This window comes from Micrasema longulum, unplaced genomic scaffold (assembly GCF_059751315.1).
Source record: "Micrasema longulum isolate JH-2025_06_02 unplaced genomic scaffold, ASM5975131v1 h1tg000452l, whole genome shotgun sequence".
NCBI lineage: Eukaryota > Metazoa > Arthropoda > Insecta > Trichoptera > Brachycentridae > Micrasema > Micrasema longulum.
This window is the reverse complement of record NW_028277651.1, coordinates 636,832-909,055: the sequence shown is the minus strand read 5'-3', so window position 1 is coordinate 909,055 and position 272,224 is coordinate 636,832. Positions and strand designations below refer to the sequence as shown.

Here is a 272,224-nt window from a genome sequence, read left to right as displayed (position 1 = left end):
TGCTGTCCTAGGAAACCCTAGCTTAAGAATACATTTTTGATTAAAATATTATTATATTGCACAAAAACACAAAAGAGGTTTAAGAATGTACCTACTTTTGGCGGAGAATAATTTTATTCGTTATTTATTATTTGTACACTGTACATTCCAATGTCACAGTATTCGAGTTACCGGCTTGATTGGTGATAAAAATCTGCTCGCTCGCAACTGCGAGATAAGAAGAGATGGTCACGTGCATGATATTAGTAGACGGCTAGAAACTAGCGTAATTGGGTTTAATTACGAAGATAGTAATGCGCCCCGTATATGCAGATGAAAGCTAATACAGGTAGATAAAATTTAACCTTTTGCATTATTTGCGTGCGCGACAGATAGGGAAACGGGCAAAGGGCACGGCCTCTGACTGACAGAATAATTATATAGATATGAATATAATTAAAATAAAAAGAAAACAAGAGAAGTATAAAACGAGCAAGTAGTTACTCAATTAAATAAAAGATTGGATTAACCGTAAAAACGTATCATTTTGTCACGTCTCATTGACAAGGCAGGATGGTGTTTGCAAGATGAGTTAAGTCTTTCCGTAGCATAATGGATTAGGTGGAAGCACTATTTGTATTCAGGTGAGTAGATGGCGGCTTGCAGGTGTGACACCGGGGCAGATTGAGGGAGGAATCGTCTTATGCTAATGGGGAGAACCAGCCCGGTAAATTGCACTCATTTCTAGACTATCTTATCTCTATCTTCCTTCGTCTTTACAATGTTGAAGCGTTGCATCCAGAATTCAAACTGACGCACAGTGGGCCCAAATTCACTACTTACTTTATTATATTTATGGAGATATAAAAGTTAGATGCAATGTGTACTAGTTACACATCATCGGGAAGGGGGAGTTTACTAAACCTGTTACCATACGAAAAAATATTGCATCATAGGATTAAATCACAAGAGGAATATGGATTGAATTATTACTGTCGTACGCTCAGAGTAATAATGCGTCAATCTATAGAGATATCACTATGTTTCATAGAACGCAAGCGATGTTGGCTAGCAACAAATTGGTGGCCATTTTGTTTTGTTTGGCAACATACACATAACGGTTTGATCGGATGCTTTTGCCACTGTGCTTGGTTTTGTTTGTAAATAACTAGAATATTTACGTTATAATAAATACAAATTTTTGGTGAATTGCAGTAAGTTTGGTTGCAGCAGTAGGTGTGTCAAAGATGTTAAATGAGTCAGTTTTCACAGGTAATTGATTTTGAATATTTTCCCATGATTTACATGGATTTTTGGCATTTATTGTCCCGACACGTGTATTATGTTGCTTAAAAACATTCTTTATATCAACATATTTACTTCAGATACTATTTTATCTCAATTTAGAGGATAAATTTGTGAATTAAAGTATGTTTACTGTTGATAATGACAGTTGATTAAGGGCAATATGTCGGGACCGCACTAGGCATCCATATAAAGTTTGAGTCTTTATCGAGTAGAGGTCGATTCAAATTTTACTCGAAAATAGCAACGTAAACCTTGAAATTGAATCTTAAATGACGTGTCCAAATTTCAGGTCGCTACGACTCGCCGTTTCGAAGATGAGACGGACAAGCAAACAAACTCAACACAAGACTTTGGTTCCATGGAGTTGGTATTTATGTCTCAATAAATGTAACATACGTATATTGTGAATAAAATGAATAAATAAATAAAAAAATAAACACACAAATGTATTTTCAGTTTTATAAAATAAATATAGGCGAATTGTAGAAAAATAAATTGGAATAACCCTGCAATAATAAATACACGGGTACATATTTAAAAGTATTTACGATGCAAATCAATATCCATTTGACAATTCTCGACCTGAGTACGGCCCATTGTTTTGCTGCGAACTGTAGCTAACTTAATACCCAATAGTCATAGAAAGGTTTTCCTACGTTTGGGCTCCTCTATAGCTTGGCGCACTATTACTCTGAGGTCGTACGTATCTCTGAAATCGAATAGGTACACGTCTCTGTGAAAAACTATCGCCACTCCCTCGTATTTGTCGGCAGTCCGGTAGCCGATGACGTTTGATGACACGCACAGCCGGGCAGAAGGAGGATTAGCTCGGCCAATTGATCAAACGGAGTTGCGAGGGAGGCTTCTTTCATCTCGCGGCAGGACTCCACGGCCCGCATTAGATATAAATGTCACTCAACACCTGATCACAAGAACGATGCGTGCGGAAAATAGGGGCGAACGGAGAGCCTTACAAAAGACCGCGATTTAAGTGATAAATAAAACGAACTCCTCAAATCTGTAGCCTTACGCTGTAACTAATTCGTTTCGTAAATTGATTCGTATCGAATGAGAGGGAACGAGAGAGAAATATGGTTTTGATTGCGTTAGAATGAGATGGATATATGACGAACGAACAAACTTACGAAACAAAATTGTGACAGAATAAGCCTGCTGGTCAAATTTGCAGTTCGATCGAAAGGTAGAATCCATTGTGTAACTATTATTCACTTGAATTACGCCCCATGCGCAATCAAATCGTCATCGTATAGATGTCGCCGCCAAATAGTTACATCAGCTACTCCACTGAGCGGCTAGGCTGTTCATTAAATGCCAGCATTTAACATATGGAATGAATTTATTAAAAAATATATTATTAAATTTAACTTTGTTTTTTTGGATACGTATTTTTGTTTATTTCTTTATATATAATATATACATTTGTGAATTTATTGCCAAACTCCAACTTCTTCCAACCAACTGATAAAATTAAGATTATTGAAGCTTTCATATTGATCCAAAAACCGTATTATTTGACATGCGTTTCCATTGGTATACCGTATATGTTTCTTATAGCTCTATTTTGTATTACTTGTATTTCTGATATACACTTTTTTGTGGCAAATCCCCAGATACACGACAGTTTTAACACTTTGTTGACCACGTTCCTTTTTAGTTCATTTCATCATGGTAGGGACGATGGAATGTACTGCATAACGATGCTCCCGATTTATGCAATACTGTAATACTGTAAGAGTTGCATTATAATGTTGTAATTGATTCTATAGAAAATAATGGCACTGCTTTCTTTGGTCATCACACTATTATTTGGCACTGGTGTATCATCGATTATGTACTATGAACCCTACATACATAAAGTAAATTTAACATATATGAGTACTACAATTTCAAAAAGTAAAGTTGAGGGGTGATTTCCACAAAAATGGCACTATAAAAGTTAACCAGAATAATAATAATGAAAACGTTATAAATTCATCCTATTATATATACACTAATTGGATAGAGTTATCTTTTTACCACAAGTTCTGTGAAAATAATACTAACCCTGTAATTAATGCGGACACCTCTGGTTTTAGCCATAAATACTACAAACATTTTGATTATAATTATGGCTGTCCTTAAGTATTTTAAGCGTAAATTCGTGAGCAAGCAATGTTAAATATTAATTTTTTTTAGAGATGTTTAATAATATTAAATTAACGAACGAACGCTGTGATATTGTAATAAAACAAAGGCTCGGTTTTCTCTTGTGTATTTGAGGATTTTCTTGGACAGTGCGCCGTCCCAAAACTTGATAGTAAAAATATACATCATTAACATGTTGCTGATTGCCAACACAAGGATAACAATTTTGCTCTCCTAACAAATTGATACCAGAAAAAATATTTTCTAGTTCTTCTAATCGCCCTTAAGATTGACTTGTGACGTAAATAGGCGCCTAATTATATTTATAGTGTCTGCCAGTATTCGCTTCTCTCAACTAAATCAACCCGTAACATTTGTCCATTGATCTTTCCCGCGGAACTAAAAGGAAGGGGGGTGGACATTGGACATTCTCAAAGGGTGGGGGTCGTACAGGGGGTGGGGGAGGAGAAATCAGAACCAATGTCCAGCCCGACAAAGCAAATACCAATTGCCGGCATTATTGCCAAAGAAGTCCCCGTAAGCCATTTTCACTAGAAAAAAAAAACTTATAAAGAAAAAAGATTTAATCAATTTATTGCCTTTTTATTAAATGTTTTCATGCCCACCTTAACGGAATTTCTCAAAATCAAATGTTTTTTTTAAATTGTCATTTATCACGATATTTCTTCTGAACTACGTTTTTGTTAATAATTATGAATAAAACTTCATCTACATTAATAAAAGTCAACTTAAAATTATCAATAAATTTACAAAAAAATAACATTGAGCTTAATAGTAAATTGGTAAAGTGTTTACGATAAAAACTAAACAATAAAAAAAAATAGACAGATAAAGCACCGTTTCAACACTATGGATAACAAAACAGATAAAAAATATCCGAAGGGTAGCTTTCGTAGATTTTGGGTAGTCACTGTCGCAGTGTCAAACATGTGGCAAACACTATACTATACGATATATTTAATTAAAGTTGTTTACTAAACGATATATTTAATTAAAGTTGTTTAACACATATTAATGGCGCCCAACGTAAGTGTAATAGCTAAGACGCTTGCCTCACGTACGGTTTCAGGTTCGTTCGTTGAGGGTTTCGGGTTTGATTCCCGATAAAATTACAAGCAATAAAATTTATTTTTCTCAAGTCTGGGTGTTGTGTTCTGTAATTCAGAAAATAAATGTGTATTTTTTATGGAAACGTTTCTGAAAGTTGTATGTAAATACAGTCCATTGAAATCATTAATAACCTTTGCTTTATGTGTGTGTAACAATAAGTTTTCATATAAATCATTTTAATGCGCGTACTTATACAGGAAAAAGACAGGCACTAACCCATTATCATGGGATTATCATTCAAACGCATTGTATGAAGATGTCGAAAGTTGTACCTACATTATTATAATTATTACAAATTATACAGCATTTGAGTTAATTAATTAATTACAGGAATAATGTAAGTGGTAGTCTAAGTGCCATTAGGTTGTCATTTTTTGTTCTCTCAGGACTTAGGAACTTCAAAGAACAATTTAACAGCGCTACGGAGATGACCCTTCTAGAAACTATTGTGAGACAGTCAAACAGAATTTTTAAACAGATACTAAAAACATATACTCGTACATCTTAGTTTAGTTACCTTACAAAAGAGTTTTACTTGGGTACTTATTTTTGGAGAGTCAAACGTTTCCTAGATTGAACACACTCGGCAAAAATGAACGATTCAAGATTGTCTCCCAAATGAATTAGGATTGTAATATAAAGAGCTTTCTGCGAAGTGTCTCAGATTGCCCACCGCTTGACATTTGCAGGGAAGTGCCTAAAAAGCAGAGCCGGAAAAATATTTTTCGGAATTAGGAATCACAAAATTCCATCATTTGGATTAATTACAGAATTTTCTCTTATTAGATTACTGCTGAAACAGCATCAAAAAATAATATTTGTTTATCCTCCGTGATCAGGTCTCCCTTCGTAGGTCGGATAAATCATATTAAATCGGTGTAACATAGTCTACTAAGAAAAGTAAGATGGATGATAGCCCTCGGACTACACTTAGTGAGAAATGGAAACAATGTTAAAAATATAATGTCTACAATAACGTAGAAATAACAATTCACGTTTAGTTTACAAAACGGCTTGATAGATGTACATCGTTGCTGGAACAAGTGGCATTCAATGTTCCGATCCACCGGTTGCAAAATAATAATGTGCTGTTCTTAAATCAGCACAGCACAAATAATTGTCATGCACCAATGTCCCGATTGTGTCGTATTGTAAACTCGAGACATGATCTGGACTTTTCTGAAGAAAGTTTTCCTAGATTTAAACAATCACTAAAATAGACCAGATCTTGTTTCGAGGTCGTTATATTTTTATTCTATCCAAGCTTTAATTTTTTTAGTAAATTAATCCCCATATATTTTTTTATGTATTGTATACTAATGTATTGTATGTATTGTAACTAAATAGACTGAAAAAAAAAACATTATAGATATATATATATATATATATTACAGTTATAATTAGGTTTTTTTAAATATGGGTATTAAACAAGAAAATTACATTATTTGCTTTTGTCATAATGTATTCAAATACTTATTTACGTTTATAATAATAATAATGTTTGGATAATTTATATAGCGCCATTTTTGTGAAAATCACTTTTGTTGTTAACCTTTCCCTTACTGTCCTAAAAACATCCGCGCGTTAGGTGCTGTGTAGTCATTACACATGCAAAAAATGAAAGATTTTAAATCTTAAAGGTGTAATAATTATCGGCAAATGCTTCAATTATTTATAGTTAAAGTCAAAAGTGATGATATTTTTAATCTAATTGCTAAAACATATAATAAACATTAATTCATTCTCTAAATGAGCGCCAAAGAACCACCTCCAACAAAAGCCGGGAAGCTACTAACGCAGAAAACGGACACCTGGGAGAAGTACAAGAAACTTTGCTGCTCGCGCGTGTGACGCATAAAAATTGTCTCTCTCGCTCCCAAATATACCCGTATTATCGAGAGTGAGACGTAAAGAGTGTGCAAGACAATAATACATTAAATCAAAAACAAACAAACAAACTATCACGCCGTTTCCCCGTAGGGATAGGCAGAGAAGATAGAACGCCATATCACTCTATCTTGGCATACAGACCTCGCTTCCTCTACATTCATACATCTTCTCATGCACGCACGCCGATTATTCCTACTTTTGACATGTCCATCTTCAAGTATTTGATGGACTTGATCGTGCCAGTCTTTCTCGGTCTTCTTCGTTTTCTGCATCCATCAACATTAGCATCGTTATACATTTTTTTTTTTTTTTATACGCCTCCACTCGTTTGCGAGTGATTTTGGCTCTTAGAAACAAGAATAAGAAATTTAAAGAATATACGCTTCAGTGAACGACAAAAAAAAACCCATACCCACGAAAATATATAATATAATGTGAGGTAGTTAAAATCAGTATGAAAGAGTTATGTGACAATAAAATATTATTACTGTATAAAGTAAACGTAAACATAAAATGACATTTTGGGCCAAATGTAAAGAGGGACATTCAATTAGACTTATTAATTAAATTATGCAAATAATATTTAACAAATTCAAATATTTTTATTATTTGTCCTTAAGAATTTAGTCAGAAGTAAATAAGTATCCAAATCATTCTGGGCTAGTAAAAATTTTACGTTAAGAGGGAACGTATTATATTCTTCACATATAGTTTGAAGGAATTCGCTTCTTTCGTAGAGGGGACAGTCAAAAAACAGATGATCTAATGTCTCATTGTCATTTTCACAAAGACACATTGCCGAAGTAAAGACACCTATTCTCGATAAATGCGAGGCAACGAGACAATGTCCTATTCTCATTCTTGATATTAAAGAGATGTTCAATTTTGATTGCTTTTCGATTTCAAACCATGGTGTAATGGGGATGGAGCATTGAATACTCTTATAAAACAACCCAGTCGAGGAATTCTGCCAGAAAATTGTCCACTCAGATCTGATTTTATTAATTATAGTTGGTACACAAATTAGAATTACTCTTTTACTACGAACGCAACATGCGACACATTGGTAAACTTTCTTATCGGTGATATCTCAGATTTTTAATAAAACGCTTTTTATTTTCTTAATAAGCATTAATTATTGAATAAAAAAACATTTTTCCCGATACGCAAACGTATAACGAAGGAGTATCGAAAATCTCAACATATTATTTATTACATTTATGGAGATATTAAAGTTATAAGATGCAATGTGTACACGTGTACAGGCTACACATCACCGGGAAGGGAGAGTTAAACTTAAAACCAAACCAAAAAATAATCTTAAGGGCTTTTTAAGAGAATTTTTACTCTGAGTAAACAGCCAATTTCGACGGCTGTCGCACGTCGCATCGGAGGCTTCGCCCCCTCGGCCCCGCGCTCGCGCCGCCACTGCACCGGACCAAGGTCTGGCAAAGGTAGCCTGGCCGACTCGTTGGTGACGAGGTGTGTCCAACAAAGAGTGGGTGATGGTTAAACAAAGTTCAAAGCAATCTCGCTGACTCGGGAAAGGAACTGATTGAAACTAAAATAATAAGGAAGTGTTTACTTCAATGGACTCCGCCGTTTGATCGGGAGTCGGGAGTTGGGAGATTCGCGAACAAAAAACGTCGTTAGCTTTAAAAATGTTCCACTGAGACTTGAAACGGAAAAATTCGACCTACTTTTTAAATAAATAAATTCTAAGTAAATTGTGCTCTTCGGGATTATTACCATTATTATGGATAACTTATACAGCGCCATTTTCGTAATGTCACACCTCAATAGCGCTTGTAAAGGTGATTCTATAAATAAATTAATAAAATAAAATAAATAAAACAACTTTGTTTTTAAACACTAATTTTTATTTTTCACCGACCGGTTTCAAAGCAAACAAGCTTCTTCTTCAAGGTTTACATTTAATTTAGTCCTCTCCTGTCTTACTTCGAAAATAATTATATCAAATTACCACCCGTGTAGGGAAAAAAAACTACTTGATTTATTGGGTCCACGTGTAGTATTTAGTGAACATGATAGAAATAAAAAAATTAATCAATTCATTAGTTACGTAAACCTTGAAGAAGAAGCTTGTTTGCTTTGAAACCGGTCGGTGAATTTTATTTATATATTGAATTTTATCATAATCATTAACTATGGAGTTTTATCAAGAAATATCAACAAAAAAAACAATATTACTGTATGTAATTATTTTTTCTTATTTTTATGTATGTTAGTCAAGAAAACAAGTCAAAGTTGGCGAAACGCTTGGCAAAGCAGACGAATACGCACTTTATCACGTGCGTTTTCCATATATGCCGTCTGCTTTCTATGTAGTCGCATCCGTCGTGGTCTCTACATATAATTTAGGAAATTATTTAATGAAAGGCAGGGGTTGTGCAGATCTCCGTCCTCTTGTTCGGGCGCACGTGAGGCAGCAGACCGTGTGTAATAAAAGAGTGGATGGTCTGTGTCTTCCTGTGTCCGGGCCCGGGTGTCTTCCGGGAGAGGAAATTCGTTACTGGGGGTACGTGCGAGGGGCGATCTGAATAATGCAGGGACAGAGAAGCAGTCGAGTGGACAAGGAAGATCAGCCTGTACGTGAGTCGCTTCGGTTATAAATAATAAGGTTGACATAATAGAGTGACTTATATTTACACCAGTGGCCATGAGTCGTAACGACCCTATTATACGCATTAGAAACCCGACCAGATTTGAACTTTTACATCTTCTTCTGGTGCATTTTCAATATGGCTATCGGCGAATTTCACACGTATCGTCCCAATCTATCCAAGCAAATACGTAAATCAGTATACATTTATAAAAAGCCTAAGAAATATCTTGAATGCTCAACTTCGTCCGTAGCATGTGATAACAAAAGTAAATCACTTTGTTATCACATGCTACGGATTTATTCAAATGATTTAGTGAACAAGTGGGTTTTGAATCTTTTCCGAAACATCTCTTCACTCAACCTCGCACCTCTACTGGGAGAACATTCCTTGCCGTAGGTCCTGCGACCGCGTAGACGTATAATAACTAATAAATAAAAGAAGGTCGGAGATTTTAAATATATAACAAATAAGAAAACAAAAAATTACAGAATTTAAATACACGTAAAATCTACGGTAAACTCTAAGGCCCATTTTACACGATCGAAAAGCTCTACACGGTGCGATAAAATTACAAAATCGATTGGTTTGATTAAAAAAACAATTCTCTATTACTGATTTTGTATAGGCGATAAAACCGGTAACCAATCATTAGAATTTTGCAGATTTAAATGTGTTTTTTTTTTAATAAAAAGGTTTTTAAAAAAGCCTACAAAATTTATCACGTGCATAAAATCATTTATTAGTTAGTGCATAAAAAAACAAAAGAATGAGTATACAAAAGATTGAGAATAACAAAAGATTAATAATGAATGAATTGAAGCTTCCGCAAAATTATACAGTTTAAGCGAAACTCTGTTTACAATACGGTCTAGCTTTCATGGATACACTAGTGGAAATATTTTATAGAACCACATGCAAATTTTTCGAAATCAATTTTATATAAGAAAATATTCAACAATAAGGAAATATCACATACTACGGATTTAGAATAATTAATTGTGCATCCAAAATCAATATGAATATTGCAGAGAAATGTTTTCATACATAACTTCAAAAAAATATGTCACTACAAACCGCGACATGTTTGGCCTTGATAATTGACATCAAGATTCGTGTTGATGTTTTATTTAAATTAACAAGGTCACAAAAAAACAAAATTTACCTGATTCGGCCAAAGCAATGGACTGTTTTTGCGTGAATTAAAAATTATAAATTTTAAAATATTTTTCATGCTACTTATTAATAGCAAAAATTTTTTTTTTACTTGACTGTATTTCATAAACTATTATTTATTTAAAATTGTAAAAAAAAAGTTATATTTCCCTATTAACATGCAAAAAGATCACAACTAGAAAACCCAAAAAAACGAAGATAATACGGTTGAAAAAGCTATTCCAATACTTACGTTTAAATGCAATTTATTTATTTATTCATGTAAAGATACACGTTACAAAAAAAAACGTATCCCTAACTCTATGAGGGCAAGAGCCCTGCCCTGTGTTGAGTTGGGATACAACATATTGGAAAGTGGAAGCATGCATATTATTTAAGAATACTAAAAATAAGAATAATTACATAAACATACATTTGAATAAACATCTGGATTGAAAATCTTTAGCTTAGAATATCTCGGAACAAGGAAAATATAGATATGGTTATTTTGCATTGAGTGACCGATATTTTTGAATGTTTCAAAACTGTATTAAAAAATAACATTAAAAAAAAAATAACACTGTAATTATCCAATCTTGAGATTTTCGAATACGTATTTTAATTTTTATAAATAAATTTAAGTGTTTATTTTCAATATGAAAATCTGAACGAAACTTAAAACTAAAAAAAAACTCACTGAAAGCTCTGAAAAAAAATATATTTGGGGCAAAAAATATTTAAATCGCACAAAAAGCGGATAAATTTTAATAATATATTTATGATAAAACATGTAAATAGGTAATAATAAAATCAATAGTTGAAAGAATCGTAGAAATATGGATGTTTCAACATATTTGGAGTGGTAAATGTTACAGTCTGTAAAGTGACTATTTAAACTAGCCAATGACAGGACATAAGCCCTGCAAATGTATTTACTTCATATTTATTATTATGTTAATAGGGTAAAAAAAAATTAAAGAAACCAAAAGTTTAAAAAAAATAAAAATTATAAGAGTATTTGTTGGTAATCGTATCCAATAATTTGATCACCAGTGTAAAGGTGTTACTATTCCTACAGAGCAACATAACAGGTGGGAAAACTCCCAGAATCGCTAATAGGCAATAAAACTCTATTGCAAATGGGGGGTTTTATATTCTGTATCCAACTTATCACAATGAATCATATGTTGAACAGCCTGAAGACAGGTTACTACGATATTAAATAATACATAAAGGTAGTATTTTGCATAACAGAGACAATAAAAGGTTAGATTTATTTAAGTCCCCCCCCCCCCCCATGCACGACAACTCACCTGCGCGCATGCGTGTGGCCGCGTAATGTTACCGAACAGCGAACAATATATTTATTTGTATCACAAAAAATATTTTACTGACTGAAATATAAAAAAATATTAGGCAAACGTAAAAAAAAAGTTTAATTAATACAGTTTAATTTTTAACAAAGGCTTATTAATAGAACGCCGGGAAAAAAATTGACTACCCTGGCAATACTAATAAAATGTCCGCCTTGTTTTATTTAACAATCTGATAGACGCTAAAATAATCGAATCAGAAAAAATATTTGTGAATTCGCTACTTACAAATGAAATGTGATCCCACATTATTCCCTTATAATCCCAGCAGTATTTTTACACTTAAAAACGACCTAACACGGCGCAGTTGAATTTAAATCCGCAGTTGCGTACTAGGCGACGACTACAGAGTAACTAATGGCCAAAACGTAAAACTACTCATTTAAGAGTAGTTTTGTCGGCTGCAGTTTGATGTGCGTATGCGGTTTCTGGACTATTATAATTCAATGGTTTGAGAACACGAGGAATTTTTTATTTCTGATTTTAGTAGTTTGTGTTAGTTGGCATACTAGAATATTTCATTTGTAACGTTCTGTGACGCACACATAAACAACATTAATTATTAAAGACTTAAATGGACCGTATAGTGCGTTCGAATGTATAATAAGCGTATGCCAATGTTTTATTGCCGGTGAATGTCTGTGAACCGAGTAAACATACAGATTTCGGCTGTGTTGCAGTGGCGAATAGTGTTTTTATTTAGAGGTAAGCTATAAAAAATATCATATATTTGTACCTACATAGGAGGTACATAATATAATGTAAGTAATATATACGATAAATTGATATTTTTTTGTGGTTCTGTGTGATACAACAACTCACATCCATGAAATCAACTCAAACAATGTAACTTCGTGATATATTATATTATATAGATATATTATCCATTACTTTAATATATAATTCATTAAAAAATAAATAAAAAATACCACTATCAATTCAGTTGATATTAGGTATTCAATTGAAATGTCAACTAGCCGTATTGTTCTCGTAATTACTAGTGCTAAAAACGGCCGCGTGGAGTGCTACATGTCCTGCAATACGACGCAGGAAAGTAATTATGGTCTTATGTCAAAAGTACCATCTAAAGAAAAATAGTCCTTAAAAAATAATGTTTAAAATACTATTTTCCAAATCAAGAATCTTCAAATAATTTTGGTAATCTGCAAGTTTAATCTAGGAGAAAAAACCCGCACTGGGGTTAATACATTCAAAATATAGTATACTTATTTGTATGAAAAAATAAGCTGGAATAATCGGCTAGTTTCTTGGCTCACCGCAGGAGCTGGGCGCGCTTTATTTAAATTTATATTTATATTAGGATAAAAATACAAACGGTGGAAATGATTTAAAATAAATGGTAATAATTTATTTGTTTTTTTGTAAATAAAGTTACAATAAAACATTATTATAGTTAGCTGAGACAAATTAAATGCATACGCAAAAATTTGCCGGTTGATGCCGCCCGTCAATTAATAAATGCGTTTGTAGTGTCTAGAGTAGATTATTGTAATGGTATCTATGCAGGTCTACCAATGAACAAAATGACTCGCCTACAATCTGTATTGAATGCCACAGCGAGACTTATTTTCGGAATCTCTAAGTTCAGTCATATCACTCCACTACTTCGGGAACTACACTGGCTACGTTTTCCACAGAGGGTCGAATACAAGCTCTGTTGGCTTATGTATAAGTCACTGCACAACTCTGCTCCGGAATATCTAAGGGAACTATGCATTTCAGATGAACTAGCTGACAGGCATCTAACGCTTAAATCAGCTATGTCTACGGCGAGAGGAAAAGTTATTTTACCTCTACGCAAACAGCGCACTAAATTTAGTGATCGCACATTTGCGGTCGCAGGCCCTATGGCATGGAATGCTCTCCCAGCAGAGGTGCGAGGCTGTGAAAGTGAAGTGATGTTTCGGAAAAAACTTAAAACCCACTTGTTCTCTAAATCATTGAATAAATCCGTAGCATGTGACAACAAAATAAATTATTTTAATTAAATTACAAATTTAAAAGAATCACTATGTAAAGCGCCCTTGAAGTATTTTGTTACGAAAATGGCGCTATATAAGTTATTCATAATAATAATAATAAGTCAAATATAATGGTAAACTGTGCTTAATCGCTTCTATACACGGTTCGCCCCAGCTGTGTTGCAGGAACACTAGAACATATTTTTTGAAAACGTTGTCACCAATACATCAGCAAAGAATGTTTGAGATTTGAATTGACTTTACGTAGTTTTATGTTTGAAACGTGAAATGGTGCTGGGCATTAAAAATATAATTAGTAGCTACTTTATAGAACACCACCGGGGAGTCGAATAGACTCAAGCGGACCACAAATCCATTAATTAATAACCTCTGTACCCTCTGCTTCTATACTACAGCATCAATACGTAGCACACGACCACAAGCTCTTTGACATGAAACACAAATACTTAATTTGATTATAATCGTCACAATGAGGAAATAATTATATATTACAAAGTTACCTACCAGCTAGGGATGCGACCACTTGCGCTTGTATAAAGCGGGGTGCCGAATTCGAATAATTTATATAGATGTACATAAAGCGATCAAGAATCGAATAAAACAGACACAGAAATTTGCTTTTAAGGTTTGATGTATTTATTTTAATTTATTCGAAACGTAATACATAATGTTCATACATAATATCACGAGTCCCATATTCACGAGACTATTACCTGTGTTGAGTTGAAACACACAATGTAAAGGGCAATAAGATAGAAAAATCTATTTTTGTTAAATAAAATAAATATAAAACATCTTTGTTTTTAATCACTTTTTTTCTGACTGCTTATTTATCAAGGTTTATTCTTTATGACAAATTAATTCTATCTTATTTTATTTTAACAAAAAATACTAAATATAACATCGAACACGTGGAGGTAATAAGTCAAGTCTCTTTGTCATGTTGTTCTTCTGAAGATGGAAAGTGTGAAGTGAGATGGGTACGATCTTCAAAACTAGACAGGAGTGGACTAAATAAAATATTGATTATAACAAGCTCTACAAACAAGTCACAAAAAGTGGATTACTGAAATTTTAGTTACTTTTTACTAAAAAATTTTTTATAAATAAATAACTAAAATGTTAATAATGTAAAAATGTTTATTAATCTAATTTTTTTTTTAAATAACAAAAAAACATCTAAGATTTCGAAGTTATAATTTTAATATTTTATTTTCAACACGAAGAAATTTTAATCCAGCGTCTTTATTGAAATTATGATTATTTTGTTATCAGATGGTTTGCGTATTTTTATTTTATTATTTAGGCACATTAAGTGTTCTTTTAGGCATTTAATTTGCATTGATTATGAGCATTTAATTGTACAGTGAAGTATCTCAAAAATTTATAAAAATAATAATAAAAATTAACTACTTTGAATTACGTCACAAGATCTTAAGAATCAACCAATGACAGAGTGCTGTTATAGATTTTCGGTTTACGGAAAACCAATTCATTAATCAGCAGAACTCATCGACTAGAACTTGTAACGTCACCGGCGGAGTAATTTCAAAATTAAAATACTTAAAATAAACATAGCGCCGATAATACGATGCAATTTTTTTTTCTGGCTTAGTTTGATAGAATATTAACATATTTAAAAAACCACAGAATTTCCTCATTTATAGAATGTAATTTTTTTACATTTTATCCGCTTTTAATTATTATACCAGGGCCGCGATTATGAACGCTATCTTCATCGGTATACATCGAGACGGTATAAACTAACATCGATATTTATGTACGAAAATGTGTATATTTGTTTGACAATTTAAAGTATCTTTGTCGGTTACCTGTAATTGATCGTGTATACAAAAAAAATTAAACATATTATATTTTTCATACAGAAAACTTAATTTTACTTTGCAGATAAAATTAAAGATAAATTTGAACATTCCATCAGAATACGGACCCTGTCAGGTTGGCGCCGCTGTCTACAGGTATATTCCCCGTTTAAATAATTAATAAACAAAACATATAAAACACAAAAATTCGGTATGCAATTCACTGAAAATGAACATTATTCAATTTTCAAATAATTGACCAAATAAACGTCGCATCCCTATAACTAGCGGGTCAAATACAAAGGGACCTTTGGGGAGGTTTTGGCAATCAAATCGTAATTTCAACATTGGAAACATTATTTCAATTTAATGTTTGTTGTTTATAAACATACTAATTATTATGTTTCATTATTGTTGATTAGCTTACGCATGTGAAATCGCTGTCCGTGCGTACGAAATAAATAATATAAACATCAATCTTCAAAGCTTTGTTTTACTTACCCTTATATATTTTACGCCTATGAGCGCTTTTGCCTGAGCTAGCATCTTCAAAACTGGTGAAAATTATCAATTATCAATTATTTATCATCTACCAAAATTCAATATTTATCTTATTAATTTATTTATTAATTCATAATTACACTCGTTTACAGATGCATGACCTGAGGCTTTTTGGGCTTCTTCTTCTCTGGTCTCAATCCTGGGATTGGCTGGCAGCAATTACATTCATTCTTCTCCTCCATTCCTCCCTGTCTTGTGCGGCTCTTTTAAAGTCAACATATGATGAGCAGCGCACGTCCTCTAATAGGTCCTCCAGGTACTCTCGGCGTGGGCGTCCCCTAGAATTTGTCCCCTCGGTCATCCCCTCCATTATGACATGCAGGAGGCCTTCTTGACGTATTACATGGCTGATCCATCTCGCTCGCCTTTCGGACAAAGTCCTGAGCAGGTGCCTTCCACCTTCGATTCTTTGGAAAACCTTCTCATTTGTAATGTGGTCTCTCCAGGAAATTCCTAGTAGTCTTTTATAGGACCACGTCTCAAAAGCCTCTAGTCTCCGTTTATTTCTTTCGGATAGGCACCATGTCTCGCAGCCATACATCAAGATACTCCATACATAGGTCTTGATTAGGAGTATTCTTAGTTTTAGGTCTATATTATTTGGTTCAATTATTTTTGACCTTTTATTAAATGCAAGTCTAGCTTGATGTATACGGCTGTCGACCTCGCTCTTAAACCTCTTTTGGGCTATGCCCGTGTTAATCCACAATAATTACAAGAATAAAAAATGTAAACTATACAAATTTAGTTACGCACATTATTAAATAAATAAAACAATAGAATCATTGAATCAAATGTTTATAAAGACAATTATAGAAGGCATTCATTTAAACAAAGCTTCGCTCATCGTCACCCATACTAATAGTACCAGATTTAAAGCTGAAGGGAAAATAAATATTCCCCATGTGAAAGCTTTTTCTGCCCAAAAACATCTAATTTGTATAGACCCCTGTGTAAACAATATGCTCCCACAAGAAATATTATGCTTAGATGGCAAAAAAAATAAATTGGTACAAAAGAGTGGATTTTTTTAAAATAGGAAGAAGCTGGTTGGAGCAGCTATTAATATTCATTCATAATTACACTCGTTTACAGATGCACGACTTACTGAGGCTTTTTGGGCTATGCCCGTGTTAAGCCATAATAATTAACAAGAATAAAAAAAATGTATTATAAAATTCATTAAATTATAATAACATGTGATGCAATTGAATAACAATCCAGAAAAATAAAGTACAAGCTCCCAAAAGAAATATTATGCTTAGATGAAAAAAAAAATTGGTACAAAAAAAAAAGATTTTTAAAAAATGGGAAGGAGCCGGTTAGAGCATCTATTAAGAGTTTTTCTGTGATGTATTTTTTATTTTTCAGTGTGTTGTTTTTTTTTATTTTAAATGTTAGTTTAAAAAATTATTACTTTTTATCAGTTTATACCTTTTAATGAGTATTTTTATTAATGTATATATACAGGTGTTCTTTAAACCCTGTCAGATCCGAAACCACTATGAGCAGTATGGGCAAGAAGACATATTAGCATATTTAAAAAAATATTTAGAACAAAGAATTTTTTTTTAAATAAAATATTTAAAAAAACAAACGGTTGTGAGGGAAGCGCGGCGCAGTGTCAGACTCCCCACTTCCCCTCCTCGTTTTACCTCTGCAGAAATAAGCAACCATTTGCTTTTTTGGTATATATTTTTTAAAAAATGTAATTTGTTTTAAACAAATATTTTAATGTGCCGATATGTCTTCTTGCTCATACTGATCATCGTGGTTTCGGATGTGACAGGGTTTAAAGAACACCCTGTCTATATCTATATGTATATATTTTCAGTTTCATAATTTTTGGTAAGATTATCATATTTTTATATATTATTTAATTTTGTATTAATTATCTTTAGACATCTCTAAAAAAAAATGCTGTCTACCTCAGAACAGGTATTTACTATGCCTAGTGAGAATAGACAGTGCCCAATAAGTATACTTTAATTTTACTATAATTTTGGTTATTTGTATACATGCAACCTTACATTAAATATATTTCAGCATAAATAGTTAATATCATAATTTTTATTTTCATATTTTTAAAAATGTGCGCTTCCATTTTCCATTATCTTCTCACTAAAAACAGGGCTTTCGGTTTTATGGAGTTTGGGATACGTTACAATTTTATCTAATGAATATATGTACTAGTGTTAACTTAAATTAATAAACTTAAATTTAAACTTTATGTACAGACAAAAAACACAAAAAACCTTATGTACATCTGTACGGCCGAGAAAATTCCATTCAAGTTTTTAATGTTTTTTATTTTATTATTTTGATCGCGGGAGTAAGGGACTCGCAGGACACTAGGCCGGCAATCAGCACAGGGACACACGATTCTATAATTGATCCGCAAACAGGATATTATCGTGTATTGTGTATTGTGCCCTAATTGGTGCAGAGTGGACTACATTAGTGCCAATATCACCAGAACACAACCCTGCGTATCTACACCTTAATACATTGTGTTCTGTATTTGTGCTTTAACTAGAAACCAAAAGCTACTATTTTTCATGCAAGTTATAATGATCTCTGTAGCTCAATCACAAATAACTATCGACGTGCTTAAAAACATGCTAAGCATTTTAACGATCACAATAAACAATAATGAACATCAATGTTTGATTACACAAATGTTCTTCGTCTCTGGTGTAATATGTTAATATAATCAGCTCCTAGGGAGTTGAATCCAGTCCTTGTCTACAAAAATTTGCACAAACTCAAAAAATTGTTGATAAATCCACTTGGTCCATGAAGAAGTATAGAAATTGAAAACAAACTTTCAGGCGTTGCCTAGTATGTAGGTGAAATAATTCAATCACATGAATCTCACCGACATAAATAAAGATTTCAGCTCTTTAACTTCACAAACATCAACAGATGAAAGAACTGAAGGAATATAGATGTTTAGAATATAGATTTTGGCAGAATGGTGAATGTTACACAGTGTGTAAAGTGGCCACTTAAACCAACCAATGACAAGTCATAAGCCCTGTAGACAAGTCATAAACCTAGACTTCTATATTACCTTCTCCAAAATGTTCGTCGTCTCTGTTGTAGTATGTTTATGTTTACATATTGATAAAAATCATTTCCAAAATAGTTTAGGATGTAAAATCAAAATAGATTATGAAAATATATATAATTATTTTACAGATATTCGATACAAAATTCCGAATGCGCGCTTGTACGAAAATGAGTGAGTCACTGTATATGAAAAAATGTATTAGGCGCGTGCGGTGACTATTATTGTCTCACTTTACTCGTAATACCGATCCTTTAGATCTATTGTGGCGATGATGTATCATTAATCGTTGTTTTAATCATCACAAAAATACAAACACCAACACAGACAATTTTTTGACTATCCTTTTACTTTTTTTTATCCTTCCTCGGCCATCGTATTACTTTCAGAGTGATTATTGAGCGTACGACTCTCCCGATTCGCGACGGTTTGTCTCGTGTGCAGAACGGCGTATCCAATCATGATTACGGACTTGATTACGGTGATTTGCGTTTATATTGTTTTCGTTTACTTTGTCGGTAAGTATTCAAATTCGTTACAATCATTTTCCCACTGCCAGCCGATGCGTGACAAGTATTTTCTCACATTACTCAAGATTATGGCTAATGAGCAATGAGCACCCATGAGAATGCTCCCAAGTAAACCGCGAGGTAATCCACGTTTAGGGAACGAGAACTATGCCGGAAAATATTCAAAAACTTCAAACATATTTTCAATCCTAATGCACCATGAATTCAATTTAATTTATATAATTACTGACAATTCTTAATGGATTTCCGTTGCAATTGGTTGCTGCACATCGATAGGGACGAGATTGTCAATCTTTTTAAGTTCGAAATTAGCCATTAGCAAAAATTGACAAATCTGCTTTCCTTCCATACTTTTACATTTATTTGCTTTTTATGTATCTTGATATTATTTTTTTTTTCATTACGATTTTTTGTATTATTCAATTGTACTCACACTTATTTGGTATATTATTTATTACTTCTACTTCTTTCTGCATATAGCATAGAGTGAATTTCTAGAAACCATATCTCAATTATGTTTTTATATATGTATATATATTATTTTTCTATTGATTTTTATGATACAATTATATATATTTTTTTAATACTACTATATTTTACTATGTGTTGATTTCAATGATACTATTATTTTGATATTTGATTATGTATGAATCAAAATTTGTATAATTTATATTTTAATATTTATATCTGTTTTTTTTTTAAAATTGTATTCTTTTGAATTTTATCATTTATTATTTATACCTTGTTTTTCTGGATTGTTATTCTATTGCATCACATGTCATTATAATTTAATCTAATTAATTTTACTATGTATTTTTATTGTTAGTTATTATGTCTTGACACGGGCACAGCCTAGAAAGCCTTAATAAGTTTATTAATATATAAACGATTGTAATTTTGAATAAATAAAATAAATAAACAAATTAGAAAATAAATTCTGATATTTTTTTTCACATACATTATAAAATTAAATACCTGATACACTTCCTCTAATTTATTTGACCGATTAACGCTTTCTCCGTTATATGAAAAAATAAATTATTGTCTAAATAAATCAAAGTATCTAATGCCGATAAGGATTGTTCTTCAAGAAGTTTCAGAAACCGAACATTTGAAAACTTCATTTAAGTTATATTAAATATTCTCGAAGTCCTTAAATTAGATTACTATTGTAACAATAGAAATAAACACACTTACTCTATAAAACATTGATTAAGCCAGTCCTCGCGTATGTCCTGAAAACCTGGATGGAAGGATTTCTGCATATCCCAATAACGTCTGGCACTCGTGAATCCGGATAGTTTGAGTTTTGTCGTAACATGACGAAAAGCGATTATTGCAATCATTCGGAATTTTGTATGTGTAGCTGGATTACGTATAATTAGCACCTACGTATAATTTTAATCAGTCAAACAATTTATTTATTTATTTTTATTTATTTATTTAATGCACAAAATACACAATTTTACAAAGACACAATTATGTTTTTTATGTCCCGACTTGTTAGAACATTCCGTGTTAAGTCGGGATTCTTCGATATATAAATCAAAAATATTTATTTACATATTCAAACAATTTACAGGTAATCAAAACAATATGCAAAATAATCAAAACAATATACAAAATAATAATAGAAAAATATAAATAATTATAAAAATTTATACATATCGAAAAATGGAATGTAGAAAAGTTATATAATAATACGTATGACAGTGATGATATACACATATACAATATTTCCGCTTTAAACTTATTACCTTATTTTAAACAATGAAATAACTATAATTTGAAAACAAATCAAACTGAGAACAAACGAAATAAAGCTATTAGTTTAAATGTGCAAATGGTAGGAGTCTAAGTTTGTTTTCGCATGTAAGATATTAAATTACAAAGGCATTATACTTTTCTGGCCCCATATTGATGAACAAATGAAAAACAATATTTTCAAAGCTCGAGTCCATAAATGGACTGCTAAAAAGACTAGACAGGAAGCTGAGGAATATGTTTCATTTATAAGAATATAATTTTAGTTTCTTGAAAATCCTTTCTCGTTTTATTGATGTAGGTATGTTTTAATTTGTTTGATTTCTTTTGAATTTTTACACAACAATTAATGTGAAAATATGTACAATTATGTATAAAATAAATAATACACTGACACTCCGGAACGTGCCTGTGGACCAGTGGAGTGGCTATATCCATAAATAAAAATAAAATTATTGTACAAACATTTTCATTTGTAAACTATGTATATGTTTTTTATATTCGATAAAAAAAATTATTTAAAATAAAACACTTTGTGGTTTTTTACCACATTTAATATTTATTTATTTATTAATATATTACTCCTACAAACTATAAACAATAATAAAAATAATGCGACCTCACTGGGGTTACCCGTGCCGAGGACACTTAACAATATACTTTCTTGAAATGTTTTTACAATTGAGAATAAACAAAGAAGACAAACTTAATAAACAAAGATAATTAACAAAATATTCAGACTGTTTTAAAAACTAGGCATATATGTACATCTATTTTTACAATAACACTACTAATTTCAGGTATTCTGAATTACCGATATCAGTGGTCTCATGTGGTAAAAAATTACGAAGTGTTTTATTTTAAATAAATCGAAAATGTTTTTCCAAAAAGTAAATGCTGTAACAATAAATAATGTATGATATTAATTAATGTTAAGGATTGATTTATAAGCTTGGCATGCTTGGAGAAATCTAACGCCAGGTAAATAGCTGAATGAATGTTTTTCCGCCAGACCCAGCAGTCACTACTCTGAATAAAAGGTAAATAAAAAAAAATATACGGAATAATGTAGATACGACCGTGAAATTTATAACTTATTCTATTCAATTGAAAAAAGTGCTTCCTCGTAGACAAGTCGGGGCGGAAAGTAATAACAACACCATGGACCAGAAAATTTCAAATCAGACGCCTACTGGTCTTCAGTGTACGGTGGGAGGCTGTGTGGGGACGGGGTAGTAACGGGTTCCGCGGAGGGGGGTGGATATAATTTAAAAATTAAAGTTTACAACGCGAGTAAGTACAACAGAACCGACGGCGTGTTCAAAGGTTAAACAATAATTATTACTGAACACACATTACTGGCCACATCTTCCTAAATGGGGTGCTAAACCAGAGGGCAGGGAAAACATTTATTGACGCTGTAGAATCAAAGGAAAATTGTCCGTTTGGCTTTCATGGTTGAGAGCGACAATACATATTTACTTCACTGTAATAGAATTTATTTTATTTTTATTTTGAATCTTGAAATAGCACACACATAAACATATTTTATTTTATACATGACATTTTATGGGATTTTACATGACATTCTTAATGGACGTCTTGATAGTCCTGTTCGGGTTTCTGAGTTGGCCCTTAATGTACCTGGCTACCGCACCCGTCACACGAATCTATCTCTTTTCCATGTACCTACATTTCGCACCAACTATGCACAGAGCTCTCCTCTGATTCGCTTGGCGCGTAATTATAATGTATTTTGCAATAGCATAGATGTATAGATATAACTACAGTAAATCCACTTTTAAAATAAGAATTTAAAAACTATTATTTGAAAAGAAATCTGTTTCTTTATAAAAAAAAATATTTTAAAATTATAAATTTAAGATGTTTGTATTCACTCATATCAAACACACACTCACCCTGTCCATAAACCCACCCTCACATCCATATACACTCACACACATATTCACATTCCTACCAAAACCTGAAATGTACAATACAGCTCTACTGCCAATTACAATTTACGTAAATTATATAATTAGGTAACTACAAAAATATGGTAAAAAAAAAGCACAATAGATTACAAAGGTCCATAAAATCAACAGTAAAGAAAGACGAATAAGTCACAAAAAAAAAAATTTTAAAGAAATATTAGCGTTCTTATAATTTACCCAAATATTTCAATTTTGGTGGCCACTTTCAACGAGTTGTAAATAATTCACTATTAGAAAATGGAGATTAAATTGGGGTAGAGTGGGGTTATAACCTCGGACCTCTGATCTGTGAGTCTAGAACACTAGCCACGGGACCACAACCCGATTCAATGACTATAAGATATTTATTTAAAATAGTGTTTTTACACTAGAATATTTCATAGTCCCTGGACTGGTACCTAAAAACGTAAGACTGATCATCTTACCCGATTCCCGATTATGATACATAGTTAGAGATTATGTATATGTATGTGCGAATATATATGTATATATGTAGATAGGTGCCACCGTTTTGTAGCAACAATTCACGGACAGTGTATACTTGTAATGCCGCATAGAACAGACTTCATGAACTCGGCAATAGTTATTCCCACGTATCGGTTATATTTAGTGTAGGGTATTGTTCCTATACAACAAACCTTTTGAACTTTTTTAAAGATGGTGAATGGTAATTATATTTATACATTTCATAATATATACAATTTTTATTCACTTTTCCCAGCTGTATAAAACAGTACTTAAGATTTTCTTGTTATTTTACTTTAAAATATTTTATCATTTCATTTGTTTTTTACATTTATTCTTAAATTGTTAAATCTTTTTACTGAACATGTTGTATAATTTTTAGGTTTAATATTTTTATAAATCTTAGGTGAAAGGAAATCTGTTTTTTTAAAAATAAAATACTAAGTCAAATATGTTAGTACCTTTTATAAATTTTTGTAAAAGGCAGTTTTGACGTTTATGTTAATAAAATAAATATAATAAATAAAATAAATTAAATAAATTAAATAAATTAAATAAATTAAATAAATTAAATAAATTAAATAAATTAAATAAATTAAATAAATTAAATAAATTAAATAAATTAAATAAATTAAATAAATTAAATAAATTAAATAAATTAAATAATAAAAGAATAAAATAATTTTAAAAAAATCATAAAATATGTGTGTATGTATGTTTATGAATTCATTACAAGTGCCTCGACTCAACACGGATTTTCTAGCGAGTCGGGGCAAGCTCACAGGCATGGGTCGTTCGGTCACTATAAACTGTGTCTCTGTCTCTAATAAATGTATGTACAGTGTTATTAATAAATCAATTGGAATGCCTGGAATGATACCGATGATGTTATTATTTTTCAGTTTAAATTTTCTCATTGCAGTTCGGTTCGGAACAGTTCGGAACCCCTGGCGTCCTGGTGGCGATGGCGTGGTGCTCCTTTTAATAATAATAAAATGGTTGGATCGCAGTACCCGCTCGTGATTGCGGTGCTAGGTACTAGGTACTAGGTGCCCGGTGCCCGAGCCAAGTAACTACACACTGCACGCTGTAATACCATTTATAATGCCATTATCCACGGACGAACGCATCTCTCTCGCTGTTACTGCAGACTGTGGGCACCATAACAGACCGACATAGGACCAAAAACCATTCGCTGCTTCTGTTCTCCTGATACTTTTTTTTCGGTCGCTTTTTCAATTATTAATATTTAGTATCGTTAATATAAAATATGGGCCCCATTTTCGAAGAAATGGCTTCCAGGGTACTTTAAAAATATGTTTTCAACACGTCTTGCAGCTAAAGAACGCAAGAGCGTTTGGGATTTGAGTATGTCCAAATGTTTGCAGACAGGCTGGATTTCCCCCCTAGGGAGTGATTCAAATCTAAATTTGTTGCAACAGAGGGAAAACATTTTTGAGATGGGAATATGTAAGTCTAGGCATTTTTAGAGCTTATGACCTGTCCGTCTCTGGGAGGAAATCCAGCATGTTTGCAAACATTTGGACATACTCAAAACATTGTTGAATCTACTAACTGGTAAAAGAAGAAGTATAAAAATTGGAGAATTGTGTTTAGGCGTTGCCTAGTAGGTAAATTGGTTCAGTCGGATGAATCTTACCCTCATGATAAAGGTTTTAGCTATTTTACTTCACAAAAGTCAACAGATGGAAGAGTTAAGGAACTGTGGATGTTTAAACATTGGCAGAATGGTGAATGTTTTAATATTGTAAAAAAAACGAAAAATATAATAAAACTGAATTAATCATAAAAATAACACTCTGATCAATGTCAACATGAATATCAAACAAGTAACTAAAGCAAACTAACGCGGCCATTCCGTAAAATGGCGAAATCATAGAATTCGTTGATGCACCAACACATTACAATTATATGAAAAAAAAAACCAGTAGAAATAAGAGAAGAAAAAACGTTATTTTATTTCAAGCGAAGTTGAAAAAATATGCGTAGGAAATAAATTAGTTCTTAAAAAGTGTATTGTGTAGATAAGAGTATAATGTATCTAATATTGATAAATAATATAATGTTAAATATATTCAAATTAATATCAGGACATTTAGAAATTTTAATTATATATGTACTAGTTCACGGTTATATAAATAAAAAATAATAAATGAGAGAGGAGTTTCCTTATAACATTCATATGTGTACTTTTTACGAGGTGTTTTAGATTTATTTATGTTTGATTTATGAATTATATTTTTGTAATATAAACGCATTCTCGTATTTATTCATTGAAAAAATATTGTTTGTATATATATTCGCACTATTATTTGTGCATTTATTTCCCAACAAGACAGAGGTATCACGAAACATGAACATACATAGTGAGTGTAAAGAAAAACTCATCTAAAATAAATAAATATACTACACACGAACGCGATTGTTATTGTGTCGCAGTTAGATGTCAATCTGATCCAGAAAAATATTGGACGATGATGCGATTCGACGAATCCGCACAATTCGCAAATGTTCGTTTTAGCCAGTTGTCTGTACGTCTATTAGTATTCCGGTACTAACGACGCAACGATCGAGTTTTACACTGTATTATTGTGACATAAGTCGTGATAATACACAATACTAGTCGCGAAATTACGGGAACCAAACGAGAGTTTCACAACAGTTAGTAATACCATAGTAAAGGGTAATCTACAAGTTCTAGGCATAATAATAAATTACTATTGCAATGACGCGGTGGCTGTTGTTTCCGACTCAAATTTTCTATAAGAAAATAAGTATATTTGTAGAGTTACCTCAGTAAGTAATTTAGTAACGTGAATCAAACCTGCCAGGCCTATACTTCAAGGATCTGGGCTGGCGGGGCGGATTAAGCGATATAAGAACACTCGCCCTCCTCAGTAGCCAGGATCTCCGAAGATCTGGGCTTGGAGGACGAGAACTAATTTACGGGGACCCGTCACAATAGATCTAGAAGCTTATATAGCACTGACCCCTATTCTTCAAAATAAGAAAAATAATCGAACTTGCCAACGCTAAAATAAATTGTGAACTGCATCGTAAATATTTTTTGTCGTTTTCTCGCTGTCCTTTCGCTTAACATGTCCAAACGAAAGCAGCACCCTTTTCTTAATTTTTATTATTATTATTATGGATAACTTATATAGCGCCAGTTTCGTAATATAATACCTCAAGGGCGCTTTATATAGTGATTCTATTGTTAAATAAATTTAATAGAAGCTTTTAAATTTGTAATTTAATTAAAACAATTTATTTTGTTGTCACATGCTACGGATTTATTCAAATGATTTAGAGAACAAGTGGGTTTTAAGTTTTTTCCGAAACATCACTTCACTTTCACAGCCTCGCACCTCTGCTGGTAGAGCATTCCATGCCATAGGGCCTGCGACCGTAAATGCGCGTTCACTAAATTTAGTGCGCTGTTTGCGTAGAGGTATAATAACTTTTCCTCTCGCCGTAGACGTAGCTGATCTAAGCGTTAGACGCCTGTCAGCTAGTTTATCTGGAATGCATAGTTCTCATAGATATTCCGGAGCAGAGTTGTGCAGGGACTTATACATAAGCCAACAGAGTTTGTATTCGACCCTCTGTGGAAAACGTAGCCAGTGTAGTTCCCGAAGTAGTTGTCAATGATGCTTGTCTCAGCTGTTCATACTGCACGGATCATAACATTTGTACAATATCATACATTGTTTTACTACATATTCGTCTAAGAGATTGCATTTCGAAAGCATTAAGCTTACATTTATCCTCGTTTCTTAGTTTGCTCTATAATCCCATACATTAGCGTCGGTACTCGGTAGCGTCTGTACCAGTTTTTTATCTACCTAATAGTCTGATACTTAAAGGGTCTGGGCCCCGATTACAATAGAAAGTTAACACTATCTGCAATTGTATCTACAAAGTAAAATTAAGTTTTCAAGAAAAGCAGAATATGCATACATTTTTTTATTTCAAACATGTTCAATTATAGGTTACCGATAAATATACTTCAAATTTTATGTTCATGCAAATATACTCATTTTCGTACACAAATATCGATTTTTTCTTTATAGACAGTCGAAGATATATTCACAATTTTTAAATAATCCCACTTCGCCTGTTTATCTGAGAGAGCTCATCCAACCTCTTTCACAACACGGACTATCTCTTCGTTCTAGTAACGAGAGAACCCTTTTAATACCCTGTCATAGCTCTAATCTTCTTGCCTCCTCTTTCACAAAAGTAGCCGCTCGATTGTGAAATAATCTACCCACTAATGTTAGAGACGCCCCTTCTTTATTTACATGTAAGTCAAGATTGAAATGTCACTATCTAAATATTTAAATTGTTCTTTTATTCTTCTTCATCCCTTCCCATCCCCTCTTCATAGTATAGTGTTAATTTTTTTAAATATTTATATTTTGTTAATCTTCGTTTTTAATTTTTGTATAAAATTGTAAGATTCAATATGTCCATGTATTTATAATTTTCTCAAAATGAACGGTTTGGGTAGGTAGGAAGAAATTGCCTTAAGATAATATGCCCGCCCTTATATGTATATTTATTGTATATGTATATAAAGTGTCAAATAAATAAAGATGGCTATGTTGACTTCCCATTGTAAGTTCATTTACCAATATGAGAACACTAACTACCTCTTCACTCAGTAGCCAGACTTTCAAAGCTAACTTTGTTGCAACAGAGAGGGAAAATATTTTTGAGAAATTTATGGAAGTCATTTAAAGACTCGGGGTGGTATTCTGAATGCAAAAGCGCGCGTAGAAAACGTATTTTAAACGCGTATTTACGTACTAAATACACGCTAACAGAGCGATCTCTTCGCGCGCAATTCCGTTCAGAATACCAGCCCTGGGCTTGGAGGGTGATAGCTAATTTCCCGTCACAGTAGATCTACACAGGTTTGCAGAGACTTCAAGAGGTTATAGCACTGACCCCCATGTTTTAGAGTAAGAATAGCGTTGGTACCAGGTCATCAATATGAACTGGTAACTTCTCCTCCTGCGACAAGCGTATGGCATACAAATTAGTAACAAATGATGCTAAGAGCCTCTCTAGTACCTGTACATGTAAGTTCATAATAACACGTTGAAAAGATCCCGTCTGGTTTTTAAATCTCACTCATCGAAAATAAGACTTAATGGTACTGTGGTTGGTTTAACGTCTAAAGAGCTCGGAGTACGTATCGGGTATTGGGAACCCGACAACGGTAATTTAGCATTCGCTACGCAGGCGCAGTCACGCCTCACAGTTTATAATTACTTGTAATGTATTCAATATTATATTTATTACAATTTCTACTACTCGTGGATGAAATACGATACGGACGGCTTCTCGGAAATGTTTTAATCTTATATGGAAAATCCAAGCATCTGTTTGTTGTTGTAGCGTCAAAATATTTCTAACTCTAAGCTCGAGTGGTTGAGATTTAAAACATCTAGCATATTTATTCATTTATCGTGCAGCGCACATTTTGATATATTTCGATTTCCTTTCCAGAATTTTAACCTGAGAAAAGGTAGTATCACCATCAGATACACGTAATACACTTATGTCAGTGTTCTTTCCAATCATTGAAACATTCGTGGAACGCACTTTTTGTCAGTGATTCGGACTTTATCTCTTCAATGGTCGCGAAACGTCGTCCTTTCATAGTCCTCTTCATTTTTGGGAAAAGGAAAACGTCGCAGGGGATTAAATCCGGTGAATAACGGTGGCTGGGTGTAATAATGCGCTTTGATTTTTTCTTCAAAAAGTTGAGAACAAGCCGCAAGGCGTGAGTCCGTCATTTTCGCTATGGAATAATCTTGTAAATTTACCGATCACACCGAAACGCGTCTTACTAGTTTTTCTGTCAAAAACCAACTACGCGTCCAAAATGCCCGAAAATTAACATAATCATTCTGTTGAAAAAATGATAAATACACGTCCCTTTTTAGACATACTGAGTTATATCACTGGATTTTTTATCTTTTTATATTAACACGCTATTGCGTGAAATAATCCTAAATAAACAAATGTTTAATGCATCTTCTGACACAAGAATTCGGCTTGTAAACTAAAATGTCGATTTTTTTAGAGCCCATCGAAGGTCTCCTTTGAAAATTATAAAAAAATGACATATCATGTTTAGGCATCTTACAACATAATATAAACACGTGTCCTCATCCAGGGAAAAAAGGCTATTCATGTAATATCTATTGAGGTAAATATCACATACTACGAATACCGATAAAAAATATGGGAAATGGATTTTTAAAAATTCACTGAATTTTCGAAATCAATATGCATATTGTGGAGAAACGTCTCCACAAAAAAAGCGACATGTTTCCCCCTGACAATTGTGCATCAAGATTCATGACAATGTTCTTCTTAAAAAATGGTACTAGAGTCGTGGCCAATGCGATGAACCGTTTTCGCGGGAATTCAATTTAAGTTAAAATTATAATTTATTATATAAATAAAAGATGAGTGATACCTTAATCCACAAATTTGGAATATCCAGTGGCCGGTTTCATCGCTTTCGCGACATCTTTGAGACTGGCATCTTTATTAAGGAGTTCAATGTATTTATACAAAACAGAGGTAAGGGTAGAGAATTCAAAATTATATAAAAGTAAATCAAATATTACGGATATTCCAAATTTGAGGATTAGAGCATCACTCGTCCTTTACCTTTATATATATAAAATTCCTCTGTACGTGTGATTTCACTGAACTCCCTCTAAACGGTTTAACCGATTTACGTGCGGTTTTCAGAGAAATATAGATCTTTGCGCTGTGCGTGTTCGTAGGTATTCAAATCTTCAATCGAATTCGTAAAAAACGAAGTTGGGAGCATAAATGTTTTATTTATCGATCTACCTGAGTTGCATTCGAGGAGAATGCATTTACAAAAAAACGGAAATATGTTGTTTTTTTGTGTATAAAAAAAGTTTGTTTTTGAATGTTTACAAACAGCATTTGTTTTTTGTGGATCTCAATCAGATTCTTTCTTTAAAGTCCTTATAATTTCTACCCATTTATTTCATTTTACTGAATTTTTGGTAATAGTAAAATAATATTAAATTCAATACATTTTTAAAAAATCCTATTCCTACACAAGTACACCCCTCTTTTGGTGAGAAGACCGGAGTTTGACGTATGCAAAAAGAATGCCATATTTGAAAGAATATTATTTTATGTTTTGGAATTCAACCATAAACAAGTACCAAGGTACCTACTTGAATTCAATATTTGAATATGAACCATTTTAAGTTTTGGAATTTATTCACAAACAAGTATCTAGGTACCTACTTATCAATGAAAAGTTTTTTTCCAACGTTCGGGCAGGACAACGTCTGTCGGGTCCGCTAGATTATATAAAAAATTACAATGAACTTCCATCAAGAATTTTCACTAACAAACTTAAATGTTTTAAAATTATACATTAAAAAAAATAATGCTACTAATAAGTAAAAAAAATAATTGGGGTGATATTTCCCTATTGGGCAAATTTTTTAATTCGAAATTCAAATATTTCGTGTTTTTTTTATTTAACCTCACAGATTGAATAACTAAGATACCCAGTGAAGGAAATGTTATCAATGGATCGTTTGGACAACTTCATCAAAATCGCGACATGGCTACTTTGATTAAAAATTGACCTCACGCGGTGTTTTACATTATAGATTATAGAATAGCCTGCGTCGAGTGGACGCGGACGGCGCGCGGTTTATTGAGTGCGCCGGTTTATTAGCGCTGAATAAGTACGTATTTGTTTGCAGTTTGGAATGAAATCAGAGCGGTGCCTTTGATGATGAGTGAAACAATGGACGAATAGGGTCAACTCGTGTGAATTTTTGCTGACCGGCGGCACACAATAAAAGCACGGAACCGCTGACCGAAGCTTTCAAATTACCCAACTTTTGTCATTTGCACCATAAACGGAAATCTGTGCGACACGTTTTTTCTGGCTACAAATTTGCTACAATATTTTGAGTGTGTCCAAATGTTTGTGAACAAAAGACTGGATTTCACCTCCTAAGGAGTCATTAAGATTAACAAATTACAACAGAGATGGAGAACATTTTGGAAAACGGAATATGGATTTCTTTTCCATGTTTAAGCATCCAAACTTCTTCAATTCTTCCATCTGTTAATTGTAGTGAAGTTATTATTTTTATTATGGCTAACTTATAAAGCGCTATTTTAGTAATATAATACCTCAAGGGCGCTTTACAAAGTAATTACATAAGTAAATCAATTATATATTAGCTTTTTAAATTTGTAATTTAATAAAAACAATGTACTTTGTCAGGTAAGTAAGCCGGAAATCTTCCACAACTCTCTTGTTTTTGGTTGATAAAATAGTAAGGAGAATAAGTGGGTTTTAATTTTTTTCCGAAATATCACTTCACTCTCACAGTTTCGCACCTCTGCTGGAAGAGCATTCCATGCCGTAGGGCATGCGACCGCAAATGCGCGTTCGCCAAATTTAGTGCGCTGTTTGCGTAGACGTATAATGACTTTTCCTCTCGATGTAGATGTAGCTGATCTAAACGCAAGACGTATATCAGCTAGTTCATCTGGAATGTTGTTAAAGAGCTGAAATCTTTATTGTTGTGAAGAGATTCATTTGATTGAATTATTTCACATACTAGGCAACGCCTGAAAACAATTTTCCAATATATATATATATTTTAAATAAAAAAAATATATATATACATATATTTTTTTAATAAAAATTATACAAAGGCATATAAGTAAAAATAGCTATCTTTTAAGCCTCTTTGTTGGGCTCATGGTGTAATGGTCAGCGCGTATGCCTTCCATGCAAGAGATCTCAGGTTGATTCCGGAGATGGTTGATATGAAATATTTATTTACAAGGGTGTTTTTATACTAGAATATTTCATTCTCTCTGGACTAGTAGCTGAAGCGTAAGACTGATTTTCTTTCCTTCGCGTGTTAAAAAATGATCAAGATACGCTGCAATTGGTGTACCAATGCAGTGCCCTATGCACCATTAGGTGCGGAAAAGAAATTATGTTGGATCTGTGGAAATCAACAAAATTTGGTTGCGAATTTCATTTCATTTTTCATTTCAATTTTTTCATTTTTTTTTTGCACCACAACAGGCCAGGAGGCCCAATTACAGTGGTGAATTACATTACAGAACAACCAGGCTTGAGAAAAATCACATTTTTAATTTTTTTGTGTTCTCACCGGGAATCGAACCCGGAACCTTCCGTGCGTGAGTCAAGCGTCTTGACTACTACACCACGGAGGCCGCCTGTGGGTGTGCATTTGTCGATTATTTTCACCTTTCAACATCCTTTTTACCCACAACAACTGTTCACTTCCCACCTTCAGTATCCTTTGATAACCCGCCACAGCAAGACCTCGTGTCCTAGTGTTGGATCCACCCGCAATTGACCAGTCGGACTACCGCAATTCCATCAAGAACGAACCAGGTTAGTGGCTTCCATTCCTGATCCATTTCATGTGTAGGGGTTGTGACTGATTGACATTGCATACCGCATATCGAGGATATTCATTTATTTATATATTAAATTTAAAATACAGTCCACTATATCGTAGAAGCCCTAGGGCTTCGCCCCCCGCTATTTATCGCCCCGCATCCGCGTGGGTATTCGTTTTCCCACCACAATTATTATTCACTTCCCGATAAACGTATCTTTATTCTACACTATTTCAAAACAGCACTGACTTGTGAAAATTTTTATTAAAAAATACCACAATGACATTCAGTAGATATTTCCAGTATGATTGAAATGTTTGATTTACTAATATTTTTTGCAAATAGAGAATCTTCAAATAATATTCGTAATCTGCAAGCTTGTTTTAGTACTAAAAAATAGCGACTGGATTAAATATGTGAAAAATAGTGTACTTTTTTGTATGGCGAAGTAGGCTGAAGTAACCGGCTAGTTTTATTGTTTACTGAGAACGGATTGGGCGCACATTATAGATATATTTTTTGTAGAAAGATATTAACGGTCGCGGTGACTTAAAATCAATAACAATATAAATAAATTAAATAAAATAACTAAATATTTTTTTTTCCCAAACGTAGTCATTTAAATTTTTATTCATAGGAGTTTTTTGCCTTGCTTATTATGTACAAGGCTTATATTAACTGCAACAGGTATGTTCCTTCTAATTTTACTGACTATAGTTTGAGGACCTGATGGGATAACCGGCTGTGGCCTTGTAAAGGAACTTCTCAGCGTTAGTTTTAAGAAGAGGAAACAATAGAAAACTCATTCAGGAGAAGTCAGACTATTTACAGGCATCAACAGACCTTCCGTTCCACTTCAAGAGCGTTCGGCATTTTGTGTCCTATTTTTATTTATTTCAACAATTACCTTTACTATTTTTACCATGTATGATATTGCCTTATACGATAAGTCCTTATGACTTATTACCCATAAACATAGCCACTATAAAACATTATTAAAGAAAGTCAAGTATAATGGTAAGCTGTGCATAATCGCATGTTTGGACGATTCGCCTCTGTTGGCTAATTGGTGAAAAAATATTTTCAGGCGTTTCCTAGCCTGTAAGTAAAATAATTCCTTCAGATTAATCTCACCCGCATCAACAGATGTGTGAGCTCTGTAATTTCATAAAACTCAAAAGATGGAAGAATGAATGAAGTATGTTCAAACATAGGTCAAAGGGTGAATGTTGCACAGTGTGTAAACTGGCTATATAAATCAGTCAATAACAGATCATAAGCCCTGTATATGCCTAGACTTACATATTCCCTTCTCTAAAATGTTTCCGATCTCCGTTGCTTTAAATGTTAACCTTAGAATAAACTCATCGGGTCGTGGTCCCGAGGCTAGAGTCGCGGACTCAAGGATCAGAGGTCCATAGCTCGAACCCCAATCTACCACAACTTGCTACCCATTTTCTTATAAGGAGTTATTTAGAACTCGTTGAAAATGGATCCCAACTTGAAATAAATAAATAAGGTAATTCATGTTTTAAAAAAAAAAAAGATTAAGCCAAATATGTTAACATTATAAATGTTTGTAAAAGGCAAATTTGCCGTTTATGTTTATAAAAAAAATCATAAGAACGCAAATATTTGTTTTTTCCGAAAAAAAAAATGGTTTTTAAATCTAAATTTGTTGCAACAGAGGGGGAAAAATTTTTTAAGAAGGGAATATGGAAGTCTATGCATTTTAAGGGCTTATGGCCTGCCGTTGGCTGGTTTAAATGGCCACTTTACACATTGTGAAACATTCACTGTCATTCTTCCTGTTTATACAGGTATTCATTAAACCTTGCCACATCCGAAACCACGATGATCAGTATGAGCAAGAAGACCTATTGGCTCATCAAATATTTTTTTTTAAAACGAATGAAATTTAAAAAAATAAAATATCAAAAAAATCAAATGGTTGCTTACTTCTGCAGGGGAGAAACAAGGAGGGGCAGTCTGATACTGCGCCGCACTCCCCTCACTCCTCCCCTGCAGAGGTAAGCAACCATTTGTTTTTTAAATATTTTATTTTTAAAAAAATTCTTGGTTCTAAATATTTTTTTTAATATGCTAATGTGTCTTCTTGCCCATACTGATCATTATGGTTTCAGATGTGACAGGGTTTAAAGAATACTCTGTTTATCCACATTTCCTCCGAGTCTTCCATCTGTCGACTTGTTTTTATTTTATAACAATTTATCAGAGTGTTATAAAGTCAATGCTGATTCAATCACTAAAATGATGTATTTAGTATTTACTCGTTAGCGCCTTAAAAAGGTTGGTTTAAACCGGTTCTGGAGTTATTTTAGTAATTTGAAATAAAGTTTATTATACATTATGAATTGAATATGAAGTTTAAAATAAATCTTACCTCATCGAATTCGTATATAATGCCGGAACACCATCTTGGCTTCAGGCACTAAACTAAGTAATCTAAACACTTCACTCGGCTTCTCCGACTCCTTTTACTGAAACAAAAAACAAACCAAATATTACAATACTATACTTTTTTAATTGACAATCGATTTTAGGACGAAAATTGTCCCTATTACATCAATGTATTTTTTTAAATTATTAATTTATTAACGGTCGTAGCTAATTTGTACAAATTGTGTAACATAGTTCAACAACAACAATAAGTAACATAATTTAAAAGTAATAATTTTTAAGGTACACATTAAGTCTTTAAATCTTACATACAGTATACAGAATGAGGAATTCCAGCCCAACCCGGAATTAAATTTTAAAAATGTTTTCGTGTACACGTGAATATTTAAACAATTTGGAGTAGGATTAAATATCTCAAAAATGCACGCAAAAATAAATAAAATATGTTAAAAATAGTATTCATTTTAAAATCGTAAATAATGACGTCACTCCTTATATCTACGTGTATTATTTCCGGTTTCTGCTTTAAAGCCCCCGCACCTTGTAAGGAACGTTTTGACCATAGAAAAAAAAAGAGTATAATATAAAGAAAGTACGGTAACTGCAAAAGTCAAATATCTAGGGCACATACTGACTGATAATTGTAAAGATGATCAGGACATAGAGAGACAGAGAAGAGCCATTAATGACAGGGCCTCTATGCTAGCGAGACGCTTCTTTCAATGCAGTAACGAATTGAAGAAAATCATATTTACTTCGTATTTGACGTCCATGTATACAGCGGAACTTTGGAACAACTATACGCAAGGAGCGTGGAATAAATTAAGGATCACGTATAACAACTCATACAGACAATTATTCGGATTGCCTAGGTACTGCAGTGCCTCTGAAATGTTTACAGCTGGACGAATAAACACCTTCGCTGCCCTGCTTCACCAAAGAGCCTGGAGCCTATGGGAACGCCTAAAAAACTCTAATAACGAAATTCTCCAAGCCACTGCAGAGTGGATCCAATCACCGTTGTTCGAGCGATATGTTAAGACCACCATAAGTGCTGCAATATAAAATTTTATTTTATGTTTATATTTGTTTATTGTTATATTTATGTTTATTGTTATATTTTTGTTTATATTTATATTTATGTTCATGTTTACATGGTAGAATTGGCTCTGCACTTTATAGCCATTTTACTGGAATAAAAATTAAAAAAAAAAAAAAAAAGAGCGAATAATTCGATTACAAACGAAAACAACCATAACATAAAAAAGAGCAAATTACGATCAACTAAATGAAGTAATCAATGCAATATTCCATAGATTCTTGTCAGTTTTGTTATTGGCTGGAGAAATACAACTTACCGCGGTCAGTGAAAGTAAGAACGCCAACCATTTCATGACGTCACTACTAAAAAGTGACACACTGATTACAGTCATTTGGCGCGGTATATGATAAATGTAATTTTAAAAAATCATATCTTTGTAAATAACACACAATTTTTTTAAAATTATGTATTAGAAAACAGTGGAATTCCTCATTATATCTACTCTTTTTATTTGATTATAAATTAAAACTAATGTCTGAGCGCCCTATGACAAACGATTATCGAATAGTTTATCGGGACAAAATATATTTTAATACTTTGATTTCTTTATAATGTATTAAAATTGTAATAATGTGTATATTTTATTGAATAAAGACTGAAAAAAAAAATTCATGATGTACACATCGTACCTTTAGAACGAAAACGACTCAACTAAAAAAAACAACTTTTTGAGAATTTTATTTTTTATTTTTTTATTTTTTCATATTTATTACAGCAATTTACAATGAGTAATTTATACAACAAATTAATTAAGTAGTAAATGTACACATATTTATTTTTTATTTTTGGTGGTGGTTAATCTAAACTGCCTAACTAGGGATAGCTTCCCCGTTCTAAGGCAGTGAATTATGTATTTTATAATAATATTTCAAAATAATTACAATTTTATTATTATGTGTGCTTTTTCAGTCTTAATAGTAAATAATAAATACACAGTGAAAACAAAAATAATACCAGAATCTCTATATCCTAAGTCCTGAGTCCTGCAAATGAAGAATGTAAATTGTGACAGTTTCGTTTTCTTTCGTACTTTCCGAAGAAAACGCCAAATTTTAAGTTAAAAATTATACCGAAGGCTTTCAGCTACGAACATATGAAAAAAAGGCGTGATTAAAATAAATTATTATAAGTTTAAAAAAGACAATAATTTAATGAGTCATTATTTGATTTAAAAAAAAAACAAACAAAAGATAAATAAGATGATCAGGTCACCGAACACAATATGTTTTTATTTATTTACGAAATGACATTAACTTAAATAAGTCACTAAAATTATCGAGTCGGAAAGAAACAATCACAAAGCTAAATTGGTCGTTTTAATATTTTTTTAATAAAGTAAACATGCCGCCATTTGTATCAGAATAAAATCAACTCAACCGGCTTTCGGTCACTATATGTTTGTCTGCGTTGAGTCCTTCACACAGCAATGTAAACAAAACACTAATTGCGTCGCTTTGTACTGACGCGGAATCTTAATTCTCTGAGTGAGACCGATGTAGCGGTTTTGTCCTATTCTCCCCCTAATGTTGCGTTTTTTTAAATGCAGAAAAATGGATAATGTTCATTGACGTCGTTTTATGATCTTTACACATTTAAAGTTTTCGTCCATAAGGTGCGACATAAACATTATGTATGGTGTACGCGTTAGTATAAATAAATTGAATTTTAAAATTTTATAAACAGATTAATTTTTGGTTTATTGGTTATTGTTGTAATGTCAGTAGTATCTATATCCTATGTACAACTAAATGAGTATGTTAAACCAATACTGGTATAAGAAGTATAAAAATTGGAAAATTGTTTTAAGGCGTTGTCTAGTAGGTGAATCGGTTCAGCCGGATGAATCTCACCCACATAAAAAAGGTTTCAGCTCAAAATTCAGAAGTTAAAAAATGGAAGAGTTCATGAAATATGGATGTTTAAACATAGGCGGAATGGTAAATGTTACAGTGTGAAGTAAACAGCCAATCACAGGTCATAAGCCCTGTAGACAACTAGACTTCCATATTCCCTCCTCAAAAACGTTTTGCCTCTCTGTTGTAACAATTTTAAATCATTATTTATGTATTTATAAAGTGTTTCTGTATACACTACAAAACTAGAGAATTTGAACATGAATATGGAGTCCTCGGGTTAGGTTATTCTCTGTTGTTATGCCTCGTTTGAAAGAATAGAGTTTAATTTATATTGTTAATATTTTTTCTTTGGGTTATTTGATCAAACAACTAGAAACCTAACCTCTTCTAGTCATTCAATCGTATCGATTTCATATCCAAACAAGATCAAAGCGACCGAAAAATCGCGAGCCAGCAAAGTACATTGTACACACAGCCAAACTACAGATTTATGTCAAATTAATTATTTATTGAGACAAATCCAAAAGGCATTACTAATACCGTCTGGAGATAAAAAATAAGTCAAAGTCTGTAATAACTTTGAATCCGTTCCCCGTAGTCAGAGAAAAGTTGAGATTACTGCTATAGATAAAAAAATAAAAAATAAGAGCTTCACAAAGAGTTCACCATCAAACGAAAGATGTTTAGTATCTACGGGAGTCTACCAGTTTCGGTTCTTCTCGGCTTTCCTCGGCTGTGTTCGCTCCACAAAGGTTCCGATCAGGCATTAACAATGTGTACGCACAAAAGAGGATTTGTTTGTTGGTTTTTCGAGGAAAATAATTGTCCTTTGATCGGAAGGAAAACTAAACAGAGTCCCTCGAAGCACCCACAACCGTTGTTTTAATTGGAAAATTTACAAAAAAGGAAAATCGCATCATTATTTATTTCTCTTTGTTTCAAACGTAGTTCAGTGTACTTATATTATAATCCCCTATAAATTCTAACGATAAAAATGTATTTAGCCAGGATACAATAAGAGACTGGAGAACAGGATATTAATTATTTAAATTTTAAATTAATAACTTAAAAAGCAATAATAATATTCAATAAATTCCTAACACCTATTTATAATCAACCCGGATCCGATAATGTTTTTCCATTACATATTTCTGTGCCTCAGAGGCAGACGGATGCAAATCCAGAATTCGATAATATGAAATTTTGATTTTCGTATTCAATTTATGATCATGTCCATTGATTTTGAAGAAATGTAAGTCTTGTGATGAAAGAACCAATGTATATAAATACTAAAATTGACAAAATAAATACAACAACTTTGTTTTTAACCACTATTTTTTATTTTTCACCGACCGGTTTCAAAGCATACAAGCTTCTTTGTCAAGGTTTACGTAACTAATGAATTGATTCATTTTTATTTTATTTCTATCGTGTTCACTAAATACTACACGTGGATCCAATAAATCAAGTGGTTTTTTCTTACACGAGTGGTAATTTGATATCATTATTTTCGAAGTAAGACAGGAGAGGACTAAAAGAAATATCGTTTATTTGGTTATTAATTATTGTTTTCTAATTATGAATCGCTTTTTTAATTTCTAAGATTTCTAAGTTGTCTAATTTTAATATTTTATTTTCAACATGGAGTACTTTTAATACAGTGTCTTTATTGAAGTTATGATTATTTTCTATCAGATGATTTGCGAATTCAGAAAAATTATTATTATTTAAGCATCTTAAGTGTTCTTTTACTCTAATATTAAAGTCTCTTTTAGTTTTTCCAATGTAGATTGAATCGCAATCATGACAATTTAATTGGTATATTCCAGATTTATTATATTTATGGACTTTGTCTTTGTGATTTTTTAACAATGTTCCTATATTATTAGTTGTGTAGAAAGCCGGTTTAATGTTTGATGGTAGGGAATTTGATAATTGTTTTGAAAAAATGTCATTTATAAAAAGAATACGCCTCCATTGTTTACGTGGGTTTGCTTAGTGCTTCAAATATAAACTTTATACTAAAAATGACGTTTGGATTTGCATCTCTCTGCCTCCTAAGTACAGATTTTATGTCTTTGCTTTTTCTTTTTCGTTTCGTTTCTAGTTTTGTGTAATTGTATATAATTGTATTTTTCGTTATAAAACAAATTTAAAATGAACTCCGTTCATAAAGTCATTAAAATATATATATATATATAAATAAAAGATACGGGTCGTGGAAAGGAGCAAAATCAGAAGGTCTGAGGCACAAATCTGGCTCAACAAACATTTGTTTTCTTAGTTTTTTTACATGACCTATTTACCAAAAAATACCCATAAAATTGGGTAAATCATTAGAACGCAAATAAGTATTTTTTATGAGAATCGGGGAGCACAAAACCAAAATAAATCATAATTAATGATGGGTGTAGAACGTCAAGGTAAATGATAAATTTATATTAATTTGTTAAATGTGATAAGTGAACCAATTAGTGCCCTATGCATAAAAACGTAAAATGAATAATAGGTTGGGGCGTTTCTAAGATCCAGCTGTTGTTGTGTATAGATTTGAACTTCAAAGAATAAAGTAGACAGCTTAGAGACGGATTATTATACTACGAAAAAATCACCGTACACAAGTAACTATGATAACATTGTATTTATAAAAAGAAAAGTTGATCAAAGGAATAATTTTCCATTTTCATACTGAGAAAATATGAATACAAGGTAAAATGTGCCTAGAGACTAATGAGGAATTTCGGTGCTACGTTTTATTTTTGATACATTATTAGAAATTTTCCGTTTTTTATTGACACCTCAGTATAGGTACTTATATTATAGTTGTGTTTCAAATATTAGCGTTAGCAACGTTTAGGCGTGAAACAGGGATGTGTAATGTTACCATGGTTGTTTAATCTATACATGGACAACTGTATGAAAGATTATATAATGTATGGGTATTGTAGCAAAAATGAATAATTTTTTAGTAAGCTGCTTGTTGTATGATGATGATGCAGTTCTGTTGGCAAGCATTCAGAAGGATTTTGGCTGGTTTGATATTCTTGCACAAATTAAGATCTAACTGTATAGATGCCCATGGTATCCTTGCTCAGATAAACCTTAATGTACCTCGCCGTAACTTGCGTACCAATCCTGTCTTTGCTGTGGGAAATTATAAAACTAACATCGGATTCTTTTCCCCTCTGCCGAGGATCCTCAGAACAGTGAACGAAATCTCGCTAAACGGTACTGTCGATGTGCTCCTACAGCAAGGGCAGGCATTTAAGAAGCAAGCGGTGTTGTCTCTCCTGACTCGCGATGTCACACTTGCCATTTCTATATACATACCTTTTGTTAATTATACACATTGTTAATTTAAGTTGATTTTAAGAATGTTTAGATTTAGTATAACTCATTAATGCCAATCTATTAGGACTTACTTGAGCCTGTTGATTAGCTTTTTTTTTTTTTTAAAGCAGCAACGAGGATTTGCAACAAATAGTCTCTAGAATGTATGATGTATGCCTAGAGAGCGTATTGGCGATGAACGGTAGTAAGTCAAAAGTGATGGTATTGAAAAGGAGAAGTGAGGTTATTGACTGCATAATAAATGAAAACAACTAATGTCTTGAACAAGTAGAAGAATTTGTGTATCTGAGAAGCATGTTTACAAGAGATGGGAGAGTAAAAAAAGATGTTAAAAGGCGAATGAATGCGGGCAACAAAATGAACGACGCACTAAGCACAGTAATTGCTCATAAAAAATGACAATCGAAGCTTAACTGGCAGTGCACAACGGAGTTTTAGTCCCAACATTTATGTATGGAAGTGAAACATGGAACTGGCAGAGGAAGGATGAAAGCCGAGTGAACGCGGTTGAAATGCGATATCTTAGACGAATGTGTGGAAAATTAAAGTATGACAGGTTTTCGAATCTGAGTGTAAATCTGAGGCAGGTATTATTTATACGATTAAGAAAGGGTATCTGAGATGGTTTGGTCATGAGGAAATAATGGTAAAACGGGTATGTAAAATGAGAATGAACGGTAACGTGGCACGAGAATGACTAAGGAAGACGTGGCATGACAAGATAAACAAAAATCTTAAATCTGGTCATGTCAAAAGCGGACAGAACCGAAAGGCATGTATGACAAGATGTATGAATCTATGCCAGGATAGACGTGTGTGGCGGTCCATACTCTCTGCCTACGCCTACGGAGAAATGACGTGATGGTAGTAGTAGTAGTAGCTTTAGTACAAAGTGCGCAATGAAAAAGATTGATATTTTTTAAATGCACTATTTAACGAAGCCAAAGCAAATATTTCATTATTATAATGGCATTTGACGCCACCATGATTGTTGAAACTTTTAGGTATTTAAAATCTCTGCTTTTATTTTTACCTGCGACGCCACTACCAGTTTCTCAAAAAATAAGCATTTTGAATATTAAAAAGAAAGGTCGCCGTACAATAAAATATTCATGTTTAAGATTCCTTATTTATTAATTAATTAAAAAAATATAGAGACATCCACCAGTACATTCCCCGATCACGAAACAAAACTTATAAAGGACATTTAAAGTCAATTAAGTTTGGTGCAAGATCCTTGCAACACATAGCTTTTAAAAGGTTTAATCAATGAGGAAGTTCAGTGGTTTTTTTTGTTGTAAGACTATAAATTAAGCCAAAACAAGAAAAAAAAAACATGTATCGTGTTTTCAGCGCTATGATTCGTTTAAAGTATGGCATTTCTGAAATACATCCGCGAATGCATCTCAAATTATCTTCCGCTTTTTTTAGTCAGTTCTGCCGATTGGTCCGATAATTATTATTATTATTACTATGGATAATTTATATAGCGCCATTTCCGTAACATCATACCTCAAGGGCACTTTACAAAGTGATTATATAAAGAAATAAATGTAATTTCAACTTTTTGCATTTGTAATTTAAGAAAAACAATGCACTTGGTCAGGTAAGTAAGCCGCGAATCTTCCACAACTCTCTTGTCATTGGTTGATTTATATGAACTAGTGACGTCGTTAAAAGTAGTTCGTTTCTATTTAAATATTTTTTTAGTACATTTTTAAAAAGCTTTGCCGTACAATTTAACACTCTAATTTTTGCCGCGCGTAAGAAAATATTTTTTGTATACAATATCCGTTGGGCTAAAGTTCTTTTCTTAATCTTAATCAAATCTACCTGACTCAGATTTACACTCTCGCCTGATTTTATCATTTGTAACCCTGTCATACATTTATTTCCAACATATTCGTTTAAGAGATCGCATTTCGGCCGCGTTTAGGCTTTCATCATTCCTCTGTCAGTTCAATATAAAACATTAAATAATTTAGCGTGCGAAGCTGTTTATTTTTTGATAATCACGAACCGTAATTAGAATTTTAAATTAATAATGAATTGAATAGATTTGTCAATAAACGAGTTTCGGTTTTGTTCTCCAACACGGATTTAGCGTATACAAGCTTGCGCTTGCTCCAAACGTTTTTTTGTAAAATGCGGATATTGAAATACAAGCAAATTATTCAAGTGGGGAATTTTAAATCTGCTTACAAAATTTTATCGTGTCGCGTGGATTTAGATGATAGATGTGAAATGGGCCAAATTCTCACCATACTACCCTACCAATCGCGTAGTCTCACACGGTAATTAAATATGTTGCCCGAAGACAAACATAACTATAACTATTTGGATAAAATACAGAAGGGGTGGTCGTTTTTGCACATAGCAAAATAATATTATAGTACTTCTTGCTAATGAAGTAAAATGTTTTCACCAATTTTTCTGTCAAAGGGATGCCTGAAATTCGCCGTATCATTGTATCTATTAATCCCAGCGCATGTGTGTAATCCGGTGCTCGTCAAACTGTCTGACTACATTGGTAAAAACTGACAATTATAAAATAAATATTTTAAAATAATTAAACTAAATATTTCATTAATCACCAAAAAAAAAACTGCCGACCGGTTATAAACCATGTCAAGGGTTAGAAATAATTAAATATTTAATAAAATAAAAAAGACAAATTTATGAATTATAAAAATTAAAAATGACCTGGAAGGGGCAACAAGATTTATGCATTTAAAAAAAAACATTCCAGTGAATAAGTGATTTTTTTGGTAACTGTAATTCACTAAAAGCAAAATTTGTTTTTGTTACTGTAAATTATATGCGTATTTTTATTATTATAATCATTATAATATTATTATAATCCATTATCCATAAGGACAATTAGTAAGTACTAACAATATAAAATTGCTATTAAGAAATGGATAGTGGAGGTGGGTTGCGCGCGGATCGATGAGTGGTCAAATAGGTAAAAATGTGTGTACTGTTTGTGAAATTTGGTCTACAGGTCTATATTAATTGGTTATGTTTTTTATGATTATTTTAGTTTATATTGCTTATTATGTTAATGATAATTAGGTTAATTAGATTAATTACGTTTTTATTTTATTATTATGTTAACTTTATTAAATAACTAATTGAAGGCATGTTTTACTTATAGTAAAATGTTTACCTCGGAACGGGACACCCCAGTGAGGGAACATTATTCTGTATAAAAAAAGAATACAAACATTGTAAAAGTATAAATAAAAGAATAAAAATGCAGTTCCACCAAGAAATGTCAGTAGAAAAACTCAATCTAAAAGATCACATTAGTTTTTTAAAATTCTTTTTCATTTTGAGAGCACTTGGGAGATATCTGGCGTGGAGGTTCTTTAGTAAAGAAAGTTATGCAGTAGCACGTCGATAGTCAGCGATAACGCGCAAAAATGTAAAAGTATTCGTTTCTTGTGGCATTGGTTTTAAGTTTAAGGGGACGGGTGCTTTCTGCGCGGGTTGCGTTTTACTAGGGGCGAGAAATCCGTGTCCGAAGGGTCCTTTTCCACAGTCCGGCTGACCGCGTCAAAGGCCGGCCGGCCGCGTCACATCAAAGGGACCGCGCGATGGGGAGGGCTGGTGGAGTGGTAGAAAGTAGTAAGAACCTATATGGGAACACAACGCACCACGGGGTATTTATTACAAGGCTTTTTACGGTTATGATTTCCGCAAAATGGAGCGCACTTTTTATAATAAACTGACTGATTAAAATATGACTTATCTAAAAAAAGCGATTGGTTATAATATGACTTATATTAGTTCGTTTTTGTCCAACATACCATGTTTAAAAAAATTTAGTTAAGCGTACAGGAGTTCTGAGAAAGCCTTCATTTATAAAAAAAAGTAATTTGTAAAAAATATTTAAGGGGTTTTTTAACAAATTTTATTTTAAGTTGTGGTCATTATTTATGCATTTTTCGTAAAAAAAAAACTTTAAAGCTCTCTACTTGCAGATTAGTGTTTTGGTTTGTTGGACGAAAACGGACTGAAGCGACGTTATATAATGAATCCTGAATTCTTACTTTTGTATATTTTGTCAATTTTATACTAAACATGTCGCTAGCCCAAAGAAACAGTGAGAAAACCCTAAATTTCCAATTTTGAGATACACGTGCAGATATGTTGATAAATGAAATAAATTCATGTTTTCAAATAATGAAATATTACAGTAAGATAGTTCTCTGTAAAAATATAGAATTCATCATCTAATTCAAATAATTTAATTAAGGCCGACCCTTTAAACCCCTCAAAGTCCGATTATCTCAGAATATATAATTTTTTACTTCATGTTTTGTTTTTTTACGCAAATAAAGGTTTTTATTAATAAATTAAAAAATGGAGCGAATTAATACGATGAACATAGCTAACAACCAAGAAAGATTCGTGCCTGTGAACTAGCCGTGGCGGTGTTGGTGACGCGGCCAACTATGAAACCGGCGTCGCGGGTTCGATTACCGCCAGTTGCAAAAAAAAAGAAATAATATTTTTCTTCTTGGTTGGTTTGCGTATTATATAGAGTATTTTTCATAAATCTTTTCAAATCGTTTTCCTAAGCGCTGACAAGCCTCGAAAACAAAGGCTTAGTGGGTTATTCCTTTATAACAATATATTGTTTTAAACTACTAGTATGATCTGTAACACTTAATGGGCCTGCCACACACTCGACGAGTGGCATGGGAAGTAGCGAGAAAAGGAGGCAGAGACGTAGTGTGGCAACATAACTCGTCATGCCGCACGTCATGCTCTTCGTCGTGCCCACCGCTCCCTATTTTGTCGGTTTTTAAGCGCGAGTCAAAGGACCGGCAATATGAGCGCGAGAAGCTGGCCACATAATCGCGCGGTCGCAGTACGCATCGAGCGCTCACACAAGACGCACGCGTCATTTATGAATGATGTATATTTCTTTGTATGACATTTTTTAGATATATTTTTTTTGTTTTTTATACAATATATGTACATAAGAGGTGAAAAAAAGTATTAAAAAAAATAAAGGATAATAACATAGCAATGAAATACATATTAACAGTAAAAATAGTTAACAAAAAATCCCACAAAGGCATGGCCTGTTCGTAGGTATACAAGAAATGCTAATGAATTTTTGCTCCTATAAAAAATAGACAGGTATAGTATTTTTGTGTAATATAAGAAAGAGAAAAGAAAATATTCTGTAAAAGATTATAAGGTACTTTTTTATTTTATAGTTATTAAAAAAGGAAATAAAAAATATAAAAAAACAAAAATAAAAACATTATTCCATATTAATATACATTGATATAATAAGCTGTACTAAAAATGCATAGCGCGCACGCTGTCGCAATTTCATCGTCCATTGTCTAGAAAGACAAATGACAAGTGCGATTAATTGCGCGAGTAGAGCAGTGTGTGGGCGGAGAGGGCGGCAGCGCGAGGAGCATAAGCATGAGCAGCGCAAGGAGCATAGAGTGGCGAGGCTGTAATAACTGTTTACAGACTATCGGATTTATTGTTACTAGTATATTGATTTCTATAACAATGTTAGCAATACTCTCAAAAATAAATCTAAAAGTTTGTTTTTATTTAAGTACTTTGTATCATTCCTCCCTAGGAAGCTAGCGAGCTGCGAGTTGTATGCAAGGACGGGACGGAGATGTCTAGTGATGGCCGCCACCAGGTGCGGTGGTGAAGCTATATCTCGCGTGCTACCCAACTCTATTCACGGTCTTATCTACACGGATCACTTATCCATCTTACATCTTACCTCACCAGTTCCTCCGCTGAGTGAACTAAGATTAGGTTGAAAAATATATTATGTTAGTTTTCAATTTCGCAAACATATTCATACTTACATATTTCAATTACATGTTTTAATATCAACTGATCACAGTAATTGCTAATAAAAAGTATAGGTACTTATATTATATTTATGTTTCAAAGCTTTAGCGTTAGCAACGTTTAGGCGTGAAACAGGGATGTGTAATGTCACCATGGTTGTTTAATCTATACATGGACAATTGTATGAAAGAGATAGAATGTATGGGTATGTAACAAAAATTGATAATTTTTCAGTAAGTTGCTTGTTGTATGCTGATGATGCAGTTCTGTTAGCAAGCAGCAACGAGGATTTGCAACAAATAGTCTCTAGAATGTATGATGTATGCCTGGAGAGCGAATTGGCGATGAACGAAAGTAAGTCAAAGGTGGTGGTATTTGAAAGGGGAAGAGAGGTGCATAATAAATGTAAACAACGAATGTCTTGAACAAGTAAAAGAATTTGTGTATCTGGGAAGCATGTTTTCAAGAGATGTAAGAGGAGAAAAAGATGTTAAAAGGAGAGTGAATGCGGGCAACAAAATGAACGACGCACTAAGCACAGTAATTGCTAATAAAAATATGTCAATCGAGGCTAAACTGGCAGTGCACAACGGAGTTTTAGTCCCAACACGAATGGAAGAGAAACATGGAACTGGCAGGGGAAGGATGAAAGCCGAGTAAACGCGCTTGAAACGCGATCTCTTAAACGAATGTGTGGGAAATCAACGTATGACAGGGTTACGAATGACAAAATCAGGCGAGTGTAAATCTGAGTCAGGTATAATTGATAAGATTAAGAAAGGGTCTCTGAGATGGTTTAATAATTTAGAACGAATGGATGACGAAATAATGGTAAAACAGGTATGTATGGTGAGAATAAACGGTAAAGTGGGACGAGGATAACCAAGGAAGACGTGGCATGACCAGATAAACCTAAAACTTAAGTCTGATATGAATGTGGAAGAAGCTAGAAATGTATGCCAGGATAGAAGTGTGTGGCGGTCCATACTCTCTGCCTACCCCTACGGGAAATGGCGTGATGGTAGTAGTAGTAATCTCAACTAATCGACACTATTCCGTGATTAGAAAGTATTTTTTTTCATTTTTAAAGCTATTTCTCTCTCACACATATTTAACAAGCTTTTACCCGCGGCTTCGCTCACATTATATCAGAGAAAAAGCTAAGTAATTAGTTTTGAAGTTTAATAATACGAATTTTCCAGGTGATTTTTCTTCGGGATAAAAAGTAGGCTGTACATAGCAACTGTGCTAGTCCTTCAACTATCGCTATATAAAAAAAGGACGATCTTTATGTCCATGGCGACGTAGCATCGTTATTCTGTATGTTAATTCATTTCTCACTAAGAATTCATTGTTTCACAACGAATTTTCCGAAATGAATTATATTTTTTTCAGGGTGAAGAGTAGCCCATGACATTACTCGCCTCTCCGGCTATCCTTATTTTTAAAAATCGCGTTGATCAGTTGCTCTATTGCGACGCGAAGGAAACACAAACAAACAGACAAACAAACTTTCGCACTTAAAATAAAATTAGTACGGATTATTTTATTTTCTTTATTTTTCTCCTTCTGTAACCATCACAATTTACAATTGAGAAATATATATTTGGTCTTTTTATTTTAAAAAGCGATTTTTATACACTTGTATTTTTGTGAAAAACTGTACGATTTCTTTAATATTAATAGAATGTTGTTCCTGATCCTGTTCCCGGCACCCTGTTCCCGGCACTCACACTCCTTTCAATATCTTTCTTGGTCTTTCCATCCCTAGTAAACATACTTTACTTTACTTTTTACTTACGGCGGCCTCCGTGGTGTAGTGGTCATGACGCTTGACTCACGCACGGAAGGTTCCGGGTTCGATTCCCGGTGAGAACACAAAAATTAAAATGTGATTTTTCTCAAGCCTGGGTGCTCTGTGATGTAATTCACCACTGTAATTAGGCCTCCTGGCCTGTTGTGGTGCAAAAAAAAAATGTAAAAAATGTACTTCCCAGATACACAAATTCTTCTACCTGATTCAGAATATCTCCATTCACACTGATCGTAAGATAATTAAATTTAGTTATATTTGCATCCCTCTCAAAAACCATCACTTTCGATTTATCAACGTTCATAAGCAAATCGCTTTTCTTGCATACATCGTAGACTTTTGTTACCAAGAATTGAAGGTCATCTTTGCTGCTAGCAAGAAGCACGGCATCATCCGCATACAAAAAACAGTTAACAGTTATACCACTCATTTTTGCCCCCATTCTTAAATCTTTCAGTTCTTTTTTTTACATAAAGCGAATTTTTTAATCTCCAAGTTACAAAATATTTATTTTCTCCGTTTTTTGTTTTATGTAGAAACGTCCTTCTCTTATGACGGCAATATCATTCTAATCAAGCTATATTTAAGGACTATAGTGAAAAATATCTTCGACGAGAGGCGATTAAGCGCAGCTAAATAATAATAAAACGGCGGTGTTAGGTTGTTGATAGAGAACTGGTTTGGACAGAGGGTGAAACGTATCCGATGCACGCTGCACGCTGCATGCTGGGCATGGCATAGCGGTACGAGAATGCATCTCGTGTCGGTCAGACGCTTCATTATTAAACATTCATTCGGTGCAATAAAACTGCGATTCGTAAAAAAAATAAACGGATAAAAATACTTTCTTAATGTTATTAAATATTTGTGTATAACCACTTACCGACTATTCTATGTCTACCGGCTTCGAGACGTACTCGTCTCTGCCGGGACACCAATTAATGGGTGGGTGTATGGCAGCGAAGTATGAACTTGGAAAAACGGGGATGAAAGTAGGCTGAATGCTGTCGAAATGCGATTTCTCAGGCGAATGTGTGGTAAAACTATGTACGATAGATGCACAAATGTTGAGATCCGTACATTGTAAGGCTGAGACAAGCATTATCGACACAATCAAGAAAGGAGCTCTGCGCTGGTTTGGACATGTAGAGCGAATGGACAGCGAAAGAACGGCTAAAGAACGGCTAAGAATATATACAATGCGAATGTTGATGGATGCAGAAATAGAGGAAGACCAATAAAGACATGGCATGATCAAATCCAACAAATACTTGAAGATGGACATGTCAAAAGAAATAAATGTAAACATATTTAAAATTAAATGTAAAAAGTATATATGTGAAAAATATTAGGTAATATATAGTGTTAATAGTGAATATAATTAATGAACGTGTACATATGAAACAGTGAATATTATAAATTAGGATATTAAGTGTATAATAGTGATAAATAATGTTAGAATAAGTATAGATGTAAATATTGTGTTGTAAATATATATTAGACTATGTTAATTATAGAACTAAATAAAATAAATTATAAAATAAAATAAAGTCGAAATAATCGGCACGCATGCATGACAAGATGTATGAATGTAGAGGAAGCGAGATCTGTATGCAAATATAGTGATGTGGCGTTCTATCCTCTCTGCCTACCCCTACGGGAAAACGGCGTGATAGTTTGTTGTTGTTTGCAAAACCCACAATACACCTTCACCATGGTTGTTTACCATTCCGAATTGCTTGATAAGTTAGAACGATTGCAGAATGTTTGTATACGTTATATTTTTAACCTTCGCAAATTCGACCACATAACCGAATATCGCACGCAACTACACTGGCTCAGTATCAGGCATAGAAGAAACATTCACATTCTATAACTTCTTCACAATATTTTAAATAATAATCCCATTTCGCCTGTTTATCTGAGAGAGCTTTTCCAACCTCTATCACAGCATAGGATAACTCTTTGTTCTAGTAACGAGAGAACCATTACAATACCCATTCACCGCTTTATTTTTTTTTGCCTCCTCTTTCACAGTAGTAGCTGCTCAATTATGGAATAATCTACTCTCTAATTTTAGAGACGTCCCTCCTTTTTTTACATTCAAATCACGTATGAAATGTCACTTCCTGAATATTTGAGTATTTCCTTTCTCCTTTATCTTTCCTTCTCTCTTTACCCTCTCCTCTCTTCATAGTATAGTGTAGATATTTAGTCAATTTTAATTTATTTAAAAATATATATGTTTATCAATATTTAGTTTTATAATAAAAATGTTGTAATATACCAACAATTTGTTAATATCCCACTGATTTTCTCAAATTGAACGGTTTGGGTAGGTAGGAAGAAATTGCCTAAAGACAATGAACCCGCCCTTATGCATATGTATGTAAACTGTATATGTATATAAAGTGTTGTGCTAAAAGTGCTAACACAAACGCATTTAAAATCTACAGGATGTTGATTAAAAAAAGGTTATATTAAATTTGAACCAAATGTGTTATCTTTATTGTTTATCAATAAGTGTGTGTACATAGTTTTTGTTATTTGTTGGTGGAGATTTCATCATCATCATTCCCTTTCCGCACCTAATGGTGCATTAAGGGCATTAGGGCACTGTATCGGTAGACCAATCACAGCGTATCTTAATCATTTTTATTACATAAAAGTAAGATGATGAGTCTTTTTAACCACTTATTTTTTATTTTTTCTACCGACCGGTTTTAAAGCCTAACTAATGAATATATATTAAAAATGCTTTTTTTCGTTGAACTTTTTCAGTGTACAATACAAAATTTAAAGGCAGAGACTTCACAAACATAATTTTGTCAGATATAAAATTGACACTAAAAATGCATTACGTTACTTAATATACATTATAATAGTAAATATGTTCATCTCCCTGCCCATTCTTATCCTTTCTTCATGTATCCTAGTCCCAATTCTGCCCAATTCACAATAACTGTTTTTTTTTTTTAAAGTTTATTTATACAATATGTATTATATTTTCTTTACTAACTTTATATACTTTGAGGAAATCTGTTATTGGTTCTGAGTTTCTACAATGTATCTTTTGTTTACTATGAATATGTATGCAGAACTGTTGGTTTCCCAAATAAAATAAAAAAATATAATCTCCAATATAATTTGTTTTGTGCATTTCAACAACACTGTATTAATATTTATTATAATGAAGACAAAATATTAAATAAAAAACATGCTTGTTTAAAAATAAATAAAAATATGACAATTTCTTAAGTTATGGTTTTTTTCGCTCTAATCCAAAAGAGTTTTTTTTAAACATGAAAAATAATATCAAGAATTTTTTAATCAATATTCTGTACATTTGTTTGCCCTACAAAATGTTTTTGTATAAGTTTTTCGAAAGCGCCAACACTAGATAATCGACCTATACATGATTTGATCAAATGAAAATATATATTTATAAACCAGTGTTTTTAATCCATAGCTATATATATACATCGAAAACATATTAATTTAATTAAATACTTTAAAAAAAAAACGTGACCAACATATTCTTATCAAAAAGAGCAAATCAACTTGAAGAGATCGGGTTAGAATAGTTATAATTTGATTGATTAAAGTATTTTATTATTGTATAATTACTTTAAATATGTATGTATTTCAAGTAATTTATAATGTGTATAGTACGAGTATATTAATACATCATGCTCGATTTTTTAAATATTTTTATTTTCAAGCACTCTTTATACTACATATATGTAAATGGCGGAAATGCCGTATATAAATAAATAAAGAAATTTATTTTTATTTTTTAGAATCGCAGCGAAATTCAGACGAACGAAGAAGCATCCAGTGTATATTTTATTACCATATCATTAGCAACTAACAAAGCAATAGTTGTCTTTGTCACGCTCATAAGCGCGCCTGAGCGCGAAAGAGACAGAGATTATTTTCAAAATGCATATGTCGTGCGATGTCATACCATGAGATTATTTACAGATACTACACAATGCATTTGTGTAAGTATTGCGAACGCGCCAGCTTTAAAAAAAACCACCAGTAAGTGCGTGTAAGGGTTGCTTATTAAAATGCATGTCGTGTTGGTTTTATATTTTTGGTGGGTTTTGCATGTTGGTTTAATTGGTATCCCGACGAAGAGGCGGGTACGTCTCGAAGCCGGTAGACATAGAAAAGTCGGTTAATTGTTATACATATACAAATATTTAATATCATTTAGCAAAATATTGATGATTCACACTTCTTGAAAGTGAATTAAAAAATATGAAGTTATTTGTAAGCAGCAAAATATTCATCTCGCCGAACATCTTCTCGGGGCGAAGTGAGACATAAAATGAAAAATAAAATGATACCTTAGTGCGAGTGTGCGAGTTAAAAGCGGAAACCCGTTATATTCCAGCTTTAAGGTACGAGAATCCGGTAATCAAAAGAACAGACACAATCGCGAGGGCCGAGGGACTACCGGCCTTGCCGCCGGGGCCGCAGGGGGCGCATCCGCTCCGCGCCGCGGCGGCGACTTGAGACGTTCTCGCTCCCGGAGCCACGACAATGGAGATCAAAGTGAGCTCAATGTATGCAATGATCTTAGACTCGGAGCGGTGGTACGTATGAATTAATATTGCCTCTCATTTACAATTTGGTTCACGAGCATTTTGGATCAAAGCTCGACAATTTAATTATTACGCCATAAATAAAAGCACTCGGGAAAGTGAGTTTCGCCACGCGGCGGTCGACACCCGACACGATCATAATACGTTGAATGTACCAACGAAGTATTTTTTTTTTCAATAAATTTACCGACTAAATCCATTATATTTTATTATAACATAAACGGCAAATCTGCCTTTTACAAAAATTTACAATACTAACATATTTGGCTTAATTTTTTTTATTTTAAAACATAAATTTCCTTATACCTAAGATTTATAAAAAAAAAAATTAAACCAAAAAATTGTACAAGAATTATATAAAAAAATTAACCTAAAAAATATACATATTTAGTAGAAAGTTTAAACAATTTAAAAATAAATGTAAAAAACAAATTGAATGATAAAATATTTTAGAGTAATATAAAAATAAAATCATGAACACTGTTTCATACAGCTGGGCAAAGTGAACAAAAAATTGTAAATATTATGAAATGCATATGTAAATAAATAAATTTTTTTGAACATATATTACAATGAAACCGGGTTGCGGTCCTGGGGTAGTATTGTGGACTCACGGGCCAATGGTCCGAGGTTTAAATCCCACTCTACCACAACTCAATTAAAAATTTTCCAACACAAGTTATTTACAACTTTCAAGAAATGGTCTGATTTAAATAAAAATAAAATACTAGAAAATTTAAATATTTGAGTAAATAATGAATCAAGTATTTCCTTTTTTTATTATAAAAAATAATATAAGGATACAATCATAAACAATAACATAAAACTAGAAGCGAAACAATAAAAGAAAAAGAAAAGACAAATAAATATAATGGACAAACATTATGGGATCCAGAAGGACAAATACAAAAAGAAAGTTTACAGATTTAGTTTTAATTGTCTATAGAGTAAAATCGAATTTTCTGTACGATAATGTATTATGGAGGTTTTTTTTTACTACTTATATGTTTCATTACAGGTAACAGACGAAAATACTTACAATATTTTTACAAATAAACAGTTAATTTCCCATTGTTATACTGTCCCAGGTTGATTGTTAATCTATAGATGTAAGGAAATTATTAGTAAGATTTTTGAAATTACAACCGATGTCGTTCGGATCCTGATTTCCGGTAACAAGTCTTATCATTCTGGGTAGAGGTTTCTGGAAACCATAATTAGATGACCGATGAATATAACTTAATTATTTCTGAATCTACCGTGAATGAACAAATAATTAAAACGACACATACAAGCGTGCAGGAAATGGTCTTTCAATTCGTGGGTCTTCTGTGCCTTCAGTCTTTCACGGACTTTCATCAATATCAGACGTGATGTTATGCAGAAATATGCCGTCGTGTGTTATGAACATTTTCTTTAATTGCACTTAAACTGAGAAAAACAGAACATACATATCGTTTAATTCGTAAATAAAATACAATTTATGAAAAAAGTCGTTGATAAATAATTGAAATTTATCTAACCCTTATTGGTTAAATTCATTTAATAAAATATTTTATCTTTAATTTCATATTATATTGTTCATGATAATATTTCTCACAAAGTTTGTAAAGGTTGTCTTTTGTTAAGATTTGTCTGGATGTTTATTGTATTATTGATTTCAGTCTCTGGTTTATTGATCTCGACTGTTTGTCTCATTTTATAATGTTGCATACGATATTGTTATGATATTCTCGTATTGTGTTCATGTTTACTACAATTTTTTTTAAGTTTTAGTTCTTCGTCTACAATTACATTTGTGGCTAATTTATGAAAAAGTTTTAAGGATTCTAGTTGAAAGAGTTCAGTTATATTTAATTGTTTAGTTTGTTTAACGAGTTCGTTAGTTATTGTTAGATAAGGGAGGTCATATACTAACTTTAATATTTTATTTTGCTGTCTTTGTAGTCTCTTTATGTCATTTTGATTTCCTGTTCCCCATAGTAGTACTTTTAAAGTACTAAATAAATTCACAAAAACAACAAATTTCACAGCTGTAGCGTAGTAATGAGTTACACAGAAATATAAACCAAAAAATATTATTTTTATTATACTTTATAAGGTAATTCAACAAAGATACATACTTTAAAACAACAATTTGTAGGTATTCGCCGATACAATTTTACATGCATGTGTAGTATATTTTCAATAATGGATTTACACAAAATAGATAAATGTACATTGTATAGGAGCCAACGTGTGTGGCTATCGTCCCACTTCAAATCGAGAAATATAAAAATGACCATAAATCATAGCTCGTCCGCTGTCACTCGCCCCTTGAGATATTTATACAATGTTGATGGAAATGTTACGTATTAAATGTAACACTAAAATTTTAACTTCCAAATTCTTCTGAAGTACAATCAACATAGAAGTTATCTGGAAACATTATTATAGTTGGATGATAATAATAAAAAAAATAGTATTTTTTATTAATAAACCATTATTATTATTTTTTTTATTATTATTATTATTCAGATACTGAAAATACAAATTAATGTTCTGTATTATAAGTAATCACTTAGAGAAAGTAGATTCTTTAGGCTATTGTTGAACATTTGACGTTTGCATTTGCATCCGTCTGCCTTCGAGGAAAAAAGATATTTAGACTGCCTTTGTTTTAAAGTAATGCAACATACCACACACCTATGGCCCGCATGTTTTGGGAATATAACACATACTGCCGAAACAACAAAATCAAAGTTTTTCATGATACTTTTCCTAACTTATGCTTCTAATCTCTTATAAGGAATAAATCTTAGATAGTAAGTAAATTATTTTTTATTGTTTACAACAGGAATGGAGAAAACCTTAAAGACGGAAATATGGAAGTTTAATTTACAAGGCTTATGACCTGTCATTGGCTGGTTTAAGTGTACTTCACACACTGTGTAACATTTACTATTTTGCCTATATTTGAACATCCATATTTCTTCAAATCTTCCATTTGTTGATTTAAGTGAAGTTAAAGAGTTAAAACCTTTATTGTTGTGAAGAGATTCATCTGACTGAATTATTTCACATACTAGGCAACGCCTGAAAACAATTTTTCAATTTTTAAACTTCTTATTGGACCAGTTGGTTTTATTTTTTATTGTATTGTATATTACATAAGAAATTAAAAAAACAAATGGTTACTGACTTCTGCAGGGGAGAAGCGAGGGGGGCGTGGCCGCGCAGATGACTGTGTATCAGACTTCCCCCCCCCCTCCTTTTCTTTTTCTCTTTCTCCCCTGCAGAAGTAAGCAACCAGTTGTTTTATTTGATATTTTATTTTTGTAAATTTTATTCGTTCTAAAAAAATATTTTAATGTGCTAATATGTCTTCTTGCTCATACTGATCATCGTGGTTTCGGATGTGACAGGGTTTAAAGAACACCCTGTATAATCACTTTGTTAAGCACCCTTGATGTATTATATTACGAAAATGGCGCTATATACGTTATTTATAATAAGAATAATAATAATAATACACAAAATTAATAAATTCAAATTATACAACAATAAAAAAAGGGTGAAGCGGGCGGTTTCAATATACTACGTGTGTCCGCTCGAGGATCATGATATTAAATAACGAATAACGAATCAACGATTTCGATTAATCTATATCACCAGCATGTCAGTATAAAGTCATCGATAGATGTTCCGTCTAATTTATTAGGGCAATCATCTCTTAAAATGTAAGCTTAATAATGTTGGCTTATCGACTCGAAACTGCACATGAATTTCACCCTTAATCCGCTCGTGCCAGGAGCCATATTTCCCCTAGTAAAGCTACCGGCAATTACTAAACTTGTCATCTGCGGCAATAAATAGAACCCCGAAAAGTAAATATATTTTTTCCACTTTTTTGGGACAATCCACGACAACACTGTTATTTATTTATGTGCCGCCTCAAAATAATAACACGAATAAAAACGCGAAATAGAAACCCTTATGTTTTCATGCTCTTGTTCGTTACATTATTAAAATGTTTTAATAAAATCAATTTTTACATCGAACAACATACCTAGTTCTCTTATTTCGCTCACCCTTGACCCTTTCGAGTAGTGTGTCATTTAGACTGTACCTAATAATACATACAATATTTTTTGAGAGATATTACTGATTTACACTAACTAATGCTTAAAAAATATTATTATGCACCAATTATTCAGTTTATTGCAGATAAAATAAAGTATTTGTCTGTCAATAACATAAAATATTTTTTTTATGCCTTCTACAAAAAGGACAACTTTTACATCCTTACAAATTCACAAACAGTCAATAACCTAGAAAAACAAAAGAAATCAAGTAGTTAGGTGTTGTGGTGTATTTTTAATAATATCATTTACTCTTCCATCTGCTGATGTTTTGAAGACGAGAGTCGTAGAAATATAGATGTTCAAATATAGACAGAATGGTAAATGTTTGAATGATGAATGAACATGGTGAATGAATGTTTAATGTAATTAATTCTGTCGTTATTAAAACATGCGATGTCGCATAAAGTAAATAGCCATTCAAGCGTCGATATGTTAATTTACAGCTCCCTAGGGAGTTGAATCCAGTCCATGTCTACAAAACTGTCCAAACTGCCAAAACTATTACGTACAAATATACCTTTTCTGTAAACCAATCAATAAAGACAATTTACAATTAGCTATCACTCAGTGCATTGGAAAAATAGGTGAGTGGATGGCTGAAAATCGGCTTATCCTTAATGCATCGAAAACAGAAAACCTTTGGTAGCCACACCAAGAAGGCAATATATGTTAAAAGAGCCCTCCTTAGACACTGGATCTGATATTATACCCGCTTATTAAGCTTTTAAGCTTTCACATTGACTCTGAACTTTTGCTTGAAAAGCAAATCAGCAAGACAGTCAGTGCTTGTTTCTACCAGCTAAGGAAAATTAAGTGTATCCGAAAACATTTACCTAATGAGGTCTTTTAGTGAACGCATTTGTGATATCAAGAGTCGATTATTGCAATGGAATATATGCTGGCTTACCTAAATATAAAATGGAGCGATTGCAGTCCATTCTAAATGCAGCTGCTAGGTAAATATTTAGTGAATCAAAGTATGATCACATTACACCGTTGCTTCAAAGTCTTCACTGGTTACGTTTTCCAGAGAGGGTTGAGTACAACCTGTGTTGGTTAATGTACAAGGCGATGCATAACACGGCTCCTTAATACGTTAAGGAACTCTGCGTTCCGGACAAGCTGGCAGATAGGCGCCTCGCTCTCCGCTCAGCCTCCTGTTCTGCTGTAGGGAAGGTGCTACAACCTCATTCACGCAACCAGAGTTCTAAATTTGACGATAGGGCTTTTGCAATAGCCGGACCTTTGGCGTGGAACGCTCTGCCTTCAGAAATTCGAAATTCGGCAACAGAATCCCTTTTCAGAAAAAAATTAAAAACTTGTCTATTTGTGAAATTGTTTCCTGACTTAAAAAGTGCTACTTTTTAGATGTAATTTTTAGAAGTACCATAGTATGTGTATAACATGATTTGTAAAATTCGTCTGTTAGTAAATAGTAATTAAGAGTTAGCCTGTAGATAGACCTAATTTATTTTGAAAAAGCATAATGTACAGCGCCCTTATAATAATAATAATAATAATTAGCTGATTTATATAAAAAATCACCTCAAGGGCGCTTTACAATTGTATACCTAAACTTACATTCTAACTAAACTTAAGTGATATATTATGTTTCCAGATTTAAAATTGAGGGTATGATAGTCTGAAGAAGTGGGATTTTAGTTGGGATCTGAACTGACTGGGACTGTCGATGATTCGTAAGTTTGAAGGCAATTGGCTCCAGGCAGACGGGCCGGGGCAGCAAAAGCACGATCTCCAAACCTAGTGTTTGGGAAGCGCCGGATTTCGACAAGTTTTCCTCTTCCTGAATCAAATGCTGGCCTAAGAGTAGATTTTCTTTGACATGTATTTTCCCTAATACAAAGGTCCGATAGGTATTTTGGAGCCATTTTATGAAGGGATTTGAATACTGTTCAGCACAGCTTGTATTTTATTCTCTCTGGGCTTTTTAACCAGTGCAAATCTCGTTGTGAGATGTGAGAATATTTTTTCACTCCCGTAATAAGCCTTGCTGCCCTTGAAGTGATTACTCACGAAAATGGCGCTATAAAAATTGACGAAATTTATTATTATTCTCAAAAAACAAACTCAAAACATTGTTAAGTAAAAAAAATGTGTCAGTTTACGTCGAACGACCCATTCCCAATGCTTCAGATCCCTAGCAAAGTATGTAAAAGTCTCTAACCGGGAATGCACTCATTACTCACTCCGTATTGACTGGTGGCGCGGCGGTGCACTTTCAAGTCGGTCGTCAGTTTATCAACGGGGACTTTGACAAACGCTACTTTCCTCCATCCGTGGCGCCTGAAATAAACGCGAGGAGATTGTTGCCCCCTGTCAATCACGATCACCTTTGTAGTTTGGTGCTGCGACTGCTGGGAGTGGATCGAATGTCCTTTAATATAATCGACCGCGATTTTGGAAAGAACACTTCGCGTTGAGGGGAAGAATAACGTCAGAAATTCGAAAAAATACCGGTTTCTTTTAGTGTATTTTTGAACAATATTTTGTTTGTCAAACTTTTTGTAGACAAGGACTGGGAATGGATTCAATTCCCTGGAGAGTTGTTAATATTAACATATTACAACAGAAATTGAGAAAAAAAAAATTCAGGCGTTGCTTAGCATGTAGGTGAAATAATTCAATCAGCTGAATCTCACCTGCATAAACTAACGTTTCAGCTCTTTAACTTCACAAACATCAACAGATGAAAGAATTGAAGGAATATAGATGTTCTAATATGGGCAGAATGGTGAATGTTACACAGTGTGTAAAGTGGCCACTTAAACCAGCCATTGACAGGCCATAAGCCCTGTTGATGCCTTGACTTTTATATTACCATATCTATAATGTTCTTTATCTCTGTTGTAATATGTTAATAAATATAAACATAAACATAACATAAAATTTTATATTTGCAGCACTTATGGTAGTCTTAGCATATCCCACCATCACTCGAACAACGGTGAATGGATCTACCCTGCAGGTAAAACAGAGTATTAAAACAATAAAGGATCATTACATAGCAATGAACTACATATTAACAGTAAAAATAGTAAACAAAAAACTCCCACAAAGACATGGCCTGTTCGTGGGTATATAAGAAATGTTTATAAATTTTTTATTCCTAAAATAAATAGACAGGTGTAATATTTTTGTGTAATATAAGAAAAAAGAAAATTATTATTAAAGGGCAACAAAATGTATTATAGAAAAAAAGAGTCTTTATTTAAGATCTTTATTTTGAATCCAGGAGTGCGTGTTTTTGAAAGGTCGGAAAATTTAAAATGTTTGGGATCAATGAAATATTATTAGTAAAAAACGAATTGAAAATTTTTGGGCCTATAAAACATACATGTCTCTGTGCTAGCATCGTTTTACAATGCGGTATTTCTAGCACACGATTCCTTTTAAAATTATCCTTATATTATAAAATACATTATTTACTGCGTGAGAACGGGGAAACTATCCCTGGTAAGGCAATTAAGATGACTCACCAGCAAAAACAAAAATACTTTAACTACTGAATAAACCTGTTGTATAAATAATTTAATGTAAATTGCTGTAATAAATAAAAAAAATACGGGCAGAATGGTGAATGTTACACAGTGTGTAAAGTAGCCACTTAAAACAGCCAATGACAGGCTATAAGCCCTGTAGATGCCTAGACTTTTATATTCCCTTCTCTAAAACGTTCTTCATCTCTGTGGTATTATGTTAGTATTTTAGTCTTTTTAAATGTTTTTTTTAACCCTTTGACTAATTTAAATGGCGCTATTTTTGTAAAAAATCACCTCGAGGGTGCTTTACAACTTTATACGTATACTTAAATTCTAACTAAACTAACAATACATTTATTTATTTATTATATATACGGCGCCTAAGACAATGGCATCAGTTACATAAAAAAAACATAATTATGTATATACAAGTACAAGAAGCTTAACAAAAATAACATGAAATCATATGGCGAAAAACCTAATTTTAGCTCTTTTGCTTCACAAAAGTCAACAGATGGAAGAGTTAAGGAATGTGGATGTTCAAACATAGTCAGAATGGTGAATGTTACACAGAAAGAAAAGTGGCCCGGCCAACGACAGGTCGTAAGCCCTGTAAATGCCTAGAAATCCATATTCCATTCTCAAAAATGTTTTCCCTGTCTGTTGCAACTGATTAAGATCTAAATAACTCCCTAGATAGGAGATTCAGCATGTCTGCAAACATTAGGACATACTCAAAACATTGTTGAATAAAAAATATTTTTTATTCTGTGTGTACTAAAGGAATCATTTAAAACTTTCTGCTATTGCTAGTGTTTATTTTTTTTAAATTTACAATGTGTCTCAAATTAACCGACAAAATTAATTTTAAAATGTGTCTTACAATATATGTTTATTCAATCAAATTAATTACATTTTTCTGAGATATATTTAAAACTTGTCTTACATACCATTTATAAGGACGACGAGAATTTGCTCCAAAACAAACTAACACGTAGATTTGAGGTCTTGGATTAGCATGGAAGGAACAGATAGACACATTCTTTAAAAAGATTTTTTTTAAATTAAAATTAAAAATAAATGCATACTGCAAATAAATCATGTAATTGTAATATCAGCATATGTCAATTTTGTTTTTCTTCTATTTTTCATTTCTTTTCTTTTCATGTTCAAATCATACCATAAATATATGCTATAAACTATTAAATAATTAAAAAAGGAATAGCCCACGCTCAGACGCTAAAGTCTTTGTGGGCATTTTTTTCCAATTCATGTTATAGCTGAATTTTAAGATGTATTTTTCTAAAGTGTATTTTTGTAAATATATTTCTATGTAAATAATATGTGTATGAAAAAATAAACAGATAATTAAAAAAAAAAAAAACCAGCCAGAAGCCAGATGTCAAAGTTAAAAACTATTTTTTCTGTGGAATGATGATTGCCGACGTATACAAAAAAAAAAAGAGACATGCTTAGGGGGTTCCAGTAATTGAAAAATAAACTCGCAGCTTTCGAATGTCGATAGGTATAAAAGTAAAAAAAAAAATCATAATAGGGAAACATCAAGTTTTTTTTTTACATTTTTAAAGTTTAATATTAAAGTAAAATACTGGCCAGTAAAACATTTTTTTTTGATAATTATTAGTAGAATAAAAAGTACTTTTAAATTCGTAATTTTGAATTCCCGCAAAAACGGTCATTCCATTGGCCACGCCCCTAATTTCATTAAATTCATGTTTATTTGTTCCTGGCCATTGTAATTTGTGTAGAACATTATCACGAATCTTGACGTCACAACAACCAAGGCCAAACACGTCGCACTTTTCTAGCAACGATTTTTTATTACATTACATCTATGTATGAAAGAATTTCTGTTCAATACAATTAATTATTCTAAATCCATTTCGTATATTTTTATCGGTATTCGTAGTATGTGATATTTCCCTATTCGTATACATTTGAATGAACACCCGAGATGAAAAGGTTAAATCAATCACTGATTTGAGTCAGTATTTTTTTTTTGGTTCGACAGTTGTTTCGCCTTATTCGGGCATTTAAAAATTAATACGGAAAAAGAATTGTCCGATTTATGTGTTCAAACTTCAAACCGGTGCTTAATTCAATATTAACAAACTGATGCAGTGCTCTACGCATCATTGGTAAATATAGCACTGGGTTTATCAGATGGGATAGAAAGTAATATTTATATTTAAATTCATTTCAACAGAGAGGGAAAACATTTTTGAGAATGAAATATGGAAGTCTAGGCTTATGACCTGTCACTGGCTGGTTTTAGTGGCCACTTTACACACTGTGTAACATTCACAGTTCTGCCCATGTTTCAACATCCACATTTCTTCAACTCTTCCATCTGTCAACTTTTGTGAAGTAAAAGAGCTGAAACCTTTATCACATGGGTGAGATTCATCCGGCTGAACCAAATCATATTCCCTTTTCAAAAATGTTTTTCCCCTCTGTTGAAATAAATTTAAATATGAATAACTCCCTAGGGAGGAAATCCAGCCAGTCTGCAAGCATTTGGACATACTCAAACATTGTGAGTAATATTCATCATCAATATTACACGTCACCAGTCTGCTTATTCGCTTTTGGCGAGTGAATAGGTCAAAGCGAAATAACAAAGGCGGGCGTGACGACACAAATAAAAACAATATGAACAAATGGTTGCACAAAAGGACCGCATATTCGTGTGGGAGGAATTCCATAAGGCTGGTTATCATTACCTTTGGGTTTGTTATGGGTCATTTCATACGATCGTAAAAATACACATGGCATGATGCATTATATGTTTATTTTAAGATTAAAAATAAAAATAATAATATAACACAAGAGTGGATTGATGTTAATTTTTTCCTTTCCTTACTATAGACTTTTTTTAAAAATATTGATTTATTTTAACAATAAAATAGCACACATAATTGTATTGGTTGTTGTTCCCGCAAAGCCGAGGCTTGTCTGCGGGTTACATTATGGGCCTGCCACCACTCGACGAGTGGCACGGGAATTAGCGAGGAAAGGAGGCAGAGACGTAGTGTGGCAACATTACTCGTCATGCCGCACGTCATGCTCCTCGTCGTGCCCACCGCTCCCTATTTTGTCGGTTGGAGCGCGAGTCAAAGGACCGGCAATATGAGCGCGAGTGGAGGGCCACATAATCGCGCGGTCGCAGTACGCATCGAGCGCTCACACACGATCGTCCATTGTATAGAAAGACAAATAACAAGTGCGGAGCGTCGCGATTAATTGCGCGAGTAGAGCATTGTGTGGGCAGAGAGGGCAACATCGGGCGAGAGGGCGGCAGCGCGAGGAGCAAAGTGATGAGCAGCGCGAGGAGCAAAGTGATGAGCAGCGCAAGGAGCACAGTGTGGCGGGACTTTAACATTTTCTTGTTTTTTTTTTTTTTTTTTAATAAAAGGTAGGCACATATTTTAATAAAAAGTAAAGATTTAAAAAAATGTATTTGAGTTTTTTTCCTCTCGATTTTCATTAAGTATTAAGTTTAACAGTTTTAGAACTACAGTCCCAATTGTTCTATCTCCATAGTAGTTTTTCTGTCGAGGCACCGTTGGCTGTTGTGCCGATTCTTGTCGGGTCACGATATGGTGAGTTACTTTGAATTTAAAACTGCAGTCGAGGAAGTGATCTGGCACTATTTTATACTGACACTGTTTGTTAAAAGACAATACATTTATACAGTCATTATTGTCTTTTGCCTCAATCTTTATTTTTACTGGTAAGATAATTTTTAAAATTTGAACTTCTAGTTTTAAGATCCTGTCGGCATAAGACTTGAAACTTAGGCCTGTGCGGTCATTTCTCCAGAGGGTTGATCCTCCTGTGAGGTGGGTTCCCACCTTTTGGAAGGCCTTCCACGACGACGAGTAGCGTAAAGCTGATCATGTAGTGCAATTTAAATAAAATAAAACTCTTAGGTTTCGTTAGCGGAACATTTAGTGACTTTACTAATACGTCTACAGCTCAAGCCCTCAATTGCGCACTTGTTCGTCCTCTTTTAGAATATGTCTCCGTGATCTAGTCTCTCTTCTATGTAGGCCGGATAACATGTTGAATCGGTGCAACATCCTATGCTATGGAAAGTAGCATGGATGATTGTCCTCGAGAGGGTAAACTTCACTTACGGAGAAATGAAGTCAATGTTAAAAATCGAAAGTCTACAAAAACGTAGAAATAACATGACTCCATATTCATGTTTAATTTACTAAACGGCTTAATTGATGTACCATCGTTACTGGAACAAATGGCATTCGATGTTCCGATCCGCCAGCGCCGGTTGCGAAATAATAATGTACTGGTCCTTGACCAACATAGCACAAACTATGGCTTGCATGCACCAATGTCCCGATTGTGTCGTATTGTAAACTCAAGACGGGGTCTGGTTTCGGTGCAAGTTTTCTAGATTTAAACAAATACTAAAATAGACCAGATCTTATCTCGAGGTAGTTATTATTTATTGATTTTTTTGTCCTATCTTTAATTTACTTGTATTTTGTTTTAATTGTATCAATGTATTTAAAAAAATGGGGTTCAAACTGTCAGTAGGGTCGCAGTGAGTCACATCTTGCTGGAGGATGTGATTCTATAAAATGCTGTGAACGCCCAGTTGCATTCCACCGGCAACACGACTAGTCCAACTCGTTAGCGTCCACGTCGCGAACCCCGGGCAATGGGATCACACTTATAACGGTGTGATCACAGCAGATAACGAGAGGATGAAAGGCGAGTTTTTGGCGCCTTAAAACCAAAACCAACCAGCTAAGGGAAGGAAACCCCGACATAAAATCAACCAGAGAAGGCAACGGGAAACCACTCAGGTGATATTTTCCCAGGAATCACTACGGCGAGTACATCAATAAGCAGTCATCCTGGCTGCGAAATTTAAAATTACCGCAGCACAAATACATATGCTTTCGCTGTAGTGATCGCCAACGTCGGGGGGACCTGGCAAGGCACTAGAAGAAGAAGATTTAAAAAAACGTATTTACTCTTGTTAAATGGACTGAAAAAGTCCCAAATAGATAAAGTACAATAAATAAAATAATAATTATTTAAGGTTCGTAGGTTTTCACGGCCTTCAGAATATAGATAGTGTTTTTCTGGGTTATTATGCCGTGTTTGTGGACAAGAATAAAAGAGCACAAGAGTGCATGCAAGTTGGGCTACCCGGATAAATCAGCTCTTGCAGAGCACTACATAGAAACAGGGCATAATTTCTCATTTGAGCCAAATGTCCTTGGAAAGCCCAAAAATCATCAAGCCCGTTTAATAAAGGAAGCCATAGAAATATACAAGCATCCTAATAACATAAACAGGGATGATGGGTTACGACTACGAACCTCATGGTACCCGGTGCTTCCAAAGCCCACGGTACAAACTCCACACACTTAACCACATACATTGCCCGACTGCGACACGGTACAAATTCCTCACAATTAAACACACTAAAAACTACACTCATACATTCAGCCCTGAAGATGGACACTGCAATGTGCTCCGAAACGTCGGCAATACAAAGCCCACAAACACGGCATAATAACCAGAAAAACACTATCTATAATAATTATTTAAACATAAAACATGCATATGTGCTAAGAATACATAATGTTACTTAAATATAGGAAAATATATCATAGAAAAACAAATATAAAGTAATTGAACACATAAAATTATAAATAATATGTGTACCGATTATTTTTTAAAAAATTTTTTTATTTTTATTTTCTTTTATTCAGGAAACATACAGTACAGTTACAAAGTTTAATATTTTACACAATTAGACTTAATTCTAATGGACCAGAAAAGTTTCCATATTAAAAAGCAATTATATGTAAGGTTAATTATGAAAGTATAAAAAAGAGAAAAAAGAGAGAGAAGGAAAAGAAAAATAAATAAATTGTATCAATGGTTATCAATTATACAGAGTAATAAGTTTATTAATCTACAAATAATTATTACAACACTAAAATAGACCTGATCTTGTCTCGAGGCAGCTATTATTTTTAATTTTTTTGTCCTAGCTTTAAATTAATTAAATTTTTATTATTAGTATTAAAATATATTTAATAAAGTTTATTATATAAGTGTACAAATACTTTTTTTAAATTCTCTCGCTACACGATTTACAGGTGCAGTTATTTTTATTTTAAATTTTGTTTTACATTTTGAGTCCTTTTTATTCGGCCATTCTATCCATTACAGCATGCTTTTTTTTATTATTACTTACCTTCTACGTTGTTTTTGTTGTAAATGCCCCTTGGCGTATTGTGAAATTAAATAAATAAAATCTAAATTTTGGGCAAATCGCAATAAGGCACTTACTTTTTTTTAAATAGTCTTCATTGCTTAAAAGGCATATAAAAAACTGAGTTCTCGTCCACCCGTGTTAAGGTCACTGCGCACTGACTGCACTCCTGTCGTCAGGTCCACCTACCCGAGATACGTATGTAAACATGCCAGCAGTGCGGATTTTCCATGTTTGGTTTATCAAAAATGCAATCAAAGGGACGCGGGCGCGGTTACCTGCCCTTTATGGCGGCGACTGGATGATTTTTATTATTATTTATTATTTGTGGCGATGACATGACGTGGTCTACCGTCCTCCTATGAAGGTATTGGGACCAGAAACTGTTCGCCCGCCGATAATAAAATGCAAGCATAAATATCTAGGAGTTTGGATTGACTCTAAATTATCTTTTTCAAAAAATGCAGACTATACGAGTAAGAAAATCGCAAAGAAGGTATCCCTGTTAGGAAGGATAAGGAATAAATTAGACATTAAAACCTCTCTGCTGATATTTAAAAGTATTATAGTTCCCCACATTGATTATTGCTCCAGTATTTTATATTTAAGTAATGAAGGAGATCTAAAAAGACTCCAAATAATACAAAACAGAGCGATGAGGATAATATTAAGATGTGTGAGACGAACAAATGTTAAGAAAATGATTCAACTTCTAGATATCATGACAATTGATCAAAGAATCAAATTCAATGTTGCCAATGAAATAAACAAAATTATTAAAGGAATAGTTCCGAGATATTTTCAAAATAAACTAAAAATTAATGAGTTCTTTCATAACTATGCAACAAGAGGATCTAAAAATATAAGACTGGAAAAGAAATCAAAAGCAATGACCCAGAACTGCCTCATGTACAAGGGAATAAAACTATTTGAAGAAATGCCAGAAAGCATAAAAAATTAAATTAATGTAAATATATTTCAAATTAAATGTAAAAAGTATATATGTGAAAAATATTAGGTAGTATATAGTGTAAATAGTGAATATAATTAATGAAAATGTACATATGAAACAGTTAATATTATAAATTAGGATACTAAGTGTATAATAGTGATAAATAATGTTAGAATAAGTATAGATGTAAATATTGTGTTGTAAATATATATTAGACTATGTTACATAGAACTAAATAAATAAATAAAAAATATTAAAAAATAAAAAAATAAGTCGGCATTCCTTTTGATGATCATTATTATACCCATACCTGATATCATCCGGAATCCGCCTTCAGTCTCTGACTTAAATATATTTGCCATAAAATTCAATTCGACCACACTGAAAGTAGTCGCCTTAACTCTTGTTATGTACAATCATAACAACAAATTAAATTTGTATTTTGAGCTCAATTTTTAGATATTTTTTAAAGAGAAGGAAAGCTGTTCAGAATATCATTCATAGATATAGAACCCGTTTCACTCCAGTTACGGTGTGTCTAGATAATTTGTGTAACATAAAAGGTAAGGCGATCAGTCTTACGCTTCAGGTGCCGAACCGAATGATCGAATATTGCAGTTTTAAATTAATGTTTTGTGTTAACATTCCCAGGAAACGAACCCGGGACCTTAAGCACGGTAGACGAACTCGCCAACCTAAACACTACGAAGCGGACTTTTCTCTACTCGATTTCCATTTGTAGAATTTTTACCCGAGCCATCGAGTCAAAAACACTCAATTCGATTTTAAATTAATAAAATTTCCTAGTTATTAAGTAAACAAAAATGTACTAAATTTAAATGTGAACTTACATAAGTAAACGTTTTCAAAAATATACAATAATTGGACAAAAATGAGGACCAAAAAATTCCTGATGTTTTGTCTAATTATCTGCCCTAACTGGCTCGGATCATAAAAGAGAATTCAATGATCTAGTAGGCTAATAACGGTGGAAATTATTGTTGTATACTTGATAGTACGAGTATTTACATTTCTGTATTTAACTGCTAAAAATTATATTTTAATTCTCGTAGATATTAAATACAAAAAAATAAACTACATTATGTGGTGCGTAAAATAGCGTAATATACTGCTACCACTACTACCATCAAACCATTTCCCCGTAGGGGTAGGCAGATGGAATGGACAGTCACATACGTCTATCCTGGCATACATTTCTAGATAATACACATGCATACATCTTGTCATACATGCCCTTCAGTTCTGCCTGCTTTGACATGACCAGACTTTAGATTTAAGTTTATCTGATAATGTCACGTCTTCCTTGGTCGTTTTCGTGCCGCGTTACCGTTTATTTTCTTCATAAATACCCGTTTTACCATTCTTCGTCATCCGTTCGTTCTACATGACCAAACCATCTCAGAGACCCTTTTTTAATCTTATCAATTATACCTCACTCAGATTTGCGATCTCGCTTGATTTCATAATTCGTAACCTTGTCATACATTGATTTCCCATGACCGCGCATTTAACTGCGTTCACCCTGCTTTCATCCTTCCTCTGACGGTTTTTAAGGTTTCGCTTCCATACATAAGTGTTGGGACTAAAACTCCGACGCGCACTGCCAGTTTGTCTTCGATTGACATATTAAAAAAAAAATACTGTGCTTAGTGCGCCGTTTATTTTGTTGCCCGCATTCGCTCTTTTATCAACGTTTTTTTCTACAGTCCCATCTCTTACAAATATGCTTCCCAGATACCCAAATTCGTCTACTTATTCGAGACATTTGTTCTTTACATTTATTATGCAGTCAGTGACCTCACTTACTTTCGTTCATCACCGATTCGCTCTCCAGCCATAATATGTGTTAGGCGAAATATGTGTCAGTAAAATATTCTGAAGAGAGTAGTTACGTTATAAACGTTCATTTGAAGTAAAAACTTTATACAAATTTTCGATAAAAGACGTTAAAAGGAAAAAATAATAAGATTTAACATTAAAGTTATTCCATTACGCTCTTAGACAGGAAAACATTCATTCTGGATCTCGAACATGGCATCATTTTGAGCATAAATATTAAACGTAGATACACAATTTATTAATTTTAATTACTGGGTTGTTAATATACTTTCTGATGTCTTAATCCTATCGTAAAACATTTAAACGGCTGTATAATCCTAATTCAATCAGATTTAGGGGGGAAAAATATTTACGTTCGAGTCCAACGAAATTTCACGGTACTAACTAATTATTTCTTATCAAAATATAAGGGAACATAAGTAGAGGGGTAATACATTAACATTGGTAGGTATATTATAAAAAGCTTGCATAAATTGTGCAAATAAAAACAAAAAATGTTCACTTATAAATTATTAAATAATAAAATAGATTGCCCCGAACTGTTAACTTTAATAAAATTTCGTATTCCACATAGACTAACAAGACTTAATTTTTCGTTTTACAGTCATGGTACTAATTATTCATTGAATTCACTGATTGTTCGCATGCAGCGACTTGCAAATCAATCAGTGATGATTTAGATTTATTTTATACCACGCCCCTGATGATCAAGTCCTGTGTTTTGAAAAAGAATTAACAATTAAAAATTCAAATGATGATTAGTTCTTCACTTATGTTTAACTCTTTACTCTTGTGTGTATAATTATTTATTGAATTTACTATTGTTTAATATTAATTTTTATATTAAACCATGAAGGAAACTTTTTAACTTTGCTTTTAAAGCACTTTCTTTTTTTCCCTTTATTTTTTTAAAAAAACTTCTATTTTCTTTTATTTACCTTTCTTTTATAAATTAAATATTTTATATTTGTTACAGATGTAATATTTCTTTTTTATATATAAATATTGTTTACCATTGTATACTTTTCTTATGTTTGGGTTCTTGTTTTGTTGTAATTATGTAAAAGGTTCATGGAACCGTAAATAAATAAATAAATTCCTCACAGCTTGCGTACCAATGCTGTCTTTGCTGTGAAAAAATTCTAGAACCAACTTTGGATTCTTTTCCCTCTGCCAAGGATCCTCAGAAGCTGTTAACAAAATCTCACTAAACAGTACTGTCGATGTGTTTCTACAGCAAAGACAAGCATTCAAGAAGCAAGCGGTGTTCCTGTTCCTGACTTGAGATGACACAGTTGCCATGTCTACCTAGATCGTGCCATGACTATACCCATTGTACATTTGAAAAAATCTAAGCTTGTTTAGGTTAAGTTAGACCAATGTATTATATATCAAAAAGCCAATCTATAAGGGCTTTCATAAGCCCGTTGATTGGATTAAAAAAGAAAACTTTTAAAAATAAATTTCTTTAAACGGTTTAAATTTTATATCATGACAATTTCTTTCAGGTTCAATGAGCACACTTTTTTCGCTACGTGTTAAATCACACACAAGTTGCACATTGAACTTAGAATGTTGATCACAAAAGTGATGATTTTCAAAGGGGATGAAAATATAACAAAATGTAAGATCAGTGTGAACGGAGATATTCTGATTCAGGTAGAAGAATTTGTGTATCTGGGAAGTGTGTTTGCTAGGGATGGAAGGAATGATAAAGATATTGAAAGGAGAGTGAGTGCCGTGTGAACGAAGAATTTGTGTATCTGGGAAGTGTGTTTACTGGGGATGGAAGGAATGAGAAAGATATTGAAAGGAGGGTGAGTGCCGTGTGAACAGGGTGAACGGTGCGCTGAAATCTACTTTGGCAAAAAAATGTTTATCGCAGGAGACAAAATTAGCAGTTCACAATAGAGTTCTAGTGCCAAGTGCGAACGCGCATTTGCGGTCGCAGGCCCTACGGCATGGAATGCTCTCCCAGCAGAGGTCCGAAACTGTGAGAGCAAAGTGATGTTTCGGAAGAAACTTAAAACCCACTTGTTCTCTAAATCATTCGAATTAACACTTTTGTTGTAACACAATTAAATAATATGTATGATTCTTATTTCTGTCTTTAAACCGTCTTTAAACTGTATTTTTTTAAATATACTATTTCATTGTCAACTGTTTCTTTAAAATAAATAAATTCTTAGCATGTAGTGACAAAGAACATTATTTTTCTTGAATAAAAAGTTAAATTAAATTTATATCTTTATATAATCACTTTGTAAAGCGCCGTTGAGGTATTATATTACGAAAATGGCGCTATATAAGTTATCCATAATAATAATAATAATAACTCTAATGTACGGGAACGAAGTATGGAATTGGAAAAATAATGATGAAAGTAGGTTAAATGCTGTAGAAATGCGATCCTTCAGGCGAATGTGTGGTAAAACGATGTATAGTGCACGAATGTCTAGATCCATGAACTGTGTAAGGCTGAGACATGCATCATCGACATAATCGAGAAAGGGGTGCTGCGTTAGTTCTGACATGTAGAGCGAATGGACAGCGAAAGAACGGCTAAAATGATCTACGATGCAAATTTTGATGGATGCAGAAAACGAGGAAGACCGAGAAAGACACGGCACGATCAAGTCCATCAAATACTGGAAGACGGATATGTCAAGAGTAGGAATAATTGATTTGCGTGCATGAGAAGATGTATGAATTTAGAGGAAGCGAGGTATGTACGCAAAGACAGAGTGATATGGCGTTCTATCATCTCTGCCTACCCCTACGGGGTAACGGCGTGATGGTTTGTTTGTTTGAGTTTGTCTATTTTGCAGCTGGTTTTGTTGGTCTTGCCAGAAACAGTGATCATGGACAGTGGCGGTTTTGCATTTAGCCCTATTTTAATTTATTACCTATTTGACTAAATATTATCAACAGTTATATATAAAAAAATAACCGAACCAGAGAGGATACTTCATATAAATATTAAAATGCCCCAGTGTTATGCGCATATACTTAAAAATAAATTATATATAACAAGAAGTACGTATAAGCTTAAAAATAGCAAACATTCAAATATAATATGTACCGTATGTATTGCATAGGTTTATATTTATATCGCTAGCATAAAGCAATAGTGAGATAACCCCGAAATTTCTGATTTTGAGGAACAGATGCAGATATGTTAAAACATTAAATTAATGAATGTTTTAAAATAATATATATTATTTAAATTAGATAGTTAACGTATGTGCAAAATATAGTTTTCATAATCTACTTCAAACAATTTAATTAAGTCAGACCCTTCGCACACTTTAAAGTCCGGTTATCTTAGAATAAGTTCTGGAGAGATATCTCACTGTTGCTTTGGGCTAGCGATATACCTGTTTTTATTTTTTCAAAATGTATTTTTTTTATTTTTTTATTTATTGTTTTGCATTTTTATTTTTATAATATTTTATTTTGTATTATTTTGTACACCGCCCGACTCTTTTTTGGCAAGTTTAACCTGAATTGTTTTTTTTTTGTGGTTGTTTGTGTTTGTCGGCCTCATGGTCAGCGCATTTGCCTACCATGCAAGAGGTCTCGAGTTCGATTTCCGACATGGTTGATTTGAAATATTATTTAAAGGGGTGTTTTTACACTGTATATTTCATAGTCCCTAGACTGGTACCTGAAGCGTTAGACTGATCACCTTACTTTTATGTAACAAAAAATATCAAGATTCAGTGGGATTGGTGTACCAATGCAGTGCCCTATGCACAATTGGGTGCGGAAAGGGAATGATGATGTTTTGTTTCTGTATGTATGTTGTGTGTAGAATAAGGGTTTTAAAAAAAAAAATTGCTTCTATTGTGAAGAAGTTTCTTGACCATCCTTCGCAAATAAAGAAAAGTAAAACTTAACAAAGGAGTTTGATTGGTTCTTTAATTACTGAAAAAAAAAGTTTTTAGTCATTTACGTTTGTAAGTCCTCCCACAATAAAAAATTAGTAAGAAATTACTCATAAGCGCAAACAGCTGTCTAAAATCGAGATAAAACCATTAAAATAACAATATAAATAAATAAACCTCACGAAAAACATTCCGGTGTTTTCCTTTGTCAAAAAAAAACAATAGAGGCTGACTATTTTCTTTCCCGTTTGCTATATCATCATCAGGACAGTATTGTCTACCTGTCGCCTGCAGATTTGACAAGATAAAGGTTGGGCCTACAATGTTGCCTGGATGTTGACAGATCGTCTTACAGGGACCAAAAATTATTATATCTTACTAATAACATCGGCTCACCTTTGCTTAAAATATAACAAATAAACAGTATGTTTTATTCCGCGCGTGAAGGGCTTTGAGGAATCCAGGCTGTCGTTTTCAAAATAGGAATTAAACTCTAAAATATTTATACGTACTGGCTACTCTTTCTCGACAAATCCATAGTAAAGTTCCACAGTTGGCGGTCATACAAAAAACTTCAAAATTTCCAAACGGAAAGACAGCGTTTTTATTCTGGTCAGTTAAAAAACAAAAAGTACGCATTCTAAGACCTACTGTTTTTATCATATATTGTGTCAAGAACCATGGTTTTTCTACCGTACATTCACGGAGACTGGACCGCTGTGCGCGGGCAAACCACGAGCCCACTGCGTGATATCGCCCATTTCACACCACAACAAAAATCTACACGGCATGATAAAATACAATACGGTGGATCGATATTTGTTGTTTTACAATTATTTACTTACTTAATGCCTTGCAAACGTAATAACCAGAACACTAAAGCTAGGGTTTCTTAGGACAGCGGTGCCCGTATTTTAACGGCCGTAGTGAATGGTGATGCGGTGGACAGCCGTCGTAACGTCGAGAAGAGAGTGGTTTCCTAGGGAAACGGTGTTAAATGGTGTTGATAACACCGTTTTCATAGGAAACCACACTCTAGTCATCGTTACGACATCTTCCCACCGCATCACCGTTCACTATGGCCGTTAAAATACGGACACCGCTGTCCTAGGAAACCCTAGCTTAATCTCCAGTCGATTTCCTTTGGCCGGATTTTTACCTGAGAGTAAGTACTTGCTAAATTTAAATAATGATTTTGATAACAATAATAAAAATCTTTACTAACCATTATATATACAATATGATAAATACAAAAATAAATAAATATTTATTCTTAAACAAAACAAAGGTATGCACAGTAAAATGGCGGACTTATTGCCACAAGCGATTTCTTACAATCTGACCAAAAAACAGTAATGAAAAAAAGTTTAAAAAATATTAATTAAAATGATGAAATTATCATCAAAATCTCTTTTGTTAAGTTTTACTATATTATTTGAATCGGGTTGTGGTCCCGTGGCTAGTGTTGCGGACTCGCGGATCAGAGGTCCGAGGTTCGAGCCCCCCTCTACCCCAACTTGATTTCCATTTTCTAATAGCGAGTTATTTACGACTCATTGAAAATAGTCACCAAAATTAAAATACTCACAATGAGATAATGTTTCTAGGGGCAAAAATAATATTTTTAAAAAAACATCTGGATCCTTCCAATATGCACGATTGGTTGCGGATTTAGTAATGAAGAATTACAATAACGGGTGTGTTCATTGTTCAGTCAACGAACATCAGACATTATTGTCTGGCTGTCAGGAACAGATGTGATCGCCGGCAGGGATCAAAAAATAAGGGAGTGTCTGACAGACAATAAATTCCAAGAGCAAAAAAAGTTGAAAAATTCTGCAAATAATTTTAAATACGAAACCCTTTAACAACGTTTTTAAACAGACTGGAATTCACTTCTTAGGGAGTTATGAAGATCTAAACTAAATTATGTGAAATCCAGTATTTGTAAATAAACGTAGGATAAAATGGGAGCAAAAATGGGTGATCTAAATATCAATTGTCTTTTGTATGCTGATGATGCCGTGCTTCTTGCCAACAACAGAGAGGTACTGCAATTCTTGGTAACAAAGGTCTACGATGTATGCAAGAGAAGCGATTGGCTGATGAATGTTGATAAATCGAATATGATGGTTTTTGAAAGAAATGAAAGTATGACTAAATGTGAATCACTGTGAATGGAGTTATACTAAAACAAGAAGAGGAATTTGTGTACCTGGAAAGTATATTTACTAGGGATGGAATGACTGAGAAAGATATTGATAGGAGGGTGAGTGCCGGGAACAGAGTAAACGGTGCATTTAAATCAACCTGGGGAAATAAATGTTTGTCGCAAAACGCAAAATTAGCGATTCACAGTGAAGTCCTGGTCCCGACACTGATGTATGGGAGAGCGAAGTATGGACTTGGAAAAACAGGGATAAAAGTAGGCTGAATGCTGTCGAAATGCGATTTCTCAGGCGAATGTGTGGTAAAACAATGTACGATAGATGCACAAACGTTGAGATCCGCACATTATATAAGGCTGAGATAAGCATTAACGACAAAATCAAGAAAGGAGCTCTGCGCTGGTTTGGACATGTAGAGCGAATGGACAGCGAAAGAAAGGCTAAAAATATTTACAATTCGAATGTTGATGGATGCAGAAATAGAGGAAGACGAGAAAGACATGGCATGACCAAATCTAACGAACACTTGAAGATGGACGGGTTAAAAGTCGGAATAATCGGCGCGCGTGCATGAGAAGATGTATGAATGTAGAGGAAGCGAGATTTGTATGCAAAGAAAGAGTGATGTGGCGTTCTATCCTCCCTGCCTGCCCTTACGGGGAAACGTTGTGATGTTTTATTGTTGCTGTAATAAACGTTTGGACTAAATCAAAATATTGTAAACCTAATCTAGTATACAGGTGTTCTTTAAACCCTGTCACATCCGAAACCACGATGATCAGTATGGGCAAGAAGACATATTAGCATATTAAAAAAAATATTTAGGACGAAGAAAATTTTTAAGGATAAAATATTTAAAAAAACAAATGGTTGCTTACTTCTGCAGGGGAGAAGCGAGGGGGGCGCGGCCGTGTGGTTGACGGTGTATCAGACTTTCCCCACCTCGTTTCTCTCCTGCAGAAGTAAGCAACCATTTGTTTTTTTATATATTTTCTTCTAAACATTTATTTTAATGTGCCAATATGTCTTCTTGCTCATACTGATCATCGTGGTTTCGGATGTCACAGGGTTTACAGAATACCCTGTATATAAATAGTTTTTTTTTTATATATTCGGAGTGGTGTAACCAGTTAATCAAAAATACTTTGAAGTTATTTGACGAATCCAGGAGTTTGGTACTCCGAAAATAAATTATACACAGGTGACAGGTACTCACAAATAAATGTAAGATCTGATGAAAACAGACGATATTTTTTGACTCAAAGCAATTTTCGAGTACTCGGCACAGCATCAGGTGTCAGCCGGTGGGTGGAGGCAGGGTAAGAGTAACACATATCTCCGGCAAATCGCAAATCACATCCCCATGCAGCGGATCAAAGCTCGGACGAGTGCGGGAGGCGGGAAGCGGGTGGCGCACAGTGATTCAGAATACGAGATTACGAGCTACTTAGGGTAAAAAACCCAATAACTTAGAAATGTAAAATTGTAAGTGATTAGGGGAGCGAATTAGTCATCAAGCTCCCACAGTAAATTTTAAGTCGATTCGTTGAAATTTCGACCGTCAATTACCTACCTCATCCCATGCGAAAAACCGAAAAAACGAAAAACTAAAGTGCAGGTGCAACTTCACCAGAATTTTGGTTTTGCGCTGACCAGAGCTCTTCTTGTGGCCGACTGTGCAAATAACTTATCCTTTTTTTGAGCTACCTTCCATTTTCTGGTCAGAACAGCAGCAAACACTTTTACTTTTTTTCTTTATGTCTTCCTCTGGAAGCCCTGGCATCTTAGACGTAGCATAATTTATCATGGAGGCAATGGAAGCTCCCCACTTTGCTTGGTTGACAATATTGTCACGACATAAAAGCTGCTGAAAAGTGCTGGGAAAAAGTTCTACTCTATGAAACTTGATAACTTTTACAAAATGTGTGATGATTTTTCGATGCTGAGTTTTTTTTTTAAAGTTAAATAAATAACATTTGTCAAAAAATATATAAATATCTTACCTGCAGAAGTAGAAGCCATGATGAACCAAAAATAAGGATGAATACAACACAAATGCACTCTTCTTCTTCTTAGTTTTTTTGGCTTTTTTCACCGGGTGTTCTAGCCAGTGTCAAGTTTAAGATATCTTATTGAAATATTTACACATGTGTTAGTACTATACATACAAGTAAGTGTGTTAGTATTTAATATTACATACACCTTACATAATATATAACTTATTTACAACTTAATTCCATTTAAAACTACATGTTTACATAAAAAAATTAATATCTGTTTATTGGGTGGGGACAAGAGAGTTAAAATATTAGTGGGGAATGGGACGCTGATTTTGGAGAGGTCAGATAGGAACTCAGGATAACCATCATTTATGGGTATCCAAAGAAAACATGATTCAGATCTTCTTCCTCAAGCTGACATTCGCACATGGCAGAGTCCCGGACATGGATTCTAAACAAATGAGAACTATCGCAACAATGTCCAATGCGCATTCTGCATATAGAAGATGTCTCAAATTTGTTCAGAATCACGGAGAACCAAGGCTTTTCTGTTACACTTGGTTTCAGTTGGAAAAGGTGTCTTCCCTTGGCTTGGGAGGAGGCTACCCAATATTTTTGCAATCAAAAATGCACTCAAAGGAACAGCGTAAAGAAGTGTGGCGGTTAGCGGCGAAACCATGCAAATGAACCGATTTTGTTATCGCATGGGATTAGGTAGGTAATTAACGGTCACAATTTCAACTAATCGACTTAAAATTTACTGTGGGAGCTCGATGACTAATACGCTTCCCTAATCACTTGCGATTTTCCATTTCTAAGTATTTGTGTTTTTTTACCCTAAGCGGCTCGTAATATCGTATTCTGAATCACTGTGTGGCGGTAGGGCACGACGGCGACGTTAATAAGAGGAACGAGCGTAGAATAAACACACCGGGACTAAAACATCCAAGTTTAGATTGAACCCCGCTCTGAGAAACTAGCGGGGTTAGTTGTATCAATGATACTTCATAAAGAGTCCATGTAGATATGTCGAAACATTATTTGACTTGTATAAAGTACGAGTGTTCGGAGTTTGGAGATGATTCCCGCGTACGGTACGTTGCTGCTCCAACTCATTGATATATACGTATACGCCAGGGGCGAATCCTCCAAACAAGCGATTATGCAGAGCCTACCATTATATTTGACTTAATTTATTTTTTTACGGTTCCATGAAACTTTTACATAATTACAATAAAACCAGTGAAACAAAACAAAAAATAGCATAATATAAAAAAAAACATCAAGAGAAGTATACAATGGTAAACAGTATTTATAAATAAAAAAATATAAGAAATATTACATCTGTAACAAATACAAATTTTAATTTGCTTTTACCTTGGACTAGCTCAAGGAAAAAAGACTTTTTCTTTAGAGCATGTCATTATTATAATACTGTTCTCTCCGGTCACGCAAACATTTTTCATCTCTCCTATATGAAATATAGAAGATTCCTTATAGACCGTACACCCGTTTAGTTTTACGATGTCAGTATCTATGTATGTATTCGTATGTTCATTATTATATTTTTGTACCTTTTACATTATTTTTATGTAACTTTTTTCTTTTCTTATTCTTTAAATTTATCTTGTTTCTATTTACTTTATTTTTATAAATGTATATTAGTATATGTATTTTTATTTTATTTGCAACTTCTAAGTGCCTAACACTTGTTAATTGTATTTATTTTGATACCGATAATGTACCTAATCAATAGCTTATACCATTATGGAAAAAAAAAATTGACTGATTTCACAATTTTCAAATAAAAATATATAAATAATATTTACGTTTTCCGCCGAAATAGATATATATTTCCTCACAAATTTAAAGAAAATGCTAAAACCCTAATTACAAATAATAATTCGTATTACTCCGTATGGATCCGCCAACTAAAGGATTTTTCAGTCCGAGTAAACAAAAAACTTTTTCTTTTATTTTTTTTATTATTTCATTATTACTGTAATATTTTATTTATTTTTTACATGTGGAATGATGCGGAGTGGCTATTTCAATGTACGCTTTTTTTCTTCTTTTTTTGACATTGAATTTAGTAATGTATAGAAAACTATAATTGGCCTATAATTTTGGTTTATTTGTAAAATATTTTTTTTGTTGTTGAAATGGCCATTGTTTTCTTTTAATAAATAAATAAAATAAATTCAATAAACGAAAGGTAAATGAAAGAAAATGGCAGTTTTAAAAAAGGGGAAGAAAAGAAAAAAAGATAGTGCTTTAAAACGAAAGTTAAAAATATTACTTCATGGTTTATCAACAATATTTTGAGTCTGTCCAAATTTTCGTAGACAAAGACTGGATTTTATTCCCTAGGAAGCTGTTAATATAAACATATTACAACAGAGATGAAGAACATTTTAGAGAAGTTAATATTTAAGTCTAGGCATCTACAGGGCTGGTTTAAGTGGCAACTTTACACACTGTGTAACATTCACCATTCTGCCCATATTTAAACATATATATTCCTTTAGTTCTTTCATCTGTTGACGTTTGTGAAGTTAAAGGGCTGAAACCTTTATATGCTGGTGAGATTCATGTGATTGAATTATTTCACCTACATACTAGGCAACGCTTGAAATTTTTATTTTTCATGGTTTATATAAATATTAATACTAAAAAATAATTATACACACAAGAGTAAAGAGTTAAAACAAAAGTGAAGAACTAATCATTATTTGAATTTTTAATTGTTAATTCTTTTTCAATACACAGGACTTGATCATCAGCGGCGTGGTATAAAATAAATCAAAATCATCACTGTATTGATTTGCAAGTCGCTGCATGCGAATAATTGGTGAATTCAATGAATAATTAGTACCATGATGATGACTGTAAAACAAAAAAATTCTTGTTGGTCTATGTGAACTACGAAAGTTTATTAAAGTGAACAGTGCTGGGTAATCTATTTTTTTATTTAATCATTTATAAATAAACAAGCTAAAAAAGTATGAAGGAGCATAAAAAATATTTTTTAGTTAATTATTTATTAGTTAAATTTGCTGCGCTATTTTTAGCAATATTTTTTAACAAATCATAAAAACGTAATATATCGTGAATAATATTTACACTATCAATATAATTATATGAAAACAGAACGCAATAACAAACGCGATCGTTTATACAAAAATGGATTTAAAAAAATATTGGACGATTGATGTGCTAAGGTCCTAAAAATCGACTACATAGCCGAAATTCATTCATATCATGATTACTTGCACAACTGTATCTATTAATGTTTTATTTACTTTTTCGATCAAGTGTTTTTGTTTAATATTATATTAAAAATATTAATGTAACTAAGTAATGTTGAGAATGATTTAAAATTAAAATAAAGTGGTTAGTATTTAACTAGTAACGATAAAAAAATAAGAATAATAACACTCTTTTTAAACGATGTTTTTATGTAAAATATGAATACTCAAATTTTATAAATAACCTCCATATTTTGTCGGTTGTTTGGAAGAAATTGACATTTGACTAACCCGCTGATGTACAAATATTAATTATATTGATAGTTTAAATATTATTCACGATATACCTTTGACTTGTTAAAAAATATTGCTAAAAAAAGCAAAGTGCAGTAAATTAAACTACCGCGCCCGCGCCTTATAAATTTCATAAATATATAAGTTTTTTTTAAAGCATGTAAAAACGCAATTATTTAAAGTTGCGACAGTACATCTCCAGTAAAGCCATTCTCATCCCTTTCCTCCCCCCTTACTCCCAACTACACTCCCCGCGCGGTCCTATGACTTGTGACACACAAACTCCTGTCAACTCTCACCAAAGATGAAAGATGTGAAAACTCAAAACTCACGGAGCCCTGCGAGGCTCCCGTTTATTTGCGAACGTTTTTGTAATTATAATGAATCAAGAGTATGAAACTAATATTCATTCGGCATTTTAAAAGCGAAAATTTGAAATTGTATTAATAAATATATATATAAGATTTATGTAACTATAGTGCTTTTACACGTAAATATTACGCGGACTAATAAAGTATCTGTATCGATATCGCCGATACTTTTCTTCGAGTATCGGTATTGTATCGGCAGAAACGCGTATCGATATGAAAAAAATCAAATTCATTGCGCTGCCCTAGCTTGCATGTTCAATAGACCATTTTGCAAATTTTACCAGAGACATTTTTTTTGTTTTCAAAGTCAAATAAGTAAAATCAGTAAGTGGAGATTGGCACTCCAAAAATTCTGAAAATACTATTTAATAACGGAAAAAAAATAATTATTTAGCTACATGGACGCGTAATAAGATTATGATACATATTGGCATTCATAACTCAATTTTGCTAAAAATGGTCTATTGAACATATAAGAACTAGGGTAGCGATTGGAGTAAAATTGAAATTATACCCAACAGATCGGAAACAATATAACATGCTTACATAAACGAAAAAGATTCTAATACAAAAAGTTAATCATGGTATATCACAAGGATCATATTTGGGTCCACTGTTATATATTTTATTTATTGATGACGTATAATTGTACATACAGGAAAAAATATTATGTATGCCGACGATATAGGACTTTAAAAAAAAAATCAAACTGACGCATTCATTGACAAAGACATAAACTTACACAAAAAAAGTCATATTTAAATATTTAGAAAAAAATATATAATAGATGATTACATACATGATGAACGATTCATTATGCAACAACTACGGGGAACAGGAAACAAAAATTACATGAACAGATTACTAAGACTCTCTAAACAATATTTTGATTTTGTCCAAATGTTTGTAGGCAAAATACTAGATTTCACCCCCTGGAGTCGTTAAGATTAACAAATTACAACAGGGATGGAGAATATTTTATAAAAGAGAATATGGAAGTCTAGGTACTTACAGTGCATACAACCTGTCATTGGCTGGATTGAGTGGCCATTTACACACTGTGTAACACTCATCATTTTGCTATGTTTGAACATACTTTTTTTTAAAATTCTTCCATCTGTTGATTCCTTCCATGAACAGAATCTAGTGCACCTAATGAAACATAGTGCAATGCGTTGATGCACCAACCACATATTAGCTTAGTCACAAAAAGTATTACGAATTCATATGCCAACAAATTTAGTAGTATGACAAAATACCCATGCATTTTTTATATGCAATCAATTAATTTTTATGTTCCAAGTCAAAATTTGCTATTTGTAAAATCTTCTAAGAGAAACTTTTGTTTTTATGCCCCAATTTCCAGAAGTCAATTCGTCGCACAACTTGAAATTCGTTGAGATAGATCTCCCTGCTTTTCGTAGATCTCCTCGCCATTAACACTACTGGTCCATTATTGAAATCTGGCGCGTTCGCAAAACTTACACAAACGCATTGTGTAGAATCTGTGAGGAATCGCACGTCACACGCATTATGAGAAAAATCTCTGTCTCTCGCGCTCAGCCGCGCTTATGAGCGTGACATATAACTATTGCTTTGTTAGTTGCTAATAATATGGTAAGAAAATATACACTGGTTGCTTCTGCGTTCGCCGGAATTTTGCTGCGATGATAGTAAAAATATGTGTTCAATGTTAAATGGATTAAAAACACTAGTTTATAAATACATTTTTTTCATTTAATCTAATCATGTATAGGTCGATTATCTAGTGCTGGCGCGTTCGTAAAACTTACACAGACACATTATGAATGTACATAATATTGATTTTCAAAACTTTCATATTCAATTTGATTCAAATGCGCTGTGTTTTTCAAAAATCTCTTTTGGATTAGAGCAAAAAAACAATCAGTTCAGAAATTTCGTTTATTTATCCTTTATATTTATCGTCGCTCCCAAAAAAAAGTCTTTCGAAATAAGTCTTTTTATTATTTAGTTCGTAGAAAAAGATGAACACAAAATATTATCATAAATAAAAAATGTACCTACTTGTGTAAAAATAAATTAATATATTAAGTATATTTTCTTGAACTAATGTATTTTTTTCATATACACAGCCCTCTAATCAAACACGGATTTTCAAAAAGATTAGCAAATTTGGTAAAAAATTAAATATAACCGTTTTAAATCAACCATCCTGTAGATTTTAAATGCGTTTTTGTAAGTTTTGCGAATGCGTCAGCTCTATTTTATCGACCAGTACGTAGGTAGATCGTGTTTTTTAATATACTGCATACAGTAATTTTAAAATATTGTCCATATTTGTCTTCGCTGCGAGTATTTATATTTTATGGGTCTTACTTATTAGATTTCCTTATACCAGGTTTTTATTTAGAAATAACAATACCCAGTTTAACTATTTATAACCGATATAAAGAAAGCTTACTTATAAAAATATTTATTACCTAGAATAACAATTCACGGGTTATTTCATGCTTAGTTTTTTGAACAGTCAACACTGATATGTGCGCGTGCGCAGTAACTTTTATAACAACACAAACAAACGTCAAAATCAAATCCAGACTACTGTCAGTGTAATCGAGAACATGGAGAAAACCGTTAGAAAAGAAATTAAAATTAGGAAGAAGAGAAGTTAAAAACGAATTCTATAGTTTATTTGTGTTTATTTTTTTATCACAATTGATTAAAATACATACAAACATATGGAATTTCAGATATTATTTAAACAAATAATTAAAAATCACTTGAATCGCATTAAGAAGGTCGCAGGACTTCGAAATTGTTTTAAATTGAAAAAAAAACTGATAAACTATCCATTTTGATTGCCGAAACATACGACTTTTCACAGATCGCGTGCTTATTCTAGCGTTATACCACATAATGTGTAGGTATAAGTTTCTATGGTCGCTATCCCAAATTTAAACCGAGTTTAACTCTTTGCGAGGTTTATAGTAATACTTTTTGCTATACCATCATTATTCTACCACTATTCTTAAGCTTAACTTTATACCCGATTTATAAGTAGGGCCCTATTTCTTGTACATAATATGAACGTAGTTATGCAGAAAGCAGCCAGTCTACAATTTTACAAAAATGGGATCTTTGTGTTTTTGGGTGCAATGCGGTCAATTCTATGTTGTGTTAAAAACCACCAGACCGGTTTCATACAAAAAACTGTAATAATCACCTTCTAAAAATAGGGTTGATCCCAAAAACGGCATTTCTCAATCTGCAAAAAACACCCACAGCAATGGAAAAATCTGATGGTGCTGTAAAAATCATTAAAACTGGTCAAATACAATTTTTATTTTTTATTAATAACAAATAAAAATACAATATTACAACTAATTTTTTTTTTTACATTAAATTAAATATATTTACATTAACGTTTCCCATTACGTAAAATAAATAAACAATTCTTGTGTACATAATGGGGAGTGACGTCTTACAATAGATTATTTTATTTTAATCAATAATATTTTTAGAATAACATAAATAAATTACAAAAAAAGATATAAGCGATGTTTTCAGTCAGTGTTACATAAAGAAGAATTATAGATGTAATTTTTTACTTCTTTCTTGAATATATTGTATTCCTGACTGTACTTTTAATTATCTTTGTTCATTTCATTAAAGAAAAATATTCCTCTGTAAGTATAATGATGAGTAAGATTCGTTTTTGTAATATAGAAAAAAAAAACTACTCATTGTTTATCATTTGTCAAAGTCAAAAACATTCCAATTGTAGTGTAGATTTGATTGTTCACCCGTTTCATAAAGGTGCTATTATCTCAGTTTCACTTTCGTATGGCTGGCTGCTTTCTGCATAACAACGTTCGTGTGTTCCTTCGTGCAAGTTTTGTAATAGGTTTAGTCCGTGGCTATAGTAAATAAATAAACTATTGATCAATAAAGTAGGCAAGCGCGGTTGGGGCTCTCGGGAAACGTTCGCAGAATATAGGGCAGTGTTCGAATCGCTCCCGTTTAAGGACAGTTGCCGCCAAAGGTTCTGCGTTACACTAATATAAAATAATAAGTTTGAATCTCCATCGTGTCTCACGACCTATGGCCAACAGCCCACGGTATGCGGCCCCGTATTAATTGGCCACTGTACATTTTCAATAAACAAACATTCTCCCCGCAAACATGCCGGAATAAATATAGCTTACGCTCGCCATGCTTTTACCGTACACTACTTATATTCTTTTCATACACTGGACGTAATAAAAATATTGGTTTAGTCATTAAACTAGAATGATATGGCGCAGTGCCAGGAGGGGAAATCATATTTTCAAAACGATGTTCGCTCGTTATTTCTGAATGAGAGTATTTTAAGATCTTCGGATGCTTTCACACGGAGGAGGGTCCGCGCGGGACACGCATTGTCCATTGGCGCATGACAGCATTTTATAGGCAGCACAAACAGCAACAGGAAAAGTTTCGTCAATGAAAGACATATGAATCTAAAATGAACTTCTCGATAACTAAACTTAATTTGCTTATTCCATCCTGTTAATCTTACAAGGCGGGCGAATACGTACTTAACTTTGGGAAGTCATAAATGTTTTTATGTGATATTTTAGATGATCTTTAAAACAATTTTCGTTAAAGTAAATATTCATATCGACGCGACGGTGGACAGGCAAAATTTACTACACGACATGTAGCAACTTTACAATTAGCCAATTATAGGTTTTTAGTTTTTTTTTTAATTAAAAAAAAAAATTACATAAAATTACATTACATATACCTATTATATTGATGTGATTTCTAAATAATTAAAAACAAACAAATTTTTTATTGTTTTTTTTTTTCAAACTGCCTCTTCTGTAAAGTTGTCATGTCGCATAGTAAATTTTGCCTTTCAACTGTCCATATTATTGATATAGCGAGATACATCCCTAAATTTTCATTATAATTAATTATTTTATACCTTTTATAAATGAAATTATAGCGGTACACACTATACTTCTGATGAACAATTTTTATGTAATATTAATATTTGAAACACAAAATTTATGAACCATATTTTGAGTTTGTCCAAATGTTCGTAGACAAGGACTGGATTCAACTCCCTAGGAACTTGGAAAAAATAAAATATTGTTGATAAATCCACCTAGTCCATAAAGAAGTATAAAAATTGGAAAAAAAACATTTCAGGCGTTGCCTAATATGTGGGTGATATAATTTAATCAGATGAATTTCACCGGCATAAATAAAGGTTTCAGCTCTTTAACTTCAAAAACATCAATAGATGAAAGAATTTAAGGAATATAAATGTTCAAATATGGGCAGAATGGTTAATGTTACACAGTGTGTTAAGTGGCCACTTAAACCAGCCAATGACGGGTCATAATCCCTGTAGATGTCTAGACTTCTACATTACCTTCTCTAATTATTTTTAATTATTCATCACTGTTGTAATATGTTAACAAAATTTATGATTTTCTATGTTATATAAATATAACTACGTTTTTTTTAATAAAAATAAATACGTAAGTATATTTTTAGATCCCTTAATTTATTTTTATTTATTTAATAATGGACACAAAAATTATGTAAATCGGCAGTAAGACGGGGGAGAGGCAATCGAGGCGATATCACATCACGATCACATTGTGAACCAGACGATCTCCATGGATCTTCCTCGAATAACCTAAAGTGAGACTAAATAATTCTAAGATATAGCCAGATGCAGAGGCCTGGGGGACGTCGTTCGGGACAGAAAGACCTACGGCCTGAGGTCGGGAGCTGACCCCAACAGGGAGAAGAAGCCAATCATTATGTTAATAGTAGAACAGGGTTATTACGTTTATTAAGAACGATCTTGACATTTATCAAGGTGGAAACCTCACGCACTGCACAAGAGGTAGACCGATAAATAATTAGACTACCGGGGTAAGCGGTGCATCACCTTGCCCCGGAGTTAGGATGCCATCAAGGCAGCTCTAAACAGAAGCGCGCAATAAACGAATTTGAGATTTTTTGCGAAATAAATGAAAATTTAATCTCGAGACACAAAAACGGGGCGACATTAGTACTGAGCCGACGGCAGCTATTTCCATTCGTAAACGGCACTCGAAATAAATGTTCAAATCCTCGACATACCCCAAAAAAGGAAAATCCCATTTCTTTGATTGCCGAGACCGTCGCACTGCTCCGGGGCATGAGCTAATAGCTTCTATCGTCACTCATTTTGCTAATGTAATATCAAACGTAGTTGCCTCGAGCCGTGGGAAGAGCGCGGGGACAGAGGGGTGGGGGGGAGGAGGAAGAGGGCACCCCTCCCACTGTCGGCAACTTCAAAGGGAAGATATCAAAAGCGGTGTAGTTTGTCGTCCCGCCGTACTTGTGCAAAGACACGATCCCGCGCTGTAAGGTGCCGCAGACCCGGCGCGGAAAGGTCCGGACCGCTCGCTACGCGGGAGTCCGACCACCCCGCCACTCTCTACTCGGGGCGTAGCCGTGAAGGGGAGAGTTGAAGCGTGAGTCCCGGGCCAAACTCTCAGTCGCTAATATAGTTAATTGTTTCGTCTTTGACTGACTTCACTCAAAATAATTATCAATCTGGATTGACTCGGGACGGCGCGCGTCAAAGGGACGCGTATTAAAGTTTTTCACTATATTAGCTAAGTTTTCAAATTAATAAGGTAGGCAAGCAATGTTGGGTAAAAGCTTCGGAACGCAAAAATCCTAATACTGTTAGCTTCGTGACTGAAACTGTCAACCTCACTAAACGGCGGGCTACTTCTGGAATTTCTGAAATACGCGAACGTTTTATATGAAACAGATAACAACATTATTTTAACATTAAAAACTACGTAGATACTTTTATGATCATAATTTTAAAAAAAAAACATTTTGAGTACGACAGTAGACTTTTTCCCCTATCTCATCATAATTTTATGAAAAATATGCGAAAATAATCAAATAAATAAAATAATATTAAAAAGGGACTGAAAAAAACCAAACAGAAAAATATTGGTAAATATGAAAATCAGATTTTTAAAAACAAGAATTCTGTAAATTAATGTTGATAAAACACAAACAATATTGGAAAATAACCATAATATCTTTATATTTGTACGAGTATGAGGCTCCGGAGTGCACGCTTTTCTTGTTATCAAATATATCATTTCGTCATTTGAATTTTAACAAAAAGGTTTCTAACTTTTTACTAAGCTCTTTATTGTACCATTTTTAATACAATTTACAAGTTTTAAGCAAATATATTATTTTCATACTTACGCACCCATACAAACGCACCCTCTCCCTCTTTCATTCCCACACGCACATGTATCCTCTCCCTCATTCATTCACGCATACACACATTCACATACACATGAATACAAACGTCACACAAATACAATTACTAAACTTCTTTTCTTATATATTATGTGTCATTATATTTACAGTGGATTTTTTTAATTGGCTTTAGTATTTTTAAGATTTTTCTAATTATTTTGTTTATGTAATAGCTGTAAAAATCCCAAATAAAATGAAATAAATAAATAAATAAATAAATATCGATGAGTGAAAATTTTCTAAGCAGCGAAACCCGAATGGTTGGATTTAAAGTATAAATATTTTAAATATTTTCACTTAGCAGTAAGACATTTTACACTTATTTTTTTATACATTTGTATGAACTAATTTAATTTTTAATTACGTCAGGGTTTCAGTCCTTGATGAGGTAGTAACATCAAAACCGGTCGACGTATGTGTAACTAAAAATGAAAATATTTTATAAACAAATTTATAAGATAAGTATTAAGAATTAATGTATAGTATAATATGATCGTGTTAAGCTACTGGAATTGAGGGATACTCAAATTCCAACACAGCTGCTCTCTTCTTCTCTGCTGCTCTCTTCTCTGCTGCTCTTACTATAATGTGTCATTAATTTTGAAGATGTTTTTTAAATTGACCTAAATATATTGTCTTATATTTCACTTAAAGATTCTTCTCATAGTTTCTTTGAATCCCTTAAAATAAATGTGTATATTTATGTTTTTCCTTTTTTTTTTTTATGTTATTACTATCTTGTTTTATTTTTACATCTGATCATGTTTTTTATTCTTTATTTCAATTCTTAATCTTTAATTACTCTAACAAACATCTTTTTTTCACTAGAATTTTAATTTTTAAACAACTTACATTAATGTTTTTCTTTTTCCTTCTCTTTTTTATACTTTCACAATTAACCTTACATATAATTGCTTTATAATATGGAAACTTCACTGGTCCATTAGAATTAAGTCTAATTGTGTAAAATATTAAACTTTGTAACTGTACTGTATGTTTCCTGAATAAAAGAAAATAAAAAAATAAAAAACAGCACCATAAATATTTAGGTATGAGATGGTGAATTGTTATATTACATAATTATGGGTCAAAGAGTCATTCTAGAGAAAATGGTAAGTGTAGATAGATACCGAGGACCTTCAGGAGAACAAAATCAATTGCATACAAAACTCGGGGATTGTGTTGATTGCATTTCTAACAACAAGGATAAGACAGAAGAGAAATCAGGAAGCTTTTTAGGGAGGATACAAACAATGACAATGCGCGCAAAATGTTGGAATTTGTTCTCCGAACAGCTAAGATGTTCTTGAAAACTTGAGTTCTTAGGTGTCTTTATAACTCATTGGTGCGAAGCAGACTTCAGTGTAAAGTACTCTCTTATGCTGGAGATGGTTCAGAAGAAATTTCTGGGTGAGTACGGAGACTATCCGCGGTCGTATCCGTCTGACTTCATACTGGAAATGCTTGGCTACAATAGTTTGGAGAAAAGAAGAAATGCATACTTGCTTTTGTATTTTTTCCGATTAATCCGTGGTATTACGATCAACATAGGTGTAATGTAGAGTATTTGTCTTTATGTTCCTTATGACTACCTTAGACATAAGCAGCTTAAGCTGTTTTATCTTCCTGCTTGCAGATCCAACCTGGCGATAGTAACGCCAGTAGGAAGAGCAATGTCTTTACTCAACCGTATCTCTTCGGATATCGACATCTTTCATATTAGTAAAAAAAAGTTCAGAGAGGATAGCATCTTTTTTCTATAATTGCTGGGTATTTTTATTTTCCTATCTTTGTATATTTAAATTTGAGTATTATTTTTTTTCGTTTTATATATGCATTGAAATATTATTGCAATGTACATAAACGTTTATAAAATAAATAATTAAAATGAATTGAAATGACACATATTTATAATTATGGCAGTACTGTTGAAGAAAATCGAACCAACTCTAGAACAGAAATATGTAGGAGATACCTCATGTTCTCAGGGTCATATTTCCTAAACTAAAACAGTTGAGAGAGAAAAAATAAATATTATAATATCATGTAAGGGAATGTTTGAAAACAAACTCAATGCTTCTTGGAGGTTAAAAGCTCTAAACAGTTGGCAATCTTACGCAAAGTTACCATCGTGAGATGTTCCCCCATACCAAGAAGACATACCAGTGTTATATGTGTGTACATACATATGTATGTGTACTTATAGCCAAGTAGTTTAACACAAAGTTTAGAGGAACGCAAAGTCAAGCATGGCAAATTGGGGGAATTGAAACTAATAATATATTAGCAGCATCTTAGAATGAAGTGTACCAACGTATCATACATCAAACTCATTACGAAATTAATATATGTACGAGTAAAATTAACACAAAAGCAACAACGCACAACTTGCGTACTGAATTCGCATGGTTAATTTAAAGAGTTTCGGGACTTTCAACTTTAGCGCACTCTTGACCGACGACGGCTTTTTAATATTGCATAAACTGATTGTAAATAAGCACTTACATATTTATTTCACATAAGCTTTTACTGAAGGAGAAGCGAGTCTGTGATTGGATTATTTTACAAACAAAGCATCACGCCGTTTCTCCGCAGGGGTGGTAGGCAGAGAGGATATAACGCCATATAACTCTATCTCTGCATACAGAACCAGCTTCTTATACATTCATACATCTTCTCATGCACGCACGCCGATTATTCCTACTCTTCACATGTCCATCTTCAAGTATTTGATGGATTTTTTATTTTATTACGATAATTTTATTTCATTGTAAAGCCAACAGACAATTATAAATTTATAAGATGCAGTTACATTGTAAACACATATCATAAAGTCCAATCAGAGGCCAATCAATAATACATAACATAAAATAATTGATGATACACAACTTATAATATAACTAAAAATGCAAATGTAATACATATTATTAAAAATATATCTACTTTTGAATATTGGTCACACAGTTGCACATTATAATATATAAAACAACTATAGTTGACCATACAGTGTACAGTGTACATTTATTATGTGCCTACATACAGAATTGCACATAACCTGTGTAATATAGACTGCGGAAAGCCAACAGACATTTATAAATTTATAAGATACAATTATTTTATTTTATTTGGGAAATCAACAGTTCTACATACATATTTTTAGTAAACAAACAGATATAGTGTATAAACTCAGAACTAATAACAGATTTCCACATAGTATACAAAGTTAGTAAAGAAAATTTATTCCATATCAAATAAATACAAACAATTTATACATATAAAAATGTTATTTTCATGTACTCAATAATTAAAGATTTTTTAAATATTTATTTTAAGAACATTAAGTTACTGTAAATTGGGCGGGATAAGGACAAAAATGCTTGAAGAGAGGATAAGGAGGGGAGGGAAGATGTACATATTTATTATTATAATGTCTACTAAGTTACATAATACATTTTTATTAAATTTTAAATCTGACAGTGTTGTTTGTGTAATCTATATTTTTAAATTTTCTATTGTACATTGAAAAAGTCCTACGAAAAAAAGCATTTTTTTATACTATAAATACTTATCATAAAGTCCAATTAGAGGCTTCCACATACTGTTATTATTGTAAATATTGTCACATAAAAATTATACACAACATAAAATAACTAATCATACAAAACTTATAATATTACTAAAAATGTAAATGTTATACATATTATTAAAAATATATCTACTTTTGAATATTGGTCACACAGTTGCACATTATAATATATAATTCAACTATAGTTGACCATACAGTGTATATTTATTCTGTGCCTGCTTACAGAACTGCACATAACCTGCATATTATATAGGCTGCGGATTCAAGGCGCAACATCATAACTTGATTTTTTTTTGAAATTTTATTTTTAAAGGACGCTTAAGACATATTATTAATATCAATACAATTTAATTTCTGATTGCACATATTGCAGGTTCTATTTACAAAAGAATTTTGAAAAGATTTGGTTTCTGGTCTGTGTTACTGGGACTCTAAAATTTATAAGTGATAAAATCTTAGGGCAATTGTGTTATTGAAAGTTTTATTAGATGGACATTTACGCGTAGTTCTTAAGGGCTATTAAATTAATCAAGAATATTACATACTCAGTTTAAAGTTTACACACGACGAGTATTAGGGAAAAATTAAACATGCCAGCGTGTTGATAAAAATTATTGGCGGAAGTTCATTGTCATTTATTATAGAAATAAAAGACGAGTGATAATAAAAGCGATGAAACCAGTTACTAGTTATTTAAAATTTATAGATTCATGTATCACTTGTAACGAAGTCATGGACGACCGAGAAAGACGTGGCATGATCAGATAAACCAAATTCTCAAGTCTGAATGTCAAAAGCAGACACGATCGAAGGGCATGTATGACAAGATGTATGAATTTTGACAAAACTAGGAATGTATATCAGGATAGACGTGTGTGGGGGGGTCCTTCATATCTGCCATCGTACCACATGATGGTAGCACACTTAGCACAAGTAGAATCACTTGTTTTTTAATTTCTATAATTTAAACCTAATTAATTTTTCCAAAAAAACAACACCTGTATTTGCTCGTTTACAAAATCGCCTAGAAAATATTTTTCTGAACGCAGTAAAGTTGGGATTTACGCAATACACTCCAGACTGGACTGTGTTGTTTGGGTCTAAAAGGGCCGATGTCGTAAATCACAATATTACGGCAGAGTAATTTTACAGTCAACAAATTACAACATGGATGGAGAAAACCTTGAATATGGAAGTCTAGGGCTTATGACCTGTCATTGGCTGGTTTATTACCTTCTCTTAAATGTTCTTCATCTCTGTTGTAATATGTTAATATAAACAGCTCCCCAGGGAGTTGAATCCAGTCCTTGTCTACAAAAATTTGGACAAACTCAAAATATTGTTGATAAATTACCTGGTCCATGAAGAAGTATAGAAATTGAAAAAAAAACATTTTCAGGCGTTGCCTAGTATGTAGGTGAAATAATTCAATTGGACGAATCTCACCCGCATAAATAAAGGTTTCAGCTCTTTAACTTCACAAACATCAACAGATGAAAGAATTGAAGGAATATAGATGTTTTTATATGGGCAGAATGGTGAATGTTTACAGTGTGTAAAGTGGCCACTTAAACCAGCCAATGACGGGTCAGAAGCCCTGTAAATGCCTAGACTTCCCTATTACCTTATTTAAGGTATTCTCCATCCCTGTTGTAATTTGTTTATCTTAATGACTCCCGAGGGGGTGAAATCCAGTCTTTTGTCTACGAACATTTGGACAAACTCAAATATTGTAATTTTACAGTTAATTTGTGACGTCATAATAAACTGTTTGAGGTATTTAAAACAACTTTTAATAAATAAAAAAAAAACACTACGGCATTAGTTGGCAAGAAATAAATAAAATTCGACATTGGCCCTCTTAGACCCGAGACAGATCTAATCCAAGATAAATCTTCCTAAACTACGCATTGGCAACCACAATTCACATTAATCACAGCGCCAACATAATCAAACAGTGTCTAAACGAGCGGAACTAAAAAAGAGCGAATGGAAACATAGAGAGCGTCTAGGAATCACAATTTTCATTCTTTAAAAAAACTGCGGCTTTTCCCTTTCACGTTTAAGTCGGCCGCGACACCTGCTGCCATAAAGGAACGGCCCGGATGTACCTCCACAAACACCGCGGCTTTGACATCGACCCCCTCACCCAGAATGAAACAGTTTCCCAACTCCTCTCAAGACTGCCTCTCTCCCCGCGCGTCCCCCGCTCGCCCTTTGACGCGCTTCCCTTTGTGATTGTGATTCTCTTATTAGTTCCGTGTGATTTTTCCTTCCTTTGGCTTTGAGTCGTTGCAGATTTCCGTATCGACATGATCCATCTGCCTGGCTGTTTACTCGGCGCCGATAGCGGCCCGCCTACCACCTACACCGTCCATATTATGGGCATTAATACGTACTCGTATCTGCCGGAATGGGAGACGGCGATCTGTGGTCTTGCCCATGGTGGAGATTATCGCTTCGTGTCGTCGGTGGAATATTTTTTTTATTTTTTTTATTTATTAAACCATACAATTTTTTATTTTTTTTGTACTCCCAGGAGTTACAACAAACTCATTTTGGGACAGAAAAATATTTACATATAGGTATGTTAACAATAATAATATAGTAACAAATAGTAATAAAGTAACAAGTAATATTATGTACATAAAAACTGAAATAAGATAGCAAGCAAATATATGATACAAATCATACATCCGCTTGCCATCCTTTAAACAATCCATAATAAAAATTAAAAATAAAATGTTTATATTTACATATTGCAAAAAAGAAATATTTAAGGGAAAAAAGAACTTAAAACTAAATTTCACCCTCCACGTACCTCCTCAAGTAGTAATTTTTTGAATGAATACAGTTACTACGATTGACGTTCTATAGGACTCCGGTAGCCTGTTGTACTAACTACAAGCAAGGTATAGCAGAGACCTTAGACCATACCTTGTCGTGCGTGATCCAGGTACGTGAATATTTTGACGCTGTGGCGTATTATACTGATGGACGTCACGATTAAAGGTATAGGCAATATTAGTCAGAGAGTCTTTATTCACACCTTGAAGCGCCGTTTTTGCAATCTCATAATACGGTATGACCAAAAATGGGAGAATGTCAGTAAGTTTGTAAATGTCTTTGACATGCGTTTCCATTGGTATACCGTATATGTTTCTTATAGCTCTATTCTGTATTGCTTGTATTTCTGATACACATTTTTTTGTGGCAAATCCCCAGATGCACGACAAATATCCCATATGAGAGTGTATCATTGAAAAGTACACTGCGCGGCGAAGTGAGATCGGAAGAACTCCCCTAAACCTATGCATTATACCAGTGATTGAAGAGATTTTAGATTTAACACAATCAAAATGGTGAATCCATGAGAGCTGTGAATCTATGTAGATTCCCAAATATTTTGTCACGTCAGTTTTTTCAAGATAATCATTTCCAAGTGCGATATTGAGATAAATATCTCGCTTTTTACCAAATATTATGTAATTCGATTTTTTAATGTTAAGACTGAGCTTGTTGATACGAAGCCAACTTGCAAGATGGTGAACATCTAGTTGCATTTCGTTTTCAAGGTCTTTAACATTACGATTGTGATAGTAAATAATTGTATCGTCTGCATACAGTTGAAGTCTACCTTTAATGCCCCAATGTGTAATATCATTGATATAGATTAAGAATAGTAGCGGCCCGAGAACGGAACCCTGTGGTACACCACATGTGATCTGCCTGAAGTCACTTGATTGTCCTCCAATCTGAACTAAGCAACTTCGATCACTTAGGTAACTTCGAAACAGCTCAAGAGAAGTCCCAACGATGCCTAAATGTTCTAATTTTTCGAATAGTATTTTATGGTTGACTGTATCGAAAGCTTTCTTGAGATCTATAAATATACCAGCAGTATATTCATCCCGGTCTATATGTTGTTGAAGTGTTGCAACAAAATCAAAAACTGTACATTTCGTATTAGATAATTTTCGAAATCCATATTGTTGTGATGAGAGAAGATTATTGGATAAAAGATATTTCATTAGTCTGTCTTTAATTACTTGTTCATATTATATTATAACCATTAAAATAGATTATAATAATAAAACTAAAACTGGTGCCTGGAAGAATGACTAGACAGGTGCCACCGTTTTGTAGCAACAATTCACGGACAGTGTATACTTGTAATGCCGTATTAAATAGACTTCATGAACTCGGCAATAGTTATTACCACGTATCTGATATATTCAGTGTAGGGTATTGTTCCTAAGAACAAACCTTTTGAACTTTTTCAAAGATGGTGAATGGTAATTATATTTATTTATTCATGCATTTTATAATATATATATATATATTTACAGTTTTTTGTTCGCTTTGCATAGCTGTGTGAAACAGTACTTATGATTTTCTTGTTGTTTTACTGTAGAATTTTTTATTATTTAAACTTTCTACTGAATATGCTGTATAATTTTTAGGTTAATTTTTTTAATATAAATCTTGGGTATAAGGAAATTCATGTTTAAAAAAAATAAATATATATATTAAGCCAAATATGTTAATATTATAAATGTTTGTAAAAGGCAGATTTGCCGTTTATTTTTATAAAATAAAAATAAAATAAAACTACAAGTATGTACGTATTTTTTCTTGTAAAACCAACATTAAAAAAATTCAGTCTTTACAAACCTCGGCTCTTAAATTAATTAACAGATCACCTAGAATTGATAAGGAAGAGGTACCCGAACTTTTTAAAAAGCAAGGGTGCCTGTCCGTAAATGCTATTCAATGGCTCAAATTTGTTTACTAGATACCGATTTGATAGTAACTACCAGAAAGGGTATTTACATTCACATAACACAAGGCTAGCACAACGTGAAAGCTTGTCAGTACCGAGGTTTGTAAGGAACACTTCAATATACAATTACTAATTTTTTTAATAGGATTCCTTAGATGATTTTAAAAGAAAATGTTGACAAAGCTTTTAAGAAGAAAAAAATTAAATGGCTAATATGTAACAAAGCTTTATATTGATTATCATTTTATGTCATCTATTTTAATTTTAGTAAAAAAAAATATGTAAAAAATAGGTATGCTTTTAATTCTTAATAATATTTATATTACATTTTAAATTAATATAATTTCTCTAACTTTTCTCTTTGTAAAGGAAAAATAAGAAACCTGCTGACAAGCCGGTTTCGCGGTTTAATGGTTTTCATTATTTTTCTTTTATATTTTCTGTTCATGTTTTACCTTCTTTAATAAAAATATAAACAAAAAAAAATTTTTTTTTAGTGACCGGGTTTCGTCGTGACCGACATCGTCAAACCTAGATAAATTTCTATGTTATATACAAGTGCAAGCAGGCGTTTTATTTTTATTTATTTCTTTGTTTTTTAACAATATACATAAGAGGTAAAACAGAGTATTCAAAAAATAAAGCATAATTACATAGCAATGAAATATATATTGATGGTGAAAATAGTAAACGAAAAATCCCACAAAGGCATGGCCTGTTCGTGGGTATACAAGAAAATGTTAATGAATTTTTGCTCCTATAATAAAATAATGGACAGTTATAATATTTTTGTGTAACATAAGAAAGAGAAAATGAAATATTCTGTAAAAGATTATGTGGCATTTTTTTATAGGAATTAAAAAAGGAAATAAAAAAATATTCAAAACAACGTAAAAATATGCCTTATTATTAAAAGGCAACCAAATATATCATAGAAAAAAAGAGTTCATATCTTTAGTTTGAATCCAGGATAGTGCGTGTTTTTTAAAAGAATGAAAATTTTGAAAGTTTGGAATCAATGAAAAAATAAAATATCAGTAAAAAAATAATTTTAAAAATTTTCGAAAAAAAGTTGTAAATCATGATTTTATATAATTATGTAAATAAAAGAGTTTAAATTTAAATAATTTGGGCCTTACTTATTAGATTTCCTTATACCAGGTTTAAATAAAGAAATAACTATACCCGATTTAACTATTTATAGCCGATATAAAAAAAGATTACTTTAAAAAATATTTATTACCTGGAATAACAATTCACCGGTTATTTTATGGTTCATTTTTTTAAACAGTCAACACTGATACGTGCGCGTGCGCAGTAACTTTTCTACAACAACAAGCAAACGTCTAAGTCAAATCGAGACTACTGCCAGTGTAATGGAGAACGTGGAGAAACCCGTTAAAAAAAGAAATCAAAATTGGGAAGAAGAGAAGGTAAAAACGAATTCTTTAGTTTATTCGTGTTTCTTTTTTTATGACAATTAATTCATACAAACCTATAACATAAATAAACAAATTATTAAAAATCACTTGAAGATGGTCGCAGGTCATAATACCTCAAGGGCGCTTTACATAGTGATTCTATTGTTAAATAAATTTGATTAAAGTTTTTAAATTTGTAATTTAATTAAAACAATTTATTTTGCTGTCACATGCTACGGATTTATTCAAATAATTTAGAGAAAAAGTGGGTTTTAAGTTTTTTCCGAAACATCACTTCACTTTCACAGCCTCGCACCACTGCTGGTAGAGCATTCCATGCCATAGGGCCTGCGACCGCAAATGCGCGTTCACTAAATTTATTTATTTTTATTTTTTATTTATTTATTTATTTAATTTTACAATACGCCCAAGGGGCATTTACAAAAAAAATATACAGTTAAGTACAAACATAGTGCGTAAAAATTTAAAAGATAAACAATACATTTAGAAACAATAAGAAGCATACTGCCATGCAAAAAAAGAAGTGAAACTTTACATAGTAAAAAGAAAAAAATAATTTTATATGGATATAATAAAAGTAATTGAATTAAAAAGCAAATTATAAGTAACTTGTAAAGAATTCAAACAAAAAAATAAATACATTTTCATATACTTATAAGTATAAAAATAAATATACAGGTAACTACAAACAAAGAAAGTAATAATTTTATAAATACACAACACATTTAAAGAAATATTTTTTTTTTTTAAATACATGTAGAAACAATAAAAAGCAAACTGCAATGCAAAATAAAAAGCGAAACTTTGCATAAAAAAAAAACAAATTGTAAATAACTTGTTAAGAATTCTAAATATATATATACACACATATATACACATATATACGTATAAAAAAAAAATGTTATTAACAAATTAATCTTAAAAACAAATAATGAAAATTAGTTAACAGTAAGTATATATGTGAAAATAATATAATATACGGTACACAAAAATATTTGATAAATTAATATCAGAAAGAGATAAGATAATAATAATACACATCAAAAACAGAGAAAGAATTGTATGAAAAAGAAAGTTCCATTTCGACATTGATAATTTGCTTCAAACAGTGCATTTAAGAACGTTTTAAAATTAATAATTGTCGTATTAAAAATGTCTATTTCACAAGTAAATTTGTTGGCTAAGGAATGTAAACGCGGAATCGGAGAGTGTCGTGCATAGTTAGTAGTTAGTAGTAGTTAGTAGTAAATTTATTGCGCTGTTTGCGTAGAGATATAATAACTTTTCCTCTCGCCGTAGACGTAGCTGATCTAAGCGTTAGACGCCTGTCAGTTAGTTCATCTGGAATGCATAGTTACCTTAGATATTCCGGAGCAGAGTTGTGCAGTGACTTATACATAATCCAACAGAGTTTGTATTCGACCCTCTGTGGAAAACGTAGCCAATGTAGTTCCCGAAGTAGTGGAGTGATATGACTGAACTTAGAGATTCCGAAAATAAGTCTCGCTGCGGCATTCAATACAGACTGTAGGCGAGTCATTTTGTTCATTGGTAGACCTGCATTAGATAAGTTATATTTTAATCAGTCAGTTTATTATAAAAAATGCGCTCCATTTCGCGGGAATCATAACCGTAAAAAGCCTTGTAATAAATACCCCGTGACGCGTTGTGTTCCCATATAGGTTCTTACTACTTTCTACCACTCCACCAGCCCTCCCCATTGCGCGGTCCCTTTGATGTGACGTTCACTAAATTTAGTGCGCTGTTTGCGTAGAGATATAATAACTTTTCCTCTCGCCGTAGACGTAGCTGATCTAAGCGTGAGACGCCTGTCAGCTAGTTTATCTGGAATGCATAGTCCCCCAGGATTTTATAACAGTTGCGGGTGGATAGTGGGCTTCAGGATCTCCCTTCAATAAACATGTATGAATATTGAACTTTTTATTTAAAAAATTGACCAAAACCCAGACTGTTTACTGGGTATTTGGGCGTATGTCTAGCTATTTCAACTTCAATTAAAAACAAAACTGTTATAAAACAATTATTTCAAATAAGGTAACGAATAATTGTCTCTGTTTCTAGTGATGGAGGCCGCTTTGGCTCGAGGCTTTGTATATTTTTAAAAATCTCAACGCTCGGAGTCACAGCGTCAGTATGCGGTAGGAGCTGATTGAAGAGCGGTGAAGTAAAACAGTAAAGTTAAACGCATTAGCTACCTCTAACCTAACCACGTTTGTGGTTAAATAATTAATAGGGAGGTACGGGTGAGGAGCGGGAAGTGGGAAGTGGGAAGGGATGAGACACAGAACCCATTGTGTGACGACTTGATCTTGTACGTTGGGTTCTACGTTCATGACGTCCAGTTGAGTTCCGATTAAAATTGGAGCGTCGATATTCAGTAATGATAGAGAAATATCACATTTTTTACAATTAAAGATTAACAGGGTTCTATGAAATACCAAAAAAAATTGGAGAAACTCAAAATATTGTTGATAAATTCACCTGGTCCATGAAGAAGTATATACATTGAAATAAAGAAAATTTAAGGCGTTGCCTAGTATGTAGGTGAAATAATTCAATTAGATGAATCTCACTCGCATAAATAAAGGTTTCAGCTATTTAACATCACAAACATCAACAGATGAAAGACTTGAATTAATATAGATGATAAATATGGGCAGAATGGTGAATGTTACACAGTGTGTAAAGTGGCCACTTGTACACAGTAACCAGCCAATGACAGGTCATAAGCCCTGTGGATGCCTAGACTTCTATATTGCCTTCTTTAAAATGTTCTTCATCTCTGTTGAGTAAAAAACATTCTTTGTACTTATTCGTAGCATCAAAAACAACAACAACAACGACAACAAACCATCACGCCGTTTCTCTGTAAGGATAGACAGAGAGGATAGAACGCCACAACACTCTATCTTTGTATAGAGATCTCGCTGCCTCTACATTCATACATCTTCTCATGCACGCGCGCCGATTATTCCGACTTTTGACATGTCCATCTTTATGTGATTGTTGGATTTGGTCATGCCACGTCTTTCTCGGTCTTCCTCTATTTCTGCATCCATCAACATTCGCATTGTAAATATTCTTAGCCGTTCTTTCACTGTCCATTCGCTCTACATGTCCAAACTAGCGCAGAGCTCCTTTCTTGATTTTGTCGATAATGCTTGTCTCAGCCTTAGATAATGTACGGATCTCAAAAAACTTTATAACGGTTTTGGACACGCCCCTAATACGCCACGATTCGGTTAAATTTTGACCTTGTTTGAGACTTTAAATTTAAATAGAACGTCGTCACAGTTGTCAAGGCCAAACATGTCGCATTTTCGTTAAGACGTATTTCTTAACAATTTTATTTTTATACTATAAATAAAATATTTTTTCTACAATATCTATTTGGATTTCAAAAATATCTACCTACAAATCATTTTTCTAAATCTATTTCAGAAAATATTATTATCGGTATTCGTAGTAGGTACGTAATATTTCCTTTTTATGCAAAGGATCTTCACAATGTTATTATTGTTTATTGTGTATAAGGATAATTTTAATTTCGGAAAATGAAGTGTAATCCAATGAGGAAGTTCAGTGGTTTTTTTCAAATGTTTTATTCGTTAATAGACTGTTAAACTAAGTCATTTTTTTTTTTTTTTTAATTTTTACATATCGTATTATCGGCGCTACGATTTTTTAAAGTTTTGTATTTCTGAAATAACTCCGCGTGTGACGTCAGAGGTTCATTTCCGCTTATTCCCATTCAGTTCTTCCTATTGGTCTAGAAGCGACAAGCAGACCGGAAATCTTCCATAGCTCTCAGATCATAGGTTGATTCACATGAACAAGTGACGTCATTTAAAGTAGTGCATTTTTATCAAAATATTTTTTATTATATTTCTGTACATTTTGAAGAAACTTTGCCGTACAATTTAATGCTCTAATTTTTACCCCGCGTAAGAAAACATTTTTTGTGTCCAATTTCCCGTAGGGCTGAAGTTCCTCGTTGTGACGTTGATTATTTTAGCCTAAAACATATCAATAATGTTAAAGTTTTTAATTAAACCGCTTATTTTTACTACTTGATCACTTATGACTCCATAATTGATTATTAATACATTAATTTAAGACAAATAACAAAATACAAAATTTATAAACATCATTCCCCTTTCCGCACCTTATGGTACATAGGGCACTGCATTGGTACACCAACTGCAGCGTATCTTGATCATTTTTGTTACATGATCAGACTTACGCTTCGGGAAATGGTCCAGAAACTATGAAATATTTTAGTGTAAAAACACAATTTTTAAATGAACATTTTATGTCATCGGTATCGGGATTCGTACCCGAAACCTCTTGCATGGTAGGTAAACGCGCTGACAACTACAACACAGGACCGAGAAAAATAGATACTGTATTATTAAACAAAGGGGATACTATTAATGTATAGTTCCCAATTCTTTTCAATACTGAAACCACATACTTTTAATATTAAGGAACAAAGCAAAATTGAATTATACTAGAAAAAATAATATCAAATGAATGATTTAACGGTAACAGCCCATCAGGTGTAAGAGAGTTTCTATCCCGCCAGCACATCTTACCGCTTACGACATGAACGTGGACCCCGACTATAGTTTAATTGCCCAAACATGGTTCGTGACAAGAGGTAGGCAAATTTCACACCGGTCATACAAACCCACAGGACACGATAAAATTAGGGTGGATTGATTTTTATCATATTTTTTAAATTATAGTATTGAGAGGCATTTTAGGTAAAAATCCTGCGACAGAAAATCAAGTGGATATTGATTGACCTCACGGTGTAGGTACTGGTTATTGCGTTTGCCCGACATTTTTTTAATTTTTTTAAACATAATATTTATTTTTAAAAAGCATCATCATCCTCTTATCCGCACCCAATGATACAAAGGTCACTATGATGAATGGACGTTTTTTATAGAATTTCTAGTTTTCTTAAAACTTGAAATTTTTATTTTTTTGTACAACTGGCCCTAAATGGATTAACCATAATTTCAATTGAATTGATTTAACACGTACACGGAACCTTTTTCCTCGTAGGATCCACTCATATGGACACATATCATAATTTAAAAAAAAACTACCATCAAACATTAAACCAGCATAACTGCACAACTAATAATATACGAACATTGTTAAATATTCGCCAAGATAAAGTCCCTAAGTTCATAATCGGGTTGTGGTCCTGTGGTTAGTGTCTCGGATTCACGGCTCAAAGGCCCATGGTTCGAATCCCACTCTACCCCAGCTTGATTCCCGTTGTCTAATAGTGAGTTATTTACAACTCGTTGAAGATATTTGGTTAAATGATAAGAACGCAAATAATTCTTTTTAAAAAAAAAGGATAGTAAATCTGGTATATACCAATTAAATTGTTATTATTGCGATTAAGTCTACATTGGAAAAACTTTAATATTAGAGTAAAAGAACACTTAAGGTGCCTAAATAATAATATTTTTTTCTCAATTCGCAAACCATCTGATAGAAAATAATCATAATTTTAATAAAGACACTAGATTAAAAGTTCTTAACGTTGAAAATAAAAAATAAAAATTAGACAAATTGGAAATCTTAGAAATTAAAAAAAAGATTCATAATAATTTCAATATTATGTTAATAAAATTTGTATAAAACCACTCACCGACTTATCTGTCTACCGGTTTCGAGACGTAACCCGTCTCTTCGTCAGGACAACAACACTACACCAACATGCAAATTTCACTTTATACAAATTTTATTAACATAATATTAAAATGTTGGACCACAAAGTTAATGCTTTGAATATTAATAATACATAATAATTTCCTTTAGTTCTGTCAAGTTTTAAATATCGTATTTATCTCACTCCACACTTCCCATCTTAAAAAGAACAACATGACAAAAAGACCTGACTTATTAGCTCCATATGTTTCAATTTAATATTTAGTAAACAATGTTAAAATAAAATAGGATAAGATTCATTAGGTAACTATACCGTGATAAAGAAGCTTGTGTAGCTTTGAAACCGGTATATAAAATTTATTTTTAAAATTAAAAACAAAATTGTTTTGGGTTTATTTAAAATCTTATTTGACTAACATGTTTAGATCCTCCCATATATGTAAAATTACTTCAGTTTAGCCTTTACAGTACTTTTTATTTTAGATTGACGCCAATATCGGTCATTTTCTAAACGAGAGACACGATTTTGACTGCCAGAGTCGGCATAACCGCAAACATTACGGATTATACTGTACATTTATTTGAATTTTTGTATCACGACGTCGACCGAGAGGTCCAGTTACAGTGGTGATTCACAGCACAGAACTCCTTGGCTTGATAAAAATCACGCAAGTATTTTTATGATCTCACTTAATAAGATAATTTGTCGCAATGGGAGCGTCTGACGGAGAAACAGAAATCCATTTTCACGTCAATAATCGTTAAGCCACCACAGTTCTACAGCGCTTGGAAAAAGACTCGGGCAAAATGCCAATAGCACGGTGGCCCATTCTTTATCTACATATAACACTCGGGTATAACACAATATGATTTAAAGATTAAGCGGTCGACAATCATCAGACGGGGAAATTAATCACTCTCGCACCACACACAATATTACTATGAAGTCGTCTGGTGTGGTTCTTTAAACATTTTGAATAATCGGCGCGCTTCGAAACATCACACGTCGCCGCATTTTCCTTCGGACGCGAGACAAAAATAATATCAAATATTTATTGATTTTAATAGAACCAAAACACCGAACGAGCGATTTTGACTCGTGGCTTTTGTCAGGTGAAAATTCCGAAAGAGTAAATCGAGTGGAGATAAGTCCGCCACGCGATGTAGTGGTTGGCGCGGTTGCTCACCATGACTGAGGTCCTGGGTCCGATTCCTGAGAGGATCGACATGAAACTTTTTATTATAAGGTGGTTTTACTCTGCTGCGGTGGTTTAGGATATGCATAGTTTGGTACATGAATGATTTTATTTATTTATTTATACTTTTACAATTTTTGTATTCTTTTTTATACAGAATAATGTTCCCTCACTGGGGTGTACCGCGCCGAGGGAAACAACAAAGTGAAACATGCCTTAAATAAGTTATTTGCAAAGTTAACATATTTTTCGTAGGACTTATTCAGTGTACAATACAAAATTTCAAGATATGGATTACACAAACATCACTCTGTCAGATTTAAAATTTACACTAAAAATGCATTACGTAACTTAGTAGACATTATAATAATAAATATGTACATCTCCCTTCCCCTCCTTATCCTCTCTTCAAGCATCCTTGTCCTAATCCCGCCCAATTTACAATAACTTTTCAATCTTTTTAATTTTTTTTATTTGTTAACATACTATTAAACTAAGCCAAAAAAAAAAGATCGCTGAAGCGCTATGATTTTAAAAAGATACGATATGTAAAAAAATAATTGTTTTTGGCTTAGTTTAATAGTATGTTAACAAATAAAAAAAATTAAAAAGATACTGAACTTCCTCATTACATCAGTAGCTAATCTATGAATATTTTTTAAAGATTCTAGTTTAAAGAGTTCAGTTACATTTAATTGCTTAATTTTTTTTAAAGAGTTCTTTAGTTATAATATCTCAGCTGCGTAGTTTTCATCTATTTCAGTGCATGCGATATTTAAATATAATATTATGGCTATTTGTGGTTTTTTAATATACTGCATACCATTATTTGAATGTCCTTGTTTGTCTTTGCTAAATGTATTTATTTTTTCTTCGTTCAGTTTTTTTCGCTTTTACGAGTATCAAAAGAAAAAAATATGCATTAGTGCTCTTTAGAATAATTAGTGCAAGAAATAGTACGACACAAATGATCATCATTAAAATGATGATTTTTGTTCAACAGTATGTCCAAATGTTTGCAGACTGGCTGGATTTCCTCCCTAGGGAGTCATTCAGATCTAAATTTGTTGCATCAGAGGGAAAACATTTTTGAGAAGGGAATATGGAAGTCTAGACATTAACAGGGCTTATGACCCACCTCTCCAATGATTTATGATCAATCTCATGTAAAAATTCAAAATCCTCAAATTAACAAATAATAAATGCACAAAAAACTTCAATAAAAAGAGTCCCAATCAGAACTAGCTCCCTCGGTATATTCGTAAATCTTAATGTAACATCTGTAAACCAACTTTTTGTAAAAGCTCTGTTACTTTACGCACACAAACATTATTCTCTAACTTCCATAATTCCTTCCACAAATACAATAGTTACTAGATACTCCACCCTGATGCTGCAAAAACAATAAAAAGTGAATACAACCTTCGGTCAAAGAGGATTGACCTACTACTCGGTTAAAGTGTACAATCTACTTCCATTATCCATAAGGACAATTAGTAAGTACTCACAATATAAAATTGCTATTAAGAAATGGATAGTGGAGGTGGGTTGCGCAAGGATCGATGAGTGGACCAAGCCAAATAGGTAAAAATTGTGTACCGTTTATGAAATTTGGTCTACAGGTCTATTACATACATTAGTTATCTTTTCATGATTATTTTAGTTTATATTTCTTATTATGTTAATGATAATTAGATTAATTACATTTTTATTTTATTATTATGTTAACTTTGTTAAATAACCCATTTAAGGCATGTTTCACTTATTGTAAAATGTTTCCCTCGGCACGGGACACCCCAGTGAGGGAACATTATTCTGTGTAAAAAAAAAATAACACAAACATTGTAAAAGTATAAAAATATGTTGGCGGCCTCCGTGGTCAAGACGCTTGACTCACGCACGGAAGGTTCTGGGATCGAATCCCGGTGAGAACACAAAAATTTTAACGTGAGTTTTCTCAAGCCTGGGTGTTCTGTGATGTAATTTGCCGCTGTTATTGAGTCTCCTGGACTGTTGTGGTGCAAAAAATAAAAATAAAATAAATAAGTATAAAGTATAACCACTCTCTAGAGGGTAGAGAAGATTTAAGATACCACCCCTGGTCTGATATGCTGTCCCAATATAACGGCTTAGCTTTTTTTTTTATTTGTGATATTTTGGTAAAAAAAAATAATTTGAATTAAAAAAAATACTGAATAATTTTACAAAGCTTTATTACCTGCCCTCTAGGAACAAGGGCCTGTATTGGGGGCAGGGATATAACTATATTTACCGTCATGCATCAGCGTAAATGTGTGCCTTTTCTAAAGACGAAATATTTCATAATTAATTTCTACTCTATCTGTAGTATCAAGGCTGGCACAAGAGTCGGTCGCGAGGTCTGAGAACCATCAGTTCAGACGATTTGAGTATGGATTGCATAGAAACAAAGGGTGATGTCACTCGACAGCGAGCACGCGTGATTGAATGGACACTCGAGTCTAGTGTTGTGTGTTGGGCGAGGGTCACGGGAGGGGGTGAGTCACCAGCCCAGGGGGTATATATAGCGGTGGGGGCGACTCGTGCAGCAGACTGGGCGGCGGCGGCGCCCGCGGACGGAAGGTGGCGAGTGACAAACGTCGCCGTACGTAGCATCATTGTATTCCCTGCCTGCCTTCCGGAGGTGTGGGGTATGGCGCGCGATCATTGGTCCTAACATTGAAACAATACAGCGATCGTGCTTTAGTATCGCAAGACGACAATTTCAGATACATAGATTGTAATTTTAAATGGGATATACATACATATAAGAAAATTGTGTCAGCGATTAAGAGCAATAAGTAATAAAATATACATATTAAAATATTTTGTCCCTCTAAATACTTGGCGAATTATTTATTTATCTCTCTCAGAATCAATTCGACGATATGCGTTAACTTCCTGGGAATTATCAAGCGAAACTAATATCAATATTTCAAACTTTGCAAAATTCAATGGTCAAATTGCTACTTACTACATAAAGATAATACTGCCAGAGACACAATATTTCAATATCATTAATGCATAAATATATAAATAAATTATCAGTTAGGGCTCTACTTTGGGACAACTTATTTGTCAGCATGCGTCGCACTCCGAGTATAAACAGTAATTGGCACATGATTACAAAACCAGGTTTACTAGTATGGAAGGGCAAGCTGTTCCTAGATATTGTAATGAATGTGGCAAAAGGACACTGCAATACAGTATACCTAAAATATCTAACATGTTACAAATAATACTAAAAATAGTGAGTTAAATACAGGAGTGAGGCGTATGCTCAAATTATGGCTAATGGAAAATGTTTTTTGTATTAATGATAGTTTAAGTTTCTAATAACATAATAAAATATGGTATAATATATATATTTTTTCAAATAAAATTATTATTAATGTAGGTTAAGTATGAAACAATCAAAACATATATGATATAAGAACCTGCTGACGAGTTGTATGCTTACAATGCAGCACGACTTTAATTTTGAGATAATTTTATAAATATTTTTGAAAAAAATACATTATTTAAAAAAAAAAAAAAAAATATTTTAAATTAAACTAATTCTAACATCACGCAAAACGCATTTTTAAATCCCGCTGTTTTTCAACAACGATACCTTAGATTTCCTAGATTTAAATACATAAAAAATACTAGCTGAATTATCTTTAATGGGGCCGTTTTTCTAGACGCTACAATGAAATGCGTCTCATTTAGGGGTTTGGGTGTTTAAAGTTTAATTGGTAGCAAAATTCGAATTATTTATTCGGAAGTACGACATTCTAGAAATGACTCACTCCGGTGAAATTTAAAAATTCCCGGTACCGCCTTTACACTTACCTTTGCATTTAAAAAATATTTGTGTTATTGCCGGCTTAACATAACGGCTTACTATTGACATTGCGGGTAATTCCTCGAAGTGAGGTTTTACCTTTACTCTCTTATTTAGGTACCTGATTTAGCATTCCGTAGCAACGTGTACATGGTGGATACATGGATAATAAAATCTAGACTCATCAGCAAAAATTACAGAAATAATAATGTCATTGAAATTTATTCAGACCCCTAAACGTACATTTAAAAGTACATCTATTTAAAAATTCATGAACTAATGGCTTTTAAGGATGTGCCCGTGTTGAACCATAATAATTAACAAAAATAAAAATACATGACAAAATAAATACAATTATTATAACGAGTGTTACAATAGAATAAAAATCCAGAAAAATAAAATTCAAATAATAAATATTACGAATAAAACAATGAAAAATAACAATCTAAAAAAATAATAAAGTTTGAATGAGAAAATATACCAATTTAGTTGTAGGTATAATCAGAATCATTAAAATTTATCCATAAATTAGCCACTGATGTAATTGTAGACGAAGAACTAAAACCTGAAAAAACTTGTAGTAAACATGGACACAATACGAGAATATCGGAAAAATATCATATACAACCTTCGAAAAGGAGACAAGGACAGTCGAGACTAATAAACCTGGGGCAGACAAACTTTTCAAAAGATGTAAAAAAAAAATTATCAACAACAGAGTATGAGTAAAAAATTATTTGTTATTTTTGTAAAATGAATGTAATAATCCTTGAGGGTAAATAAATAAATTTTCAAATAAAAAAAATAATCTAATAATAAAATCATTAAATCATATGAAAATAATACAAAAATATAATAGAGATATGGTTTACAGTAATAAATAATAACAACGACAAAACATCAAGCCGTTTCTCTGTAAGGGTAAGCAGAGAGGATAGAACACCACATCACTCTATCTTTGCATACAGATCTCGCTTTCTCTACATTCATACATCTTGTCATGCACGCGCGCCGATTATTCAGACTTTTGACATGTCCATCTTCTCAAGTATTTGTTGAATTTGGTCATGCCACGTCTTTCTCGGTCTTCCTCTATTTCTGCATCCATCAACATTCGCATTGTAAATATTCTTAGCCGTTCTTTCGCTGTCCATTCGCTTTACATGGCCAAACCAGCGCAGAGCTCCTTTCTTGATTTGGTCGAAATAATATAGCCAAATAACAGCGAGCACTAAATTAAATAATAATATAAAAAAACACTAAAATATCAAAATATTTATAAAATCAGCGGATAAAAGTATGGAAGGAAAGCAAGTTTGTAATTTTTTACTATTAAATAATATTAATATTAATTACATGCGATTAACCCGGCAAGTGTTCGCATTGCAGAACTGAATTAAAAGAGTAAAACAAAAAAAAATGTTTGTATGGGCTGTGTTTTTAAAAATAATTTGTATCCCTAGTTTCGAGTGCAAGAAGACTACCTCTCAGCAAAAGAATCGCAACAGTAAAAAGTAAAGTTATTTTCAATCTGGTTCACTTCCATTACATAGGGTTTTAGTAGTTGTCGGCGAAAATTAAAGCACAATAAAGCTTTAGACGTAGTGTTTAGTATATTAATTAAGATATTATTTGCGTAAATTCCTTTTACATCTAATACTTCGAATAATATAGTTAAGTTCGGCAATAGTTATTCCCACGTATCTGATATATTTAATGTAGGGTATTATTCACATGGAACAAACCTTTTGAACTTTTTCAAAGATAGTGAATGGTAATTATATTTATTTATTTATGCATTAATAATATATACCTTTTTTTCACGTTGCCCAGCTGTATGAAACAGTACTTATTTATTTATTTATTTTATATATACGGCCAAAGCCAATTACAACAGTTACATGAAGAAACATAAATGCAAGTAACTGAACCAAAAGAACATAAAACTATTTAGCAAAGACAAACAAGGGCAAAACAATAATAGTATACAGTATATTAAAAAAAACGAAAGACCAAAAACTTTGAGCTGAACCATGGCAATCCAACTTCATCCCACACTGTTTAGTCGCGAAGAGATCTACGAGAAGCCGGAAGATTCCCAAAAAATTCCAAGTCGTGTGATGAATTGACTAATCTACACATTCTGGACATTGGGGCGTAAAAACCAAAGTTGCTCTTAGATTGATCATGATTTTCTTGTTATATTACTTTAAAATATTTTATTATTTAATTTGTTTTTTACATTTATTCTTGAATTGTTTAAACTTTCTACTGAATATGTATATTTCAAAAAAATTTAATCTTGTATAATTTTTAGGTTTATTTTTTTTATAAATCTTGGGTAAAACGAAATTTATGTTTTTAAAAAAATACATATTAAGCCAAATATGTTAGTATTATATTTTTTTGTAAAAGGCAGATTTGCCGTTTACGTTAGTAAAATAAAATAAAGTTGTAGGTAGCACAGTTCTTTACAGTGCTTTATTTATTTAGTTCTTTATTGTTTATTTTTTATTATGAACACTTGACTAACTTACTACTCTGCTAATGTGTGTTTATTTATTTGAATCATTGTCATAAACTATTAAATAATTTTAAACTTTAAATTCATAAATAGGGGTTAGAATTCCAACCGTCTATGCGCTCAGTAGCTGTAGGATATGTTGTAATCCAGCTCTTATTTGTAAACGATTTTGAAAAAATAATCATAAAAACCAAAATAATGGAATGGGGACTAGGCTTCATACCGTCCATGCACTCTGTAGCAGCAAGACATGATGTAATTTAGCTCCTATCTGTTATTAAATTAAATTATAATTTTAAACGAGGAACTTGAATCCCAACTGTTAATGCGCTATGTAGTTGCAAGACGTGTTGGCATATTGTAAAGCGCCCTTGAGGTGATTTTCACAAAAATTACGCTTTATAAATTATCCACAATAATAATAATAACATATCGGTTAGCCTATATTACTATATTCATAAATGTTATTAAATATTTGTATGTAACCACATACCGGCTTTTCTATGTCTACCGGTTTCGAGACGTACCCGTCTCTTCGTCAGGACACCAATTAAACCAACATGCAAAACCCACTATACACCTTCACCAAATACAAATATTTGATAACATTCAATTCATAAAATTTTGACCACAAAGTTAATGCTTTAAATATTAATAATATTACTATATTAAGTTCATATGTTCGCTGTTTCAAACTGGTGACCGAATAGAGATTAAAATACAAATGTACAACTGGATATTATAACAATAGTCATGAGCCGTCACATCGTCCCATGTAATGATATTCAGGCCACGGCTTCGGCAGCTTTCGGTAGCTAGTAGCTACAAACGCCGCACCGCCTGTGCCAGTACTGCTAGTCACGCTATTCCGTGATACGTGATACCCACTTCCCAACTTTATGGATATGGATAGTGATAATATGTAATGATTGTTTATCTCGGCTTCTCGTCAGCGGTCCACGGTGGCAGCCGACGCCACATCTCCACCTGGCCGCCCTCGCGGGCGTCCCGCGCTGGACGTATTCACGAGATCATTGTCGCCATAACTCGGGATTACGTGTGCCCGCGACAAGAATGCCGTCTGATGGTGCCGTTAATTCATGTAAAATCCGTACGCGAGTGCGTCCGTATATTCAAATTCAAAGCCGCCTTCCGATTGAAGAATTCGGTAAATGCTGATTTATGGGAGTGCTCATATTCTCTTTCGGGAGATTATGGAGTAAATCTTCGTTTTTTTTAAATATTTTTTTATTAAATCATACATTTTTTTTGTACTCCCAGAAGTTAAAACAAACTCATTTTGGGACAAAATAATATTTACATAAAGGTGTGGTAATAATAATATTATAGTTACAAGTAATAGTTGCTGAATGTGCATCTTGAGTGGTTTATGCTATGTATATGTGCCGCATGTAATGTATATGTTTGTGTATGTTTAATATGTGCGTTCATGTGTGTGCGTGGATGGCTCGGAGTGTACATTCGGTATTTTTATTTATTACCTCCACGGAAAACGCAAATGTCAACAATTATTCTTTTCTCACTTAAAATTCTTATTTATTTTTTTGTCACATTTAATGTTTATATCTTTTTAATTTATGAAAACTCAATTGGTATTTTTATGTTAAAAAATTGTTGTTTTTAATACTTATTTTGTATGACTGTATGTTTTCTGAATAAAATAAAATAAAAAAAATAAAATGTACATTAAACTGAAATAAGATAGCAAGCAAGTGTATAATAGAAAGAAATTAAAACAATTCATACACATATGTATATATATAAGTAATACACATTTACATATAATATCCGAGGGAAAAGAAGAACTCAAAATTAAATTTCACCTTCCACGTACCTCCTCAAATAGTATTTTTTTAAATGAATATAGTCAATTTTTGGCGTTCTATAGGACTCCGGTAGCCTGTTGTACTCACTAAAAGCAAGGTACAGCAGAGACCTTAGCCCTTAGACCATACCTTGTCGTGCGTGATCCAGGTACGTGAATATTTTGACTGTCGCGTATTATACCGGTGGACGTCACGATTGAAGGTATAGCCAATATTAGTGAGAGAGTCTTTATTTACACCTTGAAGCACCGTTTTTGCAATATCATAATACGGTATGACCAAACATGGGAGAATGTCAGTAAGTTTGTAAATGTCTTTGACATTGGTATACCGAATATGTTTCTTATAGCTCTATTTTGTTTTACTTTTAAATGTTGTGAAATTTACGAGATGGGAAAACTTACGTGTCGCTGTCGGCTCGTCGGCTGGCGGCTGCTAATGCTGGCTTACCGAGTTTCCTCAGTGCGTGCTTGTTCCCCGGGCTATTACGGAGATCACACACATGCCGGGAACTTATCACCGCCGAGACACTGGCGATACACTTATCACTCCACTCGAGCAACTTTTATCTCGCAACCGTTTGAATGTCTCAGACGCGTAGGAATTTGTCAAATTATTGTCACTCGCTGACTTCAAAGGGAAAATGGAAACCTCAAAACATCGTTAAGATCTGTAACAAGTGACGAGGACCGCGAGGATCTTCAAACGCTAGAACGGGAAAACGGATCGCGTATTAAACCGGCGATTTGCCATAGATAAAATAAAAGTACGGGTTTGAAAATAAACAATACGATTTTAGACAGCGAAAACACAAAGATATAAACAAGAAACTCGGCTTTTGAGCTTCCCGCGAGATATTTACACTTCCTTATAATAAACTATTAATCACCGCGATTCTCCGAAGCGTAAAACTTTTAAAACTCGGTGAACATTCCTGGCGGTCCACGGGACCGGACCGACTTCAAAGCGCCGGATGACGAGCTGCCAACTTTTTCAATGTCGCTCGATTCTCGCAAAATGACAGAAAAAATCGCGAACTTCGCGCGGTCCTCCTTTGATCGACGCGGAAAACAAAACAAACGATCGAAAAAGTATTCGGCGTAATTCCGCGGGAGTCGGGATAGACTTTAAATTCAATTTACAAATCAAATAAGAGAAACTGACGACTGAGAACGGAGTGTCGCCGTTTAAAAATACCTATTCGAGGTGGAAAAATAATTATTGTAAAGCTGCGAAAACCGCAAACAGAAGCGAAAAATATAAATACATATTAAACATTAAAAAAAAACACAAGCACTGATTTTTAGAACCGAAAAAACAACACAAAATATTTAGATACCTTTAAAAACTTGAATCAGGTTTTTTAATGTGTCTGAAATACATCAACGCTGCAAAATAACAATTTCAATTCCACATAATATTCACTTCAAAAGCCCACCAGATCACTTTTTCACAAGTTAGTTGGAAACTTTGAAAGACAAATCGCGAAATCGTATTTCAGATGCGGACGTCCGAGCACGCGTGCTATCGCTCGTCAGCGCGGGCTGTCACTGGAGCGTGCGGGGCGGCGCACGTGGCGCTGGGCTCGCCCCCGCCTCGCCGCGTCCCCCGCCCTCACACGAAAACGCAAACGTCAAACACTCGAGGGTGGGATTTGTTGACATTATTTTTAAACTTATATTTCGCTTCAGAAATTTACCTTTAAATACGATGGAACCTCGTTCTACACGGTTTCGAAATGACACGGACCAAAAATTAAATTTAAAGAATTTTAAGCAACAATTTTACAATGCGTAATGGTAATATTGTTGAAGACCTCGTTCTAAAAACATAAAAAGTACAAAAATTCCCAAAATGATATTATTTGATTAAATATTCTCTGTCTATTACTGTTATTTCCAAATATTTCTAAAAAACCATAGGTTCCTCAAATTCACTGTTAAAAATACCGTGTTTGTGTGAAAACAGCAAATGTCCACAATAATTTGTTTGAAAACAGTAATTATTGTCCACATCAATTTGTATGAATGAACAAAAAATATAATTTAATAAGCATTTCTACCTATTCTTTATATAGGTTTTCAGCAGTGTTCACTAAATATTTTTACAAATCTAAATATGGAGAGTTCAACAACTCTACAAGTTTCTGAAAAACAGCTAATTTTAATTTCAAATTATTCATACTACTTTTTGTAGTTTGGACTAAAAATCACAAAGGTCCAAATATTGTCCATAAACTGTAAATAAACAAAAAAACTATAACTATAACTTGCAAATGCCTAATTTGTACCTCCCAATATGGTTTTAATTAATATGATTTTTTTTACTTTCGTCATTTTAAAAATTAACTATATTATGCTATTTATTTATTGTGTATGCAGACAATTGGTAGAATTCCCTATTAAATTTGGTAATCTATCCAAAATAAAACACTTTTATTGAATTTTATTTCTACTTAATTTTTTAAAAGACACAAGAGGTATATTGTGACGCGTTTCGTCTTGTTACAATTTTAAACTGAAAATAAAATAATGTTTTTAGTTAGAAAATGTCCTAAAAAGACGAAACGCGTCACAATATACCCTCTTTTATATTAAAAAAAATAAAGTAGAATTAAAATACTTAAAACTATATCGCCCTTTTACTTAGTATAATATAATGTGACAGCGATAGTGAATAATTCTGGTTACGTTTTTTTTTTTTTAATATTTTGAAGTTATGTTATATTTTCAAGAAAAATAATAAAGTACAATAAATAAAAAACCAACATTTTAAAAAATCCTGAATTCATTTTTAAACAAAGAAAGCCATCCACCATTCCTTTTTTTTAGAAGGTAATACTTTTTTACACGGTACTGTGTGGAACATATCTCCCATGTAGAGGTTCCAGTGTATAGAAATGGGGAACGTAAAAATAGAAGAAAATTGTTTAAAGATTGAAACAAGTTTTATATACACACAGAAAAATATTTTCATCATCATCATCATTTTGGACATCCATTGGTGGATAGGCGGTCGGCGCGTTTCTTTGTCAAGGCAATTAACCTCGCTGGGCATGTTTAACTAAGTTTTTACATATGTGGTAATGTCTGGCACTCGTTAATCCGGATAATGCTAGTTTTACTGTGTTACGCGTTTGTAAGGTTTCTATTTAATTATGCGTTATTGATGTCTGTTGTGAGTTGCTTAAAGGCTTCTGGTAGGATCACGGTGTTACATATTTTACTGGAAATATTTATCTCTAGATACAATAGAGATGAAACTGATATCCGTAACTATCCGCTATCCGGCCAGATAGTAAAACTTGGTCGGATAGACCAGATAGTAAAACTTCCGGATCCGGCCAGATAGTAAACCTTGGTCGGATAGACCGGATACCGGATAGTAGCTTAATATTCGGCAGATACTTTATATTTGTTAAACCGCGAAAATGTCATGGAATTAACACCACAGTACTAATTTATTGATATCAATTGTGTTTGGGAAAAAGGAAGTAACCCTTATTATTTTAAAGGCTTTTTTTGCATAAAAACGGTCGTCAGGGTTCAATCAATATACACTAGAAAAATAATTTCACCTGGAAATAAAAAATATTTATCAATTAATAATACATGTGCGTGAAAAAAAAATAATGAGCCGAATATCCGGCGTGTATCCGGCGTAGGAACTTACCGAATATCTGGTATACGGCCAAACCACAATCCGTTTCATCACTAATCTATAATGTCGTGTAATGCTGCAGTTGAATTCCATCAGCAACGGCCAACAGTCCTACTCCATTGCGTCCATGAGTGTTTTCTTAGTCCCACGAGCCCTGAGCAATGTGGCCAGGATAAATGGCGAGTGTCTGGCGCGATAAATCGGAACCCTTAGGCCTTAGGGTAGGTAACCCCGTCAGAAAATTCCATCGAAGAAGGCGACGGGAAAATACTTCGTTCAACGATTTCCCAGGACATAACTTTAAAAAAACTTTCTCCTAAGTGCTATTCAACGTCGGGGGACCTGACAATGATGTTGTCACATAGATTTATTCAAAGTAGGTTCTAGGTACTAAAGTATTGTTTTAATCACCATACTCGCTTACTAAATTTTGGTATTAAAAAAGCAAGATTTATAAAGCCAAAATATTATTAGTACATAAGAACGATATCACAATCTCGTATTACAAAGTTCAATAAAAACTCAAATATACCCTTTTATCGTGAATTGTATCTTAAGACTGAAATAAAGCTGTATTTGCCTTTGATATTCCATTAAGTTGAGAGTACAAGAAAAATGGAGTTATGTATAATATAATGAATATAAAGGTAGGGTGCAGAGATCGGAGATAGGTGGTGCAAGAGATCTTTTCTCCCTCCTATAAAAACACAGAGTACGTATCTTGAAAATTTTACGTAAAATTATTTTTTGTAGATAAAAATTAAATATTATCAAATAAAAGAAAATACTTAAGGATTCTATTCACTGGATACATATTTTGTATACAGTTTTCTAAATTAAAAAAAAATAAAATTTTAAAGGAATAACCCGCTCGGAATAGCCTCTATCTTGAGGCTTGTCAGCAGGTGGGATAGAGGGGATATAGAAAGAGATAATGAAAAATACATTACAACACCCAGACCAATTGAGAAAAAAACCTTTCTTGGATTTTTTTCTTAAATCTTATTATTATTAAATCCTAAAAAACCTAAATTAAATCTACAATATAGCACTACTGCCAATTACACTTTACATGTATGATTAATACTTACAAAAAAATGTTTTAAATAAAAAGTTAGCGTTAGATTTAAAAGGTAGAACAGTTAGCCAACAAAAACTATAGCGAAGACATCTGGAACTTTTAACTTAAATAAAAAAGTAAAAATGAGAAGAAATAAAATATCTACAAAACTAAGATCCACCTATCTTGGTAAACTATTCTACAAACCAATCATCCTTCTTACAGGCATAATTAACTGTATTTTTTTCTGCATTCAGGAAGAACAAATGGCCTGTGTTGCCTAGCTCTTAAATAATTGCTCGGTACACATAATTATTTTATTTTATTATATGGCAGTATTTATTTTATTTTATATTTAAGTTTTATAAATCCCCGACAAATTAAAGTAAATATTATTTTATTACTAAGCAGCAGAACGATAAAAAACCTCTTAAGACCAATTTACTGCACAAAAAAAATAGCAATATTTTGTGTCTATTTAAATGTTCGCAGACAAGATGGTAGAATTAAAAAAATATGGATGTTTACACATAGGCAAAATGGTGAATGTTACATAGTGTGTAAAGTGGCCACTCAAACCGCCCAATGACAGGTCATAAGCCTATTTGCCAATGATGACAAAGATCCAATAGTATTAAATTGGAAAAAATCTGTTGCATAAAAAAAGTAAGATTATTATTTATGCTCATTTTGTCAATTATTTAACTTTAAACTTTTTTTAACGTAACGTATTTTGTGCAACGGGCAATTAATTATAAACAGTATCATCATCATCATCATTCCATTTCCGCACATTGTGGGGCATAGGGCACTGCATTGATACACCAATCGCAGCGTATCTTGACCATTTTTGTTACATGAAGGTAAGATGATCAATCTTACGACTCAGGTACCAGTCCAGGGACTATGAAATATTCTAGTGTGAAAACACCGTTTTAAATAAATATTTCATATAAACCATGTCGAGAATCGAACCCGAGACCTTTTGAATGGTAGGCAAACGAGCTGACCATTGCACCACGAGACCAGGCAAAAATATAAATAAATTGAATTTGTGGCTTTCTACCAATACAAGTATGCTATACTGCTGCTAAGCTTGCCCACCTCATTGAGGATCTGAGGACATAAGTCTATTTGGCGGTGCCCACGGACACGTTGTTCGTTGCCGAACGAGAAAAGTTTCTAGAAGAAGCTTTCTGTAATCTAGTAGCCTTAGAATCTTTGTGCTGAAATAAAGTAATCCGGAAGTAGATACATAATATGCACTTCATTGGATTGAGAAAAGAGAGAAGCGAATTCTTCACCGACTGGGATTAAATTGATTGGACATGATCAATTCTCAGAAATAATTACAAAACTTTTTAAAAGCCTTGAAATAATTTTTGAAAGCCACCAGATCTTTATATCCGATAGGACCTATAACAGCGCCACGGATAGTAGCGAGAAGCTCCACTCGGTAATCATAGAGAGGGGAAAGGGACAAGACCACAGGATGTGTTCAGAAGACTGATTAGGATATCCGCAGCAGCACGAAAGGGAATCAACAATATTGAAAACAAATAATTTGTCATTAAATTTACCATGACCTGATAAAAACTGCGTAGTCCAGTGACCAGGGATGACCCATGAAGATTTTAAGCGCTGGCGGATTTAAGGAAAAAAAAAAGAAAAGTAATTCTCCCGGAAGGTGAAGATTCCCAATACAAGTATAGTATAAAATATTTGTCAAATTTACAGTGAAAAATAAACACAAATCATTATTATTACGGACACTACTTTTCCCGTTTGCTACCCCTGAGAATGAATATGGCCTTTGAATACAGACGACTTATGAAGAATATGAGTAATACAGGTAACATCTCTAAAATAAAATGATAGAATCACTTACCTTTGGGGTTACTTCGCCGTGTTCGTCTTTGTTTCAAATATTATATTTCTGTAACAAAAATAACAATTATTAGTTACTTAGCACAAAAACAAATCATGGGAATCGCTAAACCTCACAAAGCCGTGGGTAATGTAAATTTTAATTACGAAAATGTGTGTGTGATGTCAATATAATTATAAAATTATTACCAGACAGAAATCATTTTCTAAAATTACGCATTGAAAGACTAGTCAATAGCTTGTATTTATGGTTCGTCTGAGAAGACCTTCTTCAATATTACGATGTTCACATCAAGAATATTGAATCAGTTTAATATCAATTTTTGAGAAAGATAGGCTAGAAGTTGGGCTTATCCAGATACCAATATACATATAATGTGTTAGAAACTATTTAAATTTGTTGCAAAAGAGAGGGAAAACATTTTTGAGAAGGAAATATGGGAGTCTAGGTATTTACAGGGCTTATGACCCGTCATCGGCTGGTTTAAGTGGCCACTGTACACACTGTGTAATATTCACCACTCTGCCTATGTTTGAACATCCACATTTCCTTAACTCTTCCATCTGTTGACTTTTGTGGCAAAATGGCGAATGTTACACAGTGTGTAAAGTGGCCACTTAAACCAGCAAACGACAGGTCATAAGCCCTGTAAACTCTCATATTCCCTTCTCAAAAATGTTTTCCCTCTCTGTTGCAACAAAGTGTTTCAAATTAAAAAAGCTTTAAAAAATAATAACCCCCTCTAGTGAATAATCAAATATTTTTTCAATACAGCACATTCTTTGATTTAAAAATTAACCAATCTTGCAACTTTCAACCTCCTTGCCCATCCCTTTCCCAACCACTCGATCCCACCCATCGTCCAAAATACCACTAAATATTATTAACCTTATTTTACTACATGTTTGGACATGGTGGTGTTTGTATCCCCTTTAACTCGGCATTATTTCCAACTTAAAAGAGCTGAACGTAGATAACAGAATATCCTCCATCTGTTTAAAACGTCTCATAAGTTTTTCGGACACATCGCCAGAAGAGACAAAAGCAGTCTTGAAAATTTAATGGTCATGGGAAAGGTCGGAGGAATTAGAGGTAGAGGATGATCCCCCACATGGACTGACTAAATCAAACTTGGAGCGATGCAGACGACGCGACGGTGTGTTGGGAGAGGTGGAAGACAACAAGCCATGACGTGTTGAAGACAACAATGGAAGATGGTCATGAGTCACGATCCTCAGCAAAGAAGAGAACGATGCAGATTTGAGTGTTTAATATATAGCAGAAGGAAAAGTTTAGAAAAATGTGACGTGGTTTTGGTAAAACGGTCAAGACAATACTTCACGTAATTAGTTTTAAGCACATATACGATTTTTTAACAATTCGTAAACTGTCAGAGCTTTAAAGTTCCTTAATACACGAGTATGATGTTTTTGGCAACAACATTTGATGTATTTTCATTATTTGTGCATCGTATTATAAAAAATAGTAATAATAATCTTAATTATGCATTTTATGAAAAAATCACAATAACATTTCAAAAATAATATGAATACAATGTGTAAATCAAAAAAATATGTATTAATAACCCCTAGTAGTAGAGTATAATGTGCTATGTATATTTCCCAATATTAGTTTTTTTGGTTGCACCTATCTATGTAGGTAAACTCGTACCAAGATCGATGAAAATTGTATCTGTATGATGTGGTATCGGTAGGGTATCGCGCCCGAAGGCACCACAGAAGGAAGCGACAGCAAGGCGATCCACGGTCATTCGCTCAAATATTTTTTATATTCACCCGAATGACGGCGGACCACCCCGCTATCACCGCTCACCATACCTCCAGCAAGTACACAAACACATATCCATATACGCAGTAAAAAAAAATGACGGAGACTGCGAATTAAACGGAAAGAGACAAAGATTAATGTCCTGCGAAATCGCAGACCGACAATTTCATAAGAATTAATTAAAATGCTAAGCAGTTAATTAGGAAAGAATTATAAAGTAAACAAAGCTATTAAAGTTTAATTTATTATTTTAACAATTTATTCAAAGACGTTTTGCGACCATTATCATATAATACGTTGTTTTATCACTCCTTACATCTCCAAAGAATTCGGGTTAGAAATAATAAAATATAAAACAGCTTTTCCATGAACAAATGAAAAAGCAATAACACTACATCTGTTAAAATAACATTTTAATCCCCAGATTCAAGAACAACGCGTTGTCAAATTAACGAGGACTATAAATTGCCAAATCTGTTTAGAGAACAGGTCGTTAAGCTCTCGTTTGGAATTAATCTTGAGGCAGTAAAAGAAAGCTGATGTTCCCGGGTCACGCCCGTAGTATAGTAAAGTTTGTTTACTAACATGGAAAATGTAAAAACGGTCGAATGCCATTGCTATTACAGAATGTTGTATTTATAGATTTATCAACCGTTGGGGAGCGCGTGAAGATTAAAGATAAAAGTTTGGATAAATTTATTTATTTTATTGGGGAAACAAACAGCATGCATGTACAAAATACATGCATTGACAATTTCTTTCAATATTAGTGTAAGCCACCCTTGCACACACCAAAAAAAAATGTTTACACTGAAGACAATAAATCAAATTATCTTAAATATACCGAGCGTAAAAGATAAGAGATGAAAAAGATGTATAAAATAGAAAAACTAATTATATATTTGCTTCTCTCAATATTTCTATTTTTTTTTTGTTTATTTTTTATTTTTTTTTAATTTTTTGATTTGTTTATTTTTCCATACACATATTATTTACATAGAAATATAATTTCAAAAATATATCTTAAAATTAAGCTATAACATGAATTGGAAAAAATGCCCACAAAGACTACAGCGTGGGCCATTCCTTTTTGAATTATTAAAAAGTTTATAGCACATATATATGGTATGACATGACCATGAAAAGAAAAGAAAAGAAAAATAAAAGAAAAGAAATATAAAAGAAAAGCCAAATTAACATATGCTGAAATTATGAAAATATGATTTATTTGCAGTATGCATTTATTTTTTTTATTTTTTTTTACAGAATGTGTCTATCTGCTCCTTCGATGCTTATCCAAGATTTCAAACCTACTTTAAACTGTACCAGTGATTTAATGTTTTGTAGTTCCTTGACTTTTGACTTAAATTTACATTCAAAGTCATTAAAAATATCAGCCTCAGTAAATCTATGGTTATACTGCTCGCATATTCTAGGTATTCTAGATTGTTTTAAATAGTTGGTTGACGCGTGGCTGTGTAAAACAGAAGATTTTGTCTTGGCGATCTAGATGGCACGCGGAATAGAAGTCTTTCAAGTAGATTAGGGGAATCAATTTTGTTTATTAATTTGTACAAAAATAACTAGTCTAACATTATTCTACGATTTTGAAGAGAGTTTATTCTATGGTACTGCATACTTTCTGCATAGTTAGAGAAGTTAAGGTTTGTCCGGAATCGACCTGTTCAAATAATTTTTGTTGGACCCTTTTCTATTAATACTATCATAGTAAGATAACCTATTAGGAGTACAGTATTCTAGCATGTAATGTACACGCTGGTAATGTATAAATAACTAGGGGACCCGACGGACGTTGTCCTGCCCGAACGTTGGTTTACCTGCGATTAGCTTGGAAAAAGACTTTTCATTGATAAGTAGGTACCCAGGTACTTGTATGTGATTAAATTCCAAAACTAAAAATAGTTGATAGTCAAATATTGAATTTAAGTGGGTACCTAGGTACTTGTTTATGGTTGAATTCCAAAACACAAAATAATTCATTTTCAAATATAGAATTCTTTTTGTAAATGTCAAACTCAGCTCTTCTAGAAACAGGGGTGCACTTTATTCATGAATGCGATTTTCAAAAATGTATTGAATGTCAGTTAATAATATTTTAGTATTACCAAAAATCCAGTAAAAAGAAATAATTTGTTGAAATTATAAGGAATTTAAGGAAAGGATCGGATCCACAAAAATGCTGTTTGTAAACATTCAAAAACAAACTTTTTCAATACACAAAAAAACAACATCTTTCCATTTTTTTGTAAATGCATTCTCCTCGAATGCAACCCTGGTAGATCGATGAATAAAACATTTATGCTCCTTACTTCTTTTTTACATATCAAATTGAAGATTTTAATATCTACGAACACGCGCAGCGCAAAGATCTATATTTCTCTAAAAAACCGCACGCAAATCATGCGCATGTTTGTCCTATTCAGTTTATGTGCTTATTAAAATACATTTCGTGTTGGTTTTATATTTTTGTGCAACAACTATGGTGAAGGAATATAGTATGTTTTGCATGTTGGTTTAATTGGTGTGCTGACGAAGAGACGAGTACGTCTCGAAACCGGTAGACATAGAAAAGTCAAAAAGTGGTTATGTACAAATATTTAATGACATTTATTAATAAATAAGGGGTTAAAAACCAAGTTCATTTATTTGAATTATTACACTATTAATATTCACGGCATTAACTTTGTGGACCAAGATCTTTTTTCCTGAATGCGTTTACACTTGCAGTTTGGCTCTCCATAAGAAAGTTTGTGCACATTACAATATGCCCAATACACCTCGTAGCCTCAAGGTAACCAAACGTAAGCTGTGAGAGGTCTTTTATCTTGTGGTGCTTTGATCTATACACTCTTCCAAGTCATATATCAAAGAAACTCTTTACTGTTCCTTAAAAATAGGTGGGAAGATAATAGATACATTGTCTTCAAAGTGCTCATTGTAATTGCCCAATATTGATTGGATAGGACAGACAATGTCAAATACTTAGGAGTTATTATTGATAAGAATTTAAAGTGGAAACAGCAGATTGAAAATATTACTAATAAACTTAAAAGACTAACGTATATATTCAAAACAATTCGAAATATAATTTATGTACAGGAACTTTTAAAGATTTATTTTGCATTGTGTCAATCAATTTTGAAATACGGTATAATCGGTTGGATGGGTGCGAGTGACACAGTTTTAAATTGTGTATTTGTTGCACAAAAATCCATAATTCCGAATAATTAATTGGATTTTCATACATAACTTTTAAAAAGAAATTATTAAAAAATATTTCATAGAAAAACGCGACGTGTTTGGTTGGCATTGATAATTGTGACGTCAAGATTCGTGACGATATTATATAAGTGACACAGTTTTAAATAGTATATTTGTTGCACAAAAATCTAGAGTTAAATTAATGCTCAGAGTCCCGATACAGACATCTACTGAAGAAATATTCCACAAATCACAACTTATGACACCAAAACAATTATACGCTAAAACAATACTCATTTACAGATTCAAAAACTACTCTTATTTCAATGAAAGACATAACCCCTACAATGCATCGCATACAAATACTATAATCACTAAATCCTCAACACAAAGACAACTTAAACAAATACAAACTATAACCTCTTTCGGACAAAGGGATTTTGAGTATTATTCAATTAAAATCTATAACCTACTTCCACTATCTATTAAAATAATTAGTAACGAGAAAATGTTTAAAAAGGCTATAAAAAATGGATAGTGGAGCTAGGTACAAGTAAAATGGATTGTCTCATTCGCCCAAACCAATATTGAATCAACTGCTCCACAAATGTATAGCTTATGTTAGGTTTTTGTTATTTTCATTGTACGTTTTGTAATATAAATAATATAGATGTATATACCTAGTTTTTAAAACTGTCTGAATATTTTGTTAATTATCTCTGTTTATTAAGTTAGTCTTCTTTGTTTGTAATGTAATGTAAAAACATTTCAAAAAAGTATATAGTTAAGTGTCCGCCTCACGGGTAACCCCGGTGAGGCCACAATATTTTTATTATTGATTATAGTTTATAAGAGTAAAATATTAATAAATAAATAAAAAATAAAAAAATATACTAGGGTAGGCCGATTATTTTTTTTTCGAATTTTGAAATGAAAGGGGTCTAAAAAGTTTTCTTTTTGATTACTCAGAATGCAAAAAATATATTTGATACTACGTTTGGCCCTCAACCAGAGCTTGAATTTTTCGAAAAAGTCATTTTTTTGCGCTAAAACGGATGCGATTTCGTATTTAAGTAAGAAAATCAGTGCAATTAAACTTTGCAATGTACATTAAACCTTATTAAATAAGCACCCAAGGGCGTGAGTTGCACTTTGTTTTGTAATAAATAAGTAGCATTGTTTTAATGAGCCATCGTTTTCGTCAATATTAGCCAGGTGCTCAACGGAATCAGTTCCGCGGAGAGTAAACTATTTGTATTTCGGTAGTTTTAAAACGTCTTCGAATTCGTAATGCGATTTAGTTATATCTTACTAACAAAAAAATAATTTTGTCAATATAGATAATAAACAAAATATTTAGACAGTTTTAAACTTCAAACCTCGGTTGAGGGCCAAAAGAAGTACCTATGAAATATTTTTATAAATAATTTTTACGTTCAATGTGATCCAAACTGCAACTTTTTAGGCCCCTTTCACTTTGATGTCTAAAAAAATAAAAAACTTCATACATCATCGGCCCGGTCTAATATTTATTTGTACTTCTACAATGTTTGTGTTCTTTTTTTATACAGAATAATGTTCCCTCTCTGGGGTGTCCCGTGCCGATGGAAACATTTTACAATAAGTGTAAAACATGCCTTAAATGAGTTATTTAACAAATTTAACATAATAATAAAATAAAAACGTAATTAATCTAATAATCATAAAAAAACATAACCAATTTATATAGACCTGTAGACCAAATTTCATAAAGAGTACACAAATTTTTACCTATTTGGCTTGATCCAATCATCGATCCGTGCGCAACCCACCTCCACTATCCATTTCTCAATAGCAATTTTATATTGTGAGTACTTACTAATTGTCCTTGTGGATAATGGAAGTAGATTGTACACTTTAACCGAGTAGTAGGCCAATCCTCTTTGATCGGAAGTTGTATGAATTTTTAACTGTTTTTTCAGCATCAGGGTGGAGTATCTAGTAACTCTTGTATTTGTGGAAGGAGTTATGGAAGGTAGAGAATAATGTTTGTGTACGTACAGTAACAGAGCTTTAACATATGTTACATTGAGATTTACGAATATACAGAGAGAGCTAGTTCTGATTGGGATCCCACATGCATGTTATATTGTCTGTCCGAGTTTAATATCAAACAAGGCACTGATCAAAATGTGCATCGGCGTTTGTAGAAAAATACCGAGAGTAAAGTAATTTAAATAAAATTACGTTGTTTTTAACCACTTATTATTTGTTTAATTACTGAACCGTTTCGAAGATACACATGCTCCTTTGAGTTATAATTGAGAATAGAACAAAAATCCTAATTTTCACACATTTTTCAATTTTCATATTTTTTCTTAGACCAGCTGGTTTAACCCAATTTATTTGGACGAATTAAAAAAATATGGATATTCAAATATAGACAAAATGGTGAATGTTACAGAGTGTGTAAAGTGGCCACATAAACCAGTCAATGACAGGTTATAGCCATGTGAATGCCTAGACTTCCATACTTTCTCTAAAATGTTCTCCATCTCTGTTTTAATATTTTAATTCAATTAGAATCACTGAGGTATATTTAAATTGACATGATGCTTCATAGAATGATAGTTTGAAATTACGTTCTGAAAAATGAGCGTTGTCGCGTCAAAATTGCCGAGCAAAGCGCGTAGTAGACTAAAAGAGACTAACTGTCCATCCCAGTTAACTGCGTATACAAAGCTGTATGTCAAGCCTTTTTACGCTGCTTCACATTAACTGACTACAGGTTAAGTTCCGGAACCTAAGTTGAAGGTAACACAAGACGGATGCTTAGTACTGCGTTTAGTGTATATATATATATATATCAATGATTAGAATAGACTATTTCTGCGTCCTGAATATTAAGTTGAAGCCAAAATCTAAAGCCTTTTGTTTTGTCAATACTATCGATCACGGCCTTTCTTCCCGCGAGGCAAGTTTTATTATTATACAACACAACTCAAAGTAAATTTTAAGTTTTCCTTCCAATAACAAATATGGTCTGGAATATAATGTAATGTACAGAGCGACACAATGGCGGGGCACAATAAAAACCTTCCCGCGTTTTCCTTACGTAAGGTTATAACAAAGAAATCAATTTGCCATCCATGAAAGGAACTCCCGATGGATTGCTTAGAGCTTTCCACGGGGACTGGGGACACGAGATACGGGTATGTCCCGACTGGGTGCCCAGGGGAGCGCAACATTACCAGCTGTGGGAGCGACCGGTGAAGAGGTTATTAAAGCGAAAGTCTTAAAGGCCGTTACCATCATGTAGACAATAAAAAACAACCTTTCTCATATGAGTATAGAATAAATCAACATGTCTTACTAAGGGTATCTGAAATCAAGGATCTGGGTGTTGTATTTGATCAAAAGCTGATTTTTATACCTCATATTAATGAAATTATTAATAGATCAATGAAATCGTTAGGTTATATTTTGAGAACGGTCAAAGATTTCAAATCAATTTTATCTTTCAAAACTTTGTATGTACCATTTGTCAGGAGCATACTTGAATACAATTCAAGTATCTAGAGCCCATTTTACGGAGTTCATTCGTTAAAACTTGAGAGAGTGCAGATAATTTTTTACGTTTTATCAATTACAAGCTATCTATTTCTATTGAATTTTTAAACTATGACTTCTTAATGAATACACTTGATTTGGAAAGTTTATCCAGAACACGGAAACTGAGTGATTTAATGTTTAAGATAATAAATGGCATGTTGGACTCTCCCTGACTTGCTAAATATGATTCAATTCCGAATACCTATTAGGACTACTAGCCATAATGTCCCATTTCATATAGATATTGCTGCTACTAATTATGCTATTAATTCACCTATTCTAAGATTGCACAGTCTAGGGAACCAGATCTTAAATTTATCACAATAAACAATAATGAACTTGGATTGGATCAGATCGTCAATTAGATTCATTTTTAAATTGATTAAATTCCTTCCATCAGAAAATACAATTTACTTTATAAATTGAATCAAATTCACAACTTAACTTTTTAGATTTAAGTTTAATTAATACAAAAAATAAAATTGAATTTAAAATATTTAGAAAACCGACATATACAGATGTGGTCATCCATAAATCTTCTAATCATCCTTTATCACATAAACACTCTGCTTTCCATTCTATGATACATCGGCTTACTTCAATACCACTAAATAAAAATAATTTTGTCTTAGAATTAAATACTATAAAGAGTATTGCTTTCAATAATATGAACTAAATTTAATTGACAATATTTTGAATAAAAAACTTAAATTAAACCATAGGAAAAATTACTTATACAGTTCCCAAAATATTTCCAATAAAAATTAGAACTGGCGTAGAATTTTGTACATTAATTCATTTTCTAATAATATAGCACAAATTTAACCTAACAATATTAGGCCAGCTTTTTATACTAATAATAATATGGGTAAAATATTAACAAATTGTAAAGATAAGGATGATAAATTAAATCATTCGGGAATTTATAAATTAAATTGTTGAAATTGCCCAAATTTCTATATTGGAAAAACTTCACGTAAATTTAAAGTTAGAATCAAAGAACATATAAGATGTCTGAGTAATACTCGTAATAATTTTTCAGAATTCGCAAATCATCTTATATCCGAAAACCATGAATTTAATCAAGAAACGAGCGTAGAAATTTTGCATGTCAATAAAAATGGTTTTCGTTTAGATAATTTAGAACGATTAGAAATTAGTAAAGCCATTGATCAAAAACTTCAAATAATAAATAATCAATTAAATTTAACTTCGAGTCCTCTTTTAAAACTATTCCCGTTATGATCTTCTTTCTCTCTCTTTCTTTCAATTTTCTGTCTCTTTCATACAATATTTTATGATATAAATAGCAACCCGTGAAATTATAAGTTAGTTAAATTCCTGACGATGAGGTAGTAACCTCGAAACCGGTCAAAGTGTAATTTAAAAAAATTAAGTGGTTCATACAAATTTATAAACAAATAAGTGTAATAATGAACTTGATTAAGTTATCGCAGTCATAAGTCAACGCGTGTGTAATCTCTAAGTCAACGCTCGTGCCGGGTTGTTTTTGTTTTCCTCGTAAATAAATACAGTTCACTTGTGAAAAATCGGCGTTTACCATAAAAAAGAATACAATATATTGCCTTTGCAAAATAGTAAGAAGTATCTAATACAAAAAAGTGAAAAATGAATTTAAATTACTATGGCGACTGCTTTTTTTGACATTTGGCTTGCCAACCGCCGGCTAAATGCAATAAATAGCATAATAAATAATAAATAAAAATTGCAGTTTTGGAATATTTTCCATATTTATACCGGTGAAATTAAAATATGTGATTACGCAGTAGGATTATACGTCGCAAAACGTAAATATTTTGACATTCAATATTAGGTGATCACGGATATTCCATTGTGATTGCGAATGCGAATACGATAAACAACCAGGAGCTCAATCACAGATGGCTATCGACATGCTAAAAAACGTGCTAAGTATTTGAGCGATCACCACGAACAATCATGAACACGCTGAAGTTATCGCGGTCGCGTTGCAAAACGAAATTCAACTTCGGTCAGTTCAAGAGGATTGGTTGAATCTCGCACACGCCTTCTTTCAATTTTTCTCGAGTGCCGTATTGCATTTAGCCGGCGGTCGGCAAGCCAAATGTTAAGAAAAGCAGTCGCCATAGTAATTGTTTGTAACTTGAAAACGAAATAACAAACCGGCACGAGATTACACGCGTGTTGACTTTTTTGATTTGACGTTTGACCACGGACTACGGATACGGAACTTATCTATGGCGTTTTGCAACGCGACCGCGATAACTTCAGCGTGTTCATGATTGTTCGTGGTGATCGCTCAAATACTTAGCACGTTTTTTAGCATGTCGATAGCCATCTGTGATTGAGCTCCAGGGTGAGAAATTGTTATCACGTCGCTTGTTAGCACGTCTTGAGCGATTGAGCTACAGATATTTTAACAATACGGGCCGGACATTCTAACAATACGGGCCAGACATTCTAACAATACGGGACAGACATTCTAACAATACGGGCCGGACATTCTAACAATACGGGCCGGACATTCTAACAATACGGGCCGGACATTCTAACAATACGGGCCGGACATTCTAACAATACGGGCCAGACATTCTAACAATTCTTCTACATTCTTCTAATTTTAAGATTCTTTTAATATAACCGATGGGAAAAAAAATGAACTTCTGTTCTCTCTACTGGAATATATGTATGTATGTAAGATTATTTTTTATATATTTTTATTTTCTTTTTCTTATTACTTCATTTTTTATTTTTTGCTACTGTAGTGTAAAATACATGTATGTTATTTATATATAAATATATGTAAAACACGTAAAAGCCTACAAGGCGTTTAAATAAATGAAAAAATAATTTAAAAGGATGTATGTAAATAAATAGATAAATAGATTACTAGTTTTAATGGTAATGACATAGGATTTAAATATTAATAGCTTATTTATTATTTATTGGTGTTCATTTATTATTTAATTTTAAATCTGGAATTAGGGCACATATGAACATTTTATGATGTGTTCTGTAGTAATAATACTGTATATACGTGTATCTCATTTGTAGATCATTTTATATGTATTATGTCTTGACTTTAAGTTCGATATCAAAATTGATTATATTGTTTTATTTCAGTAAATGATATTTATGACAAAATTAACTTAAAAAATACACCATTTACTGCCTTAGAACCTTAGTTAGGCAGTTAGATTACTCACCAGCAAAAACAAAAAATAAGTATGCATACTTTTACTAATTAACTGTAAAAATAATTTAATGTAAATTGCTGTAATAAATAATATGTAACAATTAAAAAATATATCTATAATTTAATGGTATATATAATATTTACAACGCCTGTATAACTAATGTTTTTTTTTTTTAAATACTTGGATTGACCAAAACTTTTAGAGACAAAAATAACGTGTCATTCTTAATATAAAAGAGAGAAGAAAAATACAATGGATAAAAAACATATATATTAATATAGCGTTTGGTAAGAGAAAATTGGATCAGAAGTCTCCGATGTCGTTTCTTGTTTTTTTTTAAATTTCATTTGTATTATTTGAACCTGACAAATTTAGTGACAGTGAAAGCATTCCCTCCACATACCTGAAAATTGTGTCAAAGACCGAGGGTCTTCCTATGGGTTTCCCACGTACTAAAAAAACTATTTTTTGTCAATAAACGAGTTATTCTTTAAACATTTCATTTTCTAAAACCGCGATTTCAATTGAATTTAACTATACACTGATTCCACTGCTCATTCCACTTAGGGTTTGAAAAATTACCCGGAGGGCTTCGTGTCAGTAGAAAAGAGTATCAATGGAATAATTTGTTTAAGCTAAGTTTATTTATATGTATTTTTGTTTTCTGTTCCGCGTGCCTCACGTTGGGCGCCACTTAGGATTTAATATATAATAAATCTTCTAAGGGCTTTCTCTCATCGAGGATTACCCAGAAACTTTCTTAAGCCGTAAAGGAAGACTAGAGAGTGGAAATAGGAGGACGATGATATCAGCACACGAAACGGACGTCATCACAAAAGGTAGAGAGGATTAGCTGTAATGAGCATGTGATAACGCCGCCAGCGTAGCAAGGATTCGATTGGAAATTACATAATATATGATACAGGATACGATGACCGATTAAATCTTCAAAGGAAGTTCCTAGGCTAAAGAAAATAATATTTTACCTTTGTGAAAACAAATTCATTACAAATCCTTACTACGAATTTTCACTATTTGCTGAGTTAGCTCCTTCTACCGAGTGATCATACCATACCTGAAAAATAATAGATTTAATGCTCCTAAAATTTCAAAAATAAGTTTGATATTTATTTTATTGAATGAAAATAAAGATTAAGTTTGATTTTACAAAATATCTACTGACTTTTAATGGTAACGTCAATTTGTTACGTAAATTATTTGAATGGTTGTCAAGCAATTGAATAATGCTGTTTGCGATTTGCTCTAGGAAACAACACAATTATAGGGTAACTCTTATCTTCCGATATACAGCCAACTTCCATTAGAATAATTATTTTCTTAAACTCATAAGTGAGGGTATTACTTGCAAACCCGGCAAAATCCAAAATCTAAAAAAAGCGAGATTTTAATTGAAACATATTCAGAATACAATTTTTTACAATAATTATAACATGGTCAGTTAAGAATACGGCTTTATTTGTAAGAACTTGACTTTTTAACTGTCGAGTTCGTTGCAAACATGGCAACCTCTACTTGAGTATTGTAAAGTTGGAATGTATAAAATTAAATTTATTATATCACTACTGTTTCTTGACATAATCATGCTTATGTCATCACTGCTAACGTATAAAATATTTACTGATTATAATGAAAAATTGAAGTGTAAAAAAAAGTTGAAGTATTTTTTGAAATTTTTGTGATTTGCTCAAAATGAAGAAAGATGGATTTTGCCGGGTTTGCAAATAGTACCCTCAAGTCTACCTTTAGTAACAGAAATGAATATTTATATAAACAAAGAACATAATACAGAGTATAAAATAAAACAGGGACGAGTTTGAGTATCGTCTATTGTCTTGTTAACCTTGATAATAAGTTAAGGAATGGTATCTTTGTTTAGTTCTTTATATTTTACTTTTTGTGCTGTTACATGTTCACTTAATTGCCATACTTACTAGTTCTTTGCTCAATGTATTATTATTGCGTTTTTTAAAATTATTTTTTATTATTAACTTTTTTAAATCATTCTTATGTTGTTGAAATTACATTTGTCGATGCGTTTTGAAGCTGCAAGACTTTTTGTGGTGTTAGCTATCATATTATTTTTATCATATTATGTAAATGTTATCAACTATCAAATATCTAAATTTAGTAAATGGGGTCTAGAATTTCAACCGTACATGCGCTCAGTAGCTGCAAGACTTGTTGTTATCTAAATTCTAATTTTATAAATTTGCTTTTTATTATGTTTTTAAAATATCACTTAAACTCTAAACTTCTTGTCATATAAAAAAAATCAAAATAAAAATGTAAATAGGGGCTAGATTTCTTATTGTCCATGCGCTCTGTAGCTGCAAGACGTTCTGTTATCTAGCTCATATATATCACAATTGTTATATATCATAATTGGAGACGAGGAACTAGAATCCCAACCGTCCATGCGCTCTGTAGCTGCAAGACGTGTTGGGATATTTATTTATTGTACAGCGCCCTTGAGGTGATTTTCACAAAAATGGCGCTATATAAATTATCCAAACATTATTATTATTATTATTATTATAAATTTTTGATAACGAAACATAATTTATGTTTGTATTTAACAACACGCTTAAAGCCAGGATTACATTGTTATGTCGTGTTGTTGAGTGGTGTGTTGGAGAGCTATTTGGCACGTACAACTTTTATGTAAAGAAAGCTCCCACCCACTTACCCGGATCTGTTTCATCGGCCTTTTGGCCTCTTTTCAGAGCCGCACATAGTAAAAACAATATATTTTTTAGCTGTAATGAGCGGTAATTTTTTATTGTTTGAATGATTTTTTTTAGAATTTACGTTAACCGCTTTCAATGCCCCTTTTGCCGTCAGAGCAACCTAAGTATATACAGTCAATTGTCTGTCACCCTCAAAATAATTTTACCAATTCTGACAGCGATAGGGTATGTTAGTTCATTAGCTTGTTAGTAAACCGGAAGAAACAAGTCCGATCGGGAGAACCAGAACCGTTACCACCCCTCCGCCGGCCAAACAATTCAAGCCTATTAAGCCTAAAAGAAAATCGTTGTTTATAAAATTCGCTCTATTCCTAGCACCACCCTATTCAAGAACTAAGATCAACCTATTCAAAATCTGGCATCATCCTAGTCAAGACCTATCAACTAATCTATCAACCGACCTATCAACCAACCTGACAACCGACCTTATTAACCACACGCAATATGAAAACCCAACCCTACATACTAGGACAGAATCCTTACCACGGCGGCGGAGGAGCACCCCAGCCCGACCGCCGACCGATACACGCCTCCCAACCCTACTCGTTAAGGCTGTAGTCGGTTAAAACGAATGCAAAATTAGGAAATCATACGATTTTGCCATTTTAAAACGAATTTTTTTTTTTAATCGGTCATTAATAAAAAAAAACATAAATTAGATAAAAACAATATTTTTTAAAGGTATTTCAGCAAAAAATATACTTAAAAGTTTTATGTAACTAAAATATAATTACTTTTAACCAGCAGATTACGCCATTTCAAATTTCGTAATCTTCAGACCAGCCCTTTCGAAAGCGATTAGGGCTGATCTGAGGCTGATCTGAAGGTCAGTCTAAAAGTCAATAAGATATTGTTTAAAATTGAATATTACAACCAGAATTATCTTCTTTTAAAAAAAAAGAGAAAACAATCCAATAAAAATAGGTTTAACTTAAGTATTTCAATATTTTTTTTTTAAGTATTACCGAAGGCATAATTTTAAGTAGAAATAAAGGAAATTGTCACAAAAATGTATGTGATTTAAAATGCTTGTATTTTTTTTCCAAAACGAAAAATTAAAATTTGGCCGCGGCCAATTTTATGTTAAATGTATTATCTTCAAATTATTACAACAAATTTTTGTTCAGTACTTTGTCTTTATTGAGATCCCAGATACCTAAATTAAGTCTAAATTTGAAATGGCGTAATCTGCCGGTCTAAAAGTATTTTTTTTTTTGTTACATAAAACTACCTTTTAAAAATATTGTTTTTATCTAATATATGTTTATTTGTTTTTTTAATATTGCCCGATTAAAAAAAACATTCGTTTTAAAATGGCAAAATCGTATGATTTCCTAATTTTGCGTTCGTTTTACCCGACTACAGCCTTAATGTGTTAGTAGATAAACCCTCTTCCCTTTTACAGAAAAAGACAACACATGACTTGAGTTCGGTTCAGTATTGCGCTTCTATGTATCGTATATGGTTAGAATTACATTGCTCGAGCGTGGTCTGTCGTGGTGCGCCACGATGCAATCCCGATCCAACGATTTTCAAGTCTGCGTCAGAGTGATGGAGGGGGTTATGGCGTGTCACAACACACCACAACAATGTGTTTCTAGAAACATCTCCTTAACGCATTGTGTCACTGTTCACAGTTACGCAAGGACGTTAAGCAAGCTAAGCAAACACGATGAATGATCAACAAAAACGACAGAAGAGCCCTCAACGCACCTTACCACTTCACAACACGACACAACAGTGTTATCCTTACCTCACCACCACGACAGACCAGACCTCAACACAACACACGAGAACAGTGTAATCCTTCATTTAGTTCCGTGTTTAAACTTTTAATTGAGAAACGTGAATGACATTATAATATTATGATTTACAATATTTATTAGACTTTAATTAAATAAAAAAACAAACAAAAAAAACCATCACGCCGTTTTTCAGTGGGGGTAGGCAAATAGGATTTTATTTATTTATTTATTTAATGCAACAAAATATACAATTTTATAATTTAGCAAAATTTTTTTTTTTATGTCCAGACTTGTTAGAAAATTCCGTGTTAAGTCGGGACTCTTCTATATATAAATCAAAAGCATTTATAAACATATTTAACAATATACAAAATAATCAAAACAGTATACAAAACAGTAGCGTGCCTAGGGTTTACGAGTAAGGCAAGCCCATATATATATTTTTAAATTCACATGTGGTGTAATTGTTTGACAGCCTCATAGTATAGTGGCCAGCGCATTTACCTACTATGTAAAAGGTCTCGGGTTCGATTCCCGACATGGTTGATATGAAATATTTATTTAAAAAGGTGTTTTTACACTAGAATGTGTCATAGTCCCTGGACTGGTACTTGAAGCGTAAGACTGATCATCTTACATTTATGTAGCAAAAATGATCAAGATACAATGCGATTGCAGTACTCTATGCACCATTAGGTGCGGAAAAGGAATGGTGATGAATTAATTTGTGTTAAAACATGATGTGAGCTTTCTTCACTACAGTTGTACAGTCTACAAAGCATCCAAAAGGCATATTATGACGAATAACAATATTTTTTTTAAAATATGCATAGGATAATCTTTCTGAGGTCGTTTAAATAAACGAAATAAAGAAAACACAATATTATTTTATATAAAGGAATTCCTCAGATATCAACCATTACCAATAAGTAACATCAATATAATATAGCGTGCGTAGAGTTGAATAATAGTCATCGAAACCCATAGATACATAAATATAAATTATAATTGAAATAAGATATAGGAAAAGGAAAGTAGTTAGGCAAATAAAAAAGAAACGTCGGCCATCTCAGAATTCATTTTATATATGACGTTTGCACAAAATTAAGTAAATTATCGTAAATTTTAACCAGTACGGGTCTTTATACAATTAAGATAAAAAAAAACCGTTTAAAATTATCAAATTCCGTAAAAAAGATCATAATAAACAATCGTAAAGTTTGTTCGATACGAAATACGAGAGGCGCTCTCTGTCAACTTTACCCTAAAGAAGCTGGCTTCAGATTCCCATATAAAACTCAACATATACAGACAAACATTTGTTGAGTTTACTGTTTGCATCACATGCGAGTTGCACCGTGAAATAAGCCCCATAAGAAGCCCACGTGCGTGAGCAAGATAAGAAGACATTGTCGTTCGCGCACACAGATTTCATGCGGTTCGGATCTCGGGATGCGAACAGTACCAACGTCGAATAGATCTCTAATTCTCATGCGGCGGAAAATTTAAACAACGAAATGAATTATTTTTAAGCGTTTGGTTCAGATTTGGTAATTTTGAAATAAAATTAATAGGCAAGCCCGGCTTATGGGCTTCTATGAAAATACCGCCACTGATACAAAATAATAATAGAAAAATATAAATCATAAAAATTTATAAGAATTTTAATTTTAAAAATGTCAAAATATTTTTTTTTTTTAATTACATGCCACATCACTCTGAATATACATACATACCTCGCTTCCTCTACATTCATACATCTTTTCACGCACGCACGCACGCCGATTATTGCGATTTTTGACATGTCCATTTTCAAGTATTTGTTAAATTTTAATTTTCAGATTAAGTAAAGACAAATAAGTTCTATTCACAACTAAAAAAAATACCATAAAAACATTTTATATAACATTACTTAAATATAAATGTCATTAAATTGAAAACCATACCTACTACTGCAGTTTCTTTAAAAAAATGTGTTAAATTCCTAGTTTCCGAAATTCATAGTTTGTAAAAAAAGTATCTATAAATAGAAAATTATAAATGGCTTTTAAAATATGCAATGTTGTTGTTTTCCCAAAAAAATTATACACTTGAAATTTTGTAAAAAAAATTGGGCAAACGTTAGACTAACAAAATTACAATAAATTATATACTCGTATACAATACGTTATTAATCTTTCTGTATGAGTGTCATATAAAAAATAAATATGGTTCTTGACTGAGAGGAGTTTCTAGGTACCAGGAGCGCAGAAAAAGAAAAGGGGGAATACAATTCATAACAATATTCAAAGAACGTGCCCAGACAATGCTGGCAAACAATTGAATATAGAGTTTCCCCTAAAGTCGCGAACAATCTAATATAAGGAGACGCGGCGATGGAAGACGCCAGACGCCAGTGCACTTCGTTCCTGATTCCTACTCTTCAAACCGCGGCTCAGATGATGGAAATTTCGAGAAGGAAAAAAAACACAGCCCTTACATCAAAATCCAATTGCAAGAAATACTCACAAAATAAATGGGAAGAATCTGCGGTGGATACGACGATGCATCTAAAATGAACGAAAATATTGAGACGCCGCGCCATAATACATTTAAAAAAATTGTGATCTATTGGTACTTTTTATTCTACTTCAGCTATTTTTTTAACGCTTATTTTTTATGTATATTTATAAATCATATAATACAAGGAATAGTCAGGAGTTTTTATAATCCTCATGGACTTCATCCTAAGGAAGTCAATTCCACTAGAATCAGGTCGTGGTCCCGTGCTTGGATAGTGGACTTACGGAACAAAGGTCCGAGGTTCGAATACCACTCTACCACAACTCGATTTCCATTTTTCCAGCATTAGTTATATACGACTTTTAAGAAATGGTCTAAAAATTGAAATATTTGAGTAAATGATAAGAACTAGATTATTTCTCCCTTCTTCTCCTCATAAAAACTCAGCGATCAGCGAATGATTCAGTCGGGGGTCTTCTGTTAGAATTAGTTAGAAAGAAATTAATGTTGGCGCATAAAAACATATTTTAGACATTCCTGGCAATAGATTTATCGTAGCTTCAAAAGTACAGCTTCCTGAAATAATCGGTTGGAGTTGGAAAAGGTTAATTTTTATGAAGTATAATTTTGATAATTAGTTTTCGTACGGTTTCTAAAGGCTTAGTATGATTATTATAGAATCCTCTCCATGGAATTATTCCATAAGAAAGAGAAGACTGTACAAGGGCATGATAAACCATTTTGAAATTTATCGACTTTGTTGAGTTGAATTTCCATACGAAAATGATAATATTGCACGATGAGTTTTTTGGCTTATTGTGCCGAGTGTCGCTCGCACTCATTGTGCATCCGAACGGCTGTAAAAATCTAGGAAATTTAATTAAAATATTTACATCCAGTATGAAATTTGCCAAACAAATAACTCGAAATGTCAGTGAGCTAATAAATGCTCAGCAGGTAGCCATATTGTATGGATTAACAAAACTATTGTGTATGTTGTATTCTCAATTTCCCTTACACGTTGTTTTCAGAATAATAAAATTCAGTTTTTACATAAACCATACACCGCACCCCACATAGAGTTTTTTTTCCGACAAATTGAAATTTCCGATTTAAACTACTACTATTACTTCATTTAAAATATTTTTTGACAATTCTTGATGGAATTCCATAGCCCCCTTAGTTGGACCCTGTACATTGTAATAAAACAATAAATATTTTTCACATAATAAAATATTCTCTTAAAGTACACCGCCAACACATGTTTCAATAATTTGTCTCACTCTGTTCCATTGAAATATTGCATATTGTATCTTTTTTTATTTATTTTTAAATGTACCTACACTTAAGATAATATTTAGTTTTATATAAATTATCCTTACACTGTATAATATTCACCAGTCTGAAGATGTCCCATTAGAGGGTGAAAGCGCTAATTGGTCAAAATAAATAAGTGGAAGTGTACCAAGTATTTTTTAAATTAATAACTTATATGTAATATGTATAAGTTATTACATCATTACTACTATTACCATCACGCCGATTTTCCGTAGAGGTATGCGAAGAGAATGGACCGCCACACACGTCTATTCTGCCTGGCATACATTTCTAGCTTCTTCCACATTCATACATCTTGTCTTACTTCCCCCTCGGTTCTGCCTGTTTTCGACATGACCAGACTTAAGATTTTGGTTTACCCGACCCTTGGACTTGTCCGTACTTCGTTTCTGCTAAACTATGTATATTTTTAATAAAATTTGACAATATCTAAGTTTCTATATTTTTAATAAATAGCTAATGTTACCGTTGTAAGATTTTAAGCAAAAGTTCATAAATTGCACTAAACATGAAAAGTCAAGACATGACCAGTCTTACGATTTTGGTTCATCCGATCATGCCACGTCTTCGTTGGTCGTACTCGTCCCACGTTACCGTTTATTCTCGCCATATATACTTGTTTTCCCATTGTTTTGCCATCCATTCGTTCTACATGACCAAACCATCTCGGAGACATTTTCTTAATCTAATCAATAATACCTGACTCAGATTGACACTCTCGCCTGATTGCATCATTCGCGACCCTGTCATACATTGATTGCCCACACATTTTTCAGGTTGATATTAAATTTCAGTATAATGTTTCAAGTGGTAAGTGGTTGTAGTAATATGTCCATTGCATAGTATTTTTGACTGTCCTACGTTTGTCTTAGCTTTTTAAAAGAGGTAGTGTTGATGTTGTCTGATATTATATTTGTGTATGTCTGCATTTTTGCCGTCCGGTAAAGTCCGGTAAAGTGCTAGTCTGGTAAAACGCTCGCAAAATGAGAAAATCATACGATTTTGCTGTTTTAAAAAAAAAAAAATTTAATCGCGCAATAATAATAAAATAAAACACAAATTATAAAAAACAATATTTTTTTAAGGTATTTCTATTAAAAAATATGCTTAAAAGTTTTATGTAACTAAATTATAATTACTATTAGACCGGCAGATTAAGCCATTTCAAATTTAGACTAAATTTAAGTATCTTGGATCTCAATAAAGACTAAGTATTTGACTAAAATGTCTTAAAATAAATTGAACATGAAAGTGGCAGAAGCAAAATTTTAATTTTTTGCCTTTGAAAAGGAATAGAGACATTTTTAATCACATGCATTTTTGTGTCATTTTCCTTTATTTCTACGTAAAATTATGCCTTCGGCAATACTTGAAAAAAAAAAAACTTTTTGAAATATTTTAGTTAAAACCTTTTTTATAGAATTGTATTCTCTTTTTTTTAAAAAAAGAAGATAATTATCGTTTTCGGTAAGGGCAGGTATGAAGGTCATAAAAACGTAAATAAGGTGTTGTTTTAAATCAAATATTACAACCAGAATTATCTTCTTTTTTAAAAAATAAATACAATTCCAAAAAAAAGTTTTCAACTAAAATATTTCAATATTTTTATATTTTTTTTAGTATTACCGGAGGCAAAATTTTAAATTACCGAAAAAAATAAGGGCAGGTCTGAAGGTCATAAAAACGTTAATAAGATGATGTTATAAATTACCAGACTACAGCCCTTATGTTATGTCATTGTCTTGTGTGTTTCCAACTGCAATTGTGTGTACATTTTTAATCATCTCAATTTTCGTCAAAAGTATTTATGCAAAACAGGTGAGTTTTTTAGTTCAGTCGTAGGGGTCAGGTTGGGTAAGTTGTGTATTAGATTAATTATTTTATTTTGTTGTCATTGTATCCTTGTTATGTCTGTCTTGTTATAATCCTTTTATTTTGTTGTTTTTGTATTCTTATTATGTCTGTCTTGTAACGTTTTCCAGAAAGCGATCATGTAACTCAATTTGATTTTAACATAAATTTCGTAAATCATTTTTTTTTTCATTTTTTAGTATGAGGTCTTTGATTTTGTAGAGGAAATACACCAGGGGCGCGATTAGGAACGCCATCTTCATCGGTACATATCGAGAGGGTATAAACTAACACCGATATTTATGTTCAAAAGTGTGTATATTTGTATGAAAATTTAAAGTATCTTCGGCGGTAACCGATAATTGAACATGTTAAGAAAAAAAAATGCAAAGATATTATATTTTTTTAAATTTTTAAATTTTATTTAAATCTTAAAGTAGGGCACACATATCATACATATTGTTATGTGTGTTCTAATAATAACATTGCAAATATATTCAATTTATAAATTGTTTATCACATATGTCTTGACCATTATTTTAAATTTTGATATGTTTTTTTCTTCATAAATATTTTTTTCCATTTCGTAATACTTTTTAATTGCTTTAAATAAAATTGAATTTTGTGACTTTGCCTTTTTCCTAAATGGAAGTTTAATTTTGTTCTTTTCTCTAGTGATCGTGTTCATGCTGGTTCCGATCAATTTTTTTCCAAAATTCTGTTTTTTTATTAGAGTTTATAATTTTATGAACAAATATCATTGTATTGTAAAATAATCTTTGTTTATATGTTAATAATTTCATTTCATTTACCATCAACTTTACCCTCGTGTATCTGTTTTTTTTTCAAAATGATTTTAAAGGCTTTATTTTGTAATACAGTTAGTTTATCTATGTTTTCTTTGTTTGATAAAAATAAAATGCTACTACAGTAGTTAACGTGTGGTTCAATAATTGCTTTGTAAATAGTTTTGCAAGAGTCCTTATCAATAAATCTTCTGATCCTTCCCAAAATTGATATTTTTTTTGAAATCTTATTTATTACCATCTTAGCGTTTTGGTGAAATGTAAGTTTTGAATCCAACATTACACCTAAATATTTAATTTCAGTGACTTCATTAAGTTTTTCATTTTCTATTACAATTGATGGTGTAATTTCTATTCTTTTGTTTCCTATATTCATATATTTAGTTTTGTTAACATTTAATTTTAATTTATTAATTTTTAGCCACAGTGATACATTATTAAGATCATGATTTAGTCTGTCCATAATTGTTTTATAATTTTCTCCCGATATATGTATTAAGGCATCGTCTGCAAAGAGTCTTATTTTTGAATATTTTAATGTTTCGACAATATCATTTATGTATATAATAAACAAAACCGGTCCGAGAACCGATCCTTACATACAGAAAACTTAATTTTACTTAGTAGAGAAAATTTAAGATAAATTTTAACTTCCTATCAGAATACGTACCCTGAAAGTAAAAAATGCATAAACGTTAATAACATAAATTAGTAACTTTAAAAAAATAAATTAAAAAATGACTTGATACAAAAGTTAACCACAGAAAAAGTAAAAGATGAACATCATGAATAAGATCGTCCCCAGTTTGCTAAACTCAGCGGATTGAATAAAAAGTTGGACAACGGGACAGTATCTACCATCCGTTCAGTAAAAGTTCTAACTCCGTGTAAACTTTAGCTTCATATTTCAGGACGAAGTTATATGCATTTCGAGTAAAAATAATCCACTTTAATCCATCCGCCGGAGTTTCCGACTTCACCTGGAGAAAGTGCATTATACTTTTAATCAAACCTACCTTCGTTTACGAGATATTACGAATGATTGTACGTGTGTTAATAATATAATTACTGAAATCTTTTTACACAGGGGAAAGCTTGACAAGCTTCCTCGTCGCCATTTTTTATGTGTTATTAGATTTGACAAATATTTTGAGCATGTTAACAGAGAACATTTTAAGAAGTGAATATGGACATGGACGTCCAGGGTCCTGATTACAATGCGAAGTCGACAGAGTTATCTTCAATTGTATTTAAAGTAAAATCGATTTTTCTTTACAAAAATGTGTATATTTGTATTAATTGATTTTCGGGACATTTTCAATTACAGGTTATTTTTAGAGGCGAGGGTCAAAACTATACAAGCTCCAGACGTCACTCGACCTGTAAATATATATTGTGTCGGATCCCCGCGTATAGTTCTCGCCTTCCGAGCCCAGGTCTATAAAGAGCCCGGGGTTAATGTGTGGAAGGCGAGAGCTCTCATTTTGCTGAATCTCCCCCTCCAAGCCCAGATCCGTAAAGTATCGGGCTATTAGGTATGGGGCGAGCTCTCTAACATCCTCAGGTTTAACCAGTGGTCCCCCGAGGATGAGGCTTCTTTTATGATGTGAAGCATCACATTCACATGGCATGTGTGTTTCCTCATCTGCACTGCAGAACCTACACCTAGAAGTTTCGGAAAGGTTTCAATTACAGGTTACCGAGGAAGATACTGTAAACATTTAAACAAATATTTTCGTAGAGAAAATTCGATTTTACTTTATGGTCAATTAAAGTTGTCCCGTTGTTCTGGGCCTCGAAGACAATGGGAAGTTAACAGAGAGACTGTCTACAAAGTAAAATCGAAATTTATATACGAAAATGCGTATATTTGTTAAAATTTTTAAAGTATCTTCGTCGGTAATCTATATATAACGGAAATATCACATACAACGAATACTGATAAAAACATATGAAATGGATTTAAAATAATTAATTCTATTTTCAAAATCAATATGGATATTGTGCATAAATGTTTTCATAGTTAAGTAAAAAAGAAATTTAATTAAAATACGTTGCTAGAACCTTGGTTATTGTGATTTCAAGATTTGTGATATTGTTCTGAACAAATTTTAATGGCCAGAAACAAATAAACATTAATCGTGGCGTATTAGAGGCATGGTTAATAGAATGACCGTTTTTGCGGGAATTCAAAATTACAAAATTAGAATTATTTTTATGCTACTAATAATTAGCAAAAAATAATTTCTTTAATGGACAGTATTTTATAGACCTTTATTACTTAAAAGCTATTTTTACAAAAACCCGATATTTCCCTATTGAATATGTTTAGAAAAAAAAATTGTACGCATATTCTATTTTTCATGCTGAGAAAATAATTTTATTTTATAAATAAAATTTAAAGTAACTGTCAACTTTCCATTATAACAATGGTAATAGATATTTCAGAAAGATATCATTAACCTAGCTCAGAGTCTTTCAACCTGTGGGCCGCGACATTCAAACGAGGTAGCAAAGCCTTTCTTAGTGGTGTCGCGGTCACAAGTAATGCAAGAGTAAAAAGCCTCGGTTTTAGATCCTAATCGACAAAAAAATTAAACAATTTCAGTTAGAAGGCTGTGTACCTTCATAATTATAATCCTTTAATAATTTGATAATCGATATACTATTTTTGAGACACAAATAACCAAATTATTTTTTAATTGGAGTATATTTCTCCTTGCAGTTTTTATGTCCACCATTAAAGAGAAAGTTAGTTCAGATAGGTAGGATGTAGCAAATGGCACTAAAAAATTACAAATCATTCCTTGCCAGCTGTGAATATTATTCTTCTTTTTTCTTCAACCAGAAATCGTTAATCTTAAGCGAATTAAATTCCATTTAAAGCATGTTGTGTGTATCTTACAAATCATAATTATAACTAATCAGCACGATTTCCTCGCTCCTACGTTTCATTTGATTTCTAGATTAATAATAAAATGGTCTAGTTAGAAAGAAAATAAATATGTAGTCGTTTAATTCACTGAAATACTAGTAGTAAGTTCTATACTTTTACTTTAATTTGCTTTTTATATATCTTGATATTTTAATGTTTTTTCATGATGTATTTTGGTATTATTTAATTTAGTACTCACTCTTATCTGGCATATTATTTATACGCCTATTTCTTATTATAGTATAGATAGTTTCTAGAAACCATATCTCAATTATCATTTCAATTATGTTCTTATAATTATGTTCTTATATGTATATTCTTTTTCTGTTGATTTCAATGATACTATTATTTTGTATATTTGATTATGTATGAATCTAAATTTGTATAATTTATATTTTGATATTTATATCTGATTATCTTTTTTACATTGTATTCTTTGGAATTTTATTATTTATTACTCTAATGATTGTAGACAGAGCTGGCAGTCTCCTAAGGACACGACAGATGCAAGACCTTGAACTGATAGATGACTTTGTGTACCTCGGCTCGCTTATTTCTAACAACGGCAGTTGCAGACCTGAGATCGGTCGCAGGATTCAAATGGCCAAAGAAGCAATGAACCGTTTGAAGAAGATTTGGCGAGATCGAGGTATATCAATAAACACAAAAAAGCGGTTGATGGAAGCCCTGGTATTCTCCGTTTTCCTATATGGGGCTGAGACGTGGACAATGGGTGCCTACGAGAGGAAGATGATCGATGCATTCGAGATGTGGTGTTGGAGAAGGCTGCTACGTGTGCCTTGGACAGCCAGAAGGACGAAAGCATCGATACTGGAAGAGCTCCATATTACAACTCGTCAAACAGTGGTGTGTTTGAGAAGGATACTGTTTTTTTTTTGGACATATTGCTAGACGTGAGCCATACAATCTAGAAAAGGCAATAATGTCTGGCCGAGTTGAAGGTAGGAGAAGCCGGGGTAGAATCCCATATAGATGGACTGACCAAATAAAGGTGGCTACGGGGCTACAATTTGATGAGTCAATACGTCTGGCTGAGGACAGACTGGAGTGGAACAGACTAATTAGAAGTGTTCATGGTGATCACGATCCTCAGCATTGAGGGACCGACTTGGAAGAAGAAGATTACTCTAATGAATTTTACTGTGTATTTTTTATTGTTAATTATTATGACTTGACACGAGCACAGCCTAAGAAGCTTTAATAAGTTCATTAATATTTAAACGAGTGTAATTTCAAATGAATCAATAAATAAATAAATAGTAAAATGAAGGTCCTAAGGGTAGGCCAGATATTTTTTTACTCATAAATGGGTCGCGTATTTAAAATAGTTGAAAAACACTGAATGGTTTGTTATACGAAGGAAAGATGCATTGTCAACGTATGTCATATTTCTAAACTAAGATATTGCGACTCACTTATTTTCACCGCCATGACGGCGATATACTTTATTTTGCCATAATTTAAGAGAACCCCTTTAATTTTTAATGTAACTTAAAAGTAATATTTCGTCATAACTAAAAGGCCGGCCAAAGTTGACCCTTTCATGCCTGCCGGAGATCTCTCGGCGAAATAAAAAGTACAAAAAACGTATCAACAGTATTAAATGTAACAAAGTTGCGTGGAACCCGATACGCCATATGGCGGTTCTCCAACTTGGCTTTCGGGGATTCGAACTGTACGTATACGAACCTGTGGAGTTACCTAACTAGACCGTCACGAGCGGGGATGGATGTAGCAGAAATAACAATAATTTTCATAGGCATTTTTCGACGGGAAAGGACAAAAATTGTGAAAAAATGACAAAAAAATCCTTGGCCAAGTATTACTTTGTTTTATTAGACCAACGAGCGCTTTCACCTAAGTGGACATATTCAGAATTCATTTTATACTTTTTTATAAGGTTTTTAGTAGATAACATCAATAGCTCAATCACAAATAACTATCGACGTGCTAATAAGCGACGTGATAACATATTCTCACCATGGTTGTTTATCGTATTCGCAATCACAAAGCAACATCCGTGAACATCTAATATTCAATGTCAAAATATTCACGTTTCGCAAAGTATAATCCTGCTGCGCAATCACATACTTGAATTTCACCAATGGAAAATATTCTAAAACTGTTATTTATATTTATTTATTTATTATTTATCATGATATTTAATGCATTTAGCCGGCGGTTGGCAAGCCAAATGTCAAAAAAAGCAGTCGCCATAGTAATTTTAATTTAATTTAAACTTTTTTGTATTAGCTACTCGTTACTATTTTGCAAATGCAATAATATATTGTTTTATTTTTTATAGTAAACGCCGTTTTTTCGCCGGTGAACTGTATCTATTTACGAGGAAAACAAAAAACAAACGGCCACGAGCGTTGACTTAGAGATTACACACTTACAGACTTATGACTGCGACAACTTAAGCATGTTCATTGAGATCGCTCAAATGCTTAGCATGTTTTTAAGCACGTCGATAGGTATTGGTGATTGAGCTACAGGTGAGCAATTAAAGCCATGGCCTGTGTGTGAGGAATACATTAAAAACATATTAAATCTAAATTTGTTGACACAGAGAGGGTAACTTTTTTGAAAGGGAATATGGAAGTCTAGGCATTTACAGGGCTGATGACCTGTCATTGGCTGGTTTAAGTGGCCGAATGGCCGAGTCGCAGAATGGTGAGTGTTACACAGTGTGTAAAGTGGCTACTTAAACCAGCTAATGACAGGTCATAAGCCCTGTAAATACACCATCCTTTTTCAATACAACGAAACGTCGATTTTATCTATTTTAGTTAGGCATCAAAGGTCCGAAATGCAGTTGTCTTATTGCATAGAATCGGGAAGGCATCTTCAAGACAGTAACAGAATGTTCAAATACCCATTTATCAAAATTCTCTGTCATCGCATATCCTCACAATTTATGTAATCCGAAACACAAAAATAATAATGTTCATGTGTATTTATATTTTTTCTAAATAAAATAATTGATTCTAAACTTCCGATTGTGCTCATTTAATTAAAGTATACGAGTATGTTCTCAAATCTAGCAATAGCAAAGCATTGCCGGGTTCAGATAGTGCCATATAGATAAAAACACCTCTAAAACACAAAAATCTGATTTTTCCTTTGTCTTTAAACTTTCAAATTGCGATTTCTCAAAATGGAGTTATTTGGATTAGTGTTTTGCCTGAACGGCGACAATATATTTCATAATGGATTCTTTTAAAAATTAATTATTACTGATAAATATATTCTTATTTTCTTGATTATTAATATGATGTTAAAATATTATAAAATAGTGTGCCGCGCAACACGTAGGTAGGTACTAGGTACTGTAAAAGGTGGATGTTTCGCGTCTCGTCCTCGGGTCCGTTTAATATTCAAGTCGGCCGTCCACAGCCGTCGCGTCGCGGCAATAGACGTCCGATTTACACCACAATCGTTATTAATAAAGGCAAAAAGCGAAACCGCAAGTAAGCAAATACTTTACTATCGGCCGCCCGCCCACGGAGAACGGCTGTCCACAATGGGACCCATTTGTGTACAAGGATCAATACAAAGTTTTTTGCTCGAAACAATGTGAAACGTTGTTGGCTCCACTTGTTTGTGATTGATTGTACGAGAAGGTCGACGAGGTTTCATGAAATGGATAATATTGTAATGAATATGATTGAAATAATGTCTCATTTTCCTACTTTTTGTATGTATGGGCCAGCTCTTCTTCTTCTTATAAGCCCGTTTCTCTCTACTGCTGGTTATACGCCACTTCCATTTTTTCCATGTTTTTCTGTCCTGTGGTGGTATTCTGGATATTCTATACCCCCAAAGAGTGATTAATTTGAAGATTTTTATTATTTTAATGCGACTACACTTTGCTGACTTTCCTGATTTGCTAAATATGATTCAATTCCGAATGCCTGTTTTTTGCACCACAACCGGCCAGGAGGCTTAATTACAGTGGTGAATTACATCACAGAGCACCCAGGCTTGAGAAAAATCATATTTTAATTTTTGTGTTCTCACCGGGAATCGAACCCGGAACCTTCCGCGCGTGAGTCAAGCGTCTTGACCACTACACCACGGAGGCCGCGAATAACTCCCTAGGAAGGAAATCCAGCCAACCTGCAAGCATTTGAACATACTCAAACATTATTGAATTTTTTTACATTAAGTTCCACGCGTTCGTATTTGTTTGGCGTTTAGTCATCAGTGTGGCCATAAATAAAGCAAAGTATAAGCACATGTCATGCAAAAAAATAAAATCCCCAAATTAACCACTCTATAGGGGATATAGAAGATTCAGAATACGTATCCGACTGCACGTAAATCTACAGCCTAATAAAATTAATTTTTAATTCCGTGAAAAATTACCAAAGCCATAATCTTTCTTTGAGTAGAATAATTCGTTCTATAATAGTGGAAGTCTTTATTGATGGCAGTACTCGATTATTGGTCTCAGCGAGAGAAGGGGAAGGATCCTCTTTAGTACCACATACAAAGGAGACAATAATATCTGCTTGTCAAAGGGCACCGCCGCCGCACACTTGTCCTCCCCCCCACGGGGGTGGTTGCTGGGAAGAGAAATGCGGAGACTCAACTCTAGTTAGTATTGTTTCACTTATTACAAAATATGGAGAAGGATATTAAAAAAACGTGGTTTCATTCATATTCCATTTTCGGACAAACTTAAAATATTTTTGATTTAACCAACTGGTCCAAGGAGTAAACAATAATAATAATAACAATAAATCTTTACTAACCATAAAATACAATGTCATACATACACACATAATAACAAGGTAAACACAGTTAAATGGCGGACTTATTGCAACTAGCAATTTCTTACAGTCTAATCAAAACTAAATAAAAAATAAAATTTAAAAAAATATATTAAAAAAAACAAACAAATAAATAACATTATGCAAGATTTTGGTGTCTATTGCTTACATTAATTATATTTAATACATTTTAACTTATTATATTGCATCTTCCAAATATTCATTTAAAGTATAGAAACATTTATTTATTAGAAACACTTTTTACATATGACGCGCCGTGGCGCAGTTGGTTAGACGGCCAACTGTGAAACTGGCGTCGCGGGTTCGATTCCCGCCAGTTGCGAAAAGAATACAAGAAAGATTTTTCTGTATTGATCTGGGCGTTGTGGTGTATTTTTCATTAGCTCCATCCATATCCCCTCTATCCCACCTGCTAAAAAGCCTCAAAATATAGGCTTAGCGGGTTATCCTTTTAAAAAAAAAACACTCCTGGAGATTTATTAATACAGTTTATTATCTTTTTTTATGGAATCTTTTTATACATTTTTACTGCCATGCATATGGGGCCCTCTTTGTATAAATGATATATAAATGTTTCGCCAGTGAAATTATTAATTTACTTTAATTCCTAGTGTTTTGAAAAGGGCCTTTTTCCTGTGTAAAATAAATAGTTTTTTCAGGCATTGTCTAGATGAATAAATTTGCCAGAAATATCTCACAAGCATCAGTTAAGGTTTTAGCTCTTTGACTTTACAGAAATCAACAGATGAAAGAATTGAAGAAGCATGAATATTCCAAGATAGGTAGAATATGTTATATGTTGAATAATATTACTTTGGACATAGACATTTTTTATGTCTCTGAGGGAGTTTTTCGTTACAAGATTTTCTACTTGTTAAAAATATTATTCTCTGAATATTTATTTTGTTTTTTATTTAAATCTTAAAGTAGGGCACACATATCATACATATTGTTATGTGTGTTCTAATAATAACATTGCAAATACATTTAATTTATAAATTGTTTATCACATATGTCTTGACCATTATTTTAAATTTTGATATGTTTTTTTCTTCATAAATATTTTTTTCCATTTCGTAATACTTTTTAATTGCTTTAAATAAAATTGAATTTTGTGACTTTGCCTTTTTCCTAAATGGAAGTCTAATTTTGTTCTTTTCTCTAGTATTGTGATCGTGTTCATGCTGGTTCCGATCAATTTTTTTCCAAAATTCTGTGTTTTTATTAGAGTTTATAATATTATGTAAACTTATGTGTCATTTTTATAAATACCTAATTTAACTTTATTATTTTAATTATTTCTATGTGTACGAATTAAGATATTCCATTTTGTAATGTACATATATATGAATAAATAAAATTGAAATAGTGGTATTATCAATTTAAAATTGCAAAAATATGTAACAAATGTTACACGGAGTGCAAACTGATCACTTAAACCAGCTAATGATGGGTCGTAAGACCTGTAAATTATATTTAGAAAAAAATTATAACCGAAATAAATATTTCACGCATTATGTACTAACAAAACCTAAGAACTACTTTTTATTATAATTTTGAATAAGATATATAATATCATACCTTTTTATGATATTTAGAGACAAGTATTGATAAACTCTATACCTAGTTATTTATTTAAATCTGGTTGCTACGTTATCCTCACTGGGAATGACAAAATTGACGATCGTTTTTTCAAAACACGATATTTGCTCAACGTGGCGTTCAGTTTTTTTATTTTTTATTTTTTATTTTAATTTGAAGACAGTATTGAGACGCATCGTTTACCTGAAAAAACTCGCCAAAACACGCTAAAAACCGGCTTAAGAAATATCTACATATGTCTTACAGGAAAAAATACCGTGTTTTGAAAAAACGATCCCAAATTTCAATAATTTATATTAGGTGCAAATTTGATATTAACGAAAATTATAAACTTAAAATAAGATTACCTTCAGGTTAAGTAATGTTTTAAAACAAACAATGTTTTGAAAAACGGTCTTTAATTACTAAGAAGGAATCGTACTTTTCGGTTTAGTTAAAAATTATTTTATATCCTCCGATTTAAAACAAAAACAAACAAATCATTACACAACATTATTTTTTGGTATGTGTATTTTTTGTACATACACAAATCTGGATTTCTCCCGAGGGGGAGTAGGTATATATTTTTTATTAATATCCCTACAGAGATGATGTATGACTAGTACTTAATTTAACTCGGAAGAGTCTTAAATACATAAAATAAAGTAATATGCTAATTAAAAATACTTAACTTCAATATCAATACATAGATGGCGCTCCAACACGCTAGTGAATGGTTTCTCATTCAATAAGATATATACAAAAATCAAAATGTTACCTGTGTCGATATTCGCTAATAAGCGGAATGGGGAATGTTGTAAAACGTAAAGTGGCCACTTAACCCAGCCAATGACAGGTCATAAGCCCTGTAAACGCTCGAATATCCATAATCCTGAATTTGAAAAAAAATCTACCTCATCTCTGTAGGGATATTAATAAAAAATACAAATCATTACAGTTTAGGAGTACGTAGAAAGGATATAACGCTACACCACTCTGTCTTACCACAAACTTCACCACTATTAAACACTATTCGCAATCTGTAGCACTAACTATGCACAACACTCGTCGTTCTTGTTCTAACTATAATGATTTTTTTCATCTATTGATATATTTTACATGCCCCTTAATTTATTTAAAAATAAATTAAGACTTATTATTTCTGGCTGCGATACGATCCCACTTACTATTTAATAATGCTCACCCTTACACACACCTGAACACTTACTCCCACACTAATACACATAAACACACATCTAGATTTACTCTCATACAAATACACATAAACACACCCCTTTGTTGTAACATAATTCAATAATATGTATGATTCTTATTTAGAAACTTCGCTGGTCTGTCTTTAAACCGTATTTTTTTCCTTTATTATATCACTGTCGACTGTTTGTTTCTTTAAAATAAATAAATAAATCCCCTTAAACGACGTTCTCCTAAAAAACAACATTTTTTTCTTACGTGTAAAAAATCCAGTCATAAAAGCTCGTGTATAACAAAAACTTTACAATTTAATTACGAAACGTAATTCTCAGATTCACGCCTAACGAATTACTTGATTGAACGATTAAAATCTATGCACGTAAATGTAATTAAAAAGGCGGGCATAACAAACCAGTATGTTTTTATCCACATTAAGAAAACACCTCGGTTTGCGGAGTGCAATAATGGATTCCAATTGAAACACTTGCTTTGTGGTGTAACGCGAGGCGCGTGCGGGCGGCGCGGTGCAAGGAAACTTCAAAGGTAGACATACTAAAAAGAAAGACGAACGAACAATTCATTAATGGCATTATTTATTTATTATAGAAATAAAAGACGAGTGATACTTTGATCCACGAATTTGGAATATCTCTCTCTGGTCCCCACAACACGTCATAGAATCGTAAAGCCAAAAAAAAATTATAAAACAATCAATTCATTATAAATATAGAGTAATATTTTATAAATAAATATAGAGTTTAATAGAGTTGACAGAGAAAAATTATAGAAGGTGTTATCGGAGTACGGAATGAGCGGAAATCTAACACGTGCTATTGCTTCTCTGTATAAAGACAGCACAGCATGTATAAGGGTAAACGGATCATACACATCGTGGTTTGACATTCATAAGCAGGGACGTGTGATGTTACCATGGATGTTCAACGTGTATATCCATAACTGCATGAAAGAACTAAAAGGCTTAAGAATGGAAGCAAAAATGGGTGATTTCAATGTCAATTGTCTTTTGTATGCTGACGATGCTGTACTTCTTGCTAACAACAAAGAGGAACTGCAATTCTTGATAACAAATGTCTACGATGTATGCGAGAGAAGCGATTTGCTGATGAATGTCGATAAATCGAATGTGATGGTTTTTGAAAGAAATGAAAGTATGACTAAATGTGAAATCACTGCGAATGGAGTTATACTAAAACAAGTAGAGGAATATGTGTATCTGGAAAGTATGTTTACTAGGGATGGAATGACTAAGAAAGATATTAAAAGAGCTGAAACCTTTATTTATGCGGGTGAGATTCGTCTAACTTCACAAACATCAACAGGTGAAAGAATTGAAGGAATATAGATGTTCAAATATGGGCAGAATGGTGAATGTTACACAGTGTGTAAAGTGGCCACTTAAACCAGCCATTGACAGGTCATAAGCCCTGTAGATGCCTAGACTTCTTATATTACCTTATCTTAAATGTTCTTCATATCTGTTGTAATATGTTAATATAAACAGCTCCCCGGGGAGTTGAATTCTTGAAAAGAAATTGAAAGTTGTAAGTTGCACCCTGGGAAGCGCTGCACGCAGTAAAAAGGTCTCAGCTGTCCAAGCGAGGAAAATAGCAGATTATGAAATGTAGGAAATATTGTACGATAAGCGCCCACACGTTAGCATAGCAAAGCCGTGGGAATCATCAATGAAAATTCCCCAGTTCAGATGATAAGATCATTGTGTGCATAGTGACCCATTATTCTTATCCAAATCGCAGTCATTTTCGTGATAGTGACCTTAAATTAAAAAAACGTAACATTGTTTTTATCACATATCGACACCTTCTACGTATACTATCGTAACCCACAAAACGCGATTTTACATAAGAAGGATTAAAAGATATTTTCGTCCAGTATAAATCATTAAGCATTTTTGAAAAAAAAAATGTATGCATATCTATTTTTACATCTTTTTTCATAAAAGCTTACTTTGTAAAAGCAAACATAAAATGTTTCGCAATTTTTGTAAAAATGCACTACAATATTATACTTTGGAAAAGACATAAAGTAAAATATAGTATGAATGACATACAACATTTTACATTGTAGTTAATTTGAAAAAAACTATTAAATGTAGATTGATTGATGAGTGGATCAGGCCAAATATGTAGAAGAATGTGCTTATTTATAAGTTTTATGTGATTTTATTATGTTTTATATGAATTTGAAATCACGATTTAATTGTGTTAAATAAGGCATGTTTCAAAATTATATAAAATGTACCCCTCGGCACGGGACATCCCAATAAAAAACATAATAAATGAATTGTAAAAGAACAAGTAAATAAATGTGTAACATACGATAATTATTTTATACTCACAAATGATGTAAGTATATAATCGTAAAAAACAGACACGATAATATACGTTAAAATTATGGATATAATAACGAATATGAAATATTAGAATTTAAATCAAACAAATTAAATACAATATCTTGAGTTTTTCTACAGACATTTCTTAACGGTGCTGCATTTTTATTATAATAATAAATATACAAATATAGTTTTATTCCACTCTTATTTATAATTATTACCAGTGACCGGGCTTTGTCATGACCGGCATCGTCAGGGTGGTGTAGACTAAACAAATTTCTAAATACTTATTTTTATTATATACATCAAAACAAAACTTAATTCATAATATTGTTATTACTTTGTATTTAAATTATTTAAATTTAATCATGATTTACAACCCCCGCTTGAACTTGTATATAACTTTAAGAAAAATTTTATGACCTTTCAATTTTGAAATTTGATAAGATAACTGACCGAAGTTTATGTTCGTTCGTTCTTCAAATAGAGACCATAAATTTTAAATGGATTTCTTTGAAGATGGGTGTCAGAAAACATGCAATAAAAAAGGCAAAAACAAAATTACAGCAAATAAAAAATAAGTATGGATTATCAAAAAGAAAATAAGAATGATGAAACATCTACATGTGAAGTAAATGATAGAGAATATCGTTTTGTGATGAAAGTAATCGGCAATATCGTGTCACTACAAAAATAATATTTACTAACCAATAATGGTATACAGCAACCCCTGCGTGAACTTCAGAAACAGAGAGATGACCCATACAAAGGAGCTGTAATAATTCAATGAGATGAAGAATAGGAAATATGAAATAAAAATCAGGAAACATTAAGCGTCTGAATTTAATAACTTGTAATATAGTAACTGAATTTATTTAAAAAAAAATATTGATTAAAATGTAAGTTATGACTAGTTAACAGATTGAGTTTTTTTACTGGCATTTCTTGGTGGAACTGCATTTAAAATATAAGAGCCCGGGGACATAGCTGTCGACGGAACTACCAACCAGTTTAACAAATGTAATTCAAATACATTTTCATTATAAAACTTCATAAAATTTAATAATTTTCACAGGTATTTATTAAATACATTCAAACAAAATTTAAATTCATATAATTGTTTTCACTTTATACTTAAATTATTTTAATTAAAATCCTTTTATTCCCATAATTATATAAAATCATGACCCCTGCTTGCACTTGTATATAGTATAGAAATTTGTTTAGTATTCTACCAGTCTGACGATGTCGGTCACGACGAAACCCGGTCACTTGTAAAATATTATAAATAAAAGTGGAATAAAACTATATGCCTAAGTATTTTTATTATTATAATAATGACTAGTTGTTTAAGTTTTTTCTACAATTATCTAAATATCGGGTTGTAGTCGCATGGCTAGTGTCTCGGACTCACGGCTCAAAGGTCCGTGGTTCGAATCCACTCTACCCCAAATTGATTCTCATTTTCTAATAGTGAGTTATTTACAATTTGTTGAAAATGTCCCTTAAAATTAAACATTTGAGTTAAAAAAGGCAAATTAAAAAATAAATTAGAAATTTTACATTACATAATAAAGAATTTACTAAAAAAGGTGTTTTATTGACGTCAAACCTTAAAGGTCCTATTATGCCCCACCTTCCCCTATATGCCGTATTTTTCGGACCATAAGACGCACTTTACTCTGAAAATTCAACCAAAAATTGGCGTGCGTCTTATGGTCCGATGCGGTCTTATCGTCCTCAAAATACTATACGGTAAATCTTGCGGACAAAACAATCGCAGATTTCGTAACAAGCAAAACACTGAACCGATGACAAAAGAAATGACTAATTACTGTAAATAATTAGCTTTCTTTCTCCAGCGTACCACAAACCAGTTCGCGGTGTGTTTTATTACATTAATCCTCACTCCAGTATGTACAATGTATACATCTCCCACGTGCGTCCCTCTCTCCCGAGCGGGGTCCCCGGGAGTGCGAGGAAGGCAGGGTTCGTCTCAAGGTGCGCGAGCCTCGTGAGGGCAAATTTTAATAATTGTCAAAGCGGCGGCGACGATCAAAGCGCTCTGCCCCCTCTCCACATACCCGCCCCCCTTCTCTTCTTATAGGCAGTCTCGTGACACGGGGTATCTGCCCAATGGGACGATCATTCCCATTCATGACCGATTGGCAGGACTTCAAAGTGGACACGGAGGCTTTTACCGGCCAACATTGTCCAGATAGAAGAAAGAGACATTCTATAATACTTGTGACGGGATTCTTGGGTACTTGGTACATGCTCTACTCGTCAATTTGGTACAATATACTATATTATGCTTTAAGGTATTTTCAATACAGTGTCATGATGAACACATTTATAACAAAACACTTATTCAACATCTTTATATATATGTATATAATTCCTCTGTACGTGTGATGTCACTGAACTCCTAAACGGCTTAACCGATTTACGTGCGGTTTTCAGAGAAATGTAGATCTTTGCGCTTTGCGTGTTCATAGATATTAAAATCTTTAATCTGATGTGTAAAAAAGAAGTAAAGAGCATGAATGTTTTATTCATCGATCTACCAGGGTTGCGTTCGAGGAGAATGCATTTACAAAAAAATGGAAATATGTTGTTTTTTTGTGTATAAAGAAAGTTTGTTTTTGAATGTTTACAAACAGCATTTGTTTTTTGTGGATCTCAATCAGATTATTTCCTTAATTTCTTTATAATTTCTACCCATTTATTTCTTTTTAATGGATTTTTGGTAATACTAAAATAATATTAAATTTAAAAAAATCATATTTCAACATAAGTACACCCCTCTGTTGGTGAAAAGACCGGAGTTTGACGTTTGCAAAAAGAATGCTATATTTGAAAAAATATTTATTTAATGTTTTGGAATTCAACCATAAACAAGTACCTACTTAAATTTAATATTTGGATATTAACAATTTTTAGCTTTGGAATTTAATCACAATAATTCTTCGTCAATAAAAAGTATTTTTCCAAGGCAAGCCAACGTTTAGGCAGGATAACAACGTCTGTCGGGTCAGCTAGTATAATATATAAAGATCACATACGATTTATTATTATAACACTACTAGTTTCAGGTATTCTGACTACCCATCAGAATACAGAATACCTACTTCGCCTTTCTCTCTCAACCCTCCACGGCTCTCTGGTGTAGTGGTTAAGACTCTTAGCTCACACACGGAAGATTCTGGGTTCGATTCCCGATGAGAACACTTTTTTTTCTCAAGCCTGGCTGTACTGGGCTGCAATTCACCACTGTAATTGGGCCTCAAGGCCAATTTTGGAGCAAAAAAAAAATATATTAAAACACCTTTTCAGAATCCAAAAAAAAATATATGTTTAATCAAAATGCCTTAAAAGCCCTGTAATTCAATCAAACTTAGGGAATACATATTTCGAAACGCTGGATCCACATAGAATTTTTTAAAAAGATAAGCGATAAAAATATAGCGTCGGCGGTTGGCTAGTTGGAGAGTCAGGCCTTAAGAAAATAAGCTGTCCAAACAGTTTTTTTTATATTGCATAATTGATCCGTTTACACAATTTTGAATCGTTTTATAAAATGTTCTATGCCGTGTGTTAAGTACTGATTTTACATTTTCTATACTGGCAACTCATATAAGACTGTAAATATTCCTTTCCTCCCCAAATCCTTCCTATTTCAAAACTCTTGTTGCTTCTACCGTTCTGTGAGAAAGTCACATGTGAAAATTCGCCTCTCTGATAAATCTTTATCATTTACTGCGTCAGCATATTCGTACAAAGTGAAGTTTAGTGTGTTGTAAATAGACTAAATTGTACAGTTCATCATCATCTACAACATGTACACGATACCGGTATACGTGCTGCAGCAATAGTGAAGTGCTTCATATAAGAAACAATCGGAAGAACTTTAAAAGTGAGTAACAATTCCATACAGTCCACTAAAACTCTAAAATCCCGCTGTTATCAGTTACTCAATGCCTGAGAGGCATTGAACTGACCAAACACCGTGTATAAAAAAACATAACCTAAAATCAATAACTGGTAGAATCAAAGCGTGATGAACAACATCAGAAGTAACGAAAAAATTATGTTTTTACACTCATTCGAGCAGAAAAAACCCTTTCATGTTTAGTAAAAGTGTATAGTGTCCCGGCTGCCGACTCTTGACTCCTCACAAAGGGTTAGCAGCCATAACACCGCAACGCATCCCCCGACTAATAAACATAGATTCGTCCCGCCAGGATCCGTCCGTCTGCGGGCCGAATATGTGGAGTTTGGCGCTCAAAGACATCGGCGGGATTCGGGGGGCGCTGGGCGGTCGGGCGGCGGGCGGCTCACAAAGGCGGCGCTCAATTTGTCATAGAGAAAGCCGCCCCCGCCCCGGGAAAGTTTGCCAATAGAAAAGTGGTTTGTTTCAGACCTCCGCTTGTTACCCTGAGGACAGGGGCGACCGAGAGCACGAATCGAGGGCGCGGAGGGAGAGTGCATCAAGTCAAAAATTAGAAATATAATTAGGAAAAGCACTCCCTTCGCGTATTCGAAAACTGTCTTATAGACCATGGGTCATCCTATCGGTTTCGCTCATATTAAAAAAAACTACTTTTTGTAAAATAATCGAGTAACTTCATTTACATTTTATTTTTTATATATTTTATAAACTTTTAATTGCTTTTATTTTGATACCATAATGTATTTAATCAATAGCTTACATCACTGAGGAAATGTATATTGACTGTTTTCACAATTTAGGTTTCTATATATTCTTATTTTCAGAATGCAATATATCGTCTTTACACATCAAATATGGGCCATGTGACGGACATGTACAGTGTTTTTTCACTCAAGTAATATATTTATTTAAAATATTAAATACTTAATTACTTACTTATAATCAACATGGCTTTCAGGAAAAAAAAGGAACCGGAACAGCCCTAGTGAATTTAATAAATTTTATTCAAACCAACATGGATACTGGGATCCCAATCACGGGAGTAATCTTAGATTTTAAAAAAGCTTTCGATACGGTTCATGTTGAGACCATGATAAAAAAGTTAAACGACATAGGAGTAAAATTTCAAGAAAGTAAACTATTAAAATCATACTTAGCAAATCGGAAGCAGTATACATTTGTAAATGAAAAAAAAAGCCTTTTGCAAACGGTAAATTTTGGAGTACCCCAAGGATCCATTTTGGGTCCAATATTATATATTTTATACATTAATGATTTGTCACTGTACAATTTCAAGGGAAAAATTATTATGTATGCCGACGACATTGGACTATTCTATAAAAATCAAACAGACGTATTAACAAACAATGACATAAACAAAGACCTAACTATGTTGACTAAATGGACAAACACAAACTTACTTACACTTAATGAAAAAAAAAGCAATATTATCCATTTTGAAACTAGAAAAAAATGTCATAAAGTAGATGCTTACATAAATAATGAACGACTTACTGAAATTGAACATGTTAAATACTTAGGACTAACAATAGACAGACAACTAACATGGACAATTCATTTCAACAATTTAATTAGCAAAGTGGCGACATTATCGAGTCTTTTTTTAAAAATCAAAAATTTTATTCCAAAAACGGAAAAAATTCTAATGTATGAAGTCTATGTAAAAACTAAAATATGTTATACGCAACTATTATGGGGAGCAGGATATCAAAATGACATAAACAGACTACAAAGACAACAAAATAAAATATTAAAGTTAGTGTATGACCTTCCCTATATAACTGCAACTAGAGAACTTTTTAAACAAACTAAGCAATTAAATATAACTGAACTCTTTCAACTACAATCATTAAAATTTATCCATAAATTAGCCACTAATGTAATTGTAGACGAAGAACTAAAACTAGTAAAAATTGTAGTCAACATGGACATAATACGAGAATATCAGACAAATACCATGAACAACTTTCTAAAACAAGACAAGGACAATCAAGACTAATGAACCAGGGACTGAAATTATATAATAAACTACCAGACAAAACTAAACAAAAGACTTAGACAAACTTTTCAAAAGACGTAAAAAATATTATCTTGAACAACAGAGTATAAATGAAAAATGTATATATTATTTTATGTAATATGAATGTAATAATCCGTAAGGGTTTATAAATAAATTTTCAAATAAAAAAAAAATGTCAAAAAGTAGCATTTTGATGATTTTCTCAGAATGTGCTCGGAGTCACATGGCCAATATTTGATGTGCAACGACGATATGTTGTTTTTTTCCAAATAAATCAATAAATTATAGCACTAAAATTAGGTTTAATGTCCGACAAGATGAAGGTATTTACAGAAAAAGGGGCCGGCGCACTTTGGAAAATAGTAGAACAACTGATCTCATAAGTGATTTTTATCAATGTTGCCTCTTCTTTAAACCTGCGGGATCACGCCGTCCTGGAAGGCCGTCAATTACGATCTTTAGACTTTATTCGGCGGAATTAAGGGGCGCTGGATTGACATGGGAAGAAGCGAGAGTGCTGGCTGGCGATAGGGTCTCCTAGAGGCAACTGCTGATGTCCACATGCTCCACTTAGGACCGGATGTGGAAAAGAAGAAGAGATAAATAAATTTCATTGTTCTTGGACTGATCATCTTACTTTCATGTAACATATGCCCGACTATGCTGCATTTGGTTACTGATGCAGTGTCCTGTACCACTGGATGCGGAAAGGGGCGTGATGATGAATAATTGAATAAACTGATCCAACAGTTGACTTAACGCTCTTTCGCTGTATACTGACGGAACATATTGCACAAGAGGGTGGCGTAATTAGCCGCAGTACCGTGAAACCTAAATTATTGAGGTCACAACGTAACTCAATGCACAAATTCCTCGTCGAACCCGAAACACCCGAAAGCGCTATTTCTGAGTAATTAAATTAATACATTTATTATATAAATAAAACACGAGTGATACTTTGATCCACGAATTTGGAATATCCAGTGACCGGTTTCATCGCTTTCGCGACATCTTCTAGACTGGTATCTTTATTGAAGAGTTAAATGTATTTATACAAAACAGAGGTAAGGATAGATAATTCAAAGTTATATGTAAGTAAATTAAATAAAGTTATTTTTATCTCAAGGATCATTATCGAAAAAAATTCTTCGGGTTAACTAATGAGTTGATATAATGCTATTTTAATGAGTTTAAGTATTTTATTTTATTTTTAGTGTCCCATCCTTCGTGAGTGTGGTTTTGTACATAATGATTTCTGAAAAACAAAGGGTAAAAAGTCATATAATTTTAGTAATATAGTAATATATTAAGTAATATAATTTTACTCATGACTTTTTACCCTTTGTTTTTCAGAATAACAGAAGCAATGACTCAAGAGACATATCGCTAGCCAAAAGCAACAGTGTGATAAACCCGAAATTGTCAATTTTGAGATGAACACGCATATATGTTAATCAATTGATGCTTTCAAATAATGAAATACGAATTAACAAATTACAACAGGGATGGAGAATACCTTAAAGAAGGGATATGGTAGTCTAGACATTTACAGGGCTTATGACCTGTCATTGGCTGGTTTAAGTGGCCACTTTACACTGTGTAACTTTCAGCATTTTCCCTTAAACCAGCCAATGAGATGTCATAAGCCCTGTAAATGCCTAGACTTCCATATTCCCTTATTTTAGGTATTCTCCACCCCTGTTGTAATTTGTTAATCTTTACGACTCCCTGGTGAAATCCAGTCTTTTGTCTACAAACATTTGGACAAACTCAAATATTGTAATAAAATCAACTGGTACAAGAAGTTCAAAAATTGGAAAATTGTTTTCAGGCGTTGCCAAGTATGGATTCAGACAGACGAATCTCTTCACAACAATAAAGGTTTCAGCTCTTTAACTTAACTTAAATCAACAAATGGAAGAATTGAAGAAATATTGATGTTTAAACATGGTGAATGTTACACAGTGTGTACTTAAAACAACCAATGAGAGGTCATAAGCCATGTAAATGCCTAGACTTCCATATTCCTTCTTTAAGGTATTCTCAATCCCTGTTGTAATTTGTTAACCTTAATGAGTCCCGAGGGGGTGAAATCCAGTATTTTGTCTACAAACATTTGGACAAACTCAAATATTGTAATAAACTACTGAAGTAAGATAGTTTTGAATTTTAAAATATAGCATTCATAATCTACTCCAAATAATTTAATTCAGTCGGACGTTTTTCAAACCTAGAAGTCCGATTATCTCAGAATTATTCCTTCAGAGATATCTCAATGTTGCTTTGTGCTAGCGATACATAAAACATGAAAAAGACGTTTAAGATCTGGGCCGCGATTACAAGCGCTATCTTTATCGGTACATATCGAGACGGTTTAAACGAACATCGATATTTATGTACGAAAATGTGTTTATGTTTTTAGCTCAGTTTCTGTGAATAGTCTATATATTGTGTTTTAGGTTTAAATGTTTTTCTTTTCTTTTTTTAATATTAAGTTCACAGAATGTTTAAATGTTTTTATTTTCTTTTTTAATATTAATTTCACAGAATGTTTAAATGTTTTTCTTTTCTTTTTTAATATTAAGTTCACAGATTGTTTGAATGTTTTTATTTACTTCTTTAATATTAAGTTCACAGATTGTTTAAATGTTTTCTTTCCTTTTTTAATATTAAGTTCATAGATTGTTAAAATTTGTTTAAATTTTTATTGTTTAAATGTATTGTTACAAGAAATGTACTATTTTTTTATGTACCGTCCCAAATGAGTTTTCTCGTACAACTCCTGGGAATATAATATCATGATATTCATGTCTTATATGTTTTATTAACAAATATAAAAAAAAAATGAATATATTTGTATGAAAATTCAAAATATCTGCGTCGATAACCTGTAACTGAACAAGTTTAGAAAAAGAAAATTGTAATCATATTCCATTTTTCACACAGAAAACTTAATTTTACTTTGCAGATAAAATTGAAGATACATGTTAACTTCTCGTTAGAATACGAACCCAAATGTAGATATAAATTATAATTTAAGATTTAATTCATCGTATTAACAAGACGCTTTATACATGTTATATAAAGTGGGGTAATAAAAATACTGTTCACGTTTAAATCGAGTTCCGTTGGGTTTTTTTTTCAATCTCTATTTCGGCTTCTTTTCCCCGTCAGATGCTAAGAAAGTCAATGAGGAAGTTTAGTGCTACAGAAATTTCGGCGTCTCTTCTAGTTTCGGCCTAAACCCATCATAAATTAGTATTGGCAAATACGCATTTCATATATACATATTTTTATTCGTCTTTTTTCGCGATAATATATGCTTGCTTGTTTATTAATTTAACTTAAATTTGTCTTTCTTGCTTACCGTAATCTTTATTTACTGTGTTTGCTTTACAGAATTTATTTCATATCTTGCATTTTTTGTTTATATGCTTACTGTTTTTTCTTGCATACCTTAGTTATTATCGTTTTTTTTTACTTTGTAAAACTTTTTATTATATCCTTTCTAACTAATTTCACATATTTTTTCTGTATATTCTGTGTTTTTTATTTAGTATGTTAGCACGTATTTTATTTATATTTTTTGTAAATGCCTTTTGGCCGTTAATGAATTTAATAAATAAATAAATAAAAGTACCTGTTCGAAATACTCGGCAGCTAAAGTTATTTTTTTAATCTCCTGGCAGTCACAATTATTATTACAATTCACCAATACCTAGACTACACCGGCTAGGTAACGAGTATGGTGAAGTTGATATATTTCATATGTCTTTATATAGGTATAATTATAGGTTAAGTATTCAAAAAGTTATAAATTTATCTGTATAAAATTTCTTAATATTGTTTTTTATTTACTATTTTTTTCATGTATCTTTATAATAATGTATATACTTATGTGTATATATTTGTATATGCATATAAATATATATGTATATATACATGTATGTATACGTGTGTGTGTGTGTGTGTGTGTGTATGTATGCATATGCACGTGTATGTTGGTTGGTTGGAAGAAATTGCCATTTGGCAATAAGCCCGCCAATGTACAAATAACATTATGTACAAAAAGTTAAATAAATAAATAAATAAATATGTATGTGTGAATGTTATTATTGTATCTCTTAGTTTTTCTTATGTTATCTTTAATTTGAACTAAATGTACACACTTATGTTTTACTGCTGCACTTGAATGTATTTCTTATTAATGTAAAAGCCCGTAGGGCGTGTAAATTAATGAATAAACCAAAAGTTATTTTAATTCATTAAAAGACACTGCAAAACGTCTAAAATTAGTTGTTTTCATTGTTAAACCCAACAAGTTATTTAAAATGAATGTTAAATAAATTACACAATGAAACAAAAGGCACAAGTTTAATGGGTAAATTTGTTTATTTTTAGCGCTTTTTGGTTCGTTGTTATGTTATACATATAACTTGTATGAACAGTTCTTTGTCGTGCGCTATAGGAACTTTAATTTATTAACTGTAAAGGAACTAGAAAAATCCCGATATGAAAGATCACAGAACTACTATGTCAAGAAATCTCAAAATCAGTCTAGTTTTGATTTTTTCATGTTTGACAGTGGAAATACAATATCTAATTATTTGGATGGACAACAATCCAATATCAATACAGCCGAACGTAATCCGACACATCCCGACTAAGCTCTAATTTGGTGTGGAGTTAATATAAAAATTGAATAAATTATCTTTCTTATTAAATAAATTAGGACTTAATACTATTTACCATGTAATAGAGGACGAAAAGTTGATTGAGATATTGACAAAACTCAATTTCATTATATTTCGAGATACCTAAGTTTACCTCTCGCACACAGATATATCCTTCAAACTGGTGTATTTAACTCGTTTTGGCCAAAAATTAATTTATGCAGTTTTGCTCAATGGCCACAGATTTGTTGAGCGAGTCTGCGACTCAGCACTGGACCACAATCTACTAGTACATTTAAAAATAAAAATACATTGTTTTTTATTAAAATTAATGACATAAACTCCGAACGAGAAACTCAAAAGCAAAATATGCGAAAAAGATGCGAGTATGTTGACATGTATAGTTTTGTGGTGGCTTTGCGCTTTGTAGACAGTTTCCAGATAATCTGGAGGTCACATAACATACTAATGCACAAAGCGGGGGCAAAAAACATCCCTAATCATTCTTCCGGCGAAGCTCTTTATTAATTAACCACAGGCTAAACGCATCAATCCTAGCTATTGCAGGCACAGAAAAGTCACGGAGGCACAAACTGAGATATGGTATTCAAATAAAATCAAAACTAGATATTTTGTTCAAAGGGATACAATATATACATACACTAAAAACTCTATTTACACGGTTTAAAAATAACACAAAAAAAAAAACAATAGGGAAATATCACATACTACGAGTATCGATAAAAATGTGTGAAATGGATTTTAAAAAAACTAATTGTATTTTCAAAATCAATACAGCCGGTTGACACGGTGACACGCCGGTTTCGCGGTTTAGTGGGTTTTATTATTTTTCCTCTTATATTTTCTGTTCGTGTTTACCTTCTTAATATGATGTAATAATATTTACATATAAGCTATTAATTTAAATAAAACAATACGAATATTGTGGAAAAAAGTTTTTATTCATAATTTTAAAAATAAAATTGTTAAAAAATACGACTCCGCAAAAACGCGACCTGTTCGGCCTTGGCAATTGTGACGTTCTATTTAAATGGCCACAAACTTCAAAATAGAACCGAATTGCGACGTATTAGGGGCGTGGCCAATGCAATGAACCGTTTTCGTGGGAATTTAAAATTATAAATTAAAAATATGTTTTTATGGTACAACGACAGTCTTCCATAGATCTCTATTAATTTAAAATTGTAAAAAAAAACTGATATTTCCCTGTACTCTAAATCGCTCGGTTACCTACTAGGCGTAAATAAGTATTTTAGAGTATTTGATTGTAATGTAATTTTTTAAAATAAAATTAAGGTAAACAACTTTTTTCTTTAAAATTTCGAAATGTTTCTTATACAAGGAAACCTATCCACCAATTTTATTTTTTTTAGATACTTTTGTGTATGCTAATATTAATTTCTTTAATTTCATTTTTAAATTTTCTCATTAACCAGTACACCATGAGGCCGATAAATCTCCATTCCATTTCCCTTGGCATTTTTTTTTACCTGAGAGTAGCCACCAAATAAAAAACATCTTTGAAAATAAACATACAATCCACCATAATTTAAGTGTGTCGTGTGTATTTGGCCTATACGTATGAAATGGGCCATACAGAGTTGTTAGTACAAGGGTCATAGTTCAGTGTTCGTTCGTATGTAACTGGAATGATAGCGAAGTATGATTTTGATTGCGTTAAAGTGAGAGAGATGAACGAAGAGAGACGATCGAACTTACGAAACGAAGGCACGACATGTTATGGGGTCAGCAACAGAACCCGGTCTTTCTCCACCCTCTACTTTTCACCCTTCACCTCTGACGGCAGCCAAATGAAAGGAAATCTAATTACCCACTTATTCTCCAACCGCCGATTTAATATTCCTTCCGTCCTAGGAGCAAAACGCGGATCCTACGTCCTGAAGAAGAATTCAATTTGTTTTTGTAAACCATCATCAAAGCTTTCATGCGAAGGCACATACTAAGTTTGTTATAATATTGTTACTGAATTGCAGACAACCCTGATAGTAATCAATAAAGTGCTATTTCTGAGCTGACACAATCGAATTTACCGAGGACTTGATTGATTGAATTTCAGAAGAAAAATACGCTAATTTAATAAAACACAGTATAATGTGATCATTTAATATTTAATAAAGATTTTATTTAGTTTTGGGATAAATAACAATAAGAATAATTTGAAAAAAACTTTATGTAAATCAACATTTTCAAAATTCATTAGTAAATAGAACCTGCAATATGTGTAATCAGAAATTAAATTGTATTAATATTAAAAACATATCTTTAACTCCCTTTAAAAATTAAATTTATAAAAAAAAACAAGTTATGATGTTGCGCCTTGAATCCGCAGCCTATATAATATGCAGGTTATGTGCAGTTCTACAAGTAGGCGACCAACATATTTTTATCAAAAAGAGCACATCATCTTCAGAAGATTGGGTTGGAATAGTTATAATTTGATTGATTAATGTATTTTGTTATTGTATAATTTCTTTAAAATATGTATGTATTTCAAGTAATTTATAATGTGTACAGTACGAGTATATTAATATTTCATACTCGATTTTTTTTCTTTTTAATATTTTTATTTCTAAGCACTCTTTATACTACATATATGTAAATGGCAGAAATGCCGTATATAAATAAATAAATAAATAAATAATAATAAATGTACACTGTATGGTCAACTATAGTTGAATTATATATTATAATGTGCAACTGTGTGACCAATATTCAAAAGTAGATATATTTTTAATAATATGTATAACATTTACATTTTAAGTAATATTATAAGTTTTGTATGATTAGTTATTTTATGTTGTGTATAATTTTTATGTGACAATATTTACAATAATAAAAGTATGTGGAAGCCTCTAATTGGACTTTATGATAAGTATTTATAATATAATTGTATCTTATAAGTTTATAAATGTCTGTTGGCTTTACAATGAAATAAAATAAAATATAAAATAAATAAAAGAAACATATTTCATACAATAATTATTTACTAAAAATAGGTACATTAAGAAAAACTGTTGAGCTTAACATACTTTTAATTGTGCCTACAGCGAAGCAATTTTTTAGTGTTTTCGCCCATATTTAGGTTGATTATCTGTGTTCACATAACATACATATAACATACATATCGTGTGGTAATTTAATAAATGAGTTAAATTTACGTTTTGTGCCGATAAATACGTCGCGTTTCACGTCTAGTACCAGCGCTGAACGGAGAAAGTTTGGTTTCGGTTTCCGTTTTACAGCAGTTGGTGACGTGCTAGTTTGGTTAGTTGGACGGCCTGACATTTGCTGTTGCCACTGTCCATAATTTAGATATCGTGGGGTAATTCGGGATAAAGTAGATTTCTGATACTTCTGACACAGTCCCACGTTTTTGTTGGGAATACGTAATTTACGTTCTGCAAAACAAAGATTTTCGACTCAACACGTGTCAATGAAAATAAACGAGCGTTAAGCCTAAATAAAACGTAGCACACGTTAAGTAGATTGATTATTTATGTATCTTCCGATCAAAAGTGCTCCTGCGTATATAAAGTGCGTTTAACAAGTACATTACTCAAGTTCCGGTCACGTTCTTCTGGTGGAGACTGTACAGGAAGGGAGGGTCATCGCCTTTACAAGTTGCAAGTCTGAGGTACTCGATCACAGACAGTAAGAAACATATCGACATTTCAATTAGTTTATCTGAGTTATTATGCCGTCTATAGTTCGCAGGATCGCATTACAGCATCCATCAGCAGGGTTGATGTTATTAGTGTGGATTTAGTATTATATATATATTTTTTTTATTTTTTTATTATATTGAAAACATATTATACATAATTATATACAATATTCCCAAGGAGTTTTTAAAAAAAAAACTCATTTAGGGACATACAGATAATAATTTTTTTAGAGACGTTTTTAAATTTTAAACTATAATATTATTTAACAAAAGCAGAAAAATTAAAATTATGATATACTACAAATTAAAAAGGGTATGAAAAATACTTGAAAATAACAGAATAAACAGAATACTAGGCATGGAAATAAATTCAAAATAAATGTTTACATTATGCAATCTGGGAAAGAAAATTGAAAAAGTTTAAAAATTACATGGATGTATATATACATACTGAACTAGTACAAAATAAAATCATTTTTTTTAATTAACAAAATATGCGCACACCCAATACAGGTTAATTTTTTTTATCAAAAACGTCATAGAGAGGATTATCTGTTTTCATATGAATTTTTCGCATAAAATTACGTAAATTAAGACATCCTGGTACCAGTTATGGTTCGGGGTTCGACCCGTCAGTAGGGTCGCAGTGAGTCACATCTTGCTGGAGGGTGTGATTCTATTAAATACTGCGAATGCCCAGTTGCATTCCACCGGCAACACTACTGACTAGTCCAACTCGTTAGCGTCCACGTCGCAAACCCTGGGTAATAGGATCACACCACAACGGTGTGATTACAGCAGATAATGAGAGGATGAAAGGCGAGTTTTCGGCGCCTCCAAACCAGAACCAACCAGCTAAGGGAATGTAACCCTGATAGAAAAATTCACCGGAGAAGGCAACGGGAAACCATTCTGGTTATCTTTTCCCAGGAACCACTATGGCGAGTACATCCAACAAGCAGTTGTCTTAGCCTCGGAGTACCTGGGCCGCGATTATGAACGGCTATCTTCATCGGCATAAACTAAGACGGTAAAACTAATATCGATATTTATGTACGAAAGTGTGTATATGTGTATAAAAAATCAAAGAACCTTCTTTGGTAACCGGTAATTGAACATGTTTAGAAAAAAAAAATTGTAAACATATTATATTTTTTATCATGAAAACTTAATTTTACTTTGTAGATAAAATTGAAGATAAATTTTAACTTCCCACCAGAATACGTACCCTGATAAGGCACCGCAAGAAGCAACGAACAATCGGCAAATTGTTGCATAAAAATACACAATACGAGTATGTTACACGGGTTTATCATACTTTTATTTCTGTCTAATTTACTAACCCTATCATACCTAAATTAATTCCTGTAGATAAAGGTACAGTAGAACACCGTTTATCTGAACTCCAGTCATCCGGATTGCCAAATATCCAGGTTGTTGTCAGGAAATAGAAACAATGCAAATGTTTTTAATTTTAATTTAAGTTTTGATTTCAGGTGATTCCAATCAGCTGTATTAAATCAAATGCAATAAAATCTATCACCCATTATTCCGGATAATCAAAGTTTATTGTTTATTTTTGCATAAAAATGTCTGCCTTAAAACAGGTTGTACCTAGTTAGGCAGACTGGACATAATCCAGAGAAATCTATTAACTAAGTATGTATGTAGTAGATAAAGAATTTGTAATTTTTGTTAATAAACCATGATTATTATTATATACAAAATATTATGTATTCTTAATGTACTAAAGGAATTCGCGAATGAACACAGGTAAGTTCAAGAATTGATTGTAATTGATAAAAAACATAAATAAATAAATAACTAAATAAAACCGACCGGTTTTAAAGCTACACAAGCTTCTTTATCAAAGCATAATTAAGTAATGGATCTTATCCTATTTTATTTTAATAGTGTTTTACTAAATGTGGTTTGATAAATAAATGAAAAACGAGGGGATGGAAGAAGGAGCTGGAGATTAATAGGTTTAGGGTGACCATTTTAATGGAACATCGTATAACCCCTCCTTTTTTCAACTATTTCTTAAACAAGATAAAATATTTAATCAGTGCTGTGCTTATTAAAATGCATGTCGAGTTGGTTTTATATGTTTGTGCAACAACTATGGTAAAGGTGTATAGTGGGTTTTGCATATTGGTTTAGTTGGTGTCCTGACGAAGAGACAGGTACGTCTCGAAACCGGTAGACATAGAAAAGTCGGTAATTGGTTATATACAAATCATCGAGATGTTGTCAAGTGTTAGTATTTTATTAACTTATTGCATAATAATTAATACTTCTTGGCTTTAATTGTTCATATTTTATTTTTTTATTTTTTCATAGATGCACTCTGCGCATCACATTATTGATGATTAAATCCAAAGATAAAATATATAATTTTGACTAATACCACCGGGAAATGATAATACAAAATTGATTTATTTGCCACTCAAGATATATTCGTTGATTAATCTCCCAATATGGTGTATTAGCGGGCCTTTGTATACATTACCGCCGACATATATGCACTGTATCTGATTGCAATCACCTAATCCGATCGATAATTACCTTCGCAAATTATAAAGAAACGATCTGATGGCGAAGTAAACTCGTCAAAACACAAATTCCAGGTTATCAAACAGACGTATGAGAGACTCGGAGCAAAGACAGAAACTTAATCGACAAAGGGAACCACAGACACCTTTGTTCATCAACAGAAACTCTCGAGATTCACACATCAAAGTATCCGTCTTATAGAAGAGAACGAACCAAAAATCATAGCAACGACAAAGTCGGATATTACCCGACCTACCTACGGGCATCAAACCCAGAAGTGGAACAGAGTAGCAAAGATCCAATCGAAAGCGAGGTTTCCAAGTCTCGGTTGGTGAGTGATCGCGTTCTTTAGCTAAGTTCTCTCGATTTGTACGTCTCCAATTCGCGTGCGGGGTCTGCCGTGACACGGGGCGCCTTTGAGCAGTAAACGTTTGATGTCACGTGACACCTCCCCTACCCCGGCTTCCCGACCGCGGCCCTATTCCGCAAACATGGTAGCAAAGATGATAAATGTAGCGAATTTTACGGGGGAATTCAGATATTATTGCTCTCACAACATCAAAGGTCGAAAGTTTACAAAATCCAGAAGAATAAACAAACTTAACGGTTTCTCACAGAGGTAATGAAAAAATGCTATCTTCACAATTCGCGTGTTCTGTTATTTGCCAAATTGAGCACTTGCTAACAATATGTAATTGGGGAGACAGGTAATAAGCGGCTGACATTGGGCCATTTCGGATAATAACAATTATTTTTTATTGCTATGCTTATACACGTGTTTTATTTTTAATAGCATATTTTGATAACAGACGAGAATACGATTAGTTATACGTGACATTATTTTGCTTGTATGAAGGTTCTTTATGCGTTCTTTTCTCAGTGTCACGTGAAAACAATTTGCGAATTTTTTTATTTTTAATAATCGATGTCTCTAGTTAACTGATAATTTATGGTGGAATTCGATTGCAATCAGGTAAAAACGTATTCTTATTACTCATATATTTCCTAGGGTCAAACGTAAGTGATATGATTAAGTAATATTGACTTACGTCGGGTTGTCAGAGTATCTAGTCTCTACCACTAATTTATCGATTATCATTTTCGGACAAGATTATTTGCGATCAAATCAACAAGCATAACAACACATATAAAACAAATATTTGTTTTCTACAATACAGTAAGGCCCAGTTCACAACACAACAAGAAAATCCACACGGCTTGATAAAATCGACGGTCTCTACGTATACTACCGAAGCTACATTTTGCGAGGTTTACAGGAGAGAAAAAACAAAGCTTGATATTTTTTTAAGAAAACACAAAGTGAGGTATTATTTATGAGGAAAAGCGCAATTGTTCGCTACCAACAAATGCTAAAAAAAAAGTTTTCGTTCATCACAACTTACCACTGATTTGTAAAAGGCAATTTTGGCGTATATGTTAATAAAATAAACAAATAAAATAATTTGTGAATAAAATAGACAAATTTTTAATACCGTATTTTTCGGAACATAAGACTACTTTTTTACTTTGAAAATTCAACCAAAAATTAAGGGTGCGTCTTATGAGCCAATGCGTCTTATCGTCGGCAAAATATGAGTTTTTTTTTTTCACGATTTGGTTTTCAGTATTCGGCCGAATAGTACGCAGTATCCGGCCGAATACCTGAGATTAAAAAAATTGGGCGAGTAAGCCGAATACCGAATAATCGCCGAATATTCGTGGCATCTCTTGTAATAACACCTTCAGAGTGAAGACTTTAGTAAAATTCTCCTCACTTTATTATTATTTCTCGAGGGAAATGTGAATGGTATCCGGAGCGTTTATTCAAATGACTATCATTACCTACCGCGGACAAGTAAGCCAACGGGGTATGATTATGGGTAATATAAACACGGAAACCTGGTACTTAAGTCATTTGAGAACGGTGATTATCCGCCACTCTGGGTTCCTTGCAATACCTACGAGCATACCACAACGCCGAGTAATAAATATTCTATGTATTTTAGATATTTATTCGATACAGAATTTAACACACATATCGCTAGCCCAAAGCAACAGTGGGATAAACCCGAAATTTTTGATTTTGAAATACACATGCAGATACACGTTCAGAAAGTAAGTGTTAAGTACTGAATTTACATTTTTTATACTTGCAACTCATGTAAGACTGTAAATATCCCAATCGTACCTACACCCTTTCCAATTCAAATTGTTGTTGTCCTGTCCTGTGATCAAGTCCCATTGTGTAAAGTGTAACTCTGATAAGTCTTTATCATATACCTGCATCTGCATATTTCTGACAAAGTGAAACCGGTGTTCCATAAACAGCCTAAAACACACATCTCATCAACATCTACACGATATCGGTATCCGTGCAATAGTAAAAGTGACGTGCTTCATAAAAAAAACAAACGGAAGAATTTTAAAGTGAGTAAACATTTATATACAGTCCACAATATTCCTCCTGTTATCAGTGTTCAAAGCTTGAAAGATATTGTACTAGATTTTAATATTTTTTTTAGAAAAAGTCTATTTGAAAATAAATTACAGGATATTGTAAATACACTTTTGATTATTTTTCCACAATATCGCCATCCCGTTAAATGCATGTGGTGAGCCGTGGCACTAGTTTTTTTAATACCCTCCTGGAATAACTTTCCGCCAGCTCTTTCCCCCCTTCAGAACCTCTTTTTGCACCTGCTCTTCGGTCGAAAATTTAATTCCATCCATGTGTGCCTTTGGGGAGGTGAAAAGATGATAATCTGAAGACCCCTGGGCACGGGAACACGGAGGGGAATGCTGACACGAGGAGTGTGCTTGTTGCGCGTCAACAAGGCGCTCTTGGACTCATTTGGTTGGGATGTTTTGAACCACCCCCGTATTCCTCTGACTTGGCGCCTTCATATTATCATATTTTCACTTTCCTGAAGGCACCCATGGGTGGAATTTTTAACCGACGAGCAGGTGCAGAAAGAGATTCTGAAGCCGGGGAAGGAGCTGGCGGGAGCGTTCTTCGAGGGTATGAAGAAATTTGTGTCGCGGCCTACCACATGCATTGAACGGGATTATGTGGAAAAATAGTCAACAGGTATTTTTAAAAGTATGAAAATCTAGTACACTTTCTGAACATGCCTCGTAGATAGTTATACCTATGTAAAAATACAGTATTCGTAATCTACTTCAAATAATTTCATTCAGTCAGACCCTTTTCACACCTCAAAGTCCGATTATCTCAGAATATGTTCTTCAGAGATATCTCACTGTTGCTTTGGGCTAGCGATATGCCCAAATGTCGAGATTCGTGCATTACGAGTATGCAAGTCTAAAATAAGTATTATTTAGGTTATATCGAGAACTCCGACGTCAGCACATACTGTCTTACTTCCAGATTTTCAGGACCAACCTGCTTCTGGTCATGCCGATAGGAAGAGCAGTCATTTTAAACCAGTGATAGGGTCGCGACGTGACGTCTGAAATAGAACCAGAATCCTAGAAGAGTGCCATCGACTCGAGGGCTACTCAGGTTAAAATCCTGAATAAGGAAATCAAAAGCAGAAAAATGCGTCTCGTAGTGCAGTGGATGGTGGTGTTCGCCTAACATAATCGAGGGCCGATTTCTAGGAAGCTCGGCACGAAATATTGATTTAAAAGGTGATTCTGGACTGGTACCTGAATTGAAAGGCTGATTACCCTACTTTCATGCAACGGATGATCGATATACGAGTACGTATGTCTCATTTACGCACACTATGATAGTGTGCGGACAGGGGTAAGATGATGATAATTTTAATTTTCGTCACTTTTTTGACACATTCATTGTAAGTTGTTGAACCGGGTTGTGGTCCCGTGGTAGTATTGCGGACTCACGGGCCAAAGGTCCGAGGTTCAAATCGCACTCTACCACAACTCGATTTCCATTTTTCCAGCACAAGTTTTTTACGAATTTTAGGAAATGGTCTGAAAATTTAAATATTTTAGTTAACAATAAGAGCTCTAGTGTTTCTATTTTTCTAAAAAAAAAAATAAGTCGATGCAATTTTACTAATACAAGCGAGGAAAAAAAATAATTGCATGAAAATAATTTCTAACGGCGCGGCGCTGGGGTTCATATTCGTACAATAAAATTTCGCAATGAGAATCAGAGGCCGGGTAATGTAAGAAACCCTTTCGAGTGCCCTCGCGGAAGGCGTCGGCGGATCCAGAAACAACCCCCGGACTCCAGTAAGCCTTTCTCGAAACCTCTTGTCGCGTATCGAACTGCGAAAATCCGTCTCTTCGCGATAAGGCAAACCCCGAGTAACTGCCAATGTGAAAAGGGAACTTTACTGTGAGTTGTCTTAGTACGTTTTGCAGAAAAACTTCGTTAAAACTTTTATTTTGAATTGAGGGTTGAATACTGTTGGCACGTTAAAGGCAATATAATTTTTTTAATCTAAGATGTTAAAATTGCGGGTATATTTGTTAAAAAGGAGTGAAAATTGCGGTCGTGTTTGTTATTAAAAAAAAGAAGTAAACCATGGTAATTGTGGAAGGGTTCGGTTTAAAATTAAAAATGGATCGTGAAAATTACGGTGTTTGGCATAAATAAAACAAATATATAAACAATGGCGTAGACATGGTGCGCATATAAGCATTCCGGCGTACAATAAATAATATATACAAATAATATCTTCTATAAATCTTCTATCATCTCTTAAACATGATCGCGTCAAATTAATAATAATTAAAAGTTTGTCAGCGCGATTTTAATACAAACGGGATTATCTTATAATTTTTTTTTTTAAGTTGAAAAACTACTTTTAATACTTTGAAGTCTTGCATTTTGATAAGACTATAATCTTAATTAAATTTATTTCAAATGGGTGGCAAATTTACAGAACACCATATATGTACCTTGAAGGATAAAGCACGGAAGTTATTTTTTGCCGTTTTATAATTAAAAATGCAGAAATTATCGCAATAAGCTATTTTGTACGTGAATCAAAATTTGAAGTCCATTTTGTTATAATGCAAATAACATCAGAAGTCCCAGATATGCTGTTTTAACATGTACTATTATTATCAAAATTTACATCAAAAGTTTTTTATAGATTGAAATGATTTCATTTGATTCAAAGGTTACGATGTTTTGGAAATCGCAAAATCACAAAATCTTGATTCCTGAACGTTTCATCAAATGTGACTGCCGTGGTTTATCTTTTAAGGTACAGATATTATTTTATATTATTTTTACTAGTATATTGTATAATCAGTGGGTAATTTATTATTGAAAGTTATGAACAAGTTAAGGCACTCTGATCTATCATTTGCCTTGATGTAGTTAAAAAAATATACAAATAAAATGAACATTTTGAACGAATGACTTTCTATTTTTTTGTGGTTCTGCGTAGGAAATTTTGAACCGGAGCCGTTTGATTCGCTTGCCAAGGGGGTTGTCTCCGTAAGCCGCTAAGCGTTTTAACATCAAAGGGTTGCGTTAGGCCAAAGGAGCCGCTCGCTGGAAGGACCTGACCAGCTTTTGTAATGTTCCACGCACCATTTGTTCATGTTGTTGTATCGAGTGCGATCGAGAGCGCCGGTGCATCCGTTTGGCACCGCGACGCTAGCCCCCGATAGGCGCAGGCGACTGCTTGTTAACAGCTGCGGTATAATGGCCGACGGAAATAAAGAAGAAAATAGGTGCAAATAGTTATTTACATGGGATACATTGCAGCACACCAAAACCTACTTCAGAAACAACTCTTTTGTTTCAGACTTCGCCAACCATTCTCAAATATTTTTTTATATTCATTTCTCAAGTTACTTATTATTACTAAATTTTATTTCCATATTTATTCATACTTTCTTCTTTTATTTCTTTATACACCAAAAAAACACGTGAATTATTTGATCCCACCTTAAATCTTTTTAATATCCACCAAAAAATATATCACAAATAAAGTAATAATACATTGCATTTCTTGGGTTAGTCAATTTACATCGTATTCCATACAGCGAGCAAGCTACACCTCTATCGGCCAAAATAATTACTACCGGATTATAGAAGCTTGCGTAGCCAAAGATAAAACATGAATTTCATTACGTCTCCAAACTCCAAATTCCAAATTTACCTTAGAAAAATTTAACTTACGATTACATTACAGTAAAATCTTGCAGCTTCCCTAAATGCAATTTAGTCTTTCAACACTCCTTTATAGGGGTATTATTCTTTAAAATAAAACTGCTTCACTTGAGACAGTGCAAGTGAGATAGTATTATACGCACCCGTTATAATGTGAAAAAAAGATAACGAATATGTGTACGAGTATATAACATAGAAGTTTTTTGCAATTTTTGTGTTTTTTTGTTAATTAAATGTTTGAGTTAAATTAAAAATATTTTAACTGAAACTTTGAGCCGCTAGTGCCATTTGTTATATATTATTTATCAAACAATTTTGTTTTTTTTAAGGCAAATTAAATTATAATTGTGCGTATTAAATTATATTTTAAACGAAACTATTAGCCGCTGGTGCCATTTGTTATAGATTATTTTTTTTATGTGCCGAATAAAAACATTCGCATCGAGTGACGAAAATTAAATATATTTTTTTTAATAATAAACTAGTAAAGCTCTGCTAACTAGACATTAAAAACATCAACTCGAGGAGCATTCGCCCGTAATGAAATATTAATTGATTAATTCATTATTCAATAGAAATAAATATAAAACATTATGTATCCCGATCTTCGCAGACCGCAATAGTATTACTATCTCTTTAGGGGATGGAAAAGCGTTAAAATACATACATTAGAAAGTCGTGGAAATGTCGGCTAGCGTCAAAGGGCTGCTCTAGGCGGCACTTGTATCACGGGTTAGTGGGGGGAGCGGGGTGGGCGAGCAAGGGTGCGGGAAAGAGGGTGACACCTACCATTACCACTAAGGGGAATCCATGTACCAAAGGGCCTGCTAATTATTTGCCGTTTCTAAAATGATTAGCACAATTATTTCTATGGAATGCAAAATAGACGATTTGATAAATGTAAGTTCTATATAACTTACAATAACAGCTAAAAATAATGACAGATACATATTACTAGCCACTTATTTTTGTACGATAATTATCTGTATCATAACTCTTGCGACATTGTCATACCGTTTAATTTGCAAGTCGATTATGCGGTAAAATAATCGGCGCGTGTGCATGAGGTGCCGAAATCAAGTGAGGGTTATCACTAGAGCCCTTACAAGGCACTGCAGATTGACAAACACCTTGCTAGAATGAACCCTAACCATGGAGTAATGTCACTTGCACTCGAGTATATCTCTTCATGGACAAAAAAACGTGGACTTCTCATAAATCCAACAAAATTGTACTTGTTGGTAGTAAACAAATGTATTCAAAAGTGAATTTTTCCACACTTCCTCTTTTCAAAATATTACAGAAATTCCATTCATGACTTCAGTCAAAAACTTAGGTATTTTCATTCAAAAGCATTTAGGGTGACACGATCAGGTGAACGAAGTTAGTCGTAAACGTTATAGCATTTTGCACTCACTTAAAAGATTACCGAATTTCTTCAATTAATGATAAGCAAACATTAGTCAAGAGCTTACTTCTTCCACTCCTTGACTATGCGGGTGTATGTTATCCAGATGCTAACTCTGAATTACTTGATAAGTTAGAACGATTGCAGAATATTTGTATACGTTATATCTTTGATTTTCGCAAATTTGACCACATAACTGAGTATCGCACGCAACTACACTGGCTCAGTATCAGGCGTAGAAGAAACATTCACATTCTATCACTTCTTCACAATATTTTAAATAATCCCACTTCGCTTGTTTATCTGCGAGAGCTCTTCCAAACTCTTTCACAACACGGACTTTCTCTTCGTTCTAGTAGTTCTCATATATAAATATAAAATAATATGTTGAATACATAATGCCATCTAAGGTTGTGGTAAGCCAGATTTTAAAAATCATTAAAACTGGTCAAATACGTAATTACTTTTTTTACCGTATTATAAAAAAAAACCAATGTATGCATTATGTTTCGTTTTTTCGTTCACTAGAAACATAAATAAAAATATTTTCAATTATGAAATTAACGGTAATTGTCTTGTCCGGAAAAACGAGCTGAGAAATTTATGAAAAACTCTTATTTGATTCCCATATTCAGGCGTCTATAAATAAGGCTTACAGAAATCTGGTCTTTATTATACGCACCACTCAACCATTCAAAACAACCGCATCCCTCAAAATCTTATATAATGCATACGTTCGCAGTTATCTTGAGTTTGCACCTGTTGTTTGGAATCCTCGATACACAATTTATATATCACAACTAGATAAAATACATAATAGATTCCTTAAACTTCTGGATTGTAAATCTCTTACATATTTTGACTCGTATGAAGACTTTTCTTCCTTTCATGGTTTAACTTCCCTTTCTAAACGTAGGAGCATTTCTGATCTGTCTTTCCTCTTCAAAATTTTAAACAATTTTATCGATAGTCCATATCTCTTGGAGCGTATTTCAATCAATTGTCCCGTAAAGTCAACACGACAAGTACATTTTTTTAATAATTCATTGCCCAAAAAAATTATGTTCAAAACTCGTTTATAACGGTAAATCGTAGCTGCTCTAAATTTAATTTACTTTGTCCCTTGTATTTGTCTTTGTAAAATAAAACATTTGTCAGTGTGTAATAAGTTTATGTTCCTTTAATTATGTTGATTTTATTATAATCTCAAAATTTTGAATTGGTCAATTATATCATGAAAATCCCTCTCTTCCACTCCTCCACTCTATTTCTTCATCCCTTAACCTTCTTACGAGCTCTTCTTTTTCTCTCATGTCTTATGTAATATATTATTTTTCTCTTTACCGTGTAACATGTTCTCTCATTTTATTTGTGAAAAACTTTAACTGGATGTGTGTTCTATTTTTTATATTTTGTATTCTTATATAACAACTGTTGTTTTTCCTTAATAAATAAAAATAAAATAAAATATATTTTTAGTCAAAGTAAAGAAACATTTCAACTACTGTTGTGTAGATTTGATTATTCACAAAAATGCTATTATCTCAGATTCACCTTCTATACCTGGCTGCTTTCTGCCTAACTACTTTCAACTGATTGTCTGTCAGATATTTTTTTTTAAATGCCAAGCCCTGTGTAAAATGCACAAAATCTTCATACACAGAAACCATATTTGAGTTTCTTTTCTCACATAAACTATATACGGAGTACTGGACAAGAAGGGAGGGTGTCAATAAGGGCTTTGTGGGGGTGGTTGGGGGGACTAATGATGCAGGTGCTTCAGGACGTGACAAGTCGTGGGATTAGGGAGGCAGAGGGGGGGAGGAGATATGCAAGGCCGCGCATTAATAACGGAGAGACTGCGAGTCTAGTTTAACGAGAGACAAGTGCTGACCACGTGGCTCCGAGGTAATGAGACCCAGTTGTTCTCACAAATCCACTCGTCGCGTCTGGGGATGATCACGCGGTTATTCCAGGCATAGCTCACCTGAGGGCAGTCTCTCTCCACCGGTAGCTGTCTCGTACGGCTCTGTTCCAATTCGGCACCGATCAATCTGGCTATTCTGTAACCAAGCTACTCCATCTTATCGGTTGACGTTCAGCTTTAACGTCAGAATCTCTTATTGAGAGAATAATCCTTGCGCACAAAGATGGGAGTTTATTAAACTCTCCCTTCCCGGTGATGTGTAGCTAGTACACATTGCATCTAATAACTTTAATATCTTTATAAATATAATTAATTCTAGATTTAAAGTTTTTCGATATTCCTCCGTTATACATTTACGTATCGGTCAATATATATGTTTATTTATTTATTATATATACGGCCTAAGCCAAATACAACAGTTACATGAAGAAACATAAATGCAAAAAACTTAACAAAAAGAACATAAAACTAAGTAGCAAAGACAAACAAGGGCAAAACAATAATGGTATACAATATATTCATAAAAACGAAAGACATAAAACTTCGAGCTAAACCATGCCAATCCAACTTCATCCCACACTGTTTAGTCGCGAAGGGATCTACGAAAAGCCGGAAGATCTATCCCAAAGTATTCCAATTCGTGTGATGAATTGACTAATCTACACATTCTGAACATTGGGGCTTAAAAACAAAAGTTGCTCTTAGAAGATTTTATAAATAGCAGATTTTGATTTCTGGTGACATGGTTGGGAACATGATAAGAAATTGATTGCAACAGAGATGGGACATCACTTATAGCATTAAGTATTTTGAAAATGCATATAAGGTCCATCTCAGTTCTATGTCTCTCCAATGAAGACAGATTAAGAGATTGTTCTATTTCAAAATAGGAATAATTACCCCTTTGTAATCCGAGCAACCATGCAACTTTTCTTAGAAAACGTTATTGGACAGGCGAAATAATCAATGCTTATTAGGAACAGAAAAATCATTTCATCACAAATCGAAAATAAATCACCAATACAATAGAAAGTTTACCATTGTGTCAAACATCGCGTAGTATTAGGTAAAAAAGTACTGATTATATCATTGTCTTACACACTCTTGATACTACAGGTACATTCGCGAGCGAGAGAGACAATTTCACGCGTCACACGCGCGAACATCCAAGTTGCCAGTACTTCTGCTAGACACCAGTCGGCCGGTTAGTACAAGAACAAGTTAGTAGCTCTCTGGATTTCGCTAGGGGCGGTTCCTTCGGCCGCGCTGCGACTGCGAACAAGAGCTAATGGTTTTTTCATGTACTTAATTAGATTAAAAATATTATCACTTTTGACTTCAACTTTAAATGATTTTAGCAATTGCCTATGAATACTCTTTTTTTCCGATTTAAAATCACGGCACCGTAACGCGAAGAAGTTTTTGGCACAGAGAGGGAAGGGTTAACATGTCAGTTTAGTATTCCTGATTGTTTACGCTTATGGAAAACGCATCTGGTATAAAGAATATGCGGCCTCCGTAGCCAAGATGCTTGACTCACTGCGGTACCGGGTTCGATTCCCGGTGAGAACACAAAAATTTTATGTGATTTTTCTCAACCCTGGGTATTCTGTGCTGTAATTCACCTCTGTAATTGGGCCTCCTGGCCTGTTGGGATGCAAAAAAAATCGAGTGTTAGTTGCATATTATTATGAATTTTCAAATAACACTCGGATCTCTTTCTCTACTAAATTCCATCATCAACGGCTCTTTTTAACTGGCTATATGATGTGAAATCTTACTTAATTTCATTAATCACTTACGTACTTATGGCGATTCTATTGTGGTTTGTGTCCTCATATGCATGAGGCATTGAAGTAAATTGTAGAAAATCTAAATTACACATTCTGGAACACAAGTTAATTTTCAATAAATTTGAACAAAGTACAAATTTTGTTTTGGAAACTACCAGCGTCAGGTAAGTTACCGATACATTACTACTACTGCTACTACTACCATCACGCCATTTCGCCGTAGGGGTAGGCAGAGAGAATGGACTGCCACACACGTCTATTCTGGCATACATTCCTAGCTTCTTCCACATTCATACATCTTGTCATACATGCCCTTCGGTTCTGTCTGCTTTTGACACGACCAGACTTAAGATTTTGGTTTATCTGATCACGCCAAGTCTTCCTCGGTCGTCCTCGTCTCTCGTTACCGTTCATTGTCACCATATATACTTGTTTTACCATTATTTCGTCGTCCATTCATTCTACGTGACCAAACCATCTCAGAGACCCTTTCTTAATCTTATCAATTATACTATTTTTACACTCTCGCCTGATTCCATCATTCGTAACACCACTAAAAAATTGATTTCCCACACATTCGTCTAAGAGATCTCATTTCGACCGGTACATCAGCGATTAAAATAAAATACATAATAATTAATTATGGACAAATTCATGGATTTACACTGCGCCGTAGTACGTATGGTTATATGCTTCAAACATTAAAAAAAGACTTGTCGAAAATATCAAAGTATTTTTATTTTTAATAAAACGTTACCTAAGTACTAAAAAACCTTTGCAACGTATCTGACACGTGGGTGTACCATAATGATTTTGTAAGATTGTAAGTGATATAAATTATTATGACGTCATGTTTTTGGATTCAAATTAATGAGAATAAAAATTTACATAAAAATGAATGATTTGAACATTCCATAATCGGACATCAAAGCGAGAGCGAACCGTCACACGTGGGCACTGGGCACTGGGCGGGCGCTCGCGAATATTCAGACTAAACATGTGTCACGTCCATGTATCATCGTACGATAGTTTACCAATACGCCAATGCGTAGCGGGTTCCCATATCTGATGTACTTACAGTGATCGTGGATCAAAGTGTTGCGCGCTCCTCGCGAACAAGTGTTTACTAAACATCTGACGGTCATATTATATTATTAGAGTGGCAAAAATATGGAAGGTGTTATCGGAGTACGGAGTAAGCGGAAATCTAACACGTGCTATTGCTTCTCTGTATAAAGACAGCACAGCACGTGTTAGGGTAAACGGATCATACACATCGTGGTTTGACATTCATAAAGGAGTGAAGCGGGGATGTGTTATGTCACCATGGCTGTTCAACGTGTATATCGACAACTGCATAAAAAGAAATGAAAGGCTTAAGAATGGGAGCAAAAATGGGTGGTTTAAATGTCAATTGTCTTTTGTATGCTGACGATGCTGTACTCCTTGCTAACAACAAAGAGGAAATGCAATTCTTGGTAACAAAGGTCTACGATGTATGCGAGAGAAGCGATTTGCTGATGAATGTCGATAAATCGAATGTGATGGTTTTTGAAAGAAATGAAAGTATGACTAAATGTGAAATCACTGTGAATGGAGTTATACTAAAACAAGTAGAGGAATTTGTGTATCTGGGAAGTATGTTCACTAGGGATGGGATGACTGAGAAATATATTGAAAGGAGGGTGAGTGCCGGGAACAGAGTGAACGGTGCACTTAAATCGACCCTGGCAAATAAATGCTTGTCCCAAGAGGCAAAATTGGCAGTTCACAACGGAGTCCTGGTCCCGTCCCTGATGTATGGGAGCGAAGTATGGACTTGGAAAAACAGGGATGAAAGTAGGCTGAATGCTGTCGAAATGCGATCTCTCAGGCGATATGTGGTAAAACTATGTATGATAGATGCACAAATGTTGAGATCCGTACATTATGTAAGGCTGAGACAAGCATTATCGACAAAATCAAGAAAGGAGCTCTGCGCTGGTTTGGACATGTAGAACGAATGGACAGCGAGAGAACGGCTAAGAAGATTTACAATGCGAATGTTGACGGATGCAGAAATAGAGGAAGACCGAGAAAGACATGACATGACCAAATCCAACAAATACTTAAAGATGGACATGTCAAAAGTCGGAATATTCGGCGCGCGTGCATGACAAGATGCATGAATATAGAGGAAGCGAGATCTGTATGCAAAGATAGAGTGTTGTGACGTTCTATCCTCTCTGCCTACCCTTACGGGGAAACGGCGTGATGGTTTGTTGTTGTTGTTGTAGAGTGGCACGTGGCACAGGTCAAGACTATCTGGAGATAGCCGAGATGAACAGGAATGAGGAATACAGCCAGGAAGATTGACGGTTATAGACCGAATACGACCAGTAAGACTGCATAAGCAATACGCACATTTCATACCCATCCGTTTCTATGTAAAAACGAATATTCTATATTCTCAATACATGAATACTGTGTAAACTCTGAGAAAAAATTAGAATCGTTTTGTCGAGCGGCCTAATCGAAAGAAAATGTGTGTATGACGAGGGCCAGTCAAGCAATGCCTCCTATTTTTGTCTACCTTACCCTTTAACTGCAAAGCAGTTTTTCAAGATTCTAATTTTACTTTCGGAAAAAGGGATTTTGAGTATTATTCCATTAAAATCTGTAACCTACTTCCACTATCTATTAAAACAATAAGTAACGAGAAAATGTTTAAAAAGGCTATAGACCTATTTGTTTAAAAATGGATAGTGGAGCTAGGTAGAATTAAAATGGATTGTCTCATTCGCCCATACCAATATTGAATCAACTGCTCCACAACTGTATAGCTTATGTAAGATTTTTGTTATTTATATTGTGTGTTTTGTAATATAAATAATATAGATGTACATAAATACCTTGTTTTTAAAACTGTCTGAATATTTGTTAATTATGTTTGTTTTTTAGGTTAGTCTTCTTTGTTTATTCTCGAATATAATTTCAAAGAAGTATATTGTTAAGTGTCCTCGGCACGGGAAACCCCAGCGAGGTCACATTATTTTTATTATCAATTATAGTTTGTAAGCGAAAAATATGAATAAATAATCAGAAACGCTATTATTAATATGTCAAAAAATATTTTATCGAATACACTACTGTTTTAAATTTTAATAACACTTCCGAGAAAAATCTACCCTTTTATATATTTCTAATTCACGACCAATGGAGTAAGCAAGATAAACAACACTTGCCGCGCGCACCCCATTGTCGTGCATCGGTTGTGAACCCATTTTCGAAACAAAGACAAACCTGTTAAAAAATGATCTCGCACAGCGATCTCAAGGCGCATTATTTTAACAGTAATTATTGAAACGCCATAATTATGATAGTTTTTTTTGTCAATTGCGGGGCAAAGTGCCCTATTATATATAATATCAAACATTCCACTTATATGCGTGCTTAACAAAAATTGAGTAAAATGTGTTTTAGAATTTGTTTCAACAGAGAGGGAAAACGTTTTTACCGAGGGAGTATGGAAGTTTGAGCATTTACAGGGCTTATGACCTGTCATTGGCTGTTTTAAATGACCACTTTACACACTGTAATATTCACCGTTTAACGTATGTTTAAACATCCTAATTCTATAAAGAGTCAGTGGTATAAAACATTTTCAAAAATAGTAAAATAATAATATTTTACTAACAACAATATTTTGAGTTTGTCCACATTTTTGTAGACAAGGACTGGATTCAACTCCCTGGGGAGCTGTTTATATTAACATATTACAACAGAGATGAAGAACATTTAAGAGAAGGTAATATAGAAGTCTAGGCATCTACAGGGCTTATGACCTGTCAATAGGAAGCAGGGCCGTGCTTTTTACCACAATGGACCAAAACTGTGGAAATAGACGGAGATGACAAATCAATTGTCAATAGTGTGGTTTTTAACCTATGTAACCTACACTTAAGATAATATTTAGTTTTATATAAATTACCCTTACACTGTATAATATTCACCAGTCTGAAGATGCCCATTAGAGGGTGAAAGCGCTAATTGGTCAAAATAAATAAGTGGAAGTGTACCAAGTATTTTTTAAATTAATAACTTATATGGAAATATAAGTTATTACATCATTATAATGGAATTCCATCAAGAATTGTCAATAAATAATTTAAATGAAATGATATAAATGAAAATATATAATTGTATTATAATTTCTTGACAATTAAAAGGAGAAAAAAATAGTAGGCATTAGTTTTTTACTGATCCTCGTATTATTTTATTTATGCTTTATTAGGTTACTTCTCAAGAACTAATAAAAAAAATTAACATCACATTTTATATTAAAAAATATCCACATTATTTATTTCCATTCATTTTATTTCTTAAGAACTAATTGCAAAATTTCAAACCTTTGTACAATGAGTTATGAGACTGTTTTTCTCCTCATTAGTAAGCTTTACTTTTTTTATATAATGGTTTCGTATGTGTGGTATCGATAATAATAAAAAAATTATGTTACTCTTATTTATTTCATGAATGAAAATTAGATGCCTGATTTTTCTTAGGGGAAAATTAAATTTATGACCAATATGACAAATAATTTAAAATTGTAGGGCCCCAAGAGTTGTAAGGGAATAATAAGGTAGACATGTTTTTCCATCGTAATGAGAAAACTTTACGCGTAAATTAAAATGCGCCCACGTAAAAGGGCACAAGCATACAAACTAAAAAAAGTGTAATAAAGGAAAAATGGTACATATATTATAGAAACAAGTACCATTGAAAATCGTCGCTTTTGTGAAATAAGCATCGTTTCAATAAAAATAAAACAATAAAATAGATTTAATAGAGCTTTGTCTAAAAGATTTCGTTGGATTTCTCGTACTCTAAAAAACACAAAATTACGTACATCCTTCCACGCGGGCGCAATCCAATTATTGACAACCCCTGGCGAGATTTAATGCAATAAATTAACATAAGACACAAAATATAGGCCAATAAGTTGAATAAATGGAAGAATCCACCAATCCTAATATTATAAATGCGAGAGTGTGTCTGTCTGCTTGTTTGTGTTTTCTTCTCGTGGCAACGGAGCAAGCGGTCAACGTGATTTTTTGCATGGGTGTTTCCGGAGAGCTGAGAAATATCATAGGCTACTTTTCATCCAGAAAAAATATCACTCCTTCGGAAAAATTCTCAGTTGAATATCACCGGGAGAGCCTCGACCCAAGGTGCCCCCTCTTCACACCTACGGGCTCTTGCCGTCCCGGAAAACCGACGGTGACGATCCTCCGGCCTCATTCGGCGGAACTAAGGGACGCGGAATAGACGTGTGCGTAGGCGAGAGTGTTGGCTAGCGATAGGGTCTCCTAGAGGGGTTTGGTAATGTTTGTGTGCTCAATTTATTGGTGGACGTGCAAAATAATAAATAATAATAATAATGTTTATATAATTATGTTACAACAGAGATGAAGAACATTTAAAAGAAGGTAATATAGGTCTAGGCATCTACAGGGCTTATACCTGTCAATGGCTGGTTTAAGTGACCACTTTACACACTGTGTAACATTCACCATTCTGTCCATATTTGAACATGTATATTCCTTCAATTATTTTATCTGTTGATGTTTGTGAAGTTCCATTCGGGATTTGATAGAATAATTTGCTTTCACAAACATTTTTATTCTAAAAATATATAATTGCCTTATAGCCAAGATCTCAAATTCCTCAAATAACTGACGCTAGGGTACCTGAATGAGCGCCCTTGAGGTGATTTTCACAAAAATGGCGCTGTATAAATTACCCAAACACACACACAGTGGGCTTTTTAAAAAATATTTTAATTACTGATTTTTTAGCAGATTCGAGAGGTTTTAATATCGATTTATTAGTGCCTCCCCATCCTATTGTGCCATAAGTTATAATTGAGTTACATAAAATAAAATATAGTTATTTGAGTTTAATTAGGGATAAGATGTTACGTATTGACTTGAAGATATGGGAAAGTTTTCTAATTTTTTGTGTTATATATTCTATGTGTTCTGTCCATTTAAAATATTTATCAATAATTATTCCCAAATATTTTATATGGTGTAATGATTCAAGTATTTCAGAGCATATTTTTAATTGTAGGTTTTGTTTAGGCTGTCCCACTGTGGTTTTACTATATGTTTTATATTTTGTTTTTTACAATACTATGTTTATTCTAGTGGTTAAAATATAAATGTTACCAAATCAAAAGTTAGAATGATACTTCGTATCAAGATGGTATTAAAAATATTGGTAAAGTGAGAGGGTGTTTTTGTCCCCGACTGCGTTTTGACTTACAAAATAAAAGTCACATAGAATCCAATCCAAAGCTCATAGATACTGTGTAACATTGCGGGTAGGTGGCGTATTTATAGAACTTTTAATATATTTCGCATTCACCACAGAAAGACGCTCGCCGGGTGGGTAGGCAGTAGGCGGTATGTACTAGGTACACCTCGCTGTACAAAGTAGAAAGATAAAGGCGGGGAAAAAATCAAAGGAACACAAAGGAGAAACAGGCACACAAGGACGCGGTTATCTTTTATCAATCTCATATCAAAGGTACCCCACTCCACCCCTGGCCTTTGTGGGGGGACAGAGACGGACGTACGGAGGAATACGCGAACATCTCGTCGGCTCGCTCTACCCCGGGTAGGAAACCGAACTCCGCCCAATTACACTACACATCAATCCCGGGATAATTGGCTGATACTGGCGATGATAGACAGATGTGCAGAGTAAAATATTAACAGAATGTCACTGTGATGCCATAGTTTGTTAGAAAAACGATAGTAAGCGTTTTTTCATGCATGTTAAAAATTAAAACAATAGAAAAAATATGCATACTATTTAACTTTTGCCTGAAGGAAAAATAATCATTTGAATTTTGAGTACCGTATTTTGCGGACGATAAGACGCATCGGACCATAAGACGTACCCCAAAATGCATCTATATTTTTTTGTGAAAAAAAATGTTTTGGACGATAAGACGCATCGGACCATAAGACGCGCCCCAATTTTTAGTTGAATTTTCAGAGCAAAAAAGTGCGTCTTATGGTCCGAAAATTACGGTTTCTAGCACCTCAATTTTTAAAAGTAATTACAATTATTTTACTATTCCTTTTAGACATTTATTTATCTTCTACACCTACCACACACGCAGTGGACGGGCGGTTAAATTTAGATTGTTTTGGGAATATCCTTGCCAAACATTTTTCTAACCTCGAAATTAAGTCATGAACTTGAACATTCGAACACCGGCCAAAAGTTTATAAAAAGAAGTACTCAGGACAGATCATTCTCTTTTACACGCCGACAGCCTCCCGACGAATACGTGCCATTTAATATCTTAAGCTCTTTATTACAAATTATTATTACCGTTGTAAACACAGTGAAAAATAGAGAAGTAAACTTCATCGAGTATCATTTATCATGACCTACATAATTTTAAACAAATAATTACCAATTATTCATATTAAAAGCATTAACTTTGTGGTTTAACATTTTAATAAATGTTATTAAATATGCCTATGTCTGCTGGTTTTAAGACATACCCGTCTCTTCGCCAGGACACCAATTAAACTAACATTTAAACTAATATCAAATCGGGACAATCTTCTAACGGATAATATCCCGACAAATTTCTATCATTGTTCTAACACACAAAACAAACTGAATACAGTGTGAATTATTTTTAATAATTGTTTTAATCCTTTTCTTTGGCTATGGGAAACATATTATAATCGTTAAACAACTACGCATGTGATTTTCTTCAACATTACATGAGAGCGGTTTAATGTTTTTTTTGACACTTTATATCACAACTTGATATTGTCGATGTCGCATTTTTCGCACATCCGTCGTTGTTCTACGATCACGACGATATGTCATTTTTTCTCATGAACTAAAACCCGAGTAAAACCGCATTCAGTTAAAACTGTTTTACCATATTTTATAAATTTATAACTGCATTATCAGAATTCAGAATAATTTTTTTTTTGTTTTTTTTTTTGTTTTGCCAAGATAAGGGTTTAAGATGTTTATTTTACAGAATAATAAAAAACAAACGAAAACTTTCATTATAATTTTTGGAATCCCGGAAATGGAATTTTTCTCTCTCTCCAGAACCAATATCAAAATGATGCAGGATCTTTAGTATTCCATTATTAATAAAGTTGTACCACTAGAAGTATTCAATCAGAGATAACAAAAGACAAAAGACAAATCATTCAAAACTCTGCCAGTGTGATTCTGCATCATTTTAAAGCAGTATTATTCCTATATTTTAAAAAATTATCATAATCATAACACTCGCTTTACTTACAATTATGGTTTAGTGATCCCTAAAATTAGTAATAAATGTGGCAGTAGAACATTGAATTATATTGCCTTACATTTTTAATTTAATTCCAACTGACCTTATATTTAATAATATTCGTTCTAAGAAAAAAATTAAAAAATGTTCTATAAATAATGTGTTCAAATTTGATTTATGTGTATATGATTTTTTTCATGGTATACAATTTGTTTTTCTTTTTATTTTTTTATTTTTTTGATTGAGTTGATACAGTCTACTTACTGCTCCTTATTTTGACTGTAATTGTTTATGTAAAGATATTTATTTTTAAGTAGGATTAATATTTATTTAGGTAAACTTCACCAATAAGCCAGAAAAAGAGGCTTGGTGAGGTTTTTGTATTTTGTATTCGGTGAGGTTGGTGTACTTCTTTATTACTACTACCATCACGCCATTTCCCCGTAGGGGTAGGCAGAGGGACTGGACCGCCACACACCTCTATCCTGGCATACATTTCTAGCTTCTTCCACATTCATACATCTTGTCATACATGCCCTTCGGTTCTGTCTGCTTTCGACATGACCAGACTTAAGATTTTGGTTTATCTGATCGTGTCACGTCTTCTTTGGTCGCCCTCGTCTCACGTTACCGTTCATTTTCGCCATATATACTTGTTTTACCATTCTTTCGTCGTCCATTAGTTCTGCACGACCAAACCATCTCAGAGACCCTTTCTTAATCTTATCAGTTATACTTGAATCAGATTTACACTTTCACCTGATTTTATCATTCGTAACCCTGTCATACATTGCTTTCCCACACATTCGTCGAAGAGATCGCATTTCAGCCGCGTTCACTCGGCTTTCATCTTTCTTCTGCCAGTTCCATGTTTCACTTCCATATATAAGTGTTGGGACTAAAACTCCGTCGTGCACTGCCAGTTTAGCTTCGATTGACATATTTTTATTAGCAATTACTGTGCTTAGTACCCTGTTCATTTTGTTGCCCGCATTCACTCACCTTTCAACATCTTTTTCTACTCTTCCATCTCTCGATCTTCTCTCGTGATGTATCTTAATTTTTATTACTGTGTACTTTTAAAATGAAATAAATTGAAAAAAAAATAAAAAATTGCGATCCCGGATCCGCATTACCGTTTTTGGAAAAAAAACCTGAGAAAAGTGCAATCCGGGATCGTGCTTTTCTCAGGTTGGGTTCCCGGAATCGCAACTTTATCCCGGGATAGTGCTCCTGCCTCGCGGGAAGGAGACAGCACCGTCACCTTCCAGTCCCGCTCATTCTCGTGTGACGAAGGCACTAAACCCGAGGCCAGACAGCAGACGATACAACTGTCGCGCCTCCTCCTCGACTACGTATTAAGTATGGACAATTATTAGCGCGTACGATTTTTTATGCAAATATGGAAGGGCAGTAACACGTGCACCCAAAGCGGCTTAAATTATTTTAACGGGCTTGAAGTGCAGGGTAATATTTTCTTTGTTTTTTTTATTCACATTCTTTTCTTTTAAAAAATATTGGGTGTTAACACATTGACATATTAATACATAGACGCGCTTTATAGAGTAAAATATTTTAATACACAACGTACTCATAGTTAATAAGTTTGTTTATTTGAAACAGGGCTGCATTTGACGAGCATACATATGCTACCAAAAATAAGGGGATACTCATTTTTTAAACAAAAAAAGTTTGTATTTTAACGTTAACAATCCATATTCGTTCTTAGTGAGTGCCAATCAGATACATTCCTTAAATTCCTTGTAATTCCAACACATTTATTTCTTTTCACTAGATTTTGGGGAGTGCAAAAATAATATTAACTAACATGTATTATTTTTCATTATGTATTTTTGTATAATTTAATTTAGTACGTACTATTATTTGGCATATGATTTATTGCTCCTATTTCTTACTATAGTATTGAGTGAGTTTCTACAAAACATATCTCAATTATCATTTCAATTATGTTTTTATATATATATTATTTTTCTGTTGATTTCAATGATACTCTTAATTTGTTTTTTTTTTAATACTACTATATTTTACTATTATTTTGTTGATTTTAATGATACCATTATTTTGTATATTTGATTATGTGTGATTCTTAATTTGTATAATTTATATTTTAAAAATTATTTCTGATTTTCTTTTTTGCATTGTATTCTTCGGAATTTTATTATTTTTTACATTTACCTTTTTTTCTAGATTGTTATTCTATGTCATTATAATTTGATCTAATTAATTTTACTATGAATTTTTATTGTTATTTATTGTGGCTTGACACGGGCATAGCCTAAAAAGCCTTAATAGGTACATTAATATTTAAACTAGTGTAATTTTGTAAATAAATAAATAATATTTTAAAAACTTATTTTTTCAATTTCTATACTTCTTCATGGACCAGATGGATTTACCAAGAATATTTTGAGTTTGTCAAAATGTTTGTAGACAAGGGCTGGATTCAACTCCTTGGGGAGCTGTTTATAATAACTCATTGCAACAGAGATGAAGAACATTTTAGAGAAGGTAATATGGAAGTCTAGGCATCTACAGGGCTTATGACCTGTCAATGGCTGGTTTAAGTGGCCACTTTACACACTGTGTAACATTCACCATTCTGCCCATATTTGCCCAAGTATGCTTCCTTGAGGGACACCAGATGAAATTTCGGTTTCGTCGCTAGATTTATTATTAATCTTTACTATTTGCTTTCTGTTTTTCATGTAACTTTAGAACAGTTCCAATTCCTTATTAAGGATTCCTATATTCCTAAGTTTTTCAAAAAGTATGTCGTGTTTAATAGTATCGAAGGCTTTGCATACATCGAGGAAAATACCTTTAAATTTTTCTCCTTTGTCAAGATTGTCGTTTATGTAGCTCGTTATTTTGGCTATTGACAAATTGATTAGGAGATAGTGTGGATTTTTTTCAAGATAGGTAATTAATTGTTTTTTTATAACCTTTTCCACTATTTAAGACAGGGTGTTTGACATTGACAGGTCATAAGCCCTGTAGATGCCTAGACTTCTTTATTACTTTATATTAAATGTTCTTCATCTCTGTTGTAATGTGTTAATTAAAAAAAGAAATGTCATTCGCGCTAACCAGTATACCATGAGGCGCACATCAGAAACCTGTTGAAAGCACGATGTCGATATAACGCACGTGTCGATTGTCGATAAACAAGCTAGGATAGTAACACATTACTTAAGCAGTCAAGTACAGCTTCATAGGGTGGAAGGAATCTCCTGCTCCTGTTTTGTCTTGCGGTACACAGTACACAGTCCATAAACTAAGTAAGCGGCGACAGGAAGTACGGCCAGAGCCGCATCGGGTATTTACCTATGTTTTAGAATGTGTTAAGTGTGTCTAAATCTTTGTAGAAAAAAAATTGGGTTGTTTTCCGAAACTGACTATTTACAAAAAAAAAATTAATCGCTCATAAAGGAGTGTTATTTTGTTTTTTTTATATAAGTCAAATAGCAAAGGAGGGTGAGTGCCGGGAACGGAGTGAACGGTGCACTTAAATCAACCTTGGAAAATAAATGTTTGTCGCAAGAGGCAAAATTACCAGCTCACAACGGAGTCCTGGTCCCGACAATTTTTTATTTGTTTATTTAACTTTTTGTACATGATGTTATTTGTACATTGGCGGGTTTATTGCCAAATGGCAATTTCTTCCAACCAGCCAATAAAATAAAAGTTATATTTTTATAATTCAAGTTACAGAACATATTCAATAGAAAAAAAATATTGAAAAGCTTAAGATATACAAAAATAGAAATAAACGTATTTGTTTATAAATTACCATAAATCAAAACTATTACTCAATTGGAAAAAGGAAAAAGGAAAGGAGGAGAGATTAAGGAAGAGAAAGGAGATGTTTCTTCAGACGATGATGTGTGGGAGCGAAGTATGGACTTGGAAAAACAGGGATGAAAGTAGGCTGAATGCTGTCGAAATGCGATCTCTCGGGCGAATGTGTAGTAAAACTATGTACGATAGATGCACAGATGTTGAGCTCTGTACATTATGCAAAGCTGAGACAGGCATTATCGACAAAATCAAGGAGCTCTGCGCTGGATTGGACATGTAGAACGAATGGACAGAGAAAGAACGGCTAAGAATATTTACAATGTGAATGTTGATGGACGTAGAAATAGAGGAAGACCGAGAAAGACATGGCATGACCAAATCCAACAAATACTTGAAGATGGACATGTCAAAAGTCGGAATAATCGGCGCGCGTGCATGAGAAGATGTATGAATGAAAAGGAAGCGAGATATGTATGCAAAGAAAGAGTGATGTGACGTTCTATCCTCTCTGCCTTACGGAGAAACAGCGTGATGGTTTGTTGTTGTCAAAAATCGACATTTTTAATTATGGATTGTTTGAAGTAAAAAAAAATGTTCATACAAGTCTTAGTCTTTGAAGAACAGTGGTATAAAAAACGTGACACATATTTAATGTTTTTTTTTTTAATTATTAATATATTGAAAGCGAATTTTTTTTCAATGTTATAATAATTAATCCACATTATTCCTCCTTTTTTGAATTTTTACATTATAAAAAAAATCTTAGTTTTGTGATGATTTTCTTTTTATTTTTCATTTGTTTTAGAAACGCGCCGATAAACTCTTATTTATAATTGGTTTGGCGCGATCTAGGCATTGTTAACATTTGTTTATAAATTTTGATAAATCGGGTTGTTGTCCCGTGGCTACTGTTGCGGACTCACGAATCAGAGGTCCGAGGTTACTCCAACTTGGTATACATTTTCTAACAGTGAGTTATTTACAACTCGTTGAAAATGGCCCCACAATCGAAATATTTGGGTAATTATAAGAACGCTATTTTTTTTTTTTTTTTTAATAAAAAACTACATATTTTGAATTCGTAAATTTTTTTGTAGACACCAACTGGATTCAACCCTCTGGGGAGTTATTAACATTAATATACAGGGTGTTATTTAAACCCTGTCACATCCGAAACCACGATGATCAGTATGGGCAAGAAGACATGTTGACATACACCCTGTATATTACAACAGAGATGAAGAACATTTTATAGAAGGTAATATAGAAGTGTAGGCATTTTCAGGGCCTATGACCTGTCATTGGCTGATTTAAGTGGCCACACACACTGTGTTACATTCACCATTCTGCTTATGTTTGAACATCTATATTCCTTCTATTCTTCCATTCCTAAAGTGTAAAGTTGCCAATTAAACCAGGCAAGGACAGGTCATAAACCCTGTAAATGCCTAGACTTCTATGTTCTCGTCTATAAAATGTTATTCATCTTTGTTGTAATATATTAATGTTACTAACTTCCAAGGGGGTTGAATTCAGTTCTTGTCTACAAAAATTTGTACAAACTCAAAATACTGTTTTTTTATTATTTTTCATTTATCAAAATTTAAACACAAGGGTTAACAATACCTAGATCGCGCCCAACTAATAATAAATAAAAGTTTATCGGCGCGTTTCTAATACAAATATATAAAAAAACAGGAAACTATCACAAAATATCAAATAAACACAAAAAATCAATAATAGTTAGATTTTTAAAAAAAAAGGAAAAATAATATTGATTAATTACAGCATTGGTAATACGATATAAATGATACCTTTTCGCTAAAATAAGTCCCCAGTCTCTGACTGATTTCAAGAGTTGTTTACTTCCTTGCTGGCATGCTGGTAGTCAAATTTATACCACCTGGAAAAGGGTATTCCATTATATATTTTTTTATTAAAATAAAAAGCTGCGCGTCAAAGACTTAATAAGATATTATAAAACCACAAAAAAAAAATTAAACTAAAACAGCGTATGTTTTTGACAACAGAATCTAGATTAGGACCTTTGTGCGTTGAAGATAATAAACAGTTTGAGATCCCTCCTGTACAGATTTAAAATTATTATTGTTGAATCTTTTCTTAAAATTAAAAAAATAAATATTGTCCAATGCCCGCCTGTTACCGCCAGCCGCGATGAACCTAAAAATACCGCGGCAGGAGTAGTTGAGCCGTGATTTTTGTAAATAATGCCGACCAGTCCAGCGCGGGTGGGCGCCCGACCCGCACCGCCCCGTCCCGCCCAGGGCACGAGGGGTGCCGGGTACCGGGTACCCCGTAGTGGTCGCATTCTACGGTGACCTCCGCCATAGTCTATACTCCGCATCTCCATACATCACCAGGTCACAATCATGGCGACTCCGACTACTCAAACCGGGATTCACGTATTAGACATGTACCGAATATGGCATTGGTCCCTAATATGAGATGACGGTGTTTCTCAAAAACTAAGCAAGAACGCCCTCTATGACCCAGCGTACCCCCTACCGACCGACCAAAACATGCAGTGTTGCCAATGCTAATTTTCCAAATTCCCCAAAAATCTAGATCGAATTACCCAAATGGGGAGAAAACAAAGTCCCGATTCCCCACATAATTGTCTCAAGAAAGAAAACACAGTTTTGATAAAATATGTATACAATAACATGAAATAAAAACTGGCTAGAATCGTGAGTGTAGCGAGGGTTCACCATCGGTAACTTTAAAATTTATGCACATATAATATTACCAATTACAATGGGAACTTAACATTTATCTTAAATTTTATCTAAAAAATAAAATTAAGTTTTCTGTATGAAAAGCATAGTATGCATATTTTTCTTTCTTTTAAAAATGTTCAATTATAGATTACCGATGAAGATACTTTAAATGTTTGTGCAAATATACTCATTTTCGTACACAAATATCGTTTTTTTCTTTATACAGTCGAAGACAACTCTGTCAACTTCCCATTGTCATCGGGGCCCTGAAGTGTAAGATTCATTACCTTACCTTACACTACTACTTACCATCACGCCATTTCCCCGTAGGGGTGGGCAGAGAGAATGGACCGCCACAAACGTCTATCCTGGCATACAATCCTAGCTTCTTCCACATTCATACATCTTGTCATACATGCCCTTCGGTTCTGTCTGCTTTTGACATGACCAGACTTAAGATTTTGGTTTATCTGATCATGCCACGTCTTCCTTGGTCGTCCTCGTCTCACGTTGCCGATCATTTTCGCCATATATACTTGTTTTCCCATTCTTTCGTCGTCCATTCGTTCTACGTGACCAAACCACCTCAGAGTTCTTAATCTTATCAATTATATTTGTATCAGATTTACACTCTCGCCTGATTTCATCATTCTTACCTTACATGTAACAAAAATTATCTAGATACACTGCGACTGGAGTGGCAAATGCCAACGCAGTGCCCTATGAACCATTGGGTGTGGATAGAGAAATTACGATGATAAAATTTAAGATTAAATTACTATTTTTGAAACCAAATAAGTGAAAATATCATGTCTTCGTCTTGGATTCCCAAAGTTTATAATAATAATATAAATTATTTATCAATTAAAATGTACAATTAAATTAAAAATACAAATAAAATATTTAAAATAAAGGCATACATGACTAATGGCCGGACTTATTGCCGGTAGCAATTTCTTAGTGTGACCAATAAAATAAAAAAATACAAAAACAATAAAAAATAAATTCAATAAAAAGTTAACAAAATATATACTGTAAAAATGTTATATTAGATTGTGATGCTTAGTGCTTAGATTATTTACATTAAAATTTACTCAGTTTCATCTTCTAAATATTCATTTATACTATAGTAACATTTATCGACTAAAACGTAGTCCGTGTTTCTACCGTCTTTACCTCGTACTGGAGCTGTCAGGAGACAGGTCTGGCCCGGATATCCCGTGCCTCATTCCGGATGTGGGGACAGAGTGGGGGGCAGATAAGTGGGAGTAGTACGCTGTCTAATGTAGATGGATGGGTTTAGAGACTAGTCGGGTGATAAATTTATGTTTAAAACAAAACCGTACAAAAACTGTACTTCATAGTCCTAACGCTCCTATATACCTCCGTGAAAAATTATCCGGTCGTGGTTATGTGTTAATGGGTAAGTATTTGCGGCTTAATTCATTAGTATGAGCTCGCCAGCATAGATGTTCATCCATCAGTACTCCTAGATTATTTACAGATAAATGTCGAGAGTATCTACCAGGGCCCCGATGGCAATGGGAAGTTAACATTTATCTACAAAGTACAGTCGGCCTGGTGGCGTAATGGTCAGCGCGTTCGCCTACCATGCAAGAGGTCTCGGGTTCGATTCCCGAGATGGTTGATATGAAATATTTATTTAAAAGGGTTTTTTCACACTAGAATATTTCATAGTCCCTGGACTGGTACCTGAAGCGTAAGACTGATCATCTTACCTTAATGTTACAAAAGTTATCGAGATACGCTGCGATAGGTGTGCCAATGCACCATTAGGGTCGGAAAGGGAATGATGATGATGAAGTAAAATTAAGTTTTCTGTATGAAAAACAGAATATGCATACATTTTTGTTCTAAACATGTTCAATTGTCGGTTACCGACGAATAAACTTTAAATGTTCATGCAAATATACTCATTTTCGTGCACAAAATCGGTCCTTCTTTAACTCTCCCTTTCCGGTGATGTGTAGCTAATACACATTGCATCTAATAACTTTAATATCTCCATAAATATAATATTAATGGTGGGTTGTGATTGTCGGTATTACTTTGTTACACTTTTACGTATCGGTAAAAATTATTTTTTATTGAATAATTAATGCTTACGGGAACATAAAAAGCGTTTTATCAAAAATCGGAGATATCACCAATACAATAGAAAGTTTACCAATGTGTCGCATGTTGCGTTCGTAGTAAAAGAGTAATCCTAATATATCATTGTCTCGCACACTCTTTACGTCTCACTCTCGATAATACGGGTATATTTGGGGAGCGCAAGAGACAATTTTTATGCGTCACACGCGCGAACAGCAAATTTTCTTCTACTTCTCCCAGACGCCCGTTAGCTGCGTTAGTAGCTACCCGGCTTTCGTTGTGGGCGGTTCTTTTGCGCGCACCGAGAGCATGATTTAATGTTTTTTTCATGGAATTAGATTGAAAATATAATCACTTTTGACTTCAACTAAAAATAATTGAAGCAATTGCCGATGAATATTACACTTTTACGATTTAAAATCTCTCATTTTTCGCATGTGTAGTGACTACACAGCACCGTAACGCGCGGATGTTTTTAGGACAGTAAGGGAAAGGTTAAAGACAGTCGAAGATAACTCTGTTAACTTCCCATTGTAATCGGGGCCCGGATACTCTCGACATTTATCACGACTTGGCAACAAATATCGAGTGTGTTTGTAGACACTTACTAGGCACCTTAGCGGACAATAAACGGTATTGCGAAATCTGCGGATTTTCGCGATTGATGGTGGCTGGGATCCGTAATGAACAGAAGGAAGAGTAATGGATGCGGTGAAAGACAATATGTGCAGGCGGTCGTGGGCTCTGCCAACACCAGCGGGTGACCTTTCACAGCTCACGCTACTCCGCTCTCTGACACGTGATGGAGACTAATTTTTATAGGCGATAATCATTATTTATACCCACACAAAAAGAGCCAACACGCAAAATGTTTTCGTGTTCATTACACCGCCGCCGCGCCGATTTCGTGATGATTAGAGATTGTGAAACCGATTACTTTTTTTGTTTTAGACTCATTATTCAGCCGACTTCACGCATTGGCTTACGACTATGACCCATATAAAACACACAACAGTCATACTTATTATTGACTCAATTATAAAGCGCCAGGCCTGTGTCCGGGCGGGTGAAAAATACAGTTCTGTGTGTGAAAACTGTGAAATAGTGACCGACCGAAACAAGATTTTTAGCTGAAACCGAAATCGAATTTCGGCTTCTGTTCTAATTTTAGCAGAAACCAAAACTATTCAAATATGTTAAGTCACTTCAAAACTATTCAAATATGTTAAGTCACTTCAAAACTATTCAAATATGTTAAGTCACTTCAAAACTATTCAAATATGTTAAGTCACTTCAAAACTATTCAATTATGTTAAGTCACTTCAAAACTATTCAAATATGTTAAGTCACCTCAAAACGCCCAAAACTAGGCGTTTTTATCATTAAAATTTACGAGTTCAATAAAATTAGTGGTAAATAAAATACACAATGAAATAAGAGGCATAAATTGTATTATTCAATTGGTTTATTTTTTGCGCTTTTTGGTTCGTTGTTATTTTATTTTATTTTATTTGGGAAATCAACAGTTCTGCATACATATTTTTAGTAAACAAACAGATATAGTGTATAAACTCAGAACTAATAACAGATTTCCACATAGTATACAAAGTTAGTAAAGAAAATATATTACATATCAAATAAATACATACAATTTATACATATAAAAATGTTATTTTCATGTACTCAATAATCAAAGATTTTTTAAATATTTATTTTAAGAACATTAAGTTACTGTAAATTGGGCGGGATAAGGACAAGAATGCCTGAAGAGAGGATAAGGAGGGGAGAGGAGATGTACATATTTATTATTATGATGTCTACTAAGTTACATAATACATTTTTAGTGTAAACTTTAAATCTGACAGAGTGATGTTTGTGTAATCTATATTTTTAAATTTTGTATTGTACATTGAAAAAGTCCTACGAAAAAAAGCATTTTTAACATACGATGTTTTACTTATTGGTACATGAAACAGGTGGTACCGTCTACAAATCCTGGCTGGCACATGTATTGTTATTAAACCAAGCAGCTCTGTACAGTCAACCATTCCTGTCATAACATGTTTATGTTATACATATAACTTATATGTAAAAATTCTTCAATGTACGCAATAGGCACTTTAACTTACTAATTATAAAGGAATTACAAAAATATAAATACGAGTATGAAAGATCTTAGAATTGCTAACTATAACCAACGAATCTCATGGAATGATGACTATTGTCCATGCGATGATATTTCTTCACAGAGTATCGAACATGTGTTATTTCAGTGCCTATTTTTCAGTTTACAACGCCATAATCTTGAAGCAGAATGCAGGAAAGATGGAATATCCTTAACAGATATCCACACTGTCGTTAAAAGTAGTTATCACGCGCCATTGTTCTTGGACTTAGCAACAATGGTGATTGGACTCATGAAGGTAATAAAACAAAATCAGTGATCGAACATCCCATTTCCAAGACAAACAAAAACGATTTTTTCCGAGTACCTTAGCCTTGTATATGACACGTAAGGCTACTGTCCAAATATACGGTCCAAATATATTAAAAATATTTAAAAAACAATCACAAAATCAGTCTAGTTTTTATTTTTATGTTAGACAATGGCAATACAAAAACGAATTATTTGAACGGACAACAATCCAATATCTCTAATTATGCTTTTTTTTTATATGTGAATAGTAATGTATATATTTGTTTAATCGCTTCAAGCTCTCCAAGATCGACAGCTGCCCATGCGACGATGAAACTCCTCAAGATGTCCCTCACCTGTTGATGCATTGCCCCCTTTTCAGCTTTCAAAGACAACAGCTGGAGGCGCGATGCAGAAGCTTGGGTGAAGATCTATGCGACATCCCATCGGTGATAGGTAATAAAGAACTCACACGAGAGGTAGTATTATACATGGTCAATATAGTGCAGGCAATTGGTAAAATAAACCAAAGTCGGGAAAAAAATGCCGAACACTCCTCTAGTGGAACGGAAGGCCTGTTGACTATTGCCAACAGGCCGGCTTCTCCTGAAGAGTTTTGAGTGGTTTCCTCTCCACATGAGCAAATGCTGAGAAGTTCCTGATTGCAGCACATTAGTATATCCCTCCTGATCTCAACAGTTTAGATAAATTTAAAGAAATTTAATTGCAGAAAAATCCACTTTTGAATTATAAACCTTGTATATTATAAGCAATGTAAATAATAAAGCAACTCCTATATAAAAATAAATATATATTTGGACTCGTTTTACTAGCCAGAAACTGGTCGAAACCGAAGTTTCGGTCGGTCACTACTGTGGAATAGAAAAAGAACGGACGAGTGTTTCCGACTTTTTCAGGATTTTTACCAATGCAGTGCCCTATGTACCATCAGGTGCAGATAAAGGTTTGATGATGATGATAAAGCGCCAATATAAGACGTTTTATTTAAACAACGAAATAAATTTAATATATCAAATTCGTAATATATTGAAACTTTTAACTTAAATTCGCATTTTGAGCTTTGCTCGCGTTTTATGGAAAGTTAAATCAGTCGAAAGGTAGTCAAAGCTAAGAATATGCGTTTTATTTATTTTATTACACTACCTGTAAAAGGTGGTTTCCTACCATTTACAATGCGGGAAAATTTAACACCCAACGTAACACAGGCGAACGTTTTTTATCATAAAATAAATATAAATTAATTATTTTATTATGTTTGTTGAATGCAATATTACCAAATACGGAAAAATAGTTAGCCTTTGGTTATAATGTGAAAATAAAGGGGGGTTTAGACGTGCCCTCGATGAATATTGGCAGGAACTTGTGATAAAATTATCTTGAAAGATCTCTCAAAGAAACGCCGACAGGCAAACAGACGAGGTAGCGAGTAGGAACCGCCATAAATATTTACTTCCAGCTAGAAACCAGGTATTTAGTACATAGTCTGAGTAGGTATGCATCCACGAATCTGTATAAGTATATGCAACCATAGTAAAATTTATAATAATGTGAAGGATAATAATATTCACCGTTAGGTAGAAAATCTGGAGACAAGAGTAGGAACTTAATTTTACGATATTTTATTACTTACCACTTCTTTCGTTCTAATTTCAAAAATATATCTGGAAAAAAATAAGTGAAGATCTAAAAGAAAATATGACAGTTCGTAATGCGCGGTTGTTTAGTTTTGTCGTGGATTTTATTGTTAAAGTTTTAATTAACCGTTTCTCTAAGGATAATCAACACTTTTGATCTATATGAAGACACTGTCGCGAAGAAGAGTGTACGTAAGTAGGTATATGAAAATACATTTATCCTTAACTTTTTTGGACGACAAACGTCAAACTTCCAAAGAGCGGAAAAGTTTCTCAACCCGTATTTTCGAGTTTTTTAAGTACCCTTATTGAAAGTTTATACCGATTCAGGTTCTTTAAGATGAAGATTATCTGTAGACGGAAGACAAACATTCCAAAACAGAAAACTGCACGCTTGAAGTTTGTGATTGTAAACACTTCAAAGTTTTTGACATGTATTTTTCGGTAAAATTTACCACAGGGCAACTCGTTCTCAAAGTGAACGCAAATAGTTATCGAATTAAGTATTTAAAAACAGTTTTTTTATTTAATGAAGCAACCCGTCCAACATCAACTGAAGTAATAAACTCTGTACGTACCAACATAAAAAATAGCCACAAGGTAAACCTAACCTTACAAGCTGAGATGCGGTTATAAAAATACAATAACTCCGCCAGAATTTTCTGACTCATCCGTGCTAATATCGCGTGAAATAAGCGGAAAATAGATACAAACATACTTTTAAATGAGTTTGCAAGTAAATGAAAAGTGGTTAATTATAGAAGTTTGTCGGAATCTTCAAAGAAGCTTCATACTTTCTTACCTCAGCGGCACCTGATATCCCGAAGTAATCCAATGAGTTCCTCAAGTAACAAATATACACTAAAAATCACTATTTAATCCGTAAAAAGAAGGCACCATAGAATAAAAAGACACACTTAACACTTAAATTAATTAACTCACTATTTAAAAACATCAAGAAAACAATATTGTCAACACAAAACAAAAAGCATTCACGCACTTGACGTCGCGCTCGCCATGGTGTTGATGTACGCCAGCGCTATCTGGTGTTTTAATTATTAACTACGCTTTTAAATTGTGTTCCAAAACAAAAAAACAATATTTTGAAATCGATGGCGGTTACTGGTTACAATATTATGATCAACAAACGATTTTGATAAATAGTATTTATCAGAATATTTATTTTTAGCAAAGAAAAAACTCTTTTCTAAACGTTATTAAAAATTTGTATATAAACACTTACCTACTTTTCTATGTTTACTGGTTTCTATGTCTATACAAATATTTAATAACATTTAGTAAAATGTTTAACCACAAAGTTAATGCTTTAAATATTAGTAATAAAAAACTCTTTAATGGTTATATTGTTTTTGTGTACTTATTTGAAAAACATTTACTGTTATTGAAAAATGATATCTTTTTTAAGTTTCTCTGGTTTATTACATCATTTTGGCGGTACTTGGTAATTTAAAAAATCTCATAAAATCGTTGAGTGTTAAATCACACAGATTTCAGATTAACCATCATAATAACCTTAGAGTGATTACACTCTGCTGGTTATAGAGCCGCCCATATGGACAAAAACCATTCCATGATTATCAATCACGAAGTTAGCTACAGCTTACAGCAACACAACGGGCCATAGGTATTCAGAAACCAAAAATTTTGAACTCTTTAGTTATATGCAAAGAACGAAAGGGCTCCTCTATAAGTAGGCGAATTGTTACTCTGAGATAATAACCCAGGAAAATTCATTGTGCATCTGAACTACCACGAAAATATGATAATTTTAAATTTTATCCTTCATACACTAGATGCAGCATTAAGCACCCATTCAACCTAAGTTCCGAAACCTAACTTATAGTCAGTTACGTGAAGCAGCGTAAAAATGTGTGACATACAGCTTTGAATTCGCAGTAAACTGGCATAGATAGTGAGTCTTTTTTACTTTACTACGTGTTTTGCTTGCCAATTTTTCGGAACGTAATTTCAAACAATCGTTATATGAAGCATCGTCTCTATTTGATTATACCTCAGTATATTTTATAGTGTTTTTCAATAATTTATAAAATAACTGTGAAATGCAAACATACTATCATAAATTATAACACGTCTTAGGTATGGTAGGTGTTTACCATTACTTTTTCAAGTATTTTGTTAGAAACATTAGGTACTACTTACCATCATGCCATGTAAACTTGTGTAACCATTTTCTCGCCTATTTTTTTTTTTTTTAAATAACAAAAAATAAAAACATTTACCTTTCCAGTGTTCAACTTTTTCCGATTCCTCTATTTTTCCATACATTTTAATTTTAATTTTAAATTACTTCTTAAGCCTCTGATTTTACTTGATATTTTCCCTTTTGTACAAAAATTTCCAGTACACAGGGAAAAACTTTTAAAGAGTATTACGGAAATTTGTTTTTTTTTAAATACGATTTGGCATACTTTTCGGGTATATTTTATAATATTAAAACCCGACATTATAAACTACATACCATCAAGCCATTCTCTTTTAAGAGTAGGCAGAAGGGATGTAACGTCATAAGCATTCAATGTGCCTTTATAATTGAGACCTTTAATTACTTGCCAATTTTGCACTTATTCAAAATATTTTCTTTATAATTGTAAAAGCTATATGTTTTCTTTAAAAATGTGTTAGATCACAACGATCATACCCTCAAGATGAATAATATATAGAGATGAATAGTCATTTTAATTAATGATCATATACCTAGACAGACATTAATTATACTATCATATATACAGATATTGCAGAAAACAATAAAGAAGTCATTAGAAGACAAGGCTGTGAGGGTATTAGAAGCAAACTTATAAATCTCCACCAAAAACGGAAAATTAGTTATTGATACCAAAATAAACTATACATAAAAATCTATCTTCGGTGAATTTTCTGTCGAGGTTACCTACCCTTAGCTGGAGGGGTCCCGTTTTATGGCGCCGGACACTCGCCATTCATCCTCTCCCTATCTGCTATGGCACTGACGTTAATGCCAGTGGCCACATTGCCCAGGGCTCGCGGGGCCAAAGAGACCACTCATGGACGCTAGGGAGTAGGACTATTGGTAGTGTTGCTGATGGAATGCAACTGCGGCATTACACTGCATTTTATATGTACATATTTTCCAGCAAAATATGCACCACCGCAGCCCTACCAAAATTTGAGCCCCATGTAAATAAAGTGTTAAATAAATATGTACATAAAGTGTTAAATAAATATGTATATAAAATACCAACCTAAATAATAGCGTAATTCAAAACCGTTTCTAAATCTTGCAAAAACATATTTCAATTATACTTCTTGACACCGCAAAATAAGCATTCTCCATTGAGTTAGTGAAGCATAATCAGAAATCTTACAATTCTTTTTTAATTTTTTTTCGCAAATATCTCAGTAACTCCTTCAACGGAGATTTCTAAGTTTGCTTCCAATACCCTCATATACATAACTAGGTGAGTAGATTTTCACAGTCACTGTTATCAATGAGTATCATCTTTTTTGAGCGAGTTGCAGGAGTCGTTTTCACATAGTTCAGCCTAAAGATAGCTCCTGCAACGGTCACCGAAATGTCAGAACGAATCTAACCTAAACGGGATCACCCAGGAGACGATCCGTAAGTATGTAACTATCCATATGTATCTAGATAAAATTCTAAGAGGATTAAAAACACATTTATATTTAGTTTTGATTGAAACTAATAATGGGGGGTCAGAAATAAAATGCAGAATTAGAAAGCACACCTTTATTATTGTTTATTTATAAATTAACACAAATGGCACACTTAAACCTGAACAATTCTTATTGTTCTGAGTATTTTCAACATGAACACACAATAATATAACATAATGCACCCTAATAATTATGAAATTTCAAACAAACCCTAGATGTTTTTATTACGAGTTCTTAAGTGGTCTGAAAGTTTTGAAAATATATAAACCAATGAGAAAATTAAATCTATTGGTTTGTATTTTGTTCAAGAATTATACTTATGAATGTATTTATTGCATTTTGGAAGACCAGGTGAACGGAGGAAGAAAATATTATTGTTATGACTTCTTAGTTTTAAAATGAGAGTATACAGTCGAGGAGTCCCAATTTATAAATAACATGTTAATGGTGCCACTTTAAGAGGTCATTAAATTATCCTTAAAGATAGAAAAAAAACTATTCAAAATCAAACTAAAAGCAGGTTTTTTTAATAAATAATAAGAAGTACGGTAGAGGAAATACAATACCTTGTATCAAAACGTATAAATGCCAACAAATTAGAGAGAAAAAACACTTAAAAATTGCTAACATAGCTAAAAATAAATAATTATTATAATATATTGTTTACATATATTATTCAACCTTGCAATAGGACGAAGAACAGACTTAATGCATCAATATCTTTGGTAATAGAGGCAGCTATTTAATAAATTGTTGTTTGAGCCCTACATTACATTTCTCATACAAAATATGCCATAGTAATAGCAACACATTGGCTACGAATGGACTAAAGGTGCTGACGCTGTACAAGTTAAAATAATCACTAACATTTATTTATTTTACGTGACAACCAATGCTTATTTTATTGTCAAACATTATGTGTGTATATTATATTAATTCATGTAGTGCTAGATATCTGCTATCACTTTTTATAAATATGTAAATTAACCCCAGTTTATAGGATCATCTGTATAAGAATAAAAAATGTCTTAATCCTGGTTCAATACAAAGTTGCTTATTTACAATATTTTAAAAACGATGACTTCGTTACTCTAGATATTCTAAAAACTAGGACACAATACCAAAGGCATCATTGTATTAAATGAAAAAGGGTTCACATATTAACTTATATGTTTTTCTAGGCTTGAAGCCCAAAAAAGCAAAATAAAAAGTACGGTCAATTGAAAATAGCAATGGTGTTCATACATTATAAATTCTCGATTAGGGATTTATATAAAATATTAATATTGATTCCATTATCTAGTTATAAATACATAATTAATAAAGATGAATTCCATAAATCATATTGACCTCTAATCGAAAATTAAATTAATTAATTTTTGTATGAAAACACACCTTAAAGCCTTAGCAGGTAACTTCTCTGAGACTCTGAACATTGATCATACACCAATCGCTGGCTGAATGCAGAACTATTATATGTCACAATCACGGGAGATCGCTATCGACCACAATGAATGTGTTTAAGCTGAGCATTGAAGGAAAAACGGCCACAATACGAGGAGAGACACAACAAAGTAATTTTGCAGTGAGACAACGCTGATCCACATGTTGCAAGGCCAGTCAAAACATACTTGGAAACGCTTAAATGGGAAGTCCTACTCCACCCGCCGCATTCACCAAACATTGCTCCTTCTGATTACCGCTTGTTTTGATCGATGACTCATGGCCTGGCTGAGCACCACTTCTATCCTTACGAAGTTGCCGATAAATGGCCCGATTCGCGGATAACCTCAAAAGATGAGTCATTCAATCAAAATGGCAATCATGTGCTGCTAGAAATATGAAAGAAAGTAGTTGCTAGCGATGGACAATACTTTCAATTACATGTTCTTTACTATTTTTTTTAAATGAGGCATTAATTTTCAGAAAAAACAGCGAGAATTTATTAAAATCCCCAATATTTCATTTCAAATTGCCCTCCTGAAAATTTTAGTCAAATGAGTTCTGCATCCAGCTGATGCAATATTAAATTTAATTGACTGTAATGGGCTACTATTGCATATTGCTGTCTAAATTCTACGCATAAAAACCTAAGTGAATGTACATCGTCATCATTTCCTTATCCGCACCCAACGGTGCACAGGACACTGCATTGTTACAGCTATCGCGGCGTATGTCGATCATATTTCATGAAGACAAAATGATCAGTCTTACTCTTCTAGCGCTCGTGAAATACTAAGGTGCAAAAACAGTTTTTTAAAAATAAATTCATATTTTATGTTAACCACACTGAGAAATCAAGCCTGAGACCTTGACATGGTAGACAATCACGCTAACCACTAGACCACGAGGCGGACAGAAGTAAATAGACGAAAGTGTACAAAAAGGCAACAGCATATTATAAAGTTTTATTTAGTGTACTGTAAAAAATTTACTAGCACATAAAATTCATAGTCTGAATATAAACTAATTTTTAATTTTACATTTCTTTTAGAAACTGTTGTAACTTTTTTTTTGTTTAAAAAGAGAAATACTAGAGTTCTTATTTTTTACTAAATTATTTAAATTTTCAGACAATTTCCTAAAATTAGTAAATAACCTGTGCTGGAAAAATGGGAATCGAGTTGTGGTAGTGGGATTTGAACCTCGGACCTTTATTCCGTAAGTTCACAATACAAGCACGGGACCACGACCTTATTCTAGTGGAATTGGCTTTCTTAGGATGAAGTCTATGAGGATGATAAAAAGGAACGGTGCAAGGACGCAATCTTGACGAACTCCCGACTATTCCTTGTATTATATGATTTATAAATAAATAAAAAGTAAGCGTTAAAAACACAGTTGAATTAGAATAAAAAGTACCGTTAGATCACAAAAATTTTAGATTTATGGCATCTCAATATTTGAGTTCATTTTGGACCTTTGGTCCGTGAGTCCACAATACTACCACAGGACCACAACCCGGTTAAAATTAGATACGATGTATCTTCCGTAAGTGATTGCATTGATTGGGATGTTTTGTCTTGGGTGAAAATGATGGTCAGTAAATAATCACAATTCATTAAACTAAATTCTGTTACAGAATAAATTTACTGGCTTCCAGTAAAAACAATAAGAGTATACAAACATAAATCCTGATTTCCTTTGGCAACATATTGAAAAATTTTACAATTATACAAAGTAACTACTCTATTGGAGATTTAAAGGTAAACCTTGTACCATTTCTCGAACATCCCCACGACTAGAAACATAATAAACATTATTATAATATGCTTCTCAATCAGTTTTGAATTGTAATTCATATTAATATTTTTAGCTTGTAGCATCAATAAATACTTAATAATTATTTTTTTTTTTTTATGAGTCACCGGAACGGAATTCCCACACTCATGAGTCAATATTTTAAAGTCACGAAAGCCATCATTTCACAAAAGTTCCTGTAGATCATAATTTTTTTCCAGTGTACTTGTAGCCCTAAGGCCAAGTATCAATTCCTCGCCAAGTTCTTCACAAAGTTGGTCATATCATATTCAGTCTCGTATTGCTGGTCATCCCACAGCTCGGGAAGGTTGTCCAGGATAGTCTTGGCGGAAGCCGGCCCCGTGTCTGACGCGTTGCTTCCGGAAGCCGCTGCTCCACGGGACTTGTCCAAATGGAAGAGATCCAACAGTTTGTCGGTGCCCATAGTCTCCAAGGAAGCATTTTCGCTGCTTATTATAGTACTTGCAGTTAGAAGTTTGAATTTTTGCAATCTGAAATCATTTTATGAATTTAATTTGTAAGATATTAAAAATAAATTTAAAAAAAAAACAAAAAGCTTAAATACTTATGTACATAAATATATTTTACCTCGTTTTTAAAAGAAACAAAAATTTAAAATAGGATGTTTGCAGATGGTTGAATCTTAGATTTTTTTATGTACCTACACCTATAGGAAATTATTGAATTAACAACAACAACAAACCAACCGTCATGTCATTTCACCGTAAGGGTAGGCAGAGAGGCTATCCTCTCCGCCACATCACTCTATCATTACATACAGATCTCCCTTTCTCTATATTTATACATTTTCTCATGCACGCGTGCCGATTTTTCTGACTTTCGTGTCCATCTTCAAGTATTTGTTGGATATGGTCATGCCATGTCTTTCTCGGTCTTCCTCTATTTCTGCATCCATCAACATTCGTATTGTTAATATTTTTAGCCGTTCTTTCGCTGTCCATTCGCTCTACATGTCCAAACCAACGCAGAGCTCCTTTCTTGATTTTGTCGATAATGCTTACCTCTGCCTGTACGGATCTCAACATTTGTGCATCTATCGTACATAGTTTTACCACATTTTTGCCCGAGAGATCGCATTTCGTCAGCATTTAGGCTACTTTCATCCCTGTTTTTCCAATTCCATACTTCACTCCCATACAACTGAACTGCTAATTTTGCTTCTTGCGACAAACAGAATTAATACCATCTTAATTCAAAATCACGGTAGGCAAACACACCAATAATTACACCTCAAGGCGGAGTTATCTCAACTCATCATCTGGCGATCTACCTCAATATTGTTAGACTATAATCGATGGACTCTGAGAGGCTGCAAGTATGTGTGATGCAGGATTTTCGTCTAAGTAGGGTGTGTCGTGGCATAGATATTACTTTTCTGCACAATATGCACAAATTTTTTTTCTGTAAATATAGACTCAAAAAGCACTCGCGATCGACTTGTCGATCGCGAGTGCTTTCTCGTCGATCGACCGTTTGAGCACCCTGGTCTAGGGTTTTGGTTCTATTTTACACCCAAAACTGTATTCTTGCTTGGATGCAGAATGTCAAATTACCACATTTTCCAGCAAAATATGTTTTTTTTAATATTTGTGACAATAAAAATAATATTGACGAAACTACAAAATAATTATGAGTTGGCTTCCGACATTAGGATGATAGATATATATATATCACGGTAATCTTACCCCATGATTTTCTCCTCCAGTGTGGCACGAGTGATGAGGCGGTAAACATTGACCACCTTCTTTTGGCCGATGCGATGCGCTCGGTCCATGGCCTGCAGATCTTTCATGGGGTTCCAGTCGTGCTCCACGAAGATCACCGTATCGGCTCCCGTAAGGTTCAAACCCAGACCTCCCACCTGCATTAGAAAATTATTATTATTAGAAGGGCAGGCTGATGGTAGGAGTAGCATTGAAAGCAGCAATTGTAAATTTTGTATACGCAAATCTTTCTAAGCTCAAAAATATCTTCGCAAGTGCACATTGATGTTGAGCTCCTTTGACAATGTATAAAATTACCAACCATTCTGCACGATTTCTAAAAGACGAGAATACTGCTAATATCGGTCACCATATTATGAAGCACCCCTGAGAGTCTCCCATTTCTCAACCCATGAGCTAACAAACTGACTAAATAGTCTGAAATTACTAATGTTCTAAACTCAGTCTGGATTCCAGACTGTTCTGGCAACATCTATCAAATCAACCAATATTCAGTTCAGTTTCAGTTCAATGCCGAAAATCGGCGTTAATCATAGTAAATAATATAATATGTTCCTTCATTTAATTTTTTAAATATATGTGTATTTTGTGCTTAAATTATTAATATTGTAATTCCACAGCAAGCACAAGAGGTTGCTTTTTTTTTGGTTTTTGCTTTCTTTTTGTTAACATGTTGTAACTTTATATCATATTAAATAAAAATGAAAATAAATGTTCTGTGTGCAAAACATCAAAAAAGGGTACAATTAAGTGAAATTAGATGTAGTACAATTATGTAAAATTAAATTTTAATTAAATTATAAGCACTCATATAAGATACTGTCCCGTCCTTTTCCTCATTCAGGAAGGGAAATACCATAATACATATTCGCAAGAGCAAAATAATGGAGTTCTGCGTCGCTGATTATATACAATGAAAGCATCCACCCCTTTCCCGAAACTGTTCATAAAGACTTGAGTCTTTCTTCAGTTTCGCATATCAATATCATTTTTTTTTTTTTTAAACTAATTAAGCGAAAATTTAATATTTCTTTACAATCAAACCGCGAAAATAACAAAACAAAAAAACTTTAAAAACTTTCATTGTACCCCTCACTGCAGTTTTGTCAGTTTGTGATCAATCAAATACACATGGTCAGCACAATTACCCTTTTCTAATTTCCCAGTATTACAGTGGAGGAATACAGTGTTAGTTCTAAATTGAGACCAGGGCCGTACACTCCAGATCCCGCATCGGAAAGGAAGAAGAACGTAGTAATACAAACAAATCAATCAAACGACACGAAACCCAAATACATATAGGAAACATTAGAATAATTTTCCCTATACAACATGCACTCAATCAACAGAAGAAAAACAATACGTATCTATAACAAATCACAGTGGAACATTAAATCATTAAGACACTACCGGCAAAATCCTAACACAGATCCTAACACGATCCCTATCGAACTCAGGCGAAATTACTTTTCTTCATAGTACTGATTTCCTCGCAAAAACCATTTTCCTAATACCAACAGTAGAAACAATCCTATGCAAAGACCTTAATCGTCCTAACAATCTCACAGACCTTAAAGCAGACGAAACGGGTCCTAGAGCATGGTCGGCGCGTGGTTCTCTTGAGTTAGTCTACTATTTAAATTTGTAATTTACCATTTCCCTTCTATGGGACAGAAACAACACAGACGGACAAGAGTTCAGTTCAGACAACCAATGCTAGTACCCAAGTATGCATCCCTTCATCTTAAACTGATTTAGTACTCATGGTAGGCCTTTACCCAGTTCCTCCCATTTTTCTACCCATTCGCTCACAAAATGAAAAAATGCTTTGACGTTAGTTGGATTAGCCAATAAGCTTGGATTCCACATCGGCCTCGTCACCTCTGTCAAGCCGTTTAGCATGTTTTCCCTTTCAGTATCTAAAATCGGGCAATGCCATAGGATATGTTCAGCCGTCTGACGGGGCTCCCCGCAAGTACATTCAGGATCTCTTACTAGTGCGAGGTCATATAGTTTTGACCTAAACTCACCATGTCCAGACAACATCTGGACAACACAGTGATTCAAGTTAATTTTCTTAAGGCTTAGTCTTTTTCGTATGTCCGGAAAAAATGTATGCGTCCAGCGCCCCGTCAGAGATGCATCCCACCTAATTTGCCACTCGTCAATAGTTTTTTCTGTTATTCTTTTTGTCAATGGTTTTAATCTACTACCCTCTCGGTGTTGAACACTGATGTCAAAATATGTAACCAACTCACCTTTTTTTAGTAGTTTCACCGCAACAGATTCCATTACCTCTAAGTCTGCCGGAAGTTCCCCGGCCAGGACAGGTAAAGCGGCTGTGGACACAGTTCTATAAGCACCCGTGAGTGCAATTAGAGGGGCTCTTTGGCCACTCAGGAGGGTCCTGTAGACGCCACCAGAGGATGCACGATGAGCCCAAACTTTAGCAGCATATGTTAACTGTGCGACATAAGTTCCTCGGTATATTAGTCGGACCCCATTACTTTTTATTCCCCACGTTGCTCGGCTCACCCTTCGTACTTTCATAAAAAGCGAAGACGCCTTTGAGGATATCATTTTGGCATGAGCCAAAAACGATCCTTGGGTATCCAAAAGGACACCCAAGTACCTTACATCTTGGAAAAATCGTATTCCCCGCCCACCCATCCTGATTGTGGGTTTTCTTCCTCTGTCAGAGATACCCTTCACCATGAGTCCCATAGTCTTTTGCGGTGAGAATGTTAGTCTGTTCCTATTTCCCCATTCTAAAATTAGTTTAAGTGCCTCACACCCCCTAATTTCCAACTCCCTTCTAGTGTCTCCTGACAAGAGAAGAAGAGCGTCGTCTGCGTAAGCCACCATATCGCTGCCTGCCGGAAAAGGTAAACGCAGCAAGTCATCAAATAGTATGTTCCATAGTGATGGCCCCAGGATAGAACCCTGTGGACAACCCATGGTCGTCGTTCTACACACGGTTATGGATCCGTGGACTACAGAGATGGATCTATCACTAAGGTAGCTCCGGATGATCCCAAAAAGTTCCTTCGGACAACCTCTGGATTTTAATTTTGTCAACACCATCGGCCACCAGGCATTGTCAAATGCACCGGAGATATCGAGGAATATCCCACAGGCAAATCTCGCCCGGCAATCGTCTCTCCATTTGCTGGCACGAAGTATGGCATCCTCCGTAGACCGGGCTCTAGTAAAACCGTACTGCTTTGGAGAGGGAGCAGAGAGCCAGCCTTCCAACCTATTTCTAATGAGATTTTCAAGAACTTTACCGAGAGCTGGGAGGAGCGTTATTGGCCTGTAAGCCTTGGGATCAGATTCCTTTTTATCCGTACCCTTCGGGATGATCCGCAGCAATCCTACTTTCCAAACTTTTGGGAATATCCCTGCTTTTAGACATAAACTCATCAGAGTTGTGAATTCACGCCTGGCAAAGTACCATACGTTTCTCACAATTTCTCCGTTAACTCTGTCAATACCAGGTGCCTTTTTTGGTCCGAGGGATTTTATGATTTTATCGATTTCACCCTCCGTGACAACAGACACCTCGATATCACTGGTACTAGGGTCAGCGACGCTAATTCTTCTGACCAGAGTGTGGTACGGAGAATCATTTACTTCACAGTCTTGTGGAATCAGTGAATCTAAAAGAGCCTTCAAGGTAGACTCGATAGTGGAGGTAGTTAAATTACCAACAATCACGTTGTTCAAATATTTGTCCGAGCCTTTTCCATTCTTGTTTAGTACACTGGTTAGGCTCCAAGGATCTGCGTTTCCCATCTCAGTGATCCACTTTCTCCAATTCGTTTGCTTAGCTTTTAAAATGGCAGCACGATAGGCGCGCCGCGCAATATTTACCCTATTTTTATACTGTTCGAGCACGTCTGCGGAGATCACCTTACTGAGGGCAACTCCCAACCTACGGGATGCCCTTTTGAAAGAACCTTTAAGCGAGGTTAGTTTCTCGCTCTACCAAGGTGTCTTTAACCGTCCGCTAGGTCTAGATCGACCTAAACTCGAATCAGCTGACCGGGTCACACACAAATTAAAAAATTCCCCAAGTGTGACGTCCCCTCTAGCCGCTCTAACGTCAAAGTTTAATAACTGGTCCGAAAGATCCTGACCAAATCGATACCAATCCGCAGATCTAGTCTTATAAGACCAAGTGTCCGTCCTTACCTGGCTTTGTGTTTCAATTCCAATACAAAAAGTTATTAATCTATGATCGCTAGACATCTCACCGGCTTGAACTGTCCACCTTGTAGTGTAGGTGGCAAGGCCACCCGAAACTAGGGTAAGGTCGATGTTGCTTTCTCCACATGGACCCGAAAACGTTTTCGGTTGACCTTCCGAGTTGAGCAAGATCAATCCAGATCCCATCACAAACTCTTCCACTGCATCTTGCCTCGGTGTGCGGCACCGCACCGTGTCGAACCAGATCGCAGAACGTGCATTAAAGTCTCCCCCAATTATGAATTGGGCATGTCGGTAAGATAGCATTACTGACTGCAGACCCCGGACATGGGGTCCAGCATGTTGGTCGTATTTCAGATATACCGAGACTACCACCAACTCAACACCTCCTAGGTCCAGGGAAATGCAAAGTCTGTAGTCATCAGACAGGTGATGCAACAGCAACGGTCTAAGGGAGCGATTCCAGATTGCTATACCTGCACCGGGGCAAGTACCTGTTTCCAAGACCGTAATATCCTCGCCCAGGTATACAGTCCTGCCTAAGACAGTGTATTGCTCCTGAATGAGGATTAAATCTAGTTTATGTGACTCGAATACCCGATGCAACTCAAGAGTCGCAGCCCTAGATCTGCCAAGATTCACCTGCCCAATTTTTAGGTTAACCTTGTCAATCCCCATAATTGGTTTGTCTTATGTATGCGTTTACAGCGGCCAGATATGCTGGGCACTCCTGTGATCCCGTTAGGTGGTCGTTGGGCTTTTTAAATCGCGTGCAGGTGGCACACTTACTTGGGCCACTCTTATTCGGGCAGCCTGTATCACCATGGCCAACACCAGCACAATATTTACACACCTCCTCTTTCTGTGTGCAATACTTGCCAACATGACCATACATTTGGCATTTGAAGCAACGGATGGCCCCAATGTAGTCTCTTGTTCTACAGCTATTCCATCCTACTATGATATGTCCCTGTTCAACAAGGACAGACCTGACCTCCGGGTGTACAGAATAAATGCAACCAACCACGGTACGGTCCCGTGGGCCAAAAAGTGCTATTCTTCTCGTAGTTTTAATAACATCCTCTTTTGAAATATTAAGACGATCTCTTAGGTTGGTCTCATACATTTGCTCCAGAAACTCATCCTCCTTTATGTCTTTGGGGACGTCATAAATGACGACCCTTGGTTGTTTCCCTTTAGGTTCAACTAGGTTGAAACCATGACTTTTCAATCTATCCGTTGCTTTCTTAATTTGACCAAGTCCGTCCTTATTAGAGGTCTCTATTAAGATTCCCGCTTGCTTTATTTTGCGGACTCGCACTGGAACAAAGCCATCTTGCTTGGGATCCAAAACTTTTTGATTTGCTGATTATATAGAAGCCAATAGCATTATCTAACCTGAGTTGTGAGCAGCAGGACGTCGATGCTGGGGTCGGTGTTGAACCTCTGCACGAGCTGGTGGCGCTGGCCGGGCGGCACGGAGCCGTCCAGGCGCAGGTAGCACACGTGCGGCAGCAGCGGTCGCAACAGGTCGCGCTCCACCACATCCAGCATGCCCTTGAGCTGGCAGAACACGAGCGCTCGGTGCGCCGACAGCACGCCCGAGGTGTCTGACGGGGGACAGCCGATGCCACAGTCCAATAACAATTGTCTGCATAACAGAAAAAGATTTTTGCTATTAAACTATTATTTTTTTTTTGCATCTATATAATAATTGTTGTTATTAATTCAGGCCCTGTTATCCATGAGAAGTATTTAAAAGGTAAATTTTTTGATGATTTCTTCCAGTTTTAGCTTTTATATGCTAATTTCAGGCTTTTTACTTTCTCCGTAATTTGACGCCGTATGGCTTGTTAAATTTTTTATTATTTTATGTACCAACATAGTATCTACCACGAAGGTGCACTCTTCAATGTCCGAACCCTAATAAAAAAAATATATCTCACGCGAGATAATATTTTTTATTTGTTGTCAAAAAATTAAATGAGTTTTAAGAATGTTCTTGAATTCCCTTAAATTTAATATTTTTTACACTTTCAGTTAGTTATGTAGTTTCCTGAATAGTATATTTCTTTTATTACTTTGGATAACACTAACTGTTTCATGGAGTGTTTTTTCACTAAGATAATTTAGTTATCCTAAATAATTATCTGAAAAGTAAGATTTATAAAATTGCCTTTATTAACACATGATTTGAAAATATCATAACAAGTGCAAAACTATTTTTAAAAAAGGAAAACAATATTGTTTTTGGTAGGTTAAAGGTGTCATTACACGGAACGTCCTAATTTATATCAATAATTTTTAAATGAATTATAGTAGCAAAAGAGCATCTTAAAATTGATTAAAGTTTATACTAATGTTTAGTATTGTATATTTTATAAAATTTTGTTTAGAGTTTCTTGTAATCCACAAAAAAATATGAGAAAACCTCATAGAGGTGTTTTATTTAAATTGTACCTGTATATATATAAAAAAAAAGTATTTATTGTAACTAAAAGGACTGAATAAGTGCGTAAATAAATAAAAAAAACCAGTGTACTTACTTGAGAGCAGGCAGCTTAGCAGAATGTTGAATATCGTCCAAGCTAGAATTCTCACGAGCCAACTCCTGGATTATGCGGGCGTACTCGGGGTGATGGGGAGATAGGACTAGTTTCGGGTGGTTGCAAACATTTTGTAGATACCGAAGTGCCTGAAATACAAAACATAAAGAACAATGAACAATTTAAAATGAAAAATGCAGCAACTACTAGATACGCTTCTCCCATTCCTTATTATAATGCCCTATTCATAACATGTCTATGCATCTCCATCCTAATCCATTACCTTACATTACGAAAAAAGCCATTCAAGAAATACATACAAGAAACTATAAAAAATATGACAAAGAAAGATTGAAAGAATATCTGCATAATATCGATGAAATAAATCAAATGGAATATAATGAAAAAGCAAATGCAATAATTAACCATCTTAAGAATGCCATTGATAATATAATTCCAATACAAAAAATAAAAATTAACGGAACAAACCAATGGTACACAAAAGAATTACAAACACTACAATATGAAAGAGACAGATTATACAAAGTAGCAAAAATAAGTCAGAAACCAAGGGATTGGATATTATTTAAAACAGTGCGAAATAAATACTCCAAAGTATTAAAAAACAGTAAAAATGAATATTTTAAGAATAAAATTTATGCTGAAAGAGGGGATCCCAAAAAAATGTGGAGAACGATAAAAAGTTTAATACAAAACGAGGACAGAGAAATGAGAAAGGACATTGAATTTCCGCAAAAAGTACAAGGTAATTTACAAAACAAATTCAATAAATATTTTATTGAGAGCATAATAGAAATTCATAAAAGCATATCTAACATAAAAGAGGACCCTATAGAAAGCAATTTTCAGGGTAATGAACCAGAATTTGCATTTAAAGAGATAGATTTAACATATCTTCAACAAATATTAAACAATACAAAATCAAAGACAAGTCCCGATGGCATAACCATTCAAGTAATGAGTGACGCAATGCCAATCATAGGATCTTCACTATTGAGTATCATCAATGAATCCCTTCTGAGAGGGAAATTTCCAAACACATGGAAAACATCAACGGTAATACCAGTACCTAAAGTAAAAAATACAAAAAAATGTGAGGAATATAGACCTATAAATATGTTACCAAAATACGAACAGGTACTAGAAATAGTAATAAAAAACCAACTAGTTGAATATCTAGAAGAAAATGATTTATTATGTGAAGAACAATCTGGATTTAGAAATAAAAATTCTTGTGAGTCGGCGATCAACATTGTGATAGATACATGGAAAAATAATATAGATAAAAATAAGTTTATATTAGCTGTATTTCTAGATTTTAAGAGGGCATTTGAAACAATAGATAGAAAAAAACTAATACAAAAACTAAGAATACTTAGACTATCTAATAGTGCTATCAAACTGTTTCAAGAATATCTAAGTGAAAGGAACCAAATAACAAAAATAGATAACTCAGAATCGGAACCGATTGAAAATGAACTAGGTGTCCCCCAAGGATCAGTGCTAGGACCAATATTGTTCATTATATATATAAACGACATCACACAGATAATAAAGCACTGCAAAGTACGACTATTCGCAGATGATACCCTTATATATATAGCGGGAGAAAACTATGAAGACTCAATTAATAAATTGAATGAAGATCTACAGAACATATCGTCATGGCTAAAGATAAATAAATTGAAATTAAATGTTAGTAAAACAAAATATATGGAAATAGGTAATAAAGCACATGGCATAACAATGAATGTAAACATTGATGGTAAAATTATTGAAAGGGTTGATGAAATGAAATACTTAGGAATTATTCTTGACTCCAGATTAAATTTAACATCACACTTTGAATATATACATAAGAAAATTTCAAAAAAGATTTTCTTCCTAGGAAGAATTCGAAAAAAAATAAATAAAAAGAGTGCAGAACTTATATACAAAACAATAATTGCCCCTCATTGGGACTATTGCTCTACTATATTATATTTAGCTAACGAGGGAGACATAAACAAGTTTGAAATACTACAAAATAGAGCAATGAGAATTATACTGAAAAAAAGCAAATATAATAGTGTTGAAAAAATGAGAAAACAATTGAACTGGATAGGAATAAAGAGAAGACTATTGTATAATGTATTTGTATTTATATATAAAGTGTTTAATAATCTCATGCCGAAGTATTTTATAAGTGAAATTATATTAAATAGAAATGTACATAAATATAGGACAAGAAATAGAAATAGGATAAGACTACCACTTAAGAAAAAAACAAAATCACAAAATAGCTTAATGTATAAAGGGTTAAAACTGTATGATGAGATGCCTGAAAGTATGAAGAATGAAAGAAAACTTACGGATTTAAAAAAAAAATGTTATGTTTATTGTAATAATGTAGTTATGTAAGAAATATTTAATAAGTATTTGTTATAATTGTAAATATATTAGTTAATATACAATGTAATATTAACTAACTTAAGTAAATAAATAAATAAATAGCTTTAGCATTATGTGGGATTTCTTTCTTTTTTTTAAAGACTTATGTGAAAATCTTTTATTGGATAAATGTGATTATAATAATTTTTTTAATTATATGTGTTATATTTTGTAGAACTTTCAGTTTCCCGACAGTTAAGTTTATAAAAAATATATAGTGGCAGTTGTACATTATGGAGATAGTGGTACAGCGAGGAAAAACTCAACGAACATTTGAAATGAATATAATTATATTGTAAAATAATATTGGCTAACCTGGAACACATGCGGGCGCCCCTCGGGTAGGCCTTGTGGCATGTGCAGGCGACTAAAGTCCTCATACAGCCTTCTCTGTAGCGGAGACAGTTCGCAGTAGTAGTCCTGGGTTATCTTAGGAGGCAGCTCTGTCAGTACATCTTCCTTCATTCGGCGTAGCAGGAAAGGTAACACCTGAGAATTAAAAAATAAATCTCATGTGTCCCAAGTCGTTACTTAAAACCATATTTAGAGATATGTGTAACCTTTCCTTGCATTATGGTCGATGAAGCCATAGATTTTGTGTATGGATTTGACCTATCATTAGTTTCAACAGACAGAGATTGCCTGGTTTTAAATTAGACTGGACACATAATATAGGTTTTGGTAGTAGGTAAAACTTTTCTATTTTATATTTCAACTCCCGCACTAATGCGTTTCTACAATAATAAACCCATCATTACTTATAAAATAAAACTTATACTTTTAAATTAAAAATTTGTATGCTTACATGCTTGTAAACTTATTTTATTTCAACTGTGCCTGTATGTATTATAAAGATTTGTGTTTGCCATTTTTTTAATGGACTAAGTCCGTTAATAAATAAATACATGCTAAGCTTATATATTGAATCAAGTTGTGGTCCCGTGGCTAGTGTTGCGGACTCACGGATCAGAGGTCCAAGGTTCAAACCTCACTCTACCCCGATTTGATTTCCACTTTCTAAAAGTCAGTTATTAAAAACTCGTTGAAAATGGCCACCAAAATTGAAACATTTGGGTAAATTAAAAGAACGCTTCTATTTCTTTTATAAAGTTTAAAAAATATATATTAATTTGAAAAACCTTACACGTAAATAGAAAATAAAACAAAGATAATACACAATCGTTTATAAAATTTATCTAGCAGAATGTCCATGATTGGGTTGGTTGTGAGGCGCTTCCTGGGGTTGGATATGAAGAAGACTGTGGTCAATTGAATGAAAACATACCTGACGATGCAGTGCTTCCATAGCAAGGGCCCCGGCCTCCTGGTGCTGCGCAGTGGCCTTAGGGTCCCGAGCCGCCAGGATAGGGCGGGAGAAGCGTGCCGTGAACTGCCTCTCAGTTCCCAGAAGCCCTGGCATCAGGAAGTCAAATAGTGACCACAGTTCTAATACATTGTTCTGAAAGAGAAAACAAAAGAATTGCAAAAAAAACATTTGAAATATATTTACATAACTCTGGTCTATCAGAAAAGCTGAGTTTATTTAGACTAAAAACAATTTAATTTTAGGGTTATGTATTAGGATTATTACAATTTTCTAAAGACTGATCAATTATAGTTTTTTATTTGAATTAATTTACAAACCGAGTCCATTTTAAACATATTACGATGAAAAAGACGATTATACACAGTAACATAAAATTAGAAACAAAACGATAAAATATAATGGACAAACATTATGGGATCCAGGTTGATTACAAGTGTAAAGAATTTATTGAATATTCTTTTTTAATTGATTAGTAAAATTATTTCATTTACAACCAAAATAATGTAGATCCCGATGAAGGTCTGATCATTGTAGATAGAAGTGCCTGGAAACCATAATTAGTCTTATTATGACCGAGGAACAGAATTTCATCATTTCTGAGTCAACTTAAAGGCACATTAGGAGGTATATGTTGAAGAATAGTCGGGACTTAAAAAAGACCCTTAAGTATTTTAAAGATGCAGATTAAATCTGATTGGCGTTTTGAAAGACTCGATAAATTTTCAGTTAGACAGTTACATTTTATTGATTCTGTCTTAAAATAGCTAATATATTTTCTTTGACCTCATCAAAATACATATATTGTGTGTTTACTCATTTAGATTCATCCAATTCTTTTAATTTGGGGTGTACTTAAATTACTCAGCTAAACTAAATGAACGACGAACTGAAAAATCCCTACGATTCTTCTCTTACCTGAATGGGAGTTCCGGATAATATGAGTCTATGATTAGCCACCAGAGTCTTTATGGCCTTGGACGCTTTGGTCTTGCCATTCTTAATGAAGTGTCCCTCGTCCAGAATGCAGTAGTTCCACCGGATTCGGCTGAAGAAGTGAATGTCTTTGCGCACGATGTCATACGAGGCCACCACCAGGTTGTGCTGTTGCAGCTTGCAGCGCAGGCGCTCTCGCTCCACGGGGGGGCCCGTGTAGTGGAGGGGCTTCAGGTACTCTGAAGAGAGGAACTTTCCAACTTCGTACACCCAGTGACCTTGAGAATGAGTTATAAATATAGAATAAGATATATGGGCACTATACTGTGTATAGAAGTATTATTACTATTAATTTTTTCTGTCGCCCCCCCCAAATTTAATTATTTGCGTAATTTATAAGAATGGTAGTATTTATTTTGCCAAAAAAGAAATATTGCTGAAAAGTGGGTATGAAGACTGTGTATGGGAATGAGCTATCTGTTTTGTTGGAGATTTGTGTTTGGTTTATGGATAAACACTTTGGCTTTAAGTGTTTACGTTCGAAATCCAAATCAATTAATAATTTCACATTGAGCTCCTTTTGCAGTAAAACAGCAATATCTTTTTTTTTAAAGTAAAAGTCATTCCATTTTGAAAACTAGAGTAAATGAGAAATTGAAAAAAAAGACTTCCCGTTAAAACCGTTTATGCAATTTGTGTTAGCAAACAACATTTGACCAGTTTCTATTCTGTCCTTATCCATTTTCTTACCAGTAAGGGTGGGAGGACAGATGACCAGGGAGGGGAGAGGAGCGCAGTCTGCTGCAGTCCCCGACTGGCGCCGGAGGAAGTGGTCTCCAGCCACTATACACAGCGACTGCAGAGTCTTGCCAAGCCCCATGTCGTCACACAGTACCCCGTGCAGCTTGTACTTGTTCAGGAAAGCCAGCCAGTTTACTCCCGCCTGGAAATATTAATAAAATAATACATTTTACCATACTTAATATAAACAAGCCACCACTTATATTACTAAAGTGGAGATTAGTGCTAACAAGTTCCAATGAGAAAGTTAAGTGCTATGAAAATTAGAGCATTTAATCATGAAAGCAGTGATATAAAACATGAAATTAACCCTTATTAGGAATATAAAAATAGCTCAAAAAAGAGCAAAATAAATAACGTGTGTCCTTATTTACAAAAAACGTTTGTTCAACCAGCTAATACCAGGCAAGCTAACGTTCGGGCAGGACAACATCTGTCGGGTCCGCTAGTTTAAAATGTAAATGAGAACTATTTTAAATGTAAATGAAGTAAGGAATGCGGACTAAATCATTAAGGTCATTTATTGATTGGTTTCTATCGTATGATGTCAAAACTCCAAGCAGGTTGAACATGCCGAGGTAGATACAGATAGTACGGAAGTTATGTACGAGGTGTGTTCAGAAGTTTCAAGTTTTTCAAAAATGTATGGATAAAATTTAAAAAAAAAAACTTTCTCATTATTGCGATATGTGCCAATTTATTGTAACAAGTCCTTGTCATTTAAATCTCACTCTCCAAGTTTTTAAAGGGCAACCAAGTGAGGGGCGAGTGCTTTCCCATCTTGCCCTTCGAGGCCCTGATATTGATGAATCAGATTATTGAATGGGGAATATGCAGTCACTCTGGACTCTAAAATTAAATTATGTTAAGTAGTAGTAGTACTTGATGTATAAGGAAATTTATGACAAATTATACAATGATCAAAAACAGGTGCAGCAAGGAAGAGGCGGAAAGGTTAAATACAATTTTAAGAAATAAAAATACCTGTTGGTAGGATCGAAGTTCCGCCTTCACTGGAACCGGTACTCGGTAGTCCCCTATAGTTTTGGGGTTGAAAAGTTGCTCTACGAAGGAGCGATCCTTGTTTCTCTGCTGCTGCAGGCTGGACGCGAGAGCGGTTGGTTCCCGAATAGCGCCGTCCAGTGGCATGAGCTGGATAAGGGTGGCGAAGCAGTGGGTGGACATTAGGCGGACAGGTTCGTCGTGATCACTCATTCGACCTAGGTCAAAAAAAATATTTGTGTAAATGTCGAAAGATGCACAAAGGTGACATGAAACGGATTATAAAGTTGTTATATGCACGGTCCTGGACAGAGGATTCGTTTTGAATCTCGTAAGATTTTAACCTTCGATTTTCATTTTTATACACCACTAAATGTTAACAAAAAGGCGGACTGTAATTGAAAAACGAATTTCATTCAGTTTTGTGATTTGGAAATATTTGAAGAAAGGATAGGAACATGGAATAGATACCTACCTTTAATATGATCTAAATGTTCTTCAATTTCGGGCACTGGATGACAAAATGAACTATAAAATGTAACAATGTTTTCAAGAACGCGCGACGAATCCAACCATTTTTTATGTGAATTTAAAAATGTTGTTTTGTTTTTGTTCTAAATCCAAATCTTTTAATTTTGAATATCTTCTCTATCTTAATGTTAGGTAGGTACCATAAAGATGGGTCAAGGGAAGGATGGGAAAGAAAGGTAATCGGCCAGGAATAGTATCGATAAATGCTGTTATTTACTTGACACTAAATATTCACAAGCTTTTTTAAGGTGTGTTTAGATATACATACATAATATCGAGGGGATAATGTTATATCATTACTTGTGGTGCCAAATGCCTACAGAGCTGAACGGGCCCTTTCTAGATGGAGGGAGACTATCAGGCCCGAAGTGGGGATTCGAGAATGAAGTGTACTGTATTGAATAATTACTAGACAATGATATACCTAATAATGGTACAATTAGAAGCACAATGTATGGCACAATATTGATCTGAAGTTTGTCCACAATACAAGCGAGGGCTTCAGCTGCTCCTTGTCTCTTCCTATCACTCTCGACGGCTCCCAACATTGGCAAGATCTGAAACACATAATAAAGATTTTACACATGATTTAAACGTCGACATTAGCAAGACAAAATATTATTAGAGGGATTTCAAAAGAGTATATCTGTCATTTTCTAAACTATACAGAACAAGCAGCTTAAAGTGTGAAAAGAACAGTTGAACTCCATATACACCACCGATATGAGATGAACCCTTAAAATAAGTGACATACATACATAGGTAATTTATGTAATAAAATTAAATATATGAATTATGATCAATGAGATTTATGTGGCTATTACTTTCCACTGACAATTGTTGCAGCGACTTGCTCACTTACAGCAAATGTTCATCAGTTAACTTGAATCTACAAGTATTTTTTGTATATTTCATTTTAAGAATGTTTTTTCAGGCAGATAAGTAGTTTTGTATGCGGAAAAAAGTCGAGGGCAAATTTATGCAACTGATCAAACCGTGTGAGTGAAAGCCTTATGAAATTTCAGCAATAGTTTAAAAAATAAAAATAAAAAAATATCGCTAAACGATAGTATGTTGGTATGATGAGCTAGCTATCTTGGCCCACGGGGCTTAGTGGAGGAATCAGTGCGGTCCTTAGGCTAAAAACATTGGAGACCCCTGCTCTATAAATATTGATTTAAGGTAATTTATTTACAAATACAGTTGTTTCTATTTTTGTAAATTTTTAGCTTTTTTATTTGTATTTTCGATTGAATATTTTTTGTAACTTGAATTATAAAAACAAAAATTTTATTTTATTGGTTGGTTGGAAGAAATTTCTATTTGGCCACAAGAGCCCGCCAATGTACAATTGAAATTATGTACAAAAAGTTAAATAAATAAAAAAAATATCCTATTGTCATGTGAAAAAGCATCAAATTTTAGCATATTTATCACACTATTGAGTTATTTTCCTTGTTTTGATATGTACGTTTCGGTCTAAATTTGAAAAATCTCAATTAAAATTTTCATCCAGAATATACTAAGTGCGATCCCACTGTCATTACAATGCGTTACCCACCTCCTCAACCACGACGGCCATGACCCGCGGGGAGTCTACGGCGGCCAGTGTGGCCAGGCAGCGCGCGGCCAGGTGACGCACGGCCCGCAGCGCGTGGCGCAGCAGGCCGGCCAGTGCGGCCAGGCGGCCTAGCAGCGCCGGTCGGAGGGGTGGGGCCACGTGGGGGGCCACGGCCTCCAGAACCAACAGGGAAGTCAACAGCTCCTCACTGCCGCACGAGGAGACATTGTCTGGAAAGGAAACAAAGTTGAACTGCTGCAAAATTGATATTTTTACTATTAATGTGCATTATTTAAATTCTTTTGTATTGGACCAAAATAACATTACAAATATTGGAATAAACACATAAAACAAATCGATGGTCCCTATTAACAATGTCGGTTCTACAAAATGACTACTTTTGAGTAGAGCAGTTCAAAGTTGTTACTACCGACAATATTAGCCTAGAAACTAACTAAGTAACATGATTTTCAATCAAATAAATTATTGTACACCATGTAACTTTTTATTGTGATTATATTTATATAAATAAGTGAAAATTTGTAAAAAATGTATATCCGACATTGTTAATAGGGACCATCGAAATAACAAACATACCAAAGAAACTTATATTTATTATATTATTCCACAAGTAAACTATTATTATTCCACTCTAATTTGATTCCAAAATAATTTATTTTTAATCAACAATATGTCCAAATGTTTGTAGATAAACTTATAATATTAGAAATCAAACACTGATTTGAGTCTACTGAACACTTTATTTTATTTTAACAAATACAAAAACAAAAATTTTGTGACAATTGTTTTGCCTTATTAGGGCATTTTCAAACGAATGTGAAGATTAGATGGATTGAATGTCCTTATATAGTTATATAATTTAAGGTACTTAAGTAGAAAATAAAAATAATCTTATGAACTATAGCATGTACATTAATCATAATTGAGGGAAAAACCACTGGTTAAGGGCGAGACTAAGTTAATGGGGGAATTCAGGTATTTATATTTGAATTTCGGGAAAAATATAACAAAGTAAGTATTTATTGACATACAAGTATGTATTGTGAGATAATTAATGAAGCTCTATAGTTTTATATAAATAATCATATTATAAGTTTAAATATGGAGTTCTACAAAATAAACACCAAATCAATCAATTTGTAGATAAATACAAGATTTAACCCTCTAGGGAATTTATCAAGATTGATAGATATGTAAAGAGATATAGGGAACCCATTTAAGAAGAAGAAATAAAAGCCTAAACATTTATAGATTTCCATTATTCTCTTCTTAAAGTAAATTCTATTTGTATAAATATTAAGTATTGTTTTACACGATTTTATTTTATAAGAGCTATAGTTACTAAAATACAAAACAGATATCAGATTATTGAAATAAATCTGTTTAAATAATATCCGATCGACAGTTATGTTTTTTTATGTACAGTTAGATTCACAATGTACAACACATTATTGTTGAATTTCGTTTCATAAGTTACTTACCCATATCTCCTAACTCAAAAGAGAAGGGTAATGTGATGATTTCCCATAGTTTGGGAAGCTTTTCTGGTAGCTCTTCCCCAAAGTGTGTTGTGAGGCTGATCAGAGCAAATGAAGCTCCTCTTTTTTGGATTCGCCATTGCTTCTGCGTCTATAATTTATGGAAAAATATTTCATTATAAACTTGACTTACAATGAAAGCGCCCACTTTTTTCCCGAAACCGTTCATAAAGACTGGCGTATTTTTTCAGTTTTGCATCTTCACTATCGATTTTTAAAACTAATTTAACAAAAATTTCATATTTCGTTACAATCAAACCGCGAAAATAACAAATCATAGAAACTTTAAAAGCTTTCATTGTACCCCCCCTGCAGCGTTATCGATTTGTGAACAATCAAATACACAAGGTCAGTACATTCACCTTATTCTAGTTTTTTTGTATGACAGGAATGATTTTGATAAGGGATCACAAAACTTGAGTTATAAGAGATCGCAAATATTCAATTGGGATTTTTCTCAAGCTTGAGTGTTGTATGCTGTAATTTACTGCCGTAGTTTGGCTTTTTGGCCTGTTGTTATTTAAACAAATATAAAAAAAATATGCTTACCTCATCCTCTGTAGGAAATAGTTCCTCCAGTGGAATGTCCGTGGCCGGGGGTCGACCTGGCCCCCGGTGGGTGCTGGGCCCGGGGAGCCCCGAGGTGCTGATGGTACTGGAGGACCTCTTGAACACGGCGCGCTCTGCTTGGCGCTGCTGAGACACCAGGGTTAGGATCCCATAATAATTGGGGTTTTCTAGAAACAAATTAATTTGGTTATTTTAACTATCAAATTGCCTTCTCGCAGTAGTTCTTGGTCAAAGTTTCCAAATTTAATTCCCGGTCTACCACAAGCTGATTTCTATTTTCTATTATGGTTATTTACAACTACATATTTGGAAATGGACACAAAATTACTAATTAAACTGTAATGATTGCGACTCAATCTACATTGGAAAATCTAAAATAAACTTGAATATTAGAGTAAAAGAACACATTTACTCTAATATTAAAGTGCCTAAATAATAATCATTTTTCCGAATTCGCAAACCATCTGATAAAAAATAATCATTATTTCAATAAAGACACTGGATTTTAAGTTCTTCATTTTGAAAATAAAATATTAAAATTAGACAACTTGGAAATCAAAGAAATTAAAAAAGCGATTCATAATAAGAAAAAAATAATAAATAACCAAAACAACAATATTTTCTTTAGTCTACTCCTGACTGGTTTTAAAGATCGTATCCATCTCACATTACGCTTCCTATCCTTACAAGACAAAAAGAGTTGATTTATTAGCTCCACATGTAGTATTTAGTAAACATGGATAAAATAAAATAAGATAGAATTGATTAGTTAAGTATACCTTGACAAAGAAGCTTGTATAGCTTTGAAACCGGTAGGTAGGAAAAAAAAAATAAGTGGTTGAAAACAAAGTTGTTTTTATTTATTTTATTACACAATTTTAACTTTCATGGTAATAACGATAATTAAAAAATAGTAGTAGCATTAAAAAAAATCTTTGAATATATGGGACTCGCCCAGAAACCAATGCCGACTGTCTCCTGACCTACTATCGTCCTAAGGACAGTGCAGTGTATCATGCATTTCCTGTACTTAAACTTATGACATAAAAAAAATTAAACCTAACGTAAAGTTGAAGAAAATCACATGAATCATTGTTCTACAATCATGATGATATAAAATGCTCTTTAAGATGTTTTGTTGGGACTAATTTTTAAATCAAAAACATAATACGTATCTTACCATTTATATTCTGTCTTGTTTCTGACATACTTTCACTACTTTCAGAATCTCCATTAGGTTTTACTTCTTCCATCTTCAGAGTGTGTTCTGAGTCAGACCTCAGGAACATGCACAAATTATTGAGGACCTTAACATTGGGACATGGCTCCCTGACGACACACTGCTTTAGCAGTTCTGCCAAGTTCTCGGCCGAAATCCTCTGGAGCTGTTCGTTCTCTTCCTTCTTGATGGACTCCATGAGAGGCTTGATGACCGGGTTGAGTTTCTCCGGTAAGGCGTGGAGGTTGGCACAAGCGCCAGCTAAAGCAGCTAAAGTACTGAAAAATAATACAATTGAATCATAAACAATTTGCATATTTTTATAAAAATTTCAATAATATTACATTTTATTATTTTAATTTATTAAGATTTTTTTTTAAACATTTTTTTGCACCACAACAGGCCAGGAGGCCCAATTACAGTGGTGAATTACATCACAGAACACCCAGGCTTGAGGAAAATTTAACTATCCTGCCAATAATTCAATGAGATGAATCTCACCCGCATAAATAAAGGTTTTAGCTCATTAACTTTACAAACATCAACAGATGAAAAAATTTAAGGAATACAGATGTTCAAATATGGGCAGAATGGTAAATGTTACACAGTGTGTAAAGTGGCCGCTTAAACCAGCCAATGACAGGTCATAAGCCCTGTAGATGCCTAGACTTTTTTATTACCTTCTCTAAAATGTTTTTCATTCCTGTTGTAATATACAATGTATTTATTTGAAAGGAAATTAATTTTTTTATTTTATTAAAAAGTTTAACAATTTTTTTACATTTTTGTATACAAATACATGTTATAATTTTATGTTTAACGTTTCTGCCTCTCAAATGGAGCAATATGCTCGTATTTAGAGAGGGATTTTGCTCAATTTATAAAGTTGCTAAAACATTTCACAAAATAATACATAGGTTAAGTAAAATACATAGAAAAACCCTAAAAAAGGCAAGCTTTCTTACTTTGTAAGAAAGATAATATTACAATTATATTTCGTACCAATTTTATTGAAAAGATCCAACCACTTATAATCAGCAAAAACATAACACGACTATATTGTGCGTTTCTGTTAAAGAGACAAACATAAATAATTGTATTTTGGATAATATCAGTACTTACGCAACATTAAGGGCATTCTGTTCTGAAGAGCATTGTACTGCCGAGGTCAATATACTCTTTCTTCTATCTTCTAGGGACACTTTATGCTTCTTCAATTTAGTTTTCGTTATTAAATCTTGAACTCCACAAAATTGGATAACCTATAACATGAAATACAACATAACAATTTGTACAAACATTAAATTATAAATTGAAAAATAAACACAATTCTTTTACCTGATCTAAGCTAACAATGTTCGAGTATTTATCATCTTCTGATATTTTGTAATGTCGCAACATAGCGATGAAGTCTCGTGTTTCTTGAAGTATTCTGAAATCATTAAGTGAATTTAAAACCATGGTAATTAGAGAAGAAAAAATATCCTTATTTAATATATCAGCACATTCTTTCACATAAGGGTTTAAGTCGAAAAACATAAATATTAAATGGCGAAATATGAAATTAAAGAGTATGTGGTAATTAATTAGTTTTGTCGTTTAGCAATAAGAATTCTCCCGATGGAATGGTATATTTTTTCGGGACAGAAAGTAGCTTGTATCGATTACCGGTCCTCACTATTGCTATGAAAAAATATGACAATCCTGTAGTCTATGGTGACGTCGCATCATTATTCTTTTCTCAAATCCAAAATCCTACTACAAAATTTTTGGCATCCCACCTTACCTCCTACTCATTTTCAAATGATGTTACTCATTGTTAGATATATTTTATATTTTTTGAATTGTACTATTTTTAATTCGGGATGTAAAATAAGTATCCTATTTTACTTCTCACCTCTTCGAGTATCCCTATGCAAAAAATAATGTCAATCGATCGCTTCGTTGAGATGTGAAGGAAACACAAACAAACACACTTTTGCATTTTTAATATTGGTATGGATTATTAACAGCAAAATTTAAAAAAACATATTTTACATTTTAGAAAAATTATTTACTATGTCGATAAAAGGTCCATAGATCAATGACATAAAAAAGCGCCAAATGATTTTACCAGAAATCAAAAGAGTTGACCAAAGAAGCAACATAGCATTTTATGTAATACAATATAATTATATTGTGCAAGACTAACATTACAAAATATAGGTCGTTAATTCAATAATGAAATCGGATGACATATCCGGTGCAATGTTCTGAAGGAAATAACCTTCACCCCCGCCATGGAGACGGGAAGAACTTAGATTTTAATCAAAATACATTGTTATTAGGTATAAATTTCTTCATTAGTTAAAACATCTGTCTATCAACATAAAAATTTAAAAACTTGCAGTCAGATTGAATTCGACTAAAAAAAATTTAAAAAAAAGAAAAATAGGCTGGAGGTTGGAGGTTGGACTTATCCAGATACCAATATACGTATGAGTTAGAAACTAGCTCAAATATATTATCTTCTCTTCAAGACCGTCGAAATAAATCCAACCTTCTAGTCCTATTTAAAATTCTCAACTCACTCTTTGATGCGCCTGAACTACTGAGTTTAATAAAATTAAATATCCCAACTCGAAACCTCAGGCAAAACTAACTCTTTCATACCGATAACCATAGAACTAACTATGATTTTCATTACCTTATGCCCAGAATTCTTAGGTCTGCCAACAAACATATCAGTCTTGATTTCTTTGATAACAAGTTTTTCTTCTTTCAAACGATCACTGAATCAAATTCAATTATAAACACCTCTCTCCCGCTTCCACTCCCACCAAGTCTACTATGAACCATTGTGTCTTTCTACTCTCTTCTATAATAATTTTCTTTGTATACATATGTTCTTAAAAATGCCCATTGGGCGTATATATAAAAAAAAGAAGTTAATCAATATTGCAATCCAACCTTGTACAGGTGACCGCTATCTCGTCGAAGTATATGGGCTGCGTGAGACAGTGGTGCAGTTTGTCCACCAGCTCGGGCGGGGCCTGCCGTATAGTGGCGTCCAGCTGTGCCCACCGGGACACCACTAGACCCACGACTAGTCGCTGGAGGGCACTCTTGGATGACAGGTATACTAACACCACCTGGTTGAAAGGAAGACTTTCTATTTAGCGTGAGTTGGGGAACAGCGTAACACGGAGTACACAATAACAGTAATAATATCTCCTTTATTTTTCTTCATTGCAACACAGTTTTTTCTACAGCCAATGAGAATTCAATATCCGCCATCAATACACAGCTAATTTGATAACAGCATTTATGATTTTTTTAGTAATTGCAAAATATGGTTTTTGTTGGTGTGAAGTAGTGATTTAAAAAAATAAGTCATTTCATTGCTATTCGGAAATAGTGGAGGTATCCCCCCATTAAAAACAGCTGTTATTTTTTTTTTATTTGTTTTTTTAATGTATGTACCTTTGATATATATATTGTTTTTTAGTACAAATTTTTGACTAACTCTTCTTTTGACCAGTCTGTTTTTTGGTTGGCTGGAAGATATTGCTTATAGCAATAAGTCCGCCAAAGTACTATAGTAAATAAAATAAATAAATGTATCTATTGTTAATAAGCCGTTAAATAAATCAAACAAGCTTGCCGGTTATTCTTATTGAACTTTTTGAAATTGAAAGCAAATCATTTTAATATCCTCTGGGGCACCCCAGATCTGGGGTACAGTGTACCAAATAAGTGACTTATATTATAATTCACAAGTATGTTTTCGATTGTTTCTTTTTAGTAAAGTCAAGCTAATGGATACACTATTGCTTTACTGTAAGAAAAGTGTTTATTAAATAAATATAGATTAAAAAAAAAAAAAAATCTTTTGGTACACTGTTCCCCATCTGACCCTATTTACTATAACTGGATCTTCTTCTTCCAAGTCGGTCCCTCAATGCTGAGGATCGTGACCACCATGAACACTTCTGATTAGTCTGTTCCACTTCAGTCTGTCCTCAGCCCGACGAACCGACACATAAAGTTTTAGCCCCGTAGCCTCCTTTATTTGGTCAGTCTATCTATATGGGATTCTACCCCGGCTTCTCCTACCTTCAACTCGGCCAGACATTATTGCCTTTTCTAGATTGTCTGGCTCACGTCTGGCAATATGTCCAAAGAAAGACAGTATCCTCGTAAATATACGTAAATGCAACTAGAAGGGAAATAAATATGTCCATTTATTATACGCCAGTGCGTTTTACAGTGAATATTACCTTGACATAACAAGCCACAGGACTTTGGATATCCGGAGTATACACGATCCCAGGTGCAGGTTTGATGATATAGCACGATAAGAGACCTAAAACGAAAAACAATAATCAATTTACATGCTTTATTATATTTTCCTATGTTCAGGTGGATGAGGAATACAGCTGCGTGTGAAATAGAATCAGAATCCTGGACAAGTGGTTTCAACTCAATGGCTGCTATAGGTAAAATCCTGAAAAAAGAAACCGAGTAGATACGTAGTGGTTGGGATCAAGTGTCAAAATGCCGCGCCTTGAATAAAAAGGTTTAATATAAAAACACATGCAGCAAGCAAAAAGCATCTTTGTTTTAATGTTCATAAGGTTGAATTTGGAGTACATTGATATTGGTTAGGCGGAAAGTAAACAAGCCTCAAACGTTAAGAAAAAACATATTCGCCAGACATCAGAGTGAGTGAGTTTTGACCTTGAGGGAATATATTGACCATAATTCATTCAAAAGGTGAGTCAGATTTTATGGCGCCTCGTAGATAAAGTAAGAGGAAGGTAGCAGCGAGCACAGTATTCGTATTATCGTATCAACTTGTCGCCGTTAGTAGCTTCCGCATATTTGAGCATTGAGTATATACATATCTACTGACGTAAACTCCCGTTTTTAAAATAAATTTAGTATGATAGTACTCTGAGAATTTTAAGGGGTTTTGGATATTCAGAATGTATTATTTATAATTTTTACCAAGCATCCTGGCTGCTATACATCGTGTCCTGGTGACGTTTGCTTCCCTCACGCTGAGGGCCGTAGTTTCACTGCCCCCTACGTACCATTTTTGCGCCAGAGAGCACCCGTTGGTGGCTCCATCATCAGGCAGACCTGACAGCCCGGAAGTCAGAAGGGCATCTTGCATCACTTTGTCCTACAAACAAATATATCTACATAATATCCATTTTACGCCAGTGACTATTTTTTATGTACCTACATAATGTTTGATAATTTGTACTACAGAACATTGTAGTGCAAATTATGAAACGTCTATACAAATTCAATGTGATGCATTATATTGCTAAAGAAGCCGTATCTTTGGGGCACCACTAGTTAAACCTGAGGATAATAGAGCACTCGCCCAATACTCTAAGAGGTGTCACGTGAGCGTGTCTATCATTTTGCTTTTTTATAAATTGTTTCTTATTGGAGCTAGGACAATCCAAAAAGCCAAAAAAGTGCCCAGTTTTATCTGCCGTCTTCGGACGTACGGTACACAAATATGATGAATAATTTTGAAAAACGGATAAGGTACCGACACAGAAAAAAAAATTGAGCAGTTCAGTTTTGAGGTGTAGAAAATGGGTCAACGAAACCTTGATTTTGTCAATTTTAGCTAGGTATAATCAGTCCAATGTGTAGTTGTCTTTTTCGCTAAATATCGAGGAGGCATCTGCGAGAGAGTGACAGAAAAACTATATTCAAATACGTATTCATCAAATTTCTGACACCTCTTAAGAACTTGAGTTTGAAAGAGGAGATTTAGCAATGGATATGAAAGCACTCGCCCTCTCAAGATATTTACAATTTTGATCATGAAATACTCACTGCCATTAAGGGCTTAGAGTGAATGAGCTGAGCAGGGTCAAATGGTATTCTGGCTGGTTGCATCGTGAGGCAGATCCACGTAGATACATAGGGACACGATGCGTGTAGTAGAAGTTCTAGGCTCGAGTTCTGTACCAGGTTATTCCAGACCTAAAAAGGAAAATGATATAAGAAAAATGAAACAATTTTTCTTTGGTTAAGAACCACATGTTTCTAATAGCTGAGGTTATCTAGTGACATTTTTCTTGGTGGAATTGTATTTCCCGGTGAAAACTAATCTGATGGTGTAAGTTACAATAAAACCCGGTCACCAGTCTTTATATAAGAGGTCAAAGCTAAGTAAACACATTTTTATTTTTATAAAATAAATATGGCTAATACTGCATTGATACGACCCCCCTAAATGCCTAATATGTATTCTATTCTCAAGAATTTATCTGCCAATTGAAATACATATCTATCTTTTGTGACAAATTCTCTGAGTGTTGTAAAACACATTTTTTGTTTTAACAAATTTTTAATTAAAATTGTTCACCAGTGTCCAGGTTTTGTCGTGACCTACATTGTCAGACTATAGGAGACTTAAAAAAATACTGTTAGATAGTTTTATGTATTTATTTTTTTATACATGCATAGCACTTCTTCTTTGTATGAACACCTTACTGGGCACAACCCGTGTCGAGGCATCAAATTACATTATTTAATTTGTGTGTCTAGTTCCATTAAAACCACAGAAATAACATTTATTCTAAATAATAAACCAAATTGAATAGAAGGTTTTTCATTAACTCCTTTGATGTCTTGGGGACTGTAATGCAAGGCTGCTTTACCACGAAATGTGTTCTAAGAAAATTGGGTACGTTCGATTCTGTTGAAAATTCTGTAGAAAAGTTATGCTAAAAGTGTCAATCCAGAAATTAAATGAACAGGGCAAGGACTTATGTTTTCCTTCCTTTGGAACTAGTTCCAGGATGGCACTTGGTCGTTTTTACCAGCACTTCACGTTATATCTTGACCTGAGCACAGCAGGATCTTCGATCGATTTTTTAAAGGCTTGTTTTCCGTGTTGTTTGTTACAAGAGTTACAAGGTACAGCTTGTTCTTGACTTGCTGCCAGGAAAGGAAGTAACATCGGGACTCGGGAACTCGAGACAAGGACTGCCGGAGCCAAACGAAAGGGCGGTTTGACTAGAATACACACGAATCCAAAACAGTAGGTACCAAAAGTTATTGGCGGTCAAAACTTAAAAATGTATTATCCTTATATATCTTGATATTTTTATGTTTTTTAATTATGTATTTTTATATTATTTAATTTAGTACTTACTCTTATTTGGCATTTTATTTATAACTCCTATTTTTTCAATTTCTTAGAGTGAGTTTCTAGAAACCATATCTCAATTATCATTTCAATTTTGTTTTTAAATATATATTCTTTTTCTATTGATTTCAATGATGCTATTATTTTGTTCTTTTTTAATACTACTATATTTTACTATTATTTTTTTGATTTTAATTATACTACTATTTTGTATAGTTGATTATGTATGAATATAAATTTGTATAATTTATATTTTAATATTTGATTATCTTTTTTGCATTGTATTCTTTGGAATTTTATTATTTATTACTTATACCTTGTTTTTCTGGATTGTTATTCTATTGCATCACTGTCATTATAATTTAATCTAATTAATTTTACTATGTATTTTTTACTGTCAATTATTATGGTTTAATAAGTTCATTAAAATTTAAACAAGTGTAATTTTGAATGAATAAATAAATAAAATAAATATTGCAGTTCCACCAAAAAACATCAGTAGAAAAACTCAATCCAGTACTTATAAAAAAGTTCTCATACTCAAACAAGTGTTAAAGGACAAGGATTAAAAATATATAAATAAACAATACTTCTTCTGCTATAGTTTGAATATCTTGTAGATGTTCCACCATAACTCTCTGAAACACGTATCTCATGGCATCCTGCAGCAGCTGCCAACTCCAGCCGCAATCCTCGTCCTCTTCCGCACCTTCGTGGACCAGGTCGGCCAACCAACTAACCGTACATCTCACTGCTCCGTTTCCCTCAAACGCCTTCAGTTCCTCGTCAGCTTTAGCGACTAGTTTGGGGTAATCCTCTGTTTTGAGGCCCCCGTTTTTTGGTTTCGCTTCAAGGTCGGGTTCGGCTTTGATCACTTCCGCCTCGGAAGGTGGAGTCAGTTTGGTGGGTTGCGGCTCCGAGGAGGCGATTGTTCCGGAACACCTGGTGAGGGTGCGGAGTGTCTGGAGAGCCGCCCGGCGCACGGAGCTGGTGGGATGGGACAGGTACGGCCACAAACGAGGAACTACGCTCGCCAGGTATTTGGGCCTGGAAATAAAGTTACCAAAAACATTTCAAATGGGATAGGATCTGTTGGAAGATTATCCCAATTTGATATTATTCCACGAGGAAGTTCAGTGCTATGGGAAATTGATCAACTTGACAAACGATTTTTTGGAGAAAAAACAATGAAGTAAATAATGTGTACTAGATATTATAACACACCAGCAAAGGCTGTTTGCCTATTCTTCAGTAATAAAAATAGAATACAAAATATGCTACTATTATTACTTTCTTGTATTATTTTGTTTTTTTTTTACTATCTATTAATTACCGAATTGAATTATAAAATAAATATAAATTATTAATAACATATTGCCATGTACAATTAAATAACTTTTCTGCATTCCATTTCTTGACTTTTATAAATTTTAATTATTTGTTTTTTTTTTATTATTTTGCATATTGTTTTGATTATTTTATTTATTGTTTAATATGTTTATATTTGTTTTTGATTTATATATAGAAGAGTCCCGACTTAACACGGAATTTTCTAAAAAGTTGGGACATAAAAAAATTATAATTGTGCTATGATAAAATTGTGTATTTTGTGCATTAAATAAAAAAAAAAATATATATATAAATTCATTCAAAAGACAGAGCAAGTTGCTATTTTGTACAATTAAAAATATTCAATCATAATCTCAACCAATCGTACATAAAATAAATACACATTGTTTTCAGATTGAGGCGACGATGTATATTGTAACAAAATCGCCACATGGAAAATAAAAATTCCACATTACCCCAGAAGCGCATTGATCTCCGGCTCGTCGAGCAGCGCGGCCAGCAGCGCCATGTAGCAGCCGCAGGCCGCGGCCAGCTCGTCCCGCGCGGCCAGCAGCCGGCGCAGGCGCCCCACGAGCGCCGGCAGCGCGCCCGGCTCGCGCAGAAGCCCACGCGCGCCGGGCAGCAACGCGCTGGCCGCGCCCGCCGCCACGTCGTCTACAGGGTCCCAGAGTCCACGCACCGCCGGCGGGAGAGCCATCGTCTCCAGACCCAGCTCCTGGACGAGGAATGGGATGTTTCAGTACTGGAATGGCAGGCTAGGAATCGAGACAACCCCTATAGGCTTAGAGCTTTACCGCAGGTTACATCTCTAGTGGATCAACAGTATTATTTTTCCATGACAAACTGCCCGATGTTAGTTGACCACGATGGTTGCGCCGCATTTACTATGTAGGTTGCAATTTAAAATTACCCGCTGAACTTTAATAAGAATGTTACAATTCTCACTGTGGGTAACCATACTTTGTCTGTCAACAAAAGTGCATGTGAGTTTACGTGTTCGCAATAAGTCATTTGGATCCACCGCCTAAATAATTTCATTGTGCACGTTAAAAACCCATCATGTCATCGCCCGCATCACTTAATCAAGATTAAGTGCCTAGTTCACCATAATCATCCCATAGAGCCTGCTGCGAGGAGAACCTCTAACAATAAGGTTTGGAGAACACAGTATAAGGTGAGAATTTGTATTCGTTTACATTGGAGTTTAGCAGCATTATAAATAACTGCTACATATAAAATATGCAAACCAGTGACCAAGCATTCAAGCGCCTACTGATCATATGTCCAATTATTAAAATACAAATTGATTTGATACCTCATGGATGATAGTGATGTGAATTTTTACACCTCTGTCGAAATAACTGCATTAATAACTGAAAAATTATTTTTTCTTTTATGTGATGAGAAACTTTCATGTAAATTTTTATTGTTTTGTATTAAATTTATATAAAAATTGTATTTAGTAGTATTACGATACATTACATATTTTATTTGTACGAAATATTCCCAATCAGCAAAAGTGCAGGTATGAGGGGATATAATATATAATGACACAATAGTTTTAATAAAAAGTCGATAAAATAACATCACATATCACTCATCACATGTCACACTGGCTTCAAGAACTGTATTTTCATGTGTTTTTTAAGTATGTGTGTATATGTTTCGTATATTTTTTAAGTTATTAGAAAGTGAATTCTTCTTCTTCTTGCGGTGCCTGCAAAGTGAATTATAGAACTTTATTGCTGTATACACAAAACTTCATGTTAGTCCTAGGTTGTTTGCAAGTTAAATTATTTGTATAAAGTTTATATTTGAAGCACTAACTTTGTGGTTATTCATTATAATAAAATAAATAGAACAACTTTGTTTTTAATCACTAATTTTTATTTTTCACCGACCGGTTTCAAAGCAAACAAGCTTCTTTGTCAAGGTTTACGTAACTAATGAATTGATTCCTTTTTATTTTATTTCTATCGTGTTCACTAAATACTATACGTGAACCCAATAAATCAAGTGGTTTTTTCTTACATGGGTGGTAATTTGATATCTTTATTTTCGAAGTCCACGTGTAGTATTTAGTGAACATGATAGAAATAAAATAAAAAGGAATCAATTCATTAGTTACGTAAACCTTGACAAAGAAGCTTGTTTGCTTTGAAACCGGTCGGTGAAAAATAAAAATTAGTGGTTAAAAACAAAGTTGTTCTATTTATTTTATTATAATGAATAACCACAAAGTTAGTGCTTCAAATATAAAGTTTAAACAAATAATTTAACTTGCAAACAACCTAGGACTAACATAAAGTTTAGTGTATACAGCAATAAAGTTCTATAATTCACTTTTATTTGTAATTGTAGTCAAAATTTATTGTAATTGTAGTCAAAATTTTATTTCATATTTGTCTTTATATTAATATTTTTCATCTTAAATATTATCTTTACTTTTTCTGTGTAAATTAATTTGTCTAAATTGAGCATTTTTATTATTTTTTTTGTAAATCTGTAGTTCTAGTACAATTATTAAAATTAAATGTTATTTTAAGTGAAAAGTTTACTTTAAGTTTAAAATCATTGTTCTTTTCTTGCATTTATTTACTACATTGCGACCATATTATTAATCCATATACAAAGTGCGGAGTAATATTTATTTATGTTTTTTATCTGAATAAACTAAAAAAAAACCTTAATATTCCCATTTAATTTTTTTTCAAAATTGATAAGTAAATAATTAAAATTAAAATAAAACCATCGTCGCAGATCAAAACGTACCTGCCTTTTTTTGTACATTCAAAGTTTCTGTCTCAATATGTATTTGTGCTTTATGCAATATACCAATTGCTTAATTATTTTCTGGTGATTCTTACAACTTGCATGTTGGGGGCAGTTAGGGAAGTAACGAGTCAAGGAATACCTGGTGCACGGCTATCAGGTACTTGAGTCCCAGCAGGGCTCCGTGGCGGGCCTCCCAGTGCTGCTGGCGGGCCAGCAGGGACAGCAGGCTGCTGACGCGCGCTGCCCCTGCGGGGCCCAGGAGGGAAGCCGCCACCCCCAGACACTGCGCGCATGTCTCCCGAACAGGAGCCACGACCTAACCGAGGTATATAACGAGTGATTAATTATATGGGTGCGAATCCTGGCACCTTACTAAAGCTTAAAACTTCAAAAATACACTAAAATCAACACATCAGCAAGAATTGAAGAAACATGGATGTTTAAACATACGCAAAATGGTGAATGTTACACAGTGTGTAAAGCCACTTTATTTACATTTAAATTTAGATTGAAGTATCACTATCTAAATATTTTAGTTCCTTTCTCCTTCTTCTTTCTTTCCCATCCCCTCTCCTCTTTCCATAGTGTAGTGTAGATTTTTAGTTTATTTTTGTTTCAAGTTTGTATGATTCTGTATTAATATCTAGAATATGTCCATATACTTCTTATTTTCTCAAACCGAATTGTTTGGGTAGGTAGAAAGAAATTTCCTCAAGGCAATATGTCCACCCTTGGTATGTATATGCATTTAAATTGTTAAATAAGTAAATGACAGGTCATAAGACCTGTAAATGCTTAGACTTCCACATTTCCTTCTCTAAAATATTCTCCATCTCGGTTGCAATATGTTAAAATACTTAAATTAGGAAGCTTGAATAGGAAAACTTCAAACACTGACCATTATTAACCTATTATTAATCAAGTTTATAAGATTTTTTTCACCACTAAAACCAAGCATCTACAGAACTTTCTCGCTAGTTATCAAGATGTGTTTTATTTATCGGTTATCGGTAGTGAGGGATATAATAAAATGCGTTATAAGTTTGTTGCATTCGTAATAGAATCAGCTTACCTGATCAGAAACAAAGTCTCCAAACCTATCCAGAGCGAGAACACACAGAAGTCTGAGAGAAATATCTTCCAGCCAACCGTGGTGCATTTCTTGCATCTATAAATGAACACAAACATAATATAAATGTTAATTGAATATATGTATGTTCTATAAATTGAAGCTATGGTAGTCGAAACGAGTTTAGCCAACATGAGATCGCCCAAAAAATATGAAATACATCGACGGCGAATCCCAATTTTTACATTTTTATTTGATAAAAATAATATTTCAATAATAAATGATTAAGAATTGGTGTGACCTGAGCTGGCGTGGCGCCCCTCTCCTTGCCGGCCCCGCGGCCGTGGCAGCGCAGCAGGTCGCGCAACGCCGTGGCCGCCCCGTGGCGCGCCTCCCACTGCGCGCTGAACAGGTCTGCGGCCAGCGCCCCCGCCCAGCCCTCCAGCGGCCACCACAGCGCCTCCGGGCCCCAGCTGCCGTCCGCCTCGGGTACCCACTCCCCTATACACACGGGCACAAATAAGCCTAGATTAGTTTCTTTTTTTGCACCATAACAGAGCAAAAGACCTAATATACAGAGTAGAATTTAAGGAACGGTTTATGTGTGAGGCAAGTCTCAGTCATTACACCACGGAGATCATCAGTTTAGTTCGATCTGGTCCACTGCTATAAACAGTTTGATTTTGATTTGAACTTTTTGTTACTATATAGTGCTGTGCCTGAACATCGTACAATATGCAAGACCGACAACAGAAGAGAGCTCCGAAGCAATATCTTTGATAGGCGGACAATAACTGCAAAAGTGTAACTTTTCATGAGAAAAAAAAACATTATTATAAACAAACAAACAAAACAAACCATCACGCCGTTTCCCTATAAGGGTAGGCAGAAAGGATAGAACGCTACATCACTCGCCTTCTCTATATATCAACATCTTCTCATGCACGTGCGCTGATTATTCTGACTTTTGTATTGAGTATTTGTTGGATTTGGTAATCATGTATTTCTCCGTCTTCCTCTATTTCTGCATCCATCAACATTCGCATTGTAAATATTAATAGCCGTTTTTTCGATTTCCATTCGCTCTACATGTCCAAACCAACGCAGAGCACCTTTCTTGATTTTGTCAATAATGCTTATAAATATATTTATTGAATTATAAACCTAATTATTTAGCTACAGAACTCATATTTTGCAAAATGGGTTATTATTTACAGATTATTCATTTGTGTAACCACATTGGAGTAATTTGTACAAATAACAGAAATATTCGGGATATACTACTTGAACCATTAAAGATGGGATAAAAATGAATCTACTTATATTACTAGAACTACCTTATACCATTTGTCAACAATATTTTGAGTTTGTCTAAATTTTTGTAGACAATGACTGGATTCAACTCCCTGGGGAGCTGTTAACATTAACATATTACAACAGAGATGAAGAACATTTAAGAGAAGGTAATATAGAAGTATAGGAATCTACAGGGCTTATGACCTGTCATTGGATTGTTTAAGTGGCCACTTTACACACTGTGTAACATTCACCATTCTGCCCATATTTGAATATCTATATTCCTTCAATTCTTGGGCAGAATATGGGCAGAATGGTGAATGTTACAGGGTGTGTAAAGTGGCCACTTAAACCAGCCAATGACCGGTCATAAGCCCTGTAGATGCCTAGACTTCTATATTACCTTCTCTTAAATGTTCTTCATCTGTTGTAATATGTCAATATACTATTTGCATCACTCAATGAACGATAGAAATGAGCGTATTTATATTACTGAGACCATCTTGTACTATTTGTGCCACTGAAAATATGACACAAATGCGCATACCAAAACCAAAGTCCAATAGGAACAAAGTTGTTTATTTATGTTTCGAGTAGTCGTATTAGTGTACTGTTAATATCATTGATGCAAGCATACACAAGGAACATTATCTCATATAAATCGTAAAATGAACAAAAATGCAGTTTTACTGTTATCTGTCCATCAAAGATATATGACTTTTAATCTCTAATGCTCTTGGTTGTAAATTATTCTTGCCATTTGTAAATTTAGTGAAAATAATCTCATGTTATCCTAATTGCATATTATTATAATTATATTCCAAATAAGTGTAAGAAAATAATACAAAATCGGGATAATCTAATACCGATTCATATCCCTACAATACCATTTAATTAAGCCAGCAATAGATATTCATCGCTGACAGCATGTCGACATGTCTGAACATGGGCCTGACACAGAAGAAGCGTAGAAATTGTCAGCCAACAGAGAACCCCGCAAAACCTTTTTGTGGACATCATAAACTAAGGAGCCAAGGGGTACAGACAGTATTTTCTACTAACCAAGTACAGGAGCACTCTCGTCAATATCAAGCTTGATTCTCTTCCTGTCCGGTTCCAGAGCAGGGGAGCTGCCGCTCTCGTCCGCAATCCGCTGCTGTCGCGCCTTGCGTCGAGCCCTGTTCATCTCCCGAGAACTGAGGGGAACTCCCGGAGAGACTAACTCGCCCACAGGCTTCTAAAATAATCAATTTATATTAAAAAAATTACAATAACTTTAAAAAAATACATATTATACAGTTCTTGTTCAAATATTTTTTTTATTAAATGTTATAAAATATTTGTATATAACCACTTACCGACTTTTCTATGTCTACCGGTTTCGAGACGTACTCATAACGGTTATGATTCATTTTATCTTCTTCTCTCTCTTTCTTTCATTTTTCTGTCTCTTTCATACAATATTTTATAATATAAATAGCAACGCGAGTAATTATAAGTTATTTTAATTCCTGACGATGAGGAAGTAACCTCAAAACCGGTCAAAGTATAACTCTAAATTAAAGTGGTTTATACACATTTATAAACATATAAGTGTAAAATGTCATACCACAAAGTGAAAAATATTTTTGATTACAATAATAGCCTAGTTTTAAGTTTAAAACAGTTTATATTTCTTTTAAATCATTGATTAGATCATTTTAAACATTTATTGACACAAATAAGATGGAATTAATAATTACAACAATAATTATAGACACTACCTTGCTAAAAGATGTCCATTTGACATCCGGTTACCACGTAGAAGTGTCAAGTGTGGCATTGAAATTATCGTTATTTTTGTAATATTTGAAATCATTTCATGTATTTTTTTCATCGAGTGACATTATTCAAGGATGAAATTGGTTTTAGTTTTTATTTCAAGTTTTTGTAAAAATCATATGGCATTTTAAAATATTTTTTTGTATAAACTGTATGTCGGCCTCGTGGTGTGATGGTCAGTGCGTTTGCCTACCATGCAAGAGGTCTCGGGTTCGATTTTCGACATGGTTGATATGAAATATTTATTTAAAACAGTGTTTACACACCAGAATATTTCATAGTTCCTGGACTGGTACATGAAGCGTAAGACTGATCACCTTACCTTCATGTAACAAAAGTGATTAAGATTTTCTGCGATTGGTGTACCAATCCAGTGCCCTATGCACCATTAGGTGTGGAAAGGGAATGATGATAAGTTCTTATAATGTAAGTTACACTGTGATCAGGAAGTAAAGAAGTATTTATTTTGTACATTATTTGTAACAGCCAAAAGTATTTTGTTTGTTAGCAAGTCAGAGTTAATTATTTTGTATCTCTGGATTAGACACTCAAACAGAAAGAGTGATTCTTGAAGAAAAATTATTACAAACCTTTGCAAAGAGTTTTCCTGGAGACGGTCCACTGGTAGTGGGAGTGGAGGGTGCTGATGTGGACTGGTACATGAGATCCTCGTTGGAGAACACATCGGTCATATCCATTCCCAACTTGGAGGCCATGTCCAGCCCCAGGCGGGCGTTCAGCAACTGGCGTTGGCGAGCCAACTTCTCGCGCATATCTGAAACATTTATTAAATTTCTTAAATTTTTACAGCCTTGCATAATTAGTATATTTTTCCTGTTATTGTGCTGCGTGTTGTTCACAATATGGCAACTTGCATTTTCAGAGTTGATGTGATGTTCTCCGTGCACAATATTTATCATCATTTCTCTATCGGCTTCCTGTGGTGGATATCCAGCGTAATTATAAATATTTTAAGTATGTCTAAATGTTTATTCGCTCCCTAGAGAGTTAAAAAGATTGAAATTTATTGCAACAGAAGGGGAAAAAGTATGAAAAGTATTTTCAGGCATTGCCCAGTAGTTGAAATAATTCAGCCAGATGAATCTCACCAACACAAATAAAGGTGTCAACTCTTTTACTTTACAAAAGTCAACAGATCAAAGAGTTAAGGAAATGTGAAAACAGAGGTTCGAGGTTCAAACTCCTACCTCCTCTACCCCAACTTGATTTCCATTCGGCCCCAAAATTTTTAATATTTTGCTAAATCATAAGAAAGCAAAAATTCCTAAAAAATAAATAAATCAAAATACACTACATTATTTGTGTATATGCCGCAATGCACTGTTCTATGCACCACTAGGTGCAGAAAGGGATATGAAATATTAAATTCTATATTAAAATTCAATTTAAAATTTCTAAAACATGGTTATAGATTATTGCTATTCAGTTCTAATTACTAAGACTTAATTAAATTGAACAGAGATAAACACAAAAATACAGGTGTGAAAAAGCGATAATCCTTAAATTACACTTATCAAGTCAACATAACCAGCATTATCACAAAATAGACTATTATAATTACTGTATCCATCAAACACACTTTTACTAGCAAGATATAGTATGCAGTAGTAAAATAAATAGGTTTTATAATTGCAAATTAATTAATGTATTAGGTTAGTGCAAAGATAAAGAGGTAATAACTCACTATACATATAGCTCGAGCTGTTATTTAAAACCAATATTAATTTGCCACATACTTCCGCTACGTGTCTCTTGTCCAACTTTTAACAAGCAATCTTTCGGTGTCATTGTGGTCAACCACGCAGAAAAGCCATAGATTTTATAGCTACATATTATCATGATGAAATTTTAGAGTTGTAGTCCAGCGGTAGTGTCGGGTGTCCGGATTTTTTATGAAAATGTTTTACTGCAATAAGTTCACTATAGGGACTAAGAGCTGTTAGTTTTAAATTATTGCTATTTTTATTTTAAATAATGATAGTTTTTCTGATACTCCAGCGGTATTTTTGGTCGATTAAAATCCTATGTTATATATTAACAGAACGGTTTTTAGGTTCTCCTTCAAAAAAAAAACAGTTGGTAAGAAAAAAACACGCTGTGTTGCAGTATCACAAACAATATGTGTTAAACAGTTTGTAAATAAAATATTATATACAACATAAATATTAGAGTAAACATCAAAATAGGTTTCGTCATGATCGTATAATAATGACGCATGTGCAGCAGTTTTTTTTTTTTTTAAACTTTATGTCACAACTTGATAAAAACAAAAATATATCCTTTGATACGTGAGTTAGTTATATATATAGACAGGGTGTTCTTTAAACCCTGTCACATCCGAAACCACAATGATCAGTATGGGCAAGAAGACATATTAGCATATTTAAAAAAATATTTAGAACCAAGAATTTTTTTAAAAATAAAATATTTAAAAAAACAAATGGTCGCTTACTTCTGCAGGGGAGAAGTGAGCTTTTGCAGAACCAGAACCAGTTGCTTTTTTTTATATTTTATTTTTTTAAATTTTATTTGTTAAAATTTATTCTAATATCTTCATCTTATTCTTATCTTTATTCTAAAAAAATAATTTAATGTGCCAGGCCGCAGTGATGTCAGGAGCTTGTTTGGCCCTAGCCCCCATTTAAAAGAAGAAGTATGGAATATAATTGAAAGTGCTTTTCTTTATCGAGTTTTATTCTTTCTTATTTAGATCACTTTGTTTTTAATTTAACATTCCTTTCTTGTAGGTACATAATTTCAATATTATATAATAGCGGGGAAACTTCAAAATTGCCATTTGTCAGCCATGCACTTAAAACATGTTTTTTTATCCTCCTCCGTGAATACTACAAATTGACAAGTCATGAATTCAAATCATGATAATATGATTGTAATGAATCATGACTTGCCTATTTCTAGCATTCGTGGAGGATGCAAATGAGTGTTTTTGGTGGTAGCTCAAAAATGCTGATTTTCAAGTTATCTAGTTGTAGTAATTACCCCATGAAATGTATATATTGTATATTATTTTATAATAATGAGATTTTTTTATTGTTATAGAGTTAAGAGATATTTATTTATTTATAAATTGATACATTGTAATACTTGTATAAATTAATAAATGTGGGTACCGCAAAGGAAGTTTATTATTTTTGACAGATGCAGTGTGCAGTATGTGATTAACGAGCTATGTATTTAAAATTAATGTTTAAAATTACCCATTCCCATTATGGAGTCATCCTCCAGGTCATACTCCTTCCCCTCGGATCCCATGAGGTGTGCTCCCTGGGCCAGCACTTTCTCAATGTCAAAAGTAGCGAAACGAAGCCGTCCGGTCTCAAATATTTCTGTCTCTGGATTCCCATCATCTGAAACCATCCACAACGGTTTTAATTGTTCCCTTGTCTAAGCACATGTTCTACTTTCATGTAAAACATAAAAATATAACTATATATAAAAAGTGTTACCTTTTGTAGACTCCGCAGCAGGAGGATCCCACTCTGGTACATTCTTTAAAATTGCTTCAATGGCCTAAAGAAATATTTAAAAATAGATTAATGATTAATGAATACAACTGAAGTGTAAACATAAATAAAGGTGTACACGCATCTAATGATTTAAAATAAATGTCGCTTGTTGCACTATACGTACGAGACTGAAAATTCAACCTATTTCTTAACATGTTTGCAGCTGTGCCGGCCATGTTGTCAAAATCGTGTGTCTTATTTAGGAAATGGAGGCTATAGACATCAGTACAAAAGACATGAGTAAACCGAAGTCATTATATGGTAGGAGGAAAATGTCTCTGTATGTTAGTCAAATGAGATATACTTCTAACCATCAACTACAGTCTTAAAATAATGATATCCGTCCTCATAAGTGCATCCTATAGGAAAAAAGTGTCCTTGAATTACTACTGCAAAAAACTCCTGATAAATGAGTTATCACAATAAAAAAATCCATGCCTGAAATGATTGTATGACGAAATTCTCATAACCTCAGGTATAAAAGATCTAAAATTCCTATAAATTTTTTATAAAAACCGAAAACTGTCATTGCTCCTCAAAATATAAAATGTGGAGTTACAGTAACAGTGATTCAATGAGGTCATAAAAATCTTGCATTCTCTTTAATCCTCTTAAAAGGATACGCAGTCTGACTTTTCTTTAAACAGAAGAATTCCTATATTTAAAAAAATATATTTTACACACTACATATCAACCATTGGCGTGTCCCCGCGTTTGTTTTTTTAATTTTTTAACTGTCCCTAGAGCAGGGAACATGGATTATGGCACTAGAGCAGTGTTTTTTTTTACACACTATTGTCTATTGTTTTGCTTTTATAATAAATTGTTTCTTATGGGAGTTAGGACTATCCAAAAACACTTTAAAACACCTTGTTTTATCTGCCGTCTTCTGACAGAGGGTATACACTAAATGTAAAGGCACTGCACCTTCAATATACGAGTAGTACCTGTCCAGCCGCGATTCTCGTCTCCCAGGCGGGAGCGCGCAGGTGGGTGTACACACGCGCCAGCAGGCGGTGCAGCTCGTGAGGCCTCAGGCGCTGCACCTCCCCCAGCTGCTGCGCTGCGGCCCGGCGCGTCACGCTCGACGACCCCGACTCCAGGAGGACAAATAGCCGGTCCAATCTACGCATAAAATTTTAACTTGAAGACTTCTGGTTATATTTAAAATATATTAATTGATATAGTTTATACATCAAATAAAGTACAAGCACTAGAAGATGAAATAAATACAATTTCATAGATTGCACGGGTTGACAAGCATTGACTTCACAGATTGAGAGGCGGAAGAGTTCTTGTTTCATGACACAGGGGTGATTTATGATTCCGGATGGCCAAAGCAGAAGACACGTGGTTCTTCAGACAGCTGAGCTTTCTGTATCTAATATCGTACGCCGTATTAAGAAGTTTGTGAAAGGCTCTAAAAGCCAGCCATCGTACTTTATTGAGTAGGTACCAGGGATCAACAATTAGGAGTCGGGTAAGTCAAATTGTACGTCTGGCCAAAGTACCCAGTGAACCAAATAAGGTAAGCGACTAGGTAGGCAGTAGCAGATCAGTATTACATGATCTTACGGGGGTGAAAGCGAAGACGTGTCCTAGTACCAAAGAGTTCCAAACATGGAAAGCAAGCTGGTTAGGCTAGGGGGAGCCCTGAGTAGGTGTCTTTACCAAAGAGTACCAAGAAGATGCTTAAGCAAAATGATAAGAAGATGAACAGGACCACTCTGACTTCTAGAGCTTAGAATCCACCTTATAAAGGCTAAAGGGGGGGGTAAAAAATTTATAGGTCTTGCAGGGCATGAGGTAAGTGCGGGTGGCTGACGAGATGACAAAAGAGTATCACTGTAGAATGTGTTCTAACACATTGTATATTCTAATATGCAGATCTACAGCACATGTTGGAGGAGTCGCTAACATGTAAATATGTTGTAAAAAGAGGATAGCATTATGCGAAAAATGTGTGGGGATTAAATCGGATGCTACATTACTTTTACGCTGTATTATTTAGTGCAACATTGATGTCGATTATATAATGAATAACCAAAAAATTAGTGCTTCAACTAACCTGGATGTCATCCTTATTCCTATAGCCTACTGTCTCCGTTGGCTGCATTAAATCACCTGGAAATAAAAAAAATAGTGATGTAAATAAAAAAAAATGTATTTCCTAATGAAAAATTTTGTGCATGGATTGCCTATTTAAATAGAATATTTGCAATTATGGCATTTGTTTTGTACAAAGTTGTTACACAGCTTTCATTGATGTTACTTTGAGAAACAACATTTTAGGTATATTTAAAATAAAACATTTTGTATAACATATAGACCACACACGAGTTTAATATTATAACACTATACAACACATATTTTAGAAAAAAGCGGTGTGTATGAAATTGCATAGCATTGCAATTGATATTTACCGGATATCCATGTCATCTCTACATTGTACATGAATGCAGTCGGCACTTAAAATTCAGTGAACCGCATTTGCAGTTACTGGCTTTATGCCATGGAATGGAGGTAAGAGTGAAGTGATGTTTAGGAGTAAAACTTAAAATCCACCCGTTCTCTAAATTGATGCCTGATGAAATCCCCAGCATGTGATGACAAAAATAAATTGATTCATTACATTTTTTTACTTAGATCATAAATTTTAAGTCAAATTAAAGGCCTCCGTGGTGTAGTGATTAAGTCATTTAACCCACATGTGGAAGGTTCAGGTTTGATTCACGGCGAGAACACAAAATGCAAATGTGATTTTTTCTGGCTTGTTGCGGTGCAAAAGAAAGTCAGTATTCATTGTCGCATTGTAAAGTGCCCTTGATGTATTATATTACAAAATGGCGCTACATAAGTTATCCATAATAATAATGACTTTTACTTCACAAAACTCAACAGATGTTTAAGCATTTAAACATGGGCAGAATGGTTAATTCAACAATGTTTTGAGTATGTCCAAATGCTTGCAGACTGGCTGGATTTCCTCCCTAGTGTTCATATTTGAATTTGTTGCAACAGAGAGGGAAAACACAAAAAACATAAAAACAAAAATAAACCAGCCAATGACAGGTCATGAGCCCTGTAAATGCCTAGACTTCCATATTGCCTTCTCAAAAATGTTTTCCCTCTCTGTAGCAACAAATTTAAACAGAATGGCTAATGTTACACAGCATGTTAAGTGACCAATTAAACCAGCCAATGACAAGATCCAAATGAACAATATCCAAATCCTTGCAGACTGGCTGGATTTCTTCTCTAGGAAGTTATTCATATTTAAATTTGTTGCAACAGAGAGGGAAAACACAAAAAACAAAAATAAACCAGCCAATGACAGATCATAAGCCCTGTAAATGCCTACACCTATTACCTTCTCAAAAATGTTTCCCCTCTCTGTTGCAACAAATTTAGAATAATAATATTAATCAAATAGTTTTTGCATCATACATACTATTAAAGGTTTGGTTTTAGAAATTCCTTTGTTTTAAGTAACAAAAAACACTTTTAATGATAAGACTAAATGTTTTATTGCTTGCTTAATTTGCACATAAAATTTTATTAGTACAATCTTTTATAATATGATAAATATTACACATTTACTATAAGGAAAATGTTCATTTGGTGGTGTAGATATTTTCTCAGTTAAATTATTATAAAACATTATATTGATGAGAGAAAATTAATTAATTATTAATATTATATATTACTAAGAACAGTAAAATCAAAATTTAAAATCACTCGCAGACGAGTGGAGGCGTATAAAATTAAAAAAAAAAAAATAACAGTAAAAAATATGCCAACTGAATCGGCGGGTTATGGTCCCGTGACTAGTGGACTCGCGGACCAGAGGTCCGAGGTTCGAACCCCACTCCACCACAATTTGATTCCTATTTTCTAAAAGTGAGTTATTTACAACTCGTTAAAAATGGCCATGAAAATTGGAATATTTGAGTAAATCAATCAAATATTTATTTAAAAAATAAATTAATCTTGTTATAATTCTAAAGGATATATGTTTTTTAAATAGTTGCTTACAATTTGACAATTCTACAGTAGGATTCAAAGGATTTTATCAATTATTAAAGTTTGAAAAGTCCCAACACTTATGTATGGAAGTGAAACATGGAACTGGCAGAGGAAGGATGAAAGCCGAGAGCAAAAACACATATGACTTTTGCTATGAGAAATTTCTCTTCCGTGGCCATAAGAGTGTTCAATGTCCTGGATGAACATATTAAGTTCTTCCAAAACGAAAACCATTTTCAGGAGAAGAGCACAAGTTTGGATTTTGTCTAAGGGAAGAGACCATTGCAGGTGACTGCTGCGAGACATAGCATAGATTTATTAATTTAGATACTATTAAGTGTGTTGTCCAGATGTTTATTTATTAACTTATGGGTCGTTTATTACACATATAAAGTATGAAATGTAAATTTATGTAATAATGTTTACTTTTGGTATTGTTTGATAATATAGAGCCATAATCGGCAGAACAACGTAAGGGACATTTTTGGCAAATTGCGTTTTTTTAAGGAACAGTAATCCTAATTGCCCCCTGCACAAGTGTTGAAAACATCATAGCTCTATAAAATTTACCTGCCACATTTAAGTATATTTATAAAAAGAAAACTAAAAACATAAAAAATACAATATTTACTAATAAAACAAAATTATAGGCTAATTATATATAGTTTTCTATGTATTACTCCGCATCATTCCACTTTTTAAAAAATATATAAGAATATGTTGACATGTTATTTTTAAGCTGAGCAAAACAACGTAACTGACGAAAATGTAGGCGGTTACGCTAGCTTGCACCACTGTCAGAGTTATAGGCAAAACAGCGTTACTGCCACTGTTTTAAAAACGGAAGGTATTTAAACAATTTGGCTGTCATTTCAGTATTGGCAGTAATCAACCATTATAAATCCCATTTGCCCAATTATTAAAAAAAATATATATGGAACAAAAATAAAAAAAAAACCTTCTTTGCACAATTTATTATTTGTCGTTCACGTTGTTCTGCCGAATATGGCTCGATATGCAGGTTTCCACTTTTCATTATTTTGTATCCCAACTGAACACAGGGCTCTTGGCCTCATAGAGTTAGGGATACATTATTATTTTTCGTAATATATTTATGTACTAGCGGACCCGACAGACGTTGTCCTGCCCAAACGTTGGCTTGCCAGCTATTAGCTTGGAAAAATACTTTTCATTGATAAGTAGGTAACAAAGTACTTGTTTGTGATTAAATTCCAAAACTAAAAATTGTTAATATTCAAATATTGAATTTAAGTAGGTACCTTGTTTATGTTTGAATTCTAAACCATATTTTTTACAAATATGGCTTTATTTTTGTAAACGTCAAAACTCCGGTCTTCTCACCAACAGAGGGGTGTACTTATGTAGGAATACGATTTTTAAAAATGTATTGAATTTAATATTATTTTAGTATTACCAAAAATCCAGTAAAAAGAAATAAATGGGTGGAAATTATAAGGAATTTAAGGAAAGAATCTGATTGAGATCCACAAAAAACAAATGCTGTTTGTAAACATTAAAAAAAAAAGTTTTTTAATACGCAAAAAAACAACATCTTTCTATTTTTTGTAAATGCATTCGCCTCGAATGCAACCCTGGTAGATCGATGAATAAAACATTTATGGTTCTTACGTCTTTTATACATATTAGATTGAAGATTTTAATATCTACGAACACGCACAGCGCAAAGATCTACATTTCTCTGAAAACCGCATGTAAATCTGTAAAGCCGTTTGGGAGGAGTTCAGTGACATCACCCGCACAGAGGAATTATATATACATAAAGATTTGTATAAATAAATAAATAACACATGGAATTGCCTAGATTTTTATATATTCTCTTCTCAAAGCGGTTCCCCATCTCTCTTGTAATATGTTAATCTTAATAACTCCCTAGGGGGTTGAATTCAGTCTTTGTCTACAAAAGTTTGGATTCAATATATACATATATGTTTTAATATGCCGACCGATTGTTTTCATTATTTTTATTGTCTAGTCTGAATTAATTTAATACTTTTTTAGATTTTTTTCTCCTGCGCTGAGATGTCAACTCTAATCTTAGCAGTAAAAACATTTAGAAATTTAAATGTAATAATAAATTATAAGACTTATTGTATATAAACACGAATAAATTACTTTTTTCCTTGTGTTCCACATTGAAAATGTTAAGAGATCTTAAACAATAACTAAAAAAATTATACAAACACGATGTAAGTTAAATTGATTATTATGAATATAAATATTAAGATTTCATTGAACATTCAATCAGTAAAATAATTAAAATCGTGACTAAGAGCTATTATTTGTTGATAGTAACTATTAGTAGACTGGTAAGAAAATATTTTGTGTTAGTTTATTTTTAAGCCTTGATAAAAGAACAGTCATGTTCTGAAAACGGTCAGTATATTAAAAAAGAAAAATATTTGAGTTATTTTACACAAACTAAATGTGAAGTAATATTATTTAACAGGGAAAATCATAAAGTAAGCTCTACAAATATTCATTTTAATATTATGATTCCCATTTTCATTGAATGAAACTATTGTTATAATATGTACATATAAACTTCGTATGCTTTTTTTTTTTCGTTTATCTACTGTATATTATTTGAAGTGTTTATTTCTACACAATATGTATTTTTTATTAAGTAAAAGGCACTACGTGCAGTGTATATTGTTAAATAAATAAATAATAGCTACCGAGCAGTCTACTAATTTTATTATCAATAAAGAATAGCTCTTGGTCACGATTTTAATTATTTTACTGATTGAATGTTCAATAAAATCTAAATATTTATATGCGTAATAATAAATTTAACTTACATCGTGTTTGTGTAAATTTTTAATTATTGTTTAAGAACTCGTAACATTTTCAATGTGGAACACAAGGAAAAAGGTAATTTATTATTGTTAATATACAATAAGTCATTTAATTTATTATTACATTTATATTTCTAAATGTTTTTACTGCTAAGATTTTAAAGTTGACACCTCAGCGCAGGAGAAAAAATTCTAAAAAAGCATTAAATTAATTCGGACTAGGCAATAAAAACAAAGAAAACAATAAACGTGGATGTCTAGCCATTTACAGGTCTTTGACCCATCATTGGCTGGTTTTTATATCGGCGTGCCTTATATAAAGTACTTAAATGCGTATTTGACAATTTTGAGATATTTAGTCTATGCGTGATATTTAACATAAAAAACTAAAAATTATATAAAAGCTAATGATTAACAGACGTTCAAAATTCAGATGAATTGGGTTGTGGTTCTGTGGCTAGTGTTGAGGACTCACGGATCAGAGATCCGAGGTTCGAACCCCACTCTACCCCAACATGATTCCCATTTTCTTTCTCTTTAATCCGTGCCTTATGCCCGAGGATGGTGATCACGCCCGACTCCGGGCATAGCTCGTCTGTGGACAGTCTCCCGCCTTGGTCTTGTGCTGTTCAGTAGGCATTAGTCAGTGATAATTCAGTGAACGAGCCGCTCCATCTTGTCGGCTGACGTCCATGCGACCTTGTCCCTTTGACATTTCCCAGGGGGATAGTTTTCTCCAAATTATCAGAGTTCCCCGGAATATATGTCCAAAGAACTGCAGGATTCTTTTCTCGCACACGGATGCAAGTTCCATTTTCTAATAGTGAGTTATTTACAACTCATTGAAAATGGCCGCAAAATTGAAATATTTGAGTAAATCATAAGAACGCAAATATTAATTTTCCTTTAGTAAAAAAAATACATAAAAGGTTAATTCATTTTAAAAGTGTGATGAAAAAAACCTTATTAGCTCTATTCTGCAAAGTATGATCTATATTTGCAGATAAAGCACTTTATATTGGGCACGTCGACATGATCACTTTACAGTGTGTTACATTCATCATCATCAAAATCTTATACACACCTAATGATGCATTAACTCTTTGTTCCCTGACGGTACAAATCTGTCCTGGTGTAAAATAACTCGTATTTCTCTTAAATGGGAATCCATTCGATGCAGCTAATCTCTGTCGGTACATATTTATTATTATTATTATAGTTGGATAATTTATACAGCGCCATTTTTGTGAAAATCACCTCAAAGGTGCTGTACAATAGATAAATATCCAAGCCCATGGATGATTGGAATTCCAGTTCCTAGTTTCCAATTATGATCTATTTAAATTATAACAAATAGGAGCTAGATTACATCACGTCTTACAGCTACAGAGCGCATGGACGATAAGCAATCCAGCGCCCATTTACATTATGTTTTAATTTGACAATGAAGTTTAGTGTTTGAAAACTCATTTTTTAAAATAGGAGTAAGATTATAATAAGCCTTGCAGCTACTGAGCGCACGAATTGTTGAAATTCTAGACACCATTTACAAAATTTAAGTGTTTTATTTAAGTGTTATCGAAGCAAGATTACCAATCGTCTTGCAGCTACAAAGGGCATGGACGAGTGGAATTCTAGCAACATAAAATTATATCAATAAATTTACAAAAAATTAACACTGAGCAGAGAAGATAATTTGTCGCGTAGAAATTTTGTCATTTTTAAGTAGTTTCAGTCACTTTGAAGTAATTAGCTCCAAAAAATGACTCCGGGGATCAGTTTTGCGTAGAGCTGTCACCTGTTTGGTTTTGTAAAATTACTACTTATTAAAAAACCTCAACATTATAATTACAATATGAAGTAATATTTAAATTTTTTTAATTTTGTGGTTTGATTATAAGGCGTGTTTTTCATTATTTTTTTAAAAAAATACTGTATTTTAAAAATAATAGTTTTTACTAATCTTTTGGGTGCCAGTCCAGGACCAGTGAAATATTCCATTGAAAGCCCGCTCCACTTACCCAGATTCGCCCTAGACGTCTTGCGGCCTTTTTGCAGATCCGCAGATCGATAAAAACAAATTTTAAGGCTTAGTATTGATAAATATAAACTAAATATTGCAGTGTAAAACCAGCTTATAAACAAATATTTTAAGTCGACTTTCCCAGGAAACGAACCCAGGACCTCAAGCATGGCAGGCAAACACGTCGACCTCTACATTTCGAGGCGGACTTTTGTCCACTCGATTTTCTTTTTCAGGATTTTCACCTGAGAGTAGTCATCTAATCATTCAAAATTCTGGTTCTTTCTCACACTCTATTTCACACACTATTCGTCATCCGACATCATCATTTTATCGATATTTGAACATTCATACTTCTTCAATTTTTAATCTGTTGATTTTAGTTAAGCACGATTTTTCCCTGCATAGAGCATTTATTCTCCTCTACGGATACAAATCGTGGCACCTCGCTTAGGGCCCAAAACTACAAAATACTTAGTTTTGAGAATAGGTGTCTCAGAATAATCTCGGGTGTGCGGTGGTTCGACTTTGCGAGGAATTAAGTAATAAGAGAATAGACATAGCCAGCTCCAGCGACAACTGCCATCAAGCAGAGGCGATATGTTTGGCTGGGCCATCAATACTCAGAGGGCTTTTAGATATTTATATATAGCAGCCATATGATGTAGAGGTACACGAAACATAAAATCAATGTATATAAAGGAAATATATCATCAGTGTTTAGGCAAGTCACTAACCCAAAAAATATATTGAGGAATCACAATTTGAAAGTTCGGAGACCGGGGAAAAATCAGATTTGCGTGTTCAATCATTTTTATACTACTGGGTATAATCGGACCCATCTCTGGTGGGTATAAGTTAATTAACGGCCAACTATGAAACTGGTGTCGCGGATTCGATTCCTGCCAGTTCTGACAAAGATTTTTTCTCAATTGGTCGGGTGTTGCGGTGTATTATTCATAACTTTCTTCTATTTCCTTTCTTTCCTACCTGCAGACAAGTCTCTACAATAGAGACGTAGCGGGTTATTCCTTTAAAAAAATATATCCATTTTTGTGGAAAACAATTTCTTGATAAGTACTTCCAGGGCTGATATTTTAAACGCTCTCACGGTGGGATAGAGAAACGCAATGCAAGCATGTAATTTACATACTAATTACGGAGTAGCAACGATTTCTCTACTTGGGCTCAAAATCAAATTGGGAAAATGAAATCAAACTGCGGAACAGCCTAGACGAGTCGGGTTAAGTTGGGCTGCTTTTGGAAAGCTGAAACACATTTTCAGAAATAAGAAAATTCCAAACAATCTGAAGGCCAAAGTCTACATCTCTCGCCTTCTGCTGGTGACAACTAGGGTCTCGAAACCGCCAGAAGTGCCCACAATATTAAGTGCACTCGGCGGTCTACGGAGAGACAAATGTTGAGCGTCTCCTCAAGAGACCGAATAAGAAATGAGGAGATAAGACGCCGTACAAAGGTGACCGATATTGCAGAAAGAGTGGGAAGCCAAAAATGGCAGTGGGCGGGCAGGTCATGTGGCGAGACAAGAAGTTGATGGGTCGGCAGAATGGCCACTTAAACCAGCCAATGACAGGTCGTAAGCCCTGTAAATGCCTGGACTTCCATATTCCGATCTCAAAAATGTTTTTTCTCTCTGTCGCAACAAATCCAGACAAACTAACAGGATTACAATTATTTTTTAATTAATATTAGATTATTCCAACGTGGAATAAATACTAAGCAGTTTAGTGCGAATATCAAGTATGGCCCTCCAGTAAAGAGCATTAGTTTAAGATAACCTTTGAAAAGATATATCTTCAAAATGCAATTTTCAATGAGAATATTATACAACATCTTATCACGGGTCAACTCCACAAATATTGATTCATGTTTATTAATATAATCACTAAACTGTTTTTAAGTTTGTGGGTTTCCTCTTAGTAGTAGAATTTATAACTGTATATGACAGCATTAACCGCTCCCATCTCTAAGACGCGATGAAGTACCTAAGGATTACCAACAAACTGTTTGGGATGGTAAGTCTCACTATTTCCCAATGGCAATGAAGAGTCCGGATTCAAAACAACACCTCTGAGCCATTTTACGCACTCCATGGCCTTTGTCAAGGATACACATTAGTTTGCCTACTCTTTAATATTGCTTTACAGAGGTATAAGAGAATCTGGAATCCAGACGGAGACATTTTTTTGACTGAAGAGAGCTACTAAAGGAAAACTAAATGCCAGCTGCTAAAACTGTTACTAGTAATCAGACTCCGAATATACTGCCGTCTTAAGAAAGGACGCATCTAAGATTTTTTTCAAAAATGAGTTAAATACATATTCGGAATCAGGAAAAAAAAATACATCTGTCTTCCTAAAATAACCACAACCCTATTATTTTCACTAATAAATGAGACTAAACTGCAAAAAAGTCTTGAAGATTACTAAATATAAAAGGCTGTTCTAACTTATATAATTATTAAAGACTGATTAAAATACTTATTTTTTCTTCTATTCCGTTTTTAAAAACATCTGAAATTAATGTACCTACTCGTTTTCAATTAAATTTAAGACCTGCTGGTAATTTCGAAGTTAATTGATTATCAGGTCAGCGTTACTAGTTAAAAAAACAGTAAATGGCCAGTAACGTCTATTTTATTTAGTTGAGTAGAATCATTTGGCATATTAACACTAAAAAAGAAAGACGTTTACTTAATTACTAAATAACAAGGGCGTTTCTAGCTAGAAACGTCTTTTCATTGAAATATAACATATTTTCTTATTTTTTTTTAGTAAAAAGATGAAAATGTTAATTTTTAATATATAACGTAAAATTTATTGAAATAAATATATATGTTTTCCGTTAAGGCAAACCATAATACATACTGTCGCATAATAATATACTTAATTTTTGTAGTATTTTTCACATAGCGAATTTTTCAATCTCCGAGTTACAAAATATTTATTTTCTCAGTTTTTTGCTTTAGGTAGAAACGTCCTTCTTTCTTATGACGGCAGTATAATCAACATAGGCTCACATACTTTTTCTCACGATTTTGGTTTATCTGATCATGCCATGTCTTCCTTGGTCGTTCTCGTCCCACAGTACCGTTCATTCTTGCCATATACAGGGTGTTCTTTCAATACTGTCACATCCGAAGCCACGATGATCAGTATGGGCAAGAAGACATATTGGCATATTAAAGTAAATTTTTAGAACGAAGAACATTAAAAAAAAAATATTAAAAAAAGCTGTTTGACCATTCTTTCGCCGTCCATTCGTTCTACATACCAAACCATCCCAGAGACCCTTTCTTAATATCACCAATTATACCTGTCTCAGATTTGCAGTCAGGCCTGATTTCATCATTCGTAACCCTGTCATACATTGATTTCCTACACATTCATCCAACAGATCGCATTTTGACCACGTTCACTCTGCTTTCATTCTTCCTCTGCAAATTCCATGTTTCACTTCCACACATAAGTGTTGGGACTAAAACTCCATTGCGCACTGCCAGTTTAGCTTCGACTCACATACAATAGAACACTTTAATAACTTCACCTACCTAGGATGGACAGTGACTAATAGACACTACACATCCATTGAGGTCAAACATGCCAAATATTTATGGCAAATAGATGCTTCTTTGATTTGACAAGACATCTTGAGTGTTGTCGAGAAAAATGAAAGTCATCATCTACAAAAACACTATTACACCCTGTACTCGCATACGGCTCTGAATGCTGGGTATTGAGTAAAAATTATGAGGCATCCCTCCTCATATTTGAGAGGAAAATACTAAGAAAGATGGAAATAGGAGAATGGAACACCCCATCAATGCATGTGGCCGCATTTTCAAAGGCGCACGGACAGGAGAGTAGGACAATAGCCACATCCTCCGCGTGTGCTGTCGCTTCTGCGCATTTTTTCTGCCGAAAATGTTGCGTAAATGACATCTATAAGCGTTGTAAATAAATTTTTGCAGCTTTCCGTTTGTGAACTACGGTAAAATTGTTCCGTTGTCCTGTCTTTCGCGATCGAGTCTATTCACAGAGCTGGGACTGGACAATATCGTCTTGTCTATTGTATCATCCTCGTATGAAGCCAGTAACTCTAAGATTTAACAACCTCTAAGATACTGTTGTCTAATATACTTATTTATCTTAAAATAAAAGAACATATAATCATGCTTTTCAAGGAATATAATAAAACACTAAATAACTATGTACAGTTTACTTTGAACATTAAAAGCCACAATGAGTACCAATGATAAAATTCTTTAAGGTGGGGAGAAATAATTCTTATAGAAAAGATTTAATTTTAATGATTCTCAACAGGGTATCACCAGAAATTAAATAATATATATTACTTTCTAGAATTAGTATGTGCTATTAGAATCGCAACAAAAACAATTTCAGTTTTTAAATCATTCTCATTAATCACATTTTACTAAATTTGGGAACTGTCATGGTGACTTTGAAATCACCAAGTGTTTATTCAGATCTTGTAGTCCAAGAAAAATATAATTGTACCTGCTATATACAAATTTATGAAATTAAGTATGATATTTACATAATAATTTAATTGTATTTTGATAATACCCTATTTTATCTGAATTAGACAATGGTTCCCAAACTAGGTGAGATATTATCTGCCCATGAGGTTTTACAAATTGAATTATCATTCTTCAATAATAGAAACCAAGAGGCGAGACATTCGAAAAGTTTGTGAACCACTGAACTGCGTTGTAAAATGCATTATTAGGGACTACGCAAAGATAGTAATAAGATACACAGCATAAAAAATCAAGTACCACATGTCTGTGCCTCTCACATCCTTTCTATATTTCTCACAATATCTTGGTCAGTAGTGCTAATGTAGGTACAATTATGTATGTCCAACGTCATTATTTTGCGACCCATAAAAAGCTAGTGCGAGCGAACGTATGAAATAGGTCAAAAAGCTTTCAGGAATCCTTAAATTTTGAAATAACAATAAAAATGTCTGCACATGGTAATGCATTTATTGACAAACTTAAAGAACGATATTTCATAATGATTATCTGTCAAATTGCATTGACTGCATAAAAAATTGGTGCTCGAGCGCAACTCGATCATCGAAAATACATTGATAGATCGGTACATAAGTATGTCATGTTCATGTGTGATATGACATATGGATAGAAGGCTTTTTCACGCATATTTGTTCAATTTTTCCACAATCGAAAACGTATTAGATTGCCTAAGAATCTCGCAGACAAATATAGATCGCGATTGAGACAATATGGTCTATTTTAAACATAATTTGTAGCTAATCCCCAGCCCAGCTGTATTCGATGACAGCTCACGGTAGCAAAATTAAACTCGAAATCACATTTTCTAAATAAAAAAAGTCAACAAACCTTAATTTATCTTGCGAGATAGTTTACCCTACGGCAAAGGCACAAATCCATACTTTCTTTAGATGGTTTTCGACAATTTTTCTACCCCTAAACAAAAACAAACCAAAAATTAGAGCTGTAACGAAAGGGGAGCGCATCATCCAAGGTGCAAATTTATACTGACAGCCATACTGCTGATGAGTCCGAATTTATGGGAGCATTTCGCTGTGATTGGAGAACTTGGCGATTGTTCCAAAATGTTATCACCAATCACACGCGACTTAGTACAGCGTGGTAAAAAAATATACCTATTTAAATCCAAATATATTAGTAAAAAACTATATATTTTTTATTTTCAATTTGATCAAAAAGGTGTGTTCTGCAATCGAAGCTAAATGAATTGATGGCCAATAATACTGAAAATACTCCTTTCTGAATCACGAATTATATTTATTACTACCTCACACATGGTGAAAAAAAATATTTTGTAATTATTTTTACAAAATATATTTTAAATAATTGCAAAAACTGTTATAACTATTTATTTCTCAAGAACAAGAACCTCAAAAGAAATTATAGTGAGAACCATATACTGAAAATTTAAATGTCGTGAGTGTATGGTTTCCTTTTTATCATAGACAATCAGAAAACTGTTAATAGTGTTAATCACCTATGCCCACGTGTATATCAGTTTATCTGTCAAAATTCTAAACCCTAAAATAAAATATAAGATGTCAAAATATAAGTCGATGAAAGTCGGTAGTAAAGATAAGAATAACCTTAAACAAGCTAGAGATAAACCAATTAAAATTAAAAAACGAAAAACGAAAATAAATCTCGTGTTCGACAATACAAAAAGAAGGTATTTTGGCGTAAACTTGTAGTCAGAAAATTTCATTTTTATTTCTTAACATAAAATTAATGAATATTTTTTATTTTAGGGAATTTCTCGGTGGATTTCATAAAAGAAATCTTGAAAAAAAGAAGAAAGCTCAACAAGAGTTTGAAGAAAAATTGAAAGAAGAAAGAAGGAGAATCAAACAAGAAGTGAGTGTATTATTTTTATAAAACAATTTTAATTATTTTTTTCAACCTTTCCGCTCACATTTGACATGTTTAACTGTTAACTATGTAACCTATCATAATATATGAGGGATGCTTTGATGTAAGCGCTCCATTAATATTTACTCAATCTGTGATGTTGTTTTGATAAACTGTTGAACTGGACCGAAGTCAAATAGTGAATAATTTGGCTATATAATGAGACACGGGATTTGGGCAGGTGTGACATTATTCACTAATAAATCTGTGCCGCTTTTTTTCACTCTGGCATATAATAGTGGTTTGAGATGAAAGCTGGTGGGCAGAACTTACCCAATATCTTTTCAATTAAGGCTCATTGATTTGCGTAGGTACAGTTGCGATACATGCAATAATGATATATTTAAGCCTTAAGTTTTGTTATAGTTTATAATATTTACAAATGTATTGGATTTACTGCCTATTCATCAACAAATTTACTTTGTAAAGAATAAAATATTTGTTTCTTTTGTTCCTTAGATACTCGGTAATGTTTTTGTAATGTTAGGTCCATAGAATTAAGAATAGTCCAGAAGGAGCGTAGAATCATATTTGAATACATCGGACTGTGTCCAATAATTCCCCCATTTAGACACAATTTCGCCGCGCGCATACGTTAAGTTTCCGGGTAATGTTGCTTGATGGGAAAAAAATTAATCTTAACACGTAAGGTAAGGTAAAAAATCTGTTAATTTCTCCAAAATTTTAATGTGCACTCGGAAACATTGATTGACACAACAGATTAGATAAATAAAGGGTCATTTAATAAGAGTAATTGAATTTATGAATTTTGAACTTAAAATATAAAACAAATTTTATTTGACACAAAACGGATATTTTTATATCATGTTAAATAATATTTGATGTTTTAAAGATAATGTCCCCTGCGGCGTTGTTTAATCCGAGGTCTAATTTCCATTAGTTCTTTTATAAAATGAGGAAAGTAGGGTAAAAAAAATTCTACCCTGGCAATACTAACGAAATTTCCATTTTGTTTCTTCAACAATCTGACAGATGGAAAAATAATTCAATTTTTAAGTAATTCATTTGCTACTTAAACATTCGTTTGTTAATTACACATGAAATGTGATGCCATCCTGTTTCTTTAAGATCTTAGCAGTATTTCCACACTTTAAAAGGACACAACACGGCATAGTTGAATTCAAATCATGAGTTGCGTACTGAGCGACGTCTACAAAGAAACTAATGGGGCAAAATGTAAACCTACTCATGAGTAGTTGAGTCGCTTTCTGTTTGATGTGCGTATGCGGTTTCTGGACTATTCTTAATTCTATGGTTAGGTCTTTAACACTGGTATTTATACCTGTATCTTAATAGTATTGTAAACCATAGAGAAGTTAAACTAAAAAAAAACAAGTAAAATTTAATTTGACCATATAAATAACGTAGAAGTATATCAGTTGCCAACTACCTGCCCTTCTATTATTGTTAATACAGTAAAGCTTCAATTATCCATATTAATGAGTGCCAGATGTTATTTGGGTATGCAGAAATCTGGATTGTTAGATTAATCATTAAACTTAGACAAAAGAAGACTTGTTTCAAAAGAAAATGCAAAATTTACTCTAAGATCACTTTTTACTGTTTTTTAATAATACGTCAAATTGAAGTCACATTAAAAACTTACTTAAACAAGTCCAGCAAAGATTGCTTTGATGAAGAAACTATTTATTTGTTATCATAACTTCGCCTTTATTTATTATTTCCTGATAATGATCCGGATATTTAGAAATCCGGATGGCTGGATTTCGGATAAATGGAGTTCCACCGTAATGATAATAATATAATAAAAAAATTAAATACAGGTTTGTATGTCCATATTGTCCGCCTCGTGGTGTAGTGGTCAGTGCGTTTACCTACCATGCAAGAGGTCTCTGGTTCGATTCCCGGCATAGTCATCATGAAATATTGATTTAAAAATGCATTTTTCAACATAATATTACATAGTCCCTAGACTGACCACCCGAAGCGTAAGACTGATCATCTTACCTTCATGTTACAAAAACGATCAAGATACGCTGCGATTAGTGTACCAATGCAGTACCCTATGCACCATGCTATGGAAGGGGGTGATGATGAATGTCCATATTTAGAAATATTCAAAAAATGTTCTAATATTTTCTATTTCATTTCATTAGTAAAAATTTTTTTGCAGGCTAAAGAAGAGTACAAAAAACTAGTAGTATCGAGGCGACCAATACCAGAGTTGGAGCAGTTGTTGAGCAATGAATATGAATCTGAAGATGTCACCGTCAAAGTTGTAGAACTTTCTACCAACGAGTTAGCGGAGAAAACCAACTGGATCGGTCAAAACAAACCTAAAGTAGAAGTGTCGGAATCGGAGCCAGAAGACGAATCTTCGGAAGATGAAATAATACCAGGAATGGGACTCAAAGAAAAGGTGAAAAGGGAGTCTCCTCCTCCAGAGTGTGAGGACGATGAAGAGAATGTATTTACATCTAGAAAAGCTATTAACAAAGTGGTAAAGAAAGACGCACTTAAAAAAGTGCAGAACAGTAAAGCTTTTCAAACTAAAAACAAAATAGAGTCTATGAAAAACAAGAAGAAGTCTAATAGGTTAAAACATCAGAAGAAAAAGACGCAGAGCAAGAAAAGTAAAATTAAACAGAAGTTTAAAGGAAAATAACTATCTTATATTGTAATATGAAATAAATTTTTAAAATACACATTATTGTAATTGATAAATCTGCTTTTTTAATTTCTCTAACCAACCCTTTGTAATCTGCCAAAAAATATTTACGCAGAATACTTTTTAAAAATCATTTTAAAAAAATATATATTTTGATTTAGATTTTTTAATCTTCTTCTCCAGTGCCCTGTCAGGTATCCCCAACGTTGGCAATCACTGGCGAAAGTCTCTCTGTCCTGTGCTGCCCGGAAAATCTGCTCCACAGTCCTGAAGCCAGTCCAGTCTCGTATATTTCGCAGCCAGGACATCTGTCTTCTTCCAGCCCCTCTGTGACCCCCAATCTTGCCTTTCAAAATTAAATGAAGCAAGTGGTACTTTTCTCCAAGCATTGTATGCCCTAGATACGAAATTTTGCGAACTTTTATGGTGGTTAAGAGTTTTCTGTTCGTTCTAGCTCGACTTCTGAGTTCGTTATCAGGTCTGTCCAAGATATATTAAGCATTCTGTGATGCAACCACATCTCAAAAGCCTCCAACCTATTCATAGTTCACCTTCAGAGTCCAAGTCTCACAGCCATACAACAATACAGACCACACAAGATTTTGCCATATTTAGAAATAATAATATTTTTTAAATAAAAGATCGCCTTTTCTAATATGTAAAATGAAAAATCTTCTCAAGATATTTGGACATTTTCTTGTGTCAACAATATCGCCTTTACTTTACAGGCTTAAAATTACATGTATTAACTTCATCTTCCTTCACAATAGACTGAATTTTAGTACGTAATTAAAAAATGCCTGTCTCAGAGAAATGCTGGAATGAAATGCTTTCTTGAAGAATCTTATTAGGTTTTTCAGGCATTGCATGGATAGCCTTTTTAAAATTCTTATTTTAAATCAATAAGTTTGGATTAATTTATTCCTTCATGATT

The 272,224-nt window shown here is 33.4% G+C and overlaps 2 protein-coding genes and 1 long non-coding RNA gene across 3 annotated transcripts; 1 reads left to right on the top strand and 2 right to left on the bottom strand.

Annotated features, from left to right (window-relative positions):
* Positions 1–35,720: 35,720 nt before the first annotated feature.
* Positions 35,721–207,840, bottom strand: LOC148281510 (uncharacterized). Its single transcript, XR_015822342.1, has 3 exons — positions 207,641–207,840; positions 121,869–121,916; positions 35,721–35,817 (listed from the first exon to the last, which is right to left on the bottom strand). It is a non-coding gene; the product is annotated as an uncharacterized LOC148281510 (long non-coding RNA).
* A 5,175-nt stretch (positions 207,841–213,015) lies between these two features.
* On the bottom strand, positions 213,016–267,692 carry Hel89B (histone acetyltransferase 1). The gene is made up of 32 exons (XM_088226630.1): positions 267,561–267,692; positions 255,336–255,391; positions 254,215–254,392; positions 253,208–253,271; positions 252,959–253,108; positions 250,310–250,494; positions 248,961–249,135; positions 246,904–247,103; positions 246,606–246,701; positions 245,673–245,849; positions 243,214–243,473; positions 241,999–242,455; positions 240,088–240,237; positions 239,236–239,413; positions 238,506–238,591; positions 237,196–237,377; positions 235,585–235,678; positions 235,369–235,508; positions 234,208–234,524; positions 233,007–233,194; positions 232,401–232,548; positions 230,899–231,128; positions 229,762–229,894; positions 228,789–229,024; positions 227,754–227,946; positions 226,986–227,281; positions 226,029–226,202; positions 225,059–225,232; positions 222,293–222,441; positions 221,145–221,397; positions 215,499–215,674; positions 213,016–214,283 (listed from the first exon to the last, which is right to left on the bottom strand). Exons 2-32 carry the CDS (start codon positions 255,344–255,346, stop codon positions 214,019–214,021), a joined length of 5,715 nt encoding a protein of 1,904 aa, XP_088082756.1. The 5' UTR covers positions 255,347–255,391; positions 267,561–267,692; the 3' UTR covers positions 213,016–214,018.
* vito (nucleolar protein viriato) lies at positions 259,769–271,346 on the top strand (the record flags this gene model as incomplete). Its single annotated transcript, XM_088226631.1, has 3 exons — positions 259,769–259,794; positions 268,481–268,586; positions 270,796–271,346. Coding segments are annotated over 3 exons (624 nt in total), but the record flags the coding sequence as incomplete, so codon positions are not given.
* Between the last annotated feature and the right edge of the window lie 878 nt (positions 271,347–272,224).

Excerpts from the sequence above, each read along its gene's own strand:
- Hel89B (XM_088226630.1), bottom strand. Across the intron at positions 242,456-243,213 it reads GAGATCAATGCGCTTCTGGG|GCCCAAATACCTGGCGAGCG; the intron begins GTAATGTGGAAT and ends CTTTATTTCCAG. Across the intron at positions 226,203-226,985 it reads TATCCGGAACTCCCATTCAG|AACAATGTATTAGAACTGTG; the intron begins GTAAGAGAAGAA and ends TTTCTCTTTCAG.